This window comes from Catharus ustulatus, chromosome 3 (assembly GCF_009819885.2).
Source record: "Catharus ustulatus isolate bCatUst1 chromosome 3, bCatUst1.pri.v2, whole genome shotgun sequence".
Classification (NCBI taxonomy): domain Eukaryota; kingdom Metazoa; phylum Chordata; class Aves; order Passeriformes; family Turdidae; genus Catharus; species Catharus ustulatus.
The window spans coordinates 9,112,754-9,381,597 of NC_046223.1; the positions used below are offsets into that span (position 1 = coordinate 9,112,754).

The 268,844-nt window shown below is 41.7% G+C and overlaps 2 protein-coding genes across 2 annotated transcripts; one reads left to right on the forward strand and one right to left on the reverse strand.

Annotated features, from left to right (window-relative positions):
- Nucleotides 1–83,348: 83,348 nt before the first annotated feature.
- On the forward strand, nucleotides 83,349–196,701 carry PCSK2 (proprotein convertase subtilisin/kexin type 2). The gene is made up of 12 exons (XM_033054249.2): nucleotides 83,349–83,842; nucleotides 106,041–106,145; nucleotides 141,756–141,869; nucleotides 142,653–142,761; nucleotides 144,766–144,803; nucleotides 162,538–162,614; nucleotides 170,352–170,440; nucleotides 174,273–174,448; nucleotides 187,664–187,879; nucleotides 189,085–189,185; nucleotides 191,684–191,911; nucleotides 195,988–196,701. The coding sequence occupies exons 1-12, from the start codon at nucleotides 83,420–83,422 to the stop codon at nucleotides 196,472–196,474; spliced, it is 2,163 nt and encodes a 720-aa protein (XP_032910140.1). The 5' UTR covers nucleotides 83,349–83,419; the 3' UTR covers nucleotides 196,475–196,701.
- Nucleotides 196,702–203,191: 6,490 nt separating this feature from the next.
- BFSP1 (beaded filament structural protein 1) lies at nucleotides 203,192–220,613 on the reverse strand. Its single transcript, XM_033055716.1, has 8 exons — nucleotides 220,013–220,613; nucleotides 214,307–214,367; nucleotides 211,278–211,373; nucleotides 210,418–210,510; nucleotides 209,578–209,685; nucleotides 207,210–207,430; nucleotides 205,822–205,907; nucleotides 203,192–204,529 (listed from the first exon to the last, which is right to left on the reverse strand). Exons 1-8 carry the CDS (start codon nucleotides 220,381–220,383, stop codon nucleotides 203,583–203,585), a joined length of 1,983 nt encoding a protein of 660 aa, XP_032911607.1. The 5' UTR covers nucleotides 220,384–220,613; the 3' UTR covers nucleotides 203,192–203,582.
- Between the last annotated feature and the right edge of the window lie 48,231 nt (nucleotides 220,614–268,844).

Sequence of the window (268,844 nt, forward strand, 5' to 3'; positions counted from 1 at the left end):
GTAAATAGAACCATGAATGAAGTGCTAATGATTAATATTTACCTTGGCAACAAACATGAAGGCCATTTTGGGAAAAAAATAAAAAGAAAAAAAAAAGGTGACTTCTTTTCCTGGATCAGAGTGTATTTGGGTGGAATGGTTTATAAAGGAAGGTAAAAATATGAGATGCAGTCCTCATTTTATAAATGTCATTTTACAATACAAGTTTTCTTCATACTTAAAAAACCTGTTGATTGATATGATAGATGTAGTCTGCATATGCATGTGTGATTAATATCAGTAACCCATTAACTGCTGCTTTTACAATAAGAGCTGAGCTAGTCATGGCTTTGTGCAGTCAAGGTGGAACTTGGGGGATATGATAGCATAATGATATTATGGGAATAATGGGAAACAGAGGTGTAAACATAGTCTGGATTATGAAAATGAGGTGGTTCCAGAAAACACTGGCACTTCTTTTTATGCTTGAATGATGCTCACATTTGTCTGTATGTCACTTAGATTTGTATGGTGGCACATGAGAGAGGAAATATAGAAATTTATTACATAAATATAGAAATTTATTTTATAGAAATTTATCGCCCCTTTACAAGGGGCAGGAAGTGATGAAAAAGAACGAGGCAAGAGAAGACCATTCAGAACTGCTTGCTAATGATTGTTATAAGGAATTTATTTTATTATCTATAAACAAATAAAAATGAAAATATAAATATAAATATAAATATAAATATAAATATAAATATAAATATAAATATAAATATAAATATATCTTAATATATTTTATTATAAGTATTGCTGTAGGAGAAATACTGCAGGAAGACTGACTGTACAAATTAAATCTGTTAGTGACAAAGTTAAACTGAAAAGATATCATTGCAGAAAAATATGGAAAAGTAATGAAATGGGTCTTGGATTGCTCTAAAACCTTGATACAAATCTTTGCCTAGTCTAGGGCCAAGAACCTGACAATATATAGTAGAAGTTCCTCCCTGGGGCAAATACAATTTTTTCAAAACTGGCTGTAGATAAAGAAGAGCAAAACCAATTTTTATGAAAGAGAGATAAAGCTGGTCTTCTACTAAACACAAATAGCAACTGGTTCAGCTCATGGGAATGGAGGACATTGGAAACCATGAGCAAGTTCCTCATGGACTGTGAGTGGCTTGCTTTTAAAAAGCCCTGAACTAAAGTGCAGCAAAATTAGACAAATCCAGAGAAGGTTAATACATAAATATTTTGCAGGTTGAGGAAGGAAACTGGCAATTGCATATTGGCACCAACCTTTGAAGGGATGAAAGACAGTGTGTTTCAGTTACTAACAGTGGCTGGTGGGACAACTTAAACTCTTGTTTCTTTCCTCCCAAGAATATTTTCACTGAAACCTATTGCTCTAAGTATGTTTGTGCCTTATAGGCATGGTGGACTCTGCCTGGATGTTTAAGGTTTGAGTTTTTTGAGAGGGTTAGCTCACCTTTCTTTTCAGCATGGCCAAAGAATAAGAATGTAAACGGTCTTTCTGAGTATTTTGTTACAGTCTTTTTTTGTTAAAATATTTTAAATAGCACAAAATATTGCATGATTTAGTATAAAACAATGAACAGCTTTTCAAAAATCTGGTCATTTGCAATCCTCACATGTGGAGGTTATGCAACATCAGAATATAAATAATTTAAAGAGTTCCAGGTGTATCGTTGCAAGCTGATGAGCTGATGAGCAACAATTCACTTAGGGGTGATGGTTTTCAGTCAGAAAGCAATAGTGCAGAAATACAGAATGGGTAAATGTTTGCAGGAAGACAGGAGGAAAGTAAATGTATTTGTGATGACTGCTTATCATGAGTTGGCTAATGAGGTCAGCCAGCAGATGTCATAGAATTTATTATTTTTGTTCTTTCTGCAGTCTATTTACATATATTAGCTAAGTGCATTAAAGCATTAACTCAGATACAGTAACTGTGCCTTGCATTACTTCATGCTGGAAAAACAATCCTTTTCCAGTGAACTAGAATGAACAGATCCAGTTTCAAATAGCAACCAGATGTTAGAAGCAAGTGAGCAGGAATCAGTTTGAGAGGCCTGTCTGAGGGAGCCTGACTGAGAATTAAGAGAGAGGGAATGAATTGAGGAGGATTTTCCCGAAGAAATGGCAAACAATGCGTACTGACTTTTTTTTAAATCTTAGGTGAACAAGGTCCTAATAAATTCCAAAAATCTCTTCTCTTACACCTACCTTTGGGTTTATGTTTTTGTTTGTTTGTTTTGCAGCCCAGCTGAGACTACTAGTTTGGATATGTATTTAGGACATAAGAATGCTGTGTAATAAGTCCCCAGAAGTTATCTAAGAACAAAGTAGGTTTCTGTTATCTCTTTGCAGAAGCAGAATTAGAGGAAATTAATGGAAATAAGAGCCATGTGAAAAAGACAACAGAAAGAAAAAACTTAATTAGTGCAACTTAATTTTTGCAGCTCTACAAAACCTGGTTCTTCTCACCCAGCAGTTTCACAAGGTTTTTAGCAATCTCTGGATTGCTGCTGGATTAAAAAGTGAAAATTACTGTTCTGGGGCAAGGTGCTTGCAATGGTGCAGATTACCTGGTTCATTATTTTTTATAAGGTATTACATGTAACCCATTAAGAAACTCAGTAGTTTATAGAAATCCGTTTTCAGTCTGCTTATGAGACCATGCTGTGTTGCTGTTCTGCTCCGTTTCTTTGAGAAAAGATGTTACAAAGAATGTTACTCTTCTTGAAAGAAAACTCCAAAATCACAGACCAGCAACATTCATTAGGAAAATTTGACTGTGTAAGGTAGGAGTACAGAATGGACTTTAAAGAAAGTACTTTGCTTTTTGTTATTACACACTGATGGAAAAAGGCATAGTCATAGGCATAGCTCACCATAGGAGTTAAGTTTCCTGACATTAGAGGTAAAGGTGGTAAAACATGGGAGTTTCAACCCCCAGTGATTACAACAGGAATCATAGAAGAGGTGAGGCTGGAAGGCAGCTCTGGAGACTATCTAGTCCAACCCCCTCCCCCAAGCAACATCAATTAGAGGTTTTCATGGCCGTATTCGATTGGGTATTGTCTCTCTCCAAGGATGCCCAGCACCACTGGGCAACCTGTTCTAGACTTCTGTCACCCTTGAACCTTTTTTATAACATTTCTTGGTTAATACAGAATTTACTAGGCTTCAGTTTACGGCCATTTTGTGCAGTCACTGGGCATCTCTGAGGTGTCTGACTCCCTCTTTATTGGCTGTGCTCTGTCCTTCTGCCCTGCTTTTATATTCTCATCAATACTCCTAAGCCTTCTTTTCTCCAGCTTTTCCCACTCTCACCTTACATGTCTGATGCTCCTAGCCCCACTCATTTGTAGCTCTCTACTGGCGTCACTCCAGGATATCTGTGTCTCTCAGAACTAGACCTGGCAGTGAAGATATGAGTGAGCACTCTTCTAAATGGTATTGAGTGGAGGTTGGCTATTGTAAATGGAGAGGGAAAGAGAGACTAAGGATCAATATGATGCTTGCCATCAGTTAAAACACGGTCAGTAGAAACAGAATAGAAAGCTATCTCATGACAGCCTTACTTTATTTTTGAAATAGAAATTCTAAGTCTAGAGAGTATGCTGATTGTGTTAATACTTTCATTATTGAGAAGGTGGGGGCATAATTTTTGCACCAGGACCTAAGATGAACCTAGTTTCAGTAGTGGTGTTTAATAATAAACAATGGCAAAGTGAAGGGACCAAGCCAGGAGGATGAGACTTTCATGACCTAAAGCTGTAATTGGACAATTAACCCCAGTATGTAAATGGACCAAAACTTACAAAAGTGTAAAAACTCGTGACCAAGATCCATCTTGGATCCATCCTGGGTTTAGCCATGGCTAGGCTCTTGTACTGCCCAAGGTGTATCCTTTAAAGGCCTTTGAATAAATACCTACTTTATTATTTTAACTCTGTCTAGCTCTGTTCCAGGTCATTCTCACACAGGCATCAGAACTGCTCTGTGAGGCTCCTGTCTTCCCAAGTGGAATCTGGCACCTTCTTGTCCCTTTTGTCCTACAAACCTGGGCCCATTGCTTCCAGGCCTCACATTGGAAACAGATATTCCTGATGTTTTGGTTTCTCATTGTTTCAGTGGAGTTGTGAGTGTTAGCACTTTGATATCTAGCAGTTATTTATTTTTTGTCACTCCCCTGCCTGGTGGTGTTTTATTTATTAAAAAAACTGTTGCTTTTTCACTTTTATCTATCAGTAATCATTCCTTATTGGTGAAAAGGGATTATTGGAATTCTTATAGGGAGACAACTAATTCCAGAATGTTCTCCTTTAAATTGTCTCATATGAAGACAATTGTGTGTTCAGCTAAGACATGTACCTAGCCTCTGTGCGAATTGATTACCACAAACTGTGGAAAGAGAGAATGATTTCATCTCTGATTGCATGTAGTAATACACCTGACATTCCTCATAACACAGATTTGTCTTGTGCAAAACTGCCAAATTTTTTCACTGAAAAGAGAAAACTAGACTTCTTGACTTTGACAGAACATTGTTAAGGGATTGTAAACAACTGAATAAAAATCCACAGGAAATCCACATTTTATATTTGTCTGATTTTAACCACGTTATTACAAGATTTGTGAATGTGTATTTTGTGTGTTTGTGTGTATAATTCAGGTCTCCAGATCCAGCTATATCACTGGCTAAAAAATAAAAATCCAAAGTACAGTTTTCATTTTTCATGTTATCTAGTATCTGTTGGCGAGTGTTGTTAATATGGAAAATGTATGACAGTGCTGTCATCAGTGTCTTGCTGCAGTAATAATTTGTGTTTTCTCAACAACATACATGCAAGTGCATGATGAAGTAGATGCTGTGAAACTGGGGAAAAAAATTAATTTTGTTTATACAAGATTGCTCTGTCTACAACAGATCTGAGTAATGCTAATTACTCTTTTTGTCTTCACAAAGTTTGTCATTTTCTGGCTTACAGTTATTCAAATATGAACCCTTCCCAAAACACAATTTATTAAATGATCAGGCTTTAAAAACTTACCAAAATCAAGTCAAGTCAATGTTCCTCCCTCTATGTCAAAGAAAATCTACTCAGACACTATTCTTTTTTCACAGAAAAAATCCGCATATCTACCCATTCTTGTTAAGGTAATTTAAAAATTATTGTATATTTTTGATGGCAGGTTTGATAATGGTAGGATATGAGGACAATGCTGGGAAAAGATCTATCAGTTGATGTTGGTGATAATTCACAGTGGTTTCCCTCCTGACAAAATGATTTGTGTGACTTATGTCCCTGGTACCTATAAAGCTGGAAAAAAACCCCCAAAAACAATACTCACACATATACCAACTCCCTAAAAACCACATACACACCACCACACACACCCATGCACCCTTCTCCACTCTCCCCACAAAAATAACCCACAAAACCCAAAACTCAAAAAATCCTGACAAACAAAACAACTCGCATGGTTGACCAGCTGAAAATTTTCCTTCAGATACAAAGATCTTTTGTGTGCTCAGTATCCTAAATATTTTCAAAAGAGTGAGGTCTTTCCATATAGGAAAGAAAATACCAAGTGCATTGATTTAATGTAGAATAATAACAGAAGCAGTCTTTCATGTTGTACTGGGACTAAAGTAGCTCAAGGATTTTGGGTGTGAGGAAACTATAGAAGTTCTTGCTTTTAGTCTTCCTGTTTCGGCCTCACACTGAAGAGATTAGGCTGAAAGACTGGGCACTGAGGACAAGAGTTTCTAACGCAGTTTTCACGTTGTCCTCAGGACAACTGGTTTCCTGAAATAGACATGGATGGGGAGAAGAATAGTTCCCCTGTAATCCAGGAGGAAGCAGTTAGTGACCTACTGAGCTATTTAGACGCTCACAAGTCTATGGGACCAGAAAGGATGCATCCTAGGGTGTTGAAGGATCTGGTGGAAGAATCTGATGAGCTGCTGTCCTTCATTTATCATCAGTCCTGGCTAACTGGGGAGGTCCCAGATGACTGGAAGCTGGCTGATGTGCTACCCGTCTATAAGAAGGGTAAAAGGAGGATCTTCAGGTCTGTCAGCCTGAGCTCAGCGCCCGGCAAGGTTATGGAATAGATCATATTGAGTGTGATCACATGGCACCTACAGGCAACTGAGGGTAAGACCCAGCCAGCATGGATTTAGGTGGGCAGGTCCTGTCTGACCAGCTTGATCTCCTTTTATCACCAGGTGACCCTCCTGGTGGATATTGTCTACCTGGATTTCAGCAAAGGCATCGACAAAACCTCCCATGTCACACTCCTGGAAAAAGAGGGGAGCCCACAGCTTGGACAGCTGCTCTTGGACAGACTCTTGGTTCAAGAACTGGCTGGATGGCCAGGCCTGAGAGTGGTGGTGAATGGTGTTGCATCCAGTTGGTGCCCAGCCACCAGTGGTGTCCCTCAGAAATCTGTGTTGCGCTCAGTCCTGTTTGATATCTTTATTGACAATCTGGATGAGGGGATCGAGTCCACTGTCAGCAAATTTGCAGACAGCACCAAGCTGGATGCAAGTGTTGATCTTCTGGAGGGCATTAATGGTCTGCAGAGGGACCTGGACAGGCTGGATAGATGGGTTGAATCCAACAATATGAGGTTTAACAAGACCAGGCACTGGGTCCTACATTTTGCCACCACAGCCCTCTGCAGTGCTACAGGCTAGGGACAGAATGGCTGGACAGCGGCCAGGCAGAAAGGAACCTGTAGGTACTGACTGATGGCAGAATGAACATTATCTGGCAGTGTCCTCATGTCACCAAAAAAGCCAACAGCATCTTGGCTGTATCAGCAATAGTGTGGCCAGCAGGACCAGGGAAGTAATTTTTCCCCTGTGCTTGGCACTGGTTAGGCTGCACCTTGAGTACTGTGCCCAGTTCTGAACACCCCAGTTTAGGATGGATGTTGAGATGCTGCAACATGTCCAGAGAAGGGCAAGAACGTGATGAAGGGTTTAGAACACAAGGGTCTAGAACATGAAGGGAGCTCATGCTCCTATGAGGACCAGCTGAGGGAGGTGGAGTTGTTTAGCCTGGAAAAAAGGAGGCTCAGGTAGACCTTATCACTCACTAAAACTTCTTGAAAGGAGGACGTAGCCAGGTGGGGGTTGGTCTTTTCTCCCAGGCAACAAGTGACAGGACAAGAGAACACAGTCTTAGTCCATGCCAGGGGAGATTTAGGACACTAGGAAGAAGTTCTTCACAGGAAGAGTGACTGGACCCTGGAATGGGTTGCTCAGGAAGGTGGTAGTATCACCATGGCTGAAGGTGTTTTAGAAAAGAGTGGATGTGGTATTCAGTGCCATGATCTAGTTGACAAGGTGGTGTTAGGTCATAGGTTGGACTTGATAATCTCAAAGTTTTTTTCCCAATCTAGTTGATTCTATGACTCTGTGATTTGAGATGAGTATTTTGATGTATTATGAAGCAAAAGAGCCTTCTTGTGAACGAAACAGAAGGGACAGGAAACTGGAGAGCAAATACTTTCAATGAAATTCACTTTGTGTTATATTTGCCTTCATACAAGAACATGGACAGTTGATAGCGCTTTTTGTGGTCTTGTGGAAGTTTTCTATCGTGCCACGAGCTATCATGAAGTTGAGGTACAAATCCTTATTTTCCATAAGGTTTTGGTGGTAGCTTGGGAGATCTCAGACTAAACAAAGGCATTGAAATTCTGAAGCTTAATTACTGTGTAGCAGAAATTTTCATTGTCTGTTTTCTGTAAAGGAAACGGACTATGAATTGCCGATATTGTGCCTTTTTAGAAGAGATAAGCTGAAATTACGTTATTTATTCTTAAAGACCAGGGAAATGCTAGGCATTGTTCTGAGGTACATTCATGGTGCTTCTTACAGAAATAAAAAAACTAGTTATCCTCAAAAGATGTACAGATGCTTCTTAAATTGGAATTCCTAAATTCTTATATTTTGGTATATTTTCAGAGCAGTTTTACACCATTCTGAAGACTTGAAGAACTGTGAAAATATCAATGTCACAGTCTGTGTTTGTTGTAACTTTAAACCCAAGAGTGTCTACCTTGCTAAAATTTCATTACACTATCTGATTAAGTTAGGAGCTCCAAGAGAAACCCATCTATTTATTTCAGCCAAAATGCCACCTTGGTGCTTTGTTTAGCATTCTGAATGTGCTCTGTTCAGACAAAGGATTGGAGTGATGCTCCTGGGGAGTTTGAGTGACTAAGTAAACTGGTAATTTTTCTCAAGAGCGAGTATTTACAGAGTTAGTCTTATTTTATAATACTGTATTTACAGATTTAGTCCTACTTAGGATTTTTGAAGCCATTAATACTGTGTAGCTCTGGCAGAGGGAAAAACCAATCCAGTGCTGCTGCTTTAGTCTTCTTTCAATGCTTTAAATTTCTTTCTCTGATCATATTTTCACATTCAGAAAAGCTGTCTCCTCCTTGAAGATTTTATCTTGTGCTTTTGTTTTTTCACTGTGACTTCATTGAGACAAATGGGCACAAGGCAAAAATCTTTTGGATGTTATCAAATTATTCTTTGGGGAGATTAATCTAAATCCATAATGCTGGAATTCTGTAGATGTAGATTTTCTAGCATTATTGAGAATGCTTTTTTCTTACCTTATTGAATTTTTGGCAATGTGAGCTTTTAACAAGAACTGAAAGGCCTTGTCTTTTCTACTTTGAGTGGTACCATCCTTGGTAAAAACTACTTTTAAGTTTAACTTTGAGCAGTCATTCTGAAAAAAAATTCCCTGAAATATTAATTTATGTAAAAGTTGTTAACCAGAAGAGTGGATTTTTTTTCAGATGCAGATTATTGTGGCATAGTAGTAAATTGCAGAAATAATAATAAGATTTAATCATCACTACAGGGACACTTTGAGAATGTTATAATATTTAATGCTTTGTACTGGAAAATCTGATCTTAAGTTTCAGTACCAGCAGTTTCTGGCTTGCTGCCATGAGCAGCAGGCTCTGAGAGGGTACAACCAACTTTTAAGGAGTGTATTTTTCTTTCTTGGCAATAAGTTTTATATTTTAACAATACTAGAAATTATTCAAATTGAGATCTCACATTTGGACTATATAAGAAGAAATTATAAGTGAGAATCTGGTTAAATATCAAATCAGTATCAATGATACCTGAGAATAAAAGAAAAAATTAACCCCATGTGTGTTTCTACACATGGCCACCTGTAGAAGGGCCCTGGAAAAGGAAAAAAGAGGAGGTTCAGTAGAAGATTATATGTCAAATTGCATTAAATGTAGTTCCCTGGAGGAGTATGGAAACATATTGATCAATATAGCAATGAAGAAATAGTAGGATGTTTCATGGCAGCTTTTCTTCATTTAGATTAATTTTTAGTAGATTGAAGTGTTCCTGACTTTTCTTCCATATACTGTGTAAGTCGGTGTTGTGTTTAGATATTTGGAACTGTTGAAATCTTTTTCTAGTGTCCCAGCTTTTACATCCTCTTTATCTAGTGCATATCATCTGAGCTGGATATTACTGGATTTTTGTCCGTGATTTGTCTGGAGATCAGCTAAACCTCACTTGACACCCCAAGTGCTCTGATTAGGGAAGCAGTGCTACAGGGGATTGGAAATCTCAATGAAGGTTTCAAGAGTTGGAGGCCTTGCCTGTAAATGGAGAGCATTCATCTGCACCATGTTGTTAATTGTACTATGATTAAAAGTATCAAGAAGGAGAAAATTGGTAGGAAATGAAGCTTAAAAGCAAAACAACAAAAAAGCCCATAGGTTTCCCTACCAACTGTGATTTATAGTCTTGCAGACTGAGACTGCCTTTTGAGAATTTGCCCAAACCCCAGAATCAATACACTGCTTTCCTCTTGAGGACATGGGAAAAGTAAGTAAAAGATTTTGCTAACCCTGGGTATGATGAGAAATTAAAGGCACAAATACATGCTCTCTAGGGATCATTTACTTCTGACTTCAAATTTTGAATCTTCAAGCAACCCTCTGGAAAATGTGAGAATTTGTTTTGTTTTCCATGATGAAAATGAGAAGAAAACATGCATATAACTTTGTTTCTATGTGATAATTGATTTCCAATTCCCTACAAGCCATTCAGTTATTTTTAAGATATTTCAGTTTTATAATCTTTCATGGCTAAGGGTTGTCTAGTTTGTGGCTGTCCATTGAGTGATGTTTTTCCTCATTCTTCCTTCAAAGGGTGCAGTGAACAAGTTAAAAACAATACTGAATACTGGAAATACTGAACTCGAGCAAATACCTTCTCAATACTGTTGTTAGTTACAGGTGCTGAGCTTATATTTTCCCACAGGTCCTTTACAGCTGTCTTGAAAAGATATGAGAGCTCAAGTCATTTTACAGAAGTGCCAGGTAGACAAAACTATTCCTTAGTATTTGCGGGATTGGGGTTTCTGATTCCTGGAATATTTTATACTACTGGGATTAATTTTTACGAGACAAAATACAAATTTAGTTGGATCTCCTGGCTAAAAATCATCTGCTTCCCATGAAGAGTAGAATAAGACATCTATTTTCAGGAGCATAAATTAAGGGTTTGCATTTGGTCTTGTGTTTAGTTGCCTAGAGAAGGATCCATGCTCTTCCAGTTTCACATACATGGAAGTCCTTGACATCCCTATGATGCTCATCCATATCCTTCCTCTACAAATGGCAGCACGGTTACAAGAGTTAAGAAAAAAAAATTAACCAGAGTTTAAATTGGGAGGTATAATTAGAGTTTTTCCATCCCTGTGGCATTGCAAAAACACCTCCATTACGTAAGTTGCCTTGATACATACTGTGTACATCTCCTTGTGCTCCAGATATGAGAGGCAGCCTGTGACTGCACTTTGCTAGCCGGTAGCTCTGAAGACTGGCCTAAATTAAAACTTCATATGCATAGGGACAGTGCCATGCTCAGCTTTGGTTCATGCAATGATGTAGGATAACACGTTGCTATGGTAAAAACGGTGGTGACGACAAGCTGCGTGATGTCAAGCTTATATAAGCTGGTTTTAGCAAAATAAAGCAAATACATTGAGAGAAATATTAGGCAGGTATTTTGGTGAATAATGCTCTTTATAGTTAATGAAAAGAATACTATTCTACCTGCATTATTTCTCTTGGATACTGAATCCAAACCAGATGGGGCTCGTGTAAATCTCTGGCTGTTTGTTCCGATCAGTGTGCTCAGACAAATGGGATCTAATTGATGGAGAAGCATCTTCATTTCATTTTGTGCAGGTAATTTATAAATTTCCTGAGATAATTCTGAACCACAGATGCTTCTGTGAGTGGAAGAATACTGTATTTAGAGAAAAGCACAGGTATGTGTAGGGAGATACCGTCATTTTTGTTATCCAACTTCCCTAAATTGCTCCTCTTGCGAGAAGTATCCAGTAGAATGTCCCTCAGTTCCCAAGATTTGTAGAAGTACAGTGACGTCTAGTGGATTCCCACTAAGTATTAAGTTATAAAGTGTTGAGTTTAGGTCTTTATTAATGAGTTTAGGTCTTCAAAGAGACAAGAGCAGTTGTTGATCGCTGTAAAGCTGTTTATTGCAGAAGCACCTCAGTCTCAAAAGACAAAGAGTCCAGATTATCAAAGTCCGTGTTAAAACTTTCTGGCATAGAGTCCTGAGTAGAAGCAGGAGAAGCAGCTCCCTATTACAGCATCCAGAACAGAGGCAGCTGCAGCAGCTCTTTGGTATAGAATTCCGGACAGAGGCAGCAACTCCTTGGTGTTTCTTCTTCTGTTCTTCCTCTTCTTCTTCCATGTGGTAGTAGTGATGATGATGATGATGATGGTGGAGGAAGAGAGAGAGCTCTCACCCCCTTATACAGATTTTTATTTAATTACCCAATGAGCTAAAAACATGAACCCAAAACATTTCTTCTAAACCTATTAGAATTCTTGTTCTGTAGTATGAGAGTGGTGTTAATTCTTACACGTAACTTATGCACATAGGTCTAGCCACGAGAATGGTTCTATCTTGTTCTATCTAAAAAATGTAAGCAATATTCTTACTATGTTTCCTTGTTCCTGGGGCTAAGTTTCTGAACTCTCACAGAGGCCTAAACTACTTTCTACTACTTACACTACTTTCTAGGGTTTTTTACTCTCTTAAGGCATTTAAAGCATATTCTTACTTAAAACTTAGACTTACACTTGTGCTTCATATCTATGTGACTTAATATTTCTACTCATTTAAAACTAAAGCTTACACTTATACTTCATGTCTGTGTGGCTTAATATACTTTAATTTCTCTATAGGTTTTAATTCAATCTGTGCATTCTGATCTCTCCCTGAAAGACTCAGAGAAGCTTCTGTTTTACACACTCCAAAAATAAAGGAGGGGCATACAGAACCTATATCTGTTGTTCAAATGAGCTAATATAAGCCATATTTTTATTTGTGCCTGATTGTTCATAAATTTTTTTCCTAAATTTTTTCTATATTTAGAATTTTTTCTAAATAGGCAATCTTCCCATTCCTCGCTTCATCATGTTTACAAATTAAAGTTTTGTGACTATTTTTTAGCCACTTTGTCTTTTTCAATGCAGTTGTGAATAAACAATGAGATTGTGGAGTAAATGAAGCAATTATTGTTTTAGTTCTGAGAAACAAAGATATTGGGAGATGTTGTCATCAAAGCAATGGTCAATTTATAAAGGAATAGCAGCCAAAAAATGGGTATGTGGGCTGCAGAGTGAGAACAATACTAGTTGTCTAAAGTTCTCAGCAGAAAATAGGTATAAAACTTGCTGCATGCTGTTAGAATAGGAGAAGCCTATTGGTGTGGATAAAATGGTGAAAGGGCAATATAATATAATATACCCTTTATTTATTATTAGAGTTGTTCAGCTGTTAACCCCTTTTTACTGAAGATAGCTACACATAATCTCAGAGCTTGATGTTATTTTTAAAAATTTTCTTTCTAAAAGGATGAAAAAAACCTTACACTTTATAGTTTTTTTACAGTCTAAGCCAATTTGTTCTCTTGCAAACTCAGCTGAGTTGAGAGAAATAGCTGCAGGTTTTCTTTAACATTTGAACTTTTGTCCTTTCAAACATCACATTTAATTGCTGGTATAATTTTGATCCAGACAATGTAATTTCCAATGCTTCCTTTCAGATTTTTTCCATCTGGTTTCTAAAGTTTTTTCCAAATGGATTTTTCTCAGCTCAGCTGCATGCTGATTGAGGAATGAAGCTTTTAAATCCATAACAAATACATGACTGCTGTATTGCCTTTTCTCAAAACAATATTGAAGCTGGTGGAACTGAGATTTAATGGCTGCTAGGAGCATTTCATTAAGGTGTCCCTGTGCTTACGCTTTCTCTGATGTGACGTTTGCCGTCCTCAAGTCTCTCTGGATCCTAAGGTTGGCTCAGTTGAGGTGAAGAGTTTATAGTGGGTTGTGACTGTCTCAAATCATCATCACTGGGAAGAATACAGTGTATTTTTTGAAACATTTTCTATGAAGTGTTTTTATCTTGCTTTTTCTTGCATTTCCATATTACATCTAAATTATCTACATATATGGTGAGTATTTAATTTATTACTTAACATTTGTTTATTACCTCTAAAATGGTTAATACCTATTTTTCCCAGTTCTTGGCTTTTTTATTTTTTATCTGCCTCTTGTTGAGTTCTTCAGATCCTTGGGCTCTCCAGCGTCATTCATATCACCTTGTGCCTGTATGCCTTGCACCAGGGGATGTTCAGGTGGGTACTTTTGTTTGTTTGGTTTTCCTTAATTTCTGGTTTGGTTTTTAAAGAGACAGCAGCTTGTTCTGAAATGTTTAATATGCCTTCAGCTGAAGGTCATGCGTGGCCTTTTCAGAGCAGCTGCTGGGGTGAACCAGCTAAACTTCTAGTGCCTGACCTTCCCAGCCCTGACCCCAAATGTTCCCAGTGGATGCCTGGAGATCCTTCAGAGTCATTCACGAAGGAGAGATTCTGCATCCCTTGGGGAAATCCTGTGACAATTACTCACACAGTTTAGATAGTGAAAATCAACTAGTATCATTGAGGGAGGTCGTTGTTAAAAAGTCTCTTTGGTGACTACCAAAACCTTTATGGATTATAACAGACTAGAGCACTGCATTTTTACTGTCTTAGAAGAGAGTAACAAAGAAAGCTGAGTAGATTACTAGGAAAGATATAGAGCAGTACAGGTTAAGGCACAAAATATACTAATCTAGTAAAGTTACGGTGATGGTAGCTTAAGAAAAAAGTTATATAGGATTTCTTCCTATGACTAAAAAAATCTCTCCTCTCTCTCCCTGCAAAACCATCCCTCTCTCTACCAGCTGCTACACCAAAAATACCTTCAGTAGAATTTTAAGATAGATGTTAACAGGATTGAATTAAGGAAGAATTAGGCTATCAAACAAACTAAGAGATGACTTTTCTTCCACAAAAAATGCAAAGAAGTAAAAAATATTGTGCCAGCCTCTAGCTATTGAAATATTATGGATGGGATCTCTCTCACTTTTCTTTATCTCCTGTTTTTCCACCCAGGCTGTCGGGTTAGTTTCCTGGAGGCATATATCTTGGGTTGCTGCTTTCAAAGCCTGACAAGCCAGTTGGTGCCAGCCACTGTTCTCTGCCCAGATATGTGGGAATGAGGCTGGCTTTTTGATTCGTGACTTGGTGGAAGTCTCAGAACTGCTGCAGTAACTTGGGCTGTGGGAGTTGCTCCCTCTGCCAGCTCTCTACTGCACAGACCTAGGCAGTGTTTGAAACGGGTCAGCACTCAGGGCATCTTTCTGTGTTCTTATCCATGAGTTTTCTACAGTCGGCCTCCTCCTGCTCCATCTTCTGTGTTCTACACTTCCTGCCATCAGCTGCTCTTTTCCTAGGTTTTGTATTCACTTTCTCATTCTCAGTCTACTCCAATTGAGTGACACTATTTATAATACTGAGAAGAGGTGAGAATGAGATCCCATGGTGTTGTCTTGCATGGTATTTTGATGGACAACTGGAAACTGGAGGAATTGAATTAATTAGCTGTACTGTGCATATTTTTCATACCACCCAACTTACTCCACTGTGCTGGGATTAGCTAGTGGAAAATACCACAGGTTCTTTCTGTGTTCTAATAACTCTCAGTAAAGAGAAGTTTCTTAAGGAAGCTTGGAAGTCAAGCTGATTTTTGGTATATCTATTTATTTCTTGTTTTCCTAAAGTTTATGTGGAACAGAGATGCAGATTTTTGAAGTGATGTATGTTTTATCAAATAAAAACCACCACAATTCAATCTCCTTTGGAGGAGCAAAGTACATGGATTTCTCTGTTTAATCAACATCATGTTGCATTTTGATATTTTGGTAAACAGCATTTTCTGACAAGTTTCGTGTCTTAAAATTGTTGAAAACTTGAGTAGAGCTCTTAGGACTCAAATATGTGGTTTACAAACACGCATCATCCAAGTGTTTTATGGGCAGCCATACATTCTTTTTTGTAGGCTGCAATGTTTCAAATTTTATTTCACAATTTTTTTTTGAAGTTGCTTAAGGTCAAGTCTAAAAGTATTTCTTTATCACTGCTGTGCTCCATGTAAGCTTCCAAGACAGAATACACCCTTAGCTTTTCTAGTAAGAAATGTGACGTTGTTCATGTTTTCCAAGATACAAAACCCTAATTTTTAATACCTTCTCTAGGAATCTAATCAAATGGACCCCTTTAGCAGCAGTTTGAAAGAACAAGTAATTTCAGGCAAGTGGGTGTCATGGCAAGTATTAGGTCATGTTTGTCTTTACTATTAAAAGAAAACAAAGGAGAGAAAATGAGAGCTGCCAAGGCTTGGCCTTTTGTATACAGAACCCCTGCAAATGACGATATTTCAAAGTTCAGTGTCACAACTAGTCCATTCTTGTTGTTTCCCAGGAAAAGATGCGAAGGAAACACCTTGCAAAGAACACAATTTTATTTGCAGGGTTGAGGGAAGATGTAAATGGCCCAGGGACCTTGTGAGCCAGTACCTTAGATGCAGAGAATAGCTGTTTTAAGGGGATATTTGTTTTCTGTACCAAAGTCTTCCTTTCTTCATAACCTGACATAAAACTGAATGTCAGCAGTCAAAATGTCATGAACAATTATGTATCTCATCTAAATACAGAGATATCATGCACTTTTTTTTTTTCTCTTTCCAGGGCCAATAATCTAGGTCTAGATTCTACTTATTTTAATAAGACGTTTTAATTTTTTTTGTTCTCTGATGTAAAAATAAACTATTTTCAGTAAAGAAAACAGACTATGGAAAGCTTAGATGATTTGGTGATTTATCAAGTGTTGGCTGTCAGGGAATGGGATTCAAGAATTTTTTGTCAGGTGCTTTGAAAAATGTGTTTGCTTTCATAGTAGAACATAGGAGTGTAGGTGAGTGCATAAGGTAGGGAACTAGGTATCACTTTGCATAAAAAGCATTCTTAAGAAAACATGCTGGTATGTACATAATCATAATTAGTAATTACGGCAATTTCTGAAAGAGATGAAGATAAAATTTATCTGAAAGAAGTGCAGTTTCTCCCACCTCTCTGCAGAAAAACATAAACTAATGAGGAAGCTTGAGGGAGAACTATAGGCAACAGATTTTGTTCAGCACCCAAAATTATGTACTTCCAGTTTTAGCTTGAAAAATGTTAGACCTTGGTCCATTGCTAGTAAAATCAATTCACCTCTGTCCTAACCTTCTCTGTGAAATGTGCCATTATTTTACCACAGAAGAATCTGATACAATATAAAAAGCTTCTGTAACTATCACTTTGGCTCTTGTTCCAGAGTCATCAAATTTAGTTTAGCAAAATGCAATGCAGATTTGTAATGTGGAGGTGATGAAGGACTCTATAAATTTGTTGTTCAAGCTTTTGCAGAACATAAGGTTATTTTCTGAAAATGCAAGTTCTCCAACTGAAAGTGGACTTGTGATGGTACATTCAGCTCTGGGAAGGTTTGTGCTGGGTATTGGTAGAACAGTCCTCAAGTACAAAATTAAGAGGATTACACAATTACACAAGTACTCTTTTTAAGCCTACACAGATTATTATTGCTGTTCTCGCTGCTATTTCTCCCTGGTAACTCATATTCCACCTTATGTGGAACCTCTATCTTGCAAATAGTAGTTTGTTGTCAAACTCTATGCAAGTGGTTCTCTTTTATGCTGCAGAGAAAACACTGAGGGCAAACAAGTGTTCGAGTCTTTCCTCAACATAGCATTTAAAGATTTTACTCTCTTCCCTGCATATTTGCTGTCATGCCAGAAGTTTTGCAGCGAGGGGCATACTCTCCCTCCATTCCTGTGCCATTCAGTTGATGCTCCTTTTTGGAGTGTGTTCTTCAGTGTCAAGAAACAGTTCTTTTTTCTACAGACTACTCCAAGCTTGCCTGTTTATGAGAGCCTGGTATATACAGGGGAATTTTTTTGGCTGAGAAACTTGTGAGTGGGAGAGGGTAGTGTAGATTTTGTTGCAGCATATATGTTGCCTAGAAAAACTTCTTTCTGTTATATACAACCATTTAATTTCTTTAGTAAGTATCTTCAGAGGAATTTTAAATCTCAAAATGTAATAATAAAGATACATAGTGTTATGTATAAAAGATATTTTTTTGTCCATTTCTCATTTCAGTTTTCAAGTGGACAGTAAAACTTTTGGAAAGCAGAAGATTGATCTCAGATGTCAAAAATATTTAACACTCTTCAGCAAAAGTCTGCTTCTGCTTCTTTTAACTTTTTTAGTTCAGTGTGGATATTGATCATGCATTTTGTTCCTCTAGTCCTTAATTGAGGCCTCTTAAACTTAGTAATGGAACAAACAATCCTTTTACTTGAAAGCAAATTATGGACAAGGTTCATATTCTTTAGCATTTAAATTGCCAATAATAATTGCTCTTTTGCAAGTTTTGACCGTAGGTCATTACGGTACAGTATGCAAATATTGTATTATCCTTATTAAAGTGGAAAAGAAATGAAATGTTTTTGACATTTTCTGAAATAGCTGCAGTTTTGCTGTGTGAAAGATTAAATCTGGATGGAAGCTGCAGTGACATAAGATGAGTAGGAAGAAGTAAAAGTGGAGATTTTAGGTTGTGGAATTTTAATGACTTATAGGAACTGACATCTTATACGATGTTTTGGGAGTAGATACCTATTTTTCCAGTCCCAAACACCACCTTTGTAGCTAATTGTGAAATGACTCAGCATTATCTCTCAGTATAGATGATTATATACCAAAATCTGTTACCTTAGCTTTATGCCAGCTCAGGTACAACTTGTGCTTGCAAAATGTATTGCTTTTATTTTTGAAGGCAAGTTCTCGAGACAAAGGAATTCTTCAATAACCTTTACAAACATTTCAACACTCACTGGAGTAAATATCTTGGGCATATAAGAATGTAAGGTTTTCTTTTATATTTTTGTTAATTTTTCTCTGTGTTGAACTCAAAAAAGGAATCAGCTAACTAATTTGTATTTTAGTAACTAGTATATTAACATTTGCTTACAGCTGTTGGTTATTTTGTTAGATTACTGTTTTCTGTCTCAAGAAAATATTTATCACCATATGTTTGTTCATACACATTGGACAGTGCTCTCCCCTTCTATCTCACACACTACAGCATCAGTATTCATTCATCAGCTCAACAGTGCAAGGCTGGAAATTCAGAGTTGAAAGTGTATTCAATGAACATGCCCCTTCCACGGGTGTTCCTGCATGAAGAGTGAGCTTTGCCAGGCTTTACCACCTTGTTGGAAGTGGACACTGCTAGTGGCCTAGGAAAATTTCCGGCCAGGATTTTCCCAGGCTGTGAAGGTACACAGCTTCAGTTCTTCTTAGGTAGCTAGAATCTTGCCCAGGCTGTGAAGATACACATGTTCGGGCTGCGGACTTTTCTCAGAGAGATAGTTCTATTGGTGATAGAACAGGAAATAAACAGAGATTAAACACCTCTTGTTTTTCATGTAAGAGTACGGTGCATACGTGACAGAGGTTGTTTTCTTTTACTATCCAATAACCTACTGTTCTGCCTGAGCTTTGCGATCCATGCTATAAAATATGGATTGATCTTTCAATAAATGCTTCTTCTGCCGGAGAAGTCTGTGTTGCTGTCATTCGCCTTCCCTTGCGTAATAGCAACAGTCAGTGGCAGATGCCTCTGTATGGTGCTGCTGATTATGCTCGTACCTGCTCACCTGCTCTGAGATATTGCCTTGAGCTGTGTAATGAGTCACTGAAACAGACTGTGCTGGAGTATTATTGCATTTTCAGTTTGCAGTCCAGTACCCGCACACCAAAGCACTTTGCTTTCTTTAAAAACACAGGTACTGTAAAAAGGTCTCAGTTATTCTTCACATAACTAGAAATAAAGGGCAAGAGATCTGAGAGCTGGGGAAGGAACAGACCAAGAGATATTTTTAATAGAAGAAAGGTTTAAATAAGGAGAGCTACAGGAGCAAATGGGTCTCTGTCATAAACGTCACTTGCCTGGAAATAAGTAGCAGCAAAAAAGGACAAGTTTTCTTTGAAACTGACTAGAGGTTCAGCAAAATGTGATAGATTTGGATCCCATGAATAAGACATTAATTCCTATTTAGGGTTCACATATTCCTTATGTTAAAGGGAACAAACACTTCAGGTTGCAGATACATTAAAGACATCAACTTTATAACATGTAGCAAGATTTTCTTCTGTAGCTCTCCATGTACTTTGCAGAGAAGGGATTTTTCATCCCTACACATCTGGTTTTTGTAGTCATGGTATCCTATCAGTAGCTTGCAAAAAGTGCAGTGACAGTAGTTGCACTGTGCATGTTGGATCCCAGAGCAGGATTCTATTTTTTTCCTGTCTGCACAGGTCTACATGTAGAATTATGCACTATGTATGACAGCTTCAGATAACCAGCCACTGGAGGGTTTTTCTACTTGCCTTTTGTGTGACTAGAACTGCCTGCTAATACAGGAAAAGAGGAATGAGAATGTGGATACTAGTATGAGTGAAGAAATGGCATGTGGAGATCTGCCTTTAGGTTGTAAAAGTACTGATTGTATCTTGCTTTCAGTTTGCTGTATCAGTAGAACCTTAGCCTGGATACTAAGACTATGGTGTTTTTGTATCCTAATATGGAATTGGAAGATGAACTGCTCACAGTTAAAATATGTGTATACACTCAAGCCCACTGGGGCTTTCATCAAATTGGTCTTTGTGTGTGAAAACAAAGAACAAGCATGTCCCCAAGGGCTTCTCTGCCCTCCCAGGAACCCATGGGAATCCTGTAAGCAGAAGGAAGGCAGAAGGCCCTGCATGTTTATGCAATCTTTTTATGAGCTTGCCGATAAGCTCAGGGGGAGATGCATTTCTAGGACACAGGGCAGAGAGGAGCAGGATGGATGAACTGAGAGCTCTTTTGAGATGAACATTGCCATAGAAACCAATGCCATTCCTCTGTGTTTGCAGATGTGTGTTGGACACTTACCTCTTGTGAAGTCAAGCTCATATATCAAATTTGTGATGCAGAAATGCCTCAGAGATCCCTGGGCTGTGCCTGCAGGAAGTCAGCACTGCTCAAATAGGACTGATCAACCCCCACAGTTGAGTGGGCTAATTAATGTCTGCCTCAGCTCTTCAGGGTTTGTTGTGAGAGAGAACAAGTGTGGTGCCTTGTCAGTCCTGCTATGATCCCTGCTGAGGAAGAAAGCCTGCCCAAGCTGTTTGGGACAGGGAATCTGTATCTCATTCTCAGGTCTGGATTTGAGTTCCCTTTTTTGCCTTCATCTATCCAGCTGTATAATAGCATGGATATCTTGGGGATTTTTTGCACAAGTAAAAAAGATTTTGTCGACAACACTTACAATAAGAAATCCTCCATAAAGCTCTCTACGTTAATGGAATAATGGGCACAATGCTTGAAGTGTTGTTACATATGCTGAGGAAGAGGCATTGGGCACCTCTGTCCCACGGGGTTTGCATGACAAGATTTCCACTCATAATACACCTACTAGCTTATTTGCCAAAGAAATCATAAAATTCCCACCCATTCTCTGCATTTTTATTTTTTTGTGTGTGTCCTTCGTCTCTGGGACCTAACGCAGAAGATGTGTTTGTGGGTGATTTGCCAGACACAGACATCCCTTTTCTGGCCTTGCAACAGACCAAGTCAGCATGGCAGAGAGCTGGGCAGAGAGAACCTGTCTTCAGTGACAGGGAAGAGACAGACTGTCACTCTTTGGCCAAATGTTTGGCTCTTTTCTTGTTAATTTTGTAGGTGCTGGAAGGTAATTTGAATTTACAAGTTAAAATCTATTGGGTTCAGGTATGTAAATGCACCTGAAAAATCTGGTTTTTGTTACTTTGACCTACACAGTGTTATATAGTATCTTTTTATTTTGTTTTCCTGAATCTGCTGTGGATCTTTATAAATCATAATCTTTTTTTGTTGAGATTTAATCCTATTCTTCTCACATTAAAGAAAATGCCAAAAAGACCAATCAATACTCTTGTTTACAAAACTGGAATAGTACTTCTAGTTTTCTACTGTTGCGTCATGTACCTCCTTGATGCAGGTTGAAAAAAATTAGCCTGGAAATATGATTAAAAATCGTACCTATACTTCGCTTTCTATATTTACTGAGCTTCATGTTCACTGATTCAAAGATTTCTGTTCTATAGAGAAAAATGAAAACTGGGATTCTGAGTGAAGAATTGGAGTCCACGAGCTGGAATTCTAGGAGAAACTTTTCTTCTTGGTACCAGCTCTACAAATCTTAAAAATTCTTACAGAGAATCACTCCTTTTGGCATGTATTTCTTGGTCTCTGCTCCCTGTGTTTAGAAAATAGAGCTATCCTGCTTGCTATCATCACATTAGAGGCAGTCAGCCTCTCGGCAGGATAAAGAAAGATTGTTTCTAATTACAGTTTTTTCATGCTAACACTGCTTTCAAATATTGCTAACGATCCAGCAATTATTTCAAACCATCCTTTTAGCTTCTTGTGGCCTTGTGTGCTTCCTTATTGATGTTGCAGGGTTTTTTTTGCATTTGAAGATACAGGGGAAACAAGAGACGAGGATCCATAGACTTTCAAAGACTTGCATAGCTCTGGGAGCAAAGCTGAGCAGTTTCGTGACTGACATTTACAATAAGTTCCTATACACACATCTTGAATTCTCCCAACTGAGAGTAGGTGGAAATTAAGGAGGTGTGACTACTGTGAGCTAATTTAGTCTGTTGACACCTTTCTGCGATCTACATGAAGTCTTCTAGTAGGATTCATGTTAAAAAGTGGGGCTGTGGATGTAGACTCCGAGAGTCCATGTATGGAAGTTTAGGACCTATTGTATTCCTTAAGTAGGAATTGTATTATTTATGAGCTGCCCTTGGGAAGTCTCTGGAGGAGAGTAGTAATTGCTCACTGTTTCTGTATAATAAAGGATGGCAAACTTCCCATATATACTGTAGAATATTTTTGTAGAATATTTTTCAAAAAGCCAATAATTTAGATGGCGTCATGGTAATGAGGGTACAAAACCATAATAAAAATTTATGACTTAATTGTTTTGGATTATGATGGGGTTCTGTTGGGAATTTCAGTCACTGCTGCATGAAACAAAGGTGAATAATTGTTCTGGAAAAGCATAAGTCTTGCAAGATGGGATATTTAACAGCAAGAGTACCTTCATCTGGCAATGTACACAATTACTATGTAAAAATGACTCTGCCAAAGAGAATAAGGCACCCACTGTGCTGTTTTTGTGAAGTGCAGAGGTGATTCTAAGTATAAAAACTAGTTTTATCAGGGAGGAGAATGCTGAGAGCTATGGACGATGGCAGAGAGAGTTTAATTGTGTTTCAGCTTAATGATGCAGTGCAGGAAAGTTGGTGTTGAATCAGAGCTGCTCTGTAATAATTTATCAGGGTCAGGAATAGGGTGTTCTCTACAGAGGGAACATGCTGTGCCTGAGATCCAGGGGTGATGTTGCTGGCCAATATATGCATGCCCTTCCAGGGTAATGTTGTATAAGAAACAGGAACAAGGGATAAATAATTTGCTGTCCTTGGTTCTTGCTAAAAAGGATTTGAATGAGACCTTTCCACTGCACAAATGTCCATCGTACAAGTACAACTTGTTTACTTTAGCACACTGGCAAATATATGTATGGTAAATTCCAAAGAATCCCAGACAGTGTGAAGGAAGCACCTTGGTGCTTAATAAACTTTCAATTAAAAAATAATTGGAAATCTAGACAGAAAAAACCACTTTTGCTCTGGCATTACACATATCCTACCACATACTCTTGATGATATTTGTCATCACTAAGAAAAAAAAGGAATGCAAGTGCTGTAAATTCAAGTGCAGTAGCAATAGGTAAGAAAATTAAACTGCGATAAATTTTACATAGAGGGAAAACAAAAGGCCAAAAATTAGTGTACTTTTAGAAGTGACAAAGAGAAACATTGAAGCTAGGACTCTAAAGTCTTTGGAGAAGGGGTCTAGAGAAGAGAAGCCATGCTAGCTATAGCAATACATTGTTCTGTGACCTTGAATGAGTCTCAGTGAGCACAAAAATTTGCAAAGACAGTTGGATCATTCAGATTTTCAAAGAGATTGGATGGTTATACCTACCCTTAGAGATTCTCAATGATCTCTCACCAAGGGAAGAAGAGGATTTAGGACTCCTCTCTTTTGAGGAAATGTAACTACTAAAATAACGCTAGAGTATAATGGAGAGTGACTAGATTCACCTAGTAAATGACATAGGAAATTAAGAAGTTAATGACTTGCTGCCATTTACTGGAGAGAACATTCAGATATTGTTTTCTCTTTGGTAGAATTTCTTTCAATTTTTTTTATTTTCTCAATTTTTCCTTTCTTCTTTTTCCCTGAGGGATAAAGTACTGGGTCCTATTATTGAACTGAAGGCTATGATGTGAAGGCTGATGCTCAGGGTGAGCTGAGTGAAGAGCCATGGTGTTCTGTGACATTCCCCTTGCTTGTTGTGTAGAGAGAAGGACTCACTGAATGATTTGTTCCAGTCAATGAACCCATGTGCCACAATTTGGTACTGCTGTACTGATTGTCTGTTAGTCAAGTGGTAGGTCTGGCAATTTGATCTTGAGACACCCGAACTGGTATTCTAGGGGAGAAGAGGTGGCCACATATTTTTGAAGTGAGGGACCACAACATAAATCCTCCTAGAAAAGGTCCTGTGGTCCCCCTCTCTACCTGTAAAGCCTTATAGAGTGGCACATTTTACAAAGAGACGGGAGGCATGGGTCAAAACTAGCAAGGAGCAGGAATTTAACTCTGCACATGACTCTGCTGGGAAGACGGAATGCAAGCAGAAAAGCATCTGGGGGCTATGTGCCATGGCACTCAGTAATACTTCTCTCTAATGGCATCTTTAAAGAAGTAGAATAGTAGCGTTACAAGTAAAAAGCACAATTAAACTCAGATTTTGCTGCTTGACAGAGTCCTATTCTCCATCTCTGCTAGCAACAGAAATGCATGATAAAGTTACCTTAAACACTCTCTGGGAGCTTGTTTTATGACCACAAGAGAGATGTGTAGAAAATAAAACTTCTGTGGTCATTAAGAATATTTAACAGAAGCCTAGTGAATAACTTGCTAAAATCTTTGTGATGTCCTAAATACATTTGAGGGAAGAAGAACGATAAAAGTGGTAGCTAAAAATCAGCCTACCATGCAACATGTAAAACTTTATAAATAAATTATAGAGACTTTATAAGAATTTTTCCTATGTCAGATAGGCTAGACTGGGCTCTCAATCTGTGCGCAAGGAATAATAATAACAACAACATTTGGGAACTCCAGGGAAATAAAGGACTGTGGTAACTCAGCCCTTAGAGGAATATTCTAAAGGGAGGGAAAGGAAGAAAAGAAAAACTACATTAGCTAGTAGCTTGATAATTTTGGGTTTGAAGGGTTATTCTTCCAGGCAGCATCATGCAGATGATAAATTTATTTTATTGTTTTGGAGACAATTTTTCCATTAAAGAGAGATACCATTCCAGACATTTTGTTCTCCATAAGTACAGCTTGTGCAAATGAGGAAAGCTCTGTTTTTAACTGAAAAAGCTGGGGAGCCTGTTTTGTAAATTGGAACAAACAGTGGAGGAATACCTAGTACTCACTACACTTGTTATTCTGGATAGAGCTTTCTGTTACCAAAGTATCCATGTCTGACCTTTTTTGGAAAGGTGGGGAAGGGGCTGAGCATCTGTTAAGCACTGGCAGAAAGACGGACCCAGAAGGTAAGGTCACACATGGGTATGTCAGTCAGGAATACAGTCCTGATTCTGTGGAAGGCTTCTAATATGATTTGAGGCAGTTTAATTTGAGGCACTGCTCGCTGACTTACCCTAATGGCAAATAGCAGTGTTAAAGCCCCTTGCATCACAAGGGCACTATAATGACTAACATTTTCTGAAATATCTGGACGTCAGTAGCAAAGAAAAATAGTCATTTTGTGGTTTGAAAGGTATCGCACAAAGGCTGAACTTACTTACCTGTGATAAATGAGCTCTAGCATGTAGTCAGATTTGAAACTAGATCTTTTTGTTATTAAAGTTATGTGTTTCTTGCCCTTCCTCCCATCCTTTTGATATAATGTTGTTATAGCAAACCGTGTTTCTATCAATAGATTCACAAGAGCTACTAAACCCTCCTTGCACTTTTACCTGTACCAGATCAAATGTAATCATAATTTTGAACAGTACTTCACTTGCTCAAAGAGGGCTGTGACAAAGTCATATCTGCTGTTATGTACTGTTTTTTCTTAACACATCCTGTACTAAATAACAGTACTTACTAGTGCACTACAATAGCAGTGTTGTATTTCTTCTTTTATGTTCTGGAGTTGGACAAAAAGGGCTTCACAGCAACTTTCTTGCAACTTTTAACAACCATGAATGAATGGAACTGGTGTAAACAAATTCACATGTAATTTACTGCAAAGGATTATATTTCATTTTGCTGTTACACACCATATTTATAAGCTTCTGCATTGCTCTGACAAGAGACTCTGGAAGAAGGAGTTGTCTTGGATATCACAGGACATGCAGCTCCTCACATTGCAATGCCAGAGCTTGCAGATCATCCCCCATCATAAACAAGAAAAGCAAAGTGGCATTCTGACAGGATCATGAAAGAGTCATGAGGAGTCATAAAAAAACAGATGGTAATACGGTATTATTGGGTCTCCTAACCAGAAGACACGGAGGTGTGTGATATTACAAGCTTCCAGATGGCAGACTGTAGAAAAGACAGTTTCATGATCTGCTTTTGTGAATCCTAACCACTGCACAAAAAGGTATACAAAAAGGTATAATTATTTAGAGGGAGAAGGTGCTTTAAATTATTTTGAGTGATCATTCACTAGTTAGGTGTGTTTATTCAAGTTGCATTATGAAATATTTTCTGGACAGCTAGAGTAGAAACTTACATTTGTGTCATTTAAGAGCTTGATGTAGTCAATTCTTTTCCTTAGTTGTGCTAGAAGTCTTAATTTTTATTGCCTTGAACATACCAGCTCCTTCCTGTAAAAACGGCTAGAAAGCATCTCATGATCAAATATGAAGAAAAAACATGGTCAAAACTTAACACATCATAAGAATACTCAATATTGGGTTTTGTCTTTAACTTTCTTATGTTTGTTTGGGAAACATTCCTTAAAATGGATTTAATCTGAAATGTCAGATTGAAACATCTGAGGCCTGTGACTTGGAAACCCTAATCTATTAATTAATTGTTGACTACCACAGGTCTTGGGTAGTTCCCCCTTTTATAATATGAAAAATGTAACTGTAGGCTGATGTCAAATAAATATATTTCTTTTTATTATATAAGTCTTAGAATAAATATTAGTGAAAGAATGATCTTGGGACTTACTATTTTTGTATCTAGAGACTATTTGTCATTTTTGCCTGTTAATAAACTGTTCTTTTTTCACTTTGCTCACACTAATTTTCTTCTTATTGGTGGAGAGGGATTAGCTGAAACTAAGTGGAGGTAACTCATTTTAGAATGTCCACCCCATCAAATTGTCTTCAACAAAGACAGCAGCCATCATTGCACATTGCTTGGAGCACAATTTGCAGCTGAAGTGTTCTAGGTGTGCTGAAACACACATGTGTTTTCGGGTTAGGAGAGCAAGTGAGGCCATGTTGAGATTTGAGTTAATTAAAAAAACAGTAAAAAAAAGCTACAATTCTGAACAAATACATCTGAAGATATTTACCTGCTCATTGTTTCATGACCTGTATAACTTTTGGTTTCTACATGAGCTTTAGCAGTTAGTGAGCTCTTACTAGCACTGGTCTCAGTCAACAGCATTTAAGATTTTTATGTATAATTTCAACATACAAGAAGCAGTTTGATGACTTATTTTCTTTACCTTTTGCTTTTAAGCTGTATCTATATGATACCTTAAGTTTTAGCTTTCATATTTCTCACATTCTGTGCTGAGTGGGACTCTGAACTTCATATTAGGCGTTAGTAAGTTCTCTCCACAGGGTAATTAGACTCAAAAATCATTTCCCAGCCTGAGAATCAAGGACAACCATTACAGTCTCAGTTTATGCCCAAAATGCATAAACGACGGCAAAGGGAAGGGAGCAAACCAGGAGGATGGGATTTCATGACCTGAGTCTGTAATTGGACAATTGACCCCAGTGTGTAAATGGACCAAAACTTATAAAAGTGTGAAAACTCACGGCCAGGATCCATCCTGGATGTAGCCACAGCCGGGCTCTTGTACTGCCTAAGGTATATCCTTTAAAGACCTTTTAATAAATACCACTTTATTCCTTTAACATTGTTCTAGTCTCTGTTCCAGGTCAGCCTCTCACAAGTCAGGCATCATATGTATACTAGTAATTTGGTGCACCAGCAGTGAACCAAGCAGTAGAAGAAAAATCTTGCTAATGAGGCCTTTACATCTCCATTGAGAGTTGCCTGTCAGGTTTCTGTGGGACTAGATTTAGTCTGGCCTTCTGAACTGACTGCTGGGATCAAATGGGCTTGGAAGTCATTCAGAGGTTCTGTCACTGATTGAGTCTTCTGTGCCATTGAAACTTGGGTATGCAGTCACTGAGTACCTCTAGAGGTGATGCTGTCATTGCCTTCATGCCCTGTAGGTACAAGCAAGCTGCAGCAAAGTGCATTGCATATTTCCCAGCCTCTGTATGTTTTCAACCACATTTCCCAAGTTCCTTTCTTTGATGGTTAAGCTAATCCTTGTGTATATGAGGAAATGGAAAGATCATAACTTGCTTTGATGGGTTCCTGTACTGGATGCTTTACCAGTAGCTCAGTGGATTTAGAAAATCTTTATAATGCACAATAACCACGTACTGAAAGAATTAGATACAGTTCTGTCATTCATGGTATTCATTATTCATTGGCATTCACTAGCTGCCCCAGTTGGTTTGCATTGTAAATTAATTAATTTTTCATGGATGGCTGTAAAAGATATATGAGTTGTGTTATTCATAACGTAAATATTCTTTTGATTAAATCCATCTTCACTTGCCAATGCCCTAAAATGCTTTGATGCTTAATATTCTTCAAGCTTGTAGGCCAGGATTTTAGCTGTGCTGCCTTTTTCAGTAGTTTATGTCTGCTCCCACAAAGTCTTTCCTTTCTCGTCAGAAAAAGGGATTATAGCAACACCTTCCTGTATCTAACTGGGAACATTGGTTTCCTATATATTAGGTTTTATTGTATGCTTGATTGAAAATGCTTTTTGATGGAGTTCTTTGAATTACAGTAATTTCAAGATTATAAGCCGCACCTGATTATAAACCACACATCCGGGTGTTGGCAACTGTCTTGGGTTACAATACAGAGTGTGATAAAAGGTATCTATTCTATCACCATCTGTTGAGGGTGGGGGCAATGATCCTTATCTCCGTGGGAGATATTCTGCTAATGGGCTATCCATTGAAACCAGGCAGGGCATTGTTCTTTATGTTTTCACAACCCATCCTTCCTCCAGAGAGTCATTTTCTGCTAATGGCCCATTGAGTCCCACTGTGGGACTGATAAAATTACTTCATCCCATTGGAAGTTGCTCCAGCCAGGGGGAAGAGCCCATCATTTCTTACTAAGATAAAAACAGAGGTTTTGGGACACTTAGGTAGCCCCTTTCTTCAGTGGACTCCAAAGGGAAACCAGATTTCTCCATATCACTGCTGGACCTCCAGAGGGAAACTGCATGTTCCACTGCTTCAACTGAATCACATCTGTCACTACAAGAGGACTGCAACCGCCATTTAATGGGACTGCTACCAACACCCTGCCTGACAGGGTGTCAGGTTGTACTCTGACTTTGTCAGGGTTTGGGGTTTGTTTCTTTGTAGTACTTTATTTCTATTTTAATTTCCCTAGTAAAGAACTGTTATTCCTAATTCCCATATCTTTGCCTGAAAACCCCCTTGATTTCAAAAGTATAATAATTTGGAGGGAGGGGGTTTACATTCTCCATTTCAAAGAGAAGTTCCCACCTTTCTCAGCAGACACCTGTCCTCCAAACTAAAACAGCAACTTTTCATTCTTTGTCCATATATGTAAGCCGCACCTGATTATAAGCTGCATTTCTGGGTTCGGATCAAAATTTTAGTCAAAATGGCGCGGCTTATAATCATGAAATTACTGTACGTGAAACACTTTCAAAATCACTTTTTTTCTAGTTTAAAACTGAAATGATGATGATAGTATCTGAATTTTGGCAAAAGAGCTATTCCATATTCTTACATGCTGTTCCCAAGCCACTTATTAGTGTGCCATTGATTTATAGCCAGAAGGTAGCCTCCTCCCAAGAGAAAATGGTGAGATATTTGTTTGAAAATATCATGTTCATTTTATGTCTACAGCTGGTGATTGTAAGGATAAATGTTCATGTTTAAGCAGTACAGTTGACTTGGAGGCTAACTGCCATCAGCTTATAAAAGTCTTTAATTTTCTACTGCTTTTGGGACCCAGTCTCTAGGAGCTGGCTTGAAGAATGCAAATCCTCATGAATAGGTTTTCTTACACAGAGATACTGTGGTGTGCTGTGCCACCTTAAAGAGCAAGCCATAGTTTCAGCTGCTGTCCATCATGCTACTGATTCCTGCGTGGAACTGGACAAAATCAATAGTTACAGTCAATGTCTGCTGGATCTTGCCCAGTAGCTTAATCAAGGAGGCTAGTTTACCTTGGATCCTACTGACTGTGCCAGAAAGAAAAGTATCTCACCCCTAAGCAAAAGAATGTGTGTACTTTTGGACAATATGCCACCAGAAGGCATGAAGACTAAGAACACAGTTTTTCTGATCTCAGAAGAAACTCATCATGATTTACATTCTTGTAACTGAGAAAAAAAATGAGGCTCTGAATATCGTAGAAGATGCTGTCCAATTGGAGAAAAGGTTAGGTTTGCACATTTATTGTCTATAATAATATTTCTCTTCCTCAGCTACTGTTGGTCAGACTTGTGTGTGTGAAATGCAAACGCACATGTGGGAGAGTAAGAGAGAGTGCCATATCATAGAACAAATTTGAGCAGGAATAGGAACGAATATATTCAGAGAAAACTTGTCCGTTAGTCACTCACCCTTGTTGCTTTTTCAGCTGCCTTTCATGTCTTCACTTGCATCTCCTAAATGCATTTTCTTTATAAATGTAATTGTAAAAAGACTAAATGTAGGCTGTTGGTAATGCCGTGTTCAGAAGTACAACACTTAATTAGAACTAAGGCAATAAATGTGCATCTGTCTGAGAAGTGGACATAACTATGATTGTAATGGTAAGGAATCCATTTTTATTGAGATACTTAACAACACTGTGATGGCTTACCTTGTGAAAGCACAAATTGCACACTTTAGCTCTCAAAAATTACTCTTCTTGGTTCTCTATAAAAAGGATTTTTATCTTCCTTTAGACCTTTCCAGTTCTAGCTCTTCCTGGGGAATGAAATTAAGAAACTGGGTGTACAGTCCTAGATAAACCAATTAATACTGTTTTTACATTAAAGAATATGTTTTATGCAGAAACAACTGAAATAGACTTGTAATGAACTTGAATTTTTCAGTCTAAGAGACTTGGAGTGCTAATTTTTGTGTCAGTGTAATTTAAGAGCTATCACAGACTCCTGGTAGAAAGGGTGCAAAGCTATCAGTACCCCCTCTACTACCAGCACTTCCCAATTTCTATCATTGCAGCCATATGGTGGAAAGAACTCCCTTCCTGCCAGAGCCTGCCACCTCTCTGTATAACCTCCCCAGCTATCCAGACACTGTAAGATAAACCCCATATGTATGTGAGTGTCTAATCTGAACAGAAAGAAAACCTTGCATGTAATTAAAAAGAGTTATGTTTTTAGTTAAACTCATATATGGCTTTTTGCTGGAAAGCAAATTGCCTTTTGGGTATTGATTGAGATATATATGCGACATAATAACATCAGATGGACTCTTCTTTCTGGGCAGTTTTCAATTATGGTCCATTAAAGGACCTTCTTGCTTTATTATTTAAAATCTCAGGTCAGTGCAATGTGGGACTAAATGGAGTACTCTCCTGAACTCATCTTGGATATGTGCTGCTCAGTGCAATGCTGTGTTTCTCTAGAAATCCCCTTAGTCTAACTTTAGTCTGAGCATATTTGCATGACAGCAATGACATCTCAAGTGCAAAAAACAGTCTTCTACCTGCCAACGACACTGTCACAGCTGTACTATTCCCTGAAGTCCTGTGACCTGTGGTTTCTCTCTAGTTGCTCATGTGGGCTGTTGAGGTGAGTTGTTAGCATCTGGAGACCTTCCTTGTAGGTTTCTCCTTACCCTAAGATGTAGATATTACCCAGGATATACTTAGTTTCTTTTTTATCTCCCAGCAACACAGTTGTCCACCTTTGTTTTTTAATTCAGTGTTTTGCAGCTTCATATTACATTCAAATCTGTTATGTATGGCCATCTTCCTTATGTTGGATAATATTTATTTTCTTTGTTAGTTATAAGCAAAGATTTTTCCGTGTTTATTCTGTACTTTTTTAACTGACCACTGGTGAGTTTTTTACAGCTGTGGATTTCCTAGTGCCAAGCCTGTGCCCCATCTTTTGTATCCATTCCTGGTTTTCTATATTGCATCCTGTTACTGAGCTTCCCCAGGTCTTTGTCATATCAGGCTGTGTTTCTCTGCTTTGCTAGTCATGGAACCGTGGTGGTACCATACAAAGATACACAGACATAAAATGAATTAGCCATAGATACCTAGTTAATTCGGAAAAAAATCTTGTTCCAGGAAACTAAATTAAGCTAAATTAAGTTGCAGGCAGGTCCAGGTAAGTTCAGATAGAGGAAGGTTGGTAAGTCCCAGTCCTAAAAACTCATGACAACATTTATGGGCTGTTACTAGCAATGGCAGTAGCATATCAGAGGGCTAGTTGGTTACTGCATCGTGACAATTGAATTTGTTAAATTCAGATAATTGTTCAAAAGCTATATTCAGTAATAATAGTTCTTAAAAGTGACAACAGTTATGGGAGGACAATCTTTAGTGTTTTCACAGTGATTCTATAGCTTACTAGTTTTAAATCCATAAAACAACAATTTCCATCAACGTGGTGTCACTGTTGATGATTACTCATCTGATCCCCTTGGGTTCTTTAAAAGGATATGTTCTCCTATGAAAAATAATTCCTCAAAGATGTTAAAAAAGTTTATGTAACACACTTGGCAATTTCTTACCACGTCTGCAGAGTCTGAGGAATTGCAGGCAGCTATAATGGCAGGCAGTGTGTGCAGGTCCTGTAAAGTGTGGCTCAGTCTGTGGTTTGGGAATTCTGTGCTCTCATATCACCTGTCATTTGCTGCCAGGTTTCTCCCGAAAAAATATTTGAAGTGAAAAATGGGAACCAATATTTTTATTATTCTCGTGCCTGGTCCTCTGACATAATGGAGAGCCAGGAGTAGTTAATTTAGAGGTGTAATGCTATGCAGACATAGCAAGTGATGTAATCTTCTGTTATGGAACCAGTGTTCAAAGCCTTAAGCAGACATGAGAAAAAAGGCAAAAAATCCCTTGGTGGAACATAGCTGTCAACCTTAAGACAGGCTTCTTTCTGTTGCTTCTTTTGTCTTCCATTACTCTTGTGCTTTGTGTGAAAGTGAAGAAAATTTATAAAGAATAGTTATCAAAAGCAAGCTAGAAAAGCTTCACTTTTCTTTTGTCCATAACAGGTTGTGTTTTTCCTAGGACTGATACCCTTTCTGCTGTCTGATGCTGCATGTTGTTGAAAAGAACAGTCCAAAACTAAGCTTTTGTCTATAAATGTCCAAAGTAAATATTTCAGATGCTTATAGGTGTCTCCTAACAGAGTCACGTTTTTATCAACTATTTTTGACCTTACTTAAGCTATGTGAGAACAGTGCCTAAGAAAATCCTTGATGCCCATGTAATGTTAGTTGACTTGGTGAAAGATATGAAGAATACAGCTGACCTGGATTTTGGACCCTGATAGAAGGAAAACTCTCTGAAAAAGCTGCTTGCTTTCTTTTGAGTTAGTTTTAAAGCTGAATGCACGTGACAAAAAAAATTTGCCTGTATCCTGGTTACCTGATCATGCAGCACTGTTGTAAGCAAGAACAGCTGTGTTGAAATGCTCATTTCACTGACCTAAGATGTGGAAATGACTATTACAGTATTCTGCCAAAGGAGAGGAGATTTTTCATCACATACATGTTGCATTTGGAGCCTGAAAGTGCCACTCTGTGATCATGGGAGAACTCTGAAGTGGCAAAGACCTAAACCTGCTTTCTGCAGTTAGTTCTGCAGTAACCATGTGTCAGGGTAAAAAGTGAGGGTACTGTTCTATCTTCCTGTCACAACAAGATAAACTCGTGGGAATTCTCCCAAATGATGCCATGTGGCAGGGACAAGCCTTTTTTGGGGATACTGTGTAAGTCTTTACCTATATCTTTAACTAACCTCTTGCTATGGTTTTCAAAGCTAATTTCATGCCTTGCATGTGTTTCTTTGGTGCTGATTAGTATCTCAAAAGGCACTTGGATTTTTTCTTTTACAGGCAGAAGTAATCAGGAGAACAACAAGGTCCAAAATACGAATAATTAGGAAACTCTTTTATTTTTATTTTGGTTTACTGCAGCCAAAGACTAAACCTATGCATTTGCTCTTCCTCTACCTATCCCATATAGGTGAAAACATCCTGATATTAATTCCCATTAGAGGAATGGAACAGGTGAGTATTTCATACACTGGAATGAATAGTTTTATGTAACTTTTTGCCAACTCAGTACCCCAGTGACTAATAATTCTGTTTAGAATTTGAATTCTAATATTTCAAAGTATTTCACAGCACTTTTAGAACATTGTGAAGGGGAACAATATTAGTAGCTGCCATTTTAGTTTGACAAAATGTTCAGAATTGAACTTCAAAATTATGTAAGTGCATTGAAGGGATGTTATTCATATCTAATGCCCTTGAAAAGCCATTGCTTTTGTTTTTAACATACAGTAATTTCATGAATACAAGCTGTACCGTTTTGACCAAAATTTTGCTCCCACACCAGAAATGCCACCGCGGGTGCCGGTGGGCTCTGTGCCCCCGCTGCCACCGAGCGGCAGCGCCGAGCTGGGCCACCCAGCCCTGTCGGCAGCCCCGAGCCTGCACGGTCGAGCCGAGACAGTAAACCCCGCCCTGCCGCGATTCTGTTACTATTTGGCAACTTTGTTGCATGTGGGTCCTCCCTGCGAACGACAGAGCGGCTTATACTCAGGTGTGGCTTATACTCAGGTGCGGCTTATTTATGGACAAAAAACGAAATGTTTGCCAACAGCCGGCAATGCAGCTTATACTCCGTGCGGCTTGTATTCGTGAAATTACTGTAATCTGTTGTAACAATGTGATTTTTAAGATAATCTTCTACTATTCTAGGTTAACATCTGACTGCAACCTATTTGGGCTAGCTGTGGTTACTGATGTGAGTAGATACAAGTATACAGCCATATTGCATAAGTTAGGCTTAGTTTATATAGTAGTTGTGTCAGTTTACAAGAGTGCCACCTCCATCCAGAGTAGCAGCCGCAAAGCAGCTCCCCAGCTCATAAAAGAAACAGCTTTTTGTTACACAGAAGGATTCTGATTCGATTTGAGGTTTTCTTTGGTTCTGCCTTTTCTGTGGCAGTCATCAGCTGTAATAAACTTAAATGTGTCATCCTCTGAAGTTGTTGTCCTTTGAGGAAACTACTGCCTAAGTAGGGGTGTAAGCTCTGAAAGATAAAGAACAGCTCTGGTAACAAAACTGGACTATCAAGTGTCTATTTTCCTTCTAAGGCAAGTGCTGAGAAATTATGTTCCATTTTCTTGGAAAGGTTCTTTCCATTTAGAAGTTCTGCTTGTTTGCAATCATTGTGGCAGCTGGAGGGATGTGGCAATCAATGCTTTTTCTCAAATAAAATAGGATTTGTCTAAAGATCTCAATTAGTCCAGATGTAGGTCTTGGTATCACAGTCTGTTCCCTTCCCCACAGAACACTGGAGAATGAAAGTCTTTGGTACAAACTTGGCATCCCCATAATTGGATTATGTCACATGCCACTAGCAGCAACTTTAACGTAAATATATATGCAATTTTTGTAACACATAAATGATCACAAAATTTATGCATCATCTGTTTGGAAATAAAGGAGAGCTGATTTCCACTCCCCCTTGCCCTATCATCCTTTTAGATTTGGCATTTTTATGTGAACTTGAAAGATTGCTTAATTAGAGACAGATAAACTGTGGAATTTGTATGGAAGAGTTCAACTCTAGTGACAGGGTTCTGCTTGATTTTTGAAGCCTTTGTTTTCCATATATGATTGATGTCTTTCATGCGAGTCTGAAGGAGTAAGAACATGTTTCAGTGGCTTATACATGAGCGTGACAATTGTGTATAGGACAGATGCCATACTGCCTTCTAGTACTAGGAAAAAATGTGTTACAGATTTTCTTAGTGTGCTGAGATGTCACAAATTATTTAACATCTGAGAAGTTCCTCCAGTGGCTAAGTGATTTGAAGTTATTGCTGATGTGTCATAGGAGGCATGTTAAAACAAAAGAGTTGCTTCCAGAGGTGGCAGTGGAAACCTCTGTTTCATGTTTTTATTTTATTATTTGTCTATGTTTTAACGGCTCACATTGAAATTTCCTCTGTTGTTTTCAGTGGAGCTCGCAAGTGGTATCTTTTGTAAAAGAATAGGCTCTATCATATGGTCTCATAATCACTGTGAAATGGTACAGACAGAAGTGCTCGTGAAGAAAGCTGCTATAAACCACTAGCAAGTAAAATCTCTTGTCAGAACTCTAACAACTGCTAAAATAGCTTCTATCCATTTTAGCTGCTTTTGTGGTTAAAAGCTGAAAAATTATTTAAACTGAAATCTGGAAAACTCTGGAGTTATGAATCAGCATATTAAAATTTTGCCTTTAAAGACTGTTTATGGTGAAGTGTTCATTATGCATAAATATATAATGTAATGTTACTAATAATAGAGTTTCTGAGACATTGATTACAGCTTCATTAAGTGAGATTACTCACTGTGATCTCAGTGTTACAAATTAGGTTTTGGTAATTTGACCTATTCTTTAATTTAGTAAAGTAGGAAAATAAATTGCTTAGGCAAGACCCAATGTTAAAAAATATTTTTCTGACATTTTTTGTAATGTTAATTTAAAACAATAAATATCACCCTAATACCTGTTTATTCAAGACAGGCAAGATCATCTAAAATGTTTCTTAATGTAATGTTTTTATATTAAAAGCCTTGGGACACCTCGTTTGCATTCACTTTTAATTTCCTTGTAGTAAGAAAGATCTTCAAATTGCCGTGTGGGCATTTTTTTTTCAAAGTATATAACAAAAATATTTTCATGTCATAAATTTCTTTATAATCTTTCTTTTATGCATGTGTCAGAGACTGAAATGGTTCATGTCATAAACATTGTCATGAAGGAGTTTTGCCCATTTTAGCAAAATCTGTATAAAGAAGCTGCAACTACAAAAGCCCACCCCTCCCTGAAAGATACCTGACTGGAACTTTGGACTGTGAATTAAACTGCCTAAATAAGATAAAGGGGACACTATTGTTCAGTCATCTCAGGTCTGGGGAGAAACAAACAACGCTGGGGGAAAGGAATACATCCACAAGAAAACCAAACTCAGCAGAAAATCATCTCTGTCTGAGTTTGGAGTGGGAGAGATCACAGCCCTCAGAGATCAGGTTTACGCAGACTTCTCCCCAGCTGAGGGGCAAGGATGAGGTTTCCTGTGCGTGGTGAAACCTCTGGTCAGAGGCACTGAACACCCATCCTTCCTTACACAAACTGGCCCACTTGTGGAGCCCCCAACCCCAGGAAGGCCACATCCATGGCACATTCACTTGAGAGGCAGCTGAGGGATTGTCATAATCCATCAAAGACCCCCCCGAAGTGCTCCCCAGACTCATTCCTGAAGCTTTGCACTACAGGACTGCTGTGATGCAGCGTGATGCAACAGATCCAGAGCGTGATGCAAAGGACTGTCAGACTGTCATTGCCCAAGTTCCCTGCCCCAGGGGAGGTACCTGGGCATTCCCACCTGGTCTGAGCATGTATTAATCCAATGCTTTTTGGGGCACCTTCACCACCAAGAAGATCAGCTGGAGAGGATCATTGGTACCCCAGTGGTATGCAGTGATACTTTCTTGATACTTTCTCTTGTCTGTCTATGTCTCTTTCTGTTCCCCCACCTCTTTATTGTTACTCTCTCTTTCTTTCTTTCGTTCTTTCTTTTTATTTATGTCTTCCTTTCTTTCGTTGTTTCTATCTTTCTTTCTTTCTTTCTTTCTTTCTTTGTTTCTTTCTTTCTTTCTTTCTTTGTTTCTTTCTTTCTTTCTTTCTTTCTTTCTTTCTTCTTTCTTTCTTTCTTTTCTTTCTTTTTCTTTCTTTCTTTCTTTCTTTCTTTCTTTCTTTCTTTCTTTCTTTCTTTCTTTCTTTCTTTCTTTCTTTCTTTCTTTCTTTCTCTGTCGCTCTCTCGTATTCACTACTAAATAAAATCATACTATTGACTTTAGCATATTGTCTCATGTGCATCTTAATTCAGGCACAGGCATTTCCAACAACTTTAAAAACCAGGCAATAACAGCATGTCAGGAAGATGCAACTCTATCTGGTAATTGTTTCTGAGGAGTGCTATGCTAAAGAGATCTTTTTGCACACAGAACAAGAGATGCCATGTTTCTTTTATCATCAGATGAAAAAGTGGAATTTGCCAGCATGCATAATGAATTACTATCATAATGAATGAAGGGCTTTTGTTTAAAACATAAACCAAAACTTGAGAAACATATTTCCAGTTTTTCAAAACGTTGTGGTCTGCAGTTTAGTCCAGGAATGTGGAACATCAGCATGAGTTAAATGATTCAATTTATGCTGCAATAGGTGGAATGAAGGCTGTGTCTACCATCTATGGGATTTTGTACTGAAGTAATATTTTAAGCATCATGGTTCAATGTTAAGGTAGGTGGATCAGTACTCTTATTGCAAATGATGGAGCTAATTTTTAGAGAGCTGCATTGAGAAATACGTTGGGGTGATGCATTTGCTGTGTAGAGTTTTTTTAATGTTATCCTATTACCAAAAATTTGGTAAAATAAAAAAAACCCTTAATGTCACTGCAGCTTTAAGAAGCAGGAATTCTTTCTTCATCTGGATGCACAGGGGAATACCTCCTCCCAGATCCATACATCTGAGTGCAGGAAAGTTTTTGTTAATATATCTATTTCACACATATATTAATTGTTTACCCCAGAAGGTGATAATAATTTTCCTGAAATCATTAACATATTTTTCCTCCCCTGTACGCAGGTTGTTTTTTTTTTTTTTTTTCGGCCTGGAGGTCTCCTGGTTGTCCCAAATGATTGTAGACTCCAGTGCTACAGCTGACATACCTGAATTGGCAGGGTACTGGGGATGGTGAACTTCCAGTTCTCCTTCTTACACAATGGGCATTGTGTAGTTCCATAAGTCGGTGGTTTTGATACAAACAAAACAAGCACAGTGTTAGCACACCTGGTGTAGACATTTTATCATCTGGTAACAATCCAAATGTTTGCTTCCCTTATGAAGTCCAGTTCCTTAAGGGCTTCATTTGAATAGGGTGTTTTGACATGACTCTGAAAGGTTTATGGTACTCATTTTTACAGTGAATGTCTTGGTTCAGAGACAAATTTAAGAGAAAACACTCTGGAATCAGTGTTTCCTCTAAAGAGAAGGACTTCAGAAATCCCTTTTGCCAATGAGAAAAATGAATGCCAGAAGGTGAAAGTGAGAAAAACCTGTTTATTGACAGACCAAAGTGCCCACACAACACGGGAAAAAGTTCAATAAATGCTAGATATTGAACTTTTAGAACCTTACTCCTCCATCCGCTCCCACTCCACACTCCCTTCCAGCAGAACAAGAAAACCAAAAACCCCCAACATGCCCAGGGAAGAAAACATACTGGCTGGCCATGGCAGGGAAGGCAAAATGGTGGCTGGCCCCTTTGTCTCGGGGAAGGGAAAAAGGAGTTCTTGCAGTAACTCAGGCAAAACAGATGGGAACCTGTTCAACCTCTGGTGTTGGTCTCCTTCTCACACCAGATGAAGCTGGTGGATTTTGGTGTCCTTTCTCTTGTTGGTTCAGCTTTTCTCCAAGGTCTTGGGCTGGCCACAGCGGCCCCTCTGGCAGTCCACTGCAGGTCCTGGTCAACCATCTCAGCAATTGTCTGATTTTGGACCAAAACTAAGCCAAATAGTTCAAGAAAAAACAAAACAGAATCCAAGGGGAAGAGAAAAAACCCTTCTTGCTTAAGCTAGCAAAAACTAACCTAGCTAGGCAACAAAATAATATCTGGTCCATGCCGTAACAAGTATGCTCTGAAGACAGATTCTGAACAAAGCCCATGCCGGGTTTCCCAGGCTCCTGCCCCTCTCCCAGATCCACCTTAAAGCTATGCAGCCATTCTGGTCAAAAGACAGATGATCAGGAATAGGGTACCATCATAAAATCACCCCAAAACAGTGAATTACAGCATGTTGGTTAATAAGGTTACCATTAACTCTGAGGAGTGCTTAAAACGGCTCTTGATCTTGATTCAAGGAAGGTTATTGCACAATTTAGAACCTATTTATTTCTCTCAAGTTTGAGTGTGAATTTTCATGGTGGTGTGTATCTCATACTTGAAACACTAATCTTAGAAAAATTAAGATTTTAGTTAAACTTAAATAATTGATTGATCGTCTGTCATCTCATGTTTGCTCAGCTGTGCTTACAATGGGAAAAGATGAAACTGGTAAGCAGGCCTGAAGAAGCAGGAACAATCGCAACCAGAAACCCATTCTTTGAAAAATTGGAATATCCCCAGAAATCATTTGTATTGTCATTAATAGAAAAGGGTCAAAAGTTGAGAGCGAGGAAGACTCGCCTTACTTCCTCCTTTTAGGACCCCTCCCCACAAAAACGACCCCAGACTTAATTCAAGAAGCCAACCACGCATGCTTAATAGCCATTCAAGCTAATTACCATAGGAAGCAAGGGATGGGAGGGGCTAGTATTATGAATATGTATTTATTTAAACCTTTTGTTAATAAATAGACTCTGTGACCACCTGTAATTTCGCAGTGCGTATTAGGGGGCTACCCCACGCTGCTGCCCAGTGCTGAATAAACATACACTTTCTAACTTTAAATTGTTAGAGAGTCTTTTGTCCGTCACAGTTGAGTATTGGTACTAGACCAATACTCGTATTTTGGTAAATCATACTATCTATTATCCTTTCCCTGTAAATAAAGAAATTTTTAGATCACTCCACAAAATTTACAGAGGGTTCTCCTTCTTCCAAACACAGTGCACATTCGTAAATATAATATGGACCACATTCTTATTCTGTTACTGTATAGACAAAATTATCAATCTTCCATTATATAATTGACTAAATTTTACTCATTACTTTTGAAAACTATAGAAAGAAAACATAGCACAAGGTTGGATCCTAAATCTCTTTTCTTTCGCTCAGTTTAATCTCTTTTTTTTCACTCAGTTAAGAAATACATGGTCTTGAATGACTTGTAAACATTTAACTTATATTTTTTATTTTTAGCTCAACTTTCAGCACTAATCACATGGGCTTTGTAAGAAACAGCATACTGAAATGTTTGTGAAATAACCTTACTCTGACTTCAGCTTTCTTAAAATAATCCCCCAAACATGGATAAACCTCAGATGCTGCGAGACAGACTTCCCCTGCTAAGTGTTTGCAGTTCTGGTTAACATAAATTTACATGAGTAATTTGAATGCCTGCTAGTATTATCTGTCTTGCTTATAAATGCATGTTGTCAGATGTGTATCAATAAACCTCTCGTAGCAGATGAAAAAGGAAAAATGTTGATATTATGACTGATGTGGAAGTTTTCATTTCTAAGACAGTTAATTTCTTAGATTATTAACTGAGATTCTTAGTTCCTTATTTTATAGCTTGAGCCATAGGATTTCAAGGCAAATACATCACTTTTAAGAGCAATTGATGGTGTGTCACCTTACAAATACCAAAAAAGGAGCTTGTCTCAGGATAACAGGGAATCCTACATCAAATTCAGTATCCTTTTGCAGATGCAATCCACTGAACATGCACAATGATGGTTTTTGTAATTAATTTTCCATCTTTCAGAAGCACATATTTCAAGAGATATCAGAGAAAGCCCACTCTGGCAGGTCTGTAAGTGTGGATGGAGTCCATGCATGGTATATAAAGATTGTATGAATGATGCTTGAGTCTCCCTTCCTGGAGCTTGGTCAGACAGAGCTGGTTTTCCTGCATTATACTAGTGACAGTGACTCTGCTTCTGGAGAATGTTCTGAGCCAGACCCATTGTATCAGGAACAACAGCATCTCCAATCCCAGCCCTGGCACGCTGTCACCACAGTGATTGTTATGGTTCCTTTCATGTGTCCTTCAGGTCCTAGGGGGGTCTTTTTGTTCCACTTGAGGTTTGCCCACATTTTAACTTTTTGAAATTCTTACATTGTTTCCTGTTTCAAGAAACTTGATCTTGAAATTGAGCAGCAAGTATTGCAAGATATCCCCAGTGGATCTCCCCAGAACCTGCAGCGGCAAGTGAGCAGCTTTTTATGTGTTTTCATATCAGCTTTATGTCAATTGCAACCATCTCTGTTTCTCACAATCCCTAATTGGTATATTTTTTCCTCCTTCCGTTTTAACACAAGCTCAGACTTCACATAAAGCCACTTTCCTATGCTTATACTCTATTCAATACTGGGGCTAGTTGTAGATTCATACATTCTAGTAAGTAGGGTTTTCCAGGTTCCTTAACTGATGTACCACGACAAATCTGGCCCTTGTGATGAGTTTCTTCAGTGTTACTAAATTCAGATTTGATCTGCTAATGGGTAGTTTCATACAACCAGTGGTGCACAAGATTTTTGGTTATTGAAGTTAAGCCAAACTAGAATAGAATGTATTATTTAACAGATTTTGGTAGTTCATCAGTCTTCAAATGGATAGCCTGGAGTCACTTCACTGTCCCAGGAGACAGATTATCTGATAAGACCTTTTCCTCTCTCTTATTCTCTATCTGAAGTATTGGCTGAAGGTTGCAATCTCTGCCCAAATGTGCTATTCTCACAGTCCTACTGCAGAAGCCGCGGATGTGTGAAGTGCCCAATACTCCTGTAATACACTATTGCTAGTCATTCTTTTCCTGTCACCAGGAGGTTGTCTTATGAAGGTGATGCACAGCTGCTCAAGCCCCTCCCCTTGTCACTAAGCAGCCAGGTCAGTAAAGGCTTTTGATCACTGTCACTTTGACTTGGACTATAAGTCGAAATGCTCTGTTCTCTATTGATTGATTAGTATAATAGCAGCAGGGATGAAACAAGGACTAGCTTTTCAATTTTCCTTTCTCTCAGCTTCTTTCAGCTCAACAGGACTTTGTGGGATGTGGACTACCTGCTCTCCATCCAGATCCCCCTGGAGTGGTGTTGTAGGGAATGCTCTTTGCACAGTGTCCAAGCTGCAGCCAGCCCAAATAGCAGCAAGTCCCAGACATATTCAGCAAATGATGACTTTATCCATTCAAGGCTGATCTAAAGAGCTGTTAAGGAAAAAATTTTCTTGGTCTAGCAAACCCATAGGATACTGTCTCTGAAAGCCATGTCCTAGTGGTTGCTTACTCGCTTCTGTGCTGATACAGCACTCCCCTGCCCCAGCATTTTCAAAGGCAAGGAACAGCCCTGCAACAACTCAAGTAGGCAGAAGTAGCATTTTTCTCCTCTCACACCTAAAAAATCAATACATGGAGAAAAATCTACTAATCCAGCTACTAACCCGCCAGAATTGGAGGTCAGACATAGATTTCCACTTTTTTTGAGATCAGGCTAATGTTTATGAATGAATTGCATGAACGTGTTCATATTCTTTCTAGCTTGCACTATTGAGAAGTAATGAATTCATAGGAATATTCCTACAAAGTCATTTATTTATGATTAAATAGAGATATTGCTGTCAGTAAAATACATATTTTAAAATTAATTTTTTAAACTTGCTTTCAGGTGGCTTCACCAGCCTCCATAATTTTGACACAACCTGTATTTGTCTGCTGCAAAACAGGACTTCCATCTGAGATCTAATACGATGCTCATACTTTGCTTACAAGTTAATCAGAACTGCAGCAGACAATGCTTAAAAATGACATTTAGTGTTGGTTTGGCACGGCTTAATTTTTGGTAAGGAGGAAAGAAGCCAGCCACTAAAGTGATTTTCTGTGACGAGCTGTTAAAAGCTTCCTCCGTGGCTCACAAAACCAATCACTGGCTGGCTCTGAGAACAGGCACACTGCTAAGCCAATTAGAAAAGCTGGTAATGTTTCTGTGATAACATGTTTAAGAAAGGTAAAAACTGTGGAAATCCTAATTTTTCCTGCCCTCCAAGGGGTGGTGAGAGGGCCATCGGGCCCCTTCCTGGAGTGGCCAGGGCCCTTGCTGGTGTGGGCACTGGGACCATGCCAATGATTGCACCGTGCCAATGGGGACCATGCAACCAGCAGAGAGAGGCATGGTGAGCAATTCCCCAATGCGCAGCCTGGACAGGATCAACCTTTCAGCATTCCAGAACTCTATAAAAACTTCTTAATTGCTAAAACTTGAAAACAAAAGAACTTATGGACACCAATTCTCTCTTGAAGCAGAGAAAAAGGAAAAGTAGAGACACGTGAAGAGAACAACATGGTGACAGCTAAGGTTGGTGCAAAAGCAGGAGGGGGAGGAAGACGTGCTTTGGGTGTTGGAACTGAGATACTTCTGCAAGCCATGATGAGGAATATAATACAACAAATTATTTCCCTATAATTCACGAAGTGCGTGGGGGGTACAGAATTCACCTGCAGCCTGTGAGAAAAAGGTGGTCGTGTGGATGCTGGGAAGCTGTGATCTGGTGAAAGGCTTGAACAGAGAGAGGGAGAAGCCTCACTTCCAGAGACAGAGGACCCTTGCTTTTATACTAGAACAGCTCATCCTTTAAAACTACACCCCATGAACCAAATGGCCTATGAAAATACAGTTTTGGGAAGACTGCTTCGCCTGTGGGAGGCAGTTATGTTGCAGCAGGTTAGTTGGAACTGCTTCTTGTGAAGATCAGAACCACACTAGAAAAGTTCACAGAGAAGTGTCTCCCATGAGGAGGACCCCATGACAAAGCAAAAGAGACTCCTCTCCCTTAGCAAACTGAAGAAAAATTTTTAGAAGCGACAAACTGACTAAAACCTCCGTGTTTTGTCTTCCTATGCTGTCGGTGGGAAGGAAAGAATGACTGGGGGAGGGGGAGAAGGTGTTCTAAAGGTTTGTTTTAGTTCTCATTATCTTCTTTTTAAATCTGTTTATAATTTTCCCCTTTTTTTCTTATAAGTTTTGAGCCTGTTTAACCCATGGAGTGTTTTCTCCTAATTCTTATCTCACCCATATGCCTTTTAGTTGTTCTTTGCCCCTCCTCTGCTCAACTATAGCAGAGGAGAATGAGTGAATAATTTTTTTCATGGGTACCTGGCTTCTAGCCAATGTCAACCCCCTGACAAATTTATCATGACGTTTTGCTAAACAGCATGCTTTTGCTCAAGCAAGTAAATGTCAAGGAGTAGAGCTCCTAGCAACCAGCTTGCAAAGATATTTTCAACATGAAAAGAAGGTTCATATAGTGTGTTGGCGAATGTATGTTCGTTAGTGCTCAGTAACTGACCAAGTAGCAGCCTTGGGGTAGATACCTTCCTTTCCTCTTTTATTTTAGTTACTATCTTAGGAAAAGAATTCTTAGCATGATAGGTGTCCTGCAACCAGATGTTTCATAGTTAGTTCGGATTTCTCAAACCAATCCAGAGACCTTTTATGCAGGGAGAGTGGTGGGCGGACAACTTTTCAAGATTAAATCCTCATATCATAAGATCAGAGAAGGCCTGATAGTCATCCAGTCCATTTTTCTCTCTAAAGGCAACATTTGTGTCACGCCCTGACAAGAGGGTTTTATTTTCAAATTTCATTTGATGGAAATCCTGCCTTTTGTTTGACTATTCATTAGAACAATCATTGTCCTTTTTGATAGAGAGACCTCTAATTCTGCTTTTCTTCAGAGGTTACCTGATTTTTCACTGGTGTAGATTTAAGCCTTACCATTCTGTCTTTGCTCATTATGTGTGTGGAGCGCATATAGGACTGCAAGAAAGCTCTCATTTTCTAACACTGCCTTCGGGAACAATCACAGCCAGAGGCCTGAGCAAGAGTTACTAAGTTTTCATTTTGATTCTTCCTCTCCTTGTGACATTTTTCTTGTTTGTTTTGAGTGCTTTTCCATCTCATTTCTTTTCATATGATTCCTCTTTAAATTGCACAATCATTGTGCAATCTCCCAGGTCTTGTCTTTGAGACTTCTGACCATTGCAAAGTGATCTGTGCCTTTCTGTTCTGATTTGAAGGCAAACCATTGGGAGGAATTAACTCCACACAAATATCTTTCAAGACATTCCAAGTCAGAACTACAATTTAATAGGAAAATTGTAATAAAGGCCTGTTGGGGGTTGGGTTGTCCTCTTCCTTTTTCTGTGTAATTTTCCCCCATTGTAATGTTAAGAAACTTGTTAGCTACACCCTAGAATGATGCTTAATGACAAAAGGAGGGGTAGGGAGGACACCGGGAGACCAGAGGCAGGGTTGGAGAAGGAGGGGGAGAGCTAATTGTGCTCTGGGGGACACACTCGCTCGACCGTGCTCTAGGAGGAAGACATTTGGGGGCTGCGACCTTCCACACCCTGCCATCCCAGTGCAGGGAGCCTCATTCGCCACTGCACTGCTGTTTTTTTCCCTGATCCAGCCTGCCACGTCTGGACCCCCCAGCCAAGTGTCACAATCCACACAGTGAGCAGGGGGAGTCCCTCCTCTATCCCTCTCCCACATAGGCCGCCGCCACTGTTCCTGCCCTCGGCGTCGGGGGGGACCTGCCCTGCCCCCACCACCACCGGGACTGAGAGCAGGGAGACAGTGTCTGAGCTGAGAAGGACTTGAACTGAATTATACTGTTCTGTTTTGTAATTAATTTTCATAGCTGATGTTGTTTTTGTTTGTCTTGTAGATATATTAGTAAAGAACTCTTATTCCTAAACCCGTATCTTTGCCTGAGAGCCCCCTTAATTTCCAAATTATAATAAATTGGAGGGAGGGGTTTTGCATTCTCCATTTTGGGAGGAGCTCCTGCCTTTTCTTGGCAGTACCTGTCCTCTAGACCAGGACAAGGCTATAGCACAGAAACACTGGTTTAAACTGACAAAGTCAGAATTTGACCTGTCACCCTGTTTGTTGATCACGGTGATGGTAGCAGTCTGATTAAATGGTAGCTAGAGTCCTGTTGGAGTGATTGTGGTTGATGGCTGTGGTTCTGTTGAACTGGTGATCCTGTAGAAAAAGGTCTGGTCCTTCTCTGGAAGTCCAAGGGGGGTTATCAAGAGCTGTTCTCCTCTGGGAATCCAGTGTGGTATTGTGGTATCCCAAGCACCAGATTATACAGGTAGCATGTTTGGTTCCTCTCCCAGAGTGGGGCATCTCACAATGGGGTGATGTAATTCTGTGAGTCACTTGGTGAGATATTAACAGCCCATTAGTGTTTTTGGCCTCCTCAGGGTGGCTGTTGCTTCCCTGGAGGGAGTTATCAAGGCTGAGTCTTGAAGAAGATAAACCATTTCTACCAGCTCATGTAGATGGTAATAGAATACACACTTATGGTTACACCTTACATTGTAACCCAAGACAACAACCATTTGATTACAGATGCTCCTGAGGTTGAGCATAATCAGACAGTCCAATTAACAGTCCACCAGGAGTAGTGATGATGTGCTCTTGGACTGAACTTACATCTAGATTTAGTTAGATTCCAGGCTACTGCATTTACTGAATATTTTCCCTTGGTGGCAAGAGATGTTTTGTTCTTTGAAGGAGCAGAAGCAATATTAAAGCCTAAAGAAAGCATGACTGAAGTTTGCTAACAGCAGCAGAGGATGAATAGGCACAATTAATTTTATTTTTGCTTGACAATTTACTTAATAATGGGTAGATTTTTCCCCCTAAACCTCAAATAACTGTATAATTTTTTTTAAAATTAATTTTGAAAAGGAAAAAAGAAACTGAATACTTCCTAGTAACTCGGGATCATTCAGTACTGGTTATTCTAAATGCCCTTTCTGATCAGTGCTCTAGTAAGAACAACATTGTATTTTCTATAAAGATATGTTTAAATACTTACCTGAATTGAGGTTGTTTTATAATTAACCCACACAAATGCAGATATTTCCAATGTTTACGTTGTTTTCTACAGATTTTTTTTTAGTCAAGATTTTATTTGTTAAGCAAGAATTTGTTCAGAGCAAAAGAATTTTATGATTTTATGCCAAGAGAGATGGGCAGGTCTCACTATGATTAAAGTAGTGTTCAGCATAGGAGTAGAGCTATATGTTTGGAAACAGTTGTACTGGTAATTATATAGGAAAGTCATGCAACTCTGTATTTCAAAAAGGACAGTGTGTCTTCTTAGTGAAAAAGCAGCAGAAAGGTGTGTATCTTCTGGATCTCTCTCTGCTGTTTGTTACCAGTAAGAGATGTTCCATTTTATGTCTACCAGAATTAGAGGTTATAGCAACAGTTAGTGTTGTCACTCAAACTGGTCTTGGTAGTGATTGACCTTCTCACTAACAGATTTCAGTGAGTTTGTTTGACCTTCTGGCTGGTTGCAGCATTGTCAAAGCTATAAATCACAACTTTTTGTTTGTTTGCTTTTTGTTTTTGTTTTTTCTTTTTTTCACTGTAGGATGAACTGTTCAAAATGGAACAGACCATTTTGCTGTCTTAAGCAGGACCTCATTGTTCCCCATGGAAATACATGTTTGGTTGATATGACATTTCTCAAATCACTGCCTATTTCATTCATGTTAGCTGTAGGTGTACACACCTTCACAAAAGGAAAGCCCAAAATACTTTATTTAGATATTTAGATATAGACAAAACACAAGCTTAGTAAAGAAGAATCATTGTTGCCCCATTTCACTTTGGGAACACATGCAGCCTGGACTTCTCCCCCACACAGAACAGCACAGAAATCCTACTATACAACTGGGAATTAAACTCTGAATTAACTAGAAACTTATCCTTCCCCTTGCATCTTCAATTTGCTGGTTTTACACTCTGTGCCATTGTTCTCTGATAAACCTAAACTCAGCCCTTAGTGCCTTAAAACCTACATTTTTCTATGTTGAAAACGTAAATTTTGAAATGTCATTCCTTTTGCAATTTTGGTGGTTTAACCATATTGTAAGCAACTGAAACTAGCATTTTATAATGGGAAATGTTGGTGAATTGTAGCTGGAGTAACTACCTACATGATTGTGTATGGTTCTTGTAATAACAGTAATGGATGAAAGAACAAGTGGGGAATGATTTCTTTTCATGGTGATAGAAAAATCCTACTGGTTTCATGAATTATGCACATGGAATCCATGCAAGGACTAACACACCAGAAATTGTGATCTTAAGCTTTTCTCCTTTCATGACTTCTGTTACCTGCAGAAGTGTTTGAGGTGGCTGTTTTCTGACCCCTTCAAGAGAGGCTCGTTGTCTTTGCCAAGCCCTGGAGTTTTCAGCATTGTTCCATGTGAGCTTTAATTTGGATTATTTTCTTTTTTGGACAGTCAATTTTCCTACAGTAAATCCTGAACACTTTGTCACTCACAGCCATGTCATTGTGATTTATTCATATTCTCTTGAATAAAAAAATCTTGCTCATTTGGTTTTACTCCATCTAAAGTTGGAAGATGCACTCACAAACATGCTTATTACCCTCTGGAATTATGTCCAATAAACTCCTCTCCCACTGGGACCTCTGGTGCATCCACATCTAAGAGCTACATGTTTTCATGGAAGGAGTCATTTTGCCAGAAAACTCCCCTTTCTGCACCTGTTGAATCATGCTATTATCACTGGCCATCAGTGCAATCTGGTGTTCCTAACGGCACATCTAAGAGGAACACAGTCTTGCATATCACCAGCCCAGTGAAACTCTGGGGAATTATACTGAGAGCAAAGAACAATCCCAAAAATTGGACCAGACCTTTGGCACTGCTGCTCCACAAAATGTGCTCAACCTACCAACAGTTCAGCATGAAAAGGTGTAACTTCCCTTTCATAAGCTGTTTATCAGTTTAAAGTCACCTTCTAGTGACTTTGTGTATCTGAGGGCGTGAGATCTCTAAGTCCTGCTCAGTTAAACACTGGGCTTAAAAGCCTGGCATACTGCTACTGTGTGGAGTAAACTCGATAATAGTGCCAAGAGGAGCCGTGATATCTGACTGAGGTGCAGGTGGTCAGCTCTGTGCTGATGGGGTGAGATCTCCTCCTTGTTATGCTGTGGATACCATTAAAGGCTCAGAGAAAAATCCTAACAGGATTTTCCCAGGCTGAGAGATTTCTCAGTGTCAACTTGGGTTTCTTTCCCAGCCTTGAAGCTTTCTCAAAGGTAAATGTGAAAAGAGAAAGAGTCCTGCTGGATGCTTGAGAGCCATGACAAGGGGTGTTGCTTTCTTTTGACCAATGAACTGCTATTCTTTTCCTTGCCTCCAATCCTTTCTGTAAATGTAAGACTGGTTTTAATAAACTGCTCTTTGACTCTAGAAGTGTCATCTTACTGTGTGTCCTTCCACCGCTCCACAGACCCATACAGTAACATTATGCCATTACATCCTGCTTGCAACTGCCTTTGCAGACAGTGAAAAAGCAACCAAACGTGGCAGTGACATGCACAACTGCTTGAAGTCAGTCTGTCAGGGTGGAGAGCCACAGAGCAGCACTGTGTAGAGAGAAAAGTCCAGCTCTTTCTCTTCGATTTCAGGCATTTTTCTGAAGTTCTGCTCTAGTTTGCATTTTCTTGGAGGAGATTAATTAGCAAGTTATTTAGAGACCATAACTAAGATGTAAATGCCACCTCAAATGCATCTTTTCAGTTTGCTGATCCACCCTTTTCTCTCTAGCTGAACTAAAGCAATGGCATTGTTATTCAATTATTTTTCTCCAACATCCAGAGATCTTATGTATTCTTCTTTGTCCATACAAGAGAAATTGGGAGAAACAGAGGAAAGGACAGACTGACTTGGAGCCATTGGTGTATCAGTATATTATGTTTGACAATCAACTTGATGACAGAGTTCTTAGCCCTTTAGCTCCAGTTCCTTGCCATGTCTGTTGTACTGCTTAACAAGCAAAAGTGGTATTGCTGCCATTTAAGCTGCAATTTTTCATCTGACATAATTTCTGTTGAGACATTTCCTTCACTACAATTTTCCATATAAACACAGATGATGAAAAAGACAAGAAAACTTGAAACTACCTTAAGAGCAACCAGTTAAGTTATGGATAAAAAATTGTGCTTTTTTAAAAATTTTAAAATTTAATTTAATTTTTAATTTTAATTTTAAAATTCCTCAACAAATAGTATGTTGCTCACCTTTCAACTCTGTCACCATTACATTATGGGTTGATGGAGATTGTTTAAACTGGGAAGAGAGTTTTACTCAAAAATACTTTTTTATGAAACTGACAGTTTTCTGGGTCATGTTACCGCTGAGGGCTAAACGGTGAGATGGGAAATGCTTTTGATCAGAGAATGGGCACAGAGGATCTCAGTGCAAACTCTTCTACAGATGACTACATATTCATTCTCCTGTTCCTGGTTCTCCTGGTGATGGTTCTTGACTCAGCTATGACATTTAAAATAGAGAACTGGAAAATTCTGGGTCGGAATTGCAGCATAGCATAACTACTTTAGATATGTAACGAAGAGAATTGAAAGAAGGCAATATGTTATTCTTGTGTGGGAGTTAATTAAAAGAAGAAAAGATCAAGTGCTTCTGCTCACTCAGAGCCTTGGTTTACTTCCCTATCAGGTGCCCTGTCTCCTTTCCTTCTTGCTATAACCCTGACTGAAGCAGCAAATTCCCCTACAAAGTGTGTATGCAGTTGTCTGTTGTGGTCATGAGAATCAGGAGAAGCTCTGCTGACTCTCAATTGTTCTGCATCTGAACACAAAAAAGACTTCTGTAGTTCATTCTCTCATGTGTAGATTCAAGCTGTTTTGTGCAAATCCGTGTCATTCCTGATTGTATTTGTAGGACTATCCTGCCTGTCAGAGTAGGTTACGTTTCTCCTCTACAGCCACTGAGTCATCTCTCTCAGGAATCTTTCACCCCAAATCTTTCCTGGTATGGACCACACATACAGTAATTTCACGAATACAAGCCGCAGTAATTAGACAAAAATTTTGGTGGAACCCGGAAGTGCGGCTAATATTTGGGTGCGGCTAATCTATGAACAAAAATGTGATATCTGCCCTTACCTAGTATCATACCAGTCCAGTCCTGAGCCGAAACAGTTTGAAATCCATGGTTTCCCGTTGTTCCGACGATGAACCAATCAGAGAACAGCTTATTGCCTGCCTGTGGATGGCGGCGTTACTGAGGGGCGGGGGTTGTTATCGGGCTGAGTTACCTCGGCGAGTTACCTCGGCAGTTCGATAAAAGTGTGTGATATTTCTCTGTACTTTTTAAAGTGTTTTCAGTCCTGTGCGGCTACAGGGCTGGCTGGGCTTGCAGGGAGAGGGCTGGGGGAGCCTCTCTCCCCGCAGGGAGAGGGATGAAGTGGGCGATCGGCTCGCAGGGAGAGGGCTGGGGGAGCCGCTCAGCCCGCAGGGAGAGGGGTAGAACGGCCACTCGGCTCACAGGGAGAGGGCTACAACGGCCGCTCGCCCCGCGGGGCCGCGAGGGCTACAGTGGCTGCTCGGCCACGGGGCTGCGAGGGCTACAACGGGGCCGCTTGCCCCGCGGGCCGCGAGGGCTACAACGGCCGCTCGCCCCGCGGGGCCATGAGGGCTACAACGGCCGCTCGCCCCACGGGGCCGCGAGGGCTAAAACGGTTGCTTGCCCTGCGGGCCGCGAGGGCTACAACGGCCGCTCGCCCCGCGGGGCTGCGAGGGCTACAACGGCCGCTCGCCCCGCGGGGCCGCGAGGGCTACAACGGCCGCTCCCCCCGCGGGGCTGCGAGGGCTACAACGGCCGCTCACCCCGCGGGGCTGCGAGGGCTAAAACAGCCGCTCGCCCCGCGGGCCGCGAGGGCTACAACGGCCGCTCCCCCCGTGGGGCTGCGAGGGCCAGAGCGGCCGCTCCTGTGCCAGCACGGAGATGTGGCTCCGCTCGGAGCTCAGCTGCCTGCCCGCGTGGCTGAGCGGCTGTTTAAAGGCAACGCGGATCCATTGGGAATGCTCGCAAAATGACCACACTATTGTTCCTGTCTTTTTCGGCTTGTAAATAAAGGGTGTGTCTTTTTTCACTTGGAAACAATGTTTCCGAGGTTGGCAGTAAGCCAGTAAGCCCCGGCGATCCCGCGATTGTGTTACTAAATGACGACTTTGTGAAAGTTCGCAGCGAACTAAAGTGCGGCTAATATTCCGGGTGCGGCTTATTTATTGACAAAGACATCAATGTTGCCAACACACTGGATATGCGGCTTATACTCCGTGCGGCTTGTATTCGTGAATTTACTGTAGTTTGAGGAACTCGCTGTATTTGAATAGACACGGGACTTACTGTAGCAATGTGAAAACCCATATGCTAGGTACTTTCACAGAATTTTAGTAATCTCACAATGCCAACAAAGGAATGAAAAGGAGGCCTGGAACAATTACTGGGCTCTCTTAGAAAGGAAATGAAAAAGTTGTTTGTACAGAATAGTGCCTCAGTTCACCAAGGTTTGCCAACCCACTGCACATCCTCATTATCAGGTTAAATGTTGATATATAAGAAATATCTTCCTGGAGGCGATAATTATATTTAATTCCTTTTGTTCTGTTGTCAAAATGGTCCCACTAATCAGCTACTGTACAAAAGGATCCTTTTCTGCCATTTTGACACCTTCAACTGCATGCCGTGCTGCTGTGTTTGGGGCATGTGAGACTTTTGTTAGGTCAGCTTGATACCTTCTTATTTCTTGTACGTTCTGTTTTGGAGGTTCTAGATATACATATTGAATTCTGATCACCTTTTTCTTTCATTTGTAAAAATTAGCAGTGTGAGAGTACAGTCTGCCTGGCTCTCAAAATGCAGTATCAGCACTATTTTAGCTCATAGTCACAAGGTTGTTTCCCCCCTTCTAAATTTTTAATGAGACAAGATTATATAGCACAAAATTATATTTGAAAAACATTTTAATTCAGCTTGATTGGAGTATCATGAAAAATTTACACAATTTACCCTTATATATGTAGAAAGAACTAGAAACAAGAATTAATGGCTGCTTCCATTTTGATTTCATTTGCTTAGAATAAGAGCTAAAATCTTATGTGATCAGAGAAAGCATCACTCATGGTTCAGTGATCAAAAGGATAAACAAGTTCATTTCATGCAAGCTTTGTTATATGGATTTGTTCAATGTCAAATCAATATTTTAGAAATACTTGAGCAGGATTGATGGCTAACAAGTTATCAATAGACTGAAAATGAATCCTTGGCTAAAAAGATGAGTTCACAATGAGCAAAGGAGAGGGGTCATTGTTAAGTACCTTGATTATCTCAGGATATCTCAAGATATCCAGTAACTCATCTCCTGAAGTATTCTGCTTTTTAGAACTGACAGTTTTTAAAGAGGCCAGCAATTTAGGATGAACTCCCATAGCAAGGGAAAGGAGTTGAAACATCTTTTTCTACAGGATGCATTGAAAAGACTTTTTGTGTTACCTATGAAATATGTATAGATTAGGTAATACTGTACTTTTATTGGGTTTTAGTGCATTTAGAGTACAGTAGTTTCATGAGTATAAGGCGCACCAGAGTATAAGGTGCACTTCCGGGTGTCGGCAAATTTCCGAACTTTGTCCGTATATAAGGCACACCGGAGTATAAGGCAAACCTTTCTTTTGCAGTGAGGATCCATGTGCAACAAAGTAATGAATTAGTAACGGAATCTCGCGATCGTGGGGATTACTGGCAGGTGCTCAATTTGCAAACATTTTTCATGGATTGGCGTAGCTTTTAAGCACAGCTGCAGGCATCCTCCCCGTGCCATGGGCCCTGGCACTCCCGCCCACCCCTGCCGCTGGCTGTCACAGCTTGACTCGTGGCTCGGCACCCCTGCCCTGCCGTCATGCCATGCCGCCCTGCAGCACCCCACCCCGCTGCCCTGTGCTGCCCCCTTGCCCTGCCACCCTGCACCACCCCACCACGCCACCCCCCTGCCTTACCCCGCTGCCCCACACTGCCCCGCACCACCCCCTCCGCCCTGCCGCCCCACTGCCTCGCCGCCACGCCGCGCTGCACGGCTTGGCTCGCAGTTCGCACTTCTGGGTTGACAAATTTCTGAACTTTGCCCATATATAAAGCGCTTCAGGGTATAAGGCACACTTCTGGGTTTGGACCAAAATTTTAGTCAAAAGGGTTCACCTTATAAGCATGAAATTACTGTAATTAATTTTCTTTTTCTCTCTGCAGGTTACACTATGTCTGATATTTAAATAAAACAAAGATATGAATTTAAAAAAAAGGTAGCATTTTAAAAGAATTTTGGGCTAAATACCAAATTCTCAAATCTACAAGGTAAAATCCCTTTTAGAATTTTTTGGTGCATTTACACGATCTCATTAAAACAAATGCTGTCTGTGCGTGCAGCTGTAAGATCTTTCATTAGTCAGATTTGATGTTCTGAAGACAAATTGCAAAGATTAATTTCTTTCCATCTCTTTCTTCTCCATTTTTTATTATTCATCCATCAGCCTTCACATTATTTGATAATGCAGCTGCTGATGTTTGCTCCATGAAACCAATTGTTTTGTGAAGGTAAGTTACATAAGAACATGAGCTGAGTTGGTTTTTTTGTGGTTTTTTTTGTAATGGTAGTTATCCTATGAAAATAGCAGCACACTGACACTCAAGCTCATAAAAGCATGCTAGCCAGAACTTTATACTACAATCATTTGTAAAGAAAACACAACAAACCAGACCAGGTAAAGATCTCCTCAAGAAGTGACTATCATTCATGTAATGATACCAATTTTAAATATATGCTACTGAAAAATGTATGGTGTGTAACTAGCTGCCATTTCCAAATGTCATAGAATTCCTGGTCCTTAGAGAGGGACAGTAAAATCTAGATCAGATTAGCTTTTAATTCGATATGTTCTGCTCTGGTGAAATATCCAGGCTTACAGTTGAGAGAGAAAATGTATTTTGAGTCTGTAATTCAGTTTTCCACTAACAATCTTGCAAGATTGCTAATGAGCTGTGTAAATTGTTTAATGCATTTTTGCATATTTTCCAACCATATTTTTAGTAGATCTTATTTTTCTTTATAGATTAATTTACTTCAATAATGTGGGCACTAAATTTCATCTAAAATGTAATGACTTACCATTTCGGGTCATGTCAAGAAATGAACCAGATCTAAAAGAAGAGGTGTGTATACAAAGTGAAGTTTCTTCCATGGTGCAACACTGATAACCTTCACATGATTAACATTAAGCAGAGATGTTCCACCTTTTCTTTGCTTTGGCAGTCTCAAAAAACTGATAAGAATTAGAAATCGTGTGTATTTTTAAAATTATATTAATCCATACGCATGCAATAAACCAATATGCATCTTTACTGGACTTTCTTAATGATTTATCAAATTTTAAGAGATTTCTAAGGCTACTTAAGGTAAACTGAGCAGAGTGCTCATCTTAGCTTGTCACTACTAGGAGATAATGATATGTTTGGGCTTGGCCAGTGTACTATTTCCTGGATAAAAGTTTTTATTAAATAAAGGGGTTTCCTGAGCTCTATTTCCTCTTGAGTGACTGCAAAAGAGAGTCAAAGTGTTTCTAAATGTGTTTTGTGCTCGCTACAGATTGCTGCCTGGCTGCATTGGACGTGCCTCAAGTGACAGCATGTGGGGCTATTCTTTAGCTACTCTTTATTCCTTCACTTTATTGAATCATTTTTGCCTATATTGAAGAAGAAATGAAAAATGCTAGTTTAAGCAAGATTTTCTTCTTGTGTAGGCCTTATTTGGGGAAGAATTTCGTAAGTGGAAAACCTACTTGGAGATATACCCAGCTCCTGTCCTTTAAAAATTTCTCTATATTGTTTGGAGAGACCCTTTTTATTCAGAAGAGACTAAATACTAAATCTGATATTAGGATTGGACAGTTTATGTAGGAATAGAATATTTCATTTAAATTGAATGTGCTTTAATGAGATATTTTATAGGTGATTGGGTTCTCTGTTTAAATAAAGGAGGGATTCAGATTGTGGATTGGGCTTCGACACCTGCTACCCCTGATTTCCTCTCTGTCAGGTCTGCTCTGGCCAACACAGCAAGAAAGAAAACTTTCTGTGGAATGTCTTTTATTGTGAAGCATGGCAGGAGTGACTTGCCTGACCCAGTGTGTGAATTGGCCTCCCAAACAAATACAATTTTGATAACATGCTTATTTATAGCATGCTGTGCTTTCAAGTGTTATTCATTATCAGGATACCAATTTGCAAGCACAAATCATTTTTTTAAGTTGATAGAGCAGACAAAGAGATAAATAAGGAAACAGGAAAAGACAATGTCTTTTTTTCTGCATGGACCAGAATAGGAGTAAAATCCCATTGTTCTGATTCTCAGACTTGTGTTTTGCCTTAAAACTTGCCCTGCTCAAATTGGGTCCCTTGACAAAAACCTCAGATGTCATAAATTTTAGGTATGATAAACTTTCTGCTTATCTCCTGCTTTGTTTCTTGGGCTGGCCAAGGCACACAGGCTGTAGGTTAATCACTTTATCTCCCATAGCGAGAAAGACACAAGAGTCCCAGGTGGAAGCAGTTTGAGCATCTCCATAGATACATCATTCTGCACAAGATCATGGAACTCTAGGGATTTTTTTGCTCCAATTCTCTTTAATCATATGAGGCAGTGTGAGCCAGCATTCAGCTTTTTGATTTTCTGTTAGCCTTTCCTGCTTGACTTGGATATTTTGATGTTGTTCAGAAACATCAAATGTTTTGATGACTCCGAGTAACACATGCAGTTAAGTGTAATAAGCCTGTTCCTATGATAGAGGATAGCTTGCCCAGCTAGGAGCTATAACACAAGCAAGTACAACAAATTAATATCTCATTGATGGCTTCTCTGGTCTGGGGGTATATTAACTAAAAGTTGTTGTGCACAACAGGAAAACAAGTGCATTTTCTTCAAACAGCAGAGAGCATGCATAGTTGGTGATGGAGGGCAGTAACTGAAACGTAAATACCGAAGTACAGTCATCCATTCCTGGGAGGAGTGTATGTGAAAAGGGAAACTCAAGAAACTTTAACCTGAGGACATTTTAGATGAGATTGGAAAAAGGCAGTAGAATGCTGTAGGAAGGATGTGGAAGTAATATTCCTCAGCACCCTCCCTGTGTCAGGAACAGGGCACAAGAAAAATATTGGTGTTATATCTTTCCCAAATAAAGGGAGATAGACACCTGTATTTTGCAAGATTTGGTAAATATACTATTGTATATGACAAGTGTGGACATATCTTGGGATGTCAGATGTTGGGTATCTTGGGATGGTTCAAAGACTGCAGTGCTGTGGGGTTAAAAGATGATGTTCAGATGCTTTCTAGATATCCAAGACAGAATAGCTCTTTCAACCTCTCCTATTTCAGGAAAAAAACCCTGTTAGTTCTGGAAGAGATTTGTGCCAAATTCGAGGTTCAAAATGTTTGGATGGTTTCTGATTGTGGAGAATTCAGTGGTGTCAGTACTAATAACTGGCTGTTGGAGAGTGAGGACTCAAGGAGTAGTACTTTTTGGGATCCTTCTGGGTGTTTCCTGTAGTTCCTCAGTATACTGTCCAGTTTTCCTTTCTGTTTCATAGCATGTTGCTATATAGAGGTGGCACATTTGCCCCTCCTAACCCCAAACTTCTTTTACCTTTCAATTCTGTGAGGATTTTTAAAATCTAAATATTTCTGGTCAGCTGTAATCAAAAGTGCAGTTCAACTTCTCCCCTATTAGACTCTCTGTTTTCGTGACTTGGGGGATTTGATTTTTAATCTAAGTACAGTAATTTCACGAATACAAGCTGCAGCAATTTGACAAAAATTTTGGTGGAAACCCGGAAGTGCGGCTAATAGTCGGGGGCAGATAATATGTGAATAATTTTCTGACATTTACAACCCCAGACGTGCCAGCCAGGGCGCCGAGCCAAGCACCTGCCAGTAAAAGCCGGCATTTCGCGATTGTTACAGTGTTACTGTGTTGCCCTGGCTCCCTGCAGGCAGCACGGGGGGCGGGGAGAGAGGCAGGAGAGCTCTCTTCTTCCCTCCTCTGCCGCAGCCCAGGGGAGGACGGGGGAGGGGAAGCGCGCCACCATTGCCGTGGCCCGGGGACGGGGGGGGAAGTGCGCGCCACCATTGCCGTGTCTCGGGGACGGGGGGGGAAGTGCGCGCCGCCATTGCCGCGTCTCGGGGAGCCGACGGGAGCCCCGCGCAGCCATTGCCGCAGCTCGGGGAGGAGGCAGGGTGCTTTGTCCACGCCCGCCGCTGGCGCCACGGGCGCAGGAAAGCTCCGTCCCTGCCCGCCACGGGCGCGGCAAAGCTCCATCCCCGCCCGCCGCCGCTGCCATAGGAGCAGGGGAAGCTTCGTCCCTGCCTGCCACCGCGGGGCAGTGCCGACCCGGGGTGACCGAGCCCAGTGGCAGCGGCGGCCGGCCCCGAGCGGCAGCACTGGGCTGGGCCACCTGGCCCTGCCAGCAGCCCCTAGCGGGCCGAGCCTGCACAGCCTTAGCTCAGCCAGTAAACCCCGCCCTCCCGCGGTTCTGTTACTAATTGCACGCGGGTCCTCGCTGCGAACGACAGAGCGGCTTATATTCGTGTGCGGCTTATCTATGGACAAAAACCGAAATATTTGCCAACACCCAGAGATGCGGCTTATACTCAGTGCGGCTTGTATTTGTTAATTTACTGTAAATACTTCTGTCAAGGTAATAAAAAAAGTGTAGTTGATCACAGGAGTCAGGCAACTGTTTTGTAAGTGGGCAAAGCAAAAGTAAGGATGATTTCTAACATACTGTAAATCACTGAGGGCTGACAATTTTGCTACTGTTTGGCCCTTGACAAGGTGTTGCCTTCCATCTCTTAATACTGTCTGACAAAAAAATGTAAGAAATCAGGAGTGCTAGCATGTTCGCATTTTACTCCACTAGATTAAGTCTATAAGAGGGTAAATGGTCTGGCTGGTTTGCTATATTAGCCTGTTTTCATGTCCAATCTAGTATTTTAAAATGTAGTCTAACTAACAGTACAGCACTTCTACAACAAACAATATTATGGATTTTTTTTTTTTTGTTCATCCTCTTCCAGAAGCTTTTGGCTTTCTTTGGGCACAAATAGCCCTAACTTTCTACTTTGATAATTATGTTGGCTTATGCTTTATTTAATGCTAATGACATTTATTGTGTTCTCTCTGAGATGACTGTGTATCCTTGTTCAAAAATAGATGTTTATAAAGAACTAAAATTATTTTCTGGTTGGTTGATTGGATCATTGCAATTTTGTTAGACCCATTGTGTACAGAAAGGTAAATTTCATGTTTGCTGGATGCTCTTTTAAATGCATCAGCCATGAGCATACCTGAAAACATTATTATTACCAGGATAGTTTCAGAGAGCTATGAGTGACAGTTGAGTTACTTAGCTGATTTCCTGTACTGCCATCCCTTAGTCCAGCATTAGCTATAAGAATAGTATTAGAATTAGAGTTCTATTAATTAGAATGAGAATAATATTAATATTTCATCAGACAATGCTCTGATAACATTTTAAATATAGATTGAGTACAGAGAAATGAGAGAAGCAGTCAGGGTCAGATATTCAGACATCATAAATCTGCCCCAGTGGGCAATGGAGGTACGCTGCATTTTTACAATGCTCCTTTGAGTACTTCCCACTGGAGAAAACTTCCCTAGTTTTCTCAAACTATAGACTAGAGATAAAATTTTAAAACCTCCATAGAGGAAAGTGTTTCCCCTGTTTACTTTTAGGCCAGAGGTCTGGGAAATTGTCCTGGGTTTGGCTGGGGTAGAGTTAACTTTCGTCACAGTGGCTGGTGTAGGGCTGTGTGTTGGATTTTTGCTGAACTTGGGGCTTATAATATAGAAATAGTTTAGTTATTGCTGAGCAGGGCTTACACAGAGCCAAAAGGAATTTTCCATGCTGTATGGTATCATGCTCAGTATATGAAGTGGGGAAAGAAGGAGGAAGAGTGGGATGTTTGGCGTGATGATGCTTACCTGCCCAAAGAATTGTTACATGTGATAGAGACAGCTGAACATTTGCCTGTCCATGGGAAACACTGAATTAATTCCTTGTTTTGATTTGCTTGCATATGCAGCTTTTCCCAATTAAACTGTCTTTATCTCAACCCATGAGTTTTCCAGCTTTTACCTTTACCTTCTCTCCCTGATCTTGCTGGTGGGGCAGTGAGCTGCTTGGGGCTTAACTGCTGGCTGAGGTGAAACCAGGACAGAAGGCAGTCTGGTTGCTGCTGTTCCAAGGTGCAAAACTGCTGTTTGGGGTAGAAGACAGATGTGACTGTGCCTCACCTCTGTGATTCCCTTTGAAGCAGCCCACTAAGGCTCCAGGTCTCTGTCCCAGCCCTTCCTCTTTTCTCTTGCTCTTCACTTTCTGTGACAAAAATAGCCCAGCATAGCCTGGCCTCTCTCACCTTTCACCCCAGGATGAGAGGAAATCTAGCTACAAAGTTGGCAGCTTCCAGGAGGTACAGGTTTGGAGATACTGCAGGGCAGAGACAGGTGTCTACACCCATGATAATCTCTCTGCACCATGGACAGCTTCCCCACTTTCTTGGCTCCATCGCTTTCCTTTTATAACAGATGAATTTTCAATTATCTCTGTATCAGTAACATGAACTCAAAAGATAGTATGAGTGAGAGACAGCTATTTCAAAATATTTTTCCTTAACTAAGCTGTTGTGAAATTTTCATTGATTGTGGACAGAGCAGAAGAGATATCAAAGGTTTTTAGCATTCAGGACATCAATTGTGCCTCATAGGGACTAGCTCTGTGCTTTCCTAGGAAGGCAGAAAGTGAACAAAACCTGTTCTACTTGTTGCCTGAACTTAACCTTAACAGAAACAGCTGTATCCTATCCTGGCACCATTGATAAAGGGTGATGCCAATTAAACTTTATCAAGAAAAATATAATTCTTGTAAATATTAATTCATTTTATTCAGTGCCAAGAACCTCTAGCCCTTTGTAACTAATAATAATTTAAATCCTATGGTGCAAGATAAACAACTAACCAATTGCCAAGCAGACCTGAGCAGTGGATGAGGCACTTATTTTCCTGCTTTTAGTTTAGGGCTTGGGTAACTAGAAGAGAAGCAGAAAATGTAATACATTTTCCCTTCAATTTTCATTCTTTATTATTAAAGTACACCTGGCTGTAGCAAACATTTCTACAACTGCCAAGTAGGCAGAATTAGGATTTTCAGAACTGATTAAATGGACAAGGCATGTTGAAAGGCATCTGGGAAAATTTCACTGACAACAAAGTGCATGCTGAGCTCTTTCTGAAAATCAAAAGGACCAAGACTTTTATTTATATTTTTGCAACAAAAATCTTTCTTAATAATGTATTCAGTCCTCTGGTTGCATTGACACAAATCTGTGTAGGATTTTTCCTTACATATTGTGGTTTTAAATCTATTTTTTTTTTCCAAAGGAAGACTCATGGGTTAAAAAAGGTATGCACATTACTTGAGACTATGTCCAGCAAGGGACTTGGGTATGAGAAGTTTGCCTGGCAGCCTTCTGACATGCTCAGATGGACCCCATGTCCTTTAAAGAGTGTGGGGAGAATTTGGTGCTTGAGAAGGAACTTAATCCAAACCAGATAATAAGATTTAATATGAACATGAATTATGAATCTATTCCAGGTTAACAAGAAAAGATAAAAAGCTCTCTTATGGTACCCTTTCTCTGTGGCTATTTTTATTCAAAATTGGGCTGAGTGCTCTTTTCCCGCTACCTCAGTTATGAACATTTTGCTTTTATTGACAAACCTGCAGGTTTAGGATGAAAGCAGTTTGCAGCTGAATATGGATAGTGTGCCTGGCAATTTCTTGCTAATCTCTCTTATTATTCCTGTCATAAAAATGGTAGTCATGGTATAAATCCTAGTTTAAATCAATACCTGGAAGTGCTAATCTCTGAAGAGGAAAATGTCAAATACCTCCTGCTGGGTGCAAAGTCTCAAATTCTAAGGCATAAACATTAAAGGCTACTGAAATGATTCAGCTTTCTCTTTCCATTACACAAAGTTTTGCACTTTCTTTCCTCACATTTCACATGTCATTAACCTTTCTTATATAAACAGTACCTTAATAGTGGTGGGTGCATGACATGTCTGACAACGACGCATACTCACTCTTCACCCTGTGGTCTAGACACTAGTGGTCCCAGCTCTTCCCCAGGTGTTATCTTTGACTGTGCCTTGAGTTCTGGAGTCAGCTTCCTTCCTTATTCATAGTATCTCTTCTGAGAAAGGTTTCTGAAAGTCCTAAGTGCTAGTTGCACGTGTAAGTGCAGTGTAGCACTTAAATGAACAGTGCAAAGACTCCTGCAGCCAAAATGAGTGGTGAATTTAATCTGTTTTGGGACCTTAAACCCAGATTTGAATATTTACTCAGCATTCTATCCCATCCCATGATACTTTTCTTGCTATTAATATTGGGACACATATGCTCTTTTCTCTGCAGTGCCAGAGAGGAAAAGGCAAGTAAGTGAGCTGCAAGACTAAAAGATCACATAGAAATGAAGACAGAGTGTGTTTCAAGTAAAAAGACTACCTGCCCACTGTTTCTGTTCCGTCTCTGCGGAAGTATGTGCTCTGGTTTCTAAATTAAAATTATTCTTATAAAAATATTTCAGAATTTAGAGAGCATATTTGCTGTCACTGATATCCTTGGTTCTCTGCAAAGATAAGCTGCTTGAGTACCATAGTGCATTAGAGAACCTAATTCTGTAATGTACTTTTTGTAGATTTTTAATGATTGAGATTAACAAACTGAGAAGGACAGAAATTATTTATGTATGTTTTAAAACTTCTAGAAATTTTATTTTTATAAATATATTTTTTTTCATTTTTATGTACCTTCTAAGGTATATATATGCATGTTTTCAGAAGGTACACATATGAATTTTGTTTGTCATCGTGTTAGTTCTTGCAAAAATAGCAAGCCAAATTTCAAAAATCTTTAGTTTACTTTCATTATGGCCATGGATAAAGACATCACTGATTCTATCTGAACCCCAGGAAGAGCCAAGGAATACAGCACCATAAGTGTCTGCATGTATGTCTCAATGCTCTCTTCATTTCAAACAGCTGTTTCTGAAACATGTTCAAGTAGCCCTTCAAATACAAGCAGCAGAGCATTTATCAGGCAGAAGTAGTTGGGGCTTAGGGATCCCTGTAATCCTGAGTAACAAATTAACAGAGTATTAACAAATTAGTGACTAAAGTTGCACTAGATTAAAGGTTGCTTAGGAAATGACACCTGAGTTTGGGTAGTGTTCCCCTAAAGGTGGAATAGCATGAGAAAGGGATGACTGCTAGAAGAGAGTCATAGCGTGTGCAAATGGATGATTGCAGATACCCCATGAATGATTTGGTCTGAATGAACCCTTACAAAGTTTTTTTTGAGGTAGGGACAGCTTCTCTTATAAAAGAAGCTCTGTTCTCCTGAGGATTTGTATGTGTTTTAAGAAAAACCCCAACCTGTTTTCAACTACCATCTTCAGGGAAGCAACCTTGAATTATATATACTCACACTGATTTCCTCCTCTAGAAATACTGTCAGAAAGGATATGTCTGACAGCAATTATCTTTTTACAGCTCTGCAGCTGGGAGGACTAGCATTATTCTATCATTTCACAAAAGAAGGTATAGTTTCTCTCTGGTTTTTGGCAACTTTTGAAATCTAGAAGTGAGTAAGTGTTGAAAGTTTAGTAAATAGTAAATTTGCAGCTTTATTCTGTTCACATAAGCAGTCCTGCTGTAGAACCAGCACAGTACACTGTTGCACCAGGACTGTGTGCAAGCACACTCTGGGGCACAGTCTGCATGTCTGAGATGATTAGTACCAAATAAAACCAGTGCAGAATTGCAATCTGTTTTGCCTACTTTGCATCAGTGATATTTCTGTTGACTTCAGCAGAAATTGTGTTGTCTGATGGAACTGAAGCAGCACCTTTCCTTTTCCTGGAATGAAGTAATTTAGTTTTATTTTAAGGAATGGAGGCATTTCCCACCTCAAAATTTTCATATTCCAGCAAAGACTAAATGTAACTCAAGTGACCTCTCAGGAATTTGTGTGGTGAATCTCGTAGGTAGATTGAACCTTACTGTGGCTTCAGGGAATTCTATGATAAATTAGTAACTGTTCACCTGTTGCATCTGTTAGCTGCTTGGGATGATAGCAAGTAAAGAAGCAGGAAGGGCCTTTGCAGGGGTTTTCACAGAGGTGTTTATTTCAGCCACACGTGTGCATGGTCCATGGTTCAGAGAACAAAGGCAAAGTGGGTCTGAGAGGGTCCAGGTTAAGTATGTCGGATGAGCAGGGCAGGGAAGAAGCATCAGAGACCAATTATCAGGGAACATGGGGGTGTTAAAAAGGTGGGTTTAGGGCAAAGGGCCAACAGGGAAACAGGGTAGGAGTGACCAGAGACTGAGGGACAGGAAGAGGGGCACTGGGCTGATCCAGGGAACAGAACAGGAGTTGCTTTGAATGGATAGAAAAGGATTTGTTATCAAGAGAAGGCAGTGAGAGAAGTCTCTCATTTTCCGTAATTGGGAATGCCTTTCAGAGTTTCCACATTCACCAGCTGGATTTGTTTGCAGAGTCTTAAGAGCATACTGTGACAATGCTCTGCTGAAAAGGTGCTGCAATCCAGCCCTTATAGATGTACAGAAACTGCATCAGCAGATTATTTACGGCTGGTGTTAGTTTCTTTGCAAGATACTATGTCAAGTATTAGAATCAATACATATGGAGATGAACACTGGGCTGTACCAGAAATGGAAACTCTCACAGGGAAATTGCCTGGAAGGAGGCAAACAGGAGGCTTTTTGTTTGCCATGACAGAAATATGCTTTTTGTCCACATGTTTGCTCAGTTTTTATATCTCCCATAGCAGTTTCTTGCAGTGGCTTTCTCACATGGGCTTTGCACATATTTTGGCCCCATCTCTTCCCTATGTGTCTCTTTCCAAACATTGTTCTTTACTGAATTTTCATTGGTTTATCAATCTTTCATTTCTTTGCTTCCTTCATTCTCTTCTGCATTCCATTGCCTTCTGTCCTCGCTTTTCCTTTCCCTCAGTCTCATATATTCCTTCTTCAGACAACTTTGCCACTTTTTCTTAATTAATTCCATCTCTACATTTTCCCAGGCAGCATGCAGGGGCAAACTTCTAGGGTGTAATTACCCTTGCCACCTCCAAATGTGAGCAGAGCTTAAGCTTCTTGAGCACTAAAACCATTGCATCTTCCAGACATCCCTGGGCTCTGAGAAAGGAGAAGACCAGTACGTGGATCCTGACTGATCACAGGTAGTTCAGAAGGAGAGCTGCAGTTCAGTTTCTTCTGTGCTGTTGTGTAGAGAAGGTCAGGTCAAGATATTCTTGCCATATATTTTTGGATTTTTGCCCTCAGGTGTTGTTGGTTTAATGTAGTCAGAACAGGTAAAGTTAAGTACTGGTAAAATGCAGGTGTTATCCTGCCAGAAGGATATGTTTTTTATAACAATAATGTGCCTAGTCTTAAATGCCCCTTTTTTGTCAGTGCTTTCCCTTACATGTATGTTGGGGGTTGCGGGGTGGGGGGTTGCCTTACTCTTTGTGATATATGTTGTTATAATTCATGTTTATATGATATAAGAAGGTTGTATAAAATAAAGAAATAAAATAAGAGAACTTTTCAGCCACTGCCACCAGCACCCGGAGCCGTAGACAAAGGCCTTAATTAGCACATCAACAAACCTAGCTCAACGATCCTGAAACCACTCGACAATCGAACAGGAAAAGAAAGATCATCGATAAAGAACATATCAAGTCCCACATATCAAACAGCCGGGAGGTTCCTGGTAGTTCCCCCATACCAATGCCAGTTCCTGTAAATCCAATCATCTCCACTGGGAAAAATTACATTCCAAAGCTTCAGTTCCTGTAAGCGAGGAACAACCCTCCCAAGGAAAATTACACATCAATATGGAGCAGACACAGCCCTCATCAGGATTCATCAACACACAGGAAGGACCTTTGTCCAGGGCAGCACCAAGAAAAGGTTTAATCTGAATATGAGAATCCGCAGCAGAAACAAAGGGAACTCTCGCCTCAGGCCAGAAAAACTGTATAAAAACTGGTCTCCCTGGGATGGCCGGTGTGAACACAGGGTGATCTGATGCGGTAGAGGTCAGATCAGCGTGTGTGTCCACCTGGCACTGATCCCGGGCTCGATGCTGTCCTGTTTCATTTGTGGCTTCCCAGGACCATATTTTTGGTCGCAAAAATAAAAATTGCTGTTTTAATATTTAATTTGGCTTAACTCAGTTATTATCTATAATACTCTTCCTCCTCTGTGGAGAATTTTTCCCCATTATCAAGCTAAGGAAGTCTGTTGGGTGGCTCCTCCAGCTTTTGATCACTCAGGACAAAAGGGTGGAGTGGGGGGAAGGTGGAGAGAGAGCTAATTGTGCTCTTGGAGGACACTCGCCATCCGAACGCAGAGGAGTAAGGTTCTCTGGGGCCGGATCTGCCCTGCACCCTGCACTGCTACAGCTTCCTGCCTCTGAGAACAGCGCTGAGCACCGGGACCCAAACGGTGAGCGGGAGCCTTCCTCCACCCTTCTCCCACCTGGGACACCGCCCTGCCACCTCCGCCTCTCTGCTCCTGCTGCTACCGTGGCTGTGAGGGCCCTGCCCTGATCCCCACCGGGACCATGCAGAGGAAAAGAGCCTGTGACTGGCAAAGGGACTGGAACTGAGTTATTTGTTCTGTTTTGTTGCCAGTTTTCATAGCTGCTGTTGTTTTTGTTTGTCTTGTAGATACATTAGTAAAGAACTGTTATTCCTAAACCCCTACTTGCCTGAGAGCCCCTTAATTTCCAAATTATAATAAATTGGAGGGAGGGGATTTTCACTCTCCATTTCAGGAGGAGCTGCTGCCCTTTTTCTTGGCACTACCTGTCCTCCAAACCAGGACAATGTGGTATTCTGTAATTGTATGTTTCAAAGCATCCCTATCTCTTCTCTTCTGTTCTGGTTGATTGAAAAAACCCAGCTGGACTTTGCAATGTTTGGGCTGGCTCTTGTTTCCCATGATTCTTGGTTCCCATGAGTGTCTTAATTGTTTTTTTTGTTTTGTTTTGTTTTGTTTTTAATACTGGCAGCAATCTCAATCTTTCTTGAATCTGAGATACCAGAATTATTTATGTTATTCTAAATATTCCCAGCTCAGCTAATTAAATTCTCGACTACAGAAAAAGCCTGCTTTTGTCAGAAATATTAGATAATTAAAAATTACCAATGAGCAGAAAAATAGCTAATCAGTACTTCAATTTCAGATGCTCTTTAAACTTGCTACCAACACTGATTTTAAGATATAATTTCCTTCAGACATATGTGAGTAGTTTGCATGGTTTTTATGCCTTCTTTCCAGAAGTCATTCTCCCTCCTAGCATTTGTTTGACTTCACTTTGGACATTCAATAAAAGAAATTCAGATCTGACATCTTAGCCAAATCCTTGGAGGTCAGGAAAGCTGCAATAAGCCCACGTGCCTGTAGCCACAAAGATATCCTTCACCTGCTGTTGTGAGTGCCAACTCACAGCCCACTCCTGCTTTGATTTGCAGGTGACCTTTCCTTTCAGTGTTCAGCCCCATTGAGACTCTCATGAAGGATGCTACAGAAAAAAACAGAATCATTTATTGAGAAGAGAAATGCTAGACCTTAAACAGGCAGCTGAAGAAGCCAAGGATAAATAAAAATACTCTGTTCTTGAGAAGGAAAAGACTGTTTCTCTGCCAAAAAATTAGAATCCTTGTAGATTCCAGTCAGTTGCTCCTGGAGAGAGCCAATGTCAAGGCATTTAATGTTTCCTCATAAAATTTAATGCAAGTGTTTCAATACTGGGTGCCTGATTAAATCAGATAACCCTAATTTACATATATATTCCCATTATGTAGGTGAATGTCACACTGGAATTGAGGGAATTCAGTCTCTGAATTCATGTGTTTAACCCTTTGAGGGTACACAATCATCACATAGGTTTTCTTTTCCAAATCCTTTTGTCAGGACCATCATTTATCATGGTTATGGGGGTACTTTCATTACGATGACTAATACATCACCAGCAATCACTGTTCAGTTTTAATATTATTAACAGACTGTTTAATTGTCCCCCAATGGTGTAATGGATACACTTAACCCATATCTATACTTTTCAAAGTGCGAACTAATGAATACACAGTGCAGCTGCACTAGGTTACTTCAGGAAGAAGTGGTACTTGCAGGGTAACAGGAGTGGAAAAGAGGTGTTAATCATGGCTGTCATGTATGTGATTGGATGGAAGTGAATAGTGAAAAACAAAAAAAATCCCCAAACAAATAAAACCCTTTACCCTCCATGAAGGAGGGGCTGTTTCCAAGCTGTACCTATCAAGGAATTTGTTTCAGTCAAGAAGGGAGAGCAGGAGGGTTGTTGTATAGGACGTCAGTGGTGTCTCTCAAGCAAGGAGCACACTGGCATGAGCCATGAGCTAAAAGCACAGCACACAGTTCTTCCTGCTCCTTCTAAAGGGTTCAGAAATTGATTTGCATTCATTTTCATGGAAACCAGAATAAGAGAAGTTCACTGATTTTTATCTAAACTGATTTAGTTAAAGAGCTGAAACGTTTATTCCTTTTTCTTTTTTTTAAAAATTCCGGTATATATTCAAGGCCTTTGTAAAATAAGGACAATAATTATCATTAGTGCTAAGCTGTTTTTATCCCTAGAGCTCAAGTGCTTTGGAAGGATGAGTGTTATCAATCAGATTGAACGGTTCCACCTGCCCAGTTACAAAGACTTGAATCAATTGTTGGAGAACCTGGTCAATGAAGCTCAGGCTGTATTGGATCAGACAATGGGGAAAGATTTCTTGACCCTGTTCTGTGAGGCTTTGTCTTGCTCCTCAGAGCTGGAGTTGCTTGTGTGCATGCTTGTTGGCGTGAGAGGTCACATAAAGTATAATGTAAAGGAGATAAAACTTGTTTTATATAAATTCTTTCACTTTCAGAGATAAACTCCATGGAGTATTGAAAGTGAAAATAGCTACTTTTTGTTTGATGGTCTTATTTTCCTCCACTAAACAGCACTCTGACTTTGCCTTGAAATGGTTTAAAAGAAGCTGGAATGTATTTCTGCTAAAACTCAGTGATGTTCAGTGTTACATATCACCTAATTCCCAGGATAAAATCTGCTCAACTGTTGATCAAGCATCACTGTTGATGATGTTCTGACTTCTCTGTGTAGCTCAGGAAAATGGGAAGGGTCACTGCTGCTGATTTAATTCAGTTGATTTGTTGAGAAGCAGGGATAAATACAAATCACCCTGTCAAGTCAGTAAAGCAGACAGTGTCATCCGGGCCTCAGAATAAATTTTATTAAAGTGTTTGTCTTGGAAAGGAAGAGAAAATCTAGCAATAGAGCTGAAGATGAGGTGGTTAAGATAGAAAAAATGCACGAATTTCTTGTGTGAGGGACTGAATGTTCTCACTTGTCCTCTTGAAAAGGTAAAACTGGATGAGTCGTGATTTATCTGTTGCCTGAGATTTTCAGCTGAGAGTGAGGAGTTCTAGGCCCGAATCACTTTTCCAAGACCCTGCTTTATTTTTTTTCCAGTGACTCCTGAATATGAAGTGCATAAACAGTCTTTTTACCCAGTCTATGCTTATGTGGTTACAGGCTATGGGATTTCAGCATTGTGTTTCTGGACATTATCTCCTTGAATCTTTAAACTCTCCTTGGAACAGGGAACTACTGTACATGTGTCATGAGCCTCAGACACAGTACCTAAGATTTGGTGAAGTCAGAATGAGATTTAAGGAGTTTTCAAAATTGAATTAGGGACAATTTTTTCTAACGTTGTTTGAAAATGGAGCTTTGAGAGCTGATGTAAGTTCCATGCTCTTGAAAACTTTATTCACATTTAGAGATCCATGCTTTCTACTCCTCTTAGGCTGCTAGACTTTTCATTAATGGCTTTCACATACAATTCAGTAGTTCTAGTAAAAAAAAAGAAAACTTAAAAAAAGCTTTAAAAAAAAATCAAATTACACATGCCAATGAGTCAACCCAGTAGAGCAGTGAATTTATATAAAGCCCTAGCCTTACAGCTGTCGTGTAACACAGGATGATGAACTCTAACCCATTGTGTTTTGAGGGTGTTTTTGAGGGTGACTGTGAGGAACACCAGAATGTGTTAGCATTGTTTTGTAGAAGCTTTGAGGTAGGCTGTCTTTCAGCTGGAGAAACTGAACATCTGTTTATTGACTTTGCTTATTTCTACAGTAGTAAACAGAAGAGTTGAGACCAAAGTCAGAACAAAATCTCTTATCTCTTATAGATTGCCTAACACGTTGAGCACATTTTCAGCAGTATGGCTGATGCCACCTCAGTGAAGCCTGTGTATTTCACTAGCTGTTAAGAGTATTAACCATGCAGTAAAGAGCTCAGAAGAGAGGCACTGAAAGACTTAGAGCAATGCCACCTAGTGCTAAAATGAAACCTCCTGAAATAAATAAATTTAAATTTTTACAGGCTGTGAGGTTTTTATTTCTTAACTTTTTTTAGCAATTCCACTTGTTAGCAGTATACTAGGACATCAAAAATCCACCTTGAGGCATAGTTAGAGCACCAGTTTGGATTTGCAATTTTGGCTCATATCTCAATGAAAGCAGCAGGGAGAGCTGACCAGGAGGAGTCTTCTTGCCTCACTGCTCCTGTTCTATATCAGTTAGTGGCTGGATGCTGATACCTCTACTTAGCAGGAGGGTGTGCATCTGAATTTGACCATTTTTAGCCTTTGATGCCTGATTGTGAATAATTTTTCTCCCACAACAGCTACTCGAATAAAGTGACCATCTGTTCCTTATTTAAAAAAAAAGAAAAAAAACCCACCACTTTTTTTCCCAGTGCTGTTCAGCCTGTATTGGTTTAATATAAGGACATACTTTGTCCCACATTTTTGTAGTGATCACACAGAGGAGTCTATACAAAGATACAATGATTTGATAAGATCCATGATTGTTGCATAGGAAATAGAATATTGCAGGCTTTCCTTTTCCAGTGCTCATTTTTATAGTTGTTTCATTTTTTTTCCCCCGAAATTTCTTTTAATTTTTGTATTTTCTGATCATACAAACAGGTATTCAATATCTGCAATGCATTCCTGCGACACTTCAAGAATGAAAAATTATTAGGACTGTTCTACACTATGTGCTTCCATAAGAAGACAGAATTGATATGTTTCCCACTGAGACTATTTTTGTCTCATGATACCCTTCCTGATGTTGATGATCCTTCTGCTTAATTTCTTCATGGAAGGTATCACCATGTTTCAAGAGATGTCTCCTGAGAGTAACCTGAACAGGATATGACTAAAAGAACCTGCCAAAACCAGCCTTTGGGCAAAACAACAATGCACATTTGGAGAGACAGATTCCCTCTCTCTTTCATTTTTTGAAAATAGTGATCCATGGCTCTGCCAAGACCAGTGTCTTATCATATATACTGGGTGAGATATGCATACAAAGGGCATATCTTAAAAATGGGACCTTTTATTTCCTTCTAGTCACTGATGCAGCTCTGCACCCATCAAGAGATAAGGATTGCAAAGGACTACAAATTATTAAGAAGTCTCTTGAAAGGCCCCCCACCTTGAAGTCAGCATGGTTGTTGTGATGGAAAATAGGTTCTCACTTTCTGAAATTTGGTCATGTGGCAAAGCAACATGACCAAAATGACACCCAAACCAAGCCACACAGTAAAATAAATTTCAATTTTCCCATACTAAGGTGTTTATTGAAGACTTGCATTCTCATCTGTTCCTTGAGGCTTCTTTATTTTCTACAAGTGAAATAAAGATGTAGCCAAATACCAGGTTCTTGTAGTAGTTTTGAAATTACAGTAATTTTGTGATTATAAGCCGCACTGAGTATAAGCCACACTTCTGGGTTTCAGCACCTTTTTGTTTTTTGTCCATATATAAGCCACACCTGATTATAAGCCACAGGTTACAATACAGAGTGGGATAAAAGGTATCTCTTGTATCACCATCTGTTGACGGTAGGGGCAGTGATCCTTATCTCTGTGGGAGATATTCTGCTAATGGGCCATCCATTGAAACCAGGCAGGGCATTGTTCTTTATCTTTTCACAACCCATCCTTCCTCCAGCGAGTCATTTTCTGCTAATGGCCCTTTGAGTCCCACTGTATGACTGATAAAATTACTTCATCCCATTGGAAGTTGCTCCAGCCGGGGCGCAGAGCCCAACATTTCTTACTAAGATAAAACAGAGGTTTTGGGACACTAAGGTTGCCTCTTTCTCCACTGGACTCCAGTGGAAAACTGGATTTCTCCACATCACTACTGGACCTCCGGAAGGAAACTGCACCTTCTGCAGGAGCACTGCTTCAACTGAATCACATCTGTCACTGCAGGAGAACTGCAACCATCATTTAATGGGACTGCTACCAACACCCTGCCTGACAGGGTATCAGGTTGTACTCTGACTTTGTCAGGGTTTGGGGTTTGTTTCTTTGTAGTACTGTATTTCTATTTTAATTTCCCTAGAAAAGAACTGCTATTCCTAATTCCCATATCTTTGCCTGAAAGCCCCTTGATTTCCAAATTATAATAATTTGGAGGGAGGGGGTTTACATTCTCCATTTCAAAGAGAAGCTCCTGCCTTTCTCAGCAGACACCTGTCCTCCAAACTAAAACAGCAACTTTTTGTTCTTTGTCCGTATATAAGCCACACCTGATTATAAGCCGCACTTCGGGTTCGGACCAAAATTTTAGTCAAAATGGTGCGGTTTATAATTGTGAAATTACTGTAACTTTTCAGCGCAGCCTGCACATGCTTATGTTGTGTTCATTATAGTTATTTCACAGAGGAAATAGTATCAGGTAATGCATTTCTTTGTGAACAGAATGATGATAGGAGAGGTGTTTAGGGGTCAAGTCATGATTTTTTATTAGTGATTTACTTGTTCATTTTTTTTTCCTTACTGAAGATTTGCTTTTTAAATTCAGAATGTGTAGTGGCTTCTTGGTGAATTGTTTAGGAGGCCGTGATACTGCTTAGTGTGACAATATGCTTGCACTTCTCAATGCTTTGGAAAAGGACAGCACTACAGAAACAAAAGTAGTGGAATAGATGTGTTTGTTTTCACGCTAAAAATCTAGACATAATTATTTCTGCCAGAGGAGAATTTCAAAGAGGGGACAGTTTTGTTACCTATCTCCCACTGAATTTCAGTGGGCTGTGTATGGCCCAGCTTTTAGAAAATCCTCTGTTTTTCTTTACAAAAGGTTGTTTATTTCTGTTGCCTACAGCACAAGCACCTCAGAACCTCGGTGTGAAATTAAGTTTCTTTGTCCAAACAGTCTCAGTAATCATTACACCAGATACAAGATGAAAGGAAAAAGCTGAGTTTTCATTTCTCTCTTTGCTTTTCCCATTGCTAACCCCTAGCAAACCGCTTTTTGTAGCACAGCGGGTGACAAAGAGGAGAGCTGGGGTGGTGGGTGGTGGCAGCCTGACTTCAGTCTTACTGTGTTGGGACATGGCACACTGACTCTCCTGATTCCCAAGCCAGTATCTCTAGTAGATTATCTGCAGCATCCTGTGTGCTTTCTTTCAATTCTTAGGTTGTGCCTGCATTCCAGCTTCAGTGTCTCCCTACTAGGAGTGTAAAAACACCAGTGGTTTCTAGGAAAAGGTTTTTAGGCAGAGGCTGGGAATGAGGCACCCAAATACAACAAAACTGGAGAGGTTGCTATGCAGAGATCCTGAAAGAAATTAATCTAAACAGAGGTAAACATCTATTAACTTAAAACTGATATTTTGGCGTGATGCTTTTAACTATTTTGTGGATTTTCTTTTAATTCCTGCTGATATGAGGGAAAAGCTGCTGGTCTGTAGTCCCTTCCAGTGGGGGAGGTGAACTGTAGGTGTATGAAATTAATACTAGGAAGATCACAGACTAATTCACCACAGTCATTAACCAAGCACCTTAACTCTGGTAGTATTTGGCAGCTGAATTGTGAGAAAGTTGATCAAAGGTACCCAGCAGAGATGGTGGAGATAATTTGCTTGTATCTTCCTGTATTTTTCAGTGGGCTGCAAGGCTTTAATTTACCATAGAAAATAGAGAAACTTTGAAAGTTCCAGCAAAAGGATATTTGTACAAAGAAGTTGTAATATGTTTATTTTCCTATCAACAAGTAGAACAAAATTAGTAGTGGAAGAGTTTATTTTGCCTTTTACAAACTTGAAATGTCAGAGATTAACTTGAAAGAAACCTATGTTTATCTGAATGTATGGTGCTACATCTCTAATTTATGAACGTAAAATTAAGTCTGTTCATAGACAGCTTTTAGCTCAGATGGGGACAACTTCTTGTTTTATTTTCCGTCTTGCCTTAATAAGTCACTTTTCTGTGATTATTCCTCTTGGTTTTTCTTTAAAATCAAGTACTAAAAAATGGAATATGGATTTTCTTCTGAGTTTTTATTTTTGGTTGGAAGCAAAGCCTGAGATTCTGCTAAGATAAAATTTATCAAATCTTCTGCGGGAAGAATAACATGTTTGAATGAATGAAGTCTAAAATTAAAAGGAAACAGTAAACACAAGATTTTTCAACATTTTTTTATTAGTAATCAAACACCCCAAAAATTGTCATGGAACTGTCAACACCACCTGTGAGTTATGATTGCAATAAATTGCATTTTTGGGGACAGCTGGTTTGTTTTGTTGTTTGAGCCAAATATTCACTATTAGTGTGCTACCAAAGCTGAAGAGCTCATTACTATTTATGCCCCACCTATATGTTGTCACCCATTCCTCTCTGGCAAGGAGGTGAAGCGTTGCAAAAAGTTCCAGAAAGTTGAACAAACTGTATTTACTGCATTTTATTTCTCAGCCTTTCTGTAATTTATTTGAGACACAGTTGGAGCCTTCCCAAAACAAAGTTAGATAAGATAGTAATTGATGAAACTTCCATCACCTGTGTGGAAAGACTTCTTGGAAATCAGCTTTCTGGATCTTTTTATGTTTGTTTTGAATGCCACTTTCAATCTTATTTTTTCCAATGCGTGATCTCTATCCCTAACTCCACATATCCAGAATTTTCCTTCACTCAAACATTCCCATGGTCAACAGACATTTTTTTACCTTGGATTTCTTGTACCATTTTCCCTAAGTCTGTTGTTAGCTTTTGGTTTTGTTTTGGCTTTTTTTAAATGCTAGTATTTCCAGGTCTTGCTTAGAAGCTTTCTCTCACCCATTGTTAATCTTCTAAAATCTCACTGAGACCATCTGCTCCAAACTGCTTCTGTTGAGCAATTCTAGTTCTCTAGGATCATTTGCCCAGACATTATTTTTCCAGACAGACTGTCTTCAGCAAAGACTCAACAGCAGAAAAAGCAAACAAGTCTGGCAAAAGTGGCAAGCATGTACTTTTAAAATAAATGAACCACATATTTTCATTACATTTAGTACCTCTTTGCTACAGCTGCCTAAGCTGAACATTTGTGTATGTGGATATTAAACAGCGGCTAAGAGTTGGATACAGGAAATAACTTCTGTTGCATGGATAATCATATCCTTATTTAGCAAATAGACATGTACATGTTATAGTCTCCTGAGGCTTTCAGCATGGACCTAACTTCAAACCTTCTTTCAAGGGCTTTATTCTTCTGTTTTGTAAATTTATATTTTACCACTAAGCTACCTCTCTCTGTTGATTTTGGATTGTACCCTCATTAAGTACAGTAATTTTACGATTATAAGCCGCACCTTATTATAAGCCGCACTTCCGGGTGTTGGCAACGTTTCATTCTTTGTCCATATATAAGCTGCACTGGATTATAAGCCACACTTTCATCCGCAGCAAGGATCCAGGTGCAACTTTCACAAAAGTCGCAAATTAGTAACAGAATCACGGGATTGTGGGGTTTACTGGCTCAGCTTGGGGCCGTGCGGGCTCGGCGCGGGGCTGCCTCACCACAGCCAAGGCCGGGTGGGCTTCAGCTCGGCTTGGGGCTGCTGTGAGCTCGCACTTCCGGGTTGGTAAATTTCTGAACTTCATTCATATATTGGCCGCTCCAGAGTATAAGCTGCACTTCCGGGTTCGAACCAAAATTTTAGTCAAAATAGTTTGGCTTATAATCGTGAAATTACTGTAAGTATAGGAGATGACGCTCACTGGTTATCTCAATAGTTTTCACTTCCCTGTCAGGTATCATGTTGCAATAAATCAAAGAATACCCAAACTGCTTGAAGAGGTAATTACTCTTTTCCTTCTGTTCTCTTTGCACAGCCTTGCTGGCCTGCAGGCAATGGATGCTGAAAACTACACTCTTTGCTATCTGCATTATCACTAAATTAGTACATGTTGACCCTGATACTTGGCAGCATGACACTTGCACAGATAAACTTATATTGAAAAGATTCTGCCTGCAACTTAAAGTTTATATAACTAGAAGCTGTGGAATAGGCTCCCAGTTTCCAAATGTCTTTTAACTCTGAAAGATCCATGCAGTTTCATGTGGTGATGGCACAAAATATTTTATCCTTGGTCAATATTCCTGTGCCTGGTGACTGCTAACCTTCCCAGGCTCACATATCTGAGATATAGGAGTCCCTGCTCTAGCCCTCTCTCTTCAGTAACAACATTTAACATAACATGCAACAGATCATGAGCCTTGTGCCTATAAATAATGCTGCCATTGTCAATATATGTGTAACAGTAGTAAAATATTTTGATAGTATGAAACAATTAAAATGGTCAGGGAAGTATTTTTAAATACAGAAAATCGTCTTGAAGTCATCTAAGAAAAATGTATCCCAAGCTCTTTAATCTAGAATCTCCACACAGAAACACTTCTGTTGCTTGGCTTCGTCATGCTTGGCTTTGCTGCAGTCACTCATACATACATCTTTTCATCATTGTATTAAAATGTCCAAGATGTGTTTTAGAAAAATCGTCTTTAAGACAGTCATGGTTGATTACCATATAGCCCAAAGCGGATGGTAGCTGTGCTCTCTGAATTCATTTACCATGGTTTTCGCTTTGCATTGCTCATACCTATGCTGCTCATTATCAAAACAAACCAATTAAAACTTGCTTTTATACACTGTCATAAGATGATCCACAGCAATGCTGAGAAACAGACATACTGTTGGACAGCTTCTAGAATCCTGAAGTGGCTTTGATCTTGTAGCTGTAGTGGGCCAACTCAGTAGGGGATTTTTCAGCTCAACTTCTATGGCATTTCCTCATAGCATTTCACTCCATTCTTTTAATTCTGAATATTCAGTTATACAGTGTGTTCTTGATACACAGACAATATACAGTAAATTCAGGAATACAAGCCGCACTGAGTATAAGCCACATCGCCGGGTGTTGGCAAACATTTTGTTTTTTGTCCATAAATAAGCTGCACCCGAGTATAAGCCGCTCTGTGTTCGCAGCGAGGACCCGTGTGCAACAAAGTTGCCAAATAGTAACAGAACGGCGGCAGGGCGGGGTTTACTGTCTCAGCTCGGGCCATGAGGGCTCGGGGCTGCCGACAGGGCTGGGTGGCCCAGCTAGGCGCTGCCGCTCGGCGGGGATGCTCGGGGCCGGCCGCTGCCACCGCTGGGCTCGGTCACCCCTGCCCGGCGCTGCCCCGCGGTGGCAGGGGGGACACAGAGCCCGCCGGCACCCGCGGCAGCGATGGGAGTCGGGGATGTAGCCTGCCTGCTCCTGCGGCGGCGGCGGCACACGGGGACGGGAGCCTCCCGAGCTGCGGGGCCAAGCGGAGAGAGCTGCCCCGCCTTCCCCCCGAGCCACGGGGCCAAGCAGGAGAGAACCCCTGCCTCCTCCGAGTCGCGGGGCCAAGCAGGAGAGAGCTGCCCCTGCTTCCCCCGAGCTGCAGGGCCAGCAGGAGAGAGCTGCCCCTGCTTGCCCCGAGCTGTAGGGCCAGCAGGAGAGAGCTGCCCGCCTTCCCCCGAGCCACGGGGCCAAGCGGAGAGAGCTGCCCGCCTTCCCCCGAGCCATGGGGCCAGCAGGAGAGAGCTGCCCCACCTTCCCCACCCCCTGTGCTGCCTGCACAGAGCAGCTCCACCCGCCGCGCAACAGAGTATCAATTTGTAACAACCTCGTAAATGCAGGGTTTTACCGGCAGGAGCTCGACTTTGCAGTTTGCACTGACTTGGTTTGCACTCCCAGGGTTGAAAATGTCAGAAAACTTTTCACATATTGGCCGCACCTGAATATTAGCCGCATTCCCGGTATGGGAGCAAAATTTTGGTCAAAACAGTGCGGCTTGTATTCGTGAAATTACTGTCAGCTTTTTATTCCTCTATATTCTGCAGTTCTTGCTTTTATTCATGTAGGTCTGTTTATTCCCTGTCCTAAAAAAAATTGTGAAATTATACTATTTCACTTTCTTTCAGCTGTGGCCTTTTAACTATTCCTTTTTTGGAAATCTCTTCTCAAGTCTTTTTAATCCCATTTCTGTTCCCCTTAACGTAGGTATTATCTTTGACCCTGCTCCAGAATCTACTTAAAGCATGTATGCTCACTTCACAGCTTCAGAAAGATAGGTTTAAGGGAGACTTGGAGTTGTGCCAAAAGATGCTTATGTGTTTTGTTCTCTCATAACATGAAATTTAATTATTGCAATATTCTATTTCCAGCTCTTCAGAATACTACTGTTCATGCATCTGCTAGGATGAATGATTAAAGATGAAAGCAATGGACCTAGGATTCTGTTTACTTCCACTGCAAGGAAATGAGCTCTTGCAACTCCCTCTGACATACTGATCTCTTGGCATGGCACCATCCTGTGCAGCCCCCAGGGAAAGAAACATCTCCTGTAAAGTTAGTATTTCATTGACCTCATAGAGAAAGCCAATTACATGTTGTAAAATAATTGTAGTAATTTAATGGTTGTTTAAAAATATAGTCAGTAATCCATTTGGAATTTTAAAACTAATTTGATATCTTTTTTTCTTAAGCACTGTTGTAGTTTTCACTGGAAAAGCTAGTATTGTTGTTTATTTGCCTTCTGTTAGACAAGCCAGAATTTATGGGAGAACCTTAGTCTCTTTTACTGGACTACCTGATGAAATTGAAAAAAATTGTAGTTTTTTTGATTCATTGTATCTATGGCATTGTTTGTGTCTGGGAGACCCTTTATATTGTGTGACACGTGAGTAAATAAACAGGATACAAAAATCAAAGTGGCCTTTATGGCACAGACTGGAAACTGAATAAATGCTAGGCTCTTAAGTATAATTACAAACTGGGAATCATTGCTGAAGTTGATTTGATTCTGTAGAGGTTCCAAAGGGCTGGGGCCAAGAAATTATCTCTGTAAAATCTTGCTAATCCAGTACATCAATATAATCTCATTATTAATAGAGTGAGTAGGTTAAAGAAGAAAGCCATAAAGAATAAAAGAGATTAGTGCTGAAGTGATCTCTGCACTTTAGAAAGCTTTGGAAAGCTCCATGCAGGTAAAATAGATGTATTTTGACCAAGTAGAGTAATAAATATCTAGGTATACAAATGCAGGATACAAGAAACTGTCCTAGAGAGCAGCAGGCCTGAAGAGGGCTCAGGGAGGATGAGAGGTCTGCGAGTCAACATTAACAATGCTGCACATCAGGGAGACTCAGCAGCACAGAGGTTGAATGGAATCCTCAACTGGTGAAAGACTGGGTACCCAGTAAGAGTAGAATTGTGATGTAACATTCATTTAACACTGGCCTGACCTCTGCTGAAAAAAATATCTGATGAAGCTACAGTTCACAATTCAAGGAGTGAAAATATTTTGGGAATGATTGAATAGAAAATATGCCTTACAGGAAGACATTTAAGGGAATGTCTATGTTAACTCTATGTCTAGCCTCTCAATCTTAAAACTCATCTGGGAGAAAATAATAGTTCAGCATGAAAAAAAATCATAATAAGAACAAAACCCAGAAGTCAATGTAGGACTGACCAGCATTTTAGAAAGAGGCAGAGATACAACTTTTTACAAATGACTGTAAGTAGTCATTGGAACATTTCCCCAGTGGCTGTAATAGGTCAGTCTTGATTGTTAATTCAACATTTGTATGTTAAGCGAGAAAAGGAATACAGACCAGATGCAAGAATTAATACCAATAAGCCCTACAGTTAACATAAAATACTAGTTTAGAAATCCCAGTGGTCCTGTCTAGTCTTAAACTTCTGTAGTTATCAACACAATGACTGTTTTTATTTAAATTGGTGCTTTGATAGTTTTCTCTTCTTGGTGTTTAGATTTTACTATTTAAACCAGTCTTCCCTAAACTCATCCTTTAAAAAATTTTATTATTTTTAACATCATATAGACAAAGCCATCAGATCTTTTCACTGTAAGGTTTACAAGCTATAGACAGGGGATGCTCCCTTGTTGGCAATGCCCCTTTAGTGGCACCAGCATGCAGAGCAGTACTGACAGGCAGTTTGGGCTGTCAGAATATGCACAGCAATTGATTTAGTCACATCCCTCACCCAGACCTGTGTTATCTGAATATGTGCACGATCTTGCCTTGCTGGTTAGAGGGAGCCAGGAGGGCTGCTCTATTGCCTTTGTTACTGATGCTTCTCTTTCTATGGACTGGCAATAAAAAGAGGTGTGTCAGTTGAGAGAAGACCTCTGGGAAAAGAAAAACCTATATACAGAAATTTAAAATGGAGAAAAGACCTTTCCCCTACTTTTGTTTTCCTTTTGTTTCTGATCCCAAGGAACAGCTGTGAGCAGAAACCAGTAGGGCCTCAATTGGCTATCAAGCAGTCACCCATAGGTATTACTAATCCAGGAGCTCACAGGCCCCAAGTTACCTGGAAATGTTTTAATACTGGAAAGACATTGTAGGGAGAGGTGTTGCTGACTATTGATGAAAACAAACAATTTGGTTTAAAGAAATAATATACAAAGTTGTTTTTAATAACTTTCTCTTCTTAGAACACACATCTAAAAGCTGAACTCTACCAACACTAATACTAATCTCTTAACGAGACTGCAAAGCTGTTTTCCTTCTCTACTGTGCCATTTCTCATGTTTTACCTTTCCCTCACGTTTGATACTTTTTCAACATCAGTTATTCATTTGCAACACTTCTGTTGATGTAACTGGGCTTTGAATTAGGCTTCAAGATGCCATTTCCTTTCTGTTTGAATAGGGATTTCTTTTATCCAGAGGAAGGAAACCAATAATTTGTCATGACAAACCAATGCTCATTGAGATTCATAATGATAATTTTCTAAAGCATTTTAGGATAATGGAAGAAGAGTCTTGTTTGTGATTTTTGATGTTTCCCCTTGTTTTCCCTGATTTATTTAATATCTGTAGTTCATTTGACCATTTTCAGGAAAGATTACAGTAAATCTATAATTTTGTTTGTTTTAAAGATGATTGTGCTTTCTGTCTCCCAAGTCTTTCCCAGTGGGTCGTTCAGGGATCCATCAAAGGATTTACCTTTGGTATGACAGATTAACAGATGCATCTGTGGGAAAAAGCTAAACTATACTTTGCCATTAAGTTTTGTAATCTGTGCTGTTCATAGTTTTGCAGATGGCAGATTACTTACAGAACCGAGCTCCCATTCTTTTTAGGTGCTGCTACCTCTGCAATCCCATCAGTGCATGGAATGCTCAGTCCTTGGCTGTCTCAGTGCAGGGAAGGCCCAGGTACTTTCCTACCTGTCATCCCCTGCAAACTGTTTGAGGATTGCTCAAGGAGCCTGGACACCTGTGTGCTCCTGAGCATCTTGGCAATAATATGAACGGGGAGTCCAGTGCAGAGTGGGGAGCCCCGGGTCTGAAGCTTTTCCCTGGCTTTGCCCTACCACTGCTTAACAATCTCCCTGTTCCTTGGTTTTTGTAAAAAGAGGGGTAAAGGACAGGTTGCTGACGGGACTGTGAGCAGCTGGTGCAGGGCTCCAGATAGAACGGGACGTTTGGGGGGAACTCCAGCTATTTTGGGTTCACTGTGTCGAATAGAGAATTTGGGTGCTGGCTCCGGCGGTGAGGGTCTCGCCAAAGTCTTTCCTTCTCCTATCCCTACAGTCACCCGTGTATGGGGAGCCCTATATAGGCTTCAGCTTCGGGGTGTCTGCCTCTCCTCGGCGACCATCCCCCTCAGCCCTTCGGGAAGAGCAACCGGAGATATTAGAGCACCGTTCAGCTGGCGATAGGAGAGAGATGATATATGCTGCACGGGTGCAGCCGGGGGGTGCGGCTTTGTAGGGGCAGGACTGTGGAAGGTGGGAGTGAGGCGTGGGTGGGGTGTTGGGGAGCCGTGGGGAGTGCTCCGGGAGCGGTGGGACCGAGGCGATGCTCCCCCCTCGCCCATGATTGGCAGCGTGGCGCGTCCCCCCCTCCCTCTCGGATGGTGCTGCCCCTCGGCCGCCGTGGAACACACATCCGCACCGCCCGGCCGGTCCTCTCTGCGCTGCTTTCCTCTTGCCTCTGCCACTCTCGTTTGGTTTAATTTTTTCCCCCACCCTCCTCCCCTCCCGTCTTTTGGGCGCTTCCCCTCTCGCCCGCCCGCCCGGCGGGCTGCCTCCGCCGGCGCGCAACGCGGGGCCATGCCGCCGGGGCCGCCGCTGCTCCGGGCCCTTCTCCTCCTTCTCCTCCTCCTCCTCCTGCACTTCCTCGGCGCCCCGGCCCGCGGAGCCGTCTACACCAACCATTTCTTGGTGGAGCTGCACGGCGGGGGCCCGGCGGAGGCCGAGCGGGTAGCGGCGGAGCACGGCTTCGTTGGGGTACGGAAGGTAAGCCCCCCGAGCAGGGTCGGAGCGCTGCGGTGTTATTCACCTTGGACTCGGGGCTTGTGGTGCCGTGCCGTGGGCGTGCCGGCGACGCGGAGGTGGCCTCGGCGCGGTTCTACCCGCTGCTCACCTGCGGGAAGGGATCGCGTTAATTCCCGCTTCCGAGGGAATTTGAGGAATAGCAGTGCCAAGAGCCATTGAAAGTGTTTCTCGGCATTGGCGCAGCAGGGTGGTTATCTTGGACTGGAGGGAGAGCGGAGTTTCCCACATGGTAACTCGGTGCCTTTTGACTTACTATGTAAACATCCTGCCATGGAGGAGCTCCCATCCTGCGGGGCTGGGGCTGCCACCTAGGGCTGTCTGCGCGCGACTGGAACGGCTCGGAGCACCTGCGAGAAAATGAAAGCCTTATCTCCATGGAGAAGCCTGCACACAGTTTAAATAGATTTCCCAGAGGTTTTGTCACTCAATTTTTTATGCTGGTGGCTTCTTAATATCCCTATTATTGTCCTAGAGAAATAGGGTGACCCCATGATAAGCAATTAATGCTTTTCGCTAATGTGTGTAAGCTGGGAAACTTCAAGTGCCATTGGAGGCTGTTTTTTGCTCCTGAGGTCCTGGGAAATCAAACGTAGCCAGAGTGGCAGGTTCCCTCCAGGCTTCTAGAGTGTCCATCTCTGCTAGAAATCTCTCCCATTCAAATAATAATTAGACCTCTAAATATTTTAGGGTACAGTAAGACCTGGGGTGAAAACAGGGAGAGGCTGATAAGAGTGCCCTGGTCAATACAGTTCCTGGCAGACTTGCTTGGAGGAGTGCAAAAGGAAAGTGGGCTGTGAGTGTTCCTGATGCTTGTTTGTTTTTTTTCTTTTCCTGGCAGTTATGCAATGACAGCCTGGTCCTACATCCAAGGAAATGAATGATAATAGCACCCTGAACTTGAATGGATAAAATGGCTTTAAACCTCGATTTAAAAATAAAAATTAAAAAAGCGTGTCAAGTGAGACTCCCTCAGGTTGCCTCGTTTCAACTCCAGTGGGAGCTTATTAGAGAAATAAGGACAAGATCATTGTTGCTGTGACCACAGCTAATTTGTGCTCTGATAAGATGCTTTTGTTTTAGGCTCACAGCCTTGTCGTGATAGTGACAGAGCTGGGCTGCTGATACATTTGGGAAAGGATTCATTGTGGGGATTAGGTATTGTTATATGAGATTTAGATACAGCTTTTTGGTCAACAGTTTTCCCCTTGTAGTCTCTTCCTGATTGTGCTCCCTTCCTCCTGTCCTGGGATTATCTGATTGATAAGGCCTTGTGAGGATAGGAGGGTACATTCCTGCGTCACTCAATTTCTTATGATTTTTGCTAGATGCTTTCAATGATCCTGTGGTCCAAGTGGGGAAGAGACAGAGAGAGAGAGGATTTTGTAGGATGGAGAAATGCAGCTTCTGGGCTGTTATAATCTTCTCCCCTGTACCATGCTTCTCCCCAAGACTCCTTGGCCCCATTAGGAGACATACAGCTTCTTCATGGAAATCAGCCTTGTAGATCATCTGAGAAGAGCTGGAGGGAAGTCCCTCGGGTGTGCAAGACAAGAGAGTACCTGCTTTCCAGGACAAGCCACGCAGGGGCTGTGGACACAGATGTCTCTAGGAATGAAGCCCAGCAGAGCTGTGGTGCGTTGGTGTATGCTCATGGTGTGGGGTAGCAGGTGGTTGCAGTGGGTCCTGTACTCAGTATGTACTGTCTCGAGTTTTCTGCGTTGTACTACCCCAATCACTGAAAAGCTACTAAGCTTCCCATCCCTCCTCCCCAACTGTAAGAGGAAATAGCACTCTGCTTTCTGCAAGGCAGTAATTTTAGGGAAAAGGAAAAGTTGGTAGGATTTGATACTTTATTGGATGTGTTGGAGGATAGTCTGTGAGAGGTTGATGACAATCTCTATTTTTAACGGGCTTTGGGTGATGATAATTGGCCACTAATAGAAGCTTGTGACATTTATGCCGGTGGCTCTTCCGTACTGTTTAAGAATCTCCTGGGTGTTTTGCTGTCATCGGGCTTGTCTAGCAGCCTACAGTCTGCAGACTCAGCTTTCATGGTGATGTCAACAGTGCAGGAGGTTGAATGTGGCCATATGTAGAGAAACACAGGGCTGTTAGTGGGAAACTCTCGAGGGAAAGTACTCTGTGTACATATGTAGATATACTGTCTAATGAAGTATTCAAAAAATACCAGCACCACTCTCCCAATTACATCACAAAGAGAAGTGATCTTTCAGATACTTAAATGACAAATGCTGTTTAGATGATATATTGAGTTATTTTCTTAGAGCTAATGCAGTTAACTTTACTCATACTGGAGAAGAGCCGTGGTCTGAAAATAATCACCTTTATTTCAGTGCAGGGATTTTCCCAGTAGGAACACAAGAGCAGATTCCTCTTTTACTTATGTGTGAATTTAAGACATGTATGAGAGATTTATTTTGTGCTTGTTAGGGTATCACAGATCTCTTTTAACATGACTTTATGGGAGCTGTTTTTTAAATTATGTATTTTTAGTGCACATGTTTTTTTCCCCAATAACAAGCAATCTCTGAGCAAGTGCATATTACCTTTACTTAACAGCAGATTTCTGTAGAAATGCATGAGAAAGCATTGCCTTTAGGATAAATGTTATGGACTGCATGATGTGCTCTCTAATTGATTCTTTGGCCATGTTTCCTACCATCATTCTGAGACCACTACAAGATGTCAGGTAGGCTAAATGTGTGCTTTAAATTCAGTGCTTGATGAATTGATTAAGAAGGGCTTGGTGCTTACATAAACAGATGCTTTTGTTTAGGTCTAGGATCCTAATGTGTCAAAACCAGTAGTCAGTTTTTCTTTAGTATTCCCTGAATTAATCCTGAATACAGACATCTTTGTAATGCTGATTGTGCTCTTAGATTTTTTTTTTAATATTCACAATTTTTCAATCCATTTTTACCTGCTAAAATTGATTCTATGTATTTCTGGTGAAACAGATGCTGTGATAAAGCATATTTTTTCTTAAAATGGTTGGTCTTACCGTCTTTGAGCATTCAGGAGTTGTGAGAATGCTACCTAATATTGTAAGAACTGCAAAAAGAACAAGTTTTTGGTTTCAATTGGATTTTTTCCCCCCATTTGATTTATTTGCCTCTTGGCATGGTTGTCACCAGAATACATTTCTTTATGCAGGCTGAAAAAAGCTGCTTTCTGTCCTTGCCTGGCAATTCTCAATTTCTAACAAGGAGAGTTTGGAAGATGCATTTACAAACATCTTCTATTTGGAGATCAGAGTTTAGACATCTCTTTCCATTTCATCAACAACAGCAAGACTGAGACAATCCACAAAATGCCACCATAACTAAAAGTCTAAATATTCTGCTTCTAATAGCATTGAGGTGAAGGGTTTTAAATAATTCACATTCAGTGGCCTCAGATTTTAAAATAAGAAAATCTGGACTTGAAAACATGTAGAATTTTATGTTTATGTTGCCTAAAGCTGATGTATTTTTTCTGCGTTTTATCACCTTATCCTTTATCCCTCTAAATCTTGCAAAACTCAGTCTACCTCTTACAGCTGTGACTTCTTTGCTTCCTGTTTTTTGCTAGGGAGGCTGCTGGTTGAAGACTAGACTTTGTGGAACCAACCAGTAATTTCTTGATGAAACACTGTGAGCATTCAGGTTTTCTTGGCTTTTTTTTCCTTTACATTGCATAAATACAGACTTACCAAAAGCAAAACTTAACAGACAAAGAAGCTATATTTCTTACTGCAGCAACCCATTTTCCTGCATTTAGACTGGGACCCCGTGAGGTAGGAGTTGATGTGATGTAGAAGGCAGACCAAGAAGCAGAATAAGTTGCAGCCTTGGGAGCACTTTGCTGGGATTTCTGTCAGGGATTCTGAACATTTCACCTGGGATGCACATAGTAAACCTTACAATGCCCTCCTGTGCTGATCAACCTCTAAATCTGGAAAATAGGTTTTTGCCTTCCCTTTTTTTTTTAGTGCTTTGAATGCTTTGTGTTCTGCCTTGGATGCATAAACAGCTCCAGGAGTAAATAAATCCCTGTTACTTAAATGTAATCAATTATGCACATAAAAGCTGTAAATTATCGAGAAGATCTGTAAACCACAGGTTCGAGCACATCCCTAACCGAGTTTCTGTAAAGATCCTTCTCTACCAGAGACTCAAACTGTTTGTTGGTGGTGAGTGTTCTGTTTGACCTATAAACTAATTGTCTTGTCAGATTTTACACTTGTTTGAGTGTAAAACAATAAGGTCAGTCTCCCCTACTGTAGATCCTGACTGTAATTGCTCCATTAATGTTTTAAATATGTGGTGTAGTTGTTTCTTGGCAAAACATGCAGATTAAACCTTGCCTTTACAGATTTTTGCTTTGTTTCCTGAACAACATTTCAGTAAAGAGAGACTTATGGAATTCTGGCTGTTTATAAAGCTGTCACATTTATAATTTTATTTATTCCGTATTGTTTGGACCTATTTACAAAATAGAACATGTGGTAGAGACCCAGGAACTCCATCACAAGTGCAGTTCTTTTTTTCACTTGTTTTGTTTTGATGCTGCAGTCCAATGGAGAATGTGCAATTATTGCTTTTCATTTACATTATGTTTAGTTTTGCCAGTGTTAAGGAGAAGACATGTAAGAAGTGGACAGCATTCCCTGAGTGCTGTGATCCCAGCATATCAGGACTAAACATGCTGTATACTAGCCTGTCGCCTGCCATCTAGCCCAGAGTGCCTGTCAGTCTGGAGTCTCCTTCCTTCTACCCAGTTAGCTTTCTGAATTTTTCAGACTATTCCTAGGCTCTGCAACATATGGATATATGAGTTGTCTGTATATGTTTGACCTTTGGGATCTCATGCTGTAGCGCTGTCTGTGGTTCTACTTAAAGCTCTCATTCTTCTAGGGAGGCTTTTCAGATGGTGAAAGCAGTCTGAGGGCCATTACTGAGAGGCAATATGAACCTCTGTAGCTGTTAACGTACCCAGAATTGAATCTGTCCCCTGACCTTCATCTGCAGAGCTGTGCAGCAAAAGGATACCTGTCTATTGCAAGAGTCCCTTGCTTTGAAGACTTGGGTTTTTGCATGAGGCTGGATGGACAGATCGTATTGTCATGCCTAACCAGACCCAGATGGTTTAGGGTACTGCAAATGAGGGAGGGCAGTTTGTTTTAGTTCAGGAGTTCAAATACAGATTGATGTCTTAGACCTAAAGAAATTATCAATTCACTCGCAACTTGAAATGCTTCCTTCTGAGGTCCCGTGGCATCCTTGGCATTTGTTTATTAGCAGGCAAATAGTCCCAGAGACTGAGTCTCCTGCTTGACTCCTTCAGAAAAGGACAGAGGTGTTTGAATTTGTGTTATCTTTTTGAAAATCCAATTGTTGTGTGAAAATGAAAGATAGCCTTCTATCTTCTTCACAAAACATGACAGGTTACAAGATATAAGACCCTACCAACTCTTAGGAAAATAAAGTGCGGAAACAAACCCAATTGCAGTGCTGTTACTGTCAGTGTAGGTGTACTTAAATGTTTAACTCATTCCAAGTCAGAACAATATTACCAGAAATTTAATTTCCACTGGAGCTTTTAACAGTAAGACCATTTTGATTTCAATAAAACAAACAAAACCAAGTAAAAACAACAACATAAGAGCTTCTAGACTTCCTGGAATAGTTATGCTGGTAATAGTTACTGCTTAGTGTAGCTAAAAAGAAGTTTGCATGTGACCCTTAACCTCATCCATCTATGAACTTGTTCAATTAAAATTGATACATGCAACTCAAGTCTCAAACACTTGTAATAAAGCAGTTGGAAAGTATTTCCAAAACATAGGTAGAATTTATCTGGTAGATAGTTTCTATTAGTAAGTTCTGAGAAATGTCCATTTCCAGAAATGGACAGAAAATTTTCTGAGCTGGAAGTCAAGCCAAATTGTTAAATGAATGATAAATTCTGCCAGTTCTTACTAAAATATTATAGCTGGGAAACCCTTTTGTGTGGCTCTGGCCCACAGAATGGGTGGATAGTTTCTGTGTGAGCAGTAGTAGCAAATCCAGTGCTGTTAATAGATGTAAAATTTACCTTTGTCCTGCAGTGTTATTCCAGTCGTCAGGAACCATGTTGTTTTTTCTTTTTTTCCCCTTCCAACTTTTTCAGATAATTAAATGGGTCAGGTCTCTGCAGGATGCTGCTGCATGATGGCTATAAATACTGCAGTAAGCAGCCCAACACTTCCATCTATCCACGGCCTCTGGCGGGGGGAAGCTGAACTGCTCAAGTATTCGTCAAAGTCTAGTGTGTTGCTCTTGTAAGTCAAGGTGAGCTCTGCACTTAACTCTCAGGAGTTCACTGAAAAAGCAAACCCTATGCTACTGAAATGGAGATTTAATTTCAGTTCAGCAGGCTCAGGCTGTGTTTTGAAACAGAAAGCACTGTTCCAGAGAGCTAAATTTGGTGTGTACAGCGTGAAATTCTGAGTGGCCATGACACAAGTTTATCACACAATGTGAAATATAGTTTGGTCATAGATTTATGACAGTAGCTCAGCAGTGTAACTCAGCTGTGCTGGCTATGTTCAGCAAGTATCAGGAGCCTGGACTTAAAAATGAAATTACGAGCTTGGCCGCTCTCCATTTATACACTGTGATTATAAATAAATAAATTGGGTGGTGATAGATTTTTCGCAAAGAGGGAACTGGGACACTGTCTTGTATTACCTTGTATTCTCAAACAAAACTTCTGTGGAAATGTGTAAGCTTTCTTTTTATCTCTGGTAGTTGTTTTACCAGGACTTGAGAGTGCTAATATCGATCAGCCATCTCTCAGGAGCTTACATTAGCCAGCAGAGAAAGACCGGAGGCCTTACTTGATGCATTCCACGAGAATTTTTATTTCATGCGTAGGGTGGTCAAGCAGGATTCTCTCAGAGACAAAGGGGAGACATCATATTTATAGGTTCAAGGGGGATTCAAACTACAGCCAATAAAAAGTTTATACAAAGAACAGCATCCAATCTAAGTCAAAAGTTCTAAAGGTGAACTGACCAATTACACAGACTAATTTCTAACCAATTATCTTTTAAGGTGTTAAGATGAGTGACGAAATTCTTAAGGAATTTGGCTCAGCCTTGGTATCTAGGAGACCTTATCTGTTATAGTAAGTTCCAGGGGCCAGGGGAAGATGGCTTTGGAGGAATTGTATCATCCACAGAAATGTTCTATTTTTAACTACTTTGTCCACAAAAAGCAAATGGAAATAGTGACCTCTGTGTTTACATCAAAACAGTTGGCAAATGTGTCCCAGATACTCATGACTGAACTAGATTATTTGCTTACCAGGTGAATAAGATGGTAATGTGTCAGAATGGCTTTCTCCGAAGAACCAATCTGTGAAAACCTGAAACCCAGCAAATATATATTTAAATATTATTATTATCAAGCAGAGAAATTTGCTGCTTCAGATAATTGTTGGATACCAAACTAAAGCCAAAGAGGTAAATTTCTTCTTTATATGATTATAATGGTTTGAAAGCAAAACCAGTAAGAGACTCTAAGTCAGAAATACAATTTAATAGGAAAAAAAGAGAAAAATAAAATACATTCAATAGTACAAAAGAAAAACTACTGACTGAGTCAGAATACAACCTGACACCTTAGGTTGGGGTGGTAGTAGCAGTCTAGATGAAGTGGTCTTGTTGAAGTAGTGATTCTGTAGAAAGGTCTGGTAGCGCTTGTCCTCTGGAAACCGGTGGGTAAGGGCTGCCTTAGTGTTCCAAATTTCAGTTTTTATTTATGTAGGAAATGTTTGACTCCTCCCCCTGGGTGGAGCATCTCATATTGGGATTATGTAATTTTATCAGTCATGCAGTGGGACTCAATGGCCCATTAACAGAAGATATTTTCTTGAAGGAAGGATGGGTAGTGGAAAAGATAAAGAACATTGCCCCACCTGGTTTTTAACAGATGGCCCATTAGCAGAGGATGTCTCCCACAGAGATAAGAATCAGTGCCCCACCTGGTTCAGCAGATAGAATACATAATTTTGGATGCATCTTTATACTGTAACCTAAGACAATGGGTAGTAAAAGAGATGGAATATAGCCTCTCTTTTCCTGATAACAGAGGGTCCTTCATTTTACCTGCTCATTCTTTATGAAAAGCCAGTGAAACAGAGGAGTGGGATTCTGAAATCTGCTCTGTGGATTAGTACTGTCTCTGCCACCTACTGTGCAACACAAAGTGCAGCAAGAGCTTCTTTTTTAAAGGCTTTTAGCTGCAGCCAAGATATGGTGAATTAGATATAACCATGACTGTCAGATTCCCATCAGTCCCATAGGATGCTTCCCTGTATTGATTAATTTTAGAGCTGTGTTTCAACTGAATTTAACTGTTTACAAATTATTTTGAGCCAGCTGTAAAGTGGAACTGTCAGTTCAGACAGTTTGGGTGAAGTATCAAAAATCAGAACTGGAACACATTGCAGATTTGGAAGAATTGCCCGCTAACATTGATGGAATGGTGGTCATGGATTACGGCACCATCATCTTGACAGCATTTCCATATTTTAATTTTCATAATGCCATTTAAATCCCCAGACTTCACAGGCGAATATACTTTTCATCTCTTAACTGTAAAACCATTCAATTTCTCCTCCAATTAAGATATAGTTCAGAATAGAACCATGTCAGAAAAACAAGTGGATTTTTTTTTCTCTTTAAATCCCTTTTTTCTCCTTTCTAACTGAACCTATATTATTCATGTTAATTATATTATACCTTGCTAGAGAAACCAGTTTTTCAGGCTCTAAAGGCTGAAATGCTGAGTGATTAATTAAAACCCTTGCTTGACTAATGTCGTAGAAGCAAGATAACATATAAGCACATGCTGGACAGAAAATGGTTTCTGCCAGCAATAAACTTCCATCATTTATTAATTGGCAATAAAAGACTTATTTCACAGCTGCCTGAAAGGTCAGTGGGGGAGGTCCTGGGAGGAAGGGTAAGACATAGTATTGCTGTTTGCTTTCCTTTCTAATCGTTATTGCTAGGTTTAAGTCATCCTTTGTCTTCTGTCTACCACAAAGCTCTTGACCCTACTCAGAGCAGTTGCTCCTTGTTGTGAAGTGACCATTACGTTGTTGTGTCAAGACCCAACAGGAGCTCTTTCCAGGTTGTGGTGGCATGAGTGAAAGATTTGCCTCTGACTTGATCTTGTGAGGATTACTGTCTGTGACTTCCTCCTAGCAGAATCAAGAAACTTTACAAAAATAAGAAAACCAGCAGTGTTCCAAAATGTTCTCTTTTCCTTGGCTCTGCTGAAAATGTTTTGCTTGAAGCTTCCTTCCCCTGCTTTTCTCAAACCTACTATCTTATGTTAAAAAATGAAAGAAGAAACTGTGTGACCCTCCTGTCCTTAATATCACAATTTTGTTTCTGAATGTTACCCATCGGCTTCTCTCCCTTAAAGCACATATTTTTCTCAAGGAACTGACTGCTTCTCTGGCAACTGGAAGGCTTTTTCAGTGTAATAACAGAAACCTCTCTGTGAAGCACTTTCTGTCTATCAGCTCTTGCTTGGCAGCCTAGCATTAAACAGACACGGAGTAAAAAGGGAAGAGTAAAGGTTTTGAATTGCAAGAAGTCAGATCTTCTTAAAATGTTAGTAAGAGCTAGCATCCTTGCATTAGAGTAATTTACATCTTCTATGCCTTCTTGAGTAACTCTTGTCAGTAACCACCTAATTTTGCTGAGTTACTCTTACAGCTCTACTTCATTCAAGCTTGAGTTCCTGACTGGTTTTACATGCTGCATGAGCTGAGCACTTGCACACGTGATTATGTAGCCATTTTGTTATGTGAACATAGACTTCAAAATAATGCTGAAGTGCCTTACTGAAAATCAGAATCTCAAGTGTTTAGCAATGTCTTACCCCTTCTTCATCCATGAGGTTTATGTACCAGTAATTTGTGTCTGGGGCACTGCATCTTAATGTTGTTTTTTAGCTCATGGCTTTTAGCTCTGTTTCTGGAGCTGATGTGACACAAGGTTCCTGTGTGACAATAGTAGTCAACCTGTTTAGTTATGCTTTAAAGGAGACGTGGGCTGTAAATCAGGAGTGAGGCAAAGTGGCCTTTTTTAAGCAGTGCTAATTGCTGTCAACAATATTGCACTATCTCAGAAGCATATAATGGCCATTTAAATCCGCAGACTCTATCTGAATCAAAATGTTAATGAGTTTTCTCTAAGGAAGATATACTGATAGGAAGAAGAGATTTCCATCTTATATTGCTTAAATATATTGCATCATTTAATACTTGTTGCTAAGGAAGTGCCTGATTGCATGTAGATATATTACGTGTGTAGATGTAACCATTAACGTATGTTTCCAATGGCACTTGCATTTTACAGTTAAGAGTTTTATATCAGTCTATGCTGCTGTGCAACCATTAATTAAATGAATCCCATAAATAGATAAAATAACTAAACTAGTACTTAGAAGTATGCCATTTTACATGAGTAGCAACTGAAACAAGAATACTACAACTCTAATTGCCCAAGATTCTCCTAATATAAGAAGATACTGAAACTCATGTCTCTGGAGACTTAGTTCTGGCTCTGTCCTAGAGCAGAGTTGCTACCATATGAAGCAAGAACAGAGAGGGAAATAGTAAAGGAAATGGTCGTGGGTTGAATGATCTTGGAGAGAAGGTAGTTTGAGGTGTGAAAACTTTTACAGGATATTAACATCTTGAGAGATACTATGAGAACACAGCAGAACATCAAAAAAGTGACAGGATGCCCTGAGGAGCTCTATTTCTCCAAGCAGGAGACAGGCACAGCCAAAATTTTATTTATTGTTGTCAATAAAATGTAGAACTGGCAAAGCCTCTTTTGGACTACTGTCCTCTTCCCCCCTTTATTCTTACAGCACTGACTGCCTCAGACTAAATGAGTTATGTTAATTGACTGAGTCAAGTACTGACCAACTGTCTCTAAATAATGTCTGGGGTCTGATTTCTATTTGGCTTTGTTATAAATTACTCATTAAAATCGGGTAGGTCAATCAATAAGGCAATTTATCAGTTCGTTGATAAGGAGCAGGCAAGCAGCGCTGGGCACGTTGGGGGTCTGCGCTCCGCCAACACGTCTGTCCTACTCTTTTGGTCACTGTCCTTTTCATAGGCAGTTTCTTGGTGGGCTGTGACATGCCCACTGTGCTGGGGTTCAAATCTGAGCAAACCTGAACATGTTGGCTAGGACTCAAGCAGCAGTGGCCACAAGCCCCCACTAGGTCTGGACAAGGCTCGAACATGTTGTCAGGTTGCCCTCCTAGCAAGCAGGTAACAGCAGTGACAAGTCTGTTTATGTTCACACAAGCCTGTGTTTCCTTATACATGAAAAGTGGATACAATTAATGATTATAGTGGTAAAGTAAAAAAATACATAAACCTAAAAAGCACAGCAAAGAGATTTTTACAAATATAATGAAATTGTTACATTTTCCTGTGTCTCATGTCCATGCTTTACTTTGAATTCAGTATTGTTGTTCATATTGATCTCATGGTGTATTTCTATAATGACACGAATCATTATGTAATGTCTCACATCTTCTCTTCTTATTTTTGTTTGTTTAGGTTTGGGGGGGAATGTGGTTTGGGTTGGTATGTGTTTATTTTATTTTGTTTTGTTCCTTTGTTATTGTTTTGTTTTGTTTTTAGGGGATTGGAGGTGTTTTACTATTGTTTTAATGGGATGCTAAAATTCTCCCAATTTGTGTAAAAAAAAAAAAAATTGTGTTACATGTATCTGCTTTAAGAAAATTTAATTGATTCACCTTCTGATGAAATAATATTTACTTAATTATTCTAAATGATGTGTATGTTTATCTGTTGTTTGTGAGGATGTTATGGAGTTGTGTAGCTGAATGATTGGAGAGGTTGTCTCCTTTTCGCAGTAGTCATTTGTTGCTGCTAAAAACGACAACACAATTGGTAGATGCTCCCAGTGACTCTTTTGGTGCTGAACTCCAGAATTTTTTCTGGTGCCCAAGGCTTAACTGAGGTGCTCTTCCTACACACAAACACACACACCCCCCCACCATTTATGTGAGAGGACATAATGATGATTGCTCAGCCTTCACTTCAGCCTGTCAACCAAACAATAATAATCACCTACTCCAGGTAATTGCAAACTGGATAACCCAGACAGTCTAATTTGAGGGCTAGTGTATAAGCAACCACATTCTCCTCGAAATCTGTGAAATATCCTGCTTTCAACAGGGCATGTGGTAGAATTGATAATGTTTACATTTACTGGGGAGTAATAGATAAAATTCTTGAAGTTGCACAGATCCATTCCCATAAACTAGAATAACCATTTTTAAAGTGCCAAATGACTTCTCCAACTCACTGATAAAACTATCAGCAAATCCAGAGTATTGTCACAGATGACTTGGATGACTTTATGTGCTTACAGATGGAGCTCTTTGGTGACAAACTTAGCAGTGATACAGATGCAGTGAAACCTTACACCTGTGTGATTAATTCAATTGCAGATCAAATTCCACTGCGAACTTGTAACCAAACCAGTGGAGCAGTGTTTTTTAAGTGTTTAGAAGCACTGGGTGGGGTAATGTAACAACAAAACTCATGAGAATATGACAATAGCCATTTAACATCAGGTTTGATCTACCTGAACAGCAGTGCTTCTCTTACAGACTTCAGAGAGAAAAAGCTCCTGGAGCTCAGCTCTGCTTGTATTTGAATATTTTATCACCTCAGATAAGTGAGATAAATCATACTTTGAAAGGGCCTCTTTTTCTTTTGCCATGAATTGTACAGGACATTCAGATTAATTCCACATGGACAGATTGGAGAGGTAAGTGTAATAGCAGTCCACAACCAGTTCAGTTTTTTTCATTTATTTCCAGGTTTTTATTAAATACCTCATGTGCTACTGAGGAGACTGTTTAACCTTGTTCTTGCTGCACGCAAGAGGGACTAGGCAAAAGGCTTTGTTTTATCCTTTTGGGTAAAATAAAATCCAAAGTCATATATTCTACAAAGTCTTTGAACATCACTTTTGACTTTACACTGTTTGCAGAGGAAAAGAGATTTTGCTGTGAGAGAGGGGAAACTTTTCAGAAACCGTTGGAAACTGCTGGCTTGAGAAGATGTAATAGAACTTTTAAAGCCGGGTTGCTGTGTTCTTACCGAGTAACCCCTGTTCTAAATAACAGTAACATGTGGCGTTGTTATCATGCGTTACAATATTTCCATTGACTTTTCTATCTCTGCTTAGTCTTGGTCCGTTCTGCTACCACCTGTTGCTGATTCCTTTAAGAGATGGTTGGCTCTTCATATGAAACAACTGAAAACACACCAAAATGTCTAAGTCAGGCATTTACAAATTAATTTGTAAGAGAATGTTTCTTTGGAAGTTACAGTAATTTCATGATTATAAGCCGCACCTGATTATGAGCCAAACGTTACAATACAGAGTGTGATAAAAGGTATCTGTTCTATCACCATCTGTTGAGGGTGGGGGCAGTGATCTTTATCTCCGTGGGAGATACTCTGCTAGTGGACCATCCACTGAAACCAGGTGGGGCATTGTTCTTTATCTTTTCACAACCCATCCTTCCTCCAGGGAGTTATCTTCTGCTAATGGCCCATTGAGTCCCACTGTGGGACTGATAAAATTACTTCATCCCATTGGAAGTTGCTCCAACCAGGGGGAAAAGCCCAACATTTCTTACCAAAATAAAAACAGAGGTTTTGGGACACTAAGGTAGCCCCTTTCTCCACTGGACTCCAGAGGAAAACCGGATTTCTCCACATCACCACCGGAGGGAAACTGCACCTTGTACAGGAGCACTGCTTCAACTGAATCACATCTGTCACTCCAAAAGGACTACAACCACCATTTAATCAAACTGCTACCAACACCCTGCCTGACGGAGTGTCAGGTTGTACTCTGACTTTGTCAGGGTTTGGAGTTTGTTTCTTTGTAGTACTGTATTTCTATTTTAATTTCCCTAGAAAAGAACTGTTATTCCTAATTCCCATATCTTTGCCTGAAAGCCCCTTGGTTTCCAAATTATTATAATTTGGAGGGAGGGGGTTTACATTCTCCATTTCAAAGAGAAGCTCCTGCCTTTCTCAGCAGACACCTGTCCTCCAAACTAAAACAGCAACTTTTTGTTCTTTGTCCATATATAAGCGGCACCTGATTATAAGCCGCACTTCGGGTTCGAACCAGAATTTTAGTCAAAATGGTGTAGCTAATAATCGTGAAATGACTGTACACCTCAACTTCTGTGGTTCAGCAGTACCCTGAGAACAGCTAAGATACTTCAGACAGATTGGTGCAATACGTGGGCAATATGAAACTTTTCCTGCTTCTTTCCATACCAAGTGGTACACCCTAACCATTTTCTTAGAATCGTGGATTGTTAAGGTTGGGAAAGACTCTAATATCATCAAATCTTTTTTGCTTTCAGATAAGCCTCTTCCATTCAAAGAGTTTTTCTTTCCTCCATTTAGTTGATCACTGAATTTTTAAAAGTTATTTATTGGTCCATGTCCTTTAGGAAGAGGGTTAAATGCATTTAATCTTTGCTTCAGAAAGTGTTATTAATAACCACAAGGAAACTGCAAATATGAAGAAAAGGAGGAGATGGGTGGATATAAAATGTTTTACTCTACTTAATTATTGTATTTGTGATTCTGGTTTTGCTTGTATGTATTTTTCAACAGTATTTTCATACAAATACTGCAAGTAATGAAGTGCTTGTAATTCCTGAGATTCTGAAAGCTGTGCCTTGTAATGGACAATATTTATACATCAAGGCAGTAAGTAGGCCTATTTCTAATTTTAAATAATCCTCCTCACTTGAATGCTAAAGTACTATCTAGTAATTACAGTAATTCGACGATTATAAGTGGCACCATTTTGACTAAAATTTTGGTCTGAACCCGGAAGTGCGGCTTGTAAGCCAGAGCGGTTTATACAGTACAGCAATTTCACGACCATAAGGCGCACCGGACTATAAGGCGCACCCCCCGGGAGTTGGCAAATTTTGCAACTTTGCAGATCAGATAAGGCGCACCGGACTATAAGGCGCACTTTTTTTTTTTTTTTTTTTTTTTTTTTTAGCGAGGCTCTGCCCCCAGTTCCCCCCGCGCGGTTGCTGGCCAAGGCCCCACCCCAACCCGGCAGCCATTGGCCCCCGGGCCTGCCTGTATCCGCCATTCCGTGCGGTGTCCCCGGTGCTGGAAAATACCCGCCGCCGCTCCGTGTGGCGTCCCCGGCACCGGAAAAGGCCTGCTACCGCTCCGTGCGGCGTCCCCGGCGCCGGGGAATGCCTACTGCCGCTCCGTGCGGCGTCCCCGGGGCCAGAAAAGGCCCGCCGCCGCTCCGTGCGGCGTCCCCGGGGCTGGAAAATGCCCGCCGCCGCTCCGTGTGGTGTCCCCGGGGCTGGAAAAGGCCTGCCACCGCTCCGTGCGGCGTCCCCGGCGCCGGAAAAGGCCCGCGACCGCTCCGTGCGGTGTCCCCGGCGCCGGGGAACGCCTGCTGCCGCACTGTGCGGTGTCCCCAGGGCCGGGGAACGCCTGCCGCCGCTCCGTGCTCCGGGAGTTCCCTGGTGCTCTGGGTGCCCCCATGCCGACGGGCTTGCCCTGCGCCGCCACTGCCCTGATTCCAGAGGCTTTCCCACCCTGCGCGGCGGCCGCGCTGATGCTAGCAGGCCCCCCCACGCGGAGCGCCTCTCCCCTCACATCCTGACGCTGCTACGGGACACCTCTCCCCTCATAGCCAGGCACAGCCCCGTGGGGCTGTTCCTTCGTCACAGCCCCGGGGCCGTTCCCTCCTCACAGCCTGGCACGGCCCCGCTGGGCCACTCTCCCTCACAGCCAGGCACGGCCCCGCAGGGCCACTCCTCCTCACAGCCTGGCATGGCCCCGTGGGGCCACTCCCCCTCACAGCCCAGCCCTACTGCGGAGCCACTCCCCTCGCGGCTTGCACTTCTGGTTCGGCAAATTTTACCACTTTGTCCATCAGATAAGGCGCACCGGACTATAAGGCGCACTTCCGGTTTTGGGGGAAAATTTTAGTCAAAAGGGTGCGCCTTATAGTCATGAAATTACAGTAGTTTCACGAATACAAGCCGCACGGACTATAAGCCGCACCCCCGGTGCCTCGACAATGTTGCTGTCTTTGTCAATAGATAAGCCGCACCCCGAATATTAGCCGCACTTTCGTTCGTAGCGAGAATCCGTGCGCAGCTTTCACAAATTGGCCAATTAGTAACAGGATCGCGGCATAGCGGGCTTTACTGGCTCGGGGCGGGGCCAGAAAGGCTCGGCCCACTCATGGTTGCCGACGGGGCCGGCCGGGTGGTGCTGCAGCCGCCGCCGGGCTCACTGGCCCCCCTCTCCCGTCAGCACCGCCCCGCCGCTGAGTTTACTCGCCCTGCCGGCGGGCCGGCCCCCGCCGCCGCTGTGAGGCACGCCGGCCGCCGTGGCCACTGCGAGGCACGCCGGCCACCCTGCTGCTGCATTTACTCGCCCTGCCGGCGGGCCGGCCCCCGCCGCCGCTGCGAGGCACGCCGGCCGCCCTGCTGCTGCGTTTACTTGCCCTGCCGGTGGGCCGGCCCCCGCCGCTGCTGCGAGGCACGCCGGCCGCCCTGCTGCTGTGGTTACTCGCCCTGCCAGCGGGCCAGCCGCCGCCGCCGCTGACAGGCACGCCGGCCGCCCTGCTGCTGCGTTTACTCGCCCTGCCGGCGGGCCGGCCCCCGCCGCCGCTGCGAGGCACGCCGGCCACCCTGCTGCTGCGTTTACTCGCCCTGCTGGCGGGCCAGCCGCCACCGCCGCCGCCAGGCACGCCGGCCGCCCCGCGCCATGTTTGCTCGCCCGGCCGGCAGGGCTGCCGCCGCTGCCAGGCTCTGCTGGCGGGGCGGCCGCCGCCAGGCTCGCCGGCCGCCCCCTCCCGTCTGCACCACCGCCGCGTTTGCTCGCCCTGGCTGGCACTGTAGGCCCCCGCACCGCCGGGCACCCCCACGCTGCTGGCCCTGATTCTGCTGGGCTTCCCCCACTGCCAGACAGCCCCACCCGCCGGGCTTCCTGCTTCTGCCATGCTCCCCTGCATGGCTAGCCCCAGTTCTCCCGGGCTCCCCCGCCCTGCTGGCCCGGGCTCTGCCGCCCCCCCTGCCCCGCCCTGCTGACCCGGGCTCTGCCGCCCCCCCTGCCCCGCCCTGCTGGCTCAGGCTCTGCCGCCCGCCCCCCACACTGCTGGCCCCGCCTCTGCCAGGCTTTCCCACCTCTGCCGGGGCCGGCCGGGCTCCAGCTTGGCTTGGGGCTGCCGCGGGCTCTCACTTCCGTGTTGGCAGCTTTTAGAATATTGTCCATGTATTAGCCGCCCTCGAATATTAGCCGCACTTCCGGGTTTCCACCAAACTTTTGGTCAAATTGGTGCGGCTTGTATTCGTGAAATTACTGTACTGTAATTTCACGACCACAAGGCACACCGGACTGTAAGGCGCACCTCCCGGGAGTTGGCAGATTTTACAGCTTTGTAGATCACATAAGGTGCACTGGACTATAAGGCGCACTTTTTTTTTTCAGTGAGGAGCCGTGTGGCACGCAACATAGTAACGAATTACTGGCAGGTACTCAATTTGCAAACATTTTTCAAAGATCGGTGTAACCTTTAAACGCAGCCCCAGGCAGCCTCCCTGTGCAGCGGGCCCCGGCGCTCCCGCCCGCCCCTGGCACCGGCTGGCTCGGCTCACGGCTCCTGGCTCCCACCGTGTAGCCGCACTGCGTCCCAGCCTCCCCCCGGCCGGCGGTGGCAGCGCTTCTCGCTGCTTTCCCGCGGCGCCGGCTGCGCCACTTCTCCCTGCTACCCCGCAGCTGCGCCACTTGTCACTGCTTTGCCGCGGCCGCAGGGGCTGCGCTGCCGCCGCTTTGCCGCGGCCGCAGGAGCCATACCGCCTCCGCTGCCGCTTTCCTGCGGCCGCCTGGGCCGCACTGCTGCTGCTCTGATGCTGCCACCAGGCAGGCTCTGCTTGGGGCTGTTGCGAGCTCGCACTTCTCATTCCCCCTGCGCCTGGGCCAGGGCCGCCCGGGTTCTCATTTCCCCCGGCCCAGGGCCGGCACTGCCTGGCTTCTCGTTCCCCCTGCCCCCGCGCCCAGGGTGGCGCCACCCGGCTTCTTGTTCTACCCGGGCCGGGGCTGGCGGCAGCTCCCTCCCTCCCCTCATGGCTCCTGCTGGCCATGGCTGCCTGCTACCGGTCCTCCCTTGCAACTTGGCGCTCCTGCGGCACCGCCCCCCCACTGCAGCTCACACTTCCAGTTTGGCAAATTTCGCAACATTGTCCATTATATAAGGTGCACCGGACTAAAAGGCACATTTCCGGATTCGGGGCAAAAATTTAGTCAAAAGGGTGCGCCTTATAGTTGTGAAATTACTATATATGAACAATGTTCTGAAAGTTGCCACCTGGAAGTGCGAGCCCGCAGCAGCAGCAACCTGAGCTGGAGCCTGGCCGGCCCCAGCAGCGGCAGGGAAGCCCGGCAGAGAGAGGTGGGGAAGCAGCCGGCCGGCGGGGGTGAGCGAGCCCAATGGCAGTGCCGCCCGGCCGGCCCTGAGCAGCCCTGCCAAGCAGCAGCGCCAAGCTGGGTCACCCGGCCCCGTTGGCAGACCTGAGTGGGCTGAGCCCACCTGGCCCCTAGCCGAGCTAGTAAACCCTGCGATCCCGCAATTCTGTTACTAACTGGCAACTTTGTGAAAGTTGCACACAGTTCCTCGCTGCGAATGAAAGTGCGGCTTATAATCTGGTGTGGTTTATATATGGAGGAAGAACGAAACGTTGCTGACACCCTGAAAGTGCAGCTTATAATCAGGTGTGGCTTGTAATCGTGAAATTACTGTAGTTATCTTACTTAATTGGTAATTTTTTTTGAGGGCAGGAAGCTTTACTCTATGTGTTACAAAAAGAGCGTGAGCCACCAGGCTGAGTGCATTATTGTTCCGTGGTATGTGCTGAGCCTGCTGTTGCCAGAATAAGAATTTTACTCCATAACAATTCCCCCCTTTACAGCTACGACATTGCAGAGCAGGTACTGCTGATGGCACTTGAGAGTCTTTATGTACAGAAGATCTGTTTTCATTTCACTTATTTATTTGCACTGTTCACTATTTCATTATTATTTCTTTTACTGTAGCTCCAAATCAAAAGAGACTTCCTGGAGTAGCTAATAGTGGGAGTGTAAATCCTGCTGTGAGCTACCTGTGTCCTCCATTTGGTTGCGGCCAAGATGTTACTGGCCTGGCAGCAGGAGTCCCTCAGAATTGGAAGTTTCAGTCATTGTTTGTGGTATTCACAGATCTCTGTGCAAAATCCTCATCAAAACTTGACATTTCAGGCCCTTTCCCTGGTGTCTGATTTCTCCTACATGTATGTTCATTGATTTCAAGGATTTACTGCAGAGTTTAGATTCTTGCTGAAAATTGCTTTGCTTCTGCTATTAATTATTGACAATTCACAGTGTTGGATCACATAATCTTTCATGTATTGCCTCTCTGAGCTACCTTCCTGTATGTCACTCTCTAGGTTTAATTGATCCGATGTGAAAAATTATGTGAACTGTAAAATATCAGAATTCCTCAAAGATTACTGGGATAACTGTAGAAAGAGTGGAATAATCTTAGTCAATCTTATTCATTAATTTGTCCATGAGTCTGGTCATTGTTGTACTAATTGTAATTGCTTATGGTCAAACTTGAATACACCAGCTTTAAAAGGTTACTATATACAATATTGCTTCATGCTAAGAGGTTCTAGAAACTAACCTTATATGCAAAATAAACAGCAAATATCTGTTATATACTTCCAGATATCTTTAAAATTGCTTAGACTAATCCTTAGTGGAAGAGTCACAAGATCAATATTAGACTGTATTTGATTTTAATGGTTGGTATTGAAATAAAAGGAAGAAAAGTAGCCTGATTTCACAGAGAGAATTAGAGGGCTAGTTGGACCACAGACAGCAAAGGATGGTAATGGATAGCACACCAGGATGGATTTCAAACTGTAACTAATCTGCCTATTTAGATTTTTTGCCCATGCATGTTTTTGAGGCCTAGAGTAATGTAACTGATGTGCGGGAAGGGCCTTTTCCTGGAGAGCCAGATCTATTACCAAACTCTGGATTATGTAAATACATGATCACCCAGTTGGTAAAGATGTCAGGTGCAATGTAAATCTGTTTTTTAAAACTGTTAAAATGTTTTTTTAAAAAGTAAATCTACTTTTTAAAACAATTACCTAAACCCAGACAGAATTTTAACTTTCAGAGCTCTGACTCTGTGGATATATGCAAAGTGCAGGAGACTTTTGTGGCCTCTACTGTGAGCTTTCATAGCCTTCTTTCTCCTTCTACTTCAGCTGTTGTATTTTTCACAGATGTATGGAGCTAAAACTAAATATTCTCATTATTTGCCCAGAAAAACTCTCCAGTCAACCATACAGATCAGCTCCAGGGAACCATAATGATTTTGATGAAATCTCTTTAACCTTTTATAAACACTTTGAAAGAGGTCTTTTTAATCAGAACAGAATGCTTTGATTTTGTTTTTAAAGTTACTTCACATTTATGTATTATACAGAATGTAACTTTAACATGAAAATGAAATCATTTCAGTGATAGTAAATGTTTCAATTAATGTAAAAAATACTTTGAAGGAAAAGAAAACCCAAACTTGCATACTCATTTTTTGAATGACCAGATTTAAACTTCCAAAATTCACTATCTTCTATTTCCACACTGCTTCCCATGTATAGTAAAATGTGTTTGTGGAAGTGTACAGATAAAGTGATAGATTGACTGAAACAGGAGATCATTTCATAGAAGGTAATTTATATTTGTGCACTGTATATACCAGTATACAGGAACAGAATCTGTTTTATGGCAGCATAATGCTGCTACCTGTATTCAGCCCAGGTTTTCTCAACATTTTTTCTATCTAGACATCAGCCTTAGTATTTCAGTACAGGGCTTTGAACTCCTGCTAAGATGTTTTTGTTATCATGAAGTATAGATAATAAAAAGGAGTGGAACAGGCTGTCATAGCTTTTCTAGAATCTTTCTTTTAAAAAGATATTTTACGTGCAGGGTAATTGAACTTTTGAAGTATCCACAGCATTAACATATAACTTCCCAACCATTTTTTTTCAACTTTTACAAGGACAAGATTAGTTTAAAAATGGTGCAGTTACTTAGATTTAAATGTTCAACTGGAATGTCCCTCTTAAGTTCAAATGAGGAAAGAACTGATCATCTGAGATTCAAGTGTAGCTTCCTAATCAAGTCCTGGAAGTGGGATGCTATTCTCCTAACACTGCCTTTTAGCCTTATAAAAGCTAAATGTCTATTAGCCCTTAGTTGCTCTCTGCCTGTCCAGAGGAGAGAAATGCATTTAATAATGGGAAGCCCTCCAGAGGTGTTTGCTTGCTCCTTAAATGTCTTTGACATTAAAGGTGCAGAACACTGTTCCCACCTGAACACTGAGCTGTCTGTTTTCTTAATGTGCTTTGTATATACCATTTTGACGTGCTCTGAATAAATTTCAAATATCATATTTTTCTGAAGGTGAAAATCTATTTGCTTTCTGCCTTTGCTCTTTTAGCATTAATTTGGGTGTGTTACAGCAGCTCAACAGAGCATTTATGTAAGACTCTCTTGGTGAGGGATGTTCTCTGAAGTTTCAAATCTTTTGCAAATAATTTCGTTCTTCTATTCTGTTTTTTTCAGGAAATAGGGCATGATTCCTCTTGTGATTTGGGGTGCCTCTCAGAAATATTGGTACTGCTGACCTTAAATGTAAGGTGGAAAGAGTGCCAAGTGTATACTAGGGAAGTTATGCACTGTACACCTGTGACAAATAACTTTCATGCTGCTGGGTGCACTTTTCAAAAATAACTTAGGAGTGGCATTCTCAAGAGTGATTTGGGCTCTTTGGTATAACTCTTCACAAGTTGTATTGTAGATTCCTGAATCACTTCATAGGTAAACATTTTCATGTCATCCTTATTAACAGCCGATAACAACTTTTTATTTTCCCCTTTTTTCTCTTTCTTTTCCTCAGCTCCCTTTTTTAGAATCTGGATACTTTTTTTATTACAATGGCCTTCCTAAAGCCAGGAGAAGACGCAGCCTTCAACACAAGCTTCGTCTGGAAAAGGACTCCAGAGTAAGTGTTTCATCATTATGTGCAACTGTCATGTTTTCTTTGTGACACAGACCATTTTTTAATGAGATCAGGGTGATGATCAAATTTGTGGCTACAGTTAAGAGGTTTTTTCTTCCCCATGCTTGTTTCAAGCTTGATGGCTTCTGTATGCACACACTTTGCAAACAGCCTCAGCTTTTATTTTTATTTCACTGTTAGAAGTAGTCATTCTCTGAGATGCATCCTCTCTCCAGTAAGACTCAGTGATGCCATAGTCACCAGGACATCTCTGTGCAGTCTGCACGTGTGGGGAGAAGCCATCTGAGGTACATCTCGTCCCCTCCATGAATCCTGTTACCCATGGGTTATTCAGCCCTGAATAATCTTGTAGTATGAATGGTGGCACTTTCTCAGCAATCATCATAGAGTCCCTTTTTTTCATGGAATAGTGTAAGTACCAATTACTAGAGGAGTGTAAGATGTCAAACTTGAGTAGTTCTTTTAGAGGCTCTTGATTTCAGTCTACATAGGGTGTGCTCAGTTTTCACAAGCATAAACCTCTCAGACAGGAGAAAAAGACCCCTCTTGTGGAAGGCTGTGAACTGGCACTGGCAAATTCTTTTTCCTTATATGCAGAGTTTTTGCACTGGTGTAATACTGGACTGAAGTTGGACCAGGTAGCACAAAAAGTTTATTTACTGCCCAAAGAAAGTAGGTCGGCCTGAGGAATGATACCATGACAGCAAATAAATTATTTTTTAATCTTTCAGTATGTTTTCAATTCACTGCACTATGAAGAGGGAGAAACAATTTTATTCCAGACAGAATGTGATTGCCAGATTTGTGTTATTGAAACACCCAGACACTTGAGTAGGAAGAAGAGGAAAATAGGTTAAATAAAATCATAATTGTTGTTATGACGCCAGAGCAAGCAAGGTCTCATGAATTCCCAGCTTAATTTTCCTACTTCTGCAGAAATTTCAAGTATAGTAATTTCACGATTATAACCCGCACCTGATTATAAGCCGCATGTTACAATACAGGGTGTGATAAAAGGTATCTATTGTATCACCATCTGTTGAGGGTGGGGACAGTGATCCTTGTCTCCACAGAAGACATTCTGCTATTGGGCCATCCATTGAAACCAGGTGGGGCATTGTTCTTTATCTTTTCACAACCCATCCTTCCTCCAGGTAGTTATTTTCTGCTAATGGCCCATTGAGTCCCACTGTGGGACTGATAAAATTACTTCATCCCACTGGAAGTTGTTCCAGCCAGGGGGAAGAGCCCAACATTTCTTACCAAAATAAAAACAGAGGTAAGGTAGCCCCTTTCTCCACTGGGCTCCAGAGGAAAACCAGATTTCTCCACATCATCACTGGACCTCCGGAGGGAAACTGCACCTTGTACAGGAGCACTGCTTCAACTAAATCACATCTGTCACTGCAGGACGACTGCAACCACCATTTTATCAAGCTTCTACCAACACCCTACCTGATGGGGTGTCAGGTTGTACTCTGACTTTGTCAGGGTTTGGAGTTTGTTTCTTTGTGGTACTGTATTTCTATTTTAATTTCCCTAGAAAAGAACTGTTATTCCTAATTCCCATATCTTTGCCTGAAAGCCCCTTGATTTCCAAATTATAATAATTTGGAGGGAGGGGGTTTACATTCTCCATTTCAAAGAGAAGCTCCTGCCTTTCTCAGCAGACACCTGTCCTCCCAACGAAAACAGCAACTTTTTTGTTCTTTGTCCATATATAAGTGGCACCTGATTATAAGCCGCACTTTGGGTTCGGACCAAAATTTTAGTCAAAATGATGCGGCTTATAATTGTGAAATTACTGTAATTCCAGGCCCAGGTCCAACTAGGATGCCCATGGCTAGTCACTTTGGTGGCTGAGAGCCATGTGAGGGAACCACACAGGTTCCAGGTGCTGCCTACCCCATTACTCTGTCCTGAGATGCTGATAACTGGGTGCTCTAGCGTACCTCTTCCTGGTCCCCTTCTCTAAAGGGAAACCAAATACAGGTGAGGGGTTATGAGACAGAGACATATCCAACCTGCCTTGAACAGAAATTTGCTGGCTTTCATTTTTTTGTTTACTGAGCAGGGATCAGAGAGTAAATCACTGGGGAAAATCTACAATTAATGGATAATAAAGCAAATGTCCTGAGATGTTTCCTGTCTCTGAACCACCCAATCTTGTCAAGTCATTCATGAGGAAATGCATGAGAAAATTTAAGAGAAAAAGCACACAATTAATTTAGAACATTAAAAAGTAGTGGCTAGGTACAGTCTCTGTGCAGAGTCATTCCATTTGCTCTTTGGAAATAAATATTTCTGTAAGTCTCTGAAAATTGTACTAATACCTGTGATATTTATATGAAACCACAAGTTCTCACTGCAGCTTAATATTTAATGTCTGAACTCTCCTATACTAATTCCAGACTGGCTCTTGCATTGATGCTTCTAGTCTAAGTGTCTGCACTGCTATTAAGAACAGCTTAACTGAATCTACCTTCATGTTCAGAGATGTTCCCTTTTGTAGTCATCTGATATTTGCAGTTTCTGTACTCCCAGTTGGCTTCTGTCATATGCGGTGAAATCTCATTTTTCCTGATAATCTCTACCTCATCCTGGTACTGCGTAAATGGCTCCCTCCTTTGATTTCAGAGAATAAAGCTGTGTTTAAATAACTGAGAGTACAGTAATTTCACGAATACAAGCCGCACCAATTTGACTAAGATTTTGCTCCTAAACCGGAAATGCGGCTAATACTCAGGAGCGGCTAATATGTGAATAATTTTCTGACATTTACAGCCTCAGAAGTGCCAGCCAGAGTGCCGAGCCGAGCTGCTACAAAGTCGGCATTTTGCGATTGTTACAAATCGCTACTCTGTTGCACCGCGGGTGGAGCCTGGCTGCCTGCAGGCAGCACGGGGGGTGGGGAGAGAGGCAGGAGAGCTCCCTCCTTCCCTCCTCTGCCGCAGCCTGGGGGAGAGACGGGGGGGTCCCGCGCCGCCACTGCTGCGGCTCTGGGAGGCGGCGGGGGACCCGGGCCGCCACTGCCGCGGCTCTGGGAGGCGGCGGGGGACCCGGGCCGCCACTGCCGTGGCTCTGGGAGGCGGCGGGGGACCCGGGCCACCACTGCCGCGGCTCGGGGAGGCGGTGGGGGGCTCCGTCCCTGCCCGCCGCCACAGGGCAGCGCCGGGCCGTGGTGACTGAGCCCAGTGGCCCCGCTGAGCGGCAGCGCCGGGCTGGGCTTCCTGACCCCGTCAGCAGCCCCTAGCGGGCCGAGCCTGCACAGCCTTAGCTCAGCCAGTAAACCCCACCCTGCCGCCGTTCTGTTACTATTTCGCAACTTTGTTGCACGCGGGTCCTCGCTGTGAACGACAGAGCGGCTTATATTCAGGTGCGGCTTATTTATGGACAAAAAACGAAATATTTGCCAACACCAAGAGATGCGGCTTATAGTCAGTGCGGCTTGTATTCGTGAATTTACTGTACTTCACAGCTCCCATGTGAGAAGGAGGACGACCCTGCGTGAATTCTGACTTGGTGGTTTGCACTGGAAAATGGAAGGGGAATGAAACAATGTTTCATGTCCATGTGTAACATGACATATTCTCATCTAGCCTGCCCTGCTGAATAGTTCTTGAGGTCCTATGATACTGTATAGGTCAGTTACTTTATGTAATACAATTTGAGAGCAACTAAAATCATTAGTCTTATCTCCCTTCTTTTCTTTGTGAGGTTTCTTTTCTATGTGAAGCCTTAAAAATTCCTGTCAATTTTGTGTATAAATGGAAACATGAGTTGTGTTGACAGCACTTAATTTCAAACTCTAAAAGTAATTTCTAAATGTAATGGCAGTTCTCTAGACCATTTGTGATCAATTTTACTTAGCAACAAATGTCAGCACTGCCATGGTTAATATGTTAATGTGCAAAACCACAGGGCTTTAAACATCGCTCAGAAACCTTTACGTAAATGCTGTTGCAAAAAGTTTCTTGGTCCTACCCAAATGTGAGAAAGGGACTGCACTTACTCTGTGTACTTTTCACTTTTAAGGATGTTACAATGCCTAGCTAACTTTAGTTACTAGCTGAAAAACAGCACAGATGTTCACTCAATTAATGTTTTTTAGTCAAGTAAGTCCCTTAAGGATCCATGTCAGTTTTTCAGGAGTCTAAGGTAGATGACGCAGCACTATACAAACAGGTTACTGCATCATTTCCATGATCTGATTTTACAATGCTCAAAAATGCTTTGTTGTGTAAAATTTACTGTATGTTTTAACTGAAATAATTTGGAGCTTTGCTAAAATCATTACAACAGTTATATGATAAATATCACAGCAGTCAAGGGGTTGGGAATGGAATGTTATCAAATTCTTAGAAATCCAGGAAGAACTAATCTTTGTTTTGAAGAACCATCTCAAATACAATGGTTTCAACATTTTTTAATAGATTCATATTGCTGAAGCCTGAAGCAGTCCAGACAGTGAAGGTACATGTAGTGTTGTCACATAGTGTATTGTCCTATTGAACTGTTCAAGAAAAAAAGTGCAGGTATCCACATTGGCATCAAAATGTGCAGCTTCCTAAGTGCAGGTCACAACACAATCTCAGAGCAAGAGAACCTTTAGAGAGTCTTCCCTGTGAGCAAGCGGAAATACAGCTTCTCTAAGAGCAAACTTTGCTTTTGATAATGAGGGCCAGTGGTAGGTTTCATTAATGTGATTACCCTGGAAAAAAGTAAATCAGATATACAGATATAGTTCATATTGCATTTTTTGCTAGTACAGCAGAAGCAGGATGGGGAAATGGAGTCCTGCTCCACCACACCTAAAAAAAACCAAAACCATGGGATTTCATTCTCTAGGGGGCTGATGCTGACTGGATGCCAGGTGCCTACCAATTAATTCTGAAGAAAATATAATGAAGGAGGGTTCGTGTGTTGCAATAAGGACTGGGAGAAATCATTCATCAAAACAGGGCAAAACAGGATGTAATTACAGATATGAACTGAATTTATTACACTAACAAAATCAGACTAGGATTATGAAAAGTAAAATGAACCCTTAAAAACACCTTCCCCCCACCCCTCCCTCCTTCCCAGCTCTACTTCCTACTCCAGTGGTGCAAGGAGACAGGGAGTGGGATTATGTCAGTTCGTCACCTGTGGTTTCTTCTGTTGCTCAGGGAGAGTTGTTGTTCCCTCGTGCCACTGTGGGGGCCACAGGAGAAAGTTCTCCACAAACTTCCAGCCTGAGTCCATCTCATGAGCAACTGCTGCAAACTGCTGCAGTGTGGGTCCATGCAATGGGCAGCAGTTCTCCCAAAACTGCTGCAGCATGGGTCATTCTTCCATGGGGTGCAGTCCTTCAAGGACAAGCTGCTCTAGTAGGGCTTCCTGTCTCCATGGGCCTCCCACAGGGTCAGAGCCTCCTCTCAGGCATCTGGCTGTTCTGGCATGGGTCTCCTCCATAGGCTGCAGGTAGATCTCTGCACCCCATTGGATCTCCATGGGCTGCAGGGCACAGCTGCCTCACCACTGTCTACACCACGGACTACAGAGGAATCCCAGCTCTGGTGCCAGGAGCACTTCCTGCTCCTCCTTTTCCACTGACCTTCGTATTTACAGAGTTGTTCCTGTCACATCTTCTCACCCCACCCTTCTCTGGTTATTACAACTGCACAGTAACTTCTTTTTTTCTTCTTAAATGTGTTATCACAGAGGCATTACCACCATTTCTAATTATCCCAGGCTTGCCAGTGGCAAGTCTGTGTTTGGAGCTGCCAGGGCTTCTCTGCCAGCTGTGGTGGAAGCTTCTAGAAGCTTTAACAGCTTCTCACAGAAACCACTCCTGCAGCCCCACTGCTACCAAAACCAGGCCATCCAACCCAATACAGCTTCATTGTTATTTTCAAAGGTGATTTACCTTCTAGTCTCCTGTACTATAAATACAGCTGTGGCCTCAGCTGTATTATTATGTAAACATTTTGAAAAGTGGCCACATGAAAGGAAAGAAAAAAATGCCTGCTCATTTTTTTTACCATTCAGACCAATACTTCTGTATTTTTTGCTGTTGGCGGGTATTTTCTGTTAGTAAACAGTCATCTCCTTCAGTAGAAAGGTTTAAACATAATTTGTTCTCTCAACGATTATTGTGGTTTTTTTCAAGTTTTAGATAAAACCATTTTCCTCCCTCACAGTCTCTCTTGTCAGACAGCTGCCAAGACTAATCCTGCTCAGGAAAGAAGCTATAATATATAGGGAAGAGCTGAGTCCCATTATTGATATCTCTATGCTAGTGGATCTGTGTTGCTATTAGGAGAATAAATATGTATGTGTGGAGGGAGGGAAGATTAAATGAAAGTCTTCCACTGAGAGTGAGTTTGGCACTTAGATGATGACTTCTTTTGAAAGAAACGTCCCAGTGATGGCAGTTGTTGCATTTCAGAAAGGGATTAGAAAGGGAGATTTGGCTGTGCTGATCCAGGAGTCTGAGGAGAGTGGATGCAGTGGATGCAGAGTTAACCAGGTGCCCATGGCTGACAGTACTCCCAAACTGCTTGTCTCATGGGACAAGGAGAAGGGGGCTGTAAATGCAGAGGATCTAAGCATTTAATTGAAGAAATCAAAATCTTTAATCTCCTTCCTTACCTGAGATCCTGTACATGCCCCCGTAATGTGACTGGCTTATTTATGATTGGACCCTTGCAACCCACAAGGCAGAAGTGCCCTCTGCCCCCACCCCAGGCAGGGGTTGTCCAGTGCTCACAGAGCTTAATATTTCATCCATGGTTCATCTTTAACCAGGAAAAATAGGGATGGATGGCAGCTTGGAAAGAAGCAACACAGCAGCAGTCCTTAGCAATGGCAGTGCAATATAAGTCAATCTTCAAGGCTTTTTCCAGCAGCATTAATGACAAGTTTGGCCTGGGCTAAAGGTACAGCCTTTTGTCTTACTCTTTTAGGTGTCATCACAGATCTTCCCCTTTGTAAAAATTAAAATCTTCCTGATAAGATCAGGAAAACCCAGTTTTCCTCAGTTCTCCCTGGTTTTCCAGCCAGTGTGGAGTGCAGTGATCTGGGTATTCAAGGGCTAGGAACCCTTGGAGCTTTCCTTTGTTCAGACCTTTGTACTTGCTGTGGAGGTGTAACTTGTATCTCCAACCTTCTGTTACTGGAGGCAAATAATATTCTGTCCCTGGAGCAAAGCAAGAAGAGTGATTAGCAATTTATTTTTTTAAATGGCAAATTTTGTCATTTTTCCTCCTTCTCTATGCCCCATATCTTGATTTCTCAGATTCCTGACCAGTGCTAGTGACCTTGATTCCCTGGGAAGTTTCTGGTAAAAGCTTGGAAGGTATACCAAGATACTATTTCCATCTGAGAAGCGAGCTAGTTTGCTCCTGAAAGCAAAGGGGCAGCAAGAGAAAAAGGGCCATCACTTGACCAATTCCCTGTTGTAATCCTGCTGTTGACACTGTGGGTAGATGGAAAAAACTGCACTGTTTTTGTGCAGTTCACCACAGCATTGATACCAGATTCATACAAAATGTTCCACTTCTGTGGAATTAAACATTATATAAATAAATGTAATGCCCAAGACTTTTCATCCCCTCTCAAGTCTTAGATGGAGGCTTCAGGTTCAACATCCAGTTCTCTGCCATACAGGGAGTTAAGTGTGTTATATGACAGAGAGGTGGAAGAATGGCAGGATGAAAAACCTTTCACGTTTCTGTCTCTTTTATGTAAATACATGCTGCAGATGGTAGAGGTTGACAGGCTTCCCAGTAAAATCTATCTAGGATTTTGCTGTAATATCTGTTGTCATAGGGCTGACATTCTGGTAGGAATATGTTCAGGGGAAGTTTGGAGCTGCCATAATTTTATGAGACCACAGGACAGCATTACAGCTGTGTCAGTGTTATCTTTTTGATGTGAAATGGAACATTAGGTAGTAAAAGCTCTGCTTAAGTATCTGTAATAAATATTGAACAGCCAAGGAAAACTCATGGGAGGAAATGTCTTCTTTCCAATGCTGAAAAAACCTTCAAACATACATGCTTTTCATTGAAGATGCACTGCAAACAAGTACTGAAGAAAGTTTTCTCTCAGTTATCCGGGTGAAATGAAGCATGTTGTGCAGAAACCAGGTAGTGACTTCCTGAATGGATCCCTGGGTTATCATTTCTGGCATAAGTTGTTTTATGCTTTATCCAGTGTGTCTGAGGAAAGGTTTCCTAGAGACTGTACCAGTTCACAGAGGGAGGCCTCTTCTGCTCCTGTTACCCTTTTCAGGTTGATACCATCTTGAACTGTATTTATTTTGCTTTCTCACTGACCTCAGGGCGGTTTTTGAAGATTTTATGTTTGTAATTCATAATGAAGCCAGCATGGTAAGAAAAAATGAGAATTTTTTTGAGGGAACTTTAGTCACCTGTATGTCATCTGGTATTTGATCTTGTGTGTGTCTTATGGCTGAGAAAATTTAATGCTTAAATAGGCATTTTTCTTTTATGATAATTGAACGCTTTGCAGATATTGGTGGGTGGTTTTTGAAATATACAGGTTTATGAGTGTTATTATCTAAGAACACAAGAAGAAAGAAGCAGCAGATATTACAGCACAGTGTTAAAAAAAAAAAGGTCAGACATAGTTTCTGTGAAGGTAGAATTCAACCTGTGCTTCAGACATGGTAAGAGAAAGGGTCATATAGGCAGCAGGGCAGAGATAAGTAATTGCAGGAAATATGCTGCATGTGTTGTGTAAACTGTATCATTCCAAACAAGAAATCATCAGGGCTGCAAAGAGGAGATTCAAGTGTCTGTTAAGTGAGTAAAAAGGTTTTCCCACTAGTCTGTCCTTTTTGCACTGCTTATGTAAGTAAAGAGGTACTCCTCTGCCTCTGGAGTCCTGGGAGTAAACTAGTCTTTAGGTTATGAAATTGTTTCTGTGATAATGTCAAAATAAATGTATTAGAAATTCAGTGAGGTATTAAGTTTGGTTTGTGACTGTACTATATACATAGCGTGGTTGTCACAGCAGACAGTGATCGCTGAATTCCCTGTGATTGCCTATTGAAAACTGAATCTGAGGGTGTCTTACTTTTGTCATCCTTGGCCTTTGTAGATTGTTCTGGCCCAGTGAGGGTTGCTGGATTTAACTGTTCATGGAAAGCCCTGTCCAGCTATGTTTTATGTAGTTGACCAGTGGGGGTTCCAGCTGTAAAGCACCTAGATGCTCTTTAATTCAGATATTACAATTATCGTATGATCAGTTTCTATGTTAATAAAAATAATGAGGCCTAGAGTTATTCAGATACTCAAGCTGTCGCTTAGATTGACATGGAAGTCCTCTTCACTGCAGTGTGAGGGTGTTGGGCACATGCTGAAGAATTTCACAATTTCTTAGTTTAAGCTCCTCAGATTTAGTGTGGCATCACTGGCTCATTTTTGGACTGCATATGTATATTGTATTTGTGATGTGCAATACAGTTCTTAAGTAAAATATGACAACACCACTGAGTATGTAATATTAAATACTTTTAACAGTTTGCTATTGGAGAAAATTATGTCCAGCACATTGTAAAAGCTAATCTTAACTGATCTATTATTTCTATTTGTAACTAGAAAGAGGGAGAAAAAAACCCAATCGATCAACATCAACATTAAAGAATGTTGGAAATATTTTATATCTGTATTTTGTGAAAAAGCATCATTAGCTGCATACAATAAGATTACAGACTATCAAAATGACATCAAACTCAAACATAGTGTGTCTTTTATAAAAATACTGTATAACTGAGTGTCTTGGTTTGAAAGACAGGTATTTGCCAAGAAAGGCAAGAGCCCCTTTTTGAGATGGAGAGTGCAAAACAGCCCTCCAAATTATTATAATTTTGGAATTACGGGCTCTCAGGCAAAAAATATGGGGATAGGAATAACAGTTCTTTACTAATATATTTAACAAGACAGCTATGAAAATTAACAACAAAACAGAACAGTAAGTAACTCAGTTCCAGTCCTTTTTGGTCGCAAACACCCTCTCCCTGCACTAGTCCCGGGGGGGAGCGAGGACAGGGCAGGTCCCGCGAATCTGAGCAGGGCTGGGATGGTGGCCCAGTTGGGAGAAGGATGGAGGAGGAACTGCCCCTGCTCGGCAGGGTGCTCGGAGGTGGCATGCTGAAAGCGGAAGGCAGCAGCACGGCTGGAGCCGGGCAAAGGCGGCTGTGCCGGCGCTGGGACAGCGGAGGTGCTGAGCAGCTCCTGCTCCTCCGTTTCCATGGGGGAAAGGGAGCAGCAGCTGCCCCCACCTCTCCTTTACCTGCCTCCCCCCGATCCCGCAGTGTTCTCTTTCTTGCCCCTCCCTGCTGTAACTAGCAGTCTGTGCTAGGGTGCAGCCCAAGTTTTTTTTAGCATTACAATGGGGGAAATCCCACAGAGAGAAAAGGGAAAGAAAAAAAAAAAAAGAAAACCCCCAACACTGAGATTACAGGGTAAGCTAGAAGTGTTTCTATTAGAAAATAATATCAATTAATGTATTACAGGGTAACAGAATGATGGGCAAAGGCAACACTTTGCAGATTAATGCAGAATTTTCCAAAAAATAAAAGCAGTGATGTATTGTAGTCCTGGTTCCACCAGGATCTGGGGAGTCTGCATGGTTGGTGGTTTTAAGACAAAGTTAGACATGACCATGGGTGAGTCAGATGTGGTTAATTTCTCTCTGTGGCTCTGGGATAGTTTGGGTGACCCCTTGATGCTCCTTCGTATCATGTATTGCATCATTTTCATATTGCTGAACATGATACTTGGGGTGAGGCAATAGAATGAGCTTTCTCTCTCAAAACCACTTGTAACCATGAGGAAGTTGAGTACTTTTGCATAAACGTGTTGTGATAGCTGGCCACACTCAGCGTCTATTCTGCTGCCTGTAAATTGCTAAATTTGCATTAGTTAAGTTTCTGCTTTATGGCTGATGTCTTTTCTCCTGACTTCCGTGTCACTCCCCTGTCTCCCTGCCTTTTCCTGTTTCCCTCTTGTTTCTTGCCTGATGCAGACAGTCTCTGTTTCATAGATCAGGCCTTGCTTTTATTATTTGTCTGTACATTTTCTAGCCTTGGATCTTCAGAGAGGTCTGTTAAATATTACAAGACAAGCAGTGGCAGTAGTGAAGCTATATGGTTTAGGATTTTTTAGTAGGATGTAGAGAAGAATGGACAGAATGAGCCAGTGGCTTTGCAATAACAGGGAACCCACTGTGATGTAGAATATTGCTTTGGTTTAGGACAAGTTTGGTGATTTTTGAAAACGGGATGCAGTGCTTTGGTATGCTGAGCTAACAGTCACTGAAGGTTGTGACTATCTCAGCATTCACTGGATCCAGGAATCTATAGGAGTACTGTTGGTGCTTGATGAGTGCAAAATATGTGGGGGTTCAAAAATGACCAAATCACCAACATCAGAGCTGTGACAGAATTCAGACTGCCTTGTGCAACTCTGTCTTCAAGGTTGGCTCACTTCCAGTTTAGGAAGTGTGTGTATTTAGCTATACTTCCTTTTATCCTGTACGAGTAAATTGTATGCTAGGAAATCTTCCTCAGGAACAATGGAACAAACATTTTGGGCTCTGTTTTCTTTTGGGCAAATCTCTAAGCCTGTTAGAAAATATGGAGGCTGGAAAACTGCCTTTCAAAATATTTTAAATATATTGTTCAACATCCAACTTGGGAAGATTATAGAATTAGTAAAATATTGTATCTGATAGCATGTGCCACCAGACTGTGAGATGATGGGTCTAGAATGATGCAAAATAAATTTGTAAATTTATTTCTGTTCTTTCTTGATGCCAGAAAATCAACTGTTAAAACAGTTGATGGGGTTTCTTGTTTGTATAGTAAATGATCTTAACCCTTTAAATGTATATGACCTTGGCAATAAAGAAAAAGTGGTGGAACTGAGGGTGTGCAGTTAAATCAATAGCAACATAAGACTGGAATATTTTTTTGGTGTAGTTTTTTGGACTATCTAAACATGGTGTACCAGGACTTGTGTCATAGGGCTGTGACTTTCAAAACTCCACCCCCTTTCTCCTAAGAGACTTGTGTTAAAAGAGTCGCTTTAATGGCATATGCTACTGTATCACGCAATAAATGTATTATGTCGTGCATCCACTCATGCCATTTAATGTACTTTACTGTTTGTATGCATGATGTGCTCCATCAATACAAAAAGGGGTTTTACAAAGGTCACTGAAAGTTGATTGCAGTATTTGGAGATAGAATGGAAATAAATGAAAGGTTTAGATTTAAATTATTTCTGAGTTATTTGCTGCAGTAGATATTTGATGCTGCATTGGAATATGGCTTTTTCAGCCTCTAACAGCTCAAAACAGCCAACAGTAATTAAAATTCTAATATGTATGTTATGGGTTGATGAAGTTGAATAAATACTTCTTGGCCTTGGGGACTTCCATACTGAGGGAGAAAACAGGCCTGGGTAGAATAAAACACCATGGAAAGACTAAGAAATATTAAATATCTTTATGGTACATATTTTCCCTAATTATTTGTATAATATCAATTCCATACCATTATAGGTGGACTCTATTAAATATTACAATTTTGCTTTTAAGGAGTGATATCTGAATGACCACATTTCTGTGAAAATACAGCTTTGTGTTTTACATTGCAAGCTATCTACTCTCTGAGTGCTGAAAAGAAATACAGGTTTAATATATCCTCAGTGTAAATCATCTGTCTTCATGCTCTTTTATCTTACTAGATTCTGAGCATTATACTTTCATTCAGAGGAATATATGGTAAAGAATCTGTCCTGGGGTGATGATATGGTGGCTTGTATCCCCAATCCTGTGTTATGTTTAAGCGAAAGTCTGTTTTGTCTACTCATCAGTTGGCTCCCCTCCCCCATCGTCTGTGCTTGGGAGGCTAGCTCTGCTGGCTTAGGCTGGCTCTGGCTGCTAGCTGGCTTGGCTCACTCGCTTTGCTTTGGCTTAGCTTTGCTTCGCTTGCTAGCTTTAGTTTTGCTTTTTCTTATTAGTTAGGAAGTCCAATCTCTTTCCCTGGACTGTTTTTTGTTCTTTTCTCCCTTCCCTTTCTGTCAACCCCGGGTGACAAAAAAACTCTTTCACCGGTGTGAGAGGGTGACAAACTCAGAAAATCTCTCCTGCAGGTAGTGTCAGTCTCCGGCGCTGGGTGTGGCTGCTGCAGATCTCAAATTGTAGGGTTCCGGTGTTCCTCGGTGTTCCACGTCTGGTCCAAACAGGTTCAGAAGGTAAACAGAAAGGAAAGGGGGAAAAGAACAAAAAACAGTCCAGGGAAAGAGATTGGACTTCCTAACTAATAAGCAAAAGCAAAACTAAAGCTAGCAAGCGAAGCAAAGCTAAGCCAAAGCAAAGCGAGTGAGCCAAGCCAGCTAGCAGCCAGAGCCAGCCTAAGCCAGCAGAGCTAGCCTCCCAAGCACAGACGATGGGGGAGGGGAGCCAACTGATGAGTAGACAAAACAGACTTTCGCTTAAACAGAACACAGGATTGGGGATACAAGCCACCATATCATCACCCCAGGACAGAATCCATGAGCTTTGGAGACATGAAGAGGAACCAAAATTACCAGATCTAATTACAGTAATTTCACAATTATAAGCCATTTTGACTAAAGTTTTTGTCCGTACTCAGAAGTGCGGCTTGTACTCTGGAGCGGCTTATATATGAACGATGTTCAGAAATTTTCCAACCTGGAAGTGAGAGCCCACAGCAGCCCTGAGCCGAGCTGGAACCTGCACGGCCCCGGCGGTGGGGTGGTGCCGCCGATCTGAGCCTGTGATAGTTCTCTGTATTTTTTCGGTGTTTTCAGTCTTGTGCGGCTGCGTGGCTCCCCGCCCACCCACACAGCTGCCTGGCTCCCTGCCCACCCGCGTGGCTGCCCGGCTCTCTGGCCACCTGCATGGCTGCCCGGTTCCCCACCTGCCCAGCTCCCTGGCCGCCCGCGTGGCTGCCTGGCTCTCCAGCTACCCGGCTCCCCACCCGCCCGGCTCCCCACCTGCTTGCGTGGCTGCCCAGCCTCCCGTCCGCCTGGCTCCCCGCCTGCATGGCTCCCCGCCACCCTGTGCGGCTGCCTGTCCACCCAGCTGCCTGCCCGCCCGCACAGCTGTGCGGCTGCCCAGCTGAGTGGCTATTTAAAGGCAATGCAGATTCGTTGGAAATGCTTGTAAAATGACCACCCTATTGTTCATATCTTTTTCCGAGTGTTAATAAAACTTGCAGGGTACGCTGCCACAGCTATTGTCTGTATCTTTTTTCGCTTGGAAATAATGTTTCCAAGGTCGGCACCTGCCAGTAAACCCCACGATCCTGTGATTCTGTTACTAATTGGCAACTTTGTGAAAGTTTGCTGGGAACGAAAGCACAGCTTATAATCAGGTGCGGCTTATATATTGATGAAGACCTAAATATTGTTGACACCTGGACATGCGGCTTATAATCAGGTGCGGCTTATAATATACTACTATGCTCCTGGTCTCACAGCAATGTTACTGAGCTGATTACTGCCAGGCTCTAGATTATGTAACACTGCAGTGTTACGGTTAGCGTTAATATCTGGTTCTCTTCTTCCTTGCCAGTTCTTCACACTCCTATTCCTTTTTTTTGGAGGATGTACAGATACATTGGATGTGTCTGCATCAAGAACCTGAAAATGAAATAAGCCACTGGGGTGAGGAGATGCCCTGTGTTTTGTCTTGGAGGCTGAAGCTGAGGGATTGATTACATTTGTTCCCATATAACTTGACTTTGTCATCCAGCAAATATGATAAACTCAGTGCTGAGCTCATCATCTGAGTTTGGTTGTTGTTTTCCCTGGTGCTCAGCCAGCCTTACCCAGCAGACATTTTGGATTGCTTTTATCCTCCCTGTGGTTCCACCAAAGTCAGGTCTATTATGTCTGGAGGCATTTTCCCCCAGCAAAACAAGAAGTTTGAGGAGCTACTTCATGCTTTGGAAAAAACACAGTGTAGTCAGTGACTGTACAGTGACTTAAAAATACCTTCTATAAACCTTGTAAGTACCATTTTAGCTGCTTTTTTTTCCTAACTCAAAACAAGCTGAACTTGTGTTGTAAAACCCTCACTTATCTCCTGGACCTGCTCTGTTGGGCCAACAAGTATCACTGCAGAATTTAGACAAAAATGCTGAATATCTTAGGCCAGGATATGCTAATATATTTGTGCAGTGCTTGGTGTATTTTCACTTCTCAGTTGTGATGCTCTCCTGGGAAAACATTCATTGTAATATGTTTTACTTCTTTCAGAACATGAGCTTTTTTTGGAGTAATTCCCTTCATTGCTATTGTGCTATTTATTTTTTGAAAAGAGGAAGGGAAATAGCCATGTTAAACTTATTTCCCTGTTTCCAGCTCTAATCATGTACGTATCTCATAATTCTCAAGGGTTCTTCCCCAAGTTGTGCAGGGCATGTTATAAGAAAAATTTATGAAAATTTTTCAATTGGACAGTCAAGTAGCTATAATTACTGTTACCCTAAAGAAAAAAAAATATCTTTAAGACTTCAACTCATATTGTCAATAGTGAGTCAGAAGAAAGTAGAATCTACATTTTCATATTTGAAATACTTCATCAGGAAAAAAATATTTTATAATACCAAATTATTTTGGTGCAAAAAAAAGAAGTTTCATTTTGTTTCAGAGTTTCTGGTTGGAACCGTGTAGATTTTGTTTCATGGTCATTTTTGACTGTTTTCTTCAGTTTCATTATTCTTTCTAAATGAGCATTCTAATCCCAGACTTCTGTTGGTCTGACTCCAGCTTCTAGAATGTGAAAAGGATGTTTCACTCATATTTTAAGGAAAAACAGCTAGTGGAAGACAACCTCTAAAAGAAGCATCTGATGAATAACCAGGACTCCTCCAGCCAGCCTTCTCCTGAGTAACTCGCTTCTTACTTCACTGGTCTTCTTAATTGGTTCTAAATTGGCTAAAACACTTACAGGCAGCAGTGCCACTGTGAGGGACTACAGCATCTCACAAACAAATCCAGGGGAGCTCAGCTCATTTCGCCTTTTCTAAAAACATCCAAGGAGACTGAGATTTCATTCAGTCAGAGCAGACTTAACATCTTATTGAACCCATTCTGAGGAGATGATGCAAGCTGAGTGATGCAGTCCCTCGAAGGAGAAAGCACTTTACTCAGTCTATAATTCACTGCAAACCAAAAAAGCCCACCACTTAGCTTGAGAAGATGAGATACAACCAATACTTTTTTTTTTTTTTAGATCCTGGAAGCTAACAGGTGAAAAACCTTGAAAAGGGGATATAAATGGTTTGGTTTGAGTAGTTATCCCTAAGGATGAAAACTCTGTATGGAGTGAGCAACTTGCCATAGAGAGAAAATATTTTAAAATTTTTTTTATTTCATTTCAGATTTGCCATATGCTATCACAGTGGAATTTGGATTTTAATGATGAAGTGTTTTCACTTTCATGTGCCAGCAAGGCTTGGAAGAAAGTTTAAATATATGAAAGAAGTGCAAATTCCAGATTGAGATGGAAAGATATGAAAAAGAACATTGCTTTTAGGAGTCTGGATTGATCTAATGTCTATTGGCATCCTGCCATTCATTGTGGAATACTGAACATTTTTGCATAGAGAGAGGATGTATTTCTTTAAGGACAGCTGTTTACATGAAAATGTTTTTTGTCAGAAAGATGAACTCTGCATGGTTTTCTTATTAACACTGCACTTGGGAATTGTGTGCAAGGTGAATTGCCTACTTGACTTGCAAGCAATAATTCAGTGGCAACCAGAAAGTAAAATGAATCTTCCCAAATACTTTCTGTCTGCCTACGAAATAAACAAAAGTGAGAAAAGGACTGCTTTGGTGATTTAATACTTGCAGCTCTCCCACTGAAATGATCTGTCCATCTGAAATAAGTTGTGATTTCTTATAGTATTTAATAATATTTAAGTAGAGTTTTTAAAGCACATTTGAAATATGGATTATGTGTATTTCACAAATGCTGGAAATAAATGTGGGCAGAAGAGGACCTTAAATTTTCCAAAAGGTCATACAGCAAAGCAGAGCAAAAGTAAGAGTAGATCTGAGATGCTCAATTTAGTGTCTGGAAGAAAAACAGCAACAACAACAACAAAAAAACCACAAAACAAAAAAAAAAACCAAAAAAAACCCCAGCAATAAAAAAGAGAAGCTGGATTACCACCATTTGTAGTCATTACAACACCTGGGCGCAGTAAGAAAACTGAGAGCAGTGGGAGAAAAATGAAACCCAAGAGATTAGAGCAGACCCTCTGAAGCCCAACAGACTTAGACAAAGGACAATAACCTTAAACTGTAGTAAATTGTCTAGTGCTTCCACATGGATGATCTGGAGGCCCAGGAGAAATTATTGTGCTAGAGGCTATCTAAGCATAAAATAACAACACAATTGTATGGAGTCATTTGTCCTTAGGTATATTCCAGGACTAGTGGTCCTGCCTTTGTTCTTGTCCTTGCTTCCCCATGGCTCATTCCAGCTTTTCCCATGTATTTCCTTATCCTGGGTAAAAGCAGCAGCAGATGGGGAAAACCTCTCTAGCATTAATAGATATTTGAGGGAGCAGACTTTATGCTCAGGAGACTTTAACCTGAATAGCATTTTTTAATTTACTATTTTCATTCTTTCCTGTCCAGTGAATCAACTTGCTTTTTGCATAAGCTATGCACAAGTTATTTTACTGAATATGTTTTAATTCATATATTTAAATATACAGGTGCAATGTTTCCCAGAATGTAAAATCCAGCAGCCGCTTGCCTTTTTATTTTCAGGTGAAAAGCAGCAGAAATTTGAGGAACTGTGTGTCTTTTTGCTACCTTAGACCTGCATTAGACTATACTACTGACCCCAAACTTGTGATGATTGGCTGGGGAAGGGATGGTTTGTCAGACAGATGTATCAGTGATTCCTTAGCAGTTAGAGTTACGTAGGTGGTGCAGGTTTTTATTATAATGTTTGCTTCGGAAAATTGGAGGTCTCCAGGATGTCAGCAGGTAGGAAACTGCTATTTAGCTCCTTGCAGTCTTCCTACCCCAACTGCCAGGAGCATCATCAGGACCAGGAATCTTCTTAGGTCTGATCTCACACTGCAGCACTGCCTCCAGGCCCAGGTTCTCTTGTCTGTGAGTACATTACACACTGATGGATATGGAAAATGAAATGATAAATAGTTTTGTCCCCTTTGTGATTTGAAACCTCTTTTAATATGTTTTGCTTGATTAAAACAGTAGCTCCCTTCCCAGCCTGACTAGGTGAGCTAATGATTTTGATGAAAGACATGATGAATAATTTGCTTGAGATTTATATGGGGTTTTTTGCCAAGTCCTGAGTTAAATTGAGACAAAACATATGAGGGGGGGATAGGAGAGAACTTTTTTCAGTTCTGCCTTTATTTTTTTCTTGTGAAGGTTGACAACAGGTAAGGTGTTTTTTATTCTTTTCAGCCCTATTTTATATAAGGACCACAGATAACATTTCTGACCAATAAAGTAACTTTTAAGGACTGTGTTTTCATGAGATCTCAAAAAAAAATAATAAAAACCCCATACAAAATAACCATCTGCTTCCTTCATTCTTGGCCAAGCCATGACCTCACATACACACTCATGTAAGGTATGAGCTTATGCTTTCAGCCTGCTTTGGGAATTAATATACAGGGAAGAAAAATTGCCCTGGGCAGTTTTCATCACCTATTGGGACCTGTAAAGTTTAAGTTCAACCAGAGGGAGGCTTTGAACCGTGTTTTCCCTTAGAGGGATGGTGTTAAAAACAAGAGGCAGACATTTCTCCAGTTTGCAGCAGTGAAAATCTGAAAATTCACTGAAATGAATGGAGTGTATTTACCCTTGGACAAGAGGAGGTGGATCTTCGGTCTTTGCACTTCTGGAGAACTGAATCTTTGCCAAGAAACTAATACCAAATGTACATTGTTGTTCCACTGTAGAGGTTCATTTGATTATTTTTTGCTGTGGTGTTCCTGAGTTTTAGTATTCCTGCCTCCTCCATCCTGACTGTTTGTTCCTCTGACATCATTCTCACTTTTTTTTTTTTTTTTTTTTTTGGTTGCAGTGGCAGCTCGTGTTGCGGTAGGGAATATGGTTGAATTTTAAAAAGTTCTTTCTAAGCTAGAACATTACCCAGATCTCATTTGCAGTTCAGTCCGTGGTAAAATGGACATGAAGCAAGAGAGACTAACAATAATAACTGAGTTGACCTTCCCTCAAAGGAAGTGAGGAATGATGAGGGGCCCTACCCAGAAGAGATGAAGGAAATTTTCAGTCCTTTTCATGGACCCCAGAGGTTTTTTTTTTTGTTTAGGTTTCCCTGCTTTGCAGAACACTACTATTACGCTCAGTCTCATAAAATGATATTCTGACCCAAAACTTGGGAAGTTTCATCCTTTATCTAATTCTGCTGTATGATTTGCACCACTTTGTTGTTTATCATTTTTCTTTGGTATTGGTCATTTGTAGGTACAGCTCACCTTTCCCTTAAAGGAAAGGCCCAGAAAGGACATCATCTCTGATGTCATTACATTGGTGACGACTTGCTATGTCTATGGTTCTGTCATTTAGTGCTGGATGTTTTATACTTTTTCAGACCCAAGACATGTGGGGCTTTATATCCTGGTACCAGTCTAGGTATCTCTTCTAACTGCCATGTATGAAACCTTCTGCTGTAATAGTTTATTTTCCCAAATCTCCCTTTTGTTGCTTTGGGAAGATACTTCTTGAGTGCTTGCCATAACACAAATTAATTCTTCCTTTTTGGAAATATGAAGAACGACTAAATGAATGTGCAGCAGACACTGTTAGTATTAATCAGAGATTCATCACTTCTTGTAGGAAAGAAATACATTTTAATGAGGGAAGCTTTTCTGTTAGATTTCTATTCTGTGGAAACCATAACATGAATTTGCTCTCAAAGTCTGGACACAGAGTAATTTCCATAGAATTTGCATGCACATTTTTGATTGCCAGCAGTGGGAACCCTGGGCAAATTGTTTTCTTCCCTGATCTGCTAAACATTTGCCTCATTGGAAGTAAACTAGGAAGAGAAATAAGTATACAATGAAAACAGCAGTTTACAGGAGTCTGTGGAAATCTTCAGTGATAAACTAAATCCTAAATATGCTTTTGCTTTTCTTAGTCCTTTGAGATATGGGCTCCTTTCAATGAGCATGAATAGAGAAGTTCATATTAGTATTAATGCAAGTTATGTATGTGCACTGGGAGCAAAATATACCCCTAATTATTTTATGCTAATAACTGTACTGAAAAGATACTTTCTCATTCCTGGCCAAAAAAAGCAGCAATGGTTCAAAGAATTTTCAGCAGGATGATAACTTCATCACTTCATTTAAATCAGCCTCTGCTCTGACCCAGTGGGGAACTAGGAAAAATTCTGGTACCAGAATCCCTGCTGGTGCACATGCAACTGCAATTAATGAGTTTTGCATTCTTCAGGAGCCATTTTGCATTGCTCTAGGCAGTGGATAAATAGAGGGGCTTGTGACAACTCCAAACCACTTGAAATCAAGGCAGAAACCCCTTTGCTGCTAAGATTTTTGAAAAAAAATATTAATTGTGCAGATGTGCTTTAGAGAGAGGCTTGACCAGCAGTCTGTGGGAATGGCTGCTGGAAAACATGGACAAGGTTGTAAAAAGCCTCTCTTGCTAAAATGGGCGTTGAGAAAACTAATGAAGAATATTCAGAACGACACTTTCGTGCCTTGGTATCAAAGAATGGTTTGATTTGGAAGGGACCTTAAAGACCACCTAGTTCCACCCCCCCTTGCAGGGCTGGGACACCTTCCAGAAGACCAGGTTGGTCAAAGCCCCATCCAGCCTGGCTTTGAACACTTTGAGGAATGGGGATGCCTTGTACTGCCCTGTCGCAGTGTTGTCACTGAGGAGAGCTTCCTCTGGGTTAAACTCTGAGCATATTAATACTTGTCTTAATTTCACAGGTTTTGCTTCTCTGTGGGCTCTGTGATGCTGTGGCCACCTCTGTGTGTCTCTCCCTGCATTGCTGAGCTCACCACTGCACTTTTTAGCTCTCCTGCCTTTACAGATTTTGCTAAATCACTCATCATCTGGTGCCTCTCCTGTCAAGAGAAAAACTGTCAGCTTTTGCTGGGAGGATATGGGTTCAGTACACTGCTCTAGCTGAACACCGGGCAATTCAGGAGTTCAGGTGCAGAATGGCACTGTTCTGCCAATTGATGGCAACCAGATTCTGGGACAAGGTGGGAAAAGCACCCTGATGTGGATATCCCTGCCTTGGTGCTGGGCGCCAGCAATCTCTGCAACTGTACTCTGCAGGTTCCAAGGCTAGAACTGAAAGAGAACATTTGACAATTAAAAGACAGGATGCTAATGCACCTGTCCTGGGTCAAACACAATCCTTTGAAAGTATCAAAAAAACTAGTTTGGATCAAGGCAGTAGGATTCTGTCTCTTTCTTTCCTTTTCGTAAACCAGTCTCTTGCTTGTCATTTTTTCCTATCTTTCCTCTTATTACAATAATTTCTCTCTAGAAATGATTCTGTTTTGTTGCTTTCTGTGTGGCAGATGGCCTGTCCCTGGCAGCTATACTCTACTAACCCAGTGCTGTACAGCAGTGCTACATAAACCTCTGCTGATTTTATTAATGTGGTTTGTGATGGGGATCCAGAAAGCTCTGAATCTCGGCACTGAAAAAGTGCAATTGCAACCTGCACAGCTTAATCAATATAAATCATCAGTAGCTTCCTATTGGGGTGGGAAAGTCACACATGGGAGTAAGCTCCCATATATTTTCCGTTCTATGTATTATGGTAATAAAGTAGTTGTGAACAATTGCTCTGCTTTTGATTGTATGAGCAGATATGTGAATGTCAGCAGCAGCATAATTGCAGTTTTCCGTCTACCAAAAGACTGAGTGGCTTCTGCTTTGTGTCTGGCTTCTAGTTATGAAATTTTCCTCAGAGAAGACATTGTGCAGTCTATGTGCTATAAGCTAGACAGGACTTTAGGAAAATCAGTGGTTTGCAATTCTATCTCGTTTCCACTGCAATATCATCAGAGCTCTGAAGGTGTTACAGATGGTTGAGAAAGCCTCAGTAGTATATCACTACCACTCATGTGAACATTTAAGTTTAAGTATTACAGGTTTGAAATGCTAGAATAAGCTTAGACTTCTTTGGTAATTGTTGCTGTATCACTCCAGGCAGGCAACTTGGTAAGAATAGCCTTTGTTCTTTATTAAAGCTAAATGGGTCTTCTGTAGTTGACATTACCACCTGGTTGGGAGGCATTGAACAGCAATGGGTCATAATTCCTCCTAGCAACGTGTCACCACGGTGCTGTCAGAATCTGAGTTAGAGCAGGGGACCACAGGAGCTTCTGGGGGAGGGGTATGTGGCTGTCTGTGGTGTCCTCCTGTCTGTGCAGGGGTGCTCCCTTTCATGTGGCCAAAACACGTATTTTCAGCTTCCAGCTGCATCATTTGCTCACAGAGCAGGAAAAGCAGGTAAAGGAAAAATTGTATTGAGCAACGGCAGTGCAGAAGAGCTTACAAAAGAGAAGAATTACATTCTGCGAGGCACTCTGAGAATTCCAACCAGGAAAATACAATCAAAAAGTACTTGGTGTGCTTTCTGAAACCAGTTTTGAGAAGGCCTGGATTCTGCATGGTGGAGCCAACCTTCACTGTCACCTCCTAAGTCCAGGTTTGAGGACCTACATCTAGTTTTAAATAATTATTTTAATTCAGACTTTCTTAAATTAATTTAGATCAGATTGATTTTCAGCTTAGTTCATGCACTGCATGTAGGACAGCATCACTGGCACTAGTCTGCCTGCCTTCACTCTCAGGGCTGTGATCTTTATTTCTGGGAAACTGCTCTTCAGCTAAGTCTCTGGCAACAGTTTTGTGTGAAAGTATTTCGCTACCTCTGGATCCATTGGGGCCCAACTACTCAGAAGGAGCAGAGGAAGCTGAAGTAAACTTCTACTCGAAGCTCCATGGCACAAGGGAAGTCCCCTACATGTCCTGCCATGGTTACCATAACTGAGTGCTGTCATTTGGTTTTGGGGGTCAGCTATATTTTCTGACTCAGAAGTGGTTTAGAAATGGAAGAGCAGGTGAAGAGCAAAAGAAATGATGTAAAGGACAGGGCAACAGGCAGCTCTTCAATGAGTGGTACACTAGGGCGGATTTCCCGTAACATGGAAACAAGGGTACAGTAATTTCACGAATACAAGCCGCACCAATTTGACTAAGATTTTGCTCCTAAACTGGAAATGCGGCTAATACTCGGGAGCGGCTAATATGTGAATAATTTTCTGACATTTACAACCTCAGAAGTGCCAGCCAGAGTGCCGAGCCAAGCTGCTGCAAAGTCAGCATTTTGTGATTGTTACAAATTGCTACTCTGTTGCACCGCGGATGGAGCCTGGCTGCCTGCAGGCAGCACGGGGGGCAGGGAGAGAGGCGGGAGAGCTCCCTCCTTCCCTCTTCTACCACAGCCCGGGGGAGAGACGGGGGGTCCCGCGCCGCCATTGCCGCAGCACGGGGAGGAGAGGGGGGACCCGGACCGCCACTGCCGCGGCTCTGGGAGGCGGTGGGGGACCCGGGCCGCCACTGCCGCGGCCTCTGGGAGGCGATGGGGGACCCAGGCCGCCACTGCCGCGGCTCGGGGAGGCAGCGGGGAACCCGGACCGCCACTACCGTGGCTTGGGGAGGCGGCGCAGGACCCGGACCGCCACTGCCGCAGCTCTGGGAGGCGGTGGGGGGGCTCCGTCCCCACCCGCCGCCGCGGGAGCGGGGGGGACTCTGTCCCTGCCTGCCACCGTGGTGACCGAGCCCAGTGGCAGCGGCGGCTGGCCCCCAGTGGCCCCGCCGAGTGGCAGCGCCAGGCTGTGCTTCCTGGCCCCGTCAGCAGCCCCTAGCGGGCCGAGCCTGCACAGCCTTAGCTCAGCCAGTAAACCCCGCCCTGCCGCCATTCTATTACTATTTGGCAACTTTGTTGCACGCGGGTCCTCGCTGCAAACGACAGAGCGGCTTATATTCAGGTGCGGCTTATTTATGGACAAAAAACGAAATATTTGCCAACACCAAGAGATGCAGCTTATACTCAGTGCGGCTTGTATTCGTGAATTTACTATAATCTGTGCTAGTAATTCTGTGAGAGAAAATGCGTATTATAATTTTCCAAGCCAATGGTTCAAGGTGAATGATGAGCTATTTAGATGAAATTTGAGTGGAAAGGAGGCTGTGGAAGTATGAAGTGTTACTGGAAGTGGAAGTATGATGAGTTATAGCAAAGGTCAGAAGCTGGCTTTTAAGTGCAGAATCACTTTGGAGACCAGAGGGTGTATTTTTAGCATATGCTGCACACTTAGTTTAAGATTTCATCCTGCTGACACAGTTTCCTTAAACTTTACATCCACAGGTGTATTGCAAAGCCCTTCTAATTTACTCATATGTAATACACTGAAACTTAATGTCTGTAAAGCAAATTTTCTTCTTTACAAAGGAAAAACATGAAGTTAGAGGTGAAGCTGCTACAATTGGTGCTTTATGAGTCCAAATGGGTTTGGGCATTTGCACAAGCATTCACACATTTACAAGAAGTCTCTTCTGTGTTAGGGTGAGTCAAGGGGACATTTCAATAAAAACCATAACTTTATCTTTTAGTTGAGTTTTCCCATACAAACCAAATTCAGCAGATTTTTCTCAAAGTGATATTTTCTCACAGTCCCTGCATATCTGAAGACTTACTTTGTAAAATAAATTAACTTAAAGTCAACAGTTAGAGAAATCTTTAGCCTGTGAGCACTCCTGTTCTCTTGGAATGTATCAGATGTTCATTGCTTGTGTGGAAGCTGCTACTGTACTAATGGAATCACTAAAGAAGAGATTATATAAAGGTATATTGTGCAGTACATATCTCCTTATAGAATCAGTGGGGTGTGGAGTAGGAGGGAACTGATGGATGACTGCCCAGGGGTATAAGAAATGGTCCAAAGTTGTAAGTGATGACAGAGAGAATAATTAAATTAGAAGATTCAGCATCTAAGTTTATCTTCTTTGTATTGCAATGACACAGCCAGAAGATTTTCAATCTTAAATGTGATCTGGGCCCGATTCCCATTTAAACTAAAACCCTTTTTATACCACAGAGAGGATGCAAGTATAACTTAGACCTACTCTGGTTATCATCTCAAAGATTGATGGTGTTCTTTGTATTAAGTAAAAGTCACTCCACAGAAAGACTTTTACTGTTGAGGAAGAAGAATACAGGTTTGGCTTTTTTCTAAGCATAATGCTTTAAGAAAGTAATATCTGCAGTACTTGGCAAAGATATGTAATATTTAAGACAAAGTTTCTGCAAGTCACAGTCTTCTTAATTTTGCAGTTAGGTAAGATCTGCAGTTGATAATGGCCTATATACAAGGACCAATTTTCTTTTCTGTCACCAGGCATGCTGTTTATACCCAGAATGAGGGGTGATCATTTTTTTGACCCATGTAACTGGTGAGAGAGCAAAGTGCAAAATTTACCCATAAGCTGCTGATAAAGTGTCGCTGTGGTTTGCAGTCTCTGTATATCTACTGGAACGACTGATGTATAGTTATAGCCCAACTGCAGGGAATTTCTTTCTTGCAAAGATCTTTGATTTTGTCACTGAAGTGACTGTCCTGATATCTTGCAAGAAGACATTGAAGAAAATATAATTTATTTGTCTTTTATGGTATTATGTAGAATACTAAGCAGTTTGACATTTCTTTGGAAACTTCTTAAGATTTCAGAAATGCTCTTGCTCTCATGCTGGCTTGTCTAAACAGTGGAAAAAAAAATTGGAAACAGATTTCTGAGAAGAGCCAGCACTTGTGATAGTATAGATCCTGATATGCCCCTCCTGCCAAACTGAAGAGAAAGTAGAACTGTGAGCTAATTTGCTTGCTCTTGGGGCAGTACACAGAATGTCAAGATATGCAGGGTTTTCTCCTCTGTCTCAGCATTTTCTCTTAATAAATTCTGTCCTGGGGCAAAAAAAAAATCTTGTCAAAGAGGGCATGATCCCATGAAAATTTCTGTTTTACCAAACTGGCATTTTTCATTGTAGACCATCCATACTCAGCACTGATTTTACAGTGCAGCTTGACCAGCTCACTTGCATTTCAAAGTAGAAGCTAGAGGAGCTATTGATTGTTTAGCTGAGCAACTTGAGTATGATCTGCAGTCTCCTCTTACACATTGATTCCTTGTCTCTTTATTCTCTGCTTCCCGAATGTCACTGAACTGTGAGAGGCCTGCTAAATGGACAAAAATATTGATTTCCTTTCCCCTTCTTTTATTTTCAAAAGCTCCTTATTTACCAAGAACTGAACAAATATCAGGAATCAAATGTCACACAAAAGAAGGCAGAAGGAAGGTAGTTTTTGTGTATTTTTAAAAAAAACATATGAACTAGGTTGAAACTGGAATCCTTTAAGTTGTATTTTATCAAGAAATGTTATTTGCCTGTGTGAAACATTTGAACTCAAACTGTTCAACTTCATGTTTTACTATTGTCTGATTGATGAACTTTTGGGGTGGTTTCCTAAAAGGCTGTACCGCTAGTATTATGATTTTCTGTGATTTTTGCAGAGGAGTTAATGAGCAGTCCCAGCTATGCCAGGTTTTAATGCAGAATGCAATCAGTAAATATTTTGTTAGAGTTTCTTGTACAGAATTTTGTTCCTGTTTTGTTTACCCAGAAGTGTGACACATTGCAATACCAAGTTTAGAGGGATGGAGAAGAAGTTCAAGGAGCACAAGCTGGAGTCAAGTACAAATGAGATGTGCCAAGAGGGATCACTGGGGACAGCATGACTGTCCAGAGATTTTAGTATGTGATGATCTATGTAAGCTTAGAAGTGTTTGGGCAGGTAAATGGGGCTGGTTACAGAAAGTGTAAAACTGGAACTGGTCCAGAACATCCAAGCATAATAATAATAAAAAGCCCCAACAGGTCCTTGATATCCAGTGACATTGTTTCAACTAGTAATAAAACAAAAAAGTAAAAGCAGAGTAATGAAAAAGAAGCAATGAAAAAGATCTGTTTTGCAGGGAACATTATTTCCTAGAAATCAAAGCAATTTTCATGCTGTCTTGTGCTTGTTATCATTAAAAGAACCATTTAAAAATACATAAGCCAAGAGGTATTGCAAGCATTTTGTGGAAATAGATGAATTTTTTCTTTAATGAAATTTTTGAAATAGAAAAAAAAATGAATTCTTCATCTGTCCTTTGCTTAGAAGTGGTGGGGAAAGTTGTGTTAATAGAATTCCAGGTTTCTAAGGATTTGTACTCTAACACAGGATTTATGCTGTAGCAGCTGCTGTGTCTTTGCTATAGTGTAAGTTTCTGTACAAAACACTCCCCAGGGATTAATGGATACAACTAGAAGAGACACTTGGAGAAGTTATGAGTAATCCTCCAGAAACACCTACATTTAGCAACACGGACTTGTTGCTAGGTATGGAGAGATCCATGAGAGCCTTTGAAAGTCATTAGTTTACTTGAGAGCAGTTCTCATTTTATTAGTAAGAATTGGATGGTCAGTTGCACTCACAAGCCGCCTGATGTCCCTTCTTGTGCTTTCTGGGCCACAAAACAGGCTCAGAAAGTTTGAAATCTAGAAGATGGATCCAACTTTGTCGCAACAAAAGGCAATAATTTTCTGCATTGCTACGTGTAATGGGTTGACCCTAGTGAGATGCTAGGTACCTGCCGAAGCCACTCTCACTCCTCTCCAGAGCTGGACAGGGGCAAGAAAATATAATGAAGGAGAGTTCATGTGTTCAGATAAGGACTGGAAGAGATCATTCATCAAACATCATGGGCAAAACAGGATGTAATTACAGATATGAACTGAATTTATTACACTAACAAAGTCGGAGCAGGATTATGAAAAATAAAAAAAAAAACACCTTTCCCCCACCCCTCTCTCCTTCCCAGCTCTACTTCTTACTCCAGTGGTGCAAGGAGACAGGGAGTGGGATTATGGTCAGATCATCACCTCTGGTTTCTTCTGTTGCTCAGGGAGAGTTGTTGTTCCCTCGTGCCACTGTGGGGGCCACAGGAGAAAGTTCTCCACAAACTTCCAGCCTGAGTCCATCTCATGAGCAACTACTGCAAACTGCTGCAGTGTGGGTCCATGCAATGGGCAGCAGTTCTCCCAAAACTGCTGCAGCATGGGTCATTCTTCCATGGGGTGCAGTCCTTCAAGGACAAGCTGCTCTAGTAGGCTTCCTGTCTCCATGGGCCTCCCACAGGGTCAGAGCCTCCCCTCAGGCATCTGGCTGTTCTGGCATGAGTCTCCTCCATAGGTTTGTGAAAAATGTGTGTGTGATTTGTGTTACGAGGTGAAAGTAAAAGTAAAGCCATGTGAATGTTGTGTGATGAGTGTAATAAGTGCTTGGGATGATTATAAAAATCAGTTTTCAGAAAGTCAAGGCATGGAACAAAAGATAAATTGTAATTATGCTTGCTTAAGAGAAATGCTTGCTTAAGAGGACTTGTGGTTTGCTTGTGGCTGTGTCTGCTTGAACAAAAATAAAGAACTTGTGGTTATATTTGGTTGTATAGAACAACAATAAGCAAACTGTAAAAACTATTTTACGCAAATAACTATAGTTATGTAAATAGCTGATAACTATGCATGCAGAAGGAAAAGGTAAGGAAAAGGACAGAGGAAGACAATGAGCCTTCATCCAGAAGACCACTGAAAGAGGGCAAACGACCCCCTTGCAACAACCAATGCCTGCACAAAAGGCAACCATTGATGTGGAATCAAGGAAATGAAAGAAGGCAGGAGATACCAGGGAAACAAAACTCACACTGAATAAAAAAGTGGAACTAATGCTGAGCAACATGCCTGGTTGGTGGGGCGGTGACTCACCAGCGCACCCAGCGCAGTTTGCTTGCTACTTTTTCTATTAATAAATAATCATTGGAGAGATCATAATTTCTCCTGAATTTATAACAGGCTGCAGGTGGATCTCTGCATGCCCATAAATCTCCATAGGCTGCAGGGCACAGCTGCCTTGCCATAGGCTGCAGAGGATTCTCAGCTCTGGTGACAGGAGCACTTCCTGCTCCTCCTTTTCCACTGACCTTGGTGTTTGCAGAGCTGTTGCTCTCACATATTCTCACCCCACCCTTCTCTGGTAATTACAACTGCACAATAATTTTTTTCTTCTTAAATGTGTTATCACGGAGGCATTACCACCATTTCTAATTGTCCCAGGCTTGCCAGTGGCAAGTCTGTGTTTGGAGCTGCCAGGGCTTCTCTGCCAGCTGTGGTGGAAGCTTCTAGCAGCTTTAGCAGCTTCTCACAGAAGCCACTCCTGCAGCCCCACTGCTACCAAAACCAGGCCATCCAAGCCAATAAACTGTCTGAATGGTGTTCAGCAGTCATTCCTGCTCCTCTACCCATGGTTATCCCTTTATGTATAGAAATTAGCTGTCCCCATTGCCATTTAAAAATTATTCAGTTTTGCTTGATTCATCTGACTTGTTGCAGTTCAAGTAGATCTGTACTTTCTTTTTGCTAGTAAGGAGCTTCAATGTTATTCCTTTTATTTTGTAGTGGAGAGTCACACAAAACTCAGTTAATTTTGTGGCTTTGACAAATATGTAGAAGGTGAAGTGGGTGGTCCTCTCAGACATTATATTTCTCTAATACATACACCTCTCATGATACACAGATGGAGTGGATGGTAAAATTAAATGTCTTTGTTTTAGTAAACTTAGAAATCAGAAGTGAAAAATATACACTCAGTAACTCTGTACTTGCTTTAGCAGCAGAGAGATGTCATTTATGGATAATACTCCTAAAAGCTTCTGTATATACATGCTGTCCTATTCTCATAACTTTCTAAAGAGTTTGTCACGAAAACTGGGGGGAAAAACAAAAACCCTCCAAAAACATTTTTAATGTTAGAGAGTCAAGTTATTACTTTGCTATCTGGCCAAGATGTTATTCTGGCTAGGATGTACCACAGAAATCATCTCATCCACACATAGCCAGGGTATGCAGAGAGAATCATTCCATGACACATGACGTTTGCTAGATTTTTTCCGATCTTTTTTACAATCAAAACTCATAGAAATTAACTGGGCCTGTGTTCATTAGTCTCAAGTGGCGTAGTTCTTAGTACTTGGTCTCCTATTGGATCTAGATTTCTTTACTTCTCTTGTTAATTAGATCTTCATACTTCAATTTCCTTATCAGTCTTTTCCTTAGGAAATGTCTCCAACTTTGCCAGAGGCAGAGTGTGGGGTAGATGTTCATAGATGGCCTCTGATGGCCTTTTATCTTTTGGACTATTCCCAGTCTGTTGATGTGTTAAGTTCATCAGACCTCACCTAGAGGAACAATGCCCTGGAAAGAAACTTAAAATTATTTTTCCCCAGGCAAAGAAACCTTGACTAAAGATACACAAACATTTTTAAACTGGTATATTTTCCCATAGGTAGGGTGTGGAGATCACTGGCCCAATTGAACTTTTCTGTCTCTCTCTTTTGTTGCCACTGTGTTTCTTTGGATGCCAGAAATTAATGCTGCCAACAGTCAGTATAGCTTTCCACTATCTGAAGATGTTTTATTTGATGATGCCTTTGTGCATCTGGACACACTGTTCCAAACCACTTCTAAGGGATATTGATCTTCAATACAGTTTATAGGGCCTGAGTCCAACCACCAGCCTGACTTCTTCAAAAATACAGGCTATCAGTTTCCGCTTCTTACTTCACCTTCAGGAACAGACCTGTATTGACCCTGAGGCTTTAGAGAAAAAAGAGCCCTTACTTCCTTTGATTGACCAACTCATTGCTGTGTGTTTGTTCTTGTTTAAATGCCCCAACATGCCTATTTAATATACAGTAATTTCATGGGTATAAGGCGCACCGGAGTATAAAGCGCACTTCCGGGTGTTGGCAAATTTCCGGACTTTGTCCATATATAAGGCACACCAGCATATAAGGCGCACTATTTTTTTTGCAGCGAGGATCCGCATGCAACAAAGTAACAAATTAGTAACGGAATCGTGCGATCACGGGATTTACTGTCTTGGCTTGGGGCCATGCGGGCTCGAGGCTGCTCAAGGCTGCCACAGGGGGCGGGCTCAGCCCTGCTCGGGGCTGGGCAGATTTGGCTAGGCTCAGGGCTGCTGCGGGCTCACACTTCCGGGTTGGCAAATTTCCGAACTTTGTCCATATATAAGGCGCTTCCGGGGTATAAGGTGCACTTCCAGGTTTAGACCAAAATTTTAATCAAAAGGGGTGCACCTTATACGTGTGAAATTATGGTAATTGGTTGGGTTGGGACTGCCTTCTTCCTCTGGAATTTGATTCAAATTCTCCTGTTTTAAAGTTCTTTATATTTGAAGTTCAAGTTGTGGGTACTGTTCTACTTTTGTGCACCCACTGGTATAATTTAGTAAATCTGTCATTTATGTTCAAGATAACAGAGTTATTTAACTGCAGGATCTCATCAGTGCAATTAACCCTGTTCCTTTAAAATGAGGAGCTGTTTGTCTTGGCAATCAAGGAACTGGAGATCACAGTAGAATGCTGCAGTTCCTGGCCCTTCCAGAGCAGTACTGCAATCAATTGATTCTTTTGTTAATTGGTTTTACATCCAGTATCCTGCTGGTTTATTATCATCCAAGTGAATGTATGTATAAGTGAAAGTATAGTAAAAATCAATACTTGAAGCTATTTTTCCTTGTTAAGAAGGCCATCCATGGGCTACCTTTCATACATGACCTTCATTCTGCTTGCAACACAACTAGTAACTGTTTCATTACTTAATCCTATGCTAATAAAGTAGATACTCAGGCTTTGATTTGTACTTAAACTTGTATCCTAATGAAAAAGGAATAATTATTTAAGAATTAAATAAACAAAAGGCAGTTATTTTTGATTAATAAGCTGCATTTTGAGATGGGTAAAATTCATGCTATTTTTATAAGGAAATATTGTTGTTTCACTAGGTTCTAACAAATATCATACATGATAGGCTTGAATAATTTAGTGACTGTTATCAAAAATCTGAGTCTTATGAATGCTGCTTTTTCTGCTTCAGTTAGAGAAACAAGGATTTAAAAGCTGGTATGAGGTTCCATTGTACATGGGATTTAGGGCTGGGTTCCAGGTCTGAATGTCACACAAGCAGATGGGTTATGGACTTTACAAGATGAGAATGTTTTCTGGTACTTTTCTGCTGTTGGATATGCAGACATGTTCTCTCCTGCATGTGTTTTTCAAACTTTGATGTTGTACTTAATGTCTTTTTATTACTGATGTCCAGGGGAGGCATACTCTTCCTTCAGAAGAAAACCATTAAATAGAAGCAGAATCAGATGCAGTCCCTCTCCTGATCTAGATCAGATATGAAAGCAGAAATTTCCTTCTTGGAAAAAAAAAAAAAGCATTTTTCTAATGTAGGTATCCAGTTGGCAAGATGACAAGGATTTTGCTGACTCAGCTTTGTGCAGCCCCAGATGGGCAGTTTTTCACCCAGATTACTGGATTTGCATTATCATTTTCCAAGTTTGTTCTTTGGGGATCTTTTTTTTCTGGAGTATATGGGTATTACCTGTTCTTGGGCTCATTGCTTTCTAAACACAAATTTGTGATGAGAAAGGCAAGTTCTTACCTTGTGCTGTTTAAGATCATGCTACAAGGAAACTGGCTGAGGCAATTTGTAGCACATGGAAAAAGCTACCAAGACCTTTTCCAAAAATTTCAACTCTTTTTTTTGATGAAAATGCCTAATACTTTCTGGATTCAATTGTATGACTTACTGCCATTTGAAAATATGAGGAAACCCCCTTTGTTTTTCCGGTGAAAAGGATATCCCAGAATTTCTGAGACTGTTCCATCTGTGTGTGGTGACATCCTGTATACCCTTCCTCCAAGTGAAACATTCAGAAAACAACCTGCAGAATGGTTCCAGTTCAGTGAAGATTATGCCTCTTTAAGGGGTTTATTTCCTTGTCTCAGGAAATTATAATATAATTATATTATGTTATACAAAAAATACATTATGTTGTATTGTGAAGATGGAACAAATCAGACAAATGAGATGGTACTGAACGGGGAAAACAGCCTGTGCTATTTCTGCAAAATGCTCCCTCACTTCCTCTCTGTTATCTTAAAAGACAAGCCAGGAGTTCCCCAGCATTGCTTTTTAATCAGTAGAGATCCTTTTGTACTTAATCCTAATTCAGTGCCTTAATGCAGGCAGATCCTGCAGTGCCAGCAAGCTTACATGGGAGCACAAACACCTGAAATATTTTTCTCTGGCATCCCTCTGCATGAGGCTTGTTTTCTGTTCCTAATTGTGTTCTGTGGTGACAGCTTGGGGTTTGCAGTGGCAGGGCTGAGACTGGGGAGGGGGGAGGCAGAGTGGCAGGTGATTGCTCTGTCTCCGTGACATCACTGAACTTTATCTTAGAGCTGTCAAACACTGTGCTTATACCTCTCTTTATTGTGTACAGCAACCTGGTGCCACAAAGTACACCTTATGTGGGTCCTGCTTAGTCACTGTCCTCCTACCAGATTATTTCATACTAGGTTTTTTCTTTACTTTCAATTTGTTCCACTTTTAATGACCCTGAACAATTATTGGGAACATACATATAAATGAAAGCACCAATTCAGTATTTTACCATTTGGTGCCTTTAGTTAAGGAGTTAAAATTCATACAAGTATATTGTTAGAAATCTTTGACACTGCCTTTTCAGGCCATGCTGAGTCCCATCCTCCTCATTGTGAATTGATATTAGGTTTTCAGGGTTATAATGACACACTACAGCTGTGAGGAAAACAGCTTTTAGACCCCATCAGTTAGATCCCAGTTTCATGTCTTAGACACCTCACTGAGCACTGTGTTTTATGCTCATGCTTTAATTAACTGAGACAGAAAGATGCCTCCAAGAATGATTCAACTGTCCTAAGATCTGATTGAGCCTTTGGATGAATTTCTCCTCTGTCAATTTTGACTGACACTATATATATAAAGTTGCTATGACACAGCAGTGTAACTCATATGTATATGTTTTAAATCTGAAATGCCAAAGTTACACATGTAGAAGTGGTTCTCTGAGTTATTAGATTTATTTAATAACCATGGATTCTTTTCAAGAACACACCTAAGTAAATGTTAGTCCTTCTTACTGCCTTCTTGCTGCACCTAAACATATACTTAAGCATTTCTCTTTGATCAAGAAGGCTGGATTTTTTCTTTCCCTTTCTTTTTTTTTTTTTTTTTACAATTAAATGTTGGTACTCTTCATGCTATCTTGTTTCCAGGTATTAGGCTGAAGAGTACAAAACAAGTATGTCAAAGAAGACATGACATTTTGCTAGGTCTTTGAATACGTTAGTACCTGTTACAGCCATGGAGTGGTCTCCTTTAGGAATGCTCTTTTTTACATGAGTACAAATAAGGTGATTGTGGTCTAACATTTGAAGTTCTGCCTCCAAAGATATTTATCATGTTTAACTGCTCTTATATTCTACAGTGCTTCCTTAAATGTCATGTGGATTTGCGGGTGCATAAAGAAAAGAATTTCTAAAAAACTGTGATGACTTCTGTTTCATAACCTGTGTTTTCATATCCTGTACTTCAGCCAGCATGGTCAGTTTGGTGGCTTATTTTGCCATATAGTTTTTCTTGCCAGTTTATTTATTTATCACTTATTTATTGCAAGGATAATCCATGAAAGTAGATTATTCTACAAAACATTTTTGAGAGCCTCAGAAGTATGATGAAAACTCACAACACCAGATTTTTTTCCTCCCAGAAAATGTCTTTGGCAGTATCTCATCCTGCTGTAAAAAGGGGAGTTGAAGGCATTCTTTTTGATAGATTTCTCAGACAAAAATAAAGTGACAGGGCTGCCAGCACGTGTATAGCCCCTACAGGGATTCTTCACCTCATGTATAATGTTGAGGCATAAATAATCAGATTGTTCCCTCTCAGGCAGGAAAGGTTATCTAATGATCTGATAGTGCCCTGGAGAAAAATCTGAAAAAGTAGAAGTGTGGTTGAGACCTGCTTCATCATTTTGTCAAATGTCTACAGCTTGGAGCTGTGACATATTTGGAATTAGTTAAATAATTTTAGCTTCTGTTTTGGTGGCAATGAAAAAGAAAACTATGGCAAGAAGACTCATTATAATAATGATGCCTGGAAGAGGGGCTCACTCTTATGCTGATTGTTTGGTGTCTAAAACATGTTCAAGCTGAGCTTTTCTCCAGATAGGACACTCTGGGGGAGTCTCTTCCCCTCAGAGCTGTTGCAGTAGTCCTGGAGCTTTCTACCTCTTTGTAAATTCTGACTGGAATCAGTCCCTGGTTTAGAAGCTGCAAATGAATGACACAAACACAAATATTCGTAACTCTTACCTCTCATGAAAACAAGTCTAAAGAAAGCTTTTTATGTGTGTCAAGAATGCTGAGCTGAAGATGTAAAAATTAAACCTTCCAGGTGAGGAAAGCTGTGCAACAGGAGGGCTTCATCAGAAGGAAGAGAGGATATAGAGACATCAATGACATTGACATCAACATGAATGATCCTTTATTTACGAAGCAGTGGTACCTGGTAAGTTTTGAGAGAAAATCACAGTAATCATAACTAAGTAATTGTTATTCAAGCCATTCTGTGCAATTACAGTGTTTTCCAAAGGTTCTTTCCAAATGCAGATCTTGGCAATGGATCCAAGGCTCTTTTGTGTTGTTTTTAATTGTGCCCCTTTTATATTGGGAAAATCCAGCACATTTCAAGAGATAAATTTCATTTCAGTCAATGGAAAGATCCTTAGAAGGCTTGAAAGAGAACTATATTGATGTCCTGTGGGCATTGCTGGTGTGCTGGTGTGAACCCTAGAACTGCATATGAATCATGTCTTTGAGCTGTTGCCAGGTGAAATATTGTTATGGAATTATGATAAAAGATTAAAATGACTTTGCTAGCAAAAGTTAAAGCTCTTCTTTTCTTATAGAAATTTGAATATAATTTCTTTTGTCAAAAACAGAACAGCAGAAAACTGATCCATTTTGGCTTAAGCTAATGTCATAGGAAATTAATATTTTGCTAAATTGTTTCAGTTTTTCTGTGTCCAAAAAATTCAGTGTTTCACCAAATCTTATAAACCACAAAAAATTGGATTTCGCCAGTGTTGTGTTTTTTCAGTTTTTTTCTATTTTTTTACAGCTGCATTATTGCAGTAGAATGGTTAGGGACAGATGTGTACTCCAAAAACATATGGAATATATTTTCTGTACAAAAGATGCATGTAGAGACATAAAGGAAAAACCAGTGGCTGTGGAAATAGGTCAGTCAAGTAAAAAAAGCTTTTTTTTTTTTTCCCCGCTGATGTATTAGATTAACACTGGTCAAGCAGATGGGACTCCTGGACTTGACCTTAATGTAGCTGAAGCATGGGAGCTGGGATACACAGGAAAGGGAGTAACCATAGGAATTATGGATGATGGTAAGTGAAGACTGAATGCTAATTTAATACTTTTAAGTAGACTCTTTTCATGTATTTGAAGTCAAAAAAAATTAGAAAGTAAGAATCGATTTCTTGTAGTGCTGAGACTACCAGCCTCCATAAATACTTTGAGATCTTCAGGAAAAATATGATACGAAGACAGGGGTACTGAAGAATGACTATCCAAGTATTAGAAGTAATTTGCAATTATCTCAGATATCTTCCAGGGCACACTGTAATGGCCATTAAATCTAAGAAAAAACTGCCCTTGACTTTTGTAGGCACTGGAGGATGGACTGGAGGATGAAATTGCTGTGCAAAAAATATATAAGAATAATAATATTACATTATTTTCGAAGTCATTCTTGATAGCTGAAATAATTAAGTGCTTTCATGCTGAATGTCCATGAAGATCTACATATTAGATATATTGCTAATTTCAGACTAAATTCAGGAAAGATGAAGATAAAGGTACAGTTGAAGTTACAGCACTTCTGCTTATGGGTTCTTCCTGAAATACAGAAATTCCATGCAGTTTCTCAACACTCTTCTTTGAAATAAATTTTGAATATTTTCCTTTAATGGGGCTGAATAATATTGAAAATAAATAAAATGTCTGTATCCACGTATGCTTTCTAGGGTCAGCTGGGGTCTGTCCTCACTTATTTCTGTTCCTCACCTGCTTACTCCTATGGCAAGGTTTTTGTGGAAGTAAGAAAATAAACTCAGACATCTGGATGTTAGGAAGAAATTCTTTGCTATGAGTGTGGTGAGATACTGTAACAGGTTGCCAAGGGAGGCTATGGCAGTATTCATGCCAGGTTAGATAAGGCCTTGAGCAACCTGATTTGTGTATTGATGAAAGATCAATCTCATCTGAGAGGGGATCTCTTGTGTCACAATTTCACTGATCTCACAGAGGCAGGACATGACTTTCAGATTAGCAAGGCATGACTGTTATGGGAACAATGCCAAACTATCTGAGTTTTGCATCAATAAAACCGTCCATGAGATACAGCTTTTAGAAAAGGGAGTAATTTGCCTTATAATTTGTTTCTAGTAACTCTAAAAAAGATGGCCTGAATAACAGGATTCTTCACAGAGATTTTTATTGTCCATCTACCATTTGGATCAGTAACAAGAGTCTTCTAATGCAAATCTAGTGCTAAAGACCCTACAAAATAAAAACTTAATCTTTCCATCAGAATAACTATGATAATATGACATTCTGCTTGCAGATAAAATAGAGCATGTGATGGGGAGATGGTTGGAAAAGCAGGCTAGAGTGGTGATAATGAAAATGTAGCATGAAATTGGTGGCCATTTCTTTGTTTTAACTGGCTATGTAATTGGCCATCTTATTTCAGCTGAGTAACTCTGCTGCCTCTGTTGCACCATCCACTGGGATTTGTACGTTTGCCACATGTAGAAAGATGCCGTGCAATAGAATATTACACACCAGTGCTCTGTTAGCAATTAGAATCTTAGCACACTACCAAAATGTGGAGCCTATACACAGATATTTCCTAAAATGGTTTAATCTAATATTAGAAGTTCTCTTTCACGTATATAATCTGTAATGCTTGCCTTAGTGATGACACTAAGTCTGCTCTAGGTAATTTTCTACTTAGTTTACAGTAGTTAAAAGTACTCCTTTTTCTATCCTGTACTGATCCAGTGCTTACCAATCTTATTAGTTTTGGTATGCTTTGAGATGACAAAACTCATACAAAGATAAACTGTGATTTAAACTAATCCTTATAAATAAAAATTATCTAGTCTACAAAACATTAAACTTTGTCATTCACCTCACTTTTTCAAATGGCATCTGGATTTTTTCATAAATGATTGAGAATCCACATTTAAAAACTGGAATGTCACTTCAATCAGTTGCAGTATTTGACATGATTATTTTCCTCTGGTTGTAAAGGAATCTTTTACTGTGATCATTAGAAATTCTTTTTTTAAAACTCTTAACCTTTGGTTTCTGTTCTGTCATTGCAGGAATTGATTATCTGCATCCAGATCTTGCATCAAACTACGTAAGTTCATGCTGACTTTTTCTGTAAGGTGGATTTTCTTATTATAGTCCCTCTGCTACAAAATTTTAAACAGCGAGTTGGACAGCAGTACAGCTGGACTCTTGATCTTAGTGGTCATACATTTCCCATTGAAAGAAGCAGACTGAAAATGAGACTGCCTGTGCAAGGAACAGAAATGTGAAAAGGGTCTTTGTGGAGGAATGACAGTCTTGTGTCACATTAAATAAGCTCCAACTTACAATATTGGATTTAGGACAGAAATAAGTAACGTGAATTTTCTCTAAGTCCTGCTATTAAGATGCAGAATGCCCTATTACTTGGAGGGCCGTGGAGCTGTGGGCTGTGGGCTGTGGCAAGGCATGTATTAGACTTTGAAACCCTTAGGAACAGTTTAACTCCTTTATAACAGGTATTTTGATCCAGTGCTTCAAAGCATATGCAGGGCAGATTGTATATTCTCAGCACATGCTATGCAAATTAATTGTTCCTTAAATCTACCTCAGGATTCAGACCTTTGGACTAGAACATTTTTGCATTTCTTAACTCTGTGTCTTGCTCCAACGCTCCATTGGCACTAGCATTCCTATCTCGAGGTGCCTTCAGGTCCCTTCCTGGGGGAAGCCTGGGCTGCTTCAGCAGTGTGGTTGAGTTTGCAATTGCAACTAAATGAAAAGAGGAACAAGTTGAGCTGGAGATTCTGGAAAAAAAATGTCAGCAACTTGGATACAACAGCTCCAAAATGAGGAAAACAATTATTTTTAAATACGTGCCATTTTGAACACAATAACACACAGGATGAAAACCTATTTGTGTTGCAAGTAGCAAAGCACATTTGGCAGATAATAAGTGGATATAGAAGATCTATAGAAGGCTTTGGAGAAGGAATTTGGGCAACAGCTGACCACAGAATGCAGATTAGCCAGGTTCACGCCTTATGAACTGGCTTAATAGCAGCTAATTAAACCCTGTGCTCTGACTGCAGAATACTCTCCCAGGTGAAATAATTCAGTATGATGTTCCCATAAATTGATACATATAAAGAAATTTGTAAAAGGCAGCCTTTTTCTTTGCAGGAATTGTGCTCTGTGTATGTTCTAGCATGTGATGTGGGCAAAGCACATGCTCTACATTCACTTTTCAGGAGCAAGTGTAGACAAAGTATGTGGGAATATTCTGTTTCTAAAAATCATATTCCAAATACACAAGCAAAAAGTCTGCACAGTTCCTGATATAACAGTTCTATTGTTAAGAGTGAATCTAGGATCATACCCAGAAACCAAAATTAGACTGTGCTGTAATACAGTGTTTTCTCTTTTAATTCCAAAATATTTTCTATTTGATGGATAAATACTTGTCAGGTTTAGCAGAAATATATTGGTTTTAGAGTGGCAATAGTGAGTATTGTGGAAATCAATGGAAAATTACACGGAGAAGGACAATGCACAGACATGATGGTAGAAATCCTAAAATAATGGAGTTAGACAGAAATTTGAGAGTTAAGAGATATTAAGATAAAAATTGGGAAGAAAAACTGTCTGGACAGGGGGTCATGAAAACTTTCATGCCAGTTCTGGAAGACTTGTGAGGAGACTGACTTTGCAATGAGGATCTGAAAAGATTTGTGCAGGAGTGACTGTCCAAGTGAGAAGTTCTGAGTGTAGCAGTGATCAGGCTGTGGAGGGAAAAGAGATTAGCTGGCTAATACAAAATACAGAAGCAAATGGGTGGTTGGTAAGACAGTCATTAAAGGAGCAGCAGAAATCCCATCCAAAAGATCTTGAAGGAAATAAGACCTCCAGGATTTAATACAAAAATTCAAAAATAGGACTTACCACATGAGGTCTATAGTCCTAGGCTGTCAGAGTACTTTGTCTGAGAGGTGGCTGGTTAAGGACAGGGTTGATTGCTTCTGACCTGCCATCATCTCCCTCACCCAACCACAACAGAGTGAGTACAGGTTTGGTTCACCTGTACTTTGTCTCTCCCTGCAAGGCTGCATGGGCCTACTTGAGTCCCAGTAGTTCCTGCTGTGGCAGCATCTCCTGTCTCTCAGAGGCCATGGGGACCTTTTTCCCAGTAGATAGTAATTTGGGCATGAACTAAAGATGAGGACTTAAATTCTGCTGAAGAAAAGATCAGTTTAGATGTAAAAATGCAATGAAACTAGTCTCTCAAGGAGTGAGTAGTTAACCCAATTCAGGCTGACATAGCAATTATAGTTGCCTTTGTACAACTCCTGTACCATATTCTTGGTGTTTCATTATATCTGTGCTTTGGGGCAGCTTTCTCTGAAGTTCTGTTGTTTTTTTTTAGGAAATAAAAAGTTTCTCAATTGTATTAAAACCTGCATACCGTGGCAGTGTCTGTACATCTTGCTTAGAAAATTGGGAGCAATTGCAAAGTGTATCAGAGGTGGTAGGTTTGGTAGTTGAGCATTTTCAAGTGTAAAACCTTGGCCTCGTTAGCTCAGTTTATGATTTTGACTTTCTGGTTTTCTTGCTTAAATAGTTTAATGGAGGTTACTACTTGGATGAAATGCAGGGTCAGGGAAGAGAAAGGTCTTTCTAAAGAAGAAAACTTTGTATTTTCTCTTACATCTGCTGAACTTTGACCTATCATGTGGAGTGCACTTCCATCCATATTTTTCTTTGTAGTTTTTAAAGATTTATTGCTTGAATAATCCATTTCTGGTTTTAATGCTCTTTATATACATGGAAAGACACATGCTTGATCTGGTGTGGGTGGACTGCTCTCCCAGCTTGCTGCAGTATAGATACTTGCTTTTCTGGGATCAGGAGGTTATGGCAAAGCTGGAATTTTCCATTCTGCATTGTAAATGTGGAGAGAATCATTGTCGAATGATCTATATTTTCTTCCAAGCCTTAGAAACCCTGCAGGGAACCTTGGAAACCTTCAGGAAATTATTTTTTTCACTGCAAAGAAAGCCCTTCATTATGAACTGATAATTAAAAAGCTGGGGCCTAATGTACACCATGGTTTGCTTTCAAAACATGATAATACATATAAATCCAGCACATTTAGGACTGACTTCTGCAAGATACAAGATCTGACTGAGAAAGAAAAGTCAAGTTACAGGGGCTACATCTGAGATATGTCTAATAAAAAGGGGAAAAACATAGCTGCTGGGGATAGACATAACAAACTATTTTAAAGAAAAAACTAAGCAAATGGAGATTTGTTGTGCCACAAATAGAAACATAAGCTGAGCTCTCGCTGATATCAGTTTTTTATTGTGGTATTTTGTCCTTGGCCGCTGTCTGCTGCTGAAGGTCAGTGTAGCAGCATTATTTCACTTAGAGCAGTGGGTGGGGAGCCGGTCATCTCCTATAAGTGAGTTTGTCCCTGATCAGCAGTAATTAGAGAAATTAGGATCCCACCAAGAGACTCAGGCCAGGAATAAAAAATTGCTGGTTTCAGTTACTGAACTCTGCCTGAAGCTCTGAATGCTTGTTTCAAAAAATCTAGGGAGAGAGAGAGAACAAGACAAACACTGTAGGAAAACTGGAGGTGACTATGTGAGTAGGTAACATTTTCACAAAGTATTGATACATGTAGAATGAGAATCAAGCAGCAATTCTTAGTAATAGATAGCAATTTAAAAGATTTTGAACTCTGTAGAATTTCACATATGTAACATGTGCAAACAAGCATCAACCTGAGCAGTGCTTCATTGCTGGCCTTCCCCAAACCTCCTCTCCTTTCTTCTCTCTACTAAGAGTCCTTATGGTGCAGCCTTATTTTCCAAGGTTCTTGCCAGCTGTCACTCAAACTGTAAGCAGGAAAGAGGGAAGACTTTTTGGATTTACCTCAGGGTCAGTCAAAATTTTCACTTATCCACCATTTCTCATTCATATGTGAACAGCAGATGGTCTTACCTATCTTCTCTTTCTACTTTGTCAGCATCTCCAAACACAAAGCAGTCTATCCCTCATAACTTTTGATAACTTGTCTCCAGCCAATACCCTAACAGCTGCCCCCACCTTGCTGAGAGTGGGAGTACAGTAATGTCACAACTGTAAGGCGCACCCTTTTGACTAAAATTTTCCCTGGAACCCAGAAGTGTGCCTTATAGTCCGGCACGCCTTATCTGATGGGCAAAGTTCAAAAAATTTGCCTACCCGGAAGTGAGAGCTGTGAGCCACGGGGGGAGCCGGCAGGGCCACGGCTACCAGGTCGAGGCGGGGTGGAGTGGCGGCAGGCACACCCCGGCCCCATGGAGGCGGAGCTGCCCCTCCAGAGGCACGTCCTGGCCCCGTGCAGGCAGAGCCGCCCCTCCAGAGGCACGCCCTGTCCCCGTGGAGGTGGCACGACCCCTCTACAGGCAGCCCCCAGCCCCGTGGAGGCGGCACAGCCCCTCCAGAGGCATGCCCTGGCCCTGTGGAGGTGACACGGCCTGTCTACCGGCACCCCCTGCCCCTGGAGGCGGCACGGCCCCTCTACAGGCACCCCCCGGCCCCTGGAGGCGGCACGGCCCCTCCAGAGGCACCCCCTGGCCCCGTGGAGGCGGCATGGCCTCTACACAGGCACACCCTGGCCCCATGGAGGCAGCATGGAGCGGCGGCGGCCACAACCTGGCCCCGGTGAGGTGGCACGGACGGGTGGCAGGCATGCCCCGGCCCCGCTAGATACAGGCAGGCCTGGGGGCCCACGGCACTGCCCCTGCTGGGTACAGGCAGGCCCAGGGGCCAATGACTGCCGGGTTGAGGCGGGGCCTCGGCCAGCAACTGCGTGGAGGGAGCTGGGAGCGGAGCCTCACTGCAAAAAAAAAGTGCACCCTATAGGCCGGTGCTCCTTATCTGATCTACAAAGTTGCGAATTTTGCCAACTCCCGGGGGGTGCGCCTTTTAGTCCGGTGCGCCTTATGGTTGTGAAATTACTGTATATTTTTGGAATAATTATCTTAATCACAAAAACAGTGAAGCAGGGGAATGTTCCACTTCTGTTCTGAGCTGCATTTGGTATTGTTTGCTAGAGGAACAAAAACATCATTTAATAATCTTTACAGTCACAAAAGGAATAAGAAATAGTACAGACAACAAATTTCACACTACAATGTGTACAGCAAAGTGTAACAACAGCAGGAAGGATCTCCTTACTTTTAGAAAGTCTGTTTTGCCTTCATTACCATGGATTTCTGGATATGATTTGACCTTCCTGCACACCACAAAAAGGACCAGCAAACTGTTCTGGTAGCCATGAGCCTGATCACGGTGATTTACCAGTACAAACCATCAGTATCTCTACTAAAAGTCTCTGGAGCCTAACAGTGGGATTTTGTAGAGCTGACAAAGCTCCACTGACATTAATTGATTCACTCTACATTGATCTTGGTGACTCCTCAGCACTCACCTCAAAATCCTAGCTGATTTTTTTTCTGAGTCCAATAGAGTCCACATATAATTGGTGGGGAGAAAAACGTTACCCTTCCAGGAGCAAAATTTGTTGGAAACACTCTAAAGACATTGAAAAGCTCCCAGTGTCTCTGCACTTAATATGAACCAGGTAATCCTCAGGGATCATAAACACAAACCATAGGAGAGTCAGGCTCATATTGACCTGATGTCAGGCAATGATTTCATGCTTTATGAGGTCTGATTCCCATGGCATGATTTTCAAAAGACACTGAGACACTTACACTGCATTTCCTACTGTATTTCAAAGGGTTATTGAACACATGCACTAAACACTTAATTTCAATAAACCTTTACTTCTGATACATTAGAGGTATTTTATGGACAAACTCTTCTGTGCTGTCCATCATTGCTAGCATATATTTTAATTATAATGTTACAAAAGGCATTTATTATAAAAAATAAAGAACAGAATAAACTTGTTTCAGCACATCACTAATTAGATTTGGGGTTGGTTGGTTTCTTCTGCGTTTTCTGGTGTTGCTTTGGAGTTGAGTTCTTGCTAATAGGTTTTCTAAAATAAACACTAGCATAAAACCTAAAAATTATCAACCAAACCTTGGGATAAATTCACAATACATCCTTCTGCTAGCACTGAAAAAACAACAGATTGCACAGAACATAAAAATGAGCCCAGAAGCTGATCCTGTGCAGAATAACAGAAAAAATAGCCACATCTGAAAGAGAGAATTCATTATTTTCCTAGTAACTTCTAATTTTTTACCAGTGAAACTTTATTGTCATGCATGTCCTGAGAATTCATATTCTAAATACTAAAATCAGCCCCTGAGCTGCCAGAAGCCACCTGAGCAGCATAAACAGCCAAACAGGAGGCCACCAGTTTTGACTGCTAAGGCATCAGTCAGCCTGGCAAAAGTTCATTCTGTCTCAGCAATTTCTTGAAGCAGATTGTGGCAGACATTTTATCAACAGCCTTTATCCACCTGAAAAGGATAATTTTCAAGTTAAATGCAGGCCTGGTGTGCAAGCAATGTGGGATTGTGCCAAAGATACTTACTTTGTAAGCTAACTACCACTCATTGTCTGCAGTGTTTATTTTTCTCTATAATCAATGCACTTAATCAGTTGCACACTGAGAAAGTGCAAGGTGGCTAATTGCTTTAAAGCACTAGTATTTATTTTTGCTTAAGGCATCATCTGTGGAAAGTAAATTAAGATTGTTGAAATGAGAAATGCACAAGGATGAAAGAGCAGAAGACAGACACTTCTGCGTCAGTTCTGGCTGGTGCATTTGGAAATGGCTTGTGCCTCTTTCTAGGGTTTCTCCAAGTAAACCTTTTTATAAAATTAAAGTGTCCATGTGATAATGAAAGTGAATATTTTTATTTTGGATCACTTGATCCTAATTTAAAATATTTGTCATCCAGAATGTGCTGAATTAAAAGAGTAGCAACAGAATCCCACTATGGTGCATGATGGACTTGGGAGAAGAGGGTCAAACACATGGTCCCTGGAGGCAGTGAACACTGTGTAATTTTAAAACCAAGTTCAACAAATTGAAGAAAAGAACTTTCCTTTCCCCAAAATGAAAGTAATACATTTTACATCGGAAATGGCCCAAACAATTTTTAAAGATTTTTCCATTTTGAAAGCCTTTGTCTTCTGTTCCTCAAAGAATAGTTATTTAGCTGGTGATGTTGTTTAAGACCCTAACCAGTGTGGAAATCCCTGGATATCCACGAACATTTAGATGCAACATTAAAATTCATGCTGTAGATATTTTTGGTTACCAAAGTATCACCGGGGAAGTCTGAATTAGATGGTGCATGTGGAGAACACTATTCCCTCACAAAGCTTCATTCAAATTTGATGGGGTGTAGTGAGAGTTTTTTGGGCCCAGTGGTGATTTTGACAAGGAGAATCACAAACCCATTCTTAACTACTGGACTTTCAACTGGTTTTAAAGGAGAACTTTGACCAAGCCCTCTGGATAAGCCAGTCTTGCAAGGCAAGCGTAGGAGACCTGGAATTCACAAGTAGTGCGCTTTCTTTTGTGAAATCACAATGGCCTTGTCCTGGTTTCAAAAGACAGGTGTCTGCTAGGGAAAGCAGGGTCTTCCCTTGAAATGGAGAAAGCAAGTCCTTCTCTCTGAATTAGTATAATTTTGAAATTAAGGGACTCTCAGGCAAAGATATGGGGATGGGAATAGCAGTTCTTTACTAATATATATATAACAAGGCAAACAAAAACAACAACTATGAAATTAACAACAAAAAGAACAGGAACAGGAACCCTCTCATCCATGGGTACTTTTCTCTTTGATGCAGTTACTGTCATAGTTGGCAGTGAGCTCTGGCAGATTCCCAGCGGACAGGGCAGGTGGGACGATTCCTGCTCAGCTGCAGGGGTGCTGGGGGTGATGGCGGCTGTGTCCCAGATGGGAAGGGTGGAGGAGAGGCTTTGCTCATGAACCCTGGGGTGGTGTCAGTCCCAGTGCTCCAACAGGACACTTGGAAATAGCAAGCTGAAGTGGGTGGGTGTCCTAGCAAGGGCAGGGGTGCGGGGTCCAACAGTGGAAGAAGAAAAAGCAGCTCCCAGTGTTGGGATAGCAGTGTTAGCAGCAGCGCTACTCCTCCAAAGCCAAGAGTGAGCAAGGACGGCGACTGCCCCCACCCTCCTTTACCTGCTTCTAATCTCGTGGTATCCCTGTCCCTCCAACCCCTCCCCACAAGAGAAACTCCCAAAAAACCAGGGAGGTCCATCCCTGCCCCCAAGGACCTAGCCATCAGTGCTTCTTAGCATGTCAGTGGGAAAAAATTCCTCAGACAAAGAGGGAAGGAAAAACCAACCCCCAATAGGCTTCTCCAATACTTTAAACACCTCTCCTTTACCGTACCTGTAAATTAATTTGGTTAATGTGAAATTAAGTAAAATCCTGGTACTTAATTTTGGCATGGTTGTTTGCTTTGCATTGTTTGATTTTAGTTGTATGCATTTATGTTCTCCATATTAATATTTTACTTCTTGGCAGCTATGTGGGTAGGTAAGATATTTTTAAACACCTACCTTATTACAGATTGCTTTGATTTAGGTAAAATGTTCATAATTTCTGTTTCATTTTCAATGGAAGCAATATGCATAATGAATATCTCTTACCAGGCAACAGAATAGCAGTGCACAACGTCTAATAAAATGCTAGCCACATTGAAGTCAGTTGTAGTTTTTGTGTAATAATCAGCAATTTGACAGAACATATAAATAGCAGGTTTTTAATGTTTGTTCTACTGTACATTGCCCTTTTTTTTTTTTTTGAAGCATTACAGTAAGAGGCACAGATTTTAGTAGGGCAAATAATGATACTAAGGGCTGTGGAAACATGACTGCCTGGGATAATATGTTTTCCTGTGGAACATGAGCTTATTGATGTAGATTGGGAATAGTTGGAAATGTTTTTCAGGTAAATTGTGTTCTGACTTTTGTTAAATGAGGTGAATCTCTCTTTAAATATGTACAAAGGTGAGGATGAAGACTGTACTGTGTTTGAAGACTTTATGATTTCAATGCTAGCACATGTTTTTTAGAATTCCTTCTTGTGAGAAACTAAATCACTTTGATTCATTGACATTTAACTGATTTGCAGGATTAGTCAACCATGATACCATGTCTGACAGATGTAGTTGTGAATCTTTCTGTCAGTCATCTAATGATGTCTAGGACACTTCTTAAATTTAAACATCCAGTAATTAACATTACAGAAAATGTTAGCTATCATCAAATATACTAATCTTGAAAAGAAGAACCTGAATGATCATGTACTGTTTAAAATCTTAAACACTTGAAAAATTTAGTATGTGTGGATTTACATGAGCACATTCTAAAGATTCTACCTTTTCTCTCTGTAATTTTGTATTTAGCTGATTCCACATGGAATAAGCAATGCAAACTTTAATTAATGCCAGAGCATCTAAATTGGTGCATTAAAATCCCTGAGAGCCCAGCATGTCTTGACAGGTATTAGTCACATTATAATTCTCCCCTAGGATGCTATCAGCTTACAACTGTGATAGCACTCAATAGGTCTTCAAGACCTTTTAACTCTAAGAATTTTAAATCAAGCTGTGCTTTTTGTTACAGAAGAAATGTAGGTAATAGTTTGCATTACATTTTTTGAATCTCTTCTCTGAAATTTTCACCTCCTTTTGCTTCATCTACAATGTCATTTTGATGTGTTCATTTGTCTCTCATATTCATGCAATTTAGGTGAAGCACTGGATGTGTGGTTGTTTACAGTTCTCTTCTCTTATCAGCTGAGAAGCCTTTCATGGGAAGGAAAATACCCAACTAGTCTTCTGTCTTGTCCGCTTTCACTTTGAGTTCCTCTGCATCACCAGACTAGCTTTCCCTGTCTTCCCCTCTCCATATCCCACATGGACCAGGTCTCTCTGTTGTAGGCCACCCCCCAAACCACCTAAGTCACTTTGGTTTCCCTCTTTGCAGAGCTACACTTCCGCTGTTCTGTAACAATAAGTTGGTATAGCCTCTAGAAGTGGTCATCTTTAACAACCTGCCATGTTTGTTTTCTGAGTGCCATTGCAACCACAAGTTCAGAATTCCTGCCCTTTGCTCAGAGCATTGCTGCTAATCATCATCTTTTGTGGACTCTGCAATGTGGGTGCCAGTGCCTGCTGATCATGCACCATAGCAGGGAAAGGTTGACTCTCCCAGTGTTAGTGACCACTCCTTGCCAGACAGACCATGTCATGCTAAATGACTGGACTTGAAGGACTGCTGAGTTTGTACTGCAGCCTCTGAGCTATAGATTTTCTTACAATGATGGAAAAAATTCTCCCTTCTTCTCCATGCGCTGCTTAAGAGACCTTGATGCTGGATAGGATCTGGATCTTGCTATGTCTGATAAGAAAAGCCCATGGCAAATTTTGCTAGATGTTGGGCTCATTGTCAGGAGCAAGGTGGTTTAACTCCCCTTCCCTTCCTGCTCTATTCCTCCAAAAATCTCTAAGTGCTGGCTGCCATCAAAACATTGCAAACACAACCTTTACTGCAGCTCAGTGCCCAGCAAGCACATATTTGATGTAGAGATGGACTTGTTAGCTGTTTCTTACAGGGACATAACTAAGAATAATGGGCTTGGATCCAATTACTCTGCTGCCAGCTTTATACCTCTGTTGGTCTCTCAACCTCAGTAGGTCAAACTAACAGGTATTTGCCAAGAAAGGCAGGAACCCCTCCCTGAGATGGAGAGTGCAAATCCACCCCACCTTCAATTTATTACAATTTTAAAATAAGGGGCTCTCAGGCAAAGAGGGGTTAGGAATAACAGTTCTTTACTGGTATGTGTGTGAATATAACAAGGCAAACAACAACAGCTAGGAAATTAACAATAAAACAGAACAAGAACCCAGTAACAGTTCCAACACCACCGCTTCCTGTGGTCCAGTCACCATCCCGGCTCGCAGGCAGCGCTGGCCAGCTCCCGGTAGCAGGGGGAGGTGTGGTGATCACACCTGACTGGAGGGTGCTGGGGGTGATGTGGCTGTGTCCTGGATGGGAAGGGTGGAGAAGAGACCCTGCTCATGGATCTCGGGGTTGGTTGGTCCCGGTGCTCCAACCGGATGCGTGGAGGTGGGAGGGCGTCCGAGCAGGGGCTTGCGGGATCCCACAGCCAAGGAAAGGACGGTCGGTGTGGCAGAGCGGAGTTCTCCTCCGAGCCAAACGAGCGAGAGAGCAGCAGCTGCCCACACCTTTCCTTTACCTGCCCCCCGGTCTCTCAGTGTTCCCCCCACCCCCTGCCTCCTTCCCCCCAGCCCTGCAAGAGAAAGACTTCAAGAAAGGGACTGGGAGTATTCTCCTCCCCCTGTCGCTAGTCGTTTTGACGTGTCAGTGGCAAGAAATTCCAGAGAGGGAGGACAGGAGAAAAGAAAAGAAAAAATAACCAACCCCCAACACTAATGCACAATCAAAGTATCTGAAGGAGAAAACTATGCATTGGAAGGGGAATGTGGGCCAGGTTTTAATAAAACGCTAAAACTCGATGAAAAGCGTGTTCAGTTTTTTTCAGTAGAGGTCATTGCACAATTTGTATTTCCTATTATAATAAAATAATCCAAGGACTCATATTTCTCTACCAATTTATATGCCTTTTTTTCCCTTTTCATATCTCCCTGAATTGAAGAAACCAAGGAATTCGCTTCATAATCCAAGACTTTAAATTTACTACTTGCCCTGAAAATCTTTAACAGCAACTAGTTGCTTTATTTTTATTTTACTTATTTTATTGCCTTAGCCTTATGACTACCTATGAACATACCTCCTTTCTGTGTTGAAGGTACAGCTTAAAGGTTCTTGTGCACCTCCTCTGAAAATTAAGGAATGTTTGGGTGAGCAGAAATAGGTTTCAGTTCTGTAGGTTAACTTGTTTTACCTTCAGAACTCTGGCTCTGAGCAATTAATAACTGGTGATGTGCTTCAGGTTTTCTCCCCATCAACCTGATAATTGTGGAGCAGGCTAAGAATGCCAAGAGGTGAAGCATGAGGCAGTGCCTTTATTATAAATGGAAGTTCATTTGGCTGCTTCTTTTTAGTAAAGTCTCATGCCTGCCTTAATTTCTTACTCTTTTTTCCTATGTCAGGTAAAGATGCAGGGGAGAGTAATGGAGGGTAGTTCAATAAGCTGGCTTTATTTTAAAAAATTTATTGGAAAAAAAAAATTCTGTACCTCTTAAAAATTCTGCCCAACCTAACATTTTCTCTGAGTCTTTGTGATTTCCATTGTTTTGGTCCTGTTTGGCTATACAGCTCTGAGCTAAGCATTAGCAATCACTCAGAGTTAGATGGCATTTAACTGGATGTGTTTGGACTTTCATTTTTTTCACTGGGAAAACACCTGACAATCTTGGTACCTAAGAATCAATTTCTGATTTCTTTCCATTTCTTTGGAGCTGGGAAATAGCTGTGCTTAAATCTACTTGGATGGTATACAGCACTGCTGTACTGCCCGTGTGCTTTACCCTGTGTGAAATAAAAAGTGTGCTTTCTGCTTTTTGTGCTTTTTTTTTTTTTTTTAAATATGCTGGAGAGCATGAGCCAGCAGTGTAACTAATGTTGGTTTTCTCATTTTGCCTGCAGAGGAAATAGGAAGGCCATTACTGTGCTAAAAGGAAAATAAGTGATTGTGTGACATTGTAGCACTAAGTGAGATGTAGAGAGGATCATCAGTTATTTGTCAAAGAAATCTATTTGATATAGAAAAAGAACACAATCTGATATGACCTCATCAAAGCTATTTTTCTTCGTAACTGTAACTTTAAAAATAATGCTACCTTAATGAAGATAAATGCAAATGTTAAAGTGAGACTCCATGTTTTTTTCAACTGTTTTTTCTTGTTTGCTTTTAAGCTTAAGAAGTGAAAAACTTTCAACTTTGCAAAATAAGTTGTTAGATAAGAGGTGGGGGACAGGCCAACCTGTCTTCCTATAAACTCTGAACCTGGATTATTAGAATTCTTACTTCTTGTAATCGCAACTATTTTACTGCTGTAAATTAAGCAATAGCAACTTGTTTGCAGTCAGTTTCTCTTCTTTTGACAGTAATTCCACTAGTTTTTCCTTTGACCTAATGCCAGATACTTGGTGATTGTTGAGGAAATTGAAGGCTTTTTCGGTAATACCTACAAAATGAAATTACTGTTGTGGTGAGCTCTTTACTTGCTCATTCTGTGATCAAGTAGAGCCCATACTGAATACCTGGACCTGGAATACCAGGAGGGCTTACAGGCACCTCAGGTACTGTTCTGGACCCAGGACACAACTCCATCAATTTCAAATGATATTCTGAGTTATTATTCTGTGGCTTTTTTGAAAAGAAGAAATAGCAGAGAAGTGTGCTGTTGTCTTATTTATTATTCAAGATCTGACTGGTGTTGTCTGGCTCAGTATTTTTACTTTTGTAATTTACCTATAAGCATTGGGTAAAAAGCTGCTGTTTCTGGAGAGACATGCCAGATTTCACCAGTTGTGAATTTGCTTTTTAAGGTTAATATTTTTTAACAAAACCCATTACTTAGTTGATATATTCTTGGTGTTTACATGGTCTTCAAACTGGCTCTGAATTTGCTGCATAGGAATATAGGACATGTACATTAGCTCATGTAGAGGCAGTGGTATTTAAAACCTTACAGGTTTTTTTTTATTTCCATTTTAAAACCCCCACAAACCAAACCAAAATAAAACCGTGCTTCCCATGGCAGAGGAGAAGGCTTATTGTACAATGGCTGATTTAGTAACAGTGCCTCTCTTTTTTGTTAATGACCTTTAAGCCTTGCAGCACCTCCCCTAGGTTAAACATGTTGCCTCCTTTTTTGCCTTCTGGTGAGCATATTTGATTTATTTAAGCCTGTGTGTACAAAACTGAATTTCATGTTGCCACCACGTGATGTTCAGTGTTATTTTAGTACAGTTCCCCTGAGATGTTGTATGTTGCAATTTGAGTTCATAGCTTTGCTTGCTCCCTCAGCAAAGAAATCAAACAAAAGGTATCTTTCTGCCTCCGATCTAGTCCAGGACTTTAATGTCATTAATAGAATCAGCCTGTGACCAGTGGGATGTGTCTTTAATTGTCTCCTGGATGAGCATGTGAGCATAGGCATATTTCTTGACTTACAGAGAAAAAGAGAACTATATGTGAATTACGCTACAGAAGCTTGTGAAGTTGTGCAAAAATTTATCGGCTTACTGCATTATTCAAGGTACATAATTTTAGTACGGTGCTGAACAACACACGGGTCAACTGATTTAGTGTTAGTGTCATATTTTGCATAATGAATTCTTTCCGCAGATGATTTTACTGCATGTGTTTTAAAAGGTACAAGGCAATTCTTTGGTAAATTCTAGTCTAAGAAGCTTTAAAAAAATAACAAAAGTTGAGGCTTAGGTATTTCTGGATTTGATCTTTGAATTAGGAACTTGAAGCAGTCCATTTGTACTTGTCTCTGCTGTTTCATTACCCATTTCACTGCTTCCGTAGTGCAAGTGAAATACTCCTTCACAATGCTGAAATTCACTGTCATTTCTCAAAGACCCTAATAAAGATAAATTGCTCAGTTAGTTGTTTTCTTTCCAAGACTTTTTAATTTTGCCCTTTGTGGATGGTTCCCACTGCATTAGTTATCTTTTTCCTTTGAGTGCTGTGATCCAAAATGAAGCAAATGAGATGTACCTGCACAACTTGTTTTATAGTCTGCCTAAAGGCACCTTTCCATAAACTGCTTTACCTGGGGCCTACAGCAGGATTGTGCGGTTTGCTGGAGGGTGTCTGAATCATTCAGGCTGGAATCCCTTTGTCACAACTGTGAGCATGACTAGTGCGCCTGCACAGCTAGAAGGGCTTTTCAGCCTTAATTTTTGCACAAGGGAATTCTAGAGTCAAGAGTGGTTGATAGCAAGTACAAGGTCCTTGCATATTTGGTGGTGTCCTGAAAAGTCAGCCTCACCAGACCCTCTTTGAGCTTAGGATATGTAAGTGTGTTGGGGGTTGAGTTTCTTTCTTTTTACTTACAGACTTTTTTCCCTTAAGTTGCTAGGAAATTACCTGCTGGGTACTTAAGGCAAACAAAAGAGTGGCTAAGGTGGAGGAGAGGAGTGTAGCATCTGGATACACTTATTTTTTTCTCTGGGAGTTTCTCTCTAAGGTGGGAGATACCGTGAGAATTTGGGGGCAGGTATAGGACGGGACTGGGGGCAGCTGCTCTTTCTCACCCACTTGGGGCTTCTGAGGAAGACGGTAGAGCTACTGATTGGAAAAAAAGGAATTTCACTACCAGGGAGCTGCCTTTCTTTTGCTGCTGGGCCCCACACCCCTGCCCTGCTGGGACGTCCCACTGTTCCAGCTACCGCCACCGAGCTTCTGATCAATTTCATCCACCGCCCCGGGATTTCTGCTCATTCCTACCGTTCCAGCTTGGTGCTCCCTAAAGTCCTGTTAAGACACCGGGATCGACTGCCCCAGAGGTTTGTGAAGCAAAGCCTCTCTGTTCCATCTCTTCCCGTCTGGGCCCAGCTGCCATTACCGTGTGCTCCCCGAGCCCATGCCACAGCACCCCTGCAGGCGCGGGGGAATCATAGCACCCGCCCTGCCCGCTGGGAGCCACCAGCGCCCCTGCTGGCTGTGACAGGAACTGCACCCGGGGGAAGTGCCTGCAGCAAGGAGACTGTCACGAGGTTCCTGGTTCTGGTTGTTGTTGTTTTGTTTGCCTTGTTGTACATACTAGTAAAGAATTGTTATTCCTGTTCTCATATCTTTTTCCCTGAGAGCCCCTTAATTTCAAAATTATACTAATTTGGAGGGAGGGGGTTTACATTTTCCATTCCAAGAGAGGCTCCGCCCTTCCCTAGCAGACATCTGTCTTTCAAACCAAGACAAAGTGGGACTGCATCTCTTCTGGATGGGAAAATAAAACACAGTTGTCTTATGACTGAGTTTAAATTCTTATTTGTACAATATTTTTAGAGTGGAAGCAGAAGTTCTGAGTGAATGTGAAGTTGGCAATATGTCTCTGTGGTATCTACATGACAGTGAATTTTGTAACTTATTACATGTTCTGTGGAAAAGTACTTGTTTTCTGCTGCTTTTAAGTCTCCTCTTCAGTTATTTCAATTTCTTGAATTATGAGAAGTAGTAAAAAATAACTCCTTGTCCACCTTCTCTGTATTACTCATGAATTATAGACAACTATCAAATCCACCTTTTTTCCCTGGCTGAAAAGTGATGTTCTGTTTACTTTTAGCTCATGCAAAACTATGCCATTCAAAGAGCTATAAGTGTAAGCAATTGTGGTAATTAAAAGAAGAAAATTAATCAGACACCTGGGCACAAAGACTTAGAAGCATTGAGAATTTGTGGCTATAGCTGGCATGCTGGGAAGGCATCTTCAGGCTGAAAATCAGGGGCTTTGTATGAGATACGGAGAGATCTGTAAGGATCTCAAAAAGGGATTACTCTCTGAGCTGAATGACAGCATTAAGCCATTTGGGAGCCATTCTGAAAAATCTCTGCTCCATTCAAAAGCTGCAAAATATTTACTATCTGTGCTGAATATAAGCAGCCAGCCTTTGAAATGATCACCCAAAAAACCCCACTGTACAATAACTTGAAAGATACTTGGTTTTGCCCTTCAAGTATCAAGGACAATGTTGTCCTCATTTCATTCTGGAACAAGTTTTTGGGAGTTTAGGGGTTTGAATCCTAAACCCATGGACTTGGGTGCTACCAATGGACTGTCTATTCCTATATCCCAGGAACTGAGAATCAGATGAAAGGGAATGTTTTTAGGAGCAAAGCTCTTCATGCACAAGTCTCAAATTATCTTCAATAGCATGCTCAGCCAAATCTTAAAAGGAATACAAGTACACATTAATTAAGAATTAACATAATTCTGTTCCTTGATTATTATGATTATTAATACATAAACTCAATGAACATACACTTGAAAGGAAACTGCTAAATATTTTTAAAAACCTAATGAATATTTTTAAAAAACTGATGTTTAGTCACCCTTTTTTTTCATTAATAGAGAAAAAAAATGGCACTCAACTTTCTGACACTTTTTATTTGCTTCAGATCAAATATTGCTGAGTGTCTTTAACTACTGATAGAACAAATCAGGAATGAATTAGATTTATATGGAAAGCAGAGACATGAGATGACGTTTTGAAAAGTGCCTGAAAGCCACATTTGTGAAGTTGTTCAGACATCTAAAGGAATGAGAAAATATGCAAAGAGATTTTCAGCCGTATGTGCTGGCCATTAATGCAGTTTTCCACAGTTGAATTTTGAGAAATTTATATTCTTAGCCATATTCTTATATTCTTGAAATGCTTTTAGAAATCTGACTGTTGTAGTACCACGAATGGAATTTTCGAAAATACTTTGTGGAAGACCCATGTGTCTTACCGCTTCCACCACTGTTTGGAAAATAGGATGTAACCTTTGCTTTGCCACACCAAGTAGTTTAATACCTGAATACTCTTGTAAGTGTTGATGAGCAGTCCCTCAGTAGTTACCTGAGCCCTCACACCACCTCACAATTAACCACACCATCTACAGGAGGCTTTGCATGCCAGAAAGCATTGTTCCCCAGGCTTGCTGGTGTGGAAAATGGGGAATGGCACAGCACAATAGGGACTGGTTTCTGTCCAGACACATCTCGCAGAATGGAGAGAGCAAAGTTTGCTATTGATTTTCAGCTTCTCATTAAATTTGTGTTTCACTTTGCCCTGCATGTCTGTTCTTCAGCTGATTTCTTGTGTTCATTGTGTTTTGCAGAATGCCAAAGCCAGCTACGACTTCAGCAGCAATGATCCCTACCCCTATCCCCGCTATACAGATGACTGGTTTAACAGGTAAATAGATTTTGGGCAGCTTGCCCTTCACTTTGACTTGTGTAAGAAACTCTGCATCTTTGTGGAATGTCTGTTTTCTGCTAAATTGAATCATCAGAGTGTAGACACTGCAGTCTCACTGCTGCTTGAAAATTAGAAGTTACTTACAGCAGCATTTTTAAAAGTTTATAGTTTATAAATGAAGTTGCTGCCCCAGAAAACTGTATTTTTAGATTGTTTGGGTAAGTGATGGCTACATACCTCTTTCTCAGCTGTCCTAGGACAGTCCAGTAATCCAAACCAGTATAAACTGGCTTCTCATCTGGTGGCTAAATTTAAAGAGAGTAAGCTGGAGAGAAGAAAGACTGGGGAAAAAAGTCTTTTCATCATATTGTAGCCAAAGAAGTCAGAACAGCAGTCTGGTGTACAATGACCAGTTTAAAAACAATTACATCTTACATTAAATTCTGAAATACCTTGATTTAAGGATAGTGTACAGGGATAGCATTTTTCTAGCTGCTGGAGAAGTTGAAGTCCACATACAGTGGAATCTGTTTTGTTGTATTTATAAAGTTGGAATCAGCAGTGCAGCTGTCTTGTTGTGTTACTTCTGAATGTACAGTGATTGCCCAAGACTTCATTCCTTCTTTAGTGTCTTCTGAACTTATCTCTGAACTTAACCAGTTTTCAGTATGAGAAAGTCTGGTTCTCAAGATACGGTATAAATAAGGATGGCCCAAAAGAAAAGGCTTAAGATTTTAGAAGGTGTGACTGTTACTTTTCCTAAATTCCGTGACTTTTTTTTTTTAACATAGAATGGAAACATATTTTGACAGTTTTTTACAAAGTGTGTCCTGAGTTCTGTATCTGTTCCATGGCAGGCTATAGCTTGGATTAGGAAAAATTATTTTGGTTATTTTCAGTGAAATTTCCAAATGTCCCTTGGACAGAAGTTGCCGATAGTGCTGAGAATTTGAAAACTTTTGAAAGATTTGAGGGCTCAGACCAAGTGCTTATCAAAAAATATTTCAGGTCCATTTGATGTGGTTTTCATCTCTAACTTAGGATGACTGGATGGTCTCTCAGTTTTGGATGAGGTTTTTTGCTTTTATTTCTAAAGAAATCAATTGTAGTTCTGTCAGAGTGACACAACAAAGAAGCAACTGTGCTTCCACCCCAGACAAGGGCCTCCTGGAATGGATTAAACAGAGTTAGGAACTGTGATATCCTTCTTTGTAGTCCTGCAATTTTTCAGCTAAAGCAAGATCTCAGTAGGATTTCTACTTTACTTTGAGAAAGGACATGTGACACTTTTAAAGTAGTATGAATCCAGTTAGTGAATGGAAAGTCAGAGAAAAACTAAGGCTTTAGTTTCTGAAGGTCTGCTGACTTTCTTGCTTTATTTATGCAAAGGATTTTTTTAGGAGACAGATACCACTTAGCTCTGAAAGGAAGAAAATTAAATTTAGCTTTAGTGTGTAATGGTAGCTTTTGTTGTTTTCAGTGTGGAACTTCTGAAAAATTAAGTATGTTCTGTTAAGTATGTTAAGACCGATTCTACTGCTATCAAGTATTTTATAGTGGGGCCCAGTTTGCTGTCCTTACTTTTCTGCAAAGTAAACTCTCCCTAGAGGGATAGTTACATCCCAAAGTCTCTTTGAAAAGACCTCATGCATTCCAGATGTGGCAGGGGTTATTGTCTCTGGTCCCAGGTGCCCCTGGCTAACTTTCAGCACTATTGTCTGTGACCCAATATAAGTAATTTCACGATTATAAGCCGCACCATTTTGACTAAAATTTTGGTCCGAACCTGAAGTGCGGCTTATAATCAGATGTGGCTTATATATGGACAAAGAATGAAAAGTTGCTGTTTTAGTTTGGAGGACAGGTGTCTGCTGAGAAAGGCAGGAGCTTCTGTTTGAAATGGAGAATGTAAACCCCCTCCCTCCAGATTATAATTTGGAAATCAAGGGGCTTTCAGGCAAAGATATGGGAATTAGGAATAACAGTTCTTTTCTAGGGAAATTAAAATAGAAATACAGTACTACAAAGAAACAAACTCCAAACCCTGACAAAGTCAGAGTACAACCTGACACCCCGTCAGGCAGGGTGTTGGTAGCAGTTTGATTCAATGGTGGTTGCAGTCCTCTTGTAGTGACAGATGTGATTCAGTTGAAGCAGTGCTCCTGTAGAAGGCTGCAGTTTCCCTCCGGAGGTCCAGTGGTGATGTGGAGAAATCTGGTTTTCCTCTGGAATCCAGTGGAGAAAGGGGCTACCTTAGTGTCCCAAAACCTCTGTTTTTATCTTGGGAAGAAATGTTGGGCTCTTCCCCCCGGCTGGAACAACTTCCAATGGGATGAAGTAATTTTATCAGTCACACAGTGGGACTCAATGGGCCATTAGCAGAAAATAACTACCTGGTGGAGGGATGGCTTGTGAAAAGATAAAGAACAATGCCCCGCCTGCTTTCAATGAATGGCCCAGTAGCAGAATGTCTCCTGTGGAGATAAGGATCACTGCCCCCACCCTCAACAGATGGTGATAGAATAGATAGCTTTTATCACACTCTGTATTGTAACGTGTGGCTTATAATCAGGTGCGGGTTATATATGGACAAAGAATGAAAAGTTGCCGACATCCAGAAGTGCGGCTTATAATCAGGTGCGGCTTATAATCGTGAAATTACTGTAATAATTGTGAACAACATGATTCTGGTTGTAAGAGAACTGCAATACTTTCTTTTGTTTCTTGGGGGAATGGGGAGTTCAGGTCAGCAACAGGAGGAGGGAAACGATGGAGAATTTGCATTGCAGATTTCCTTTACTGTTCTTTCTTTTCATAAAAAAATTAATTTTTAGGAAGTGTAACATTGTTAGTCAATGAACCTTAATCATAACGGGATGTCCATCCCTGAAAGTGTTGAGGCCCAGGCTGGGTGGGGCCCTGAGCAGCCTGATCTCATGGCCTGATCCTTGCCCATGGCAGGGAGATTGGAGCTAGATGATCTTTAAGGTTTCTTCCAACCCAAACCACTCTATGATACTATGAACCTTGAGATTTCTTTTGCGAGACAGGGAATTTTCTGTCTTGCAAGGTAAATCACAGGAGCAACACATTCAGTGGAACATCCCTTTCCTGCCTTCATAATACAGGAACACTTTCAGATGCAAGATTCTTAGTTTTCTGCAGGTTAAGATGCAAACCAGCACACCATATCCTCTCTTTCCAGGAGTAGCTGTGACTGTTTTTCTCTGTGTCTTTCTTTGCTATTCTGTTAATTGAGCTGACATACTCCTATGTAAGCTCTTGCCATGCCTTCTGACTCCTCAGTTAGTGTTGCTGGTAGGTAACAATCATCTGCCTTTGACAGTCTGTCTGTCCCTGCGTGTAGCTACACAGGTGCATCTGGATAGAGCATGATTACAGTAATTTCATGATTACAAGCCGCACCTGATTGTAAGCCACACTGTCGTTTGCGGCGAGGACCCGTGTGCAAGGAAGTTGTCAATTAGTAACAGAATCGCAGGATCGCGGGGTTTACTGGCTTGGCTTGGGACCAGGGAGACTCGGCCCACTCAGGGCTGCTGACGGGGCCAGGTGGTCCAGCTCAGCGCTGCTGCTCGGCAGGGCCGCTTGGGGCTGGCTGCCGCTGCCGCCGCTGGGCTCCCTTGCCCCGGCCTGGTGCTGCCCAGCAGCAGTAGGCGGGGACATAGCCCACTGGCACCTGCAGCAGCAGTGGCAGGTGGGGGTGGAGTCTGCCTACTCCCGTGGCGGCAGCGGGAGGCGGGGACGGAGCCTGCCCACTCCTGCGGCGCCAGCGGGAGGTGGGCACGGAGCTCCCTGCCTCTCCCCCGGGCCACAGGGCCAGCAGGAGGGAGCCCACCTCCACCCCCAGCGCTGCCGGCACGAAGCCCGCCTCCACCCGCTGTGCAACAGAGTAACCAATTTGCAACAATTGTGTAATCCCGGGTTTTACTGGCAGATGCTTGGCTCAGCACCTTGGCTTGCACTTCCACGTTGGGAAATTTCAGAACTTTTTTCATATATTGACCGCTCCTGAGTGTAAGCTGCATTTCTGGGTTGGGATCAAAATTTTAGTCAAAATGGTGCGGCTTATAATCGTGAAATTATTTTACATGGAAAATCTATTGAGAGAAGCCTGAAATAAAGGCTTCATTTTGCACAGCCAGTGATGTATCTCCCGTCGAATTTTATGTGTGCAGAAGGATCAGACTTGAAATAGGATAGCGTAATATCCCTTTTTCCGTAAAGAATACGTTTCTATGTGTGCAATTCAAGTGATTTGTGGAACAAGAAGCAGAAGACTGATCACCAAGGGGCTTTTGTGAGTTGCCAGCTGTATGTGCAATGTGTCCATTAGACTTTAAGAATAAATAGGAAAGGTTTTTGCATGAAATATTTCATTAATCACAGCTGCTCTGCTTGTAAGCACAGATTCCCTTTCCATTTCGTTCTTTGTAAGAGTGGTTGAATCACTTTGGCCTTTCCATCTAATGGCCACTGGCCTACGGAACCATGCAGGATGGTTTTTGGAGGAGAAGGATGGTGCCTCAGGCAGGAAATTGATGTCAAACAGTTCAGCTGCTGCTACAGGCAAGGCCCATAGATGGCTTGGAAACGAAGGGGTTTATTCTTATGTTTACTGTACTCACTGTTTGACTGTGTTCAGATCCACAGCTTGGGGACCCAGCAGGTGAGTGTACACTTGGTGCAACATCGAATGAGCTGTGTTTGAGCCTGGGAGCAGTGGGAGCAGTGAAGGAGCTTGAATCAAATCCTGTTCCCCAAAACAAGGGGCACAGAACTCAGTGATTTTTTAAGAACCACTTTGGGAACTGACTGATTTTGAGCATCCTCTCCTTCTGAACTACATTCAATACCTTGGCATGTACTGCATTCTGCAGTGAAGAGGTAGCCATAGGAATCAGTTATTGCTTGGTCCCATATTACCCTCTGATTTCATGTTGTGAGCATGCAGAAGGCACAACCTGTCTGAGAGCTCTCTGCCTCAGAGCATTGAGATTACAAATTTCTGCTGTGATCTAAATAACCAGTAATTATCTCCACTCCTATGGCCTTTGTATTCTGTATATTCTCTTGCTCAGATAATGAGTTAGCAGGACAAAACTTATTTGCTGTCTTGGAAACCTATATTCTTCAGACATAAGAATCTTTTACTAGCTATGGATCCAAACTGAAGTAGGAGAATGCTTTCCCTTCTGTGAACACTCAAATGCTTAGAAGCTGACAATGTCAGGTGAGTGAGAAGGGGTTTGCTTTTGCCCCACAAGTGTCCATCTGATTCTGCATGTTTAATTGCTGCCCAATGCAAGCAGCTAAAGTCATCAAGAAAGGCAGATGGTCCCAGCTATTGAGACTGCAGCTCTGCATAGTCCTGCAAACAGCTGAAGATACGATGGATGGGTCCTGGTCTTTGCTGTATGCTGAAGCATTTCAAAGCAGATGAAAAGGAACCTCAATAAAAAATCTGTGCCACCTCTGACACTTTCAAAAATATGTCAGTAGGGAGGCACATACAATACCACTGACAGTGAATTTTAAAACAGAATTGTTTTCAAAGACAAAGCAGAGTGAAATTTTCTTAGCTAGTATAGGTATTTTTAAAAATACAATTTGCAAAACTGTTTTCCAGTTAAATACACTTCTCCTATCTTACTTTTTCATGCTTGTTTATGTAAAGTGTTTTCACTTGCGTAAAGTTTATGTAAGACTTGCTCTACTTGCTAATATACGGTTTACCTTTGAAGTAGCTTGTTTATAAATGAAAATATTTTTGTGTTCTATCCACTTGCTTTAAATATTGAAGGGAAGCAGTGAACACTGTAGAGAAAGGCTGTGATTTGTTCCTGTGACATGAGTCACTTCATAGAAACCACAAAGGGTTTATCAATGTTACATGAACAGCAAATAGGGCTGAGTTGGAAAAGTCTGCTATTTGTCATTAATAATTCAACCAAATGCATTTCCACTATTTCATAAGGGATTTTTTTTTCTCTCTCTCTAGTCAGCAGCACAATATTGAAATTCTGAGCCTGTTTACAGACTCCATTGTTTGGGCCACAACTCTGGAGGGAGACGACCTTCTGGTAAAACTTTTTTGTCAGGAAGGACATAATACAGTTTTTCTCACTGTAATCTGGCAGCATCACAGATGTTTTACAACCCAGCATTAGTCAATCCCATTTTGAACAAAACCATTTATTCTTCTCTGTGGCTTGTAGTTGGCCCATAGGTGGCTACATAATGAATGCCTAGCATTGATAGCACCTACCAATGAAGGTTGTGTTTCTGTCACATTTCCTTGAGCGAGAACATGAGGGAATATCTTCTTGTTTCTTTGTTGATAGCAATTTCTGAATAAGACATTTGTATTGCTTACTTCTCTACCTCCTTTGTGAAAGGAAGCGGATGAAATCTTCAGTCATATTTCTTTATGGAACTGCCTCTAAAAATATATTCTCCCAAGTAAAGCAGGGAAAAGTATATCTTGCTTCTTTCTTACCTTTTTATTAATGTTATACTTATCTTCGCCAGATACTCTTAAAGGGAGAGAGAGAAAAAGATGATTAAAACAGTTTTGCTGCCTCCCAGGGTGGTCAATCTAATATATAACCTTTATAATACAGCATTATGAATTGCATGAATCCTTAGCATGCTGTAGGATCAACAGCAGTTTCAATGTGCAGAGTGGATTGATGTGAGCTGTAGGATGGATTAATATATTGATTTAACATCTTAGACTAAAAAAACCCTGACAGTAGCGTAGGTTTTTCAGTACTTTCCCTGCTACTATGCTTTTTTAAAAAAACTAGGTTATGTTGTCTGTACTTCTCTTAAGATTAATTTCTATGATGAATTAGGAGAAAGGAAAGTGCAATCTCCCTTCCTGCAGGAGTCACTGCCAGTTAAAGAGTCCCTGAAGAGCAGGAAAGCACTTCATAGATTCCAGGTATTATTGAAATACCATGTGTCAGCCCAAACCTGGACCTCTGTGTCGGAGCGGAGGCTTTTGTCCTTGAGCAGAAAGCAGTAGGTCTATGAGCTGAAGCACCTTCTCAGGTCTTTTGGGAATTAGGCACTGAATGAGAGGGATGTACATGCCTTAGGTCTCACAGCTTTGGGCCTGGCCAGCCATGGTGCAGCTCTCCTGCTGAGGAGTGCAGTGACCACTGTAGCTCCCTTCTGCTACTTCAGCTTGGTATTGCACCCACCTCTTCCTGTAGCATTTCTTTTGTGGGCAGGGATATGCTCCTTGTACATGTTCAAACAGCAAGAAGGCAACCAGACTTTGTTCCATAATGTTCAAAGTAATGGGTGTCACACTGTCAAGCCACAAAAATAAAGGAATTAGTATTGATCTTACATTTACAGTGTTCTGTCAGGAGCTGTTTCTACTAAGAGTTGGTAACGTGGCAGAACCTGTCTCACAAACTGAAACAAAAAAACCTGAATAACTTAAGAATTAAGTGCAGTATAAGGGTACATGTTAATCTCAGAGCAAGCATCACTCATCCTGCAGTGGGGGAACTGGATATTGCCTGCTTCAGGAAAGAATGAACTCATCCCAGTATTCAGCACTCAACAGTTTGCCATGGAATGGATTTCCTCTGCAGCACTGGGAGCTGACTGAGGCAAAACAAGCTCACAGTGATCCAGGTCAGCTCAGCATGTGCATTAGCTTGGGTTCATCTGGTCTCTCTGCCTTCCTTTTCACAGCCACGGGACAAGGTGTGCAGGAGAGGTATCTGCTGCTGCCAACAACAACATCTGCGGCGTGGGAGTTGCGTACAACTCCAAAGTGGCAGGTATGGTAGCAATCCAAGGTGTAAATGGTCCACCATGCTTCAGGCAGAACTCCTCCTGCAGAGACAGAGTGTTGCCTACAACAGGGCTGCAGATTGGTACCGGACCATGTATTTATTACTTTTCACAGTAGCTGGAGAGAGGAATTTTTCCATGGCTTTGCCTTTTCAGTCAAGAGCCTTGTACAGACCCTTTAATAACAGTGCAGAAGAGCAACTCTGCTCCTTCATATACTGTGGGAATATCTACGGGGGCGATGGACAGGATGGTCAGGACAAACGGAGAGATCTCTATAGGCAGGTCATTCAGTTTGGAGTTTATTGTGTAGGGCGTGGGTAAAGAGGACCCTGCTTGGAGCTGCCAACCACAGCTCAGAGCAGGGCAGAAGGAGAGTGTAGGGTGGTAGGAGTTCTAAGTAAGAGGATGAGGTAAGAGAGGTAAGAGCTAAGAGATTAAGAGAGTTAAGAGAAAGAATAAAGAGCTAAGAGAGAGAATAAAGAGAGTGAGTTTCTCATCACAATACAATAAATCGTCTTCTACATTGAATATTCTAATTGCCACTAACCAATCTGATACAAGATACAAATTCTTTAACATTTGCATGCAACCTATAGAAATCACTATATTACCATGTTTTACTGCTCTCTTATCTCTAAACCTTATCTTGGACCCTTCCTATCATGTCTGGAGAGGGTCTCTGCTGGCTCTTTGGTATTTGTGGCATCTGGCATTATCTAAACAAAGGAAAGAGGCCTTCAAGCATCCACATTGTTGCTCTCAGGTACACAGTTGAAAACTGCTATCATTTCTATCTTGCTTATGGTTTTGATATTCTCAAAATCCTTTGCTAGACAATCATATTTATAAGGTTTTCCTGATTCATCCTCCCCAACAATATACCAGCTCCTATTCATAAACTGATTTTCCGTGCTTTTTCCCTGCGTAGCTGTAGAATCTTTTGTGGCAAATCTCATTTTGCAGGAGGTAAAGTATAAATTCTTACTGCACTTAAAAACCATTTGAAAGGGTAAATGTCTTGCTGCTTTCACTCTTTAGGCTCTCACAGGGCAGGACCTGCTGTGCTGTAAATCTCCACGGTTGTAGGTTTCCTCTGTTTTGACAGTGATGCAGAGTGATAGGAGTAGATGCAGAGAATGAAACAGGTGGTACCTAGTACCCAGCATCCACACTTTGGGTGTGTTGGGTATTTTTACTTCTAATGAGCTCTTCTCTGCACATATGTACTGAATACAGTACATGGAGTGAATTAAGCTCTCAATGCCATATGTCAGTTTAGTTGAATCTGAAGAAATACAGTTTTCCCACTCTTAAGACTTTTCCATGATTAGAAATGAGGCACAGCAGGCAGAGATAGGTGGTTATGGATTTCACTTTAATTTCCCTGATCCACACCAGGACATCAGCACAGACGTACCCATTGCTTCTTGGAGATGGTTCACAGTGTCTGGTCTGCTTGACCAGAACCTGTTTCACTGTAGTGTCAGGAGAATCTGAGGAAGGCTACATTTCACCTGTTGCCTACATGACAGAGCTGAATCTCCAGCAGAGAAGAGCACCAAGCAATGTTTGCTAAGCTGTTACCCAAGAAATATCACTGAGAGTAACTGACTGGGCAGGTCTAATGAATGTCTCCTTTCTTCAGTAAGGGTAACTTGTTCAGGGATGAGACATTCCACAAAATTTATTCTTTCAAGAGTTACTCTTCAAGGAATCTGAATTGAGGCATGAGATTTTGTCTGGACCATGTCCATATTATTCATACTACTCTACAACTTCAAGCTGGTTGCTTAAAAATCAAGAGGTGTGAAGACTTATTCTGATGATCAACAGCCTAAAATAATCTTCTGTGTTTGTCCACCTTGTAGTAAAATCCCCTCAAGTTTTTAGAAATGCCAGGCAGCCTTCCCTGCCTGAGGACAATGTGCATTGGCAACACCACTGTGTGGTCCATGGCACTGAAAGTCCATGAAAGTTGAGGGTCTTCTGCTGTCATGGTTCAGAGCCCATGTTTGCAGAATGAACAGGAAGTTGATTGACAAGGTCTAGTGCGTCACTTGGTTTTTTCCTGTACCTCTTTTTTCCCTTGAAGATGGTTTGGCTCCCTCTGTTCCCCCACTTTCCTCAGGGTAAATAGTTAATTTTGGATTTCTTAGGGAATTTTCTCCAATTTTTTGCCAGGGAGATGTTGAATGGACAGTGATCAACAGACATAAGCAGTAACCAAGTGCCTTGACATGCCATTTAAATTGTTCAGGAAAGGGGAAGATTTTTGGTAGTCCTTGCCCAGCTTGGAGGAGAGATGGTTGTGGTTTTGAGTTACTTCTCAGAGGGCTTGGTGCTGCTGCAGAATTCTCCTTGCTGCCCATTGGTGAGCTCACTGCTTGCAGGAGGTGCCAGCTGACTGGGAGTTTCCAGCGCCTGCCCTTGCCAGGAGAGACCCTCTGGGCCCCCTACCTCCTCCCTCTCTCCAGAGAGAGGGTCCATGCTGTTGGTTTGACTGGGTGGAGAACTTCTGGTATTGTTTTGTTGCTGCTCATCTATCTTGTGACACATATATATTCTAGTAAAGAACTGTTATTCCTTTTCCCATCATTTTTGCCTGGAAGTCCCATAATTTCGAAGCTACAATAGTTTGGAGGGAGGAGGTCATCTTTCTATTCCAGGAAGGGTTCCTGCCTTCCTTGGCAGAAACCTGTCTTTTAAACCAGGACAGTGGTTTCTGTGCAGATCTATATTTTGTAAGTATGGGAAGCAATTTCTCAGACATTGAGTTTGGCTTCATCATTTCTAGCTCGAGTTAGCTCATCAAGACCAGCTTTGGTCTGATTTCTATTTGAGATTTATACTACCTTTTTTCCAACCTTGTATTTGACACACTGTTTTTCTATTGAGTATAGAAAAGCCACTGGCTTCTAAGTCAGGGTCCTTATTGCCATCACACTGTTTGGCACTGTGCTACTGATTTCTGTCTCATCTGTGTCCTAAACCATTGGGAAAAGCTGAACTTCAACTCAGGGATACAAGTTAAGGTTGGAATGAATCTCTGGTTACTCAGGTCTCATCCAGAGGCCAAGTGACAGATGGCTGTCCTATGTGTGGGGCACAATGGATGTAAGGACTTGCACTTGTCTCTGTTGCACTCTGGCTTGCTTAGAGTCAGCACTTCAAGGTTTTATGAAATGGACATGTCCTGCAATTGCATCATTTAAACTCATAACTTCTACTGCAGAATGGGTTAAAGGAAGTGGGTTTTGGTTTGCTTTTTTCCTTCACATGCTATATTTTGCTATTGTGTCTGCATGTTGACAGAATGATATTTTTTGAGGAAATTGCTGTGTAGCATGTTTCCCTCCTCTGATTATATTCTGGAGATGCACTCAAATAAATAAAAAAAGTACTTGATAAACTAATGACATGTGAACACAAAATTGAATGAAAGTTAGATGGGGGGGCCTTATTGTTTTTTGCTAGCTTACAAAATATTATTTTAAATGCCACTGATATTATTTAAACTATGAATTTCTGAGATTGCTGAATTATGGTATTTTTAAAGTATTCTCAAGAGTAGGTGGAAAATACTGAGTAATTAGAAAACTAGCAATAAAGTTATTTTTCATTGTTTTCATTTTTCATTTGTTTAATAGTGGCATCTTGTTGGGTAAGCATACCCTACTGAAATGGGAATGTCAAATGCAGAATGGGTGAAATTGCCAGATACTTAAAATACCTGTAACTGGGGCCTTCTGCAGGTGCTGAGAATACATTTTATGCTGTGTAATGCATATTTCATGCTTATGTTGATTAAAACTACAGGTATTCGAATGCTCGACCAGCCGTTTATGACAGACATTATTGAGGCTTCCTCCATCAGTCATATGCCTCAAGTCATAGATATATATAGTGCCAGCTGGGGACCAACTGATAATGGGAAGACTGTGGATGGACCGAGAGAGTTAACACTGCAGGCAATGGCAGATGGTGTGAATAAGGTAACAGTTTTAATAATCTGAGTTCTGGGGCAGAATGGTGTGTACATGCTTGTGCTGAAACCAGTCACTTGGGAACACAATGCAGTTGCACAAATTATCCAACTTCCACCCTATTTCAAGGTTCTTTGATGTTCACTCTGCAATATTTTGGTATTGATTTTATTGTATATTCTCTGCATACTGTGTTTATTCCTAGTCAGTTTATAGATGCTTTTCATAGGCCATTGCAGTCAAAATGGAAGAGCCTGAACCTGTAAATATTCCCCAGGTTGGCTGACATTATCTGTTTTGGTGTGTTACAAATTTAATTATTGTTTTGGATTTGGAATGTCTCTTGGGTCAGTCATGTATAGTCATTATTATAGCTGTGATTGAACTGTAGTGGTTCAGATGGACTAATATGATCCAGGAGCCTCCTTGTTTATTTCCACATTTCCAGCTCCTTCTAGGAGCAGTCTGTAGTCTTTGTAAAAGACACCCAATATCATCCTATAATCTGTTTAACCTGTACACTGTCAGACAGTTGGGGGAAATATGTGTGCCACAACTGAAAAATAAAAGAAATTAGCCCAAACAAACCAACCTTGCATGGTTTTGTCTCCACCTCTTCAGTGTCGTGCAACCAAGACAGCCCTAGCTGCCCCCTACTGCCATAGGGAATGAGCCTCCTCCTCTTGGCTGATTATAGATGGGTTTCTGTATCGACAAGATCTGAAATTACCCAGAACATCTGGAATGGTTGTATGGGAGCTCTACAATTACTCACCTTTCCATCCAAATTATTTCTTCCTTTTACTTGTGCCAAATTCTCCCGCTCTTCATCACCAGTTCGCTGTAAGCAGCACATCTAGTTTACCATGTTTTGTGACATGATAATTAAATCTACAGCTGTGACATGTAGTGAAATATCTAAAGCTTTCTCAAATGCTAAACCTCAGATGTTTTGCCTGTAACAGAGGGATTATAGTCATCTTCATGTTTCCACTCATAAAATTAGCAGTGTTCTGCAATAACACTGGAAGACTTGTCACAAATTCCTTCTGAGTCTGCTCAATTTTGTACTATGAACTGTACAAACCTCTGATGAGTTCAGAGTCCCTCTAAAGTCATCTTACACAGGCTGTGTTTCTTCTTGTGATTTTCATTTATCTGGTGTTTCCATAAAGATCCCCTTAAACACTTCGGTCTTGAGGAGAATCTTTCTTAGGTGTGTGACAGTTTTAGCAGCCACCTTGATGTGTTATAGTTGGCTGATCCCTCTTCTACTAATGTTGGTTGTAGCAGATATAAACTCTGAACACAGAAAAATTTCCATGTAATTTTTGTGTCTTCCTCCTCCAATGGAGAACTTGTTCAAAAGTAGCAAAAAAGGTGGAAGCATGACAACTGAACTAGAGTTATTTTAGCCTTCAAGATAGGCAGATTTTAAATCATAATCATGGGGATTTTTTGCTATTTGGCATATAAAATACCTTTGAATTACCTTACTGTCATATTGCCCTATGCTTTAATTTGTGGAGTTACGCTGGAATTAACCTTCTATTTGAATGTTAAATATTGGAGTAGGAATTTTTCTTTTCTATTTTTTTGCTTGATTGGAATCTCATACTCAGAGTGTTGGGCATATTACCTTTTTATTACCTTGCCCTCAGGAATGTTTGTGATCCTCTTCAAGAAATAATTTGCAGTATTAAGATCAGAAGGGCCCTTGAGATCACTTGGGTTGAAGGCTCATGAAAGAGAGAGAACAATGAGCTGTGCTCATCAGAAGACAAATGTCTCTCTTATCAGGAGACATAAAATTAACAGGAGAACCTGCCTTAGTAAACCAGTTTTGTTTGCCATTGCAGAATTATGAGCAATGATACTGGATTCTACCTAAAAAAAATACTACACTTTCTCTTGTAGTGGCAGTATCTCAGCTGTCTCCTGGCAATATGTGCACAGAAGATGATATAGTTCCATCCCAAATAACTCCCTTTGTGTTGTGATCATAGCTTTCCCTATCCTTCTTTTGCTCATTATATTTCCTAAAAGGACTATTTTTTTGGTTATAGTTTGTTCTGATCTGGTTTTTTTTTTTGAAGAGCCAGATTTTCTAGAGATATTTCAAGCTGTCAGTGGATGCTGGGTATTCTCCATGGTGCACTAAAAAACCCACTACAGAGTTGACTGCATGTAAAGGAAGACAACAAGCTTTTGATATAATACCCTTTTACCTGGGTTAGGTCTATAATGTATGCATCACATTCTCTGTTGACTGTAAAAATGTAAATCTAGTTTATGATTATTTTTTGGTGTAACCCTCCTGTCTTAGTAAAAAGTATCTTTTGTAAACTGAGAGACAGAAAAATGTAGGAATTCCTTTTATCAGCCTAGAGCTGATTCTCACCAGTTATGGTTCACAAGTTAGTGATCAAGCTGAAATATTGACAGGGAGGAAGCAACATGCTGAGAATAAAAATGTGTTCTTAAACTGAAAGCAAGGCAATATAAGAGCTCTTGCATGGAGCAAGATTAATATCCTTGCTTCTAATGCAATAAAATAAAAATCAGTAAGTAGGAGTGATACAGAATTCTTACCCAGAATATACATTTAACTGAGTTGACAAACACAGGTTTGCCTTGCTGCCACCACACTTGGAGCTCAGCTCAAAGAGGAACTCACTGCCAAGTGTTTCATCCTTCCCACAGTCTCCATTCTGCTATCATGTCCTTTAGAATTCCTTCTTCCAGAGCTACTGAGATATGGTGATAACTATATATCACCTGATAATGACAGTATGATAAAAAACTGCAGAAACTGTGAAACTTCATGTTCGTACGTCTATTTTTATGTCTTGAAGCCACCCAGCTATAACCAGCTGGGCTAAGGCCAACATGTCTTCTATTTCTGATATATTTTCTTCTAGCTGAAGGTGTCCCTGCTCATTGCAGAGTGGAGTTGGACTAGATAGCCTTTAAAAGGTCCCTTCCAACCCAAACTACTCTCTGATTCTGTTTTCCTGCCTTTCCTCTTCCATTATCCATTCTTGCCATATGTTCAACTCATTCTTGCCTGTGTCTTACTCATACCTTCATTTTGGCGTGCTGTTCATTTGGAAGGTAAATAGCATAAATAGAGGCAGCCCTAAATAGCATAATTAAGGACAGCACGATCTGCCATCACACTGGCAACTCCCTTATGGGCTCTTTTACTAACAGTATATCTAAGGCTAAACACAAAAGGGATGGTGTGTGCATGAGCTGGGTGTCAGCATAACCCATGTAATCAGAAGTTATTGGGAAAAGTACTTAGGCTGCGTTTTGTTACTAAGACACAATCTCACTCATTTTTTTTAATGTGATCTGGCTTTACTGTGTTATCTCATGACTTTAGTTCAGGGACACTATTCAGCAGCATGACTGGGTCATTGAGTAGTGGTGGTTGCACTGCAAAAATAAATGAGTTCTCAGTTGAATTAGCAAGAATTTGGGACTATGGATTGAAAATAGTTTCCTACACACAAAGGTCCACAAATATTCGGCAGTTACCAGCACTGGCCTGACACAGGTGAGCACTCTTACCTAATGCAACTTTCAGCTGCTAAAAAAGACATATTCAGGATTGGAAATAACTTTTAAAAACTTCTAATTTTTAAAAATTAGGCTGAAACCTGTAAGTATACAGTACTTGCCTAAAGGAGGGAGTCTTGCATTCATAGTATGAACAGACAAAGTGGTGCTATGTGACTTACATGTCCCTTGTCTGAGCTGTGCTTACCCACTTTGAGGGCTAGAAGGCTTGGAGAGGGAGGTAGACATGATAGCTGGAAATCCTGTGACAGAACATTTCTCTTAAATATACACTTTTTGTTGTCTAGTATCTTGCATCCAGAATTATATCAGGCATCATCTTAAACAGGAAAAGGCAACTTAGCTCAAGAACTAATTCTACTTATATTTTATGGTAGATCCTGTCTTTAGTGTAGTGTCCAGTATTTCTTATTTACCATTTTGTGAGTTCAGTTCTTTCCAGCTTCAGTTACTGGAATTTAAGGCAACAAAAAGAAGTAATAAAATAAACTGGTCTCTTATCTACTGCGTTTTTATGACGTGGCTTTTATGTTAGGAGGTTGTGAGGGGTTGCTCATGGACTGAATTAATTCCTTGACCAGCCAGAATATATAAGGCATGAGCCATTTGTGTTTGTGCTGGTGAAAACATTATTATTTCCCTAATGTAGTTCTACCTAGGAAAACAATGCCCAAGTACAAATTACCAGGGAAGCAGTATTATGAATTTGTAGTCACATCATAGCTTTGTAACTGGACTCACCAATGAAGAAAGAAAGGACTATGTAAAAAAAACAAAAGGAAATATTTCTCATTTGCCTCTCTCCAAGTGCACAGAAACTGTGTTATTGTTCTTTGACAATATCACGTTAATGAAGTATATACAGTTAGATACCTCTAACATCATTTTATTGTTCAACAGCCAAGTGAGGACAGAAAAATTTATGATGTGGCAACCATCTGAGTACTCCATTTTTGAAGAAGCCCAGCAAGCTTCTTTTTAACTTGGGAGCTCTTTACTATGGTATTACCATTGTATCTGAAATATGCATTATAATTCCTTGCCTTGTCTTATTCATCTAAGATAAAATCAAACCTTATTAAAACCCCACGCATGTTGTATCTGCTTGGAATTCTGAACCCTGATCATCTGACAGGGATATTTTCTTAGGAGGCAAGACAATAATGTAGCCTGAAAACATTGATTTTGTTGTCTCACTCTGCCCCCAGGAGTGTTTTTTGCTTAATCTCTGTGCCACAGCTCAGCAGATACATTGTTTAGCTTCCCAGCAAGGCTGGGAACCTTTGTGCAGTGCTTCCAGGGAAACAGATGAAGCTCTGAGGCCAGAGTTCATCACACCACTTGGGAGTGCTGGGAAGGGAAACCTGCATTGTCACTGGTCAAGAGTAAATTGGGTGTTTAGAGTCTTTCTCAGTGATAATCTAACTCAGAAATAATGAGAAGAGGATGAGATTGATTTTTTTCCCAAATATTATTGATACTAGAATCAGGCCTGTAGAATTGTTATATAATCACTTGTGGTACATAGCTCAGCATTCTGCAAAAAAGAAAAGGCTAATTAAAAGGTTTTGCCTCAGCATTTTTAAAGTTCCCTCCTCATTGCTCTGCTAGACTGATCCCTCACTGAAATCTAGTGCTACCTCTCTTCACCTGAAGTACAATTTTACATTAATTTCTCTTGGCTAAGAGAAGTCCATCCAATTTCAACAGCTATTTAGATGTAGAAAATGGCTCAAGCATTATTTTTATCCAAAGGAGGTAATAACAATTATACAATTAATTGTGGATTGGTGTATGTGAGTTCAGTACTCTTCTGTGATTAATTCTAAAATAAGTTGCAGAAAACCTTTTATTAGGGTTTACAAATTACATGGCTTAGGTTTTTTGAGAGTCTTGTATGCAGCAGTTTTGGAGTTTGGTGTTTATTACTTGACCCAAATAGTTTCAGAAATCTGCTAGGACAAACTGGACAGACAATTAATAAATACAGCAAAATGTGAATGAGACACAAACAGGAGAAGTGTGACTAAAATGTGGTTCCAAGTGACAGTTATCCTCTGCACAGTAGCCAAGTGCTGAACTGAGTTCTTGCTGCTGCCAAAGCAGCTTTCCTCTTCCACTGTTGAATACCGGAAGGTTAGACAAGCCAGCAGGGAGGGAATAAAGCCTACATCAATGGTGAGTTTGAGAGGATAACCTTGTTGCTGTTTCTTCTGAGCTGAACTGCATGGGTTGTGGCTGTGCTGGGCTTTTCCAGCGTTACAGTTCAACATCTGCAGGCTTTCGGATGGAACTGGATGTAGGAGAAGTGCAAAGGCATTCAGCTCAAACAAAGCAGCTGTCCCCCCCCAAACCCACGTGGTAGCAAACTTTGGCAATCCAGGTATGTTTCCTGCTTAAACTTTCTCTGAGGTATCTCTGAGGTTAAAACAAGATTGCTTGGCTGCTGTCAGAAATGTTTCCGCCTAGATTTTGCTTTAGGTTTTTAACAGTGCCTAAGTCATCAGTATAGGAAAGGAACAAAGGTATCCAAGAAGCCACAGGCTACCAGGTTGCTCTAGGCAAATTACCCTGGCAGCTGGAGGAGTCAGGGGAACAAGGGATGTTAGGGATGCAGGAACATGCACGCAGACTCCAGAAAACCCCAGCAGTACAAAAAATGGGCAACAGTTCAGGGATGCCAAGGACTCACTGCCTCCACATAAGCTTGTACTGCATAGGCAGATTGCTGGTGAACTGGAAGGTTGGGGAGACCAAGGCAGAGCAAGGTCTCTGTGTAATCTCGCAGAGGGAGGTCTTGGGAGCCCCAGTCCGATGCTTCCCACCAGCTCATGACAGCAGAAAAATGGTCCCATAGCTCTTCTTTGTCGTGGTGTATCCCAGCAAGGGAGTACAATGGTGATTTCATTTTACCTGCGTAGGCTGCAAACTATACTTTCTGCAATAGTTAGCAATCATTATTGAAGGATGCAAGTTGTAAGGATTTTCAAATAATTCAGTCATGAAGAGAAAGGAATCCTCTTTCCGGAGGAAAATATAGTCAAAATTAATAGAGACCAGAAATTAACTGTCTCCTGTTCATAAGTCAGTAGGACCCCTGAAAAAGATGAGAAGAAGCTGTAGCTTTTTTTTTTGCTTTTCCTGGAAAACCAGTTTATTTCTTGCCATTGCTGTTAAATTACAGTAATTTCATGATTATAAGCCACACCATTTTGACTAAAATTTTGGTCCGAACCCGGAAGTGCAGCTTGTAATCTAGAGCGGCCAATATATGAACAATGTTCTGAAACTTGCCAACCTGGAAGTGCAAGCCCGCAGCAGCCCCAAGCCGAGCTGGAGCCCAGCCGGTCCCAGCGGTGGCAAGGCTGGCAGAGGCGGGGAAGACCGGCATTGGTGGACTGGGGTGGGGAAGCCCGGCAACGGTGGGGCCGGGGCGGAGAAGCCCGGAAGAGGCGGGCTGGCAGAGGCAGGGAAACCTGGCAAAGGTAGGCCGGCAGAGACTGGGAAGCCCGGCAGAGGCGGGCCGGCAGAGGCGGCGAAGCCCAGCAGCGCAGGGCTGGTGCGGGGAAGCCCAGCAGCCGCGGGCCGACACAGGGAAGCCCGGCAGAGGCCGGCCGGCAGAGACGGGGTAGCCCAGCAGAAGCGGGCCAGCACAGGTGGGGAAGCCCAGCAGAGGCAGGCCGGCAGAGGTGGGGAAGCCCAGCAGAGGCAGGCCAGCAGAAGCGGGGAAGCCCAGCAGAGGCAGGCCAGGGTGAGCAAATGCGGCAGCGGCTGTGCAGGCGGCAGGTGGGGGTGAGCGAGCCCGGTGGTGGCGGCAGCACCACTCGGCCGGCCCCTAGCAACCCTGCTGAGCAGCAGCACCGAGGTGGACCACCCGGCCCTGGCGGCAGCCCCGAGTGGGCTGAGCCCATCTGGCCCCAAGCCAAACCAGTAAACCCTGCGATCCCACGATTCTGTTACTAATTGGCAAATTTGTGAAAGTTGCACGCGGATCCTCGCTGCGAACAAAAGTGCGGCTTATAATCCAGTGCAGTTTATATATGGAGGAAGAACAAAACGTTGCTGACACCCCGGAAGTGCAGCATATAATCAGGTGCGGCTTGTAATCATGAAATTACTGTATATAGAAGGTGCTGAAATACTTCTGTTTTCCTAGAGGAAGAATTAAAAAATAGCTATCATATGCCAAGCAGAAAGAAAGTTGCTTATCAAATAATGTGTGCTTTGCATTTGCTACAGAATTTTCAAAAATCCACTTCTATAATTTTTTCACATTTTTTCAAATGTGCCCCATCTGCATTTGCTTCCATAGGAATGAAACAGTCCATATATGTCAGCAAGCCATTTGGATATCTTTACCTGAAATACCTTTTTACTGCACCTAAAAAAATACTCCTCACAGTCAGGTTCTGGTTTTTTTACTTCTTATCCCTCTCCTACCTGCCTTTTGGTGTCCTGATGCCTTTTCCTGGTCTTAAAAAATTGAGAGCCAGACATGGTTAAGGCGCACCAATTGCCAAGATGCATTGCAGTGAAGTGGTGCACCAAAAAGGATCCTTATTAAAATACTGAGGTTAAAACCCCTTATACATGTCTGGCTCTCAATTTTTTAAGACCAGGAAAAGGCATCACTGGTTCTGTGCTTCCCTGGTACTTTTCTTTTCAGGGCAGGAGCCTGTTCTTTGTTTTTAGTTTGTATTGTTTGGAAGCTGTTATTCCTGATCTACAACTGAAGCATCAGGCCAAGTCCATATCAAGAACATGCTCTAAAGACTGTTATGTTCCTTCCATCCATCATCAACCAGTGGCTGGGTGGCAGTGGGAGAACTGGAGGAGCCATTGCAGAGGCCATGCTGAGTTAGAGGCCAGACTGTTACTCCTGTGAACTTGCTAGCCTTAATGAGAAAGGTCAGGGAAGCTGGAGGAGATTTATTTCTCAAATATACCCATTTTTCCCTGGAAGGTGAAATCCAGCAATCAAATCTTCAGGAAACACTGGCTCAGGTACTAGCCCAGCAGGCATGATGAATGAAGAAAACAGCAAGGGGGAAAAACAATAGTTTAAGATATGCCTGAAGTTACATAAAGTGAGAAAGGCTAAAGTCTTCTGCCAGCTGACTTTTGCAAGGTAGTTCACTAAAGACATCTCTGTGGTCTTGTGCACTTGTGGAAGATGAGAAAAGGGGGTAAGAATACTTCTCAGGATTTTTTTCCTCATAGTGCAACTTCCCACTAAAGACACTGGAAATAGAAAACCTGCTGTTTTCTCAATGAGAACTTCACAGGAACTCTCTGTGAATTACTAAACATATAGCCTTGCCCAAAATTTAATTCTGATTAAACCTGAATTGAGAACTGGGCCTCTCTCAGGCTGGTAGTAAATGCACCAAGATCTATTTTCAGCTCTGAGTGAGATATGTCTTCAGATGGCTCAGAAGGGCGACTGCCAGGCTATGCATCACTTTTGGAGGAAATAAGCAGGTTTCTCTACAGGATTCTGGAGGAAAGGTACTCTTTTAAATGCATCTTACCATCTTGCTGTTGTTGTCTTCTTCCTGACTCTTCAGGCTCCCTCTGGTGGTTATAGTGTATGTTCAGTCCCATTTTCAGTCTGAAGGTACAGTAGCTTGAGTCACACTAGTAATATTTTTTTAGGTTCACATGACGTTGAGATGCAAATAGGAACTTTAGTTTGCTCTAAATATGATGTTTAATTAACCCAACTGAATTTTTTTCTGGCTTATGATAGAATCATAGAGTGGTTTGAGTAGGAAGGGACCTTAAAGGCCAGCTAGTTCTAGCCCTCTGCCATGCCATGAGCAAGGATGCCACCCCCTAGATCAGGACTAGATTAGTTTTATTGCTACCATCCAGAGAATTGAAAATTCACTTCTCCTGAAGCCATATATTTCTTCCTGGTAAATGACATGATGCCTGAGAACAACCACCAGTTTACTGTGCAAGCAGTCCCACTGTGGGGTCTGGCTGTGGGACATTACATCTACACTTGTTGTGTAAGCAGCAAGTCCTAAGCATCATTGCAAATAATGCAGCTGGGCTGCTGTCATTTTATTCCAGAAGTGTTTGCTTGTCCTTCCAGTCCTGGCTAGGAAGGAAAGGAAATTGGAATTAGGGTATTAAGAGATGAATTATAGGTTCTAACGCTAAGACACTTGTGGATGTGACTCCCATGAAAGAGATATCCTGAGACCATTCTCAAGTTACAGTAATTGCATGCATAAAACCCATCCCAGAGTTTCAGTTCCTCTGTGAATTCCCCTTGCTTCACACCAGCAATCTGTTACATGCATTTTCTGCCATTCTGCCACACAGATCCTATCCGTGGGGTAAAATACTTAGTAACATTTTACTTGGGGTAAAATGCTGAGCAGGGCTAAGTCTTTGTGGTGGACACTGCAGAGGTTGACTTCCTGTTAGCACTTAGTGAATTTCTCACATGAAATTGGAGTATTTCCTCACCCTTTCAAACGACAAGAAGGAAGATTGTTTAAGAATGAGTTCATACATGACAAGCATCTGCCACCAGCAGCCACCTGCCTTCTGTGTTGGGCAGCCACCTTCTTTTTTGTAACAGAGGCTGTAAAATCTGTCCAAAGCAGGTAGACGGTTGTGGTGGTGTAGGTGGGAATGGTGGTGGCAAGATTGGGGTGTAACCTCTAGAGGTAATCCAAAGACTAGGTCTGGGCCCTGTAAACTAATGGCAGTGAGAGCATAAGATGGGATATGGAAAAAGTCAAAGAGAAAAAAGCCATAACTGGTCTTGTTCTACTGATTTTTATTTTATTTTTTAAATAAATTGCTAGCATGGTTTTGTTCTTAAAAGTATATATTTTTGTAACACTATCATCCTCCCTTAAAACTCAACTGATACCAGGTCTTTGTGGAAGCTTTTAGATGGATTTCAGTGAGCTTTTTAATAGTCATTATTAAAAATCTGTGTCCTGAGATGTTACATATCTCTGTGTCAGCAATCCTGCTATGCAGTTCAGTGGATTATAATGCAACTCACTAACGTGTTTGAAATAATGAGGTTGCTCTGTTCAGTAGGGTGCAATAAATAATAGGAGCTACTGCTGGAAACCCAGATTTGATTTAAAATCCTAACTGAAAAGGTTCTCTATTAAAATGCCACTGCAGATTACTAAGTTTGTATATTCATTAACTTCCATTTCATGCTGGGCAATGAGAAGACCAGAACAAATTTTTTAGTATTTTGCTTAGTGCATCTAAACAGTGTGTTAAATTCCAGCCTTGCAGACTTCTAGTGCTCTTGGAAGTAAACATTGGATTACCTGAACTAAACACAGAGAGAAATGCTGGCTGTGCTGGAATCAGTTGGAGATCTGAGCTTTGAGTTCCATACCACTGATCTTTCCCTGAGAGTTAAATTTCTCAGGTCTGACTCTCTTTCAGACAGCTCCTACCTCTTTCTGATTGTGGAATTAGAAGGAGCTGAATTGATTCCTTCTCACTACCTGCCTCTGTGGAACCTGGGGAGAGGTTATAGATTTCTTTTGTTTAACTAATGGCAAGTGGCCCTTCAGCTTCAGTCACTCCTGTCTGTCTCAGCATAATTGCTGGGCTGTTTTTCTGTAGATTATTTGTATGGCCTCATAACTTTATTTTCTCCTTGGAAGTAGAAACTGGTTTATCAAAAAAACAGCTCTGAGACAATCGTACCTTTGGAAAAAGAAATTTATCGAGAAAAAGTAAAGGTGCTGGTAGAGCTTTTTAGCCATCATCTGAACCTATCTGGATCTAAAAACCAGTCTGTGAGATTACCTATATCCCTTTTAAAAGAACACTTTTCCTCATGGGACTTAGACCATGACATAAATGCTAATGAATCCGAAAAGTGTCTTAGCATCTGCCACAGGAGTCTTCAGGGTATGAAGCAAACCAGGAGATAAATGGAAGTGCTTTGTGTACACAATGTTGGAAAACTGGCTTTGGCTGCCAGTTACCTGGATTTAATAGCCTGCATAGATCTGTGTGTTTCAGCTGAAACTTCATGTATGTTTTGTTTGTACCAGTTTTCTCCTTTATAAGTGCTCAGCTTTACAATTAGAGGTGCAGTTGTTTTGCCAATTGATGAAGGCGATTTAAAGGACACAGAGACCAATAAAGAATGGTCTTATTTTACTGCTAATACTAAGGCAGCACAGAGGCAAAATGATACATTTAGTAAAATTATAAGCTTACTATGTCCTTGGCTTCAGCAACCAACAAAATAAGCAAGATAATGCACCTAATCAGTACTGTATGAGAGAGAGACGATAGTGATTGAGAAAGATATATCACCAATTGCCTAAATGCTTTACTATCATCCAGAACCTACAGTTGCTGGTTCTGTTACAGTGGCAATTTGGAGAACTTTCCAGGGGACTGGAAGGACCTAGAAGTGCATTCATTCATAAGTGAGGTCTCTGAAGTCGCTTCAAATGGGGGCGTTCCAGCTTTTATAACATACTTCTCAACTACACTTCCCAGAGCCCAGGCCACAGTGGGGGTAGGGGTTTCTTGCAAGTAAACATTTAGTGATGTCAGTTGGGAAAGTTTCTTAAAATTACAGTAAATTCACGAATACAAGCTGCACTGAGTATAAGCCGCATCTCTGGGTGTTGGCAAATATTTCGTTTTTTGTCCATAAATAAGCCGCACCCGAGTATAAGCCGCTCTGTTGTTCGCAGCGAGGACCCGCGTGCAACGAAGTTGCCAAATAGTAACAGAACGGCGGCAGGGCGGGGTTTACTGGCTCGGCTCGGGCTGTGCAGGCTCGGCCCGCTCGGGGCTGCCAACGGGGCCAGGTGGCCCAGCCCGGCGCTGCCGCTCGGTGGGGCCGCTTGGGGCCAACCGCCACTGCCACTGGGCTCAGTCACCACCGCCCGGTGCTGCCTCGTGGTGGCAAGCAGGGACGGAGTCCCCCTCGCTCCCGCGGCAGTGGGCGGGGACGGAGCACCCCGCCGCCTCCCTGAGCCGCGGCAATGGCGGCACGGGGCCCCCACCTTCCCCCCGAGCTGTGGCAATGGCGGCACGGGGCCCCCCCGTCTCTCCCCCGGGCTGCGGCAGAGGCGGGAAGGAGAGAATTCTCCCTCCTCTCTCCCCGCCCCCCGTGCTGCCTGCAGGGTGCCAGGCTCCACCCGCAGTGCAACAGAGTAACAATTTGTAACAATCACGAAATGCCGGCTTTGCAACTGCTCAGCTCGGCACTCTGGCTGGCACTTCTGAGGTTGTAAATGTCAGATTATTATTCATATATTAGCCGCTCCTGAGTATTAGCCGCATTTCTGGTTTAGGAGCAAAATCTTAGTCAAATTGGTGCGGCTTGTATTCATGAAATTACTGTATACATTTATTAACATATCTTGCAGATAATTACAAGGTCGTGAAAGTTCCTAAAGCAATTGGTTTCACATTAAAGAGGTTTGGTCAGTTTGTATGCAAGGTTCTTTGTTAAATAGCTAACATAGACAGTATCTTTCGCATGATTTTCAGGATTCATCTATGTCAACTTTGGCTTGGGCCTGTTGTTCAGGCCTGAGCACTTCAAAAGTTTACTGTTGCTGCTATCTCCTATTTGCTGTTGAACTCCAGAGGTTAAATTTTCCCCTCTCACAGGGCCGGGGTGGAAAAGGCAGCATCTATGTCTGGGCCTCTGGAGATGGAGGCAGCTATGATGACTGTAACTGTGATGGTTATGCATCAAGCATGTGGACAATCTCCATCAATTCTGCCATAAATGATGGACGGACAGCTCTGTATGATGAAAGCTGCTCTTCAACCTTAGCCTCCACCTTTAGTAATGGGAGGAAGAGAAATCCGGAGGCTGGCGTGGTGAGTCCTGATACTATTGTGCTGTTGTTGTCATCTTTGTGCATGATATATGTCTGTCTGCATGACCTATTGCAGCTCTTGTACTTTGGAGCAGCAGATGGTTCTTTTTTGAGATGAATATTTTTTCATTTGCAGTATGTGATGGTGCCAAAACTGTCAACTGAGAAGATGTGGGATTTTTACTGGGAACAGCAATGATTCTTCCATCTTTTAGAGCTTCAGAGGAAAGTTGGTGCTTTCCTTTATAAAAAACCCGATTACGAAGTCCAGTTGCCCTCTTTCTGGAGGACAGTGTGACGAAAGGTCTCTGTAAAAATCTAAGTTAACAACTGAGATAATATTTACTTGTACTGGCAGACTTAGTCGCCCACAGAGGACATATGTGAGTTCAGATCACCAGAGCCTGCTGTTGCTGCAGGGCCATACCAGCTGGAAAATAAGCAGGTTCGGTTCAATTGTATTTGGGATTCTCTTCCACTGTAGTGATCAGCTCTTCTAGAGCTGTTCTTCTGCTCTTCAGCACCTTCAGACTAGCCAGGACTTAGTTCAATTTACAGAGTGGAAAATGCAGGTGTGCTGACTCAAGGTTAGTTTTTGCCAAAAGCTCTTGGACATTTTCCATGGCCCTGTCTCAAGCCCCCAAAACACGTTGTGCAATCCTAAATGCCCACACGCAGTAGCAGATAGAACTGGTTTCTGTCTTCATCAGCTCTGTGATGAAACCAGCCAAAATCATCTGCAGTATCTTTGTAATTGTTGCCATAAAATGCATTTCTAAGGTTTTCTTCTGGTGTCTGCTAGTGACTAATCTGCACAGAAGACAGCAGCCTGGTGCTGCTGCTTGTCTTAGAGTTGGGCAAATGTTAAAAAGTTCAATAGTGTTAACAATTCTATTTTTAAATCTTTTTGATAATCAGAAAGAGATTTAAGGCCTTTGGTTAAACTGTCTTTTAAGAAATAGATGGGTTCTAAGTGATAATGAGAACTGGTTTACTATCTGATGACTTGCTCTTTGATTTGTGCTCTAAATATGTCTCACTGTGGTTTTAAATTGATGCGCTCTTCCAAAAAAGAAAACAGATTGTGGGCACAAACACAATTAAAGAACAAGGGCACAAACTCCACTTTCTGTATTTTTCTGTAGTCTGTAGCTGCAACGAAAATGGGATAGCTGGTTTCATTAATCACGTCTAATGTCATTGCAGGCTACAACAGATTTGTATGGCAACTGCACCCTGCGTCATTCAGGCACGTCTGCAGCTGCCCCTGAAGCAGCCGGAGTGTTCGCCCTGGCCCTGGAGGCTAAGTATGCTGTTGAGAAACTAACTCCTCATGAGCTCTAGAGAGGAGAGGGCCTGTGGTTTGTTTAATTTCAGTTGGCTGGCTGTGGCATGAGGGTGCAATAACCAGCTCAAAAGCAGCCTCATACAGTAGTGACATGCATGGTGACTTGCCGATGGAGCAACAGCCTTGCCAAAGTTGCATGGCAGATGTATTTTGGCTGTCTGGGTCTCTCTGTGTCCTTCCCATCCTTTTTATCTGGGGATTAGACTTCTCTGGTGCTGTTTGGAGGAAGAGATTATTTAATTTCTCCACATGTCCTCTGTGAAATGCTCAGCCTACAAAAACATAAGAATGGCCCTGTAATATAAGACAGGAGTTCATCTTGTGCCAGGGTACTATCTGCAATGACAGATGCTTAGGAAGAGGAAAAAGAAAAGGGTTTAAGAGTGATCTTTCAACAAGAGCTTCGTTGATCTGTGATTTGTAGAGACAGCAGTGGGTCTCTTCTGTTTAATAGCGGGCAGATTGATCTTCCTTGAAGTTGTCTAGCTCTTTTTCAAATTGTCTGTATTTGACACCTAGGTGTCAATAGTTTTTGTTGTAATGCTGTGGAATGTTTTCTTTGTTTTCTTAACCCATTCCTGGTAGCCTGCTTCTGTGCTGTGTAATTTCTCTGTTACATGATGGAATAAATATCTGTTGTCTATTTACCATGTCCATGGTATTCCTGACACTGGAATGTTGTTTTATGTCTTGGAATCATTATCTTCTTTTCTATTGATTAGGAAAAGTTTTCCTTACAATAACTTATACCATCTATTTACTTTATGTTAAATTTTTTCATGAACTGAGGCTATATTTGCTTACTTACAGAGTTTCAGTTGCTGTAACCATGGCATGAAGTGAGTACTATGTGCATAGTTTCCTTCAACAGTGCAGAATAATGAAGATTTATGAGAGGAGGCCAAGTTTACATTAGCAGAGCAATGACTATCGTGCTGATAACATGACTTGGTCAAAGTCTCATTTTTCAGGTTTTATATATGTAAAACACATGCCAAATGTTTAGCTATGGATGATCATTCCTTCTACTATCAAATTCATTCAGTGGGACAGCCACTCTGTAAAATATTAATATGGCCATAAAAATATAAATGCTTAATGAATTTTCTGACCACTGAATGTTTAAACTGGACTGGAACCTAAATATCTCAGTAATTATCATTCTTCTTCATTTGACCTACCCATAAAGACTGGAATTACTCTGTCAAATTATCATGAATAAGAATTAGCTTTAATACCCCCAACTTGCACTAGAATTTCTTGGCTTTGCTGAGAAGGCAGCAGGAGAGAGAAGGAGCTGTCAGTGTCTCCTATATTCTTGTGGCTGTATTGAATTGTATTGTGCAGAACTATCCTGGATTAGCCTTCCTGGGAATCACTGAAAATCTCCCATGAAGCCTATTCTTGCCTGCATTATGTCTGTCAGTTCATACACATTATAGGACTGACATGTCTCTCAAACCACACCAATCCATGAAATAGAAAGTACAGCTTTAAGATAAGTAGCAAGCTCTTAAAAGATTTCAATAATGATGCAAGTGCTATCTTTTTTCAGCTTTCTTGGGGGAATGACAGTAATTGCCTATTCTGGTGTGCATTCAGCATGCACACATGCTTATTACTTTGGGCACAGAAAGCTGAAAAGCAGATCCTTTTAGGCTGATGGTTTGAATCAGACATATTGTGATGTTGAAAGAGTTCATAAAACAACTGGAATAGCTTTAGTTATGTAGAATTAGAATGTCAGTTCTAAAGCTTTTTAGAAGAATAAGTGCCCTTCCTGTTATCATAATCACTGTACATCTAGGAAGACAAGAGAAGATGATGAAAAATAACCATTGCAACTAGGTAAATATTACTTGACTGCATCCATGAAGACTAATATAACATGGGTGGAAAACCTCTGCCATACCTTACACTGCAAAGCTGCAGGCACCATAAATCCATATTCACAGAATCCTGACATTACTAACACCTGGATTTTTAGAGGTCATCAGCGTCATCGGATTAGGGACTCTCAGGGTGGATCTTGGAAGGTCCATAGGAAAAGCAGGAGGAGCAGGCAAGAAAAAGGGGCAAGATCTAAGAGGAAAGCTAGGTGAAATATTTTATCGTGTTTGAATTTTTTTGTATTTCTCTCAGGATCTGGTATAATATCTCACTCATTAGTTTAATAATTGCACATTGGATGTATAATTTCTAGCTAAAAGAAGCTATTTTTGATCAGAAATTATTCTGCAATTTTGGAGAACATATTCTGAAAAGTACTATATGATTCAAACCTATTCTTGTTCCCCCTGAGATCAATAGAAACTTTGTTATTGACACGTGTGTAGTTACAATTTCAGTGTTATTCATAGAAGCAAATTTTACCCAAAGCCTTACTCAAATACAGTTATTCTTTAATATTTGTTTGGAAATACTCTATTGTTTGTTTCTCATGTTGCTCTTCCACAGCTTGCATCTGACATGGAGAGACATGCAGCATCTGACAGTGCTCACCTCCAAGAGGAACCAGCTTCATGATGAGGTTCATAGGTGGCGTAGGAATGGTGTTGGGCTGGAGTTCAACCATTTGTTTGGCTATGGTGTCCTAGATGCAGGAGCAATGGTTAAGATGGCAAAAGATTGGAAGACTGTTCCTGAGAGATTCCATTGTGTTGGAGGGTCAATACAGGAACCTGAGTAAGTGAATAGCCTAGTGGATGTGTTTGGCTTCTTCCAGGAATCTGGGGGACTGCAAGCATATGATTATGTTGACAAAGACAGTTAAAGAAACATAAAGAAATTTGGGTTTTTTTCTAATAAACCCTACCATTACCATTGATAAGTTGATAAAACATTTTTTATCAACAATGCTTGATGAAACTATATGATCTTTCCTGGGATTGCTGGAGCAGTACATTCTATAGCACGTCTGTATCCTCACTGCTAATGCCAGTAATGTTAATAGCAACATCCATTTCTCCTGTGCACTCATGGGTATGTTTCTGCAAAAGTTTCTGTGAATAAAGAACCTATTCCCAAATGAAAATTTGGGAGACTGACACTGTAAATTACATTAATTGCTGCCACATAAAATATCTATCAGCTAGGTCATATCTCGTTGTGAGATTCTTCAGCAGACAATTTTACCTCCAGAAGATTGAAAACATCATTTACAGGTACCAGTGATATGGTTTGAACACTACAGCGTTTGATTGCGCTTGTTTTAAGTTCTTCAAATCTGTAATTGCAGGGTTGGTAGCCAGATTATTTTCTGATTTACCTTTATGTGCTAAAGTGAATGAGTCAACAAATGAATGAATACTAATTGACTATAACAGCTTTAGTTAAAGTAATTGAAATACTAACCTAATAATGGCCTAAATTATATCTATACCATTTGAAATTTGACTTTTCAGTACCATTTTTGAAGGCACCATTATTCTGTTGGAAAAAGAAAACAAGCCAGGATGCCACCTTAGCACATAGCTTAGCCAGGGAAAGAGTGCATTTTTCCCCAAACTTGCAGATTGAATTTGCATGATTCAAGGTTCTACAGCTGAGCTCTGAGTTTTAATTTATCTGCCCTATGCACACTCACAGGTAAAAGACAAATGAGAATGCCGAAGCTAGTTTGAAGATATCTCTTGTTTATTCATAATTATCTGCATAATAATCTCACTTATCTTGGGGCAGCTCCATTTATTGAAATGGGGATCATCCTAGAGGAGGGCATTTCTTTATGTAGGCTGTAAGGGTCACTTGCCCCCTGTCAATTTCCTGACAAATCACTGCTATAATATTTGTGTTCCCCAATGAAAATGTCACTGACAGAAGATAATAAGCATTATGAAGTGCGATATGTACATTTTTTAAATTGCACTGTAAAAAAAAGCTAGTTAAGTCCCAGCATCTCTAGAGATTCCTTGGAAATCAAAACTCTGCACTTCTGCTATGGATAATTGGGTTATTCTTTCAATTTTGTTTGCTGAAGCAGCATTTTCTATATATATTCTTTGTATTTTTATTTAAGTATAGATATTTCTGTACATAAAATATGTATTTAGTATAAATTTATGAAGGTGAGTAGTTGATACAGAGGTGTGTTTCAGAGCAGCATTGTCAATTAAGCAAAAGGCCAGGAAATTATTAACAGACATAATATACCGTGTGCTGAAAGCAATCAGTATTTAAAACAGAAACAGTTGTTAGCAATAGGGACAAGGGTTCTAGCTGGTTTAGGGAAATATAAATTTTAAAGACATTGTAGTCCATTAGCTGAGGAACAGGAGCACACAGGAGCTCCTCCTGCTCATCTCTCACTACACATGCAAAAGTGGATATATACTATATGTAATCTCCCACTGGATACTATGCCATGGATATGCTGTATATATATGTACACATAAGTTGGGCAGTGGCACGTGGTAAGGCTGTGGAAAATCCATTTTCTCTTCTGCTCCTTTGTGTCAGGCTTTTTCTATCACCTCTGGTTCTTTTTGTTTCTTTAGCAAAATTCACCTGGACTACAATTATTAGTTAGTCTAGTGAAGCAGAGACTATTAGAGCCTAACTAATAGGAAAGGGGGAGATAGAGGAAGCCTTTTCTCAGTTTTTAGAGAGCTGAGAGAACTTCTGCACTGCCGTACTTGAGAAGGTGGAGAGGAAAGCTTTTTGCAGCTGTCAAGCCTTCCACAGAACAGGTGTAGTGGGAACACATTGCTTTTGTTTCTTTGGGCTTTAGTTTTGACAGGAAGAAAAGACTCACAGTGTGATGTCCCTCCTCATTAACTGGAGGAGATAAAATACTTATCACATCTCTGGGAATGACACAGTGTTTCATAAAGCTTTGTCCACTGTGTGAAAAGGCTGTGAGATAACATCAATTCAGATTGAGATTGAGGCTTCCCATGCAGAGAAACTGCAAGCACATGGCAGCTGAGAAATCATGACCCCCTCACCTCTGTCTGCATGTAGTGCATTTTTCTTGTCTTTGGCATGTAAAATAAATATCTCAAGGGTATATTATTAGTTGCTTAAATATTTTAGCTGTACAATATTTATGTTATACCAATTTGTGCTCCACAATACTCAGAACAAAACAGTTTTTTTAGTTTAAGCTCAGTGTTTAAATGCCTTGAGAATCTGGATCTGAATGACATTTTTCAGTAATTTCACGATTATAAGCCACACCATTTTGACTAAAATTTTGGTCCCAACCTGGAAGTGGGGCTTATACTCCGAAGCGTCCAATATATGGATGAAGTTCTGAAATTTCCCAACTCGGAAGTGCGAGCCGCGGGCTGAGCCAAGCTCGCAAATTGAGCGCCTGCCAGTAAAACCCGTGATTGCGCGATTGTTACAAATTGGTTACTCAGTTGTTCAGCAGGGGGAGGCAGGCTCCCGCCAGCAGTGGGCTGGGCTCGCTCCCTCCCACTGGCAGCAGGCCAGGCTCCCCCTCCCACCAGCAGCACGGGAGGAGCAGAGCTCACAAATTGAGCACCTGCCAGTAAAACCCGCAGTCATCCTGGACAAAGAAAGAAATGTTGCCGACACCCAGAAGTGCGGCTTACAATCAGGTGCGGCTTATAATCGTGAAATTACTTATACTCTATGAAAGGAGGACAGAGACTGGCCTGAGCCACTTTGTGATGTACCAAGTATAATATCTGGAGCTCATCTCAAGAAGAAAAGAGTTCCTGGAAGCTAGGCTTGAGTGAAATGCTTTCACTGGTCTCTAAAGAGCACAGTATTTCATTAGCAGAGGACAAAAAGCTGGTACTGATTTCGTTTGAAAAGAAGGTATTCATTACCACAGTATAGTCAATGCCCTTGAAAAGACTTTCATTTTAACTGCACAACTGAGGTCAGGGAGAAGCCACTGGAAGACAAGATAATGGCAAGATAGTGACCGGAGTCTTTTGTGACTCGGTCCCCTTTTTAATGATTGCGGTAATTCTTGTCTTTCAATTACTTCTTTTAGATGGAGGAAAATGTCACACTGCTTGCAGAACACTGATGGTGAAGATGGAGAGAATTTTTACAGTGTCCATGTATTTTGCCAGCCAGTTTCTGAGGCAGTGGGTAATTGAAGCTGCATCCTATCCCCAACGGGTTTAGAAGCCTTTACAGCCTCAGCTGCCAGACCAGACAGCACTTTGGCAACTCAGTAAACACATGCAACTTCTTTCCTTGGTGTGTATTTGTGCTGTTCAGGAGCTGTTTTGGGATGGAAATCTTCAAGGAAAAGTATTTTTCAAATGAGCTGACTCTGGGATCCCACGTTTGTGCTGGTTTCCAAAGCAGAAGAAGGACATAGACTTTAATATGACTGCACTGAAATTCTGTGCAATTGGTTCCTCCAACACCAGAGAGCCATTTGCTGCTGTCATTTAAGGAAACTGACATGACTGACTACTCACAGTTCTTTTACTGAGTATGCACATTATTATGCAATTATTCTATACAGGAGTGATAAGTAAAGACAACCATTAATGTTAGTAATTAAAGAGCAGTTTGTGCTTCTAAAATTATATTACTTCTCTCTTTGTGTAGTGGTGCATTTCATAATTATTTTCAAATTAAGGTTTAGGTATAATTTTCTAAAAGGAGAACATTTACTTCCTGGCTAAGTTTGCAACTATTATTTCCTTACTTTTTCATGTATTTATAAGGAAAATAATACAGTGTTTTTCTGTGAGGCACTAAAACCCAATAGTTTTAGCATAAGCCATATTGTACTGTTTTAATTTCTTTAATTGTATTTTGACCCACAGAAAAATACCACCAAGTGGCAAACTGTTCCTCACACTGACAACCAATGCATGTGAGGGGAAGGAAAACTTTGTCCGATACCTTGAACATGTCCAGGCAGTTATAACTGTGAATTCTACTCGGCGAGGAGACCTCAACATCAACATGACCTCACCAATGGGAACAAAGTCCATTTTGCTGAGCCGGCGCCCCAGGGATGATGACTCCAAGGTGGGTTTTGACAAATGGCCTTTCATGACAACTCACACTTGGGGAGAAGACCCCCGAGGCACCTGGGCGCTGGAGATGGGATTTGTCGGCAGCCAGCCCCAGCAGGGTGTGCTGAAGGAGTGGACACTGATGCTGCACGGGACTCAGAGTGCACCGTACATAGACCAAATTGTAAAAGATTATCAGTCCAAACTGGCCATGTCCAAGAAGGAAGAGCTGGAAGAAGAATTAGATGAAGCAGTGGAGAGAAGCCTGAAGAGTATACTGAGCAAGAACTAGTGCTGTGTTGCATGATGGTGTCTTTCCTTCCCCAGACCCCTCTACTCACCATTCTACTATCCAAACCTCTGTGTTAGACGTATTACAATGATTGTCTCTGTAGACAAATTATCACCCCTCCTTGATTTTAAAGTCTTATAGCTCATCAATAATTATTTTAATTGCCACTGGAGCAGTCCATTTTTTATCTCTAAACCACAAAATATACTTCCACCAAATACAATGTACAGTTTGTGACTGTAAATGATTTTTCTTTTGTGTCATACAAATAAGTAATAACCTGTAGGAGCGACGGTGGGCAGGATGGTAGGGACAGATGGAGAGATCTCTAAAGCTAGGTTTTGGAACTTGTGGTTTATTGTAAAGGGCATGGGTGAAAGGGCCCTGCTAGGAGCTGCCAACCGCAGCTCAGAGCAGGGCTGTAAGAGAGTGCGGGGTAATAGAGCAAGGGCTAAGAAAAAGAGGCAAGAGGGTGGAAAAAGAAAGAGCTCAGAGAGAGAGGTTCCCATTACAATACAATAAATCTTCTTCTGTGTTGAATATTCTAATTTTCACTAACCAATCAAATACAAGATACAAATCCTATAGCATTTACATACAGCCTGTAAGAATCATTACATTACCATACTGTTTTATACTTTAAACCCTAAAAACTACGCTTTGGACCCATTTTGCCAAGCTAGCATGGTCTTCTCTGATCCTTGGACTTGTCTGCAAGCAGAAGGAATTGTTTAATCAAGAGGGGATTACTTTCAGCTGGCCATACTATTATTTTCTAGTCATTTAGTAACTGAGGTTTCTCAAAGATGGTTTTCATTTCAATCTCGCTTATAGTTTCCATATTCTCAAAATCTTTTGCCAGGCAATCATATTTATAAGGTTTTCCTGTTTCATCCTCCCCAACAATAACCTGCAAGGAAGTTAATGGCTTTTCCCTTCATATTTCTGTCATAAATGTTTGTATTAAAAAAGGAGTGAATTTTAACACTGGAAATTGGTGATACTGAGCACATTTTAAAAAATTGGTGAGAGAGGGAATCACAAAGAGGTTGTCTAGAGAGGTCTTTGAACATGCTTCTTCTGCATCACTGACTTCAGTGTGACTTTTGCCATTGGGTTCAACTAAAGTAGCACTAGACTCCACAAAAAGAAATAATCCAGAGATAAGGGAAATTCACTAGTCTGATTTGCAGAAATCCAGTTATTTTGAGAGTTTTATTTCATACTGCAATTATACTACATACACCCTTCAGCTACAGGATGGGTCAACAGATATACAGTAAAGAAGGCAAAGTGATGCCAAAGCTGGGTGGCCGGGAAAAGTGATTTACAAACTGGGTCAGGGCCTTCTAGAAGCACAAGTTCCAGTTTTGCTGCAGTTTTTTTAGTTTGATTGTTTTGGGGGTTCTTTTCCTGTATTGCTTTTTGTTGGTGGTTTTTTTGGGGGGTGTTGGGTTTGTTTGTTTGGGATTTTTTTTGGGTTGCAATTTTGGCAATTTAAATCAATTTACCATCTTACAGCAAAACAAGTACATAGGGATGAGCTGTAGGATTTCTGGCAGCTTGTGTGCATCTGCTGGTCCCTCTACTGAGATGTTGCATTGCAAAATGAGGCTGTGTCAGCATTACCAACCACAGACACCAGTTTTCAGGGGTTTACAACACAGCTGCCAGTAAACTGATGTGGGGAAAATTTGAAGCGCACAGTTTCAGTCCCAAAGCAACTTTAAATTAAATTAATTTTTTTTAAGCTATATATTTGCTGTCGTTATGTTATGCAAATATATTTAAGGAGAAAAATATGTTGAAGTTATTAAAGTGTAATGCAAAGTTGGCCTTCTTGAGAAATAAAATGTAGTATATTTGGTAAGATTTGTTGGCAGTCACTGTTCTTTGCTGCAGCCCCACCTTGACTTTTTGAACATGAGTTAAAATCCATCTCTCTCACCCTCAGAGTATGCTCTGGCTATTGCTGAAAACATGACATTCTCCCTAGTGGGAATTACTGATAGAAGCAACCACTACATGTTCTCAGGTGTGAGATCCCAAATTTAACCTTTGAGAAATAAAGGGTCTTGATTCTGCGAATATTTAGGCACTTGCACTAAAGCCCATCAGTGGACCTACTCAAATGGAAATTTTAAGCAGATATTTCAGATCTTTGCAGGATCCAAGATCTACATTTTAGCAATGACTAGTTTCAGAATTTTATTATGTATTTTTAATATGCAGAGGGTTAATCTTAAGATGTTTTATTTAATAACAGTTGTCCTGGTTGATCCGGTGCATAGTAGCAGAAACACATTCAGTAAGCAAATATTTATCTAAAAAATTAAAAACATAACCCAAAGGTTCTATGGTAGACACGTTTCACTTGAGAATGTATAAGAATAATGTTAATTCAAGAGACTATCCATCTTTCATTTTTCCATAAGAAGCCTGTTCTTTCCTTTACCAAATGAAAAATAAACAGCTCAACCTACTCAAAGTCTGTGTGAATTACACTCTAAAGCCAAGCCAAGCAGCCTCACACTGGTCACAGGTTTCTCATTGTGTGCAGCAGTCCCATCAGAAAAATGTACCATATATATTTATGCATACACCTATATAACTAAATGCATACACACCCGTGGTATTTCTCTATGTGTGTATATATATATATATATGTATATGTAATTACATATATATGTGTAATTACATATATATATATTTATAAAGAGGATATATATATAACATACAATATATATATTCGGAATACATTACATATATTTGCATATAAATATATCTAGAATTACATGTGGTATGTAAAGTATAATACACATACATCATAACTTTTTGTGTGTATGTGATCAAAGAAAGAGGTTACTGAAAGTTTTTACTGGACTTCTGAAATGTGGAAAAGTTTTGGAATAAGAAAAGTCCATGTGGAATTCTTAAATGAACATGTACATGACTTCCCATTGCATTCATGTAATTTTGCAGTTGTCTGTTCAATTATTAAATATCATATAAAGCAGCAAAATAACTAGATGGCTCTCCATATTTTCATAATACTGACATAATTTAGTAATTGAAAAATCACAATAATGAGTGATATACAGGAATGGTGAATTTTTATATAATTATATATATTAAACCACATTTATATAAAATATAGAGATCTACTTCAAATTCTTGGGGGTTTTTGCTTCAAGGGATCACTGCAAAATATGTCCAGTTAGACTGAGTTTTTGTGGTATTGCTGATGGAAAATAAAGTTAATTTGTTAATATTTATAATAAAAGGGAAAATGAAGCTCTTGATGCAAAACAGGTGAGCCCTGTGACGATGTTTTATAGTATCAGTAAAATAAAGAGCTTTTATAAACTGGCAGGTCCTATCATCATTGCATATTTGAAGGTACATGGGAGGTAAAATGCTGTTCTCAGTGGGATGACTTCCTACTTCTCTGCTTTTTACAATGATAAAGAAATGTGTATCCTGCATGTACTGGATACAGAGAAGATAAAAATGATACTCCAAAAGAGTTGATAGCAACAGATTAAGAGTGAAGTGCTTTATGTTAATCTGTGAAATTCTGGCACACACAAGATTCAAGCCACAGGCTGGGAGGAGGTTTATTTTATTACGTGGCATTATTTATGTGGTTCAAACCCATTGGCTCCAAGGTCAGCTCTGCAAAGGCAGCAGCAGTGCAGGTGCTGAGCTGCATTGAGAAGAGGATGATCAGGAATAGACACTGTGACAGTTTTGCACTGCAGTTCATAAGCAGCTCTACAGAAGATGTTTTTTACTCTGCTCTTTGAAGCATTTTGATTCACATTAAATACCCTGTTTCCCTTTTCATCTGTACTTCCCACCCATGCCTTTTGGGTACTTTTTAGCTCCTGTGTTCCCGTGGCAGAAAGTATATTTCATTTTATAATATCATACCATGTCTGCAGCAGTACAATCTGGCAAGAACCTCCTGATCTAGTTCTGGTTGCCTCAGAAGTGAGAATGTGCCTGTAGTAACCTGAGTCTCATTCCAGCCTCTTGTTGAACAGGTGCTTGCAACTATTTCATCATTAAACTTTAGCATTTAAACACTTCATTGAGAAGCTGCATTTAATGAAGAGGTTAGCCCCTAAATTATGAGCCCTTAATTTACTGTACACTTCAGCATGGTCACTATTAACCAGATACTACTAGTGATTTTCTGTATAATTTTCATGCAAATTTACAGAAAGATGCCTGTGATCTGTGGCCTTACTGAGCAACTGCAGTGTCTGTGGAGGGCAGGTCAGAGATTGTAGCAGAATTTAACCCTCAACTCTTCTTAGCCCTTAGACTTCTGCTGGTTGCTGCCCAGGCAATGCAGTATGTGACTTGCTTCAGCAGAAAGTGCTATCAAATTAGATTTAGGAGCAGTTCTTACATCTCACTGAGCTGCTGAGCAAGGGTTACAGGCATCATAAACCAGGTCTGGGTCAGCAGCCAGTGGTGACACCACAACACAAAAAGTATTAATGTGGTGGAGGTGTTCACACAGCAGACACCTCACCCAGACTGTCCTGACATTTCCTCCTTGGCATTGAATGAGGCTTTTTGTATTCTGAATATTTGGTCCACTGTATTGCAGTGAAATCAGATGGACTGGGAGAGGGGGAAGAATACTCAGTTCCATCTAGGTATTGCCTGAACGTGTTTACACCCTGCTTTGTGACAGAATTATTAAACAGCCTGCCTATTGCTGCAAGAAGGGTAGCGTTTTTTGGGGTTTTTTTGTTGTCTTGGGGTGACATTATGATGCTTGTATCCCCAAGTCGTCTGTTCTGTTGGTGTTGAATATTGAGTTCTGCAGCTTTAAGACAGGTTCCAGGAGTGAAGGGGGAGAGAAGAGACACTGAGTTTGTTATCAGACTGCACTTGCTCCCCCACAGTCCTTCACACAGACTGTGTTGTCTGCAGTGGACAGCAGGAGAGAGCTCTCCTTTGCTCTTGGTTAGTTTTTCTGGCTAGCTGAGGCAGAGAAGCTCCCTGGGCTGTGGTTGTTTTTTTCCCCTTTTTCTTCAAATTGTTCAAACCTGCTCTGGACTGAAAACACAGAAGAGTACTGGGAGGTCACACCAGTGGCCCACCAGGCCTGGCCTGGGCCACGGCATTTCCCAGGCCAAAGGAACTGAGAACAGACTAAGTGAGCCAGGCTGCAACCTGTGGAAGGGGCTCTTCTGACTCTATTGTCTCTTCAGAGCAGCAAGAGGTTCTGCTGTTTACTATGGTTGATTTTTGTGCTGGGAAGTGCTTTGCCTGTTAAATAAACAGGATTTTTCCACTTCTTTCTGAGGAAATATTTTTTTCCCCTGAACCAGCTGGGGGAGGGACTTCTTGAATCTGTTTCCTAGAGGGACCCTATTCAGAGGTTTCCTCGCAAATTTGCCATAAACCAGGACATTTGTTTACCTTGCAGTAGTCAAACTCTTCTAGCAGCAGTTATTCTGAGCAGTTGCTTCCAGCTCACCAGAGGCTCAACCTGCATAGGCATTGATAGATTCCTTCTCTGCAGTTATTTACACTGTTAATATATTAAACTGAAAAGTAACACAGTCTAGTAAGCCATGCCTGGAATAAATTCCCACAGCATTCTAATAGACCAGCATCAACAAAAAGTCCTGACTAAAATTGTGACTGTGAGAGTCACCCGTCCCTGTTTCAAAGAATAAGGTGCCACTTAACCAGACATAACAATCGCAGTAGATCAGATGCTATATCTGTGCTGGACCTCATGAATGAAATAACCAAACCAAACATATTATTGAAGGAAAGTCTTGGGTGCTGTGAGGAGTTCCTGAAGCTCAGGCTTGTCAGCTCAAAGCTTTTAGCCCTGCTTTGCTGCAGCTGACAGGAGTTAACAGGCAGAAAGAAAAGGCACAACAATGCTGGAAGCTGAAATGAAAATTAAGAGAACTGGGATCGGATGGGACAAGAAATGTATAGAGCCTATTCTAGTACTGCCCTTCAGTAAGTCTTGGGCTTTATGGGATCATTTGTGTGCCTGGAGCCAAGCTGAGGCCCAAATGGTGTATGAGCACTTTAAGTAGAGCTCACTATTTACACACATACAAGTGAAAGGTTTTCTTTCCCTGATTTTTTCTTTGTGGTTTTTGTTTGTTTTCTTGTGTTGAAGGTTTCTGGGAGCTTTGAGAGTTTATTGCTGCAAGTGTTGCTTTTTGCTTCCCCAGGCATGGAGAGGTGGAAAGATAATGCTTATTCCAACGGTCCTGTGGAGCTCCATGTGACTGCAAGTCAGACAGGAGCCTGTGGCAGTATGATACTGGCAGCATGAATACTTAAAAAGAAAACACCAAAACACACAGTCTTTGACTGCAGTCTGCTCAAAAGCTTATTGGCATTCATAAGTACATAAATTGTGGTGGTGAAGAACAAATAGTAGGTTTTTATAAGAGATATCTCCCTGCAGAGAATTTTATTCTGAGAAGATCTGCAGTAAAAACTCATTTAGAGTACAGGAAGTTTATTTCCAAAAAGAAAAGTCTGCCAAGCTCACTGCTACTTAAAGACTCTGAAAGGGGGAGATTTGTAACAGGTTATTTATTTATTTGTAACAGGTTATTTCCTTTCCTTGGAAAAACTCCTGCACATCAGTCAGAGGATGTTTGTAAGTAGGGACTGTTAGTCAATGTTATAGGCAAAATAAACCCACAGTGAGTATCTTCAGTAGAAGGCAAAACTTTTATTAAATGAACCAGATGTCACAAGTTAACATTTGTAGCTGTCTCAAAGGTGGGGGGGTCATATGGCAATTATAGGAGCAGTAGAGGAATATGCAAATTTGTCCTGGATACTGTGGAAAGCCAGGCAGCTCTGTCATAATAATTACTTTCCATGTGTCCTAATAATGAAAATCAGTTGCATAGGACGTGCCCTGGAGAGTGCTAATGGTTGTTGCACCAAAGGTGAGCCTACATCAGACAGAATTGCCATCAAGGTTTTAATCTGTTCCATACCAAACAGCAAAAATCTCACTACTGTATCATTCGATCAGGAAAAAAAACCAGTCATTTAATATCTATGTCAGACAAGTCAACTATCAGTGGGTATGTGTCACTTAAGAGCCTTTGTCACCTGGTTTCTTCTTGCTTGTCTTCTCTATCATTGTCTCGACAATCATTGCTGTCTCTTCATACGTCTGAATTCTGTCATCTGAAAACTTCTCAATGGACTCCACCACCTCCACCTTCTCATAGCTCATAGAGCCAGGTAAGGCTGCTTCCCTGAACAAAAGGCCCTGCTTATCTTCTCGCTCATATTCTGTCTCTCGAAGGAGTCCTGGCTCAGTTGGGCTTATCAGACCAGGGGAAGGAACTGTCTCAGGCTCAGAGATGTCTGGATACTTTGTGATTTGCTCAATTTTTCCTCTTGTTTTTTTCCCCCATTCAAGCACGTCTTCTTTCCCCTGCTCTTTCTGTTTGTCTGGGAGTTCAAGCTCTTCTCTCCTTTCACAGATTTCCCCTTTCTCTTTTTCTGATGGCTCAGCAGGTTCTGGCAGCTCTGGTATGGGCTCCACATCACCACCATTCATCACCTTCCCATTGTCAGTGGAAACTGTGATCCCTCCCCCAGCAGGGATAGAGGGGGCCAAGATGCACGGTTCTTCATAGCCTTCCTCCCCTGTCACCAGCACATAGCGCCCTTTGGGATGGGCATCAGACTTAGCCTCTGGTCTCTTGTAGACTCTTATTTTCTCCCTCACAATGTTACACAATTTGTCAAAGGCTTTACTTATCTGGGCTCCATCAGGGACATCCTCTGGGCCCATTTCTTTTTCATCAAATTCTGATCCTTCTTGCTCAGGTTCGCATCTGACTGAGCCTTCATGCCTAAACTCCATCTGATCTTGGTCAAAACCTTCCAGAGTTCTTTCATGCATTCTTTCAGGTGAGTGACTGTCAGTTATGTCTTTTGATATCAGCTCCTTTTTCCTGGCAATTTTCTTTGTCAGGGCTTTTTGTCTGGGCTTTACACTGGCAATGTCTTGCATGGCCTGGGTGATATCTAAAGAAAAATCAAAGCAAAGGAAACAACAAACAGTGCTTGAATACAGTCACTGCAAATGCTAGGGCTGCCTCTTACCCTCACTACTTCAGGTGGAGAACCCTTTGTATCCCAAGAGGGCTAAAAGCAAGCCAGGCACCTCCACTCCTAACAATCTGGAGTATGGAGATGCTGAGAGTCATGTCAGGGGGGAGCAACAGTGGCTGGTGGTCACAGACCCGAGAAGCCACCCACGCACAATGGCAACACTCAGATAATGTCATTGAGTTCTTAGAACCCCCTGCCCAAAGGCTGATTCTGAGCTCCTGGGCAATCAGTAGCCGCAGAACCCATGATAGCTTAGCAGCAGCAGGAGCATAGGCAGGCTACTGATTTCCACAGCATGAGCAGCTAGAGCAGAAGAGGCAGGAATTGGTACTGGTAATTACAATAGCACGGGGACAGACTGATATTAACGTACTTTCCCCAAGGCAGTTGTTTTGTCCCCTGCCACAGTACAGTAGCAAACATGAAATAACCTGCTCCTCATGCAGGAGAAATCTGTGGTGTGTCTAGAGACAGGACAAATCCCCTGCAGGTATAAAACACCACTTTGCACAATAGTAGTTATTTACAACTGCTGAGGATCTGGCCTCAGGCATTACCGACCCATTTAATATAAAACTGCTACAGTTCACATAGCAGCTAGAAAAATTTCAGCTGCGTTCCAAAAACATCCCTCATACTATGTTTGTCTCTGTTCTCAATGCAGTGAGCCTTGGATTTCAGTCATCCCATATGTTAGACCCTATCACATCAATTGCTTTGTTAAGAGTAGTCTTGCTAATTTAGCCCTGGTCATTTCCTTGTCACCAGGTTTCCAAGCATCCTAATTCTAACAAGCCAACATACAACATAGAAAAAACATCATTCACAGGAAAACAGGGGCCCTCTGCCTGCCTGTTATACTCAAAATGCCTGGGTGCTCTTTGCATATCACTGAAGCGCAAACAAATGACTCATTCTGAGTCAACACAAAATCTGCAGCTCTTTCCATTATTTCAGGTGCCTTTTGATTTTATTCTTGATTGGACTAAGTAGTAAACTGTAGAAATTAGCAAAGAAATGCTTTTGCTTGTGGTTTTGGCCTTTGACAGCTTGTCTCAAGGCCAGCTGAGGTAAGCTGAAATGGTTGCATTTACAAGCCTGTAGTCAGGCTATCACAACTGGTGACCATATTAAAGACAAATGGACAGCTTAAAATGCAATGATGCTTCTCTTGACAGACACAGAAAGACACATCACAGGTTTACCTCTTCCCCTTGAAACCTGAGGCTGGGCAGGTCGGTATATCTGTGTGAAGAGTGTGACTGGGGTTCCTGCAATAGCAGAGTTTAACCTATGGAGAATATGTGCATCGATCAGTTCTCTCGCTACCATTTGCAGTGAAAGCAAGTAAAATTGTGCAAACTGAAGTACAGAGGTTAAATAAATGTACTACTCTATGGTGAAGAGTCAAAAAGAATGACAGGAACCTGTTTCTTGTCTTGGAAAAAGACAGCCAGACCACCTTCAAAGGAGTGAGGCTGGTTTCTGCCAGCAGAAGATATGGGATAATCCATTAGGTAAAGTACACCAGTGATTACAACATGTAGCAACAGCTTTGCATTTAGCATGGCACTTTGAAAAGATGGGAAGGTTTTAGATGGGCAAACAGTCAATCCAAGCCTACCAGAGGTCAGCAAGAACTGTAAATCCATTTTCATCATGCTGGCTGGTAAAAGAGGAAATTTGGAGCAGTCTTCCTTGGAAAACATTTGAGTAGTCAGTAGAACTAAGGGTTAAAAATTAAAATTGAGACGTGGGCCTATTGCAAAACAATTACTGTATCTCTGGCCTCCCCAGTATGGTCTGCTGGAATTTGAGATATTTTGTCTTATCAGAGACCCTGCGTCAATACGATTTTTGGTATTGAGAATTACCCTGTAGACATACTTCCAACTAGAACTCCGTGTCCAAAATGAGACCCTGAAAATTAATTAAATTCCCATTCTCCACACATAGGATGGATGATTTAGTGAGTGTTCTTCCCCCGCATCTTCTGCACAGCCTGGAGCAGTAGTTTGGGTGCTCATGGGTCTAGCCTTGCTGCTGTGAAAGATTCTTTTCTCCACTGTGGCTGATGATTGACATTAGAGGGAGGTAGTGCTCCTCTGTAGGTTTAAGCATGACCCAAAGCCCTGCCAATTTTTATATTTTTCCTCTTTCTCTCCATGCCTGAGGAATGTCTTTGCTGTGAAAAATGCTTTGTTTTACAAACATTTGCTTTGTCTGCACCCTCCAAAAATCAACCTGCTGGTAATGTCAAGCAATTGTCACCAATACCCAATCTGAGGAGAGGATGTTCAGTTTGCTTTTGTGTGCTCCTGACCTCTGTACACTGATGCCAGGACAGCATATGGAAAGGAGACTGCATGCTCAGGAGAAGCTCAAAACAACTCTGACCCTTTCCTTGGCAGAAGTTTGAGCAGACTTTGCATCTATTTAGATTTCTAAATATCCCTAGATATTTAGTCCCTAGATATCTACCAGCGAAAGGTGTGAAAATTTGGGTGAATAAAATGTGCTTAAACATACATTTTTCAAAGGAGATAAAGGAGATCACTGGTCACTTTGTGAGTGCCCAGAAATCCAGCCTTACCGGCTGTCCTCATTTTCGATGATCCGTTTGTACCGTTCCAGCTCATTCTCCAGGGACTGCTGGTAGATCACCAGCTGGCGGCAGTCAGTGGTGTACTTCTCCAAGATCCTCTCAGCCTCCTCTATCCCCTTCCTAAGGTTTTCAATCTGCTCATTGTAAAGCTGAATTTCATCGTCATAACTCTCCTGAGTGTTTTTAATTGCTTGCTCCAGCATGGTTGTCTGGTAAATAAAATTGGGGGTGAAAGAAGCAGCTTTGAAAAATTCACCATCTCCATATTTTAAGCATAATGAAAGGCAAGTCATACTTTCTTACAATGTGATACTTCACTGCTGAAACACAGGAGTAATTTCACTACCTTTGTTAATTTATTAAAAAAACAATAACTTATCAGAGTGGGCAGGGCCTTATAAGGACAGTAAAAGTTCTTAACTGGGAAGATGAGCTCATGAAATACCCACTCCTTCTCTGTGGTCTGCAGACAGGGCAAATAAGACCAAAGGTCTAATTTCAAATAAAGAATTCTCCTTTCCTAGGTCTTTTTACTTCAATGATAAAACCAACAAGCACATCAACCAGGAAGTGGCAAAAGTTGCCCTCCAAAAACAAGGACTGAGTTTCAGGTCAGATATTTCACCCTGTAACTCTGCTCTCACTTTCTTCTGCTATTTTTAGTTACTTATAATAGTTATTTTATCACTTTTTTAAAAAATTACATTTCAAAGAGATGAACTCACAAGAAGTTAATTGGGCAATAAGTGACTAATTAATTCTTTAATAATATATTATTTCTATATGCTTCTGGCAAGATTAAAAAACAAATATTTTTAAGAGCCTAAATATAGCAGTCATGTGCCTTGGCATTAGTTTGGTTATATTGTAGTGTACAAGTGGACCAAGACTCATTTCTGTTCAGTGTTCATGAGGTAGGGTCCATGACCTCTCAGGCACATGGCTATCAGGTCCAGAAATAGGACAGCAAAGAAACTCGACACCTCAGTCATCAGATCCAGCCTTCACCATCACAAGTGACTGGGTTGCTGACCTCCACTCATAAAGCTATTTCAATCTTTTAATCTCAAGTCATAAGAAGAAATTAATTAATAATCTCTTTCTAAATGGGATGGGAAGATTTGATTTTGAAAGCAGCGCAATTAATTCCCCAAAGACTGCCTCTCTCCATCTGCTAGCAGAAGGCTGATTTCCTCCCCTTTTTCTCTATATTGATTCACTATCTCATCCCCTTATTGATTCTTGTCCATCCCAGAGTTCATGTGTCCTTTCCACCAGACCATCAGATGTGAGAAAGAGACCAAGGAAAATACCTGTCCTGACCCTGATGAAGGAAGTTATGCTCAGGAAGTTACACGCTGCTGATATGCTGTCCAAAGGAGTCCAAAACCCCACCAAAAGGTGTTTTTGTTAATATTTCATTCCTCTCACCTGGATGGGCAACTCAAGGCACAAAGGAAACTATATTTGGGGTAATTTTCCACCCCATCTGCTGAAAAATACTCAGTTGTGTGGAGGTAGAGATGCCATTGGCAACTATTCAGATCTGGTTTCTATCCACTGCAACCTTCAGCTGCTCCTTTACCTCCTGCCACCCTCAGCCCTGCACTGTACTCATTTTTACAGGCACTGGCTGAAGACAGAAAGTTGATTTAGTGCAGGTTTGGCTGGGAGATGGGCAAGGACTAGTCAAAGTCTTGGCCAAACATTTTCTACAAATCAGGGCTTGGCAAAAAAAAAGCATATGGTTTTTCCTGCTGGTAGTGTCCAAGCACAGGAGAGATGCTGGCTAAGTGCTTAATAGTGACATGGTTGAAGGCAGAAAGCCAAATGTAGTTCAACAGCCCTCTCAGTTTACCCACCAAACCTATCTGGTCCTTCAAACAGCAAGTTCAGCATTGGATGTGGCAACAATAGAAAGGATTGGGCAGAGCTCTGAGGGTTCCCCATCACTTTTAATGGAGCCAATTTCCAACCAGAGCTCAGCAAGTAAGAAAGTCATAGGAGCCCTGTAGGACTTTTCCATCCACAATATCCTGCTGATTCTGTTCTGCAGGAATCCAGTTTCTTTGTGAAAACCTTCCCTCATTGGTCACTCTGATAAGGAAAGACAGCTTCATTGTACCTACAATACCTACAGCCCTTCCTTGGCATCTAAACCTGACAATTTGTTCCACTGAGAGAATGGGAATTAAACAGCTGAAGAAAAAGATGGAAATCTAAAAGGAAAACCTACATCCAAATCTACCAAGTTAACACAAGCATGTTAAAGCCATGTTAGAGGTTTTACCATGTGACCATAAATAAAGCAGTTCATTAGCAACATGGTTGTGTATACAGCTGGTCATTACAATACCTCTGTCTGCAGCTTGTATTTCTGTGCCTGTAGCTGGCAGAGGATACTCTTGTATTCCTCCAGCTGGCTTTGCAGAACAGGGATCCTCCTCTCCGCTATTAATTTTTCCTGGTTGGAAGAAAACATTGTGTGTATAGGAAAAGTGTGTTTCACTCCTAAAAAGAGCCAAAAGAAATGGCTCTACTGGAAATAAACAAGTAAAGTTTATTTACTTCTCTTACCTACTTATTTAAGTCTTTGTAAAGACAAACAGCAAAAGACAGATAAAAAGTGGATATTGAACCTGGAGTCAAATTCTGTTGAATGGTGGCATGGCTTTAAGAATAAAGATATCAGATGGCAGACCTGTAAAAGTACAGCTTAGACCCTGTTCACACCTTTTCACATCTTCTTCCAAGTAATGAACATTCCTGGCATAGCCACTCCTATTGGTGGAAATCACCAAGTTTTCATCTAGTCTGTATTAATTAATTTGATTTAAATCTTTACTACATCTCACCCCTTCAGGATAAGATTTCCTTTCTCTTCAAATAATCATATATGCTGCCAGTTCCTCCTCAGAGAAGAAGCACAACTACTTCAACTACCTTTGTACCACACATTTTTGGGGCTAATACATATGCTGGAGTGCACCTAACAAAGCTAATCTCTCTTTCCTCATTGATACTGTTTTTCAAAGCCACAGTTAATTTTTTTCTCCCATATTCACTATTCAGTACTTACACATTGTTTTGACAGTTTTCACCTAACCTTGGAGCAGAAGTTAAAGGATCTGGGACACTTTAGGGGTAAACATTATCTTACCTAGAGCTGCATATATTTCCCAACAGCAATACTTGCCTCGCATATGCCGGTGGTTATTGGGGACACACGAGGAGTTGTCTGGATGATCTGCTGCAAGACATTAACGTAGGTCTGGATTTCCATGAGGTTCTGTGATGAAGTGAAAATATTTTCATTAGAAAATGCCATAGTAAGGTAGACATTTCCATGTACTCCTGGGGCCAATTTCTAGATATGCTTTTAACATATAAAAGTCCAATTAATGTTCAGACTTGGGTTAGGAATGTGATTTTATACCTGCTTTTCAGTGCAGGAGTGCTAACAGTTTCATCTTTCCACAGACTTTTGGCTAAGGACTATGCAGTTCACAGTCTTAATTAAAGATTCCATGATTTCCAATTTCATAGGAGATTTCCAGAATAAGAATCACAAATACCTTTGTATGTGACCTGAAAAAAAGAGTCACTTTTTTCAAAAGCAGCAAATATGGGACAGTGGTCTGATGCCAAGACTCACAGTTCTCCAAGGAAGAAGGCAATATATTTTAAAGTCAGCTGCAGTGGAATCATACATCCACAGGCATATGTCTACTGATTATCTGGAGTGCCCTGTCCCAAAACTTTGAGTAATGAAAGCAACAGCTTCCCTAGCATGAAATATAAGACAGCTTGATTAGCACTTTGGGTTAAACCATGATAACAGGTTAACAAATTCAAGGCTCTGCTGCAGCTGTAGTGACTGGACCCTGAGAAGTGTGTTTGGACATCCAGCTGTTGTGCTCACTGAAAATAAATGGTGCTATATGCACCCATCAAAACACAAATGCAATTTGTTTTAATTTGCCACCATTTGATCATGGAGAAGGGCAAAATTCTACATCTATCTCTACAAGGAAGACAGCAAATTCAGCCAGTTACCTTCTTGTATCTGTCCTTTGTAGCATTAATGTCATCCTGCAGGAACTGGGATTCGATCTGCAGCTCCAGGTTGCACAGCAAGGCTTCATCAGCTTCCTGCAATGCAGAGACATGTGGCATGGTGGTATGTGTGGCTGGAGTGCCAAACCCACAGCAGTCCCACAGGCACTGCATGAGTCACTGTGCACGCAGAGCAGCCTGCCTGGAGTGTTAGAGCCTACTGGGAGACAAAGAAGTATCACAAAACCAATAAACAGGAGGCATCATATTTACCATATTCTGCACAAATGTAATTTACAGTACAGTTTGGCACTGGCACTGTCAAAATAATGCTGGGAACCAAGATAATACTACCAGAATGAAATTTGAAATACTGGATTTTGATGTTAAAATCTTGAGATGGAGGATAAGTCTTAAATTACATCAGCAGACTAAGGCATTGATTTCTCTAGTGTTGTGGAAAGATCTGAGGTATCCTGATACCTTTTTAAGGTCCCTAGTAAAGAAGTCCTTCTGAAAACACAGAATGATTCAAAGTATTTGCACTCTCCTTGGTATGTTATCAAACGCCACAAATGTTTGTCAGTTTGGAGCCATTTCTGGAAATAAAAATGACAGTTCACCAAGCCTAGAAAAAATCACCTTACTGCACAAATTTATAATACTTTTGGATTTGCAAGAACAAAATTTCCTGACATGAAATTAGTTCAAAGAACAAACCATATTACCATGATGTATGAGTGTCATTGGTCTTTAAATCTACTGAAATCTCCATTCTGTTCAAAGGCCTAATTTAGATTTTTCCTATGTTATGTTATTTAACACAAACCCTGTAACTTAGGATAATTTCCATGGAACTTGGCAATGTATTTTATAAACATGTAAGAGTATTGATGTGTTTTATCTCTATTTAATGCATTATTTCTTTTTTAGGTTTGACATTAACTAAGACTGTAAAATACAATTTTTGAGAAAGCATCTTAAAAGATTCTAACTAAATCTTCCTAGCAACTCTATAAAACTTGTCAGTTCCTCCACCAGTTTGCAATTTGCCTCAAGAAAGTCCTACTTTCTGCATTTAACTCAATGAATTTAAAAAAAAGTATTTAGAGGTATGTCATTCAAATGACCCATGTGCCATTATCAGCTGTAAAAATACCTCTGTGAGCAGATCACCAGTTGCACACAAACCATTGAGATCTGTGGGTGCAGCATATAACTGGGAGAAGAGGATTTTTCCTTTTGCATGCATACATCACGCGCTGTTCCAAAAATATGTAGAGGCTGGCTGTCTCATTGTGCTGCTAAGCCTCCCAGGCAGAGAACTCTCCAGCAGGCTCTGCTTTGTGAGCCAGCGGCTGATTCAGACACATCCAACCCAGCATATTCAGAGTCAGCCATCAGGAATGCCCACTGCTTTTCTGCACTCCTCTCCCTTCCTATTGAGAGGAAGATCAGCAGGACAATGGCCATGTTGGGAGGTTTGGGAGGGAGCCAAAAAAAACCCCAAGCCTTAGATAATACCTATAAGCAAATATTTCTGCATGCAATAAACAAAAGCAGTTTTGGGCTTTCCAAATGTTCCGTCGAAGGGGAAAAATACTTTTGCTTTTATTCCATGCTTTCAAAGAGACCAGCTTCCGGATGGAGCTGTCTATCAGGACAGTGCAGTGTCTACACATGTTCTTTTGAACTTTGCAGTATTTGCTAATCACTCAACTTCTGAAAAGCCATTCTGCTTTATGTGATGGTTCCAGAACACTGGTCCACCTGCTGAAGCAATATTTCCATTTACTGTGGAAGAGAAATTCTTTAGATCTCTCCAGAAATAGTGTTTTTCCCAGTTGTCAGATAAAGAATGAGTTTGCACCTGCACATGCAGGTTTTCGGGCTATATTTTGGGTTCTGTAGAGAAAACCAGCTGTATTCCCTGAAGCACTTATGCTCGGTGCAAGGAGCTGCTACAAAAAGGATGGCCAGGGACATCCTGGGATAAAAAACACCATTGTGCTTTAAGACTTTGTAAGCTATGCCTAGGGTTGGTAAATCAATTCACTTTTCTTTAGCTACAGATTCATTGAGAGAAACTGTGAAGACAGACTTACCAGCATCAACAACCCCTTACAAAAGATTTACCTTCACAAAATCTTTTAAGGTTTTGCAGGGTGTTCTGGAAAACAGAACTGATGCAGGATGTCAAGAGCTCACTGGCAATAGAAATGCTAAAATGCACTTTCTGTCTTTTCTTTCTAAAAAACATGTATATCATTGATATGAAAATGCTCCAGCAGAGCAGGTCCATCCATTTGTAGCAAAGAAATTAAAAAATAATCTCTATTTAATCCACCTTTAATTGTTTCCCAGTACAGAAGATGAAGGATAACCTGTCAAAGTAAAAAAGATATAATACCATCTTTTTCACCCAGATAAAGGCTAGCAGCAAGTGAGGATAAATCAGGATTTTTCAGTTTCACAGACCTGGTTTGGAAACTTCCAAAATACTTCAACTAACTTTTGTCTTTCTCTGAGCTTTATATTATATTAAATGTTTGTTGCTATTTTTAATGTTGCTTTTCACATGGTATTAGTTTAAGAAAGTGCAGCTTGATATAAAAGGAACAAACCAGTGGGAGTTGTGCCTTCTCTTTTATTTGGAAACCTAATGGGAAGCTGAGGGTCTGTCCTGGGAAGGGCTGACCATATCCTGCAGGTGACGAAGGAGCTTTGAGAGATACCAGGCTTCAAACCATGGACTGAATCAGCAATATTTCATGGCATGATTATTACTACTAACTGTATTTTAATACAGTAGCTATATTTAAAAAGCATGGGGAAAAGGTATGCACATGCCAAGGCTCAAACACTTACACAAGGCTCAGGGAGGGGGAGGATGGAGAAGGGCATAATGACAAGAAATGCCTTGCTCTGACATTTTATGTTCCTACTGCTTCTTCAAAGCAGCTCGCTGTAGTAAATGAAACCAAAGGAAAAAATTATGCATCTCTCCCCTGGTATTTCCCCAGACTTACTTTATTAAGGCGCTCCAGAGTTTCTTTCAGCTTTTGCTGATATTCACGTTCGTTTCTGTATCTGCAAGTAGAGAAATGGAGAGAAAGTTCAGGAGTTCATTCCTCTGCAACCTGCCTTTTTATCTGCACTGTCATGCACATGATATGCTTCATGCTAAAGGAGAACATGAATCTGGAAAGGGCCCAAAAGATTTATTCATGCATTAGCATTAATTATTTTTTGGTCCCAGATGCTGAGAGTAATTTCATAATTGCCTAAATTCTTGTCTTCAACTTATGTAACAGAATACAATGAAATGGCATACATTTAGCTATCACTTTTATGACAGACACATTAAACATGAAGATTGCAATTTCATATATTGACAACATAGGAACAACATTGCATTAGGATGCTTAGATGGATCAAGCTTTGTGTCCCCTTTAATGGTAATTTGCATATTACCTTGGTCAAAACAAGGTGAGACTTAATAAGAACTGCATTTAGCCAGCTATTCTTATGTTTTTATGAAATGTCCACAAGTGCATAATGTGCATGTTCCTGGTGCTGAGATGGATATATAATGTGTTTATCTTTGGTTTGAGGCAACAGCATATATTCTTTAAGAATTAGGGTTCTGCATTTGTATGTAAATAGAATAATTTTCTATAAAATTTTTTTAGCCATAGACTGGAACACCTAATTGTTGATTATTGTAATTTATTCCTTCCTAAAGTAATTTTCATATGAAATGTTTAACAGTAGATGTGGTTTAATGAGACTCCATTAAAAAACAAAGAAACAAAGAAACAAACTAAAAAGCTCCTGAAAAACAACCAGCCAGAAGTGACTTAGTAATACAAGGCAATGAGACTTTACCATCATTATCAAACTCCAATAGCAGCAGAAATACAGTCTTAACCCTTTAAGTTTAACATTTTACTTTCCCTAAAATAATAGATGTACAGAGATATAAAAAAGCTATCATTATCTTACTTTCTACAAGAAACACTTTGTTGGGTGACAAGTCAGTTCTGGTGGACAGGGTCCTTCATTTCCAGTAAAAACAATGGACACCAATACAAACCAAAATTCACAACTGAACATAAGTTCCTGTCTGTCTTCTGAAACCATTGATCCAGCCCAGATGTGCTGGTGATATCAAAGGGGTTTGTTCAGGTCAACAGGGAACTTTGACAGTTCCTGGACTGAACCTGCTCAAGGATCAAGTTATAATGATCGTGTCAATCTCAGTTCTTCCTTTTTATCTCCTGAAGGATGAACAAACAGTGTTATTCTCATCTCTTTCAACACATACTGGAAAGCTGAGTGGATGATGTCACTCACAAACTGAGCAGGAGCACAAAGGAAGAACTTGTCAGAACAAGGAAATGGTTTTAACCTAGTGCTTTGGTTTACCAACTTCTTCTGAAATCAAGATTGGCCACTGGTTTGTTTTCAATTCTTGCATGAGCAGCAAAGAACCAAGTGAAAATGATGAGGTTTTATTTCATTATCACTCCAAAAAATTACTGATAAGATTAAAACAATGTCCTTTTTTTCCAAATAGTACTAACACCAGTTTCACTTCCAAGAATACAATATTTTTCAACTTCAAAAGTGAGATTGCCTTTGTTTCAGCTGTTTACCAAGTAGCTCACCTCCAACCAGTTTTCTATAGATGTAATTTTTTTTGTGTGCAGTTGAGAGTAAGTACTTTCGTAACTTAGATACTTTCTGACAGCTGAGTAAGAATAAAGCAAATTGTGTCATCTTGTGAAAAATCAAATACACAGTTACAATAAAAGACTGGTTTTGCACTTACAGTAATATACAACTATCTGATGGATTCAGTGTCTAAACCTCAACCCTAACGTAATTCAGATCTCCCTCACTGCTAGATCCTCACTCATTTTTCAATGACTAAAACATTCAGCTACATTTTCCTTCACTCTCAAATAACACAAATATGTGCTGTGCCACACAGCTGTAAATCTACCTGGCAGCGAGAGACTTAGTATTGTGTGATTATCCTTTGAAGGAGAATTTCTTTCAAGTGATGTCTGATCTTCTCCACAGTGCGTAAGTGCTATGGACCTCTCTGAAATCGTTCAGAGACCTCAGGATGCTTCTGTGTCTGCTGAAATGTATCTGTAAGTGCAATGGCTGACAAGTTGCATCCCTGTTATGCTTCAAAGTTGATTTTGATGTTTAGCTAGACATGTCCAAAAATTTTTTATTAGATGGTTGCTGGTCAGACTTTCCTGGAGCTTAAGAACCACTAAATTAATCTGCTTCATTAAAAAAAAAAGCCCAACAAAACACCAACCTTGTCCCCTAGTCAGGTAGCTTTAGTTTTTGGACTGTTGAAAGAAAAGGGATGTTGATTGTTCTTGGGGTATTTGGATAGGGGAAAAGAAATGGAGGGGAGGGAGCTGCCAGGCTCAGAGAAAGCAAATGAGAGGACTAAGGATTTCCATCACCTCTTTTTTTGGATCCTACCTCTGTCGCAGTAGCCAGATACTCAATTTGGCATCAAACCTGAGCCTTTTACAAAAAAAAAAATGGTGCCTCTCTGTTGAATCCTATTGAACTCTTGCACCACTTGGCTATTACCTTTGTAATTTTCCCTTTCTCTGATGCATTTCACTAATCTTCTCTCACAAGACAGCAGCAATTTGGGTGCCAAGGACAGCACAGACTATGAAACAGAGGTCCTACAAGGATGATGGACAAGTCAGTAATAGTTATCATTCAGGGTCATACCCTGAATGCTCAGATGAGCCCAAGAGGGCTGTGCTCTGCTGATTTATGAACAGATTCTACCTGCATTATCAAGAAGCCACTGATGAGCAGCTGACAGCCACAGGACAAGATTCTGGCAGTGTGTGGAAAATGTGTAGGGCAGGCAAATGCTCCTCACGTCAGCTGCAGCAGGATAAATTCCTTCGTATCACCAGATAAGCAACAGCAGTGCGAAGACAATCCCTGCAGACACGGCTGGAAGGCAGCTTTGCCAATGAAGTCCTCCCTACCCTAGCTATCGTGTTTTCCCACTTCTATTTGTTTTCTCGCATGTGTTGGGTCTCCAGTGTGGCCACAAAGGGTGTAAGCTCATCAGAGTATTACCATGCAGCACATCTTGGAGAACTCTGTGCCAATTTCTGTGTCCAACTACTTCCAAGGAATCATATAATATGTTCAAAATCCACTGTACAAGTAGAGAACAAATTCTTTAATGAAACAACTGATTAGCAAGACTTTTAATTTCTGAAGTTAATCAGTCAAGGCCACTAAAATCTGGATTCCAGCATCTCTCCCAATATAATGGAGAAATGCAATTGCTGTAACAGTGGTCAATAAAGGTAGCATAATTAGTCTTATTATGAGATACATCCAAACTATTCCCAGCATTGATTTTTTTTTTTTTTTGCAAGTTCAACAGAAAGAATTCTCCCCTGGTACAGAGTCTGAACTATTAATCTGAATGAGAAAAGCTATGAATGTGACTATAGAGGATTTAAAAATAAATTTTAATGTAAATTCTACTTTTTAAAGGTTCATGGACATTTAATTGTACAGACACGGTAGTCTTAGGCCCTATTCTGTCTAAATGCAACTTTAAAAGGCCTATTTATATAAATGTATCTTAAAAGGTTCACTTAGATAGAAATCTTTTTCTCCAGTTGTGAAGATGAATGAAAGAATGGGTTGTAAGAGTTAAAATTCTTTGCATTAGTGAAGGACACAGATACTTGTCAATTAATTGATTCACAGTGCTCCCCTCTAAGAGATTTTGTTAATCCTAGTGCACTAAAAGCTTTATGGTTCAAGATGAAGCAAGAAACCCACAGTGCCCATTGGAAATGGAATGGACTTCAAGGAGGAGAGAAGGTCTTCAGCACAGGAATGTTTCTGGTTTCAGCAGCCCCTAATAGGGCACGAAGATTATTCCTCCCATGTTTTGTTTATGGAGCTTTATTTATAACTTTCAGGAGCTGAAATCAGAGCCATAAGGATGGTAGAGTACACGTTACCAGAGCACTGGCCTTATTTTAAAACTTGTAACTCAAAACCAAACCAAGTTTTTCACACACTGAAGAAATTTGCATGTCTCTCTTGTAGTCAAATTCAGCAGTTCTCATGAAAAAATACCCAACAAAATTCACTTCTTGATGTAAACCAGTTGGTACAATTTGGTTAAAAAACAGCCACTGCCCTTCCACTGTCATAGCCCTGTGTATCTTTAATTTTTAAATTGCAATTTTTGGCTGGGATATAGTAAAAGTTTCCTTCTTACTTTTGTTTACAGCTGCTGAGTTAACTACCTCTTCACCAGGTCCTAAATCTTGCTTTCTGGAAGCTCAGACCATTGTTGTCTCCTCCTCTGGATTTTCAAAGTCCTGTATTATTCCCCGCCTATTTACAGTTTGCATAAAGCAGCTCTAATAAAAGTAAATTACTTTGTGTCATATTACTAATCCTGTAATATTCACACAGATTATTAACTAATATGCAGCTAGAAAATTAAGTATTGAGTTTAGTCAAATACTCATGGACACTGTGTAATAAAAACACATGTACAAGTACCAGAGTCAACAGCTATGTTACAGCATTGACTCATAGTTGAATTTCCTGCTCATAAATATTGGAATACAATTCTGCCTAATCAGGTGCTTATTACCCACTGGGACTGAGTCTAGACATTGTGGACATCTGACCACTGGCAGCAATAAGCCTCAGTGCACCTGGACGGGTTATTCTCTTCTGCCAGATGAGACAGAGAGGTCAGGGTTTGGCATTTCTATAGGTTTGCTGTAGCTTACAGCCCCCATGTGGCAGTGTGTCATTTGGCAATGTGCCAAATTTTCATGGATGAAGTAGCCAGCTAGACATTTTGGGGGTTAAAAATCCCTTACCCATGAGTAACAAGAGGATTAAACTCTTTTGTCCTCTAAGTAGCCCTTTTATGAGCAATGCTCACCAACTCTTGTGTAAAATTAAGCTATGCGACCAAAATTGCCTGTAGCTGGAGGGAAGGCACTCATCTCTATCAGCATCTGAGGCTCCTGTTCTTCGATTTATGGTGCCACAGAGGTTAAAGAAGTGAGGTTAGGGGAAGCCTGTTCATATTGTTTAGTGGCATTAGACAAAAGTACAGGATGCAAGAAAAAGAAGAGGAGGGCAAATTTCACACACACCAGTAAAAAATGTATCTCCTTTCTTTTCACATCACATCATAGATGTGGTTGGCACAGATTGGCCCAGGTTCTTCATAGTGGCTGTAAATAAGAGTTTCTCTGAGATTTCCTGCACATTTCAGGATCATGTTTGGCATCTGTAACTCTGGGCTACTCAGACCCAAGACTTGCTTTGAGACACCTCGTACCCAAATGAGTTATTTCCTCTTTGCAACTCAGAGCACAGTTCTCCTAAGGCTAATGAACAACAGTAACCAACATGTGCCAGGGCTGCTGCCATGGAAGGGAGAGGGCATTTTCTCATCTAGGAGCAGTGAGACCATAAAAGGCAGAGTTGCAGCTCCCTAAGTCCTGATACCTTACTTTTCGCCATGGGCTTACATGCCATCCCTCTTGACAAGTGTGATACACATGGAGAGGCATCACCCATGCACAAGAAGTAGCTGGTGACACTGAAACCATCCTTATTACAAAGACTAACTATGGAAACGATACCACCCATCTTCCATGGATCATAAGCCTTACTTGTTGCGGTACTCATCGAGCATGCGTTGGGCATCCTTCTCCTCCCGCTCCAGCTTGGCTCGGTCAGAAGCCAGCTCCCGCATCCGCTGGCGGTTGAACTCAATCTGCCCAGCAAAGGCTTCATCCAAGCCCACCAGCTCATCCATGCGCTGGAAGGTCTCCAGCTGCTTGCGCAGGATAGTGTTGCGCTGTTCCAGCACACGCGCCCGGTTGATGTAGCTGGCGAAGCGCTCGTTGAGCTCCTGCAGGTTCTCCAAGCCCCGGGCTTGGGCCAAACTGTCAAATTCGGGGGAGCCTCGCAGCTCATCGTAGGCATCTGACCGCTCATACTTCTCCTTACGTATCTCACGGAGGAAGCTGCTCCTGTACATGGCTTCAGAGGGGCTGTGCAGTGCCGGGATCCCCTCTTGTGTGCCTGCCTGTCTCTCCAGTTTGGATCTGAATTATGTCTGGGAGGTTTGGGGAGGAAGAACTGGACATAATCACCTCTCCCAGACGATTAGAACTTGTCTCCAGGGTGGTTTGTGGCACTAAAGGTATCATCTGCTGCAGTGAACTAAATAAATGCCTATGGCCCCGCCTTGGAGCTGCCCATCCAGGCGTCAGCAGTTCAGAGGAGCAGCAGGCACAGAAAGGCTAGGGGCTTTTCTTTTCGAGCATTGCAATTGTGTACAACTGGAATAAAAGAGAGCAGCGTCCAGTTTTCACCCGGTGGATTAAAGCATTATCATGGAAAACAAAACAAGTGCTTTGCAGTTTTGACGGCTAAGCTCAAAGTCTTTCATGGCTGTGCTGTGGGAGAGCTTTGTCCCATGGGGGTGTCCCCAGGGCTGTGTACAGAGACCTTCTGCTGAGACAGGATTTTGGTGTGAGTGGATGGCAGCCCTTGATTTTTGTTATTTGACAGTTTTGCGATCATTTAGAATGATGGGACAATATATAAAAATTGATATGACTCCTGCTCCATTGGTAAGATTTGGGCATTTGGTTCTCACTTCAGGCTTCATGTCAGACTTTTCTGCAGGTTAATTCTACCTGGGATGAGAAGCACCCAAACAGCAGTGGTACTAAACCCCTTGGCTTAACAAAGCCTCTCTGGGAAGCCACTTTCTTTGGGGATAGCCAAAAGCTGTGTCATCTCATGACTTGGTGGACTTTTTACATTATCCCATGGGGAGCCACGATTCTTCCTTTATTTCCACTGTAATGGAGTCTTGTGTGCTACCATTCCCTGAGAGGCTTTAATTTCCCCTCAATGAATCCCCTCTAGCATTTTTTTTCCTAATTTTGAAAAATCCTATTTCTTCCACCTGTTCTTCCCTAATCTATTTGCCCAGACAAAAAGCCCAACACCAAGATGACTCCAATTTTGAGATCTCTGTTAATAATTCGTATAAAAGTAAATTTCACTTTTTAATGATTATATCTTAAATGAATACTTAAATCACATATATTTTAAAGCTCAACAGAGCTCAAGTCACTGATGGCAAGTACAGAGGTGAAGAAAGCAGCTGGTGTTCAGGTGACTCTAAAATTCGGGTTCTCTGCTGCTACATCTGAATCAAAAGGGAGGAAAATTCATTAGACATTTCCTCCATATTTCTTATTCTGCTTCAGATTATTTGGAAATGCCACAGGGAAAGATCAAATGGTATCTCAGAAAATCAAATTATGCTGTGCACAGAGACTGTGCAGTTCCATAATCTGCCTCCAAACAATATAAATAGCAAAACAGGGATAGATCTTTCAGAAATATCTGGGATCTTTATGAACCAATGAACGTAAAAGCACTGGTCTCTCTGCTGCACAAACATATGGGCATTTGCTGTTCTTTGGCGGGACCAACCTGCTTACCCCAACAACGTAGCTGAGCTTTCAACAAAGTTAGTCTTTCAGAAGAGATCAGAAAGTAGATTCTGCTGGACTGTGGGCCGTGTATTTTCATGGCAAGAATTTTCATGGCTTTAGACAACCTTTCAGTAAAATAATAGCCTGTGTAAGTGCTATTCCATCTCTCTCTCAGTGCTGGAAGAAGCATTGACTCCATGCTGACCTTAACTCCTTAAGTAGCATAAGGATAGGCCTTTCAGCAACTCACCATGTCCCTAAACTGAGTGGTCTGCAGGGGAACCCTTGCAGTCCCAGCTTTTGTTATTGAAATTTATCCCACACCTTCTATTGGGAAAATCTGGGGTTTGCATGCTTTGCTATTACATGCATGTCTCTAAGGTGAGATCCCTGATTCCAAGACCTCGTCTTGGGCAGTTTCTGTTGTCAGCTTGCTATAGACACAGTTTTACCAGGGCCAAGGCAAGCTTACATGGCTCAGGCCCTGTGTTAGTGACTTTTTGAAATGTAGGTGACTTAAGCAGTTATCCTGGCCTCCAGACGGCTTGTGGACATGCAAATCATAGAAATTATAGAATTGTTAAGTCTGGAGAAGACCGCTGAGAACCCAGTACTGCCATGTTCGCCACTAAACCATGTCCCCATGCACAAGTTTTTAAACATTTACAGGTATGATGATTCTACCACTTCCCTGGGCAGCCTGTTCCGATGCTTGATAACCTGTCCAGCAAAATTTTTTTCCTAATATCCGATCTAACCCTCTCCTAGCACAACTTAAGGCCATTTCCTCTCACCCTATCACTAGTTACTTGGGAGAAGAGATAAATCCCAGCTCACTACAACCTCTTTTCATATACTTGTAGAGAGAGATAAGGTCTTTCCCAGGCCTCTTTTTCTCCACGCTAAACACGCCCAACTCCCGCTGCTCCTCCTCATCAGACTTGTGCTGCAGGCCCTCCAGCACCTCTGTGTCCTTCTTGCAGCAAGGAGCCCAAAATGGAACATAGATGCAGCAAATCAGAATAAACCTAAAAGGAAATCCAGTTTAGAACAGACTGCAACTGTTACTCTTTTCAAAAATAAAGAATCAAAAACACCTCAGAAAAATCAATCTACTTCTGTTATGCACTGAATTATCTGTCTCATCTAATGGACCATGAAGGTGAATTACCTACACAGGGATCTTGTCCACTGTTTCCTATATAGAGATGGTTCAAAGACTGAAAGGTTATCAGTATGCACATAAATGAAATGCATAACAAACTGCTTGAAATTTCTTTAGATTTAAATCAATGAGTGTGTATTGAAGAACACCTTTATAAAGAACACTTTTCATCCTAATGCCTTCAGTTTTAACAAGAAGGAACATACAGAAACAATTTGCACTTTCCCTCTTTGTCCCCAGATCATATGTGACTTCTTCCAACAACAAAATCTGAAGGCTGATTCTTTGCTGTTTAAATGCACTATATGATATATCAACCCAGAACGGGTGTTTTCCAACCGCTACACAGCTCAATAAATCTGTGGTACAAGAGAGTGGTTTGTTTCTTCTTTAATTGCTTATATTGCTATAAACCACTTTGCAAACTATATCCCTTATGCATAACATGAGTATATTTTGGCAGTGTCAAAAACCTGCTTATACTCCTTACTGCTTGGCTAAGTCAACATAAGTTTCTCAAACTAAATCAAAATGCATTAAATACATTTTAAAAAGTCACAATCCAAAGGAACTGCATCTTTCTGTTGCAATCCGGGGTAGTTGTTGAGGATGGATGCAGGTAAAGAAGCAGGAAGGGCTTTGCAGGGGTTTTACCGAGATGTTTATTTCACCCACATGCATGTACAGTCCAGGGTAACAGACCAAAGGCAAAGGCCTGCGCTGAGGGTACATGGGATCAGCGGGGCGGGGGAAGAAGTATCAGAGGCCAATTACCAGGGGACATGGGGGCATTACAAGGATGGGGTTAGGGCATGGGGGCCAACAGGGGAACAGGATGGGAGTGACCAAAAGACTGAAGGGCAGGGAGAGGGGGCACAGGGCTGTCCAGACAACAGAACAGGGGTTTGCTATGAGAGAAGACTCTTATGTCTTTCTAACTCGGGAATGCCTTTTAGGGTGTCCACATTTTTCTGATAAGAATTAGTCCAGTTCCAGCTGTGGTTGGCCACATTTTGCTGGCATTGCTGTGGGGCAACATTGAAGGTCCTATATTCTCCCTATCCTGGGGACTTCCAGCTCTGTTTCTTTTCTCATGGCAAAAACGTTTTCTACATTGGTGGGTTAAGGCAGTGTAAGAGTCAAATAGATCCCCCCAGGCAGCATGCTCAGAATTTTCAAATTAATTGTCCAAGGTCAGTGTTTTCTCAGTAATAATATGACAGCTTGTTGGTACAACTGCTGCTATAAAACGGTCACATCTATTGGCACAGACCAGCTGAGGCACTCAATTCACCCTTGCTGTCTCTTCACATTATTTTGCTTTATTCAGAACCTGATGCTATAGCCCAGGGTTTCCTGTTCCCGTAGTCCAGAGTAATACTTCAGAGAGGGCATAATAATCAAATGTGTCACAAGTGTTTCATGCTGAGATCTCACAGATGGAAATTGAGGTTATTCTTCATTTTGAAAACTGATGCTCAAGAGCCATGTCCAAATACATAACATTACCTATCCGAAAAAACTGCTATGAAGACATTCAAAGCAGAACCTTTTCATGAATATGACTGATCAGAAGGATGAAATGAATTTGTGCTGATTATCTTTAAGGAAGACTCAATGAACATATATTCAAATACAAAAGAGACCAGTACACAAAAAGAAAAAAAAAGTATTGTGTGTTTTTTCCTTGTCCATGATTATAGTAAATAGGTGAAGGGATAATGACTTTGAACTGTGCAATATAAGTTAGGGATGAGATAAAAGACAAGTAGACTAATTGTTCCTCTAATGAAACACAGGGAATAAAATGCTGCAAGATCTCAGTCATTGGAGCACTTTAAAGATCAAGCTAAACAAACACTACTCAGGACTAAGGGATGCATCCTCCTTTAGGAGAAAGAAGCTTGCTGATTGTCAGAACATTATTGAGGGGTCCTTACCGGTCTCTTCCCCAGGGCCAGTAATCTTTAAAGGACAATATTTTCTAAGGTCTCTTCTAGTCCTGTGAGGCAAATTACTCTCCCAGTTCTTAAGTATCCTTGCATCAGTCGCTGAATTTCCTTTAGAAATTTTTATCTGGTGGTAGTGATGTAGTGCATCACAGACAGATGCTGACTTTCACCTTGCTTCTTGGACTCCTCTCCCAGAGATATTCTTACCCCTCCAGGCAGCCCAACGGTGAGTTTTTCTCCATAATGTTATGCAGCTCTTCACAAAATAAGGGATTTGGTACCACCAGAGGTCTGTAGTACTACAGCAGGAGCAGGCTGTGGGTTGGAGATTCAGTACCATGTCAGTCTCTGACATCAGCAACCCAAGATTCATGCAGAGAATTTGCTTTGTAGTATGAAAGAAGTTGGGTTTTGTCCTCATTGCAATAGTAGATTTGCTGCAACAAGTTGTTGCTTTTGTTCAAGGGGACCAAATCCTGCTGGGATCAGGATGAGTCCCCTAAAAGAGGTGGATGTCTTGATATAAAAGTACATATCTGTTGCATAGCTCAGGATGCATGTCTTTCCAGATCAGCCCAAATAAATACCCCAAAGTAGCAGCAGCACTGGGACAGAGGCCTTTCTTAAGATCCCATCTTGAAATCAGGTCAGAAGAAAGTCTGCTGCACGCATCTGGTGCTCAGTTGTGCTCTTCAGAGAGATGGGCATGGAATTATAGAAAATGAAATTGCTAATTTTTGTAGTGTTCATAAACACAATTAAAATGGAAAAAATTTTTTGTCTGTTTTGTTCTGGCAAGTCTGTGATAGTAACTAAGTCTACCAATTGCAGGGGTAGGCAGACAAGTTTTACCCAGTTAAGCTGAGATTTTTTTTTCCCCTTCATTTTGGCTATAAGCCAGAAGAAATGCCACTCTATTAGATGTCTTTTCAGTCAAAGAATCAGATGCAAAATTTGGGTAAATACTCAGGATTTTCTTTTTCACTTTCAATTTTTTTTTATTCCATCCACTTGGATTATTTTTTCCCTTTCTGAATAGAACATAAACGGTAAAGAACAATGTATCAAAACGAGATCTCTGACAGATGGTTTAGACTAACTCTGACTTCCTGAGGAAAAAAGTGGAACTCAAGAAAGTAAGAAGACAGTTTGAGCTAATTGCAGATAACATTCCTTTTAGCACTTAATAATCCCTGACCTGGGGCTCAGGATGGCACCTATCCATACACCTCATTATTTAATAATTCAAAACATTTTGAAGGTACATATGTCTGTGTCTTGTCACCCTGAAAATGCTTAAAATTTAAGTTCCTATTTAGTCTTTGTAGAAATAACATTTTTAAAGAAGTTGATTCAGAGGTTTCAAGTACTGTGTCTATTTCTTTGGCATTTCAAACCACGAAAAAAATAATTTGAACAAATTTTGTTTTCTCAAAATGTCTTTGATGAATGAAATATTTCAGACGAAATTTTTCCATTCAATCTTAAGATTTTTCCCATTTCTTTTTGAGTGAAAAACATAGTAATTGATATATATAATTTTCATGGGACCAATAATATAATTCACTGTACAGAAGAGAAAAAATAAATGCAGTTTTTCACTGAAGAGTTCATGACATGAGGAAAGAAAAGACATAACATGTGGTAACTGAGACTGATAGACTGTAGATTTAATTAGCATATGCAGTTTGATAACCAAGATGCCTCGGCAAGAGCAACAGAACTTTGAAGATTACAAGAAGATTGGATCAAGACTGGCTGTCAGGAAAGATTTAACTAAGTAGAAATGTAAAGTTTGTTTGTGTGACGTTTAACCCAATGAACGCAGTAAAAAATTACTAGCCTTCCTGAAAATGGTATACAAGCATATGTAGTTCACAGTAAAATTTTGATTCTGATCATGAAGCAGTAGTCTCTGTCTTGATCGTCGATAATAGCATGTCTCATGAACCAAGTGGTCTTTCCTTACGTATAGGAAAAAAAGAGTAGGGAGCTATTTCTGTGGCAGTGTTTGATTTTCTGGGGACAGAAAGAAAGTAGAAAGGCAGCGGAACTGAATCCAGGCTCCACCTAAGCCCTGTAGGCAATAGTCTGAATTCCTGAGACTGAACAAGGAAAACAAGAGCCAGAGGAGATGTGCAATTGCTACTGGAGGAAATATCCCAAATGAACAAAGCAATAAAATTGGGCAAGGGACACAAGAAGAGCCTAAAACAGGAGGCAAAAGGGTAAACTTACATTTTTGACTGATATTCAGCAGTTGTCTGCATACACCAAGCTGGTTGTTTGTGGAGCACTACCAATGGTAATATAGAGGAACAACTAATGGCATCTCAGCACTGACAGCAATGGGAAGTCCAGCACAGAAAACAGGAGAAGGAGCCTCTAGAAGACTAGGGAGAGAACTAGGGATGGCTCAGACCCCCACTCCTCTCCTGCCTCTGCCCCAGGAGTGGCTCAGTGCGAGGGTCTTGTTAAGGACAGCTTTCACAAAGCAGGATGAGCGAGACCACAAACCACATATGCTCCAACACCCGCAAATCTGAAAAGCTGACCTTGATCCTCACAGCTACCAAAGTCACCTGCCACCCAGGTTAAACTGGCATTCAGAGCTAATTGCCCTTCCTGGTCCCACAGGCCAAAAAATGGAGCAAGAAGAGAGCCAGAAATGGGTACAGTAAATTCACGAATGCAAGCCGCACGGAATATAAGCCGCACTGCTGGTGTGTTGGCAAGATTGTTGCCTTTGTTAATAGATAAGCCGCACCCGGAATATTAGCTGCACTTTAGTTCGCAGCGAACTTTCACAAAATCGTCATTTAGTAACACAATCGCGGGATCGCTGGGGCTTACTGGCTTACTGCCGACCTTGGAAACATTGTTTTCAAGTGAAAAAAGACACACCCTTTATTTACAAGCCGAAAAAGACAGGAACAATAGTGTGGTCATTTTGCGAGCATTCCCAATGGATCCGCGTTGCCTTTAAACAGCCGCTCAGCCGCGCAGGCAGGCAGCTGAGCTCCGAGCGGAGCCACATCTCCGTGCTGGCACAGGAGCGGCCGTTGTAGCCCTTGCGGCCCGCGGGGGGAGCGGCCCCGTTGTAGCCCTCGCGGCCCGTGGGGGGAGCGCCGCTCTGGCCCCCGCGGTCCGCGGGGGGAGCGGCCCCGTTTTAGCCCTCGCGGCCCGCGGGGGGAGCGCCGCTCTGGCCCCCGCAGTCCGCGGGGGGAGCGGCCCCGTTTTAGCCCTCACGGCCCGCGGGGGGAGTGCCACTCTGGCCCTCGCAGCCCGCGGGGGGAGCGGCCCCGTTTTAGCCCTTGCGGCCCGCGGGGGGAGCGCCGCTCTAGCCCTCGCAGCCCCGCGGGGGGAGTGGCCCCGTTGTAGCCCTTGCGGCCCGCGGGGGGAGCGCCGCTCTGGCCCTCGCAGCCCCGCGGGGGGAGCGGCCCCGTTGTAGCCCTCGCGGCCCGCGGGGGGAGCGCCGCTCTAGCCCTCGCAGCCCCGCGGGGGGGAGCGGCCCCGTTGTAGCCCTTGCGGCCCGCGGGGGGAGCGCCGCTCTGGCCCTCGCAGCCCCGCGGGGGGAGTGGCCCCGTTGTAGCCCTCGCGGCCCGTGGGGGGAGCGGCCCCGTTGTAGCCCTTGCGGCCCGCAGGGGGAGCGGCCCCGTTGTAGCCCTCTCCCTGCGGGCTGAGCAGCTCCCCCAGCCCTCTCCCTGCAAGCCCAGCCAGCCCCGTAGCCGCACAAGACTGAAAACACTTTAAAAAGTACAGAGAAATATCACACACTTTTATTGAACTGCCGAGGTAACTCACCCCGATAACAACCCCTGCCCCTCAGTAACGCCGCCATCCACAGGCAGGCAATAAGCTGTTCTCTGATTGGTTCATCGTCGGAACAACGGGAAACCATGGATTTCAGACTGTTTTGGCTCGGGACTGGACCAGCATGATACTAGGTAAGGGCAGATATCACATTTTTGTCCATAGATTAGCCGCACCGGAATATTGGCCGCATTTCCGGGTTTCCACCAAAATTTTAGTCTTCTTGCTGCGGCTTGTATTCGTGAAATTACTGTAACTTTCCTCCCCAGCAACACCAAAGTGCACACAGCATCTCCTCCCTGTCTCTGATGCCAGCAGCTGTTACTGTCTTTTCCTGCCCAGGAAATGACAGTTAAAATTCACACATCTGGCAAATGACAATGTTTTTCCTAATAGCATCTACATGGTTGTGTGTGCTCACTTTGATGAGCTGCTCTCAGACACATTTGAGCAACATTTCATCACAATACTAGGCATGAATACATAGCCCCAAAATGAAATGAACCATTACATGCACTGTGCACAGAGAAGACTGCAAATTCTAAACACACGCCATTAATTTCTCTTCCTCTCCCCTCTGTCTTGAATATTTAGCAAAGAACTGCTAAAATCCTGCCTAAAATTCTCAGAATTTAATAAAGCCAGGTAAGCTGTTTGAATTCTCTCTAGCAGCAGATACATAAAAAAGGTACTCAGCAAGGCTTATTTTTACTGGATCACTACTCCAGTGCAGTGTCACAGGAATGAAGCAGACAATTTCTAATTCAAAAGGCAATTTTAAAACCTGCCCAGTTTTTCTGGAAAATCACTCTGCTCTCAGAGCTGCCAAAGGCATTTTAGTAAGAAACAGACCTAGAGATGAAGAAGTAAACAACAGAGAGGTTTGTGTCTTGAGAGCAGGAAACAGAATTTACCAATTGCAACAAAACTGACCAGAGAATTTTTTGAAAAGAAATTATACCAGGCTAGTGTTTCCTTCTCCTCTTCTCTATTTTCACCATAAATGAAAGTGGAAATGTTAAAGCATGTAAGATGTGTAGCAGGATAAATTAAGAAATTTTGAATAAATGAGAATTATCTCCCTTTCTGTTTCCATTGCTTTTCAGCTCTGCTTGCCATGAGTCCTGTTAAACAGGAAACATGATAAAGCACTTTGTTAATTTTCCTTCACTAAAAGTTCAGGAAACAAAAAGATGATGTCTGTGACTTGAGGAGAAGACCTAAACAGTATTCATTAGAAATTTAACCCTTCTTGTGGTTGAAGCAACAGTCCATCTGTTCACTGCCATTGACATTGGTTTGCAATCATCTTATTGTTGTTATAGTGTAAGACTGGTTAGAAGACATGCAAGCTACAAATAAGGAAAGGAATTAGTCAGGTTAATGCATATAGGGGAAAAGTCCAGTTGTCATCAAAAATATAAGTTTTTCCAGGTTATAAATGCATTTAAGGAGCCTCTTGTTTATCTCTTTGGTTTCCTACAGCAGGGAAAAGTTGGCCATGGTGTAGCATCAATCACTGACATTCACAGATATTTAAGTAAAAAATGAGAGTCCTGTTTATTTTCAGCCTGTTTCTGAATAGCTTGTGTGGAGAGCAAATCACCATGAAAGGCTTAGGTGGCATTTTCAGGTCTTGAGGGAATAATGACAATTCCTGTTTGACTGGTGTCCCGGTTTAAAGGGACAGTATTACCAGGAAAAGGGAATTCAGGAACCCTCGGGCACAAAAAAGGTATAGGTTGGGAATAACAGTTCTTTACTGAAACATTTATAAGACAAACAAAAACAGCATCAGCTATACGAAAGAAAAAAAAACAGTGACAGAACAGAATGGAATTCAGTCCCAGTCCTTTTTTCAGTCACCGATGACTCTCCGAAGGAGCAGGGCAGGCGGCTTCTCAGTCGCGGCTGCTGCAGGGGCAGGGGAGGGGGCCAGGTGGCCTCACCGCCGCAGGTGGAAGAAAAGGGTGAGGAAGGAAACTCTGCTCACCGTGGGCGTCCCAGTTCCCAGTTGTTCAGAGGAAGCAGGAAGCTTTAGCAGTCCAAATCCAAGAAGCCTGATCCCAACAGGAGAAAAAGAACCTCTCTCCTCGAGTTCGGCCGGCGAGCTGTAGAGTTCTCCTACCCCCAGTGTCCTCTTACTTGCCGAAAACAAAAGCAGGACTCCACCTTTCCCTAATGGGCCATCATTGCTTCAGCTAGTCCTTTGTCTCCAGCTCTTAACGGCTAATAGGAGAGCCATCCCGGCTAGCTTAACATAATAATGGGAAAAAATTTCTAAACCTCGCCAACCCACAACAACTGGTTTTTGGGCATTTGAAGAGCAAGCCTAGACACCAAGTGTTTCTTAGGATCTCCAGCCACTCTTTCCTCCAAACAGGTTATAAGGTCTTTCTGGCAGCTGAATCACTGGTGCAGAGCTTTTCTGGAATTCTGGAATCCCCAAGCATGTACAGGGAGACATAAAAACAAAACAGCCACCCTGTTTACACATTGTTGGGGGGTTGGTTTTTTTTTTTTTTTCTTTTTCTTTCCTCTTTCCCTGCAGAATTTTTTCCTGTTGACATGCTAAGCACTGATGGTTAGGTCCTTGAGAAGGGGGAGGTGGAACATTGTGAGATTAGAAGCAGGAAAAGGAGGGTGGGGGCAGTTGCTGGCTCACTCACTCTTGGACTCGGAGGAGAAAGGTCACTGCTGCTACTACTGTCATCCCAATGCTGGGTGCTGTTTTCTTCCGCTGTTGGACCCCACACCCCTGCCCTTGCTAGGACACCCTCCTGCTTCAGTTTGCTATTTTCCAAGTGTCCTGTTGGAGCGGTGGGACCAACACAGCCCCGAGATCCATGAGCAGCGTCTCTCCTCCACCCTTCCCATCTGGGACACAGTCGTCATCACCCCCAGTGCCCCTTCAGCTGAGCAGGAATCGTCGCACCTGCCCTGACCACTGGGAATCTGCCAGAGCTCACTGCCAACTGTGACAGTAACTGCATCAAAGAGAAAAGTACCCATGGATGAGAGGGTTACTGTTCCTGTTCTTTTTGTTGTTAATTTCACAGTTATTGTTTTTGTTTGCCTTGTTATATATATATTAATAAAGAACTGTTATTCTTATCCCCATATCTTTGCCTGAGAGCATCCTAATTTCTAAATTATGCTAATTCAGAGGGAGGGATTGTCTTGAGTTGCAATGCAGGATGTGACCAGGAATGTGTATTCTATCACCATCTGTTGAAGCCGGGTGGGGCAGTGATCGTTATCTCCGTGGGACATATTATCTGCTAATGGGTCATATGTTAAAACCAGATGGGGCAGTGTTCTTTATCTTTTCCACAACCCATCCTTCCTCCAGGAAGATACCATCTGCCAATGGGCCATTAAGTCCCACTGCATGACTGATAAAATTACAGTAATTTCACCACCATAAGGTGCACCGGACTATAAGGCGAACCTCCGGGAGTCGGCAGATTTCGCAACTTTGTACATTATATAAGGCGCACTGGACTATAAGGTGCACTTCTTTTTTGCAGCGAAGATCCATGCCGTGGACAACAAAGTAACGAATTAGTAACAGAATCACACCATTGGGGGGTTTACTGGCATGTCCTCAAATTGGAAACATTTTAACAGATTGGTGTAGCCTTTAAACACAGCCCCAGGCGCCCTCCCCGTGCACGGGCGGGCCCAGCACTCGCGCCCACCCCCAGCACTGGCTGGCATGGCTCAGGATTGCCCGCGGTTCAGGAAGGCTCAGGACTGTTCATGGCAACCGGGCGGGAGCCAGAACCCGCTGGGAGAGAGCCGGGACCTGTCGGGAGAGAACCGGAAGAGAGCCGGGACCCGCCAGGAGAGAACCGGGACCTACTGGGAGAGAACAAGAACCCGCTGGGAGAGAACCAAAACCCGCCAGGAGAGAGCTGGGAGAGAGCCGGGAGAGAGCCGGGACCAACCGGGAGAGAGCCAGGAGGGACCTGGACTGTCCGCATTTCGGGACTGCTGTGGTTCGGGGTTGCTCGCCCGTGGCTGGGATCTGGTGTGGTCATCCTTCTGAGCATGTCCTCTGGTATTGGTCTGTCTCTGTAGTCTCTTGGGAACTCCTCTTCGTTTACTCAACAGGAAGAGGTGCTAACGAGTATTGCACTCAGCATCTGTAAGCACTCAATTAGCAGGATTAGATAACAAAGGACATTTCATTACACGGACTGACATGGTTGTCCCCTCAGGCGTAGCAGCCGCTGGAGCAGTGAAGCGAGATGGCACTGCCAGGGCTGTTGTCCCAGGTCAGAGAAGAGTGAAGGGAAAAAACTCCACTCACCGCTTGCATCCCGGGTGTCAGCGCTGATCTCAGAACCAGGATGCTTCACCAGTGTCGCAGTGCAGGGCAGATCCCTCTGTGGAGAAGAAACCTCTCTCCTCCGCGTTCAGGTTGGCGAAAGAGTCCCCCGGAATGACGAAACAACCCACACCCATCCTCCCCCCACCCTTTCCTTTTGTTGGTGGATTACGAGGAAAAGTTAACCACATTCAGGAGTTATTGCAAAAGCAAGATCACTGAAAAAAAATATACAAGCCAAACACATCATCAGTATGGACGAAGTCCCCCTCACCTTTGATATGTCGCTGACCCGAACTGTCGAGAAAACCAGAACACCCACGGTACCAGTTCGCATCACAGGGAACAAAAAGACATCGTTTACTGTAGTTCTCGGTGTTTTGTTGTATGGGCAGAAATTATTCCCAATGGTAATTTTAAAAAGATAAACATTCCCTAAAGACAAATTTCCAGATGGAATAGTTGTTGCAGTGAATCCAAAAGGCTGGATGGATGAACAGGTGATGAGGACTTAGCTAACGAAAGTTTATGCTCTTAGATCGGAGAGGTTCTTTAATATTAAGTTGCCGGGACTGCTGATTTTCGATTCCACGTGTGCCCACAAAACCGATAGTGTGAAAGCCCTAGTGAAAAAGATGAACTCGGAACTGGCTGTAATACTGGGTGGTTTAACCAAAGAAGTGCAACCACTGGACATAAGCGTTATTAGTTCTTTTAAGGCTAAACTGCGACTTCTGTGGGAACACTGGATGGTAGAAGGCGAGCATTTCTACACGACCACCGGCAGGATGCACCGGGCAAGTTATGCCACTGTGTGCCAGTGGATATTGGATGCCTGGAGTAAAGTAACACCCACTGCTATCATCCGAGGGTTAGTGAGGGCTGACATCGTTCCAGGATTTAATACCAGCGATGGCATCGAGAGTGCCAAAGCTGACGACTCTGAGGATGAAGATACGGGCAATATGGGTTTGGGTTTGTTGGATGCCACCATGGCCCAATTGATGATTTCCGATACAGAGGACGAAGGTTTCGAAGGTTTCGAAGGTTTCAGTGAAGATGAATAGAGGCGACTAAAAAGTGACCCTGTTTAAAGATGACTCTGTTTAAAGATTAATTTGTTTAAAAATAAAGCTGTTTAAAAGTTTCATAGAAGTGAGTGATTTTTCCCTGTATTTTGTTAGTGTTTTGATTCTTTTAACCTGTGTTTAAAGGCTACTCCAATATGTTGCAAAGGTTTAGAAATTGAGCACCTTTGCTGTAAAGCCACGTGTTGGGGGTTGGGGGAGTTTTTTTACTCTTTCCCTCGGTGTAGGAAGTTTTTCACATTATCCTTGGATGGACGACTCCATTACCCTTTTAATTGCTCAAGACAAAAGGAAGGGGTGGGGGGAGGATGGGTGTGGGTTGTTTCATCATTCCGGGGGACTCTTTCACCAACCTGAACGCGGAGGAGAGAGGTTTCTTCTCCACAGAGGGATCTGCCCTGCACTGCGACACTGGTGAAGCATCCTGGTTCTGAGATCAGCGCTGACACCCGGGATGCAAGTGGTGAGTGGAGTTTTTTCCCTTCACTCTTCTCTGACCTGGGACAACAGCCCTGGCAGTGCCATCTCGCTTCACTGCTCCAGCGGCTGCTACGCCTGAGGGGACAACCGTGTCAGTCCGTGTAATGAAATGTCCTTTGTTATCTAATCCTGCTAATTAAGTGCTTACAGATGCTGAGTGTAATACTCGTTAGCACCTCTTCCTGTTGAGTAAATGAAGAGGAGTTCCCAAGAGACTACAGAGACAGACCAATACCAGAAGACATGCTGAGAAGGATGACCACACCAGATCTCAGCCGTGGGCGAGCAGCCCCAAACCACTGCAATCCCGAACCACGGGCAGTCTGGGTCCCTTCCCGTGGCTGCCGCTCCTGGCAGGTCCTGGCTGTGTCCCGGCTGTGTCCCGACTGTGTCCTGGCTGTGTTCTGACTGTATCCCTGCTCCCTCCCGGCATGTCCCGGATCGTCCCCATGGCTGCAGCTCCCGGCAGGTCTTGGCTCCCGCCTGGCAGCCGTGGCTCCCACAGCTCCCAGCTCTCTCCCCACATCCGCAGCTCCTATGGTTCCCGGATCTCTCCCCCGGCCACGGCTTCGGCGGGTTCTGGCTCGGCTCACAGCTCACTCTTCCATTGGCAAATGTCGCAACTTTGTACATTATATAAGGCGCACTGGACTATAAGGCACACTTCCGGGTTTGGACAAAAATTTTAGTCAAAAGGGTGCACCTTACAGTCGTGAAATTACTGTACATCATCCCATTGGAAGATGCTGCAGTCAGGGGAGGAGCCAAGCCTTTCCTACCAAGATAAAAACTGAGATTTTGAACACCAAAGCAACCTTTTCCACTGGATTCCAGAGGAAAACTGGACCTTCCCATGTCATCTCTGGACCTTTAGAGGAAAACTGCACCCTTCTACAGGACCACTGCTTCAACTGAACCACATCTGTCACTCCAGGGGGACTGCAACCACCATTTAATTGGACTGCTACCAATGCCCTGACAGGGTGTCAGGTTGTATTCTGACTCTGTCAGTGTTTTGGGTTTCTTCGTTGTAATACAGTATTTCTATTTTAGGTTTTCTAGTAAAGAACTGTTATTCCTATTTCCCATATCTTTGCCTGAGAACCCCTTAATTTCAAAATTATAATGATTTGGAGGGAGGGGGTTTACATTCTCCATTTCAAAGAGTCTTCTGCCTTTCTTAACAGACACCTATCCTCTAAACCAGGACAGGGATTTACTTTCTCCATTTCAAGGGAAGGCTCTGCTTTTCCCTAGCAGATACCTGTCTTTCAAACCAAGACATGTCTTCACACAAAGACAGCACAGCAGAAGTAGATACAAAGGTGGGTTTCACCCTTGTGTCCCCACCCTCAGCTGCTCTGTGCTGCTCCGTAAAGCTGTAATCACTCTTCTGCAATACAGAGAAGGGCTCACTTCTTGAGCTCATCAGTGCAGTCACTTCTGAGCTATACAGGTATTTGGAAGCAAGAGGGTAAAAGAGCTGCTAATCCAAAGATTACTTAATTACCCTGCCCAGTGATTGCTGCCTGCTCATGTCACAAATAAATGGCCATTTTAAAAAAGATTTGGGTATTAGTACAGGTTGTTATGAATCATCTAAATAACTCACTGTGTTTTTGACTAAAATGCACTTTAAACTCCTTTACTTTAAAAAGTACTTGTTGAAAAATTTAGAGTGGTGCCTGTGAAGTGTGTACCTATATGTCTCTAGCTTCAGAAAAGTATTGGAAAATGCCTCTTCAAGGACATGGTCCTAATTAGACTTTTAATTGATCTGCCTTTTATCCACTCTCTTATACCAGTACTACTGTGGCCTGAGTCATTAGAGATTTTCTTCCTGGTACCCTTAGTTGTCATGCTTCCAGTCTTGATTGTATTTAAAAACAACCAGCAATAAGCAGGGTAGCAGTCTGAGAGGGCTGTCAGTAGGATAAAGTTTCTGAAATTAACTTACAATCAGAAAAATTCCTTCTCAGCAGCAAGAAGCACTTCCATTTACTTTCCTTTTTGCAATTCCCTCAGAAAGATTCTCCTGGTTTGAAAGACAGGTGTCTGCCAAGGAAGGCAGGAATCCCCCTGGAATGGAAAATATCACCCCCTCCCTTGAAATTATTATAACCATGACAAATTACAGGGCTTTCAGGATATGGGCTTTTCAAAGACATGGAAAAAGAAATAACAGGTCTTTACTAAGAGATATATAGATACAGAGGTATAGATATAGAGATATAAAGAGATATAGATATAGATAATAGATTATAGATATAGAGATATAGAGAGATATAGATATAGATATAGATATAGATATAGATATAGATATAGATATAGATATAGATATAGATATAGATATAGATATAGATATAGATATATAGATATACATACATAACAAGATGGATGACAGCAACAGCACTAACAAAATAAACCCCAGAAAACCCAATAAACATCCTTTTCTCGCCGGTGCAGGGATCTCCCCTTCGATGCAGTTATGACCACAACCACCAGTGGGCACTGTTGGCTTATGTTGCAACAGAGATGCTCCAGTGACTCCCCCATGACACCAGGGGGCACTCTTCGCTCCCAGCTAGGCGCAGGCACTGCAATCACAGAATCACACAGAACCACACAGGATCACAGAGGATCACAGAAGCACACAAAATCACACAATCACACACAATCACAAGGTTGGAAAAGACCTCCCAATATTGTCAAGTCCAACCCAGCCCAACACCATCTAGACCATGGCACCGAGTGCCACATTCAGTCTTTTTTTAAACACATCCAGGGATGGTGACTCCACCACCTCCCTGGGCAAACCATTTACTTTATCATCCTTTCTGTATACAACTTTTTCTTAATAACCAATCTGTATTTCCCTTGATGTGGCTTAAGACTTTGTCCTTTATGGCCTCAGGGACATGTGGATGCAGGATTAGGAACCTCCTGAGGGGGTGGTGGAAGCTTGGGTGAGAATGGGAGATTGCTCTTTTGAACAGCTCATAGTCAGCTGGTCGTGATGCCGGGCTACCGTGCAGAAAAGTGGCCTCGTGGGGGCAGCCCCAGCAGCATCCCATGCGTTGGCTGTAGACCCCCAAACAGCCAGGAAATGGGGAGCAAGCAGGCAGGCTTACAGTGTAGAAGGCGCTGCAAATTGGAGTCTTGGAGCCTAACACACAGGAACAGTCACACAGGCAGTGGCCCCGTACAAGGCAGTCACAGCTCCAGACCTGGGTTTCAACATTAGACGTGTTGGCTCTGAGCTCCCAAGTGGCAGGGAAGCAAACTGGCAGGCCCTGGTCATAGCACCAAATATTAAAAAAAAACCAACCAACCAACCAAACCAACCAGAAAAAACTCAAACCCACCAACTACATGGCAACAGGATCTCAAGTCAGATCCACTCACAGCCCCGTGACTGCTGCCTCGATCCCCCACCGCAAGGAATGGCCTTAAGGACTCAATCCCCGCAGGATCCTAGGCCAAACCTTCACCCATCCTGTGGGAGGGGGAAAGGGCGAGGAGGGGTTGGGGAGAGTGCATAACAGTGTCAATTCTGGGGATAAAATGACAATGGAATTACCCCATCACTATGAGTGGCCTCCACCCCAACACAGATGAAAAAACAAAAGTTATTTCTTTAAGAAAATAACAATTCATAAAGGGTAGCCTTCCCTTCAGGTATGAAAACAAAAGTAGGTGATTAGAATACTAGTATTTCTCTAAATGGATTATCAAGGTACCTCTCAAGTTATGAAAACACTCAAATCACTGTTCCACTGTTGAGAAAAATAATTACAGTAATTTCACAATTATAAGCCACACCATTTTGACTAAAGTTTTGGTCCGAACCCGGAAGTGCGGCTTGTAATCCGGAGTGGCTATTATATGAAAAAAGTTCTGAAATTTTTCAACCCGGAAGTGCGAGCCGGCAACAGTCCCAAGCCGAGCCGAGCCCACCTGGTCCCGGTGGGCCAGCGCTGGGCCGGAGGGAGCGAACGTGGGGGGGTTGGGCCAGAAGCGCTGGGCCGGGGGGAGCAAACGCAGTGGTGGTGAGACTGGCAGCACCAGGCCAGGGCCAGCCCGCCCAGCGGGGGCGGTGCAGGCGGGGGCGAGTGAGCCCGGCAGTGGCGGCAGCGGCGGCAGCGGTGGCCGGCCTCGAGTGGCCCCGCCAAGCAGTAGCACCGAGCTGGCTCACTCGGCCCCGGCGGCAAACCCGAGCAGGCCGAGTCTGCACAGCCCCAAGCCAATCCAGTAAACTCTGCGATCCTGCGATTGTGTTACTAATTGGCAACTTTGTGAAAGTTGCACGGGGATCCTCACTGCGAACAAAAGTGCGGCTTACAATCCGGTGCGGCTTATATATGGACAAGGATGAAATGTTGCTGACACCCGGACGTGCGGCTTATAATCAGGTGCGGCTTGTAATCATGAAATTACCGTACTTGTTTCCCCAATTAGATTGCTCTGTGAATAGATGCTAATCACAAATCTTCTAGACCACAAAAACTGCCCAGGTTTTTTTTAAAAGAAACTACTTGTGTCATAATAAACCAGTTGAGCTTGAGGCTGCAGACACAGAGCCTCATCTACTGTATGCCTTTATAAAGTTAATAAGGTGCACAGAAAGGCTCATACATTATAATCCAAAAAGACTGCTATCAACTTTTCAGCACAAAACAGATCAGATAACTATGCAAATAAATCCTAGGGTCAATTTATGGCTGCTTGCAGTTGGTGAGAGACCTGTTGCCTCCTGAATTAATACAAAAGGCATTGACATTGATTTTAAGCAAGATGATGAGTCTGGTCTTCAATCCTCTGGGTGGCAGTGAGAAAAAAGACAAAACGTCAGGATCCTACAGACTACAGGATGACACAGACTACAGTTGAAGAATAGGGAAGGAATGCTTCCAAAGACCCCTGTCTGTCCCTCTCCTGTCTTGCCTTGCCAGTAGTGACCCTTGAAGCAAAAATTACATGCAAAGCTGAACTTTGAGGTGCCATCACATCAGGAAATACTCCTAAGGCCATGGTCTTTGCTTCTCGAATGTCACTGAAACTGTGGGAAAAACAGAAACTCTCCAGCACCATCTTTTAAGTGTTAGAGGATCAGGTTAATTTATTCTAGCCAGGATGTTATTCTGTACAGTATGTGCAATATGAATCATTCCATCCACACATGACCAGTTGTGTAGTGGAATCATTCCATCAAACATAGCCAGCATGTGCAGTAGAAATCATCCCATCACACCTCTTTTTACCAGACTTTTCATATATTTGTACATAAACTAAATAAACTCTTGTTCATTGATTCTGTATTATACAATTCCTAGTATTCGGTCTCCTATTGTTTATTGATCCTTTTGCCTTCAATGCTAATTTGGCCCTCATTCTTTGGTTCTGTTATAAAACTTTTCCCTGATCAGGTTCTCTGACTGTACCAGGGAGTAATGTTTCTTAATGTCTGTATATCTCCTCTGTACCTTCTGGCTACTCCCAATCTGTAGATGTTAAATAAGTTACTTAAATTTAAAAGTTGCATCGTTTCCAACACAAACATGAAAAATGTCCCTTGGCATTCATTGCAGAATTACCCAATATCCGCTTGCACTGATTCTGCCTGAACACAAAATATTTTTCATTGAGCAAAATTCTGGGTCTCAGGTTACTGCTGGGAGCAGTCTGACTTGTTGAAGCACATGAAGTAACTACATGTTGGAATCACCAAGAGTTTAGTACCTGACAAAAGGAAACCAGTTATAACTTACTCTGAATTCATTGCATCAGCCTTTAGGGAAGATTTCCTGAACACTCAAGACAAATTCTTCAGCTCTGGTTGTACATAATTGCTCTGGGGTCACTGCCTGATCCGCCAGACAAGGTATTGTGACTCGCTAACAGAAATATAGAAAGTGGGTTGTTACTATGAAGTCAACTGTGTGATTTAAAGAGGGTGCATTAAGGAGAAATGGATCCTCAGTGACAGCTGGGAAAAAAAATAAACCAAGTACCTTATGATGGGATGCATATCAGGATTAATTCCCCTTTTCTCTATGATGCCATAAACTCCCTCTGATGCCTGGCAGGTTAAATTAAGGAATTAGGAAGGATCGGCCAGGATAATATTAATTCTCATTTGTGCAGTGGAAATAGAATTGAGGGAGATAATGGAGAAAAGTAGCCTTTAAGTCTCCTTGTAGCTCTTGGTCTCATGGTATAGATCTTGCCCTGTTCACTCCTTGGCCGTGGCCACAACCAGTTCCAGCTCCCTGGGGAAGGATCTGGCCCAGTGGTGCTGGTGATTGCAGATGTCCATGCTCCTCCCACTGACTCCTGATCCCAGCTGTCACTACTTTATCATGCTGTCTTTGGGAGCATGAAAGGGGGAAACTTCATGTCACTTTTGACTTCGTGTCACTTGTTACCTGCATTTCCATTATCTTCCAACTCTTGCTTTATGACTAAGCCCAAAGCAATATGCTCCCAGTTGTCTTGAGGTGTCTGGACCAATTTGTCCTTTTGACATCACTTATTTTTATCATATCTCCTCCACCTCATTCTTGCACTCTTCACTTTCAGACCATGCAATTTCTGGTTTGACCCTCTGTTTATTCCCTGAAACTCAGCCTTGCTGTAGTTCAGAGCTGGACTTGCTGATTTGGTTTGCAACCTTCCATGTGTATTTTTGCTGCAATGACTTCAGTCAGTTTTGCTGTTTCCACATGCACTGCAATACTGGAACTTCACAACTTGCCACAACTGACCCAAAAACTGTAACGCCATTTTTTGGAATTCTGTTCCTTTTTTTTTACTCTCAAGATTATTTTAGTTTTTAGTTAGAAACCACTTAATGTAAAAAAATTGCATCTTGCTGTAATTTATATAAAAGGATGGCTTCCATCCTCAGAAAGGACACTGTTTATTAGCATTGATAGTGAAAACACTAAGTCTCACAAATCATTAGTAATCAGATGCTTCTAGATGATTAGTAATCCTTCTAATGTCTCAAACAATTTATTTAATGGATTCACTGAAATTTCCAAAACTAACAGGGATCAGATTGAACTGAACTGCTCAACTTCATTATCTTATTCCTCCTATCACTGAAAAGCTTTTTTTTCCTCCTACTCTATCTAGAAACTAGAAAACTGGGAAAACTTAAGAACAATTTTCCATAATGTGCACACAAAAATTACAGAATAGGTGTTAGTGGGAGTATCATTGGCATTTTCTGTGACCTACCTCCCATGTTCCTGGCACTGTTAAGAGGTTTTGCAAAACCAAAAAGAAAAGAAAAAGAAAAAAAATCACCCAAAACCAAAAAACATACAAGCAAAAAAACCCCATTCCCTTAGCTTACTACACAGATGCGCATGCAATACTTACTAAAGATTAGTGGCTGGAATATTCTTCACTTACCTAAAGTTGCAGTTCTGAGAGTGGATTTCAGACTTACAATGGTAAAATGAAAAGCAAAACCAAAGCCTATAAGAAAACAAAGTCCCACTATACACCACAGCCATATATTCTCTCACACGGCATTGTTTTTCAATATAGCCTATTTGCTTAGAAAAAGATTTCCCAGTCACTCCCTTATCTTGAAGCATCCCTACAGTATCCAAACACTGAGATGTTAAATTATATTTATATATTTATTTTGTACAGTAATTTCATGATTACAAGCCACACCGTTTTCACCAAAATTTTGCTCCCACACCGGAAATGCGGCTTACACTCAGGACCGGTTAATATATTAATAATTTTCTCACATTTTCAACCCTGGAAGTGCAAACCAAGTCAGTGCAAACTGCCAAGTCAAGCACCTGCCAGTAAAACCCTGCATTTACGGGATTGTTACAAATTGGTTACTGTGTTGCGCGGTGGGTGGAGCCGGGCTGTGTGCAGGCAGCACGGGGGGAGGGGGGAGAGAGGCGGGGGAGCTCCCTCCTGCTGGTCCCGTGGCCCAGGAGAGGCGGGGGATCCCTCCTGCCAGCCCCGCGGCTCGGGGGGAGGCGGGGTGCTCCCATCCCCGCCCGCCGCTGCTGTGGGCGCCAGCGGGCTCCATCCCCACCTCCCACCACCGCCACGGGTGCCAGCGGGCTCCGTGCCCCCCTGCCATTGAGGCGCAGCGCCAGGCCGGGGTGAGCGAGCCCAGCAGCGGCGGCGGTCGGCCCCGAGTAGCCCCACCGAGCGGCAGCGCCGAGCTGGGCCACCTGGCCCCGTCGGCAGCCCCAAGCCCTCACGGCCCAAGCCGAGCCAGTAACCGCCGCCATCCTGCGATTCTGTTACTATTTGGCAACTTTGTTGCACGGAGGTCCTCGTTGTGAACGACAGAGTGGCTTATAATTGGTTGCGGCTTGTGTATGGACAAAGAACAAAATGTTTGCCAACACCTGGCGATGCGGCTTATAGTCAGTGTGGCTTGTAATCATGAAATTACTGTAATTGGATCTTTTTAAATCTAATCGACAATTCATGATTTTTTCCCTTAAATGGCTTTTTTTAGTTCAGAACCCAGTGCTTTAAGCAAAATTATGCCAGGTTGTGTTTTCACCAAAAGGAATTTAAAGTACAGTAATTTCACGACCATAAAGCACACCGGACTATAAGGCGCACCCCTGAGGAGTCGGCAAAATTCACAACTTTGTAGATCAGATAAGGCACACCAGACCATAAGGCACACCTTTTTTTTGCAGCGAGGCTCTGCCCCCAGCTGCCCCGTGCATTTGCTGGCCGAGGCCCCGCCTCAGCCCAGCAGCCATCGACCCCCGAGCCCGCCTGTACCCGGTAGGGGCAGTGCCGCAGGCCCCCAGGTCCGCCTGTACCCGGCGGAGCCGGGGCATGCCCGCTGCCCCTCCGTGTCGCCTCACTGGGGCCGGGCTATGGCTGCCGCCCCTCCGTGCCCCTTCCATGGGGCCGGGGCGTGCCTGTAGAGGGGCTGTCCCGCCTCCACGGGGCCGAGGAGTGCCTCTGGAGGGGCCGCCCCGCCTCCATGGGGCCGGGGCTTGCCCGCCGCCACTCCGCCCCACCTCCACCTGGCAGCCATGGCACTGCTGGCTCCCCCCACGGCTTGCAGCTCTCACTTCCGGGTAGGCAAATTTCTGAACTTTGTCAATCAGATAAGGTACACCGGACTATAAGGCGCACTTCCGGATTTGGCGGAAAATTTTAGTCAAAAGGGTGCACCTTACAGTCATGAAATTACTGTAAGTGATTGTTACATTGCTTCCTATAGTCATTTAGTGTTGGTCTTCACTGTGGCCATTTCCTGTTTCAGTAAAATGTATTTACCTCCTCCCTGTGAAAGGTTTGTGCAGAACTCATTCTAAAGGGCATTTTCAGACATATTTATAATAAATTCCCCAGATGTGTCTTTTCATTTTAAACGGCTCACAAATGTTAAAAACCTGTCAAGAAAATATCAAACAAAATAATTCTAAATTATTGCTGCAATTGTGTACAAAAGGCTAGTTGCCCACAGCTATGTTTAATTCTCTATTTATGTCCATTTTGCTACAAGGTTATGTCAGCTAAGGTAAACAAACCTAGCTCCAGCATGACAAATGTGTGTGAACACAGATGTTTCATATGCACTGTTTCAGTTTGCTCTCTTGGTAGAATGTGCTAAAGTTTTATCCTCCATAAAAGCCAGAGGTCATGCACTCACAAAAGTCACTCTCTCACTCCTCTCCACAACTGAAAAGGGGAGAGAAAATTTAATGAAGGGTTCATGGGTTGTGCTAAGGATCAGGAGAGATCACTCATCAAATACCATCATGGGTAAAATAGGTTTTAATAAGAGTTATGAATTAAATTTATTGCTAACAAAATCAGAGCAGAAAAATGAGAAGTAAAATAAAGCCTTAGAAACACCTTCCCCCCATCCCTCTCTCCTTCTCAGCTCTACTTCCTACTCCAGCAGTGCAATTCGAATAGAATGGGGGTTATGGTCAGTTCACCACCTATTGTATCTCTTGCTGCCCAGGGAGAGGAGTTGCTCCCTTGCCCCACCTTGGGTTCCCTCCCATGGGAGACATCTCTGTGAACTTCTCCCATGTGAGTCCATCTCACGGGCAACAGTCCTCCTCAAACCACTGAAGTGTAGATCACTGCCACAGGGTGTCCTTCAAGGACAGGCTGCTCCAGCATGAGCTCCTCACTCTATGGGCATCCCACAGGGTCACAGCCACCTCTCTGCTCTGGTATGGGTCTCCTCCATACACTGCAGGTGGATCTCTGCACCCTCATGGATCACAGCTGCCTCACCATGGTGTATACCCACAGGCTGCAGAGTAATTCCAGCTCTGGTGCCTGGAGCACCTCCTACCCCCTTCTTTCCCTTGATGTGTACAGAGTTGTTCCTCCCACATATTCTCACCCCACTCTGGCCACAATTACAACAGTGCAGTAACTTTTTTTTTCTTTCTTTGTAAATGTGTTGTCACAGAGGTGTTACCACATTCCTAATCAGCCCAGTCTTGACCAGCAGCACATCAGTCTTTGGAGCTGTGAGAGATTGGTCTGCCAAAGATATATTCTAGCAGCTCCTCCAAAAGCCATCCCTGTAGCAAGTACTAAAGCCAATACCAAAGCCAGGCTATTCAAACCCAGTACACCCTTTAAGGGTTAAAATAAGGAAACAGATCTGAGAATATATTCATTGCTGCTGGTACTCCCAGTGTACTGGACTAAATCACCCATGTGAACATTGCACAGAGCTGTGTCCCCACACTACGCTTGAAGTTATCACAATGTGGCTCACCCTGCCTTGGTAGCTCTGCAGCAGGAAAAAGAGGCACTTACAGTCCTGCTTCTTGTTTAAACAGTGCATAAATACACTCAACCAATCACTTGATAGGTCATAAGGCTGTTTTCTGTTAGAGTTGCCTAAGGCAATAGTAATGTGGAACAGTTCTATGAACACCATCAGCAATTCCAGCACAGTCCTTCAAACAAAAGAACTGAGAAAAGGGAAAAAAATATAAGAAATGAAGGACAATATATGCAAAATCTATCACTGTCTTTACAAGGTTGTAAGGTTTCTTGTTCTCCACTATAAAGCAAGGCAATCCCAAGGAACACTGGTGTTTTTCTCTAAAAACAAAGAGAAATAATAACCTTTTGCACAAAAAATAATTTTTGCACATTAATATGAGGAATCTTTCATGTCTTACAGCAGTTTTCCTACACTCTGTGGAAGAGCGCATGCCTGTTCTGTTAACCTGTAGCCTAAAATGTCCCGTGAATGCCATGAGATGCTATTTTTAATGTTTTTCTTGTCCCTGTATGCATTTGGTGGCTCCACTGACACCCATCCCCAGTGGTACTCTACAGCATAAGACCAAGTTGTGTTTTGGACTTCCTGGGGCCCAAAGCACAGTGATACAGTGTTGATGGTCTGGTAAGGCAGGAAGAGGTAAAGCTGGGGCAGCCACATCATGCTGTCACATACTGTCCTTCCGATTCTGCTCAGCATTCCATCCACTACAGCAACCACTGGTTTTCGCTGTTCCCTTTGCCTTACCCTTTCCAGCAGGCACAGAACAGCACCATTTCAGGCTCCCCTACAGAAGCCAGAGCCTGACACTTGAAATGAGCAACTCACCCACACCTGCAGATATTACAGCAATCTCTTATAAGCTGCACCATTTTTACTAAAATTTTCGTCCGAACCCAGAAGTGCGGTTTATAATCAGGTGTGGCCAATATACGGACAAAGTTCCGAAATTTGCCAACCTGGAAGTGTGAGCCCACAGCAGCCCCGAGCCGAACCAGAGCCCACCCGGCCCCGGAGGTGGGGCAGTGGTGGTGCTTCCTGGCCCCAGCGGCAAGGCAGCGGCTGAGCTTCCCAAACCCAGCAGCGAGGCAGCGGCGAGCCAAGCCCGCGTGGCCCTGAGCCGAGCCAGTAAACTCTGCGATCCTGCGATTCTGTTACAAATTGGCAACTTTGTGAAAGTTGCATGGGGGATCCTCACTGCAAACGAAAGTGCGGCTTATAATCAGGTGTGGCTTATATATGGGCAAAGAACGAAACGTTGCTGACACCCGGACGTGCGGCTTATAATCAGGTGTGGCTTATATATGGACAAAGAACGGAAAGCTGCCAACACTCGGAAGAGCGGCTTGTAATCAGGTGCGGCTTATAATTGTGAAATTACTATACTCCTAACTATTCCCCTTCTCTTGATTTATCAGCTGCATCTCAAGCAGAGGGCAATCAAATAAGAAACTGAGTCATAGTCCCCCTGGCTGCAAATATGTAGTATTTCCTACACACATATAATGTTCATGGTGGCATAAGCATCTTAATGATCAGATATATAAATCAGGGAGAGTTCCCTAAAAGTTTTTGCATAGTCCCACTGTACCCCCTTGAGTTCCAGTACCCTCATAATGTTCCTAATAATCTCTAGCAATCTTCTTTCCCTCTTAAGCCAGCTGCGAATTCCAGGAAGAATCTCTTTGAGGTAGTCTTGTAGTTTCAGTGGTCCATCAACTAGTGGTTGAAGAGTTTTAGTCTTGGATACTGTGCCCTTTATCTCTAGTCTGCTCTGCTGATGTTGTTGTGCTTGTTTATCAATTTGCCTATTGATTATTCCCTTTGAACTTGTAATGTCCAGCATCATAAAGTCGAAATGGAGCAGGTCAACTCACATCTTTCCACATACCCTTGAAAAAGGGAGGGGAAAAAGCAACTTTGAGGAGTCAGTAGGAAAAGATGCTCTTCAAAGGTCAGAGGGATTTCTAGTGCTAAACATGTATCTCCAACAGACCTCTTCTGCTTTTCAGTTTCTCAGTTACAGGACAACAAGCACTTGAGTCCACTTGGTCCTAGCGGTAAACAGCCCTTGAATCTACCAGAGTTTGTTTTCTGCTAATCAGTTTTAGGCTGCCACTACATTTGCCCTCAAGGCTTCAGGCAGAAGTTACTTGACCTTATTTTTCAGTTCCCTCCTTCTTGAGAAAATACTTCTTGTAGCTTTCATAGAAAAGAAAATTATATTTGTATTTAAGCTTTCCCTCTTTTGGCAGCATCTATCTGATGTCTCTCTTCTGACATCTCTGTTTGGCATCAGAGAACTCACTCTCATTTTCAGATAATACAACTTTGGTGAGGCTTTGCTGCCTCAGGTGAAATGAAGGTAAGAATTTCATTTTTTTAATCTGTGTCTTCCAACCATGCTTACACACCCACAGTCCATGACAAGAAGAAAGAGAAACAAAAGCTTCTATTGAGAGTGGATCTGGAGTTTGTCTTTGGGGGCATACAGGAAGACCTCCTCAGGTAGTTCTTCTAGAAAAGAAACTCTTTCATAGCCTTTTCCATGAAAAACATTTATTTGTTTTTTTCATCACCAGTTTCTATGACTAATATAACAAAGCCTTTCATTTCCAGACACAAACCCCAAATCACAACCAATTAAAATGACTGAAAACAAGTAATAACAGCACCAACACTAAAAGCTTTGGCCCCATAAAACAGGAACTGCAAGCAGATAAGCACCTCATTTAATCCTTCACTTTCTCATATAAATATCAGTGGGGACTTCATATGAAGATTTTTTCCATAAGTCAGAAGTTCCCTCTGTCCCCCATTTTCTTTCAAAGTAAAAAAAGGACAGTGATTGCATCAAACATACTAACTTTGTGCAGTAAAATTACACCACTATCAGTGGTTAAGTAGACACACCTGTGTTTATTTTTAGGAGTAAAAATCAATGAGTTTTCTTCTATATTCTTTCAGAAGAAAGCTCTTTACTTCATGTTATAAGGTTTGACAAAGACACATCTTGGTCCTCACAGACTAGTCTAGTTCAGATCCCCAACAACATCAGGGGAACACACATCAGAGGGATTTAATTTTCCCTCCCATGCCTATTTGTTGAAAAGGTCGAGCACATTGCAATCAGAAAAGCCATACCAAACAAAGTTGTATGAAGCAGAAGAGTGTTACCATGACTCCAAACTTCATTAACAAGGTCACTAAATGTAGGTTTCTCAGAAATGCTATTTGTCCATGATACTTTCATACCTATCTTCATTCACTCCAAGTACACATTCCATTAGCAACTTGAGCCTTTATTTCTGCTTCCTGATTATTGGTATGATCTAGAAAGGCAGATGACCACAACACTTTTGATTTTTCTCCTGTGATGATGCATCCTCTTATTGTTGCTTTTTAAATTACTATATTTTTTATGTATTTCATTTATTTAAACTCTATTTACATAGAAGTGTCATTTCATCACATATGTTCCAGGCTAATTAGGTTTGCTGAATATTTCTTAGCCTCACTGTTGTGACCTTCATTTCCCCTTAATGATGAGTCCACTGAGTTGTTCTGCAGTGATTGATCTCCTCAGTGTTTCATTCTGAATGTGCATTTTGTGCATACTTTTCTAGGCTTATTTAGGACAAAATTTAGAATACTTGTGAGAAGTTACAGGAATAGCTAAAAAAAAGTACAAACAAAGATCCTCCATTTAGTTTACAACAATCAGCTACCCAAGTATGAGATGAGGCATACAAGAAGTGTGATCAGCTGGCAATGGGCACATGTGGGCAGAAGGTTTTGGAGCAGAGGGAACACTCAAATATTCTGCCTGTAACTGAGGCTGCTGAAAAAAGAGGCATTAATCCTACAGCAAAGCCAAACCAGCTCCTCAAATCCCTGTTCCTCAAATCCCAGCTTTTGCCTTGCATCCTCTTCACTGGGCTTGGTTCCTGTATGATTTTGCACTGTTTGCCTCAGCAGGAAATCCAGATCCTTTTCCCTGAGAGCAGGACCTTACTTTCAGCCTTCTGTGTCACTGCAATGAACCATGTTGCAGTGATAGTCTGACAACACACATTGCCATTACAAAAACTTGCCATGGATACAGCACAGCACAATTTTTCAGGGAAGCATTCCTGAGGAGAGGAATGTTGGGTTTGTCTTTACAAACAAGCTGTGGGTCTGCTGGTAGATAAGACTAGCCCTGAGAGAGAAAAGAAACAATGGGATGGGTTCCACTGATTGATGAATCGAAAAAGATATTTGCCTTTACAAATGAATTATACGTTTGCTGATAAACAAAATTGGATATTGTAAGATGAAAGAAGAAATGGGGAAAAACTATGAATTCTATAAGAATTAAAAATTAAAAGGAAGGGTTATACATTAGAGGGGAATCTCAGGTATCAGGAATTCCAGGAAGTCTGTGCCTCTTAAGTACCTCAGTCAATGAGAAAAGAGAGAGGGAAATGCAACCAGGAAAATAGGATAAAAAGGAGGCTGCATCCTCCAAAAATTTGAGAGATCCCAGGGGAATGCCCCATGGCCTCTCCCTTTATTCAAATAAAGCAAAAAGGACTCATCTGTCTCCTTTTTGGACATAAACCTTTGATGTTTGTGGATTAATCTTCCTGACGCTACTTTACCTGTTCATTAACAGAAATGGAAGTTTTTCCAAATATTTAAAAAAGTTATGAACAAGGCCTTCTTCTTCTTCTTTAACTGAAATTGAAGGGAAAGCAGCTATGTTATTTTAATGGGTGAGTTTGATTCTACTGATCACCTTACCATTTGTAATGCCACATAAGATAAAATTAAACTTGGATAATTTCAGCATAATTTTTAAAAATCTCCCCAAAAATGCTGGTTTAGAAAGCAAAGTTCTAATTTTCAAAATCTGTGTTTTATCTGTTTTACCAAAGGATAGACAATTTTCCCATACATGTCTCTTAAGAATTTTTTTTCTGTGAGGTGTTACATATTGATTCGTGTCTTGAAAATACACCATGAGATCAGTATAAACAAGAATACTGAATCCAAAGTAAAGCATGGACATGAGATACAGGAAAATCTAATGATTTCATTATATTTGTTTAAATCACTTTGTTGTAAATTGTTGATTTTTTGTTTCTTTTATTTTGTCACTATAATAATGAATTGTATCCACTTCTATGTATAAGGAAAATGCAAGCTTGTTTGGAAATCAGCAGGCTTGTCCCTGCTTGCTAGGAGTGTAACCTGACAACATGTTCGAGCCTTGTTTAGACCTGGTAGGGGCTTGTGGCCACTGCTGCTTGAGTTCTAGCCAACATGTTCGGGCTTGCTCAGACTTGTACCCCAGTACTGTGGGCATGTCACAGCCCACCAAGAAACTGCCTATAAAAGGGGCAGTGACCAAAGGTAAGATGGACATGTTGGTGAGCACAGACTCCCCATGTCTCCAGTGCTGCTTGCCTGTTCCTTATCAATGCACTAATGAATTGCCTTATTGATTGACCTACCCGATTTGGTGAATAATTTATAACATTTTCCTAATAAATTTTCTAATAAGTTTTCCCAATAAATTCACTATTAGAACTCCAGGGTGAACTTCACATAACTGCATCCTGAAGGATATATTTTGTGAGAATGAAAAATGAACACACAATTTAACTAACAATATTGTAGCCCATTCATCAATGTAAGACAGCAGCAGCTTGCTTCCCCACTTCCAACTCCAGTTCTAAGATGCATGTTGTACAGCTGAGGTTCTTCTGGGAGTTTATCTGTAATAAAGAGCTTTCAGTTGGTGGGCAGACAAAATGTCTCATTCCCAGCCAATAGTTAACTACCATCATCTGAGTCTAATTCACTCCTCCCTTCCCCTCAATGCAGAGTAGCTTTCTGCTTTTTTGCAGTTTACATTGGTGCTAATTGAACTGGCTTCCCATTAAGTGCTGTCACCGAACAGTTGTTGCTGGGTTCAACCAAGTGTTCCCAGAGGATGGGCCACTCTTGCATTACCCTGTCTTGAGCATTTTTATTCCAGTTGATCCATAATGTGCAGAATAACATGCTTTAGGGGTTGTTTCCTCTGAGCTGCCTCCTGGGAGAAATCCAACTACACAGCACTGCCAGGCAGGGCTGTGCCTCTGGGTCTGGCTGGGGTGCTGCTGTCTGAGCCACATTCACAGGGCTGTGTCGGGACTCAGAAGGCTTTTACTTCGAACTACATGTGCCTGGGTATGCCTTTTCATTAACATGAATGTTAAATGCACCCTGACTACATCAAATGTAGGGGCCATAAGAGGGTACCATGGTTGGTTGCAGGAAAAAGAATTTTAGAGTATGGCAGGTGAAGTATATTGTTAGTCAAGAGCTAAGGGGCTTTTTCAGAAATATAGCAATACTGACAGAATGAAGGAGAAGCAGAAGAGTTCCCACCAGGAACACCTCATCTTTATTCAGAAGCTGATCCACAAACCTCAATCTGTGTTATGGGTGGATAAAAAGCTCTTGTTTTGCATGGCCATGTACTCTGTACATGCCACTCTACTTTCACCTCACTTTGCCTTGACTGTTAATTTTTCAGCCTTCAAAGTTTCTCTTTCACTCTCAGTGAAAGCAATGTTCAACATCTCCAATCAACTATGTATTTCTGAAAACTAGAATTTTTGAGGAAATTTAGTCAAAGTTCTGATTTTTTTATTTATTAAAATAAAACAAGGTTCTGAAAGTAACCTAGTTTTTTTGGAGTTTCTTAAATAGTTGTCAATCCACATGCACAGTTCCTCAATACCAAAGCTGGGCAGTAGGAAGCTATACTGAACGTATCATTGTGCTACAGACTGCAGTTGAAATCTTCAGTGCAGGCCATGCCTGGAGTAGGAGAAGTTAGTGGAAATTTTGGTATTCGTTTCAATAGAAATGGGCTGTCAAATTTAATGTTTCCACCTTGAGGCTGCTGAGGTGCTTTTTGTAGGGAGCAGAAGGAAATTGGAAAATTGTAGAAATAAGCTGAGCTCCTTTAGCTACTTGCTTGGCTATTGGCTTTTAAGTTCATGTCCCTTCCCAGGAAGCAGGATGACATCTGCAATGTTAAGCCACTGCAGCAGAGCTGCTTGCCACTGAGGCACTACCAAAATCTAGAGCAATGATCCCATCCTGCTCTGTCTGAAAGGATGAGCTGACCAAGTAGACATTAATTTAATGGAAACAAACTCCCTGGTGAGATACAAGGGGCAGCATCCTGCTGCCCTGAGTTGGGGTTTGCTTCCCAGCAACTGTGGAGACGGGGACCTATTTCTAGAGAAAAAGCCAGTGAAAACCAGCAAAGAGGGGCCAAACTCTGCAGGGAAGCTAGTCAGGAGGGAAAATCAATTAACAGATTGCTGGCTTGCTCAGCAGGAAATGAACAGCTCAGTGCTTGCACACACAGCAGCTCCTGGTAGGATTGATATGAAATGGGATGAGAACTATGAGCAGAAGGAAGTTTCTGAGTATACATCCTCCATCATATAAGGGAGAAAAATATTCCATGCCACATTTATTAGCAGTAGAAATGGGAAAGAGGGATAAAGAGGGCTTCCAATTAATTTTATCCATTTCCTTTCCCATATCCCCATTGTGTTTGTTTCCTTTCCCAAACCTCACATCTTTTATGGCATTAGAAAGTCAGCAGATGCTGCCCAGCCTATGGGGATCCCTGGATCCCTTCAATACATCATATACATTAAACATCTCACACAACTAAATCTTCTCATCTTCTGCACTGTGAAAAGCTACCCTAAGCTAAACCTGTTGCACAGAAGCTGTAAAACGAGTAGTTTTTAGAAGTGGCAAAGATCAGGATACATTTGAAGAGAAATAAAAGCCATTCAATGAAATAAGGTCATATTGCTCTTACCTATAAAAATTCCATTTGTAAATATACCGAGACAGCCATGAGACTTGAAGATCACTCCATCCTATTGTGACACATGTGAAAGTTATGTATAGCCATTTCTTAGCAGGCACCAAAATGCAGAATCAAATATCCATGGATCTCTTCTAAAAAGAAACAAAACCCCCCACATATTTAAAGTTTCAGTAAGGTAATGAAAGATTCTGACAATACCGAATGCAATGTGCAATTGTTAATAAGCAGAAGTACTTCAAACACTTGCAGGAATAATATTTTTCAGGACTTTTATAAAAAATCATTTAGTAGTAATCCAAATAACTTCTAATGAAACTTCAGGGTAAAAGTTCAAAAGTGCATTTGTGTCAGATTCCAAAAGTATTAAAGCATCTGAGAATATATAAGCTTTATGATTCTACACAACTACAAGGGAATTTACGCAGCCAAGAGTATAAACAGATAACAGTATTTTAAAAACCCCAAACCTTCCTAATCATTCACATTATACCTGCATGTCTGGAGAAACAGTATTTTCTGGAGAAATCCTGCTAATTCTCCTTGCTTTAGAAAGCAAAACTGAAATCACAACACACTCAAGACCAGTTTTTGGGGGGTCATCATGCATATCCAACAACTTTATGGATATCATAAATGATCCAAAGAATCTTTGTAAAATTTCCATGTGATGAAGCCGGGCGCAGGGTGGGGTGGAGAATGTATGAAGTGAAATGTGTTGACTTGAGAATGAAAAGGAAAAAAAAAGTGTAAAGAAGTGTCTCATGATGCAAATCTTGCACAGGCCAGTGACAGCACATTCCTCCATGTACAGTAATTTCATGATTACAAGCCACACTGACTATAAGCCGCATCTCCGGGTGTCGGCAACATTTCGTTCTTTGTCCATACATAAGCTGCACCTGATTATAAGCCGCTCTGTCGTTTGCAGCGAGGACCCGCATGCAACAAAGTTGCCAATTAGTAACAGAATCGCGGGATCGCGGGATTTACTGGCTCGGCTTGGGCCGTGCAGGCTTGGGGTTGCCGACGGGGTCGGGTGGCCCAGCTCGGCGGGGCCGCTCAGGGCTGGCCACGCTGCTGCTGGGTATGCTCCCCCCTGCCGGGCGCTGCCCTGTAGTGGCAGGCGGGCACGGAGCCTGCTGGCATCCGCGGCGGTGGCGGCAGGAGGGGAAGGAGCCCCCCTGCTCCCGCGGCGGCGGCGGCAGGCAGGGGAGAAATCTGTCTGCTCCTGCGGCAGCAAATGGGGGCGGGAGCCCCTCGCTTCCCCCCCGGGCCACGGGGATGGCAGCATGGAGCCCCCCGCCTCTGCCCTGGCTCACAATCTAAAGCCATGACAATTAACCTATTAGTGTTTGGTGCCAAACAAAATCTTTTGTGAGTTTTACATTTTTTGGTGATTAGGGACAACCTTATTCCCCTTCAATGTCTTTTTGGATATGTAATCCTTGAGAACTACAGACAAACTGGCACAATCAATAATCTGGCAGGTGCGGAGGATATGCACCCTTCCAAAGCTGCTGGGTGTCCCAGAGCTGTGCCTGCAACCGTTCTGCTCCGTTACAGTGAGATTGATATGGCAGGATATGAAGACAAATGGCATAGATGCCAGGAGATGGCCAGGATTGGCATTATGGGTTCCCACTGGAAGATCCTGTGACATTCATTACACATACAACTTGCCAGGCATCAAAGAAAGCTTAAGGGAAAGATGATTTTTTTTTAACCTGGTGTCTGAAGCGTGCTGGAAAGAGGTCCCAGGTACCAGGAGGAGAGTTGCCTGTCTGATGCATCCATTCCTTCTTGTGCTCATCTCCTTGTGCAAGCACGTATTTTCTGTTGGTGATAGCCACTAAGTGACTGCCTGTGTGCAGGAAAATAGCTCTCCATTTAGAAAATGTATAGTCTGCCTGAAAACAGAAGAAAAGTAAAATATTGGAGAGATTTAGAAGACACAGAGATTAAATGCCAGGGCAATTATCTTCTGAGAAAGAAATCTAGGTATCATTTTCATACACTGCCAAACTATGACAAAAAAACAGACCATCTAAAAAGAAAATCCTTTTAATAATAATTATTATTATTTTAAAAACCCCACAAAAACACAAAACAAAACAAAAAACAAAAAAAACCCAAACAACACCAAAAAAAAAAAACCACCAAAAAAAAACCACCAAAAAAGTTTGCCTCCTGGGAGGACCAACCAGCTGGTATTTATTATGTATTTCTAAGGCATTTGTCACTAATGTTGTACTTTGAAGCTTTCATTTCACTGTTGTCAACAAAATTACTGTCACCATTCGGTACATTAACAAATCTCTCATAGATCCATCCTGCTCTGACAAAAGTGACTGCCATGCCGTCTGCCGCTGCAAAAGGGGTCCCACTGGATACAGTTTGGTTGCCCATCATGAGGTACACTGTTAGTTTTTGCAAGAGCTTACATGAACAAGCCTTTCATATTTTAATAAGCAGGTGCAAAAAGAAAGAACTAAAACTTACCATTTATTTGGGACACATTAAACTGGGTATTTCAGAGGATACATGAAGCAGTCATAAGGCTTGCAATTACAGCTATGGGAATTAATTTCCAAAGCAGGTGAAAAGGTACTCCATATGTCTGGCTCCCTATGTCTGGCTTTGGGTGTCCGAAGTCATATGCCTTTTTCTCCCATCATTATCCCAACACTTCCTAGAGCTCTGTACCTTTGCTATACTGGCCTTTTCTGTACTCTGTGAAACTCCCATGAGGAGGACTGTCATCATATTCAGTGCAACAGGTCCTGTTCCACAGACACAAATATTAAGAATTTTGATAATACATGTGTTGAATAACAATAAAGAGTGATGTTTCTTTGATACCAGGGAATCTGAAAGACAGAGGATAATATAATACTTTTGCTTTGCCTTCCCCTTTCCCTGTGAATTGGCCCAATTTTAGTGAACACTGGACCAATTTTCATCCATTTTCATCCATTTGTTGTTTGTAGAAGGTAGTAGCTGTCAGCAGGAGTATTTTCACATCTGCTCTTGGCTATGCTTAAAAGGCTTTTGTAAAGATGCCCAACATGGGAAGATTGAATTTGCTGTTTTAAAAAGACAGTGGAAAAATCAGATGTCAGTTGAAACATCAGTTAATGAGAAATACATAGGAGTAATTTTCTGTTCTGTTTTGTTTTTATAGGAGGTAGAGAGAAGTACAGAGAGGAAATTAGGAGAAGCCATTAAGACGGTCTGTTAGTGTCTTTTAAGTCAAAATGCTTATTGATTTCAACAAAATATTAATCATGTTAAAAGGATTTGTGTGCTAAATGAACAGGCCTAATGTCATAGAGTCATGTTGTGTGGTTTCAGCTATAAATCCACAGCTGCACTGACTGAGCCATGATCAAAACCTGTAGCAAATGGTATCAAAGAGAGACCTGAAAGTTCAAGAGCTTGCCTTGCTAGTGGTGCAGTTAAGCTCTCTTGTCTATATCCAAGGCTCTTTTTTGATAATTGCTTGGCAATATCTGCTGGCAGATGTTTTTTCTAAGGCAGAACATTTTCAGTTTTTGCAGCCATCCGAGAGAGAAAGGAGATCCAAGTGAAATCAATTTTTCACAATGAGGAAGGAAATAAAGTTGCAATTTCTTATTACCAAGTGAGTTACCACTAATTTTGAGGCTGCAGGTGGAATGAAATTAGAACTGGTCAGACAAACTGGAGCCCTCCCATGGGTCCTTTTGGGGAGCAAACGCTGAGGTAACAGCAGCTGCATCATCCTGTGAGACGGATCAGATTTATAAAGCCATGCAGTGTAAAACAAACACACTCATCCTAAAGCTAAGGCTTGAATGTGGGCACAGGCTTCCCATGCGAGTTATTCTCTGGGTTTCACAGACCAAATTAAGCCACATATTTAGCCATCAGTCTGTCCTCTGCTTTAATGAATGTGCTTAATATTTTACATTCTGCTCTTGTCCTCAGCTGCTGTCAACAGAAAAAGCATTATAGATCTTCTTGAGAGAGGTGGGTTGTGAGCGCTTTGACCATGAGAGCAAATTAAGTTAAAAAAGGGTTCACTGAGCAACTGTCACTAACTCTGTCTACCACAAAGACCAAGAACTGGCAGAAAACAATGAAAACAGGTATCTTGTGAGACTTCTCTCATCCTCCAGTAAAGTCTTGTCTGAATCACACTTTGGTTGTGTCATGTTACCAATTACAGTAATTTCACAATTATAAGCTGCACCATTTTGACTAAAATTTTGGTCCAAACCTGAAGTGTGGCTTATAATCAGGTGCGGCTTATATATGGACAAAGAACAAAAAGTTGCTGTTTTATTTTGGAGGACAAGTGTCTGCTGAGAAAGGCAGGAACTTCTCTTTGAAATGGAGAATGTAAAGCCCCTCCCTCCAAATTATTATAATTTTGAAATCAAGGGGCTTTTAGGCAAAAATATGGGAATTAGGAATAACAGTTCTTTTCTAGGGAAATTAAAATAGAAATACAGTACTACAAAGAAACAAACTCCAAACCCTGACAGAGTCAGAGTACAACCTGATACCCCGTCAGGCAGGGTGTTGGTAGCAGTTCGATTAAATGGTGGCTGCATCCTCCTGCAGTGACAGATGTGATTCAGTTGGAGCAGTGCTCCTGTAGAAGGTGCAGTTTCCCTCTAAAGGTCCAGTGGTGATGTGGAGAAATCCAGTTTTCCTCTGGAGTCCAGTGGAGAAAGGGGCTCCCTTAGTGTCCCAAAACCTCTGTTTTTATCTTGGTAAGAAATGTTGGGCTCTTACCCCTGGCTGGAGCAACTTCCAATGGGATGAAGTAATTTTATCAGTCACACAGTGGGACTCAATGGGCCATTAGCAAAAAATGGCTTGTTGGAGGAAGGAAGGGTTGTGAAAAGATAAAGAACAATGCTCTGCCTGGTTTCAATGGATGGCCCGTTAGCAGAATATCTGCTGTTGAGATAAGGATCACTGCCCCCACCCTCAACAGATGGTGATAGAATAGATACCTTTTATCACACTCTGTATTGTAATGTGTGGCTTATAATAAGGTGCGGCTTATATATGGAAATAGAATGAAAAGTTGCTGAAACCCAGAAGTGCGGCTTACACTCAGTGCGGCTTATAATCATGAAATTACTGTAAAAGTGTTGAAAATGTTAAAGTAAGTATTAGTAATTGTTGAAGACCTGGACATTTTCCCAGATAATTTGAATTAATATATTCAGACTTCCCTGAAAAGGGAAATGTGGCCTCTCTCCTACCTTGGAAAATGTCATTAACTGTTCATTTAATTTTGGAGCAATGGATCTTACATGTTTTGTGGCTGAGTATTTGATTCTGGTTTATTTGTTTTCATAAAGTATAGGTGAAAGGAGTAAAGAATGCCCTTGCCAGAGCTGCAGTAACACTTATGGCCATTCTTGAGAAAGAAATTATAATACTGAACTTTTTAAATGGCTTTTATACATACATGTGTTTTTAAACTTGGGCTTCTGGATAAATATCCTCAGATGCATGTCTGCCCTTCAAGCTTTTGATATTGTTAGATGTAGAAAATTTTCTCTGGAAATCAGGTTACACATCAGCATGCTGCTGAGCTTAAAATGACCAAACCATGCTTCTCAGAATTGCTTTCATGATATTGGGTCAGGTGAAAGAGATACAGAGGTGAAACCTGGCATGAAAGAGACATGGGGACTGCATGGCTTAGTGAAAGACTGTACCAGTGTGGCTGGGAGACTTACAGGCTATGGATGACTCCCTTTGATCATTTTACCCTCATATTCTGCCCCTGAAACTCTGTTTCATGAAAAGACAAACATTTCTCCAAAACAGATCCTTCTGCAAGGATGTCCCTTCAGATGGATGGAGGCATAGGTTTTTTTATGTAAGCAGCATGATTAACGGCTGTCTTGTCAGCCATTCAGGCAAGACAGGGGTGATCTCTGGGCCATTTTCAGGGAATTTGAAAAGGCTCTAGGGAGTGGAGGTGATCTGGAGGAGTGAACAGGGGCATGGCAAGACAGTGAGGTTGTGGCACAGCAGTTTGTGAAGGCAGGATGAGCAGGAAGGATGTAGCCACGCTTGTGGTAGTGGGTTGCGTGTTAGGTTGCTGTGGTCTTTTGGCTGTTTGTGGCATGTGTGTTTTGTTTTGTTTTGTCCCTCAGTAATTTACAAACTATCAAAAACCATTGCTGCTGCTGCTGCCAGCAGGAGTGTGCTAAGCCAAACAGAATCCCCCAAGAAGCATGGTGCTGTCCAGGCCATTGGCTGCAGACAGTGTCTGAGACTGGTGTTAGTACCAGAGGACAGGGCACAAGACATCTGCATGTGTGTGAGCAAGTGAATGTTCTGCCCTGCTCTGGCAGAGCTTAAGGAAGAAGTGGATAGTCTAAGGAGTATTAGGGAGAGATGAAGAGAAATAAAGTGGTGGAGTTACACCCTTCCAACCCTGAGAAAAACTCAGCATGAATCAAAGTAGCCCTGCCCCCTCTCGCCATTAGGCAGAAGGAGAAGACCAGTAGATAGGGGGGAGGGAATTGGGTCCTTGCTTGCAGAGATAATAAAATTCCCTCCTGACCCCCATCATCTTCCCACATGCCCTTACACAATAGATATGAGACTCTGGTTCCAGAAAGTCAGGCAGGTGACACTAAAAAAAAAAAAAATTCTGTCTGGAGAGTGCCCCATTTGCACTTTGTCAGAAGGATCACAACCTCAAGTACAGTAATTTCACGACTATAAGGCACACCGGATTATAAGGCGCACCTCTGGGAGCCGGCAAATTTTGCAACTTTGTACATTATATAAGGCCCACTGGACTACAAGGTGCTCATTTTTTTTGCAGCGAGGATCCATGCCGCGTGCAAAAAAGTAACGCATTAGTAACAGAATTGCGCAACTGCGGGGTTTATTGGCTCGGCTCGGGGCTGGGTGGGCTCGGCCCTGCTCAGGGCTGCCGCTGGTGCCGGGCACCTCTGCCGCTCAGCGGAGCCAGGAGCCCATGCCGCCCCACAGTGCCAGGAGTCCGTGCCGCCCTGCGGTGCCAGGAGCCAGTGCCAGCGCCGCGATCTCACCAGCCCGTGCTGGCCCGGTGCTCCAAGCTGCGCTGCGATACTGTCAGCCTGAGCCATGCCACGGGGCTGTAAGTGTGAGTCCGTGCCGCGATCCTGCCAGCCCGTGCCATCCTGGGGCCGCGGGAGCCCCATGCCGCCCCCGCGCTCTGGGAGCCCTGTGTCACGGCACCCCTGGCACCATGGGAGCCTTGTGCTGCAGGAGCCGTGGCCACCCTGAGCCAATCCGGAAGTGGGAGCCGCGGCCTTCCCGAGCCGCTGCAGCCCTGGTGCCATGGAAGCCCCGTGCCACGGGAACCCTGGGCATGGGGCTCCCACAGTGCCAGGGCTGCTGCGGCTTGGGGTGGCCACAGCTCCCGCTTCCGGGTTGGCAAATTTCGCACAGGACTATAAGGCGCAATTCCAGGTTTGGACCAAAATTTCAGTCAAAAGGGTGCGCATTATAGTAGTGAAATTACTGTACTAAGAAGCAAAGAAGGCTAGTTCTAGTGGGTGACTCCCTTCTGAGGGGAACAGGGGGCCTGTATATTGACCAGAACCATCCCACAGCGAAGTCTGCTACCTCCCTAAGGCAGGGATATCACCAGGAGACACCCTGAACTAATTCAGCCCTGTGGTGTTTTGAAAAGATTTCCTGAAATTTTTTCCTGCCAGGACCTGGGTGGCCTCCTTTGGACCTGACAAGGGCCAATCGGTGCCTGATTTTTAATATTGACACATTGTTACACCAATGAGAAAGTTTATCCCTCTTTGTGAAGCACATGTAAGGGCAAAAAAAGCCCAGGAAAGTTCTCTTTCCCTTCCGGCTTCAGTACAGCTAACAGCACCTTGGGCCCCCTCTGCGTGGCCCGTATGCCTGGCCGGGCCGGGGGTGAGCCCTGACGCTGGGCCCCATTTTTGGCTGGGGCCCCCAATGGAAAGGGGGACAGGAAGCCCCAGTGGCTGCTGAGATCCTTGTCGTCCCCGCCCCACACCAGCGCAGCCAGGGCACCCGGGCTGGGAAGAATCTTGCCCTGCCTGCTGCCCACGCGGCCTGGGGGAGATACAGCTGGGCCCTTTTCTGGCAAGGCCCCCTCACCTATTGCCCAGAAGGCAGTGGGAGGGAAGACCGTGAGCCGTGGCTAGAATTGAATGTAGCAAAAACCCAGAAAACAGTCACATAGCCAGAGCAGCCACCACCATTTTTCGCTGGGCCCCTGCTATCTTGGCCCCTGCTATTGAAGCCTGAAATACTCTGCCCCAACTACTCTAGCGCTGCCTCAGCAAGGCATTAACTCTTTCACTGCCCAGAATGAGACTTTCAGACACTTTGTTCTCCCTCCTGAGTGAAGAGGACCAAGAGGAAGATAGGCACAGAAACAGCATGAAAACATTGGTCAGACAAAGGGAAGAGTCAGGTCCCAGATGAGGGAAGGAGGAGGGTCATGGGCTGAATTTTCTCTTTTTTTAAGCTATGGAGAAGAGACTCTTGTTTCCATATAACACATATAGATGTATTATGGGGTGGATGAATGTTCTAACTCTAGATATGAGTGGAGGTATGTATGCTAATGCAGGCAGCCTGGGTAACAAACAAGAGGAGCTGGAAGCCAAGGTACAGCAGGAAAGCTATGGCATAGTTGCCATCACAGAAACATGGTGGCACGACTCGCATGATTGGAGTACTGCAGTGGATGTCTACAAGCTCTTCAGAAGAGACAGGTGAGGGAGAAGAGGTGGCGGAGTGGCTCTGTATATTACGGAGGCTCTGTAGAACTTGAGATTAATGGCGGTAAGGCTGAGTACCCATGAGTAAGAATCACAGGGAAGGCCAACAAGGCCAATATCCTGGTTGGAGTCTATTATAGATCACCCAACCAGGATGAAGAGGTGGATGAATTATTCTATAAGCAGCTAGGAGATGTTTCAAGATTGCCAGCTCTTGTTCTTGTAGGAGACTTTAACCTGCCAGGTATCTGCTGGGAACTCACTCATCAGAGAAGAGGCAATCTAGGAGGTTCTTAGAGCATATGGAGAAGAGCTGCTTGTTCCAGCTGGTGAGTTAGCCTATCAGGGGTGGGGCACTGCTAGACTTGCTATTTACAGACAGAAAAGAGCTGGTGGGAGATGTGGAGCTCAGAGGCTGTCTGGGGAACAATAGAGTTCTCAATATTCTGTGAAACAAAGAGGGGCATCAACAACAATTCTACACTGGACTTCCGGAGGGCAGACTTTGGCCTGTTCAAGCGATTGTTTTGGATAATTCCTTGGGAAACGACACTTAAAAATAAAGGGGTCGAGGAAGGATGGACATAGTTTAAGAAAAAAATCTTAAAGGCACAAGAGCAGCTTGTGCCTATGTGCCAAAAGATGAGCTGACAGGGAAGACAACTGGCCTGGATGGGCAGGGAGGTTTTGAAAGAACTAAGGGGAAAAAAGAGGGTGTATCGCTTTTGGAAAGATAGGCAGACAACACAGGAAGTGTTTAAGGATGTTGCTAGGTCCTGTAGAAAGAAAATTAGACAAAATTGGGCAAAAGCCAAATTAGAACTTAATCTAGCCACTTTTTTGAAGAATAATAAAAGTTGTTTTTATAAATTAATGGCAAAAGGAGGGTCAAGGAAACTCTCCATTCTTTTTTTGACTTGGAATATAGTTACCAAAGGCAAGGAAAAAGCTGAGGTTCTTAAGACCTTTGCCTCAGTTTTCAATAAGAAGATATGTTGTCCTCAGGACAGCTGACCTCCTGAGCTGGTAGATGGGTACAGGGAGCAGAATACTTCCCCTGTAATCCAGAAAGAAGCAATTAGTGACCTGCTGAGCTACTTAGATGCTCTTAGATGCTCATATGGGACCAGAGGGGATCCATCCTCTGTGATGAGGGATGATAGAGCTGCCAAAAGAGCTTGCCAAGCCACTTTTCATGATTTGCCATCAGTCCTGGCTCACCAGGGAGGTCCCAGATAACTGGAGATGCCAATGTGACCCCATCCCAAAGAAGGGCCAGAAGGAGGATCTGGGAAACTCCAGGCCTGTCAGCCTGACCTTGGTGCCCAATAAGGTTATGGAATAGATCATATTGAGTGTGATCACATGGCACTTACAGGACAGCTGAAGGATAAGACCCAGCCAGCATGGATTTAGGCGGGCAGGTCCTGTCTGACCAGCCTGATCTCTTTTTATCACCAGGTGACCCTCCTGGTGGATGAGGGGAACACTGTGGATATTGTCTACCTGGATTTCAGCAAAGTCATTGACAAAATCTCCCTTGGCACAATCCTGGAAAAGGTAGCAGCCCATGGTTTGGACAGCTATTCTTGGACAGACTCTTGGTTTAAGAACTGGCTGGATGGCTGGGCCTGAGAGTGGTGGTGAATGGTATTGCATCCAGTTGGTGGCCAGTCATCAGTGGTGTCCGCCAGAAGTCTGTGCTGAGCTCAGTTTTGTTTAGTATCTTTATTGCTGATCTGGATGAGGGGATTGAGTCTACCAGACGACACCAAGTCAGGTGCCAGTGTCAATCTGCTGGAATCTAGGAGGGCTCTGCAGAGGGATTTGGATAGGCTAGATAGATGGGCCAAATCCGATGATGCAAGGTTTAACAAGACCAAGTGTCAGATTCTACACCTTGGCCACCACAGCCTCCTGCAGTGCTGCAGGCTGGGGACAGACTGACTGAACAGTGGGCAGGCAGAAAGGGACCTGAGGAAGTGTCCTGGTTTGAAAGATAGGTGTCTGCCAAGGAAGGTGGGAACCTCCCTTGAAATGGAAAATATTATTCTCTTCCCTCCAAATTATTATAGCTTTGAAATCGTAGGGCTTTCAGGCAAAGATATGGGAAAAGGAATAACAGTTCTTTACTAGAATATAAATAACAAGGCAAATAAGCAACCACAATGGCAGTGACAACAAACAGAAGCAAGCACAAACCAGTCCCAGCCCTCTCTCTCGGCTGCAGGCACTTTCCCCTTGGTGCAGTTCCGCTCACAGCCAGCAGGGGCGCTGGGCAGGGCAGGTATGGTGATTTCCGCGTGCCTGCAGGCTACGAGCTCGGCCACCTCTCGTCATGGCAGTGGCGACTAAAGCGACAGGGAAAAGGGGAGGTGGCTCCTTTTGCGAAACCCACAGGGAGCAGACAGTCTCAGTACTACTCTAGGTGGCGAGCTGGACCGTAGTAGTAACTCCCAAGCAGAGCGCTGGAACAGCAGAGGCAAGCAGACCCGGGGCAGCAGACAAAATGTAGCAACAACCCAAAAGCTGTGGCAGGAACAGCGTGGGGCTGGGCGGACCCGGGAAGAGAGAAAAGGTGAAAAGGGGATGTGTCGGATTTCCCTGGCTCTTACATGTCCTGTATGATGTCCTGGCAACAGCAGCAGCATCTGGGTTCCAGCAAGCTGCGGGGAGGTGCTTTGTCCAGAGAAAAGGAGGAGGTGGGGGTTCCGGGTTTCCCCTGAGGCACCCAAGCAGATGGTGGGAGTCCCTCTCAGTGAGGTTGGGTGTGAAAAGTCCCAGTTCAATGGCTGCTCTTGTGAGCAGAGGCTCACCCACGATAAGGAGAAGCAGTGAAGGAAAAATTTGTAGTAGCAGTGAATCCTCTCCACAGCAGCAGTCCAACACCAGAACCACAACCATCTGTCCTCCAAACTGGGCAAGGACTCCCTCTCCCCAGCTAAGAGACTGCTGGAATCACACTACCTCCCTACTTCTCCCCAGAACCAAGAGGACACACCCTTAAGCTGCTCCAAGGGAAGTTTAAGCTGGATGTTAGGAAGTTCTTCATAGAAAGAGTGTTTGGGCACTGGAATGGGCTGCCCAGGGAGCTGGTAAAGTCACCATCTCTCGAGGTATTCAAGAAAAAACTGGATGTGACACTCAGTGCCAGGGTATAGTTAAGTAGGTGGTGATAGGTTGTAGGTTGGACGTGATCTCAGATCTTTTCCAACCTAGTCAATTCTGTAATTCTCTGAATAAAGGAGTTTGAAAGCTTTCTTTACCCTTTCCCACAGTAAAACTGTGTCAGTACGCTACACCTGTGACCTGGACAGGTAACATCTCAGGGAAATATAACTGTGTAAGCTCTAATCAGACTTAGTCTTGCCCTGTATGCTGAGATTGCAGAGGAAATGCAATTTTCGTCATTGGGAATACCTAGTCAACACCCTCAAGTTCTGCAAACTGCACAAAAAGAAGCAAGGATTACTCAGTCCAAAAAGCTCTTCCATCTGTGTAAAACACCTGAATTCCTACTACTCCTTGTAAAAAATTGCTGGAATGCAATACTATCACCTTGCAGGTGCATTGCTCCTCTCAAAGCTGAGGCAAGGGAAAAGGCAAGAGCTAACTCTTGCCTTTGCTTTCACAGCAGCCAGGGGTCATTTGAAGGTAAATTTCTGTCTCTTGGCTGGAGAAGTATAACTTCTTAAATGTTAAGTAGTGAGCATACCACATGTAGGAAGGCCTTAAATTTATGAGTAGGTGTAAAATCTTTGTTTGGGTGGTAGACTAAGGCACAGTCTTAAGAGTTATTTCCTGTCCCTGCTGTTGCATAGTGTGGCAGAACATCTACCCCACCCCTCCTGTTTACCACAGACGGTGCATAAAGAGATAACCTAGGGACCCTGAAAGTGTGGGAGACTTCTCCTCCGAGTCTAGATGCAGGTTCTCTGTTGCAGGTTCTGTTTTGCTTCTCTGGGGATTGAGTGGAAGGATTTTGATGTGTGCCCCACCAACAACTGGACAGTAAGATACATTGAATCCTAAATTAGATTATTTCTTCACTAGCTGTAACATTAATAGGTACCTTTGACTTTGCGCTGTATATATCTACTAGTAGTCTCTTTTCTTTTTGTCTTTAATCCTACGTAGTATTAGTTTAAGTCTTATGTCTGTTAGTTTTATGTCTATTAAATAAATAATTCTTTCTATAATAGACCAAATCAGCCATCATTAAAGAGCTTGTGAATAAGAGTGGGTGCTGGCCGCCTCAGTAAAGCTACTGCCTGCTGCCAGAGGCCTGGGCAAAAGGCAAGGACTTATCTAAACCACCCACCATCCATTTGTAACACAGGATAGACATAGGCACATGTTCACACTTGTTCCGGTTGTAAGAGAAGAAGGGATTTGGCACTCCCACAGCACTCACTAAAGTGAAAAATAAACAGTTTTATACCAGGCCAGCATTTGAAGAATGATGAGTTTCAGTCCTCCTCAGCTCAGCTCCAGATCTCCAGTCTTGTAATATTTGTGATCATTCTGAATAGCAGAGTATCAGTATGTTGGCATCTTCAGACAGCAGGCATCTGCATTTTGGCATGATGATATGTGACCTTGACACCTGAAAAAGAGGAAGTTAGGTATATTTGAACAGATTGTTCCAAAGCTGTTCATGAGCCAGACCGCAAGAGATACTGATCACCTGCAGCTCTCATTGATCTTCTCCTTGCTAGTGTAACCATGCTGCTGATGGTACTGTGCTTATGTGTTACTCACAGTTTCACTAAAAACCTTTATGGTATCTGTTTATTTGCAGTGTACCTGAAATCTGATAATGGTACACATCGGAGTAAGAGTATTCACTGTATTGCTGTCTGCCTCCTTCATTAGTCGTTTTTTAAAAATGCAATAGAAATGTCTTTGAATAACATGTTATGAGTCCCTTCAGTACACTTCCAATCTCAGCAGCGTTCCAGAGCGTCATCTATTGAATGTTTCTTTCAGCTAATTTATATGCTACTCTAAATTTGACCTAATGAGTACAGAACATTATACAGATCAAGAACATGCAGGGCCTTCAGGTGGTGTAAAGCAGCTGCGTGTATTAAGTTTCAGAGAGTGGGAAAGAATGAACCATTGTTTTCTGGGAAAGATACCCTGTCTCTCCAACGTTACTCCCTTAATAAGGTTCAACCTATGCTAGCATCTGCTATCATGACATACAGCAGGATTTTAACATTCCAAGGACGTGGTACCTGGTGTCTCATCTGTGACTCCTCAGGCAGCCTGTGTGCTATGGCAGTTTTTTCAATTTGCCTGCCCTCTCCTGTGAGGGCAGGTGTCACTCACCAGCAGGTGAATTTGCCATGTGTTTCCCTGGTGAAAAAGAGGCTGCAGTACATTCTGTATGCTTTCCCTCCTTATTGAATTACAGTAATTTCACAACTATAAGGCGCGCCTTAAAGCCTAAAAGTTTGGTCGAAACCCGGAAGTGCGCCTTATAATCCAGTGTGCCTTATATATGGACAAAGTTTGGAAATTTGCTGACAACCCAGAAGTGCGAGCTGTGAGCCAAGCAGCGAGCTGAGCTGTGCGGGGCCGCACAGCTTGGCAGAGTCTGGCATGGGGCCGTGAGGCTTAGCGGGGTCTGGCGCGGCTCACTTGGCCCCACATGGCTCGGCACGGCTCGCACGATTCTGTTTCTTATTGGTTACTTTGTTGTGTGTGGATCCTCACTGCAAAAATAAAGGTGTGCCTTATAATCCGGTGCGCCTTATATGTGGAAAAAGTTTGGAAATTTGCTGATACCTGTAAGTGCGCCTTATAATCCGGTGTGTGTTATAGTCGTGAAATTACTGTGCTTTGCACAGATGTCTCCTGCCATCTAATCAAAGGGACTGAAATCCTTGCCTTAAAGGTACTCACTGGCTAAGTTCTTATCCTAGTTTAGGGCAAATTTAGGGGCAAACCTCTAAATGGGGTCCCTCTAGGAAACAGATTCAAACAGTCCCTACCACAACTGGTTCAGGGAAATATTTCCTTGGAGAGAAATGGAAAAAAACCCAGTTTATTTAACAGACAAAGCACTTCCCAGCACAAAAATTAATAATACTAAACAGCAAACCTCTCGCTGCTCTGAAGAGATGATAGAGTCAGAAGAGTCCCTTCCATGGGTTGCAACCTGGCTCACTTAGTCTGTTCTCAGTCCCTTTGGCCTGGGAAATGCCGTGGCCCAGGCCAGGCCTGGTGGGCCACAGGTGTGAGCTCCCAGTGCTCTTCTGTGTTTTCAGTCCAGAGCAGGTTTGAACAGTTTGAAGAAAAAGGGGAAAAAAACAACCACAGCCCAGGGAGCTTCTCTGCCTCAGCTAGCCAGAAAAACTAACCAAGAGCAAAGGAGAGCTCTCTCCTGCTGTCCACTGCAGACAACACAGTCTGTGTGAAGGATTGTGGGGGAGCAAGTGCAGTCTGATAACAAACTCAGTGTCTCTTCTCTCCCCCTTCACTCCTGGAACCTGTCTTAAAGCTGCAGAACTCAATATTCAACACCAACAGATGTCTGGGGATACAAGCATCATAAAGTCACCCAAGATAGTTCTGTACTATTCCAGTACTCATTTCTCATTTTTCTCTTGGATCTTAACCGTTTCACCCTTCATTCTCCCTGTTTCACTACTTCAGCTTCCTTTTGCAAATGTCACTCAGCCTTTTTTCTTATGCGTC

Bases quoted from the DNA above. Each gene is read 5' to 3' on its own strand.
- PCSK2 (XM_033054249.2), top strand. From the start codon at position 83,420: ATGATTGGCAGCGTGGCGCGTCCCCCCCTCCCTCTCGGATGGTGCTGC. The intron at 162,615-170,351 runs GTAAATAGATTT...TCCTTTTCACAG, and splicing joins ACAGATGACTGGTTTAACAG to CCACGGGACAAGGTGTGCAG. The intron at 189,186-191,683 runs GTATGCTGTTGA...GCTCTTCCACAG, and splicing joins GCCCTGGCCCTGGAGGCTAA to CTTGCATCTGACATGGAGAG.
- BFSP1 (XM_033055716.1), bottom strand. From the start codon at position 220,383: ATGTACAGGAGCAGCTTCCTCCGTGAGATACGTAAGGAGAAGTATGAG. The intron at 211,374-214,306 runs GTAAGTCTGGGG...TCTGCATTGCAG, and splicing joins CTCTGGAGCGCCTTAATAAA to GAAGCTGATGAAGCCTTGCT. The intron at 205,908-207,209 runs GTAAGGCTGGAT...TATTCTCCATAG, and splicing joins ATCGAAAATGAGGACAGCCG to GTTAAACTCTGCTATTGCAG.